Here is a 240000-nt window from a genome sequence, read left to right as displayed (position 1 = left end):
AGCGAAAAGGGTCAATATGTTTCCCGCATGGTAGAAAATTGTCTGAGAACGGGTCGGGATTTAAATTATGTTCATGTTATCGGTACAGGTGAATGAGTTGCTGCGGGATAATTTATAAAGTAGGTATCCACAAAAGGTTCTTTTAGCGTGTTCTTTTGACAAAATTCACCCTTGTGCAATTCTTTGATTTCCCATGTAAAATAAAAGGTGTTTTATCCACTCATCCTACCAAATCGGCCGAAAGGCAGCCGCGAACTACGCAAATACTTGTTCCTGGTTAACAAAGCAATACTTTCATGGTGTGACACAAAGTCTAACTTCGTTTCTTTTTTCCCGTGGTGTATGCACAAACTCTAAAGCAAGTGCTTTTCACTTGCAGGCAAGGTGATACCGTTCCTGGAGAATACCGCGATCCACTGCTCAGCGCTGTGTCTACTGGCCATTAGCATGGAGCGTTACGTGGCCATCTGTCGGCCCCTGCTGGCCACTCGCCGTCGCCACAGTCGCCTGCCCGCCATCGCCGTCACCTGGCTCGTGTCCATCGCCCTCTGTGTGCCCTTCATCTTCATCGCCAGTCTTGACGAGGTGAGAGAGGGTCAGTTGGTGACCGTGCCAAGTTTCAAGTATTTTACGTTAACTGTGAACTGACGCGTTCTGCTTTTGAAAACACTTTTCCCCGAGTACGCAGTACTAGGGTCCAGCAGACTTTAATTGTGTGTCTGTGTGTCTGTCTCGACTTAACAGCTTATTGCTGGGAAACTACTGGGCGCAGTTCGTTCAAAAGTTGATACACTAACTTGATAATAGGTCCGATTGATCGTATTAAAACTTCATAATGTTACCTGGGACCTAAATGCGAAATATTCCACCAAAACGACTCTTACCGGGGGGAGTCACTGAACTAAAGGGGAGACTTGGGCGCCCTGAGCCGAACACGTCACGCAGTGACGAGAAAAGCATGATTTGCAAGCCAGCCGCAGCTGGTGGGGATTTGGTCTCGGCAAAGAAAACAACAATACAGTGTTTGGTCTCGGTGAGACTGAAAGAGAGAGAGCGACAGATACACACAGTGATTCAAGGCGCACAACTCTAGTAAAGTTGTCGTAGCACGTCCGTCTATGGCCAAAGTGATCCGGGTTCGATTCCCGGCATGGGCGGTCTATTTTTATTTTTTTATTTTATTTTTTTTAATTCTTGTTTACTATTGTTTATTATGAACGTTTTAATGTTTTATTTCACTCTAATAATTTTTTTAATTGTGTAAAATAAATAAATAATTTTTTTTTTTTTAATCCAAGTGATCCGGGTTCGATTCCCGGCATGGGCGGTCAATTTTTTTTTTTTAAATTCTTGTTTACTATTGTTTATTATGAACGTTTTAATGTTTTATTTTACTCTAATAATTGTTTTAATTGTGTAAAATAAATAAATATATATATATTTTTTTTAAATCCACGTGCACAAGACAAAAACTTTCACACTGGGGGAGCGAGCCAGTCTGAAGAGTACTCGGGTCCAGCGCCAGCGTTTTTTATTTGTAACCAGTTGTGAACACTGTGTAAAACCCTATTTGACTCTTCTAGCAAATGTAGCACACACGGTAAACACTTAATAGTGTTTACCATGTGTGTTACTTTTTCAAGTCAGTTCAAAAGTGGAACACTGCAGTTTATAGTGTATGTCGCTGAACATTTTTGATTAAGTGGTTTAGATGAGATAGCAGCCAATGAGAAGGTCGCTCAGATTCTAACATTCTGTCGTCACCTGGCTCGTTTCCATGTCGTTCTGACTTCCCCTCAGCTTCCTCTGCAGTCTAGACAGGGTGAGTGGGTGACCTTGATTGGGTGACCTTGATTGGGTGACCTTGATTCGTGTCCAGGATGGTTGATTAAGCAGGCGAGACAGACAGTTAACTAATAAAGTCGCGGGGTTTCAACATTCTGCCGTCACCTAGCTTTTATCCATTGCCCTCTGATCGCCCCTATTCTTCATCTCCAGTCTAGACTTAGTGAGAGAATGAGATGGCGACCGAACTAAGTTTCGTGATTTAGAGTCGGTCTATTTTCAGAAATGTTTTCAAAGAAGTGCAGAATAGGCCTGTTTCCAGTTATTTGATTTAGTGCGGAGTAGACCTATTTCCAGTATTTGTAATTTACTGTAGAGTAGGTCGGTTTCAATCAGAGCTTTCAATATTTCGCTATCAAGTCAGTGGCTCGTGCATATTGCGCCCCGTCTGTCCTTCATCGCCATTTCCAGTCTAGACCATGTTAGAGTTGCAGTGGACGACCGCGCTAAAGAGCAGAATATACCTGCGCAGTTTCAGCGGCATAGACGACGCACTGCCTATCATTTATGCCGCGATAGGGATTATGACGAGTACTTGGCCTGTTTTCCTTTCATGCAACGTGTAGCGGGCTGGGATCATCTGCAGGGCGTCGTCGGTCCTGCTGAAGTTACATATAATTATGTGAGCGGAGCCCCTAAGTTTCAAGTGTTTTTGATTGAGTGTAGAGAAGGCGAGACAGGGAATAGGTCATTTAACCTCACAACATTTCGCTGTCACCTAGCTCGTAGCATATTGTCCTCTCTTTGCCCTTCACCTTAAAGATCAGTCTGGACCAGGTTGGAGAGTGAGCTGTGGATGAATATGTTACGTTTTAGTAGTTTTGATCTAGGGATAAAACATTGAGTAGGTCATGTATGGGTAACCTCGGACACCAAGGTAAAGCCAACCGTACTCGTAGGATTTTGAAATAAGGCATTGAAAATAGTTGACATGGTTTCAACGGGGCATTTTGGACACCAAATTCATCCATATCTTGAAGAAGGCTTTGGCTCGAATCGACGGGCTTCTCTCTTGTGATGGGTAAAAAAGAGTTCTCTGTCCCATAAACGATGGTGATTTCCGGTTACGAACAACAGAAAGCAATACATTCTGCCGCATTACGACCAGTCCGATGTTAGTTAGGGTTCACACTTTGTTTTTATTACTCTTTTCAAGCCTCTGCGTCCATACCATCGAGCCAAACTGAACTAAGTTCGCCCACTGAACATTTCCTTCTGTAATGATTATTGGGTTACGTCCTTTGATCGATCCGAGGCAAAGCCGTCTTCTATAGATAGTGTTGGTGTCCAAAATGGCTATTGGGCGGTGGAGGTAACCACTTTTTTTCTTCTTTTTACATTTAGTCAAGTCTTGACTAAATGTTTTAACATAGAGGGGGAATCGAGACGAATGTCGTTGTGTATGTGTGTCTGTGTGTGTGTGTGTGTGTGTGTGTGTGTGTGTGTGTGTGTGTGTGTGTGTGTGTGTGTGTGTGTGTGTGTGTGTGTGTGTGTGTAGAGCGATTCAGAGTAAACTACTGGACCGATCTTTATGAAATTTTATATGAGAGTTCCTGGGTATGATATCCCCAGACGTTTTTTTCATTTGTTCGTTAAATGTCTTTGATGACGTCTTATCCGGCTTTTTGTAAATGTTGAGGCGGCACTGTCACACCCTCATTTTTCAATAAAATTGATTGAAATTTTTGTAAAGCAATCTTCGACGAAGGCCGGTGTAACACGAGAAAATTACTCCCACGAGATGTTTACTCCGGAGTAAACATTTCGTACGAAAAAGTTACTCCCTTTACGAAAAAAAGCACTCCCCCATTGCACGAGAAAATGACTCCCCAAGACAGGTGAGTTCCGAGTAAACATTTCGTACAAAAATGTTACTCCCCTGACGAATAAATAACGAATAAATTACTTCACCCCAACACGAGCAATTTAACTTCCCATTCCAAGTGTACGAAATTTTTACTCCCTTGTCCCCTGTTAGTCTTGGTGGTGGAAGGGGTGGAAGGAGGGTAGCGCGACAGTCGTGTGCGCGAGATCACTTATTGGCACTATCCCTTCGCCCGCATCCCATTTTTGCGTACGAGATTTTTACTGGAAGTAAACAAAATGGGGAGTAAAAATTTCGTGGAGGGAGTACTTTTTTCGTGCCTTGGGGAGTTCTTTTCTCGTACGAAAAGTGTACTCGGAGTAAGAATTTCGTACGAAATATTTACTCCGGAGTAAATTTTTCGTGGAGTAAAAATTTCGTCTTACACCGGACTTCGGTATTGCATTTCAGCTTGGTGGCTTAAGAAGCAATGAATGACTTTGGTCATTAAAAATCTGAAAATTGTAATAAATTTTTCTTTATATAAAGCGATCCAAATTTACGTTCATCTTATTCTACATCATTTCCTGATTCCAAAAAACATATAAATATGTTATATCTGGATTAAAAACAATCTCTGAAAATTAAGAATATAAAAATTATGATCAAAATTCAATTTCCGAAATCGATTTAAAAACATCTTATTCCTTGTCGGTTCCTGATTCCAAAATCATATAGATATGATATGTTTGGATTAAAAACATGCTCAGAAAGTTAAAACGAAGAGAGGCACAGAAAAGCGTGCTATGCAGCACAGCGAAACCACTACCGCGCTAAACAGGCTCGTCAGTTTCACTCCGTTATGCACAAGCGGCGGACTACGGTCATTGTGAAAAAATGCAGTGCGTTCAGTTTCATTCTGAGTTCCACAGCTTGACTAAATGTAGTAATTTCGCCTTACGCGACTTGTTTTTTCTTCTGTCATTTAATTTTTATTATTAAAAATCTATGAAACTTGTTAATGTTAATCTCAATGTTACATGAGGAATGTCCTTTTAAATGCTTGCAATTTTTAGATATCATTTTTCTTCGTGCCTACTAATTTTCCATTTTTAACGGATAGACTACTAACCTTCCAAATCGAGGTAAACACAGATGTATAGGGCGTGGTGGTAAGATATCGGCCTCCTAATCGGGAGGTCGTGAGTTCGAATCCCGGTCGCTGCCGCCTTGTGGGTTAAAAGTGGAGATTTTTCCGATCTCCCAGGTCAACTTATGTGCAGACCTGCTAGTGACTTAACCCCCTTCATGTGTACACGCAAGCACAAGACCAAGTGCGCACGGAAAAGATCATGTAATCCATGTCAGAGTTCGGTGGGTTATAGAAACATGAAAATACCCTGCATGCCTCCTCCGAAATCGGCGTATGCGGAGTAAAAACGGTCATACACGTAAAAATCCGCTCGTGCTAAAAACATGGGTGAACGTGGGAGTCTAAGCCCATGAACGAAGAAGAAGAAGAAGAAGAGGAAAAGGACCACACGGGATCAGTGCTGATCACGCATGATCAATCGTCGTCATGCAACAGATAATAAAAGACTTCTTTTGCCTCGCAGCTTAGTTTTAACCCTTAACTCGCCAATACGATACCACTGGACACAGATTTTTAATTGTTTTAATTTTTATTCTCTTTTTGTGGATTTTTAATTTTTGTTTTACATGTATATGCTGTACATTACAGGACATCATATAAATAAGGGGACACATTCATAAAACAGAACACATTTGGACAATTACACCACACAGGGGATGATCTGGGGGGGGTGGGGGGTGGGGGGTGGGGGTGATCATGGCTTAAAAAATCCTCAATGATGCCTCAGTATTCTAATGATGCTATGAGCAGTGACCTGGGGCCAATTTAGAACTAAGCCATGTGCAAAGTACGTTCTAACACCCAAAGTCTGCTATTAACATCCAATTATTACCCGTATAGAACATGAAATACAATGGTACTTCTGTTTTAAAACAGTAAACATCTGAAAATGTGGGTCTTGACAGAGAGGAGTTCTTAAAACGGAAGTAAACTTACTAACGCTATGAAGACATTTTCCAAGAAAAAGTGTTACAGTAGAGGGAGTCTTATTATGGAGGTTCGTAAAGTAGAGGTTCCACTGTATTTATAAGCAAATTTCTGACCTGCAGGTGGAGTACTACGATGACTCCGTAGAGTTGATTTGCCGCACGTCGAGCAAAACCCTGATGTCTCGCGTGTTCTTCCTGGTGGACTTTATCCTGTGTCTCATCCTGCCGCTTCTTGCCATCACCTTCTTCTACTGCGCCATTGTCTTCAAGCTGACACCCAGGCACTGCTGTCAGAGTCGCAGCAAGGCGGACACGTTCAACATTCACAGCACCAGTAAGTGAGATCGAATTAACCGCCACTCGGATATCCACCCCAACCCCCCGCACCCCAGCGCCTTCTCCAACAACTACCCCCTGCACAACTACCCTCTATTGTGAAATTGACATATACGAGGTATGATCCAAACAACATGATCAAACTGCGATTATACACGTCTCAGGCCACTGATCATAAAAAGTAATATATCATTTGAAAGGCCAAACATTTAACTGGTATACCTCCAAAGGATAACGTCATTTGGTTACTAGGGGAAGGGCTCCTAATATGGACCGGCTCCTAATGTGGACCACCTCCTGTTCTGACAAACTAACGGCGCTAGAGCGCTCAAAAAGTTTTATTCGCTGTATTCACCCTCTCTTGATTTACTTGCACATGTCAAAACAGTTGCAGAATCACAACTCTCAAAAACGTTAGGCTTTTTCTCTTTTTTTCACTTTTGGCAGCGTTCACTCTAAATTTGCCGTCTAAAACGGACTCGTTTCTGTCCACAGCCAAAGTTTTTATTACACAAAAATTGCTTTTTATGACAGCAAAGACCGCATTTGTTGCATTTTAGCAGTGTGTACCCCGAGTTTCTCCTGCAAACAAAAAATAATAGCAAAATCTCAAAGTATGTGCGAGTCCCCTAATATGGATCACCTTCAACAAATCGAAGAAAATAAAAGCTAAAGGCTATTTTCATTAATTCATTAAGAAGCTTGCTGGAAATAACCTATAACTAGCCCTCGAGATTTAACAAAAATATAACAAAAAGTCTTCTTTTCGTGGAAGTTGATAATTTCACTTATTTTCACTCTGTTTTTGATAAGCTTCTTTAGTTTCCTGGTGTGCTTCAAATAATGCTCTCATCAACCCAAAACAGATAAATCTAGAGCATATTTTAATTAGGCTGATTTTTACACTAAGTTGTTTCATGTTATTTTGAAATAAAGGGGGCTTTTTACAGTGATTCGTGAAGGCCGCTTCACTGGTCCATATTAGGCGCCCAGGCTCCTAATATGGACCCTTTGTGATTTTTTCTGTATTTAATTTTTTGCTGAATGTCTATCAAAGCTATTTTACTCTAATTAGGCCTAACGGTTAACCTAAGAGAGAAGGACTACCAAGCACAAAATGAAACTTCTTCGCAAGAAAACAAGCTAGTTATCAGCATAAAACAAAAAGTGGTCCATATTAGGGGCCCTTCCCCTACGTCATAAATGACGAGGTTTTAAAATACGTCACTTTTAGGTTGTGCTTCAAAACGGGGTCTTTCATCGAAAACTGTTGTCCAGGGCAGTAATCCGGTGAGAGGGGGGGGGGGGGGGGGGGGGTTGGTTATCCGATTCGAGGGAAAAGATGCGAAAGAGAAATATCTCGTCCCTGTTGTCACTGGTTTGGGTTACTCAAGAGATATTACTGTTGTACAGTCGTGCAGATTTAACGTAGCAACTTCAAACGAATCTGAGTTTTAAGACCCCTTCTTCCTTATACGCCTTAAATGTGAATCGTCATTGAAGATTAGGTGATGAGTAGTTCGAATACAAAACAGAAAATAATTTCAACGCCTAATCGGTCTCGCAAGGGACAAGAAACATCAATAAACAAACGCACTTTGTAAATGACGAACGTTTTGTTCTCCAATAGAGTTATAGCCGAATTCGAATTCTGTGTCAAATCAAAGTACTGCTCAAAATATGTCCACTCTGTATTCTTCATTTTATGTGCGGCTTATAGACTGGAAGCGCCGAATGTGATGTTTTTCCTCAATGTTACCTCAAAAGTGGGGGTTGCGCCCTATTTAACGAAGCGCCTTATAGTCCCGAAAGTACGGTGTTCAGAGGGAACGAAACAGCACAACTTGTAGTCAAGAAGACATCACGGAGCATGTGCAAACGCTGATCTAACCTTCATTCTCACGTACAACTAGCCTAGTCGTCACGCTCGTGAGAAAAATACCAATCTCAGTGTTAGGCATTTCTGTAGTGAAACTACATACTGGAAGGGTATCTATCATGTGTTAGAGAGTACAAACTCTCAGACCATCGGAAACCATTGCCACGGTAACGTAAGCAAAACTGCCGATCTCGTTTCATGAGTTAGGCACTTTTTCTTTATGATACAGGAAGACTTGTTTTGAGAATGTGTAAGTATGCAAAAGCTCTTTTTGGGTTGTTATACAGTTTTGCTGATTGAAAAGGTTGCTGTCAGCTCTTTATCTCACGTTTATCTTGAGTTTTTCTCAAAACATCAAAAAATGACATAGGCAATTATCTTTTGAGCGTGACGTAGTGCTGTCAGTTTCATCGCTGGGATACTTCGTGGTCTGTGTTTACTTGTAGCTGTTTTTCTCAAAACATCAAAAAATGACATAGGCAATTATCTTTTGAGCGTGACGTAGTGCTGTCAGTTTCATCGCTGGGATACTTCGTGGTCTGTGTGTACTTGTAGCTGTTTTACTTTTTATCTCCTGGAGGTTATGTCACCTCAGGTTTCGTCTTCAATCCTGACCACCTTTGAAAATAAAAACCTACAGAGAATAAAACAAACAAACACACAAAAAAAGAGAGGTTACATTTTGTAACGTTTAATTCAGATAAAACAAAACACAATTGGGTGTATCCTGAATGAAACTTTCACGATATTTAACCTTTCTTGTTTTATGATTCTCGATTTGGAAGGTTAGTAGTCGATCCGTTTCGGATTCCTAGGGAGAACGCTTCAGCTTGGTTGTGCCCAAAACACTAACAAACTCATCCTCTTTCCCACAGACCACCAGGACTCGCGCGCCATGAGCAGACGCCAGGTGATACGGATGATGGTGGCGGTGGTGGCAGTATTCTACATCTGCCTGTTGCCGTTCCGCTGCATAGCCATCGTCACGGTCTTCGGTAGCTCGGAGCAGATACAGCGCCTGGGTTTCACCGGCTACCAGATGATCCTGCAGACCACCCGCCTTCTCACCTTCGTCAACAGCGCCAGCAACCCCGTCATCTACGGACTGATGTGCACCAAGTTCCGCAAGGCCTTCACCACGGCTCTCCCCTTCAGCTGCTGGCGTCGTGAAGCAAGGAGGCCCAACAGCAGCAGCAAGCTTTCCACGTACGCCGGTGTCTCCACCAGGCTGTACCAGCTGCGCAGCACCAAGAGAGGACGCCTGACGAGCACCTCGGGCCAGGAAAACGGCGAGGCGGAATCTATCAGATCTGGAGGCTTGGTTCTGGAGGGGCCAGATGAGGATGACAAGTACACCAGCGAAGACGTTGGAGGACAAGTTGGTCGCGCTAGGACGGACTACTTTGGGGACTGATTGCTTGGTCCGCAAGAGTGAATCAGAGCCAGGTTTAGGCAGCGCGTTAGGGCGGACTACCTTGGAGACTGTTTGTTTGGTCCACAAGAGTGAATCAGAGCCAGGTTTAGGCAGCGCGTTAGGGCGGACTACCTTGGAGACTGTTTGTTTGGTCCGCAAGGGTGAATAACCAAGTTTAAGCAGAGCGCTAGGACGGACTACTTTGGGGACTGATTGTGCGGTCATCAAGGTTGAATCATAGCCAAGTTGAGGCAGCGCGCTCATGTAACGATTTAGGAAACGAAGGGACGCAATCGCTCAGAAGATAAAAACAACAGTATCGTGACTTATGTACAACCAGTATCTTGGTGTCTGTGAGATTAAGCATCATTAGAATGAACTAAAAACTGTAATCCTAATTCAGCGAGGACGATATACAACGGGAGCTCAAGTAATGAGTGGGGATAGGGGTGGGAGAGTGGATTCGGTGAGGATGATATTGATCAACGTACAACGGCGAGCCGGATTCAGTGGTATCCGGCGCGCTGACACTGGATAGAGTGTGAGAGAGGGTCAGACGGGAGATGAGATTTCTCCAGCGAAGACAGTGCTAGACAAAGGTGTTTGCCTACAGTGGACTGCTTTGGTAACTGAACAAGTTGGAAGTGAAGATAATATAAGACAGGGGTTCGTCAAATAGATGTGTTTAAGATTCTGCTTCAGACATTGTCAACAGACGCCGTCGAGGTCGTATATAAATGTATGAGATATTGTCAATAGACACAGTCAAGCTCGTATGTAATCGAAGCTTAACTTATGAGACACTGTCAGTAGAAAATGGCGAGGTCATATATAGATGAAGTGGGTGAGAACCAAAAGGTCGAGGACCAAAAGTTCGAGGCACACAAGATCGAGGACATTTGGTCGAGGGTCAAAATGTTGAGTGCGACAAAAGGTCGAGGGTGACGAAAGGTCAACAGCAAAACGTCAAGGGGACAAAAGGTCGAGGATTGAAGAGAATGTAAGAGAACACTCTTCAGATTGACACAATGACCGATTGGAAGCAGACGCCAGCACTGAGCTGAACGTTGAACTGCCTGAAAAGTTTCGGGTGTTGGCAGTGATGAGACAGAAAAGAAAGAAGAATGAACAAGTTGGAATAAAACATATATAAGTGTACCAGACAGTACTTGTACTTGTACTTTTGAAAAATACATTCACATTTAAAAACTAAGACGAATGGTGAAGTCAAAAGTTCACCAATGTTTGGGGACAGTGTTGAGTGTTTGCAGTGATGGATAAGGAGAATGGAATACGGTATAGGCACAACGTTGAAAGTAACAGAGCGTTACGGACAGGAAACGCTCCGAGGACAATAATATATACTTTTGTAGAACATAATAAAAGACAAAGTCAAAGTTCAACAAGTGGGGTGATTGATTTTTTTCTCAAAACAGTGTTGTGTGTTTGCAGTTATAAATAAGAAGAATGACACTATTTGGGGGTTCAAAACAGTGTTGTGTGTTTGCAGTTATAAATAAGAAGAATGACACTATTTGGGGGTTCAAAACAGTGTTGTGTGTTTGCAGTTATAAATAAGAAAAATGACACTATTTGGGGGTTCAAAACAGTGTTGTGTGTTTGCAGTGATGTAGAGGTTACATGCCGAGTCTCAGTGATTATTAAAAATAATGGTCGAAGTTAGCGGATCATGAAAAATGCGAGCTTCAGCGAGCTTTTTCATGACCGCGAACTGAGACGATTATTTTTAATAATCACTGAGACGAGGTGTGTAACCTCTTTATTCCTCCTTTCTTCAGTTATTCAAAGAAAAGAGGAGTTTTTGTGCGAAAGTTTGATCCGGAATCCTATTCACTCAACCAGTCAACCCGCGCAGGCGATCGATTAATGCCGTCGCGATATAACCTTGAATGGTTGAAAACGACGTTAAACACCAAATAAAGAAAGAAAGAAAGAAAGATCGATTAATGCGCGGTTGTATAGTTCCGTGCAAATCATTCCATTCTGTTAACACTTCTTGTCAGTTTCCCTTGTTTTGTAAACTCAAGTACACAGATATGTTGTTATTCTGCTGTGGCGGTAAAGGCAGATATTGTGTGTTCTGTTCATGTTTTGGTATCGCTTAGGATTATGTTCTTTCGTAGAATGGCCGGGACTAGCAGACGAACTTTTGCACCCGTGTTCCAACGTTAACAACTGTATGAAGTTAAGTTTTCTGGGGAAAAATAGTGTATGAAACCGCTTTATGTTCTTTAAATTGATGAGATGTGTGCATTTGGTTGCGTGTGATCTGTTTATAAAATGAAATACTGTTGAAAACTGACCGTCGGATTGCAGTTTTTGTCGAAGAAACTGAGTAAAAAGAAATGTTAAAGGGCAACTACTCTTGTCGCTAGACAAAGTATGAGAGTTACTTGCCTTGAGAATTTGCTTGTGTTGAACGTTTGTGCACGGCAGATCTAGATGCAGAAAACAACCGAACTCATGGATTTTATACATAGACTAGCAGTCAGGCCCGGCTTCGCCCGGGTGTTTCTGATCTCCCCTCTCTCTCAGAAACTTCTAGAATCTTATTCCAATGAGAATAAGCAATAGATGAAAGTGTGAGCTCATACATTTGGATTAAAAGGCTGGGACTGACAGTGTGAAAGCATCACCATCAACACACTCATTTCTTCCCCTCATAGGAGCAATAGCGAGTCTCTAATATCACTGGCATGATGTGCTTGCTACAGGTGAACAGTAGGCACTGAACTGGTCTTGCACCATATAGGCTGTATTCAATAAATGGGAGGTCCATAATCTGAGAAAGGAAACAATGAATCAAGAAACTAAAACCCAGGTGCACATCTGCGGCACCTAGGGAGTGTACGTGCACACTATCTTGTTCCTGCCTCTTGCCATCTCAGAGGTATGGCGACCACAGACAGACACACACACACAGACAGACAGACAGACACTCTCTTTTATTTATATGTATAGATTCATGTGTTCAAGCCTGTAGTTGTTAATTTAGATGCGGTATGATTGTATTGTTTGCTCAAGAGATGTATATTTCGTAGATTAGAGCGTTCGGAACTTTTGAATCGCAAAAGTAGATCCCATAAAGTCTAGCTACTAAACCTGTCTGCTATCGAGGATTCAGGCCTGTTGTTGGGTAAGTGATTTTGGTTGCTGGGTTAGTTACCGAAAAATAACTAGCCCTACAAGTTTACAGAGAGAAAAAAGCAGAGTGGGGAATAAGAATATGAAATATGACGAGCAAAGGTAACATACACAGAGCGTATTGGACAGGGGACACTCTAGGGACTATCGTGTACTTTTGTAGAATACAGTTATCAAAAGACTGTTGTGAAAGATTCTTGTCGCGTAAGAATCTATACACAGTTGCACAGCAGTTCAATAACAAACAACGAGAGTCACTATTTAAAAGAATAACTCTTACAGATTAATATTCCATTGAGCAATTGTGGTCTGACAGGTTACTCCCCAAAAAAACAGAAATCGCGATGAAAGTCGCCGTTTGCAGTTTGCTGTGAACAGTGATATGTACTCATTGTTTATGCGCATCGGCATCCTGTAAAAGTACGCGTTGCCGGCAATTTGCTGCGTCCGTTTGACCCAGTTTACGTTTCTCGCGGTTTGCGACTGGATTTGGAGCGATGGAGGCCGGGGACGCGAACAAACCAGGCAAGTTTTTTGTTGTTGTGAATTTCGCGTCCATGTTATGTACAACAGCTATCGACACTTTCTGCTACTTTTCTTCAATTTCTGTAACAATGGCCATTGAATTTTTAATCTGAACGATGTTGCTCTTGGGACCGAACCATGGGCTATTGTTTGCTGTCAAAATCGCCACCTTTTCGTTAGATCTACAGGCACACACAGTACAATTTCCTTCCCCACATGTTTTTTGTTGTTGTGAAAATAACGTACAGCAAAAAAGTCGCACTTTTTGCGCTGTCTTCGTTCATATAGCGTATTTTCTTGTTCTGAAGATCAGTGTTTTGAAAAAAAAAGAGTCTGATGTTGGTTTCTCATCAGAAGGTTGTGGTAATAAAATTTGGCTGATTTGTACATAAAGTCACAACAATTGAAATCAGTCTTGGTGTATTATTTTAATTTTTTTTTTTACTTCATTAGTGTCTATGAAGATTGATAATGAATATGATTTTCTTTTTATTGTTCTGTTGTTAAACAACTTTCCATTGTTTTTCTTCAGTCATGGAATAATGTTGCCTTTGACAGTAATGTACATCACTTCACAGCAAAGAGATTATTTGCAAATTGTTTTAGATGTGTGAAATTATGTACATTTTTGAAACAATGGAAACATGCGTTTATCTTCAGATGTTTTACGAATCTATTGTTTTTTTGCCTGTTTATTGAGCCTGACAAAAACATGTTGATGAAGATATTATACTAATGTCAGTGTGTGCATAATTTAACAGCATCAATGAGAAATTGGTTTGTTGGGACGTTATGTACGCTCAGTGAGATCAAAACATTGTCTTTTTTATAACCTGTGTGCAATGTTTCTTTTCTTCAAATTTATCTTTTCATGAGTGTACTAAATAACTTTACTTATCTACATGCCACATGAATAATTGATATCATTTATATGGCACATTTCAAAGCAACACCGTAAGGAATCTCTTTCATTCTTGTGAAGTTATGTACATTCAGTATTATATACATATAATTCATTTGTTTTAAACAGTTCCTGCATTGAATGCTCACAAAACATAAATTTCTTATTTAATTGGTAATTCTTAACCAATTTTGCAAATGCAGAGGTAATATATTTGCCACATTTAAATTAACAGGGTACGGAATCACTCACATTGTGGTGAAGTTATGTACAAATGATATCTTTGCTGCGTAGCACGTGTTGTGTCAAAGGTAGGACACAGTAATTGATATGACAACATTCATATGCTTGATCCTGTGCTGCAGATGTGTTTTGATTTTGATATTGTTCCTGTTACTTGGTTTAAAGCCACATTTTCGAGAAATTATTGTGTGAAGTTATGTATAGTCAAAGGGTGAGATCGCCTTTTAGCCTGTTTTATTAAATATTTTTGGCGTTAACAATGTGTGTGTGTGTGTGTGTGATCAAAACAGTTCAGCCATGAACTTCTGACCTGATTTTGTATTAGCATTGCCAGTTGGAGTTGTTTCATGGGCTAAATTGCATATTTAGTAGCATTGTTTTTTTGTTTTTTTTAAGATTGCCCTTTTGGTTGATGTTTTACTGTCTAAATGCTACTGCAGGTGATCAGAAATAATATTCTATGGATCAGATTTCATTTTCTACCACACTTATTATGTTATCTTTTTTTCTCTTGGATTTAGGTGCATTTCAAAAGTGAAGCAGTAGTGAATGTGGTGAAGTTATGTACTGCGTTTTTGTTGTGGAATATCTTCTTTGTGTGTTGCTGAACATTTTTGCCCTTTATAACAAAATGCTTATTCTTGCACACAAATTTTTTTTCAATCTCTGCTTGCATTAAAACATCATCAAAATTTATACTTTAATCAAATGAAAGTATAAGGCATTGTGTGGTGTTATGTACAACTTGTTTTGTCTTGTTTTAGACCTAATAAAAGTCTGATTGACTTGAAATTAGCATTGTTGGTTGTAATTTATTATTGTACACAAGATGTCATCCTTTTTGTCACTCAAAACACAGTTTCCATTTCTTCATCATGTGTCACACTTTTTAGACACCATTTCTGAGCCTTGCCCATATTCAAAGCAGAAGATGATTGACGAAGGGAAAAGTCCATTAAGTCTGATTTTATCTCCCACAATTCCGAGAGGAATGGGTCACGTGAGATAGAACGCGGGAATACGTCACTGAACGAATGGTTTTCGTCCTGTGAAGACGTGTTGGTGCACTGTCTATCTTTTGCATTGCTTTCATTTTTCTCTAACCTTTCTCTGTACAAGTTTTAGTTGTAGGTTAGTTGAAGTGTATTGACTATTTTGATTGTTTATCATTGTGTCAACTTGCAAGGTAAGGAAACAGTTTGAAGTTTTCGGCGTTTGTTTGTTTTTGAACCGGGAACGCGTCGTTTCGCGTATGAATTTTATTCGTCGAAGCTAACACATGGAAATGTTACGGGCGTCAGTCGGCTCGTTAATTGTTTTTGTATCGTGTGACCTACTATATTTGGGTCAGTCGGGATCGTTACTTGTTTTTGCACGTGTGACCTAAGTTCAGTCGGGATCGTTACTTGTTTTGGTAGGATGATCTATTATATTTGGCTACGGAAATGTAGTAGAAGTTTTGCTGACGAAGTCAGTCACGATTTGCTGACGAAGTCAGTCACGATTTGCTGAAGCAGCCTCTTTGTTTTTTTCAGCATCTGTCTCGATTACAGCAATTACTATTGCCTGAGGCGAACTATGGGCCACAGAAGGTCCGCTGTGCCAAGGCTGGGCACTAGTCCATTGAAGATTTGAAAATCTTTGGAGTGGATTTTCAATTGTTTTGATACTGTAACGGGTGCGCTTGCTCGTCCGCAGGAATCAATATAACTTTTTCGTGTGGTTTTTGTTCGGTAATATGGCGGACTCGGGAGGTGGTGAATGTGCTGCTGGCGAGAAGAAAACCGGCAAGAAACCGGCGAAGGCACAACCTTCTGAAGTGATACCGCCAGAAAAGGCGGGAGTTGATGGGAAGTCTCTTTCGATAGAGAAAAGCTCGTCTGGCCCACGTGATTGTGAAGTTACTCTGAAAATGGACACAATTTTGGAGACAATGACTGCCTTGTCTGGCAGACTATCTGATTTGGAGAAAGTTGGTAAGCTTAATGCGACACCTGTTGCTTCAACATCGTGTGGAACCGAGTCGCATGGAACCAAAAGCAGTTCGGCGCAAGAGTCGCAAGCGGATGAAGAAGACGGTGCTTCGGTTAGATTTGCTCATGAGCAGTTCGAAAATGAGTTTGATTCGGCTGAAGGCACGGATGTTGCTTCGGACAATGATTGTGACGCAGGCATAGTAGTGGATACAGTTGGCGAGGGGATTCATCCATCTCTGGCAGATCGTTTTGAGGAAGGACTTCTTCTTCCATCAGATCGGGCACGTGTGCGAGACACTCTTCAGAACTATCTGCGGCCCAAAAATGTCACGTCACTTCGAACGCCGACTCTAAATCGTGAATTAGATGGCAAACTGTTAGACAAGTTTGCAAAGAAAAGAGACTCGAACCTGTCCTTTGTTCAGGAACAAGTAGGTTGTGCGCTGAACATTATCGCTCAGCTTATGTCCGACCTAAAAGAACAAGAAGAGCAAACGCTCGATCGAGTCACTTTCGCAGTTCTAAATATTATATGAGGCATCAGATGGACAGGAAAAAATTGCTATTCACAACACAATACAGATGTAAATAATTTGATGTAAAGAATAATCCTATAAAGTTTGAATCAAATCCGATGAATAGTTTCAGAGATATGATATTTCAATTTTTTTCCTTCAAGACATACCTGTGACCTTGAAAAAGGTCAAAGGTCACCAAAGCAGACGTCAAAGTGTAGAGGTCACTGGGAGTCACGTTCACATAAAATTTGAGCCCGGTCACTTTTATAGTTTCCGAGAAAAGCCCAACGTTAAGTTGTGTGTTGCCGAACAGAAAAGGCTAGTTATCTCCCTTGTTTTTTCTGAAAACGTTCGTAAAAGGCTACAGATGTAAATACTTTGATGTAAAGAATAATCCTACAAAGTTTCAATCACATCCGATGAACTTTGTCAAAGATATAAAATGTCTAATTTTTCCTTTGACGCTGACCTGTGACCTTGAAAAAGGTCAAAGGTCAACGAAACCATCGTTAAAGTGTAGAGGTCATTGGAGGTCACGACTAAACAAAATATGAGCCGGATCGCTTTGATAGTTTCCGAGAAAAGTCCAACGTTAAGGTGGTGTCTACGGACGGCCGGCCGGCCGGCCGGACAGCCGGCCGGCCGGACAGACTAACACTGACCGATTACATAGAGTCACTTTTTCTCAAGTGACTCAAAAACCAGCAAGTCGGAAGATGAGTGAGCGTGACAGCTTTTGCAAACTGGCCGATGCGGCTCGACTTCTTATGGCTTCACACAAGGACCTGTCACAAGTGCGGCGCGAAGCACTCAGGCCGACACTTATGCAATGCGCAGCTAAATTTCAAACTGACGTCTAACGAGTTTTTGTTTGGGGAGGATCTAGCAAAAAGGGTCGACGATGCAGTGAGGAACAGGAAATTATCATCCACACTGTCAAAGGGTGATTTTAAACCTAACAATTTTGAATCAGACAATTGAAAAGATTCACTTCAAGATGGATACATTAAAAAACACAGTGTCATTAATGAAAAAGGATTGCTTTTTTGCCTCAGTTGATCTAAAAGATGCATATTTCTCCATACGCATCGCTCACAAGTTTAGAAAATATTTCAGATTTCAGTTTCATGGCAAAACTTTTGAGTTCCTGGCTCTTCCACAGGGATATCGTGATTCTTCCCCCATTTTCACAAAACTACTGAAGCCTGTATTGGCCCACTTACGTTTATCTGGCCATACCCTTCTGATATGTATGATACCCTTTTGCAAGGAGACACTTTTGAAGAATGCCAGGCAGCAGTGTTAGATACATAGGACTGGGTGGCCGAGTGGTAACGCACTTGCGCTCGGAAGCGAGAGGTTGCGAGTTCGACCCTGGGTCAGGGCGTTAGCAATTTTCTCCCCCCTTTCCTAACCTAGGTGGTGGGTTCAAGTGCTAGTCTTTCGGATGAGACGAAAAACCGAGGTCCCTTCGTTGTACACTAAATTGGGGTGTGCACGTTAAAGATCCCACGATTGACAAAAGGGTCTTTCCTGGCAAAATTGTATAGGCATAGATAAAAATGTCCACCAAAATACCCGTGTGACTTGGAATAATAGGCCGTGAAAAGTATGATATGCGCCGAAATGGCTGCGATCTGCTGGCCGATGTGAATGCGTGATGTGTTGTGTAAGAAAAATTCCATCTCACACGGCATAAATAAATCCCTGCGCCTTGAATATGTGCGCGATATAAATTGCATAAAAAAATAAAAAATAAAAATAAAAAATAAATCCCTGCGCTTAGAACTGTACCCACGGAATACGCGCGATATAAGCCTCATATTGATTGATTGACATGTGCTTTGTTGGATCGTTTGGGCTTTACTGTGCATCCTGTGAAGTCGGTATTTACACCTACTCAATGCATTGAGTTTTTAGGGTTTCAGCTAGATTCTCAGAACATGTTAGTTTCTCTGACCCCCCGGACAGTTGATAAAATTCGTACTAAGTGCTCTGATTTAGCTGGAAGAAAGAAGTGTACAATTAGGCAGTTGGCTGAAGTTATCGGATATTTAGTGGCTGCCCAACCGCGTGTTTGGATTGCACCTCTCTTTTTTAAACGATTAGAGATCGCAAAAAATAAAGCCCTTGCTGTTAGGAAAGGTGACTTTGATGCAGAACTTGTGGTTTCAGAACAAGTTCGTTCAGACCTTCTCTGGTGGATTGATAATGTAAAGCAATATCCTTCCCCTGTTAGCAGAGGCATACCTACTGTAATGGTAAAATCAGATGCTTCGAAAATAGGGTGGGGGGCGGAGTGTCAGGGTAGCACCACAGGGGGAATGCGGACCAAGGAAGAAGCTTTTGAACATATTAACTGTTTGGAACTTAAAGCAGCCTACTTTGCCCTGAAATCCCTTTCCATGGGATTATGTCACTCTTACATTCAGTTACTTACAGACAATAGCACCACTGTGGCTTTTATTAATAACATGGGCAGCACAAAAGTTTTGTGCAACGACATTGCCAGAGACATTTGGTTGTGGTGCTTATCACATAGTAATTGTATAACAGCAACACACTTACCGGGTTGCCTAAATATAGAGGCAGATTCAGAATCCCGTGTGGATAGACACAACATTGAATGGCATTTGGACACACAAGTGTTTGCAGAAGTCATCAATCGGTTTGGTCTCTGTGATGTAGACTTATTTGCTTCTCGTGTTAACGCACAGTTAAGAAAGTATGTTTCATGGAAACCTGACCCAGATGCATTTGCCATTGATGCATTTTCCTTAGACTGGTCATTGTTCAGGGCGTTCTGTTTTCCGCCTTTCAGTCTCATTTCAAGAGTGCTCCAAAGGATAGAAGTCTTAGAGGCGGAGTGTGTGCTGGTGGTGCCATTATGGACAACGCAAGTGTGGTTCACGAAACTGTTGCGTCTACTAGTAGAGCTGCCGGTCCTGTTGCCCCGATAAGAAAACTTCCTCATTCATCCACTGACAGGGGAGCACCATCCACTACTGAAGAAGATTAAACTAGTAGCATGTTCCTTGTCCGGAAAGCCCTTCAGAAACAGGGAATTCAGGATGAAGCAACAGACATTATCATGTCAGCCTGGAGAGAGGGCACGAAGCGTAACTACGAGTCATACTTCAAACGCTGGCTTCAGCATTGCCTTGAACGGGATAGAGATCCCTTTCGTGCCTCTCCACATGAGTTGATAAGATTTTTAACGAAACTGTTCCAAGAAGGCAAAGGATACAGCAGTTTGAACATGGCATGAAGCGCTGTTTCCGCATTGTCCCTTCAGGATAATTGTTCAGTGGCTTGTCATCCAATGGTGAAGAAGTTTTTGAAAGGAGCTTTCAACAGACGGCCAGCTTTGCCTCGTAATTGTGTGACCTGGGACGCTAATCTAGTGCTACAATTTTTAAAAGAATGGTCACCGGCAAAATTTTTATCGCTGGCACAATTGACGCTCAAAACTGTGCTGTTGTGCTTGTTGGTCTCTAGTCAAAGGGGACAGGCGATTTGGTTGATGGACTTGCGTAACATGAGTTGGACAAAGGAAGATGTACGATGTAGGTTTGGGGATTTGCTCAAAACTTCTGGCCCAAACAAACATCAGAATGAAGTGGTATTTTGTGCCTTTCCGTCTGATTTGGCAATTTGTGTTGTACATTATTTGAAACAATATGTCAAAAGAACTCGTGCATTTAAAGGAACGGAAACGAGACTCTTTATCAGTTGGACAGCCCCTCACAAAGCGGTGTCGAGAGATACTATCCGTCGATGGACAAAGATTGGATTAGAAAAAAACGGGTATTGACATGACAATATTTACGCCGCATTCAACTCGTTCCGCTGCATCTAGTAAAGCTGCAAGTGAAATTCCTCTGGCAACTATTCTGAAGACTGTTGGTTGGCGTCGGGCTAACACCTTCACAACTGTTTACAAGAAACCAGTGGACAGTGGGAGGAGTTTTGGACAGGCTGTTCTGTCATGCAGAATTGGGGTAGGTTTATATGTATTTCAATTCATCGACAGTGATAGGGTGTAAATGCTGCAGACTTTAAAGTCTTACGTGACCCATTCCTCTCGGAATTGTGGGAGATAAAATTACATAATTATGACGAGCTTACCTGAGTAAGTGAAGTCTAATTGTGGTTTTATCGACCACAATGTAGAGAGAAAAGGGATTACGTGCCTCGCCCTAAGTTGTCTTCAGAGTTATACCGATAACCGTTTTCACTCCCTATCCCTTTCCTCTCTCTTTCTCTTTTCTCTGCACCATTTACACGTCGTTAAACAGTGACGTATTCCCGCGTTCTATCTCACGTAATCCCTTTCCTCTCTACATTGTGGTCAATAAAACCACAATTAGACTTCACTTACTCAGGTAAGCTCGTCATAATTATGTAATTTCTGTTCGTTAAGCAGGGTTGTATGATTGCGTTGATGATTAAGGACAATAGCATGCGGCAGACAAAGGCCGAATAAAAAAGAACGCACCCAAAAGGAGACACTGGGAGGATTATACATGTAGTACTTTTGAAGAATATCAATATATCCAAAGAAGAAGGTGATTTATGAAGTGACAAGTCTGCCTAGTCGGATCGGATTACTGTTGGTTAAGCAGGGTTGTGTGTTGCAGTGACGATTAAGATGAATCGAACACGGTAGACAAAGGCCGAATAAAAGTGAACTTATCAAACAGGACACACTATGGGGACTATAGTACTTTGAACAATATCTTTAAAGCAGTAGATGAACAGTAAAGTGAGACAATTTAAGTTTGAATTAAAAAAAAGGGGGAAGGGGGGTTGTGGGAGGGGAGCAGGAGGGGGGCTCTCCCACCCACGGTGAAATACGGGCGAAGAAAGAGAAGGGATATCAAAAGTGAACGGGCTACGTTCTCAATGCAACACCAAAGCAGACTTTTTACGCAGAAGAATCTATCGGTATCCTGGCAAAGCTACCGGCTAACTCTGCATTCGATAGGGCTGTCTTACCAATACCGATATAAACTGCACCAATCGGAGCCTGAGCTACCAAGTTGATTTTTACCGAAAAGAAAATCATTCATTGGCAAATTAATTTACCGGATAGAAAATGCTCTCACGTGCGCCGAAACGGACTTTTGTCTCGTTAGAATCAACCGATAGTCTTCCAAAATCTACCTGTTATTTCTGCATGTATGTGGGTTGATGGACGCAGCAGATGATCGCTTTTTATACATTACTGGGGTTTTCTCCAGAGCTGGGTACCATTGTGTGATGATAATTAGTTTTAACGTCCTCTTAGAACCAATTGGCCTATCTTGGGACAGGTAGAGTTGATATGCTTTATGGGGGGACAGGACACTGGACAGACATGCAAACAGAGAACACATATGATCGTGTTATAGATCTGGAAGTCTGTTGTTGCGATATTTCAAAATGGGGATGGAAGTAAAGATTTTGTTGGGGTTGTTGCCATAGTGTACGCGAAACATAGTTGGAGTGGAGCGGTTTTGTAGGCTTATTTGCTTTTTATTTATGTAAAATATTTTTCAGACTTTTGGATAATGCCAAAATAATGTAATAAATAACTGACTGAATAAGTAAATAGATACGTAACTAGAAACATAAAAAAAAATATATATCATTAGCCAAATAAGAATATCAAATATAACTTGCTAAAATAATATATGAGAATGGGGAACTTAAGTTCAGGTAGGAGGAGGGCGGTGTATGAGATTTAGCCTTGTTTGAATAGAGCTATATGTTAGGTGTTGTAGGCGCTTTGGTTGTTGGGCGTGGGACACACGAGAACACAAACTCACACACACACACACACACACACACACACACACACACACACACACACACACACACACACCAACGGACATACAGACACACACAAACACACAGAGAAGCAGGCACACACTCGAACACACGCCAACATACACACACACACACACACACACACACACACACACACACACACACACACAGACAGGCATACACACAGATATAGACAGACACAAACACATGAACACACCGGCGGACACACCGACACACACACATACGCGCACACGCACGGACACACACACAATCACACATACGCAGACAAAATGACACGCACACACATAAACACACCGACGGACTAACCGACACAGACACACAAGGACACCCACAGACACACACACACACACACACACACACACACACACACACACACACACACACACACACACACTCACACACACACACCGACGGACATACAGACACAGACACACACAACCACAAAGAGAAGCACGTACAAACTCGAACACACGGTTACACACACACACACACACACACACACACACACACACACACACACACACACACACCAACTGGCATACACACAGATACAGACATACACAAACACAAGAACACACCGGCGGACACATTGACAAACACACACACACGCCCACACGCACGGACACACACACACACGCACACATACAAACCCGCGCACAAAGGCACATGCAGTCTCCCCCTCTTATTTGATGAATGTTGTTTTAATTGTGTGTCCGTTTTGTTGTCTGTCATAGATTTTAGTGTGGCAGCAGCTTATTGCGAGCAATATTAGAGCGTCCAACACAAATAAAGATTTTCGCTCTGTTTCGCGCAAATTTGTTGTTTTATAAGTTCCTCATACAGCACCGCTTTTGTAACACATTGTCAGCAAACACTAAAGATTATAATTGTTCCACAACATGTTGGATTTCTCTCGGAGAAACCTGTGCCAATCAAAGGTATGATTTTTCCGGGAAACTTTAAAATTATTGTAAATTAGTTACAGAAGATTCGACAACAATTTTATGAGTTTCTGATGATTGGATTTATTTATTAATATTTCATAGAATATTGAAAAAGTAATCTGATTTGGTGATTACATTTTCCGAAATCATTTTTGGTGCTGGCAATTTAAATCACACTGCGCTGAAAAATATTATATTTCGTTGACACACCATGTGAATTTATAATGCTTTGATACAAAACAAATACAAACATGGTGGAACCTTTTGCCTTGTGCCACAAGACTTTTTGAACACATGAATAACCAACGTGCAGGGTGCCGAAGGTCAAGGAGGTTTGCTTTACTTTTTTTACATTTTCTTTGTTTGTTCATGTTATATGTGTGTGTTTTGTTTTGTAAAGACAATATCTCTGAAAGCATGTTTGTGAAGTGAAACATACAACTAAGATGTATATCTGCATTATTTTCCTGCTTGAAGCATTCTCATGTCCTAGTCATAATCTTAGAGTTTATGAGAACAAAAACCTAGTCGTCTTATGTTTGTCTTCTTTCCGCCCTGTTAGCACATATAAGTTAGACTGTTGCTTTGATTTTGACCGATAGTTTAAATGCCCGCTCAGATAATAACTTGTGTTGTTTCATTTAACATATATATATATATAATGCTACAGCAGATTGTAACATGCACTATTAGAACGTCTCACACAAATCATGAATTAAGCTTTTCTTAACTGAGCAGCGTGAGCTAGTTACAAACATATGCCATATAATATTATCATCTCTTTCGTAACACATTATTCACAGATATTGTCTTGCATGTTACAAAAAAGTGTAATGCGTTTTAGCCTGAAAAGATCGTTGTAGAAATATTCCCGCTGATTTCTTACGCTGTCAGATCATGTCATTAACTTTCAAATCCCATGTCAGCAGGTGAACAGTTATGTCAGCAGGTGAACAGTTCAACAATCTGAGGGGATGCTTTCAGAAATCAAGCCACCACGCTGTGATGCTGGGAGCGAACATAAAACGAGGTTCCTGTCCACCGTTATGCACGCAACATTTTCAACATGAACTTTGTTTATGAAAAAAAATTAAAATGTTGAACCACAAACAATGGGTGCCATTTTACACGCGATGTTTTTAACGGTAGTTTTTGTTCTGTTTAATCAGAGACTTAAGTTTGTCCCATCTCCTTTCTGCTTGCAATATTTGATAGTTTCGCACTTTATTTGATTTTAAATGGGAACCTTCATTTATTCCCCGCCCTGCACACCATGTTTTTAACGTTAGTTTCATAATTTTTAATCCGAGCCAATGTCTTCCGTTAATCATGCAGTATTTTTAATCGTTATTGTCTCACTTTTTAACCAGGGTCCATGTCCTCCGTTTCGCACGCGACTGATGCTCCTAACGTTAGAATCAGAGGCCATTTCCTCTGTTCTGCACGCAATATGTTGAACGTTAGTTTCGTAATTTTTAATCAGAGCCTCTTTTCTCACACATGCGACTTTTAGTTTGATGTCCTTTTGGGACCTTTAAATCGGAAACAATCGCTGAGGTTGCCGAACCCGAAAGGCTCAAGAATGAACATCAGGACGGGTTTGAAAAGCGATCACGAAGGCGAAGTAGGAATTAACACAGGACAAAAGGTTGTATTCGATTCCGCATTAGTCAATTCACACGACGGGCGCAGTGGCCCAATGGTAAAGATATCGGCCTCCTAATCGGAAGGTTGTGAGTTCAAAATCCCGGCCGCGGCCGCCTGGTGGGATAAGCCTGGGAGGAGATTTTTCTGATATCCCAGGTCACTTGCTAGTGCCTTATCCCCCTTCGTGTGTACATAGAGAATACTACATGGCTTGCTGTGTCGTACCAGATTTACACGAGTTTTTTTTTAAAATATTGAACTGCGAGCGAAAGCGAGCTGTTCACTATTTGAAAAAGCAACGATGGTAAATCTGGTACGACACAGCAAGCCATGTAGTATTCTGTTTATCCTACATACTGTACTTACGTGTATTTTTACTGATAATGTCCTGCAGTCGAGGCAGCTAAATTAAAGACGCTTGTTTTGGAACCTCGATCTCTTCTAAAGCCTCGTGCAATCTATTACGTCAAAGCAAAGAAACGTCACTCTGAAAGTGTGGCGTGACGTGTTAGTTCTAAAGATTCATGGAGGGTAATTAGCGAGCGCAATTTTTGTTTCTATTATGACGTTTGTCTCGGTGACTTTGGCACCATAAGCAGTGGAAAAACCAGACTTGCTTGACATGACCTCATTTACATGATACACACACGTGTGATTTGAACGATTATTATCTCACGGGTGTCTCTCTCACGTATGTAGGATAAACGTAAATACAAGACCCAGCGCGCGAGGAAAAGATCATGTAATCCATGTCAAAGTTCGGTGGATTTTAGAAACATGAAAATACCCAGCATGCTTCCCCCGAAAGTGGCGTATGACTGCCTAAATGGCGGATTAAATACGGTCATACACATAAAAGCCGTGGGAGTTTCAGCCCATGACAAACAAACTGTTCACATGTAAAAGGAGTATTTTGCAATACAATAGCCTACAATACAATACAATACGATGTGATACAATATATACAATACAATACAATACAATACAAAACAATACAAAACAATACAATACAAATTGATTATCTGAATGTAGTACAATGTAGTACAAACAGAATTGTTTCTTTTTGCAAAGGGATTCTCACTTTTTTTGTAACGTTTATAATTTGATTTAATTTCTTATTTGTTCATATTTGCAAAGTGTGAAAGCCAGGTGGACAGAAAGAATACACGCAATTAAGGCTTTTGGGAGAGGGAGAGAGAGAGAGAGAGAGAGAGAGAGAGAGAGAGAGAGAGAGAGAGAGAGAGAGAGAGAGAGAGAGAGAGAGAGATGGGAAGGGCGAGCGGGGTGTGTGTGTGTGTGTGTGTGTGTGTGGGGGGGGGGGGGTTGGCGGGAGGAGGTGGTGCATGGTATATTGCTTAGTCTGTAAATGTAGCTCTCATTCCCTGACAGTGTCAGTCGCCATCAGAAGTAGAAAGACAATTTGTTTCACCTGCGCTCAGAGGTCGTTCACATCATTAGTGGGCTTACAACGTGCCCGCCACTTCTGATCAAACCATCTATCGTGTCAAATACATCTTCACACGAATGATACATGAACGCTGTAGTGTGTCCGACTCTTACTTGTGAAACGCCTTAAATAATGCCATATAATATTATTATAAGATATATTTTGTTATTATTTAATTGTAATGATACTGTTACCAAAAAGGACTGGTCGATGTTGTTTTGAGGGGTATTTGTTTCAAGTCTGTCACGATTTTGAGAGTGTAGTTCCTTTGGTAAAGGCTGCACCGTCACACAATCCAACTCTCCCCCCCTCCGACACACAAACACACTCACACAACCAAGCAACCTTTTAAGCCGCCTCACTCTAACACCTCCGTTGACAAGCTGCAGACAGATCGACCGACTCTTACACTTGAAATAATCGGTCAACAGAATGATGGCGCCTACAGCCTCTTTTCAGGTCATTGCATGTCACCCGAGATAGGAGAAGGGCTCCTAATATGGACCGGCTCCTAATATGGACCACCTCCTGTTCTGACAAACTAACGGCGCTAGAGCGCTAAAAACAATTTCATTCGCTGTATTCACCCTCTCTGGATAACTTGCACATGTCAAAACATTGCAGAAACACAAACCTCAAAACCGTTAGGCTTTTTCTCTTTTTTCACTTTTGGCATGGTTCACTCTAAATTTGCTGCCTAAAACGGACTCGTTTCTGTCCACAGCCAAATCTTTTATCACACAAAAATTGCTATATATGACAGCTAAGACCGTATTTGTTACATTTTAGCAGTTTTGACCCCGAGTTTCTCTGCAAACACAAAATAATAGCAAAAAATCTCAAAGTATGTGTGAGTCCCCTAATATGGACCACCTTCAACAAATCGAAGAAATTAAAAGCTAAAGGCTATTTTCATTAATTTATCAATAAGCTTGCTGAAAATAACCTATAACTAGCCCTCGAGATTTAAAAAAAAACAAAAACAAATAGTCTTCTTTTCGTGGAAGTTGATAATTTCACTCATTTTCACTCTGTTTTTGATAAGCTTCATTAGTTTCTGGTGTGCTTCAAATAATGCTCTCATCAACCCGAAACAGATAAATCTAAAGCATATTGCAATTAGTCTGACTTGCACACTAAGTTGTATCCTGTTATTTTGAAGTATAAGGGGCTTTTTACAGTGATTCACGAAGGCCGCTTCACTGGTCCATATTAGCCTGATTTTTTCTGTATTTAATTTTTGCTGAATGTCTATCGAAGCTATTTTACTTTAATTAGGCCTAACGCTTAACCTAAGAGAGAAGGACTACAAAACATAAAATAAAACTTCTTCGCAAGAAAACAAGCTAGTTATCAGCATGAAACAAAAAGTGGTCCATATTAGGAGCCCTTCCTAAGTCGATCTATCGGTCGCCTTACCTATCAGTCACTCCAGTATAAGAACACGTGTGCAGAGGTTACACACAGAGTCTCAGTAATGATCATTTTACATGGTATAAGTCATTCCTGCCACCGGGACACACACTCAAAACCAACAGCTTGGATTCTGTGTATGCAGTGTGGGAAATAATGATTACTTTCACAAGAAGCCACTAATGTCCGTTAACAAATAAATGCATCACAAAATTCCAAGTCTGCGCGCACAGAAATCGCCAAGGCTGGTCTTATCCCGCAGAAGATTTGAGATAGTGAGCAGAAGAGTTTTCACGTGAAGAAATGAGTCTTTAGCGGTGTAAATTAAGCTGTTGTGGTTTTGTCCCGAGTATGCCTTGGTGCCAAGACTGGCTTTGGCGAATTTGGATATACTAATCGGATACGTTCTACCAGATTAGATTGTAGGTATTGAAACTGCACGAAGAGCAACAAAACACGTTATTACTATATCATAATGTAGCAATGGGCAATGTTGATAAACCTGAACATCATCATCGGCACCAAATGTTTTGCCATTTTAAACGTCTCAAGCATTTCTTGGTTGAATGATTGTCAATTATATACTGAAGCGTTTTTGTCTTGACTGTCTTTGATGTACGTATGTGTATAAACACTATGAACATAACATTCTTGATCAGTAAAGCCTCCCAACCAGCCCCCTCTCCGCCCCTCTATTCGCCCCCACCCCAACCCCACCCATGGTTTGCGCGGGAACATGCGTGAAAGCTTCAATGAATGAATACGTGTGTATATATATATGTGTGTGTGTGTGTGTGTGTGTATGTGTGTGTGTGTGTGTGTGTGTGTGTGTGTGTGTGCGTGTGTGTGTGTGTTTGTGTGTCTGCATGTTTGTCTGTCTGTCTTTGCTGTGCTTTTATTAATACCGTTGGCCTTTTTGACTGCTTGTTTGTTTGTATGTCTTCGTCACATAACAGAAGAATCTGAAAGTAAGCACATGAACCATGGCGATCTTTAAAGATCGCCATGACATGAACACAAATCAGCTCAGTTTGTGTGTGTGCTCGTGTGTGTGTGTGTGTGTGTGTGTGTGTGTGTGTGTGTCATGTCTGCTTTTTGTGCAGAGTGTTCGGAAATAACTCCGTCTGGTGTGGATGAGTTGTGAAAAAGTAAATATTCTCGCTTTACCACGGACATGATATAATAGGCCATTTTATAGCTAGGGGTGTGTCTGAAAAACGTGGACAAAGAGGGCGTGTAGAAAACAAAACAAGAGTACTCACTCTTTCACAACTCATACAAACCCGAATGAGTTATTTCTGGGTTTTTTTCTAGTACATTAATTCATGGAGAAAAATTCCCATGCTGCAAAACCATCAATAGAAAAAAAAGAAAAAAAGAAGAAATAATTTTTTTTAAATATAGGAAAAAGTATTTTTTTAAAAGGCAAGGGAGTAAGCAAATTTTGTGGAGCTAAGGAGCCTCTGTCCACATCAAGGATAATTATAGACTCCAGGGGACGAATGTGTGCTTGGTGTGTGCGGCTAGTGGGGTATCAATAGGATGCTCTCCCTTGGACCACCCTAGTCTAGGGTTGTAGTCTGTGTCATGGTGGTTGGTTGCATATAGTCTGTACCTGCTTGCTTGCTGCTATGGCTGCCTGCTTGTCTGTGTTGTATGTGATGGCTGTAATGGTACTAGCTGCAGTCTAAGTGAGGTATCCCTTGTGGTGTAATCCCTCCGGACTAGAAAAGTACTGCTTGTCTCAAGACCGACCTTGCGCCTCCACATTGGCAGCTCTGGAAACTGGGTAGAGCGAGCCCCCAGGCCAAGCAAGGCGGATCGGGGAGGAGGATCTGCCCCCTTGACGTGCGGCATGCAGGGCCCACAAATGTGCGGACACGCCCTGGTAACTACCAACAGATCACCCAGCTATGGGCAAATAGCACCTCCAGGGCATCCCAACGGCGGAACAGGCGGATGAGGAAGAGAATTCCCAACGGCTGTCAAGCCGGAAGAGGATGTCCTACTGGGCAGACCAGGCTCAGTTTGTAGCCATGGTAGGCAACTGATCTAGGAGAAGCAAACTCCAAAGTCAAAACCCTGCACCGGCAGGATATCCGGGCCTCAACGGCAAGGCAGGCGGAAGAGGAGCCAATTTCTCCCAACGGCTGCAAAGGCGGATGAAGGCACTCCAGCTATGGGAAACTAGCCGGGCAGAATGGACTCGTTAGCCCAGGAAGGCAACTATTCGTGGGGAGGGAGCAACCCTGAGAAAAAGCTCCAACCGCCGAAGACGGAAGACAGCAGCCAATTTGGCGCAGGTAGAAAATCGGTTGTCTACGCTTTTCCGATTACATGGCCGTACAATTAATCGAACGCAGACGAAGAAGGAGTTAGCAAAGTATGTGTCCAAGGAGGGGGGGGGGGGGGGGGTGGGGTGGGGTCTTGTCCCATGGTAAAAGTTTTGACAGATTCCTGATGGTGCGGATAACCGTTGATATGAGAATGGCAGTATGTTAAAACGTGAAGGGAAAATTGTTTTCGGATATCGAGCGTAAACGATGTCATGAACAAAATTACCGAATTTTTTTTGTATTTCATTGCAAAAGTTCACAGACTACCAGCCAAATCTGCGTTCAAACCATTATTGCCTGATATGATTCTTAAAATCAATACTTTCTGAGAGAGACAAAGAGCTCGCTGGAGTTACAGAAGGTCTGATGATTGACACTTGGTGAAGAGTCTTTCAATTTCTCAGAACATATTTCAAATTCTAGAAAATAAAAGATAAACAAATAAAATAATAAACAAAACAAACAAACAGCATTGGTTTTTACATTTCCCGAAATGTTCTATTAAATTAACCACAAAGAAAATCCCGGATGCACACACAGATACAAACACAGACACACAAACACACAGGATCACACACACACACAATCAATCAATCAATCAATGAGTCTTATATCGCGCATATTCCGTGGGTACTGTTCTAGGCGCTCTGCAGTGATGCCGTGTGAGATGAAATTTTATACGGCCAGTAGATTGCAGCCATTTCGGCGCATATTTACCTTTCACGGCCTATTATTCCAAGTCACACGGGTATAGGTAGACAATTATTAACTGTGCCTAAGCAATTTTGCCAGGAAAGACCCTTTTGTCAATCGTGGGATCTTTAACGTGCACACCCAATGTAGTGTACACGGGGGGAGGGTTCGGACACCGAAGAGAGTCTGCACACAAAGTTGACTCTGTGAAATAAATTTCCGCCGAACCTGGGATCGAACTCACGCTGACAGCGGCCAACTGAATACAAATCCAGCGCGCTACCAACTGAGCTATATCCCCCCCCCCCCCACACACACACACACACACCAGAGGGAAGTACTCTTTGCAATATGAACGCAATGACGGCATAAGTTTAGTCAAGTTCAAGGAGACCCCGATAAAAGCCACTTTTTGTTTGTTTGTTTATTTTAGAAATACATCACAGCATAGTTAAAAAATGTTTCTGATTAAAAATGATATTTCACAACAAAGAGTTTAATAAAGAAAGAAAAACACACACACTCACACAATCAAAAACCTAAAAACAAACGTTTACATGAAGAACACACAAAGCAATGTATATAGAAAGGACAACGAAACAAACTGACACAGACAAACAGACAGACAGACAGACAGACAGACAGACAGACAGACAGACAGACAGACAGACAGACAGACAGACAGACAGACAGATTGTACAGACCAACGAGTAAAAACAATGAATATTAAGTAAGCAAAAATGATTATGATTTAAATACCAAAGTAAGGAATAAAGTAAACGAGTTTATGGCAAATCATTTGAATAAATCTGCGCTATTCAGCATCCAAACCACACCAGGAAAATCTCCACACCATAAAGTTACACGGGTGGAAAAACTATGCGATATACACAGATCCTTAGAAAAAGAACTGCCTGACTGTCTAAACTAAAACGCAGACTTCCGCCGCTTAAATCTGTTTTTACATTGGATAAAAACATCCCTCCTCTTAGACACATGATTATAGAAATCAAAGATTATTAATTGTTTGTCTGTGTACTTAAAAGACCGTTGGGTCGATATATTTGTGAATGTATGGTTTTGTCAATAACAAACGTTCCAACAACCTACCTTTCTTGTTTTTTGATTCTTAGACACATAATTATAGAAAATAAAGAGCCTGCCTGTTCATGTGCAGAGTAATAATGTCTTGCTGAATTAATTCCGAAAATTGATGCTGTTATGACATATTAAGTTTAACTCTTCAATGATTGTTTTGCATAGAGATTATCAAGACTGTAGGCCTTCTGTATCTGACACAGTCGAGTCAGTGGAATGGCGTGCTTATTCCACATAAAAAGCCTGAAACATCTCTGTTGATATAAGGGAAGGGCTCGGTATATGGATCACTTTTTGTCCCATGCTGACATTTAGCTTGTTTAATCGCAAACAAGGTTCATTTTCTGCTTTGGTGGTTGTTCTTTGTTCGGTGAACCGTAAGGCTAAATGAGAACAAATCAGCTTTTAATTCAAGGCATTCAGCAAAAATTGAAAACAAGCAAATTGACAACTGGTCCATAGTGGGCGCCTAGGCGAGGCTATCACTGAGGAATCACTGTAAAAAGCCAACTCTACTTCAAAATAACACGACACAGCTCAGTATTAGTGTTAGACTAAATCAAATATGAATTATCTTATAACAAAAAAAGGGAAAAAAGAAAGAAAATAAGGGAAATTAGCAACGAGCACACATAAAAGACTGCTTGATAGATTTGTTTAGAAAGCTTGCACACTTCATTTTGGTTAATCGCAAAAAGCGTCCTCATTGAGGACTGAGACCAGTCTTTTGGTTTTTACATTTAGTCAAGTTTTGACTAAATGTTTTAACATAGAGGGGGAATCGAGACGAGGGTCGTGGTGTATGTGTGTGTGTGTGTGTGTGTGTGTGTGTGTGTGTGTGTGTGTGTGCGCGCGCGTGTGTGTGTAGAGCGATTCAGAGTAAACTACTGGACCGATCTTTATGAAATTTGACATGAAAGTTCCTGGGTATGATATCCCCGGACGTTTTTCGTATTTTTGATAAATGTATTTGATGACGTCATATCCGGCTTTTTGTACAAGTTGAGGCGGCACTGTCACACCCTCATTTTTCAATGAAATTGATTGAAATTTTGGCCAAGCAATCTTCGACAAAGGCCGGACTTCGGTATTGCATTTCAGCTTGGTCGCTTCAAAATTGATTTATGACTTTGGTCATTAAAAATCTGAAAATTGTAAAAAAACAAATTTTTTATTAAACGATCCAAATTTACGTTCATCTTATTCTTCATCATTTTCTGATTCCAAAAACATATAAATATGTTATATTTGGATTAAAAACAAGCTCTGAAAATTAAAAAAATTAAAAATTATGATCAAAATTAAATTTTCGAAATCAATTTAAAAACACTTTCATCTTATTCCTTGTCGGTTCCTGATTCCAAAAACATATAGATATGATATGTTTGGATTAAAAACACGCTCAGAAAGTTAAAACGAAGAGAGGTACAGTAAAGCGTGCTATGAAGCACAGCGCAACCGCTACCGCGCCAAACAGGCTCGTCACTTTCACTGCCTTTTGCACTAGCGGCGGACTACGTTCAATTTCATTCTGTGAGTTCCACAGCTTGACTAAATGTAGTAATTTCGCCTTACGCGACTTGTTTTCTACTTGTTGAAGGTGGTCTATATTAGGAACACACACATTTATTTTGAGATTTTGCTATTTTTTTTAATGTTTGCTCTAAAACAAATACAGTCTTAGCTGTCTAATGCAGCTTTTGTTATGTTGTTGCCCTGTCTGTGGGCAGAAACTAATTCGTTTAAAGCGTCACATTTAGAATTAACGTTGTCAGAAGTGTAAAAAGGTGATACAGCTAGGTAGCTTTACGGTTTTGCATCCCTGGCCATTTTGACATGTGCATGATATCAAGCAAGCGTATCTGTAACGAATTTAATTGATTTTTAGCGCTGTTGCATCGTCATTTTCTGAGAACAGGAAGTTGTGCATATTAGCAGCCGGTCCGTATTGAGAACCTTTCCCCTCCATGATGGTTTACACGCGATCGATGAGCATCCTTTCCCTTAGTGTTGGGCAGCAATTTTAAGAACAGCGGACAACAGCGTCTCGAGTAGAACTGCAGGTTTCTGTACCGTTGATGACGTCAATCAGTTTGACGTCACAGTCTCCGATCGTGAGGTCATTATAGGTGCAATCCACCGACAGTGCCCACATCGGCCTGCACACAATAAACGACACACTGTTGACATCTAGCACACTGACGCGACATCGACCAATCACATCGTTTGAGCAGCATTTTGTTAATCAGAACATTGACTGTATGCCATGCTACCCCCAAGAATCAAACCATTCAACCAACCAATCAAGTAAGGAAAGAAGCACAGCAACAGTAATACGGCAGCAAGCAACTAGACAACCGACTCAGTACCCAACCCACCCAACCAGCCAACCGCAAAAAACCTGCCCGACGCTCAACCAACAAAAAAGTAAAGTTTGAAAAGGAAACAAACACACACACACACACACACACACACACACACACACACACACACACACATACACACACACACACACACACACACACACACACACACACACACACACACACACACACACACACACACACACAGCACCTTGAGAAGAACATTGAAAATTACAATTACCAACCAATATAGTTTATTCGGCTGATGTGTTTTGTTTGATTACTGGAATTCGGGGGCTTGGCTGAACTGAAGGTTTCAAACACATTTGCACTTTATTTCTTGATTGAATACTTGTGATGGCATCTGTGTTTACAGTTGCGCTCTTTTTGTTTCAACCCCGCCCTGTGGGTATCTTCCTCTCTTACTTTTACATCCTTGTAGTAAGGTCAGCATATTTTATATCTGCGTCCTCCCGCAATACACCAAAAGGAAAAAACTGTGGGTTAAATTGTCTCTAATGTCAGTACACAATAAAACAAGTCGCGTAAGGCGAAAATACAATATTTAGTCAAGTAGCTGTCGAACTCACAGAATGAAACTGAACGCAATGCAACGCAGCAAGACCGTATACTCGTAGCATCGTCAGTCCACCGCGCACGGCAAAGGCAGTGAAATTGACAAGAAGAGCGGGGTAGTACTTGCGCTGAGAAGGATAGCACGCTTTTCTGTACCTCTCTTCGTTTTAACTTTCTGAGCGTGTTTTTAATCCAAACATATCATATCTATATGTTTTTGGAATCAGGAACCGACAAGGAATAAGATGAAGGTGTTTTTAAATTGATTTGGACAATTTAATTTTGATAATAATTTTTATATTTTTAATTTCAGAGCTTGTTTTTAATCCAAATATAACATATTTATATATTTTTGGAATCAGAAAATGATAAAGAATAAGATGTACGTAAATTTGGATCGTTTTATAAAACAAATAATTTTTTTACAATTTTCAGATTTTTAATGACCAAACTCACTCATTAGTTTTTAAGCCACCAAGCTGAAATGCAATACCAAACCCCGGCCTTCGTCGAAGATTACTTGACCAAAATTTCAACCAATTTGGTTGAAAAATGAGAACGTGACAGTGCCGCCTCAACTTTCACGAAAAGCCGGATATGACGTCATCAAAGACATTTATTGAAAAAATGAAAAAAACGTATGGGGATTTCATACCCAGGAACTCTCATGTCAAATTTCATAAAGATCTGTCCAGTAGTTTAGTCTGAATCGCTCTACACACACACACAGACAGACAGACAGACACACACACACACACACACACACACACACACATACACCACGACCCTCGTCTCCACAGGCACTCGTCACGATCGGGTCGGGATCAAAGTAGACGGGGCCTGTGCGCTCTCAGGACTACTACTATTACAAGGTAAAACTCTCTTCGTTGCTCTAGACCGAACGGAAGTAGTAGAAGTTATCAGAAACCGAGATTGCAGCAGACGACAGACAGGTTGCGCATGTTTCCTGCGCATGTGACCCCGTGACCAGACATAATTAAAAAGTTGTCAGCGGCGTTCGTCAGTCCGGATCTGTCTGTTCACCGCCAACTTTCCTATTCCTTGATTCTTCTTGCAACTTCCAGATAATGGGATGCAAACATAAATTTAGATTGTGACTTGTCTCATCCTTGTGATGGAGTTGGAAACCATGGATTCACCAGAGAAAATATATAGCTGATTCGGCCAGTGTGACCAGTGCATCAAGTCTTCGGATAGTTTTCGAAAACTGGAAAGTCTGTTTTGTCAGGGATTGTGGTTGTGTTTCAACCACGAGCAGAGATGAGAGAATTGTTTGTTTACTGCCGATGAACTCATTCAAAGCCTGCTGTTGAACGTCACGAAACATATGACCCATGGTTTTGACCATGTTCTGCTGAAGACGCAACGGAGTCCACATTTGAAGGTGAGCGAATTTTCGAATAGATAATCCCCAACACATGTATCCCCAACCCTTCAGCAGGTTATTTGAGAGAGAGAGAGAGAGAGAGAGAGAGAGAGAGAGAGAGAGAGAGAGAGAGAGAGAGAGAGAGAGAGAGAGAGATTATTGGGTAGCGTGGGTATGGCAGCTCACTCATTCAAGTAGATCTCAAACTCAGTCTGTGCACCTAGTTCAGTTGTAATACTGTAATTGCATTTAGATCTAACGACCAGAAGCAAATGACAAGTTAGGGGATTTTATGTTTCCTCTCTCAGATTGATGTGATTTTTGGAAGCGAAGGGGAGGGGTAAATCAGTTTCAAATTGTAATTTGAAGATTCATAGCTGAATATGGAAGCAGCAATTCCCGAGTGATACCAAATACAGATTATATTTCATCAGGTTTACACACCAGTTGTCCAGTCACAACTTCGGCTATCGGGTGTAGATCTACATTATGAATCAGAAGTTATTTGACACATATTAGGGGTATTGGCACTTTTGCAGGTGGAGTATTCTACATTGATGACTGATAGTGCTGGAACAGCAAATTGCAGAACTTTACAAGAAGCCTCATATCCAGTGGAGCTACAGACGTGACAAAGAGACATCCGTTTACACAGCGGATGCTTGGGGAACTGCATGCAGGCCGAACACGGAAAACCCGAGGCGACATGCATGAGCAGAACTAATCTCTTGAGGAATAACAACAGGTCAACTCTTCATCTCTGAGTAAGTTCAGACACCTATTCTTCAATGGTTTAATTAGGACATGTTATCAGAAAATACAAGATCATCTGTGTGTGTGTGTGTGTGTGTGTGTGTGTGTGTGTGTGTGTGTGTGTGTGTGTGTGTGTGTTTTCTAGTGATACATTTTTGTTTTAATTTTTTAGTTAGAGCTTTGACTATTTACACACTTCTAGGAATTGACTTTTAGACATGATTGATTACCTGTCTAATTACCATTTTGAGTTATGCACATGTTTGCGTTATGCAAAACAGCTTGTCTTCAGCTAGGTTGTTCTTCTTCTTGGTTGTGGTGGTGTTTGTTTGCTTGTTTCCTCTGTTTTTAGTTTTGTTTCTTTTTTTATTTGAGAAACTCTGTGTGATAAGAGAGTGAGTGTACTACGTACAAAAGCAAAACAAATAAGTAGATGGAGAGGTGAAAGAAAAAAGCTGCAGTGTTTTGGCTTAAGGACTATACGCACTAATGATATTCTGAACTGTTTGTTTCAGTAACAGTCTGATGGACAAGAACTATACAGTGGAGAGGAAGTGGATTTACCTTAGCGGCCAACTTTTTCAAGATTTATCACAATATTTTTTCAATCAGAGGGCATCCAACATGTCAAAATGTACCGGACAGCATGCTGACTAGCCAGTGGTCACAACAGTGCTTCAAATCAGAAAATAAAAGTGTGGACCAGTGAGAGAAAAAAAGCTTAGGCCCAGGAGCAACACTACAGTTGACGATGTTTGGAAACAAATCTACTCAGGGTTTTATTGACCGCCGACCTTTAGGAACCTTAATTATGCCAAGGGATAATAATGTTCAGGCAAGTGATGAAAAGCCTCACAGTCCCGATACAAATTTTCTGCAAGTAAATATGACGCACTGTTCTTTCCAAAACCTGCACATCCAAGCTAATGAGTACATCATGTGTTAACTTTTTCAATCAACAGTCAAACTATCATGCTGGCAGTTAATGTGGGCTCCCTCGTGCTTATTTCCGACACCAACACTTTGACAAAATATGCACTTTGTGATTATTGTTCACTATTATACGATCAACATGTGTGTGGTTTTTTTTATTTTATTTTATTTTTTATCTCGGCTCACCATCCAGAAATAAAACTACACCATAAACACTCAAACACAGTCTTTTTCGGAAAATGTCTATTGAAAGACGAAAGAAGAGTGTATACTTGCATGTTTCTTGAATACAAGAATGAATGCTTGCATGTTGCTGTTAAATGTGTTCGTCAGTTCAACTTTAGCAGTAGGATTCCAAACAGTATATGTGTTTGTGTGTGTGTCGAAAGAAGTGTTGTAATAATTTTGAATGCAGATTATTAGTTAAGTGTGTCTTTCTCTATATTGTTGTTGCTAAATTGTACTGTTGTACATTGGTATGAATTAGTAACATATGGAGGTGTTTAATGAAAGATTTAATTTGAAATAAATATAATTATATGAAGGATCATGATATAATTACTCATGTGTGATTTCTTCAATGGTTTGGAAGTATGCACATGCAGGTATGAGATGTGGAATAATCCTGAGTATATGGCTTCTGAAAATAAACATATAAATAAGAATATGTCTTGTGATGAACACTAGAACCTGTAAACAATAAGTTACTTTGTTGAAAAAAATGTGTGCATAAAATATGCAGCAGGAGGGTATTATCTGCTTAATTTTCAATCAATTCAATTAGCATTTTGATCAACTTATATAAAGTTATAATTGCACAGATGGGTCAAGCTCGGTTGCCCTACTCTGTACTGTACACAGATGTCACTGCACTTCGTGCTCTTTAGCTAACTGGGAATCTAAGCCTGCAAATTAGATTATTTGGATAGCCTGAACGACTGCAGAGTCTACTTCTTGAAAAGATAAATCCTAACTTCACTCTCAACATAAACCACAAAGTACAATTGGGTTAAATATGCTTTGCTGTGGCATTATGTTCATTGATGAAAAATAGCAAGAAAGATCACACTGTAAGCATGCAAGAAACCTGATTGTATATCTTCTCTGCAAGCGTCTCGTGCTGTGTGCATTATCTGACCTCCTTTGCTATCGTTCTACATCAACAACCAACCCGTAACTGATGTGGATGGGAAACAAAATGTCTCTCTTTCCTCTCTTATGGAGCGCAATTTTGGACAGACATTGAGAAAAGCTCCATAAAAATAACAGTCTTGAGCAACAAAAACAATCTTACTATTTCATTCAAGATTGCAACGTTAGTACACGTATAACCAATCTTATCCCCCCCTCTGCTTCTTTCTCTCTGTAAACTTGTAGGGCTAGTTATTTTTCGGTAACTTACCCAACAACCAAAATCACTTACCCAACAACGGGCCTGAATCCTCGATAGCTCATGGGTAGAGACTGTACACATTGTGGATCTACTTTTTGCGACTCAAAAGTTCAGAACACTCTAATGTACAAAATATACATTTCTGGAGCAAACAATACAACCGTACCGTATTTAAACCAGCAACTACACACTTGAACACATGAATCTCCATATAAAATCCATGAGTTTGGTTGTTTTCTGAATTCAGATCTGCCGTGCACAATCGTTTATCGCAAGCAAGATTCCAAGGAAAAGTAACTCTCATACTTTGTCTAGCGACACGAGTAGTTCCCCTTCCAGATTTCGGCTGCACCGACAAGACTGCAATCCGACGGTCAGTTTTCAACAATATTTCATTTTATAAACAGATCACACGCAATCAATTGCAAACATTTAATCAACGTAAAGAACATGCAGCGGTTTCATACACTATTTTGCCCCAGAAAACTAAACTTCATACAGTTTTTAACGTTGGAACACGGGTGTAAAACTTCGTCTGCTAGTCACATTCGAAGAAAGAACATTTCCTGAGCGATACCAAAACATGAACAGAACACACACTATCTGCCTTTACCGCCACAGCAGAATGACAACATAACTGTGTACTTGATTTTAGTTCAAAACATGGAAACTGACAAGAAGTGTTAACAAAATTGAATGATTTGCACGGAACTATACAACCGCGCATTAATCGATCGCCTGCGCAGGTAGACTGGTTGGGTGAATATGATTCGATCAAACTTTCGCACAAAAACTCCTCTTTTCTTTGAATAACTGAAGAAAGGAGGGATAAAGAGGTTACATACCTCGTCTCAGTGATTATCAAAAATAATGGTCTCAGTTCGCGGTCATGAAAAAGCTCGCTGAAGCTCGCATTTTTCATGATCCGCTAACTTCGACCATTATTTTTGATAATCACTGAGACTCGGCATGTAACCTCTACTTCTTATGTTTTCTCAAATCTACACGTCAGATTTCGCGCAATATTTTTCCTTCAGCCAATGAAGGCACAGTTTGTTGTCTTGGTTTGATTATAAGGGGAAGTAAGTCATACGTAACTTCCGTTCGGTCTAGAACAACGTGGGTTTTTGTGTGCCAAAATCCGTGCCGTTTTGAAAAATAACAGCCGTAGCAACGTCTAATTGGTATAAATCTGTAGCTGCCTGATAGTTTAATGTATACTTGATTTTATCATAGCCGTTGTTTTGCTTTGCTAAGCTGTGTATAGCAGGAATGCGAAGTTTGCCGACGAGGTCGAGAGACTCAGTATCATACCTTGTATAAACCATAAGAAAAGACCCCCCGTCCATCACAAGTGACAGCCATAGGCCACGCCCACCTCGTGACGAGTGCCTGTGCTCGTCTCGATTCCCCCCTCTACGTTAAAATATTTAGTCAAAACTTGACTAAATATAAAAACAAGTCGCGTAAGGCGAAAATACAACATTTAGTCAAGTAGCTGTCGAACTCACAGAATGAAACTGAACGCAATGCAACGCAGCAAGACCGTATACTCGTAGCATCGTCAGTCCACCGCTCATGGCAAAGGCAGTGAAATTGACAAGAAGAGCGGGGTAGTACTTGCGCTGAGAAGGATAGCACGCTTTTCTGTACCTCTCTTCGTTTTAACTTTCTGAGCGTGTTTCCAATCCAAACATATCATATCTATATGTTTTTGGAATCAGGAACCGACAAGGAATAAGATGAAAGTGTTTTTAAATTGATTTCGAAAATTTAATTTTGATCATAATTTTTATATTTTTAATTTTCAGAGCTTGTTTTTAATCCAAATATAACATATTTATATGTTTTTGGAATCAGAAAATGATGAAGAATAAGATGAACGTAAATTTGGATCGTTTTATAAAAAAATTTTTTTTTTTACAATTTTCAGATTTTTAATGACCAAAGTCATTAATTAATTTTTAAGCCACCAAGCTGAAATGCAATACCGAAGTCCGGGCTTCGTCGGAGATTACTTGACCAAAATTTCAACCAATTTGGTTGAAAAATGAGGGCGTGACAGTGCCGCCTCAACTTTCACGAAAAGCCGGATATGACGTCATCAAAGACATTTATCAAAAAAATGAAAAAAACGTTCGGGGATTTCATACCCAGGAACTCTCATGTCAAATTTCATAAAGATCGGTCCAGTAGTTTAGTCTGAATCGCTCTACACACACACACAGACACACACACACACACGCACACACACACACACACACGCACGCACATACACCACGACCCTCGTTTCGATTCCCCCTCGATGTTAAAATATTTAGTCAAAAATTGACTAAATATAAAAACTACACTTATGTCGTGCCGAATTCGCAGAATCGTTCAAATTTGTTCCCATTTCGCGTAATCGGCAAATCGCTGCCCATTACGCGAAATCGACAGTGTTTTAAACTTGCCCATTTCGCAAAAGCGGCAGTCAGTCTGTTACTAAGTCTTTTTGTGTCACCAGAACATTGAATTAACATTGCATTACCTCCCTTTTATGTTTTGTTATATTTAGTCAAGTTTTGACTAAATATTTTAACATCGAGGGGGAATCGAAACGAGGGTCGTGGTGTATGTGCGTGCGTGTGTGTGTGTGTGTGTCTGTGTGTGTGTGTTGAGCGATTCAGACTAAACTACTGGACAGATCTTTATGAAATTTGACATGAGAGTTCCTGGGTATGAAATCCCCGAACGTTTTTTTCATTTTTTTGATAAATGTCTTTGATGACGTCATATCCGGCTTTTCGTGAAAGTTGAGGCGGCACTGTCACGCCCTCATTTTTCAACCAAATTGGTTGAAGTTTTGGTCAAGTAATCTTCGACGAAGCCCGGACTTCGGTATTGCATTTCAGCTTGGTGGCTTAAAAATTAATTAATGACTTTGGTCATTAAAAATCTGAAAATTGTAAAAAAAAAATAAAAATTTATAAAACGATCCAAATTTACGTTTATCTTATTCTCCATCATTTGCTGATTCCAAAAACATATAAATATGTTATATTCGGATTAAAAACAAGCTCTGAAAATTAAATATATAAAAATTATTATCAAAATTAAATTGTCGAAATCAATTTAAAAACACTTTCATCTTATTCCTTGTCGGTTCCTGATTCCAAAAACATATAGATATGATATGTTTGGATTAAAAACACGCTCAGAAAGTTAAAACAAAGAGAGGTACAGAAAAGCGTGCTATCCTTCTTAGCGCAACTACTACCCCGCTCTTCTTGTCAATTTCACTGCCTTTGCCATGAGCGGTGGACTGACGATGCTACGAGTATACGGTCTTGCTGAAAAATGGCATTGCGTTCAGTTTCATTCTGTGAGTTCGACAGCTACTTGACTAATTATTGTATTTTCGCCTTACGCGACTTGTTTTGGTCTGTGTTGGTCTGTGTCGAGCATAACTCAAACAATACACAAAAACTACACCTTTTGCCATAATTTGCCATAGCGTATCGATTATTGCTGAATCTATCCATTCCAGCATCTAGCTGTCTAAGTGTGATTATATCTAAGGCATTTGAGAACATTAAAACCAAAACGTTGCTGACAATTTCGCAAAAGGGGCAGGTTTTAGAAGTCTTCACGCATTTTCAGCAAAACGCTGACGGTTTCGCGTAATGGGCAGCGTTTTGCCGATTACGCGAAATGGTCAACAATGTTGCCGATTCCGCGAATTCGGCTCGACACATACTTTTATCAAAATACTCACACATATGAGGCACGCGGAGGTCCTGAATAGGAGTAGCCATTGCTGTATCCCAAGTGTTTGCAGAACAGTTTGGCCTCAGCGAATCCCCATGTGTCACTGCATACGGTTCCCCACACACCGTATCTCTTCACCATCACCCGGTATTTAGGATACGACCAATACACCTTCTTCCAATCCGTGATATTTCCTGTACAAACAAGTAAGAGCAGACCGCAAAAGTGTAATGATTCCAGTCCCAGCATTTACACAAATGCTGTTGTTAAATGAAAATAACTCACAGTACAATTCGTTGCTTGCTTGTCAAACTGTGTTCTCTATTAGCTGAGCACTTTTCGTTTCTTTCACTCCCCCTCCCCTTCTTACGTAGCCCCTCCCCAACAAATGGGCAACAACAATTTGACTTGCCGCATCTTCTATATATATATACGACTTGTGTCTGTGTGTCTGTGTGTGTGTCTGTGTGTGTGTCTGTGTGTGTGTTTGTGTATCTGTGTATCTGTGTATTCGCCATGCACGGCCAAAGTTCTCGATGGATCTGCTTCAAATTTGGTGGGCTTATTCAGAGAGACCCCGGACACAACCTCATCGATGAGATATTTCAACACGTGCTCTCAGCGCGCAGCGCTGAACCGATTTTGGTTCCACCTCAGCTACCCGGGCCCCCATACCGACACACCAAAGCCGCTACACCACATCACAACGCCAAAGTTCTCGCTGGATCTTTTTCAAATTTGGACACCGTATTCAGCTACACCCCGGACACAATATCATCGATGAGATATTTCAACACGTGCTCTCAGCGCGCAGCGCTGAACTGATTTTGGTTTTTGTGTTCATTTCACCATTATAAGTAACTCTTCCTTATCTTCTCCAGTGTTTGGCGTTTATCTCCCTTCCTTCGTGTGGCTTTCCCGTTTGTAAGTTACTATTACTATTTTTAGAATGTCACTGCGCTGTCCACTGCGCTGTCCACAACGCTTCCCTTGTAGTTGTTCTTACTGTCAAAGTGAAAAGGTCGAATCAATTTATAGCCACGCGAAAAATACACTCTCACCTATCTCTATATATTTATAGATACAGATATGCATATATATACGGCTTCTCTGTGTGTGTGTGTGTTTGTGTGTGTGTGTGTGTGTGTGGGCAAAAACCTGTGTATTGTAGAGTTCTGTTTGTGATGTGGTCTAGCGGCTTTTGTCTGTCTGTATGTTCTGGCATTTGAGAAGCCACAGCAGATAATATAGGGCTAAGAAATAAGCTCTAAAATTTTCAATCCCGTTTGACAGGACTTCGCCTTCAAAGGTGATTGTGGTGAACCGCCACGCTGTCTGTCTCTGTCTCGCGATTCACCCCGGCGAAGCCGGGTATTCCTCTAGTACTTTATATTCGTATTACCAGATCGCTACATCATTAAAATTAAGCAGAAGCAACTAAAAAATACAACACGACCGGCCCCCGTAGCGCAGTGGTTAGCGCATCGGGCTGCGGGCCGGGAGGTCGTGGGTTCGAATCCCATCAGGGTCATGTGGGTTTTTCGGGCTACGGTCGGCTCCTACCCAGAGTGGAAGTGCTATGGTTCCTATGGGAAGGCTGGAATCACACAGTCGAGTGTCATTCACTTAACGAATGCGACTTTGAGGGTGCTCAGGTTCTGTTTACCTGACCAACACCGCAGGTGCTGCAGTTCTCGGGCCTGGTTGACACCAGGATATATTATGACAGTAAGTGTAGAGTGCTGCCCTGTCACGTAGTCTCAAACCAAGTTGGAAATCCATAGCATCATCATTGTAATCATCCTCATCTCATTAATCATCCAAAATTATAAAATGTCCTTGCTCCTGTGGCCCTTCATGCCCGGAGCTCTCATGGTGACCTTGGTCTCATTGTTCCTGTTCCATCCTTCCCTGAATAGTACTTCTGCTGTCAGTCTTCAACGTGTGACGTTCTGGGGGGTCGACGGAGGGACGTGGTGGCGGTCTGCTCTCTGGAGGGGACGCTCACTTAGTCTGGCTCCGCGACTTAGCAGTCAATGTCGTTAGTAGGGGGCATAGTAGGTAGTGGGCTGAGTCCGTTAGCTCGGGACAGACCCACTACTGAACACCGTCGAAGTGACTCAGCAGAAGTGCAGTGTCAACTTCCGAGGGTAGCCTACCGCAGCGACCCGACATCCCTCCCTGGAGCGTCTGTAAAATCGACAGGTCTGGCAGCGGAACGAAATTCAGATGTGGATGGAGCAGCGAATGCAGGGACGGGGCGGCGTGAGAGAATACCGGAACAAGGAACAGGTGTAGGGACCAAAAAAAAAAAAAAAAAAAAAAAAAAAAAAAAAAAATACAACACGAACAGAAAAAATACACGGGCAGAAAAAAAGAGGGGCAAAGCCATCTTACCATTCGGTTTCTGGCCGTCGTAGCAGACGACAGCTGCAGGACGTCTGTCCAGCGACGGGCATCGTGACGTCACGTCTACACTGATGCAATAGGATGTGGCGTCGGTATTTTGACGGTTGCAATTGGCGTGTGCTCGGACCACAGTATCACTTCAAACAGAAGAGGAAAGAAAGTATTTGTCAGCGTAATTTCTGCATGTGTATGTGCATGCTTTGCATTCACAAGCCCAGTACATGTAACTGTTTACTTCTTCTGTTGAATGTTTAATTTTTGTCTTGGCTCATTTATACCGGATTATCCTTTGAAGAGACCACATGTGAAGGTCTGCCTGGTGTCAAACGTCACGGAAGAAAGGTTAATAATTCATCCGTTGGAAATAAATGAAGCTACTTAGGGAAGTACACAACTTTCTTTTTTCTTTATTTGATGTTTAACGTCCTTTTCAACCACGAAGGTTATATCGCGACGGGGAAAGGGGGGAGATGGGATAGAGCCACTTGTCAATTGTTTTTTGTTCACAAAAGCACTAATCAAAAATTTGCTCCAGGGGCTTGCAACGTAGTACAATGTATTACCTTACTGGGAGAATGCAAGTTTCCAGTACAAAGGACTTAACATTTCTTACATACTGCTTGACTAAAATCTTTACAAAAATTGACTATATTCTATACAAGAAACACTTAACAAGGGTAAAAAGAGAAACAGAATCCGTTAGTCGCCTTTTACGACATGCTGGGGAGCATCGGATAAATTCTTCCGCCTAACCCGCGGGGGGTAAGTAAGTACACAACTGCACCAACGTTAAACAAACAAACAAACAAGCAAACAAACAGACAGACAAACAAAGAAAAACAGGTGAGCAGACAGACAGACAAGCAAATGGGCGCAAACCTTTCAGCTTCATATGCGCTCTGTCTGATAGCAGCAGCAGTGGACGACCCCATGATATCACGGCAGATGACGTCAGCAGCTGACTGAGTGACGTCACCGTGACATACTTCCCACCATTGTCCGTTCCGGTACAGTTGCACTATTCCGGTAGTGGCTCGTGTTCCAGTGCGAACTCGCGCTGTGAATAAACCATAGAGAAGATTTAAAAAATAAAGGAGGAACACTAAAACCACGGGAAGGAACTGCAATCTTTTAACACAACAATTACTACGGTTTTTTTTTTTTAGGGGGATAGGGGGGGGGGGGGGGGGGTGGTGTTGGCACAACAAAATGTATTAGGTACAGAAAAGTTACCGGCACGTGATACGATAGGATTTCACCAAAAAGCCAACAAGCATAGAACCGGGGAACTTTTATTCCAAGGCACTCCCTTCATCATACCATTCTGTTGTCTCGATAACCTCTCTGCATACATGTCTGTGAATGTATATGGGTGCGTCTCAGAAACTGAACCTTTTGTGTGTGCCATAATCAAATTAGCCCACAGTTGAAACATACTGAATTTTACATCATGATATTGGTAGTTTTGAGAAGTAAGATGAATAAAGAAATAATACAAACAAAACTGAGTATTTTGCATGATTATTATGAAGGTTGTTTTGCGAAAAAAAATGATTGGATGCGTGAAAAATGGAGGTGTGATCTGTGACATGAACCATCAACTAGTTTTGCACCTCACTACAAGAATCGTTTAGAATGTCCAATGACTGCTATTCTTGTTATGTGTGTTTGGTTTAAGTGTACTTGACAGTTGAAATGTTATTTTGTCCACAGAATTGTTTTTTTTAAACGAAATTAATCGCTTGAAAGTTTGCCATCACTTTCGTAACATAGTTTTCCACACGCGTGCAACAGCAACAAGTCCTAAATTTTGTTTGTTTGTTTGTTTGTTTGTTTATTTGTTGCTTAACGTCCAGCCGACTACGCAGAGCCATATCAGGACGAGGAAGGGGGGGATGAAGGGGGCCACTTGTCAAGCGATTCCTGTTTACAAATGCACTAACCCATTACTTGTGTCCCAGCAGGCTTTAGTAAAACTAAATTAATACCTACTGGAAGATTACCAGTTTCCAGTATGTTAAAATAGGCTTAACCTATCTACTGCTGGACTTACATCAGAACACTAACAGATTAAACTATACATGAATCGCGAGACAAGCGGCAAGAGAAGAGATTTTTGGAAAAAATACAGGTGAATGAGCAAGAAGGCAGAAAAAAGAAAAGAATTCATGAAGAAAAAGAGAGCATGACAGGAAAGAGGAACCAAAAATCTACCTAACAGCAAACTAGAAAGCTCCTGCGGTTCCAAAAACAGGAGGGGCTTTTAATTTCATAACCGCAGTGCCCCACTGCGGGAAGTCCTAAATTTGAACTTTAGAATTTGCATATTCATCTTCAACACGATCTTGACATGAAAGGGCATAGAAAATCGCTAAGCTAAATGTTATTTAAGTATTATTTTCTCAAAATTGCACCTGCAAACTAAGTTGAAAGTTGCGCAATATGACATGCTTCTTCAAAATTCAGTTACGATGGTGAACGGTTTTGCAGAGAATGTTCAGAGTTTTGAAGAAAGATTAGAACTATTTTGCGCGTAGTCACTTCCTTAGAGGTGCGGGTGACTACGCATGCGCAGTTACAGAGAGAAATAGTTCAGCTTCCAGCAGCGAAGAAAGATTTCGAGCATGTTTCCGAAGTCTGTGATTTTGTTACGAAAGTGATCAACACCCAAGGTTCTTGAGAAAAGGTGAGTTTTTGCTGCTACGATATTCTATGAAGTGAAAAATTAGGCTAAACATTTGTTAATAATAGTTTTTCTTTCGATTAATATTTTGTAGGTGTAGATTACATTCTGTGTGAGACCTGTTTAATGAAAGTGATGTTTGTGCACAGATGACTTTGAATTTAAAGTGATAAAAAAATCTTATACTTTTATTTTATTAATTAGAAAAAACCCACAGTAAACACCAAGTTCCAAAGACTTTCGGGCCACGCCCTTCTTCAGTGATCTCTTTGACTTTTGCTTCACAAGCAGGCTCAACAAGCAGCCTGGAGATGGAGAGTGCGACGGCCACTCCTTTCGGTCGTTCTTGTGGGTGCCACAGACCGACATCCAGAGGGACAGAGGTCGAGTGGTCAAGACACTCAAAGGCACCCGATCTCTGCACAGCATCAGGTGCGTGGAGCCAAATTAATGTGCTCTGCACACGACTGCTGTCATGCTTTTGTGCTGCGTGCCAGTCTGGGGTGGGCGTTTGCTCGAATGGTCGTGAGGCAGGAAATTGGGACAGGCAAGTCCTCCGACCTGAACTTCCCCAAATTCACAACCCCCCATTGCTCAACAACCAGCCGCTCCTCGAGTGCCACCCCTTGCTCAAGCACCAATCCACGCTGCTCCTCCCCCCGCTCAAGTACCGATTCCTGCCGCACCTCAAGATCTAGCCCCGGCTGCATCCCAGAATCCAGCCCCGGCTGCAGCTCTCGCTTGTCATCAAGTGACGCCCCCTGCTGCACCTCTTTTGAAATAAATTAATTAACTGCAAGTGGCAACTGTTCTATATGTAACCAATGCCTTTGGTTTATTGTCTTAACAATTGAATGAACCACTTTTGAACATTTGCATTCTTCATGTCAAACCTTATAATACATGTCTGGTTGTTCGTTTCCGAGTTACGTCGATGATGAACTTTTCATTAATTTTTCTCTTTTTTTGTGCAAAGTTTGATTGATTTTGTCCAGCTTTTTTTTATTTCTGTTCCTGTTTTAGTGTTTGGCATTTTACCTAAGAAGAATCTGGTTGCAAAATCAGCTTCATTTAGTAAAGTTTGTGGGAACAAGCATTTACCGTTTCTTTGTTACAAAAGTGATGTTTCCATGTTACATCGGTGACCATTTTGCATTCTTTTGGGATAACTTTCTAACATTTTGTCTTAGAGCAACAAATCTTTGTATATATGCTATTGTGAAGGTTAAATGTCAATAAGACTGAATGAATGCCATGTATCAACATGTTCTGATCAGGATATTATTAATTAATTTTCATTTTTATTTTGAAATTTTGACGAATGCATGGAACTTTGAAAAAAACATTATTTTGTTGTTTGCATGTAGTCATTTCATATTGAACTCTATAATGGCTTGTGACTCAACAATAATAACTGAATAAAAGTCGTTTTCAGCCTTATAAATGCAGTTTTTTTGTCTTTTATTGTTTCCATGTTACACGGGTGATTTTGCACACATGGTCCAAATAATGCTCAATATATGGCAAACTAAAGGCAATGTTATATTTTGTCTTGTTTAAACTGAAAAGGTACACCCTGAGAAGTGTGTAAATAGTATTATCAAAGTTTTCTGGGAAGATTTTACTTTTGGTGATAATGTCACAAACAGAGGACGAGATTCTGAGACGCACCCATCTCCTGTTCGAGACTCTGTCCCTGTTTTATAAGACCTAATCATCGCATATCAAAGGTTTTGGAAAACATTAGACTAACATTTCTCTATTTCAAAAGGCTAAAGTAAGTACTTTCAACACCCCCCCCCCCCACAGCCTCCTCTTCAGTTCTTCAATGCAAACTACTATGTGGTTAAAACTTAAAGTCACCTTTCTCATAAAACTATGGCATTTGCTTGTGAGAGAATAGTTAAAAGGACATGTTAAGGTTTATGTTGGTCGAACGAAGGCCTTCTACATGATTACCCCCAACATTGACACCAATAAAAATGCTAATAACTTCTACATGTTGAGCGAATTATTTCATAGTTGGTGTACGACATTTTCAGTTTATGCATGATTCGTCACCAAGTTTGAAGTTTAAAGTCAACTGGTCTGACTTTGGTGCTCATCGGTATGAGGTTCGACATTGAGGAGTACCCACTCTCACCCGATTTAAACCTTCCAGCCTTTTACCCTTTGGAATGTCCGAAGGTCCAAGTATACAATAACATCCCAGATCATCTGTCACCCGAATATGTCTATTACAACTAGGTTCAGAGCAATTCCCATTTAGAAAAGCGTTTGTGCCTTTGACAATTCCGGTTGGTTAGTTGGAACACATTTTGAAGAGAAGATAACAGTAGGACCATGTGACATACATACCAGAAACAAGGGGGAATAGCCAAGCAAACACTGAAAGTCATGCACACTAACTCAGATTGACTTAAAGGCCCACTCCGCCTCACAGGAGGTTTACGGAACGATGAAAACTTTTCACTAAGATAGCTTTACTTATTTAAGGGAACACACTCGCAATGGCGTTCAACGACATTGAATGCCACTTACACATCACCTGAATGGCTATTTAGCACGCGTTAACTCATTGTCTCCCAGGTACGGATCACATGGCTCTATCTGACCACGTACGAATATATCTGCTCAGACTGTTAGCTTCAATCGCTTCCTGTAACGTCCATCTAACGCCTGCATTCCAGCGTGTTGATACACAGTTACTACACAGTTATTACAATTCTGAGTGACCTGCTGTAGCACATCTGGTCTCGGCTAAAAAAAACCTTGGTCAACATAGGTGGGGTAGAAAGTGTTAACCACACAGCAGTGTTTGTAGTTTATTTAGAGCCTTAGAGCCCCCGAGCCATCGGGGCCCCGTGTGACCAACTTTATTCATACATGACTATATATAGAGTCGTTTGCGGTTTCAAAGCAACTCTACATATGCAATAGCACGTTATTGTGTACCTCTGAATCTAAAACGAGAAACGACTGCGAGTGAAACAAACTGAGCGGCGGCGGTTTGTTTGTTTGTTTGTTTGCTTAACGCCCAGCCGACCACGAAGGGCCATTTCAGGGCGGTGCTGCTTTGACATATAACGTGCGCCACACACAAGACAGAAGTCGCAGCACAGGCTTCATGTCTCACCCAGTCACATTATTCTGACACCGGACAAACCAGTCCTAGCACAAACCCCATAATGCCAGACGCCAGGCGGAGCAGCCACAAGATTGCCAAATTTAAAGTCTTAGATATGACCCGGCCGGGAGCGGCGGCGGTTGACTTCAAAGAAAATAGTGATATTGCAGAAAATCCGTCTGCTTGGGCAATGGTAAGATGCAGCTCATGCGATGTGATTTTATCCCAGTCGCTACAGTACGTTTTTAAGCGCAATACTCGTTCTACACAGGCATAGCAACAAACAATATCAAATGTTCGGAAATATCAGTCGAATGGCATTCAAAAAAAAAGGAGGAAAGTTGCATGGTTTTCGGTAGCTATAATTACCCCCCCGCTATCAAGTCAAAAGACCTGCATATTTACACTCACCATTCAACTCACACGGCCTCGCATGACCTGCATCCGGGCTCCCTTTTTTCAAACTTTCAAAACTTCGAATATTCTGCTCTTGTCTTGATGATAAAAGAACTATTTCGTGATTTAAGAATGTTTGTCTCACATGCTGTCAATTTATTATTTAGATTTTAAAAGTTAGGTCTAGCGCCAAAACGAGGCGTCCGATTTTCATGGTTGTACGTTCTGTTATAACTCCACGAAATAAATTCTTTGAAACATTTCTCACTTTCAAGAGGGCCCCAAAGGGGGGGGGGGGGGGGGGGGCCTTTCAAAGGAAAGCAGCTAGGATGTTCCCGAGCGGTAAGCGTTCAAATGGAAGTATGTGTGTGCTGTATGTAAAAGCTCGGGAAGCTCAGTGATCAGAAACATATGGTTTACGGGAGGGGGAGGGTGGCTTGAAACACTGAAGTGCCAGTGCTGCGCAAACAGTATCAATGACATGCACACACTCCTCTATTGGGAATGGTCTGATCCTGACTGTATTTGCTGTCTTCAAGTCACTGATTGTCTAAGGCTGTTTCTGTAGGTCCTCCAGGTAATCCCAAAGGTAACAACATTGAGGGTTTAAGTTGGGCGAATGTGGCTACTGCTCAATGTCAAAACTCCAACTGTTGAGTCGATCCCTGAATTTGTAAATTTTTTTGAAAGAGCACAAAAGTCAGACCCTTTGACCTACAAACGCGGAACTTTGTGAACTGATTCTGCGTTAGCTGAAGTTAGTGTACACTGAATGTTCGTTAAATGGATGCAGACATTAGAATTTTATGGGTGGCATTTTTGGGATCACCCTGTATAACAAAGGCAAACATTCGGCAGAGGGAAAAAAACCGACAACTCTGACTTACCTGCTGATGTGTAACAATAGACAGATGGAATTGAAGAACTGCACCTCCAGTGGGTTGAGCGGTCTTTACAGTGAATCAGCGACGGTTCTCCCTGGAGACAGCGGTAAAGGTTCGAGCCACTGGGACAGTCGTAGGTAAAGCTGGTCATCCAATAGCTCTGATTGTTACCGTGAATGTAGGTCGAGCTGTTACGAATACCAGTCGAATACCCCAAGTTCTGACAGAGAGTGCTGGCCACCGAGATTGGCATGTTCCCCACCATCGGCGCAGTTGTACCGTTATAGTGCATGTACACCTGGCCTTCGTTGGGATCGGACCCTCCTTGGAGGCTGTACTCGGGCCCTGCGACAAAACCAGAGGCTTGTCGTTTACAGGCTGCTTCTTACCAACAACAACAACAACAACAACAACAACAACAACAACAACAACAACAACAACAACAACAACAACAACAACAACAACAACAACGGATACTAACAACAACAACAACAACGGATACTAACAACAACAACTACAACAACAACAACAACGGTTACTGATGACAAATAAAAAACAAGTCGCGTGAAGCGATATAAAAACATTTAGTCAAGCTGTCGGCATCAAAGTAACAGATGTACACACAAAAACAGTCATCGCCAAGATTATATTTAGATAGTCTCGACTAACTCAAAGACCGAGATGGGTCACGCTCGTCTCCGCGTAGCGTGCTCACGCAGTACTTACTTAACCTTTTTTTCTGTAATTCTGAGCACATTTTTAGAGTATATATTTTTGAACTAGATGAATACCCGCTTCGCCGGGAAGAAGTAAAGCCGGGTGGCGCACCGTACGCGATTGACGCCACACGAAGGAAGGGAGATAAACGCGCAAAACACTTGAGAAGATAAGGAAGAGTAATACCCGGCTTCGCCGGGATGAAAGCGTTGTGGACAGTGACATTCTAAAAATAGTAACGGGAATATGGATTGAGCGTTGTGGACAGTGACCTTCTAAAAATAGTAACGGGAATATGGATTGACGCCACACGAAGGAAGGGCGATAAACGCGCAAAACACTGGAGAAGATAAGGAAGAGTTACTGGGAATGGATCAATCAATCAATGAAGCTTATATCGCGCATATTCCGTGGGTACAGTTCTAGGCGCTCTGCAGTGATGCCGTGTGAGATGAAATTTTATACGGCCAGTAGATTGCAGCCATGTCGGCGCATATAAATTTACCTTTCACGGCCTTATTCCAAGTCACACGGGTATGGTAGACAATTATTAACTGTGCCTAAGCAATTTTGCCAGGAAAGACCCTTTTGTCAATCGTGGGATCTTTAACGTGCACACCCAATGTAGTATACACGGGGGGTGGTTCGGACACCGAAGAGAGTCTGCACACAAAGTTGACTCTGTGAAATAAATTTCCGCCGAACCTGGGATCGAACTCGCGCTGACAGCGGCCAACTGAATACAAATCCAGCGCGCTACCAACTGAGCTATATCCCCGCCCCATGTAGTGGATGTACAGAAAAACCAAAATCGGTTCAGCGCTGCGCGCTGAGAGCACGTATTAAAAATTCTCATCGACCAGGTTGTGTCCGGGGTCTACCTGAATATACGAGTACTCACACCGATTTTACCATATATGTAACTTTTGATTGATTAATATGAATTAATATGGATACTATCAAAATATGTTCTGTTAACATACACGGATTGAGAAATGCGATAAAAAGAAAAACGTTTTTCAATAACAAAAAGAAAGAAAAAACAGATATAATATGCGTACAAGAGTCTTATATTACTGACGACGTTAAGGAACTATGGGAAAAAGAATGGGAAGGGAAGATGTTTTATTCCACTGTCTCCAACCACAGTATGGGTCAGCTAGTTTTAGTGAATAAGAACTTTCAACATGATGTAAAATGTGTGTTTAAAACAGACCGAATGTTAGGTGTAGAAATTCAGATAGATGATAAGAAACTGTATGTAATCAATGTGTATTCCCCAACAATAGTGAATGAGAAAGAACCTTTTCTGAAAAAATTAAGTACCCACATTGAAACGATTGAAACAGATGACGTTATTGTATGTGGAGATTTCAATTGTGTTCTGTCAAATTCACTTGATGTAATTTGTGGTGATGATCATGCACAGAAAGCTATAGACAATTTTAAACGTTTTTTGAGTGACTGTCAGCTGGATGATATGTGGAGACTCTTTAACCCAGATTGCAAAGAATTTACGTGGAGTCGCAAGAACCCTTTTATAGCAAGAAGACTTGATTACATTTTAGCCTCTAGTGGAGTGGTCGACCACGCCAGCGATTGTATTATACAGTCAGTGGCTCATTCAGATCACCGACAGGTCATCTTGACCTACAAAGTAACGAACGTGTTGCGTGGTCCATCATACTGGAAGTTTAATGATAGCCTACTGCACGATAAAGCATTAGTTGACAACATCAATATATTTCTTAAAAAATATGAAGAAGAATCAAGTAATGAAGATGCACAAATAAGATGGGATATATGTAAAATAAAAATAAGAGAGATGTGTATATCGTATTCTAGAGAAAAGAAAACTCTCAGTATAAACAAACACACCCTTTTACAACAGCAGTTAAATGAAACGGACAGACTTCTGGCTCTGGACCCCAGTAACGCCAGACTGGTGACTAAGCGAGAGCACATCAAGCAGGAGCTAGAACTATTTACAATACAAGAAGCTAAAGGGGCACAAATTAGATCTAGGATAAAATTCATTGAGGAGGGTGAGAAAAACACGCGTTATTTCCTAAACTTAGAGAAAGCTCACGCAAAAAATAAGATACTAGATAGAATAGAAATAACAGAGAATGAATTTATTACAAGTCAGTCTGAAATATTAAAGGAACAAACCCGCTTCTTTACTAACAGATACACTAAAAACACCAATTTTAATAACTTTCTTGGGGACGAATTTTTAAAAAACACTGACATCCCAAAACTATCAGAGGAGCAAAAGGGCAGTATTTATCAAGAAATTACAGAAAAAGAACTCCTTATTGCACTTAAGGGAATGCAAAGTAATTCTGCTCCAGGATTGGATGGAATAACAACCAATTTCATAAAGTTCTTTTGGAGTAATATAAACAAAATGCTATTATCCTCTTTTTGGTCAGCCTTTGAAAAAGGGGAACTATCTGTATCCCAGAAGCGAGCAGCAATCACACTGATACATAAAGGAAAGGGGTTGAAACGAGAGCACCTAAATAACTGGCGTCCTATATCTGTAACGAACACCGACTATAAACTATTAGCGAAATGCCTTGCAAACAGATTAAATCAAGTCGTCAATTACCTAATAAGTGAAGATCAAGTTGGGTTTTTAAAAAAAAGAAATTCCAGCACTGTTATTAGAATGATTGATGACGTCATTGAATATATGAATAACAGTAATCAACCAGGTATTTTAATGGCGCTAGACTACAGAGCTGCTTTTGACACGATATCTAAAGAATATATGCTCTGGGCGTTCCAAAAGTTCGGATTTGGTGAACATTTTATTAGGTGGGTCGATACTTTAACAAAAAATACAGAGAGTAGTATTAATTACATGGGATGGATATCGAGTCCATTCCCATGTGATGCTGGAATAAGACAAGGATGTCCATTTTCACCATTAGCCTTTGTTCTGGCCCTCGAAGTGTTAGCAATCAAAATCCGTGCAGATCAAGATGTTAAAGGGATTAAACTGCCAAGGAATTCTGATAGACATGGTGAAATTCTTAAACTACTTATGTATGCTGACGACATTAGTTTCTTCCTACAAGATGAGAAAGACCTAAGAAACGTATTAATCTAATAACTCAGTTTTCAAAATTTTCAGGGTTAGCAATGAATGATCAAAAGACAGAAGCAATGTGGCTTGGTATAAATAAATTTTCTGCTGACCGACCATGTAATATTATTTGGAAAAAACAAATCAAAATCTTAGGTATTCATTTCAACAACTCTGTCCCAGCCTCCAACATAGAAGAAAACTGGGAACCTAAACTACATAAAGTAAATTCATTAATAGCAACATGGTCGAAAAGAAACCTAAGTATAATGGGGAAAATTTGTATAGTCAAAACATTAATGTTGTCACAGTTTACTTACGCACTGCAATCTCTATGTGCCACAGAAAACTTCCTCAATAAGCTAAATTCATCTCTATTCCGATTTATCTGGAAGAAAAAATATTCAAACAAAAGAGCTTATGAAAAAGTTAATAGAAAAGTAATGTGCCCAGAGACAAATCTTGGAGGTCTGAAAATGATTAATGTCAAAGATGTACAAACATCATTTCTAATTTCATGGATTATGAGGCTGCTGGACGGAAGTAACGCAAAGTGGCAACAGATTCCATTGGCATCCTTTTTAAATCTGGGCGAACGCTTATGCTGTCTGCGCTCAAATGTGAGTGCAGAAAATTTTAAAGGACTAGGTGCCATAAAGCAATATTTCTGGAAACAAGCTTTTATCACCTGGCTAAACAATAAACACAAGATCAAAGAAATAAGCAGTAATGAACAGCAGATAAGTGTACGCAATCAAACCTTATGGAATAATACAAATATAAGGTACAGGAAGCAAACGCTATACATGAATGACTGGATAAAGGCTAAAATATGCGTTGTTAAAGATGTTTTTAACGATAACGACATGTGCTCTTTTGAGGAAATATGTGAACTAACTGGATATAAACAGTCTCGCCTATTTGAATATAATGCAATACAAACTGCCATTAAAGCTCTATTATTGCGTGATACGGGTCAGGCCCGTTCTGATCATATGCCATTTATACAATTATCTCCACGCCAAATTCGCCTAAAGATGTTAAATTATGAGATAAAGGAGCCAAGCTCAGCTGGATTTTGGTCGAACAAATTAAATATTACATTAGAAGATAAACACTGGAAATTAGCTAACGAATGCTCGACAGAAACCCGTCTTCGTCTATTGCATTGGAAAATTTTACACAATATATATCCCAACAATATTTTGCTACATAAGATGGGAATTCGTCAAACAAATCTTTGTCAGTATTGTAACGAAACCGACTTCATCGAGCACTTTTTTTGGCAGTGTAGAGCAGTGCAACCCATATGGCAGGAATGTCAAGGGTACATATTTAAATGTACAGGCAAAAATATAAAGTTAAGCTGCGAAGAGGCTCTTTTTGGGTATTTCACACGTGATATCCCCAGAGAGAAAACCTTCATAATTAATCACCTTATATTGATATCGAAAATGTGCATAAGCCAGTTTAAGTACGGAAATCCAAAAACTAACATGAAGATCTTATTTCAGAACCAAGCTCGAGTTCGAAATTTCTAGTAAAATTGAACTGTGTATAAGAATATAGATAACTAGTAGTATTGTGCTGTTAATGTAAAGTTATTTATATATGCGCTGTATGATGCTGTGCTGAAAACTGGTACTGTAATTGGTAATTTGTAAATTCTCGCCTTTGTCTATCGAGCGTTGGATTAATTAACTTGTTATGTATTGTCCCGCTGAAAATGTATTATATAACAGAATTATGGGAACAGCAACAACAACACACACACACACACACGCACACACACACACACACACACACACACACACACACACACACACACACACACACACACACACACACACACACGCACATACACGCAGACATTAGTTAAATTGTAATGTAAAAGAAAACAAAATTAAAACTTCATTAAAAAAAAAAAAAAAGACCAATGAAGAAGGATATGCTCACCGCCCAAAAAGAAAGAAAAAAAAAGAAAAAAAAAAGATTAAAAAAAAAGACGAAAGAGGCAAAAAAGATGGGTTGAAGCAGCCTTGCATGCAACTGAGGTCGAAAAAGAAAAAAAAAGAAAAAAAAACAAACAAAAAAAAACCAACAACGGATACTAACAACAACAACTACAACAACAACAACGGTTACTGATGACAAATAAAAAACATGTCGCGTGAAGCGATATAAAAACATTTAGTCAAGCTGTCGGCATCAAAGTAACAGATGTACACACAAAAACAGTCATCGCCAAGATTATATTTAGATAGTCTCGACTAACTCAAAGACCGAGATGGGTCACGCTCGTCTCCGCGTAGCGTGCTCACGCAGTACTTACTTAACCTTTTTTTCTGTAATTCTGAGCACATTTTTAGAGTATATATTTTTGAACTAGATGAATACCCGCTTCGCCGGGAAGAAGTAAAGCCGGGTGGCGCACCGTACGCGATTGACGCCACACGAAGGAAGGGAGATAAACGCGCAAAACACTTGAGAAGATAAGGAAGAGTAATACCCGGCTTCGCCGGGATGAAAGCGTTGTGGACAGTGACATTCTAAAAATAGTAACGGGAATATGGATTGAGCGTTGTGGACAGTGACCTTCTAAAAATAGTAACGGGAATATGGATTGACGCCACACGAAGGAAGGGCGATAAACGCGCAAAACACTGGAGAAGATAAGGAAGAGTTACTGGGAATGGATCAATCAATCAATGAAGCTTATATCGCGCATATTCCGTGGGTACAGTTCTAGGCGCTCTGCAGTGATGCCGTGTGAGATGAAATTTTATACGGCCAGTAGATTGCAGCCATGTCGGCGCATATAAATTTACCTTTCACGGCCTTATTCCAAGTCACACGGGTATGGTAGACAATTATTAACTGTGCCTAAGCAATTTTGCCAGGAAAGACCCTTTTGTCAATCGTGGGATCTTTAACGTGCACACCCAATGTAGTATACACGGGGGGGGGGGTGGTTCGGACACCGAAGAGAGTCTGCACACAAAGTTGACTCTGTGAAATAAATTTCCGCCGAACCTGGGATCGAACTCGCGCTGACAGCGGCCAACTGAATACAAATCCAGCGCGCTACCAACTTAGCTATATCCCCGCCCCATGTAGTGGATGTACAGAAAAACCAAAATCGGTTCAGCGCTGCGCGCTGAGAGCACGTATTAAAAATTCTCATCGACCAGGTTGTGTCCGGGGTCTACCTGAATATACCCACCAAATTTGAAGCAGATCCATCGAGAACTTTGGCCGTGCATGGCGAACACACACACAGACAGACAGACAGACAGACACAAGCCGTATATAGATATAGAAGATTCAGGAGAAAATAAGGAATACGATGCAATCATTTTTAAATCTGTTTGTGAAAATGTGATTTTAATGACAAATTTAACGAGCAAACTAATTGTTACGGTGCCGAGCTGAAATTCAATACCATAGTCCGGTCTTTGTCGAAGAATGCTTGACCAAAATGTCAATCAATTTGATTGAAAAATAAGGGCGTGACAGTGCTGCCTCAACTTTCAAAGACATAGATAAAAATAAAATTAAAAAAATAAGTTTAGTAATTTTCTCTGAATTGCTCTACACACACACACACACACACACACATACACACACACACACACACACACACACACACACACACACACACACACACACACACACACACACACACACACACAATACACCACCACCCTCGTCTCGATTTCCCGTCTATGTTAAAACATTTAGTCAAAACTTGACTAAAATATGTAAAAACAAAAAAATAATAACATGTCGCGTCAAGCGATATCAAAACATGTAAGCAGCCGACGCCTGAAACTAAAAGGTCGACACCCAAAAACCCGTCGAGACTACTAAAACCTGGTTAGCCGAAACTAGTAAACCGAAACGGGCCGAGCTGGTCTCGGCGAAGCATGCCAACGTGCAACATAAGATGAAATTTGCACTTACCGATTTTCTTTACTTCTGAGCACGTGTTTAGAGTAAACATAACATATTTATTTATTTTTGGATTCAAGAAATGATGAGCAAATCAATGCAATCATTTTTGAGTCTGTAAGTGAAAATTCGAATTTAATAAAAACTTTATTGATGAAATAAACAACTTTAACCTTCCGAGCTGATATGCAACACCGTCGTCGCAGCACAGGCTTCATGTCTCACCCAGTCACATTATTCTGACACCGGACCAACCAGTCCTAGCACTAACCCCATAATGCCAGACGCCAGGCGGAGCAGCCACTGCTAGATTGCCAATTTTAAAGTCTTAGGTATGACCCGGCCGGGGTTCGAACCCACGACCTCCCGATCACGGGGCGGACGCCTTACCACTAGGCCAACCGTGCCGGTCTAACAAGTGATATCAAAAGGTTACAACAACAACGACAACAAATTGCATCTTACTTGAGGAGTTAGTGCAATCGACCGCAGCGGACCGCCTGTTCTGACACACATCGGACCGCACAGCTTGTGAGGTGCACTGCTGCAGGGAGGTCACGTTGACCTCGCACCGCATGTCGTGCAGCACGTGCGGAAAGACTCTGCCTCCCGCGCTAGTGTTCCTGAGACCATGGAGATAACCCAGTTGTCGGCAGACGGCGTTAGCCTCGTCGTTGGACCAGTGGTCAGCGCAGATGGTCCCCCACTGACCGCCCGTGTAGACCAGGACTTCGTGGTCTGACCACAGCTTCACGCTAAGTTCTGGCTCTGAAACAGATACAGTCGAACCTGTCTGTAACGACTGCCCAAGGGACATAGCAAAAGTGGTCGTTTGCGACAGTTGGTCGCTATGGAAACGTGAGTTATATAGAAGAAAAACTCGTTTGTGATACTTCGGAATCGTCGTTGTCGGCAGGTGGTCGCTTTCGTGAGGTGGCCGCATGGGCATGCTCGACTTTACCTTGCAGAACGACAGGGGTATTAAGTTCGAAATAAAGTCATTGAAAAATACCCACTCTTTACAGAAGGCAGCCAGGCTGTAAACGTTGATATGTGCTCAAGTCAGTGGATGTTCTTACAGCTTGTCGAAGGCTGAATGGATCAATAGTGATTTACAAGATGGTTCGCACAACAAGGAATGTATCTTCATAGGGCAACCGACCCCAGAATGACACAAACATTCTTTAAAATTCTGAGATGTAATACGCCTTTTACACTCTAAACTAGAAGGGTTCCAATGTGAAGACACTTCTTATAACCACGTGTGAACACTATATCATTCCACGTGAAAACGTGTTCTACTTTTGCTAGTAGAAACAACTGGTTAAGAGTGTAGTTACTAATTACATTGTGTTTTCATTGCATTTCAAATGTTACAGACAGACAGACACACGCACCTGTTTCTTCGTGTTGCACATGACACTTGACAACGGCCGGCGCCGGGTAGAATGTAGAACCTACATCAGTTACTCGACAACTATCCAACGAACTCTCCTGCGTAGGGCAAGCAAGGTTGACGTACTCCGTTTCTGGACGGTGGAAAGGGTTAAAAGGTACCACGTGACCTCCGAGCGGGAATCCGTTCTGACGACATACGACGTCAGCAGAGGTGTTGGTGAAGGCGTCACGGGAGACGGTTTCCAAAGTGACGTCATGACCATCTGTTGTTGGTCGATACATCTGCACTATCCCCGTATTGTTCAGTAGCCCGTTGTGAAATCGGACTGGAATAAATCATTATATAATTCAATATATCTATAATGATTCAATCAATCAAGCAATCGGTCCGTAAGTCAACCAATAGACAATAAGCTCATGACTTACACAAACTTCGAACAGAATAATCAATCAATGAATCAACCAATCATTCCGTTACTCTGTCAATCTCTCAGTCAGTCTGTTAACCTCTCAGTTAGTCTGTTAACCTCTCAGTTAGTCTGTCAACCTTCCAGTTAGTCTGTCAACCTCTCAGTTAGTCTGTTAACCTCTCAGTTAGTCTGTTAACCTCTCAGTTAGTCTGTCAACCTCTCAGTTAGTCTGTTAATCTCTCAGCTAGTCTGTTAAAGCCATATGTACTCGATGACTATACACGCTAATTGCTTTACCAACAGCTGGAGACATGCTAAATTAAGTTCCCTGCAAAATATTGTGGTCTAGGACCCCTTCAATGTTGAGATATGTTAATTTTCATTTTGATCTGGATCGTCCTATTTATAGATTTGCCAACAGAGGTAGCGTTGACGCAAGGGAAATAACTCCGCGTCTTTGTTTACATCCAAAGTTTTTGAGACTCTAAAACAAGCTGTAATGCATGTATATGGTCCGCGCATGGCGACATATCGTCATTACATGGTCTTATGGTGCGTTTGACATCGATTATGGGCAAACTACACTTTGTAAACACGGGAGCGCGTACATATGCCTTTAACCTCTCAGTCAGTCTGTTAATCTCTCAGTCAGTATGTTAACCTCTCAGTCAGTTTGTTAATATCTCAGTCAGTCTGTTAACCTGTCAGTTAGTCTGTCAACCTCTCAGTCAGTTTGTTAACCTCTCAGTTAGTCTGTTAACCTCTCAGTTAGTCTGTCAACCTCTCAGTCAGTCTGTTAACCTATCAGTCAGTCAAAGTGTCATCCAGTCATTCGCTAAGTAAATGAGTCATAGCGATGTATGTCTACATAGCGCGAAGCGACGGAGGAAAAACTAAAAGCTCCCTACCTTTTGACGCAAAGCAGAAGACTGCAGCCGGGTTGCACGTGTCCGGTGTTTGTTGCAAGAACGTCCACTCGACCTTTCTGTCACATCCATTGATGTCCACTGCTCTGTCTCCACAGTCTACGTCCCCACTCCACACAGGGCCGCCCGCTGAGGGTGGAAGCGGTCGGGTGAAGGTCATGCCTGCCACATACCCGGCTTCCCGACACAAGACGTCAGCGGTTCGTTCTGTGAGGTCAGGGACGCACACACGACCTTGACCTTCGTCACGCGACAGTCGAACGTAGCCGTAGTGGCCGTCGGGATCAGCAGGTTCAAGTTCGAAGGCATACGCTGAAAACGGAACGAAAGGGGGCGAACATGACGTCGTGATTATCAATTTTTTCAGTGCGAAAATGACTTGTAAAGTAGGTACGCTGTGGGTTTTTTTTCTTCTGAGAAAGCAATGTATGTTGAAAAGAAAACGATGTGATTGTGTTCGATTAATAAGATAATGTAAATGCAGAACACGTGTTCCAAAAAACACAGTCGTCGTTTAATGTTATTGCATATACTTTAAATTTGCACCGATTACATGGTGGATAAACTAACACTAAGTTCTAATAATAAGTTAAAAGTATGTGTGGTCATATGTAAGCCAAGATGACATCAATTTACTTGAGTTATAACAGACGGCAGTAGCGAAGTAGGACTCGGAACAAGACGCATGTAGGTCAAGTTGACACGCATCCAATGAGGCCTCAGCTCCAGAGCACGTGATCTGCATCCAGCCAACCGCATGCTTGCTGCCTGACACGAACATTTTTTCTTCGCTCCAAGGTCTGCAATGAAGGTATCATCTGGTTGGATATGTGAGGAACATTCAAAGCCTCAACGGGTGTGAATTATTTTCGAATATGCTTATAAGGTGTACCATTAACACGAGTTTGTTCTCTATTTTACAAAAGAACTGCCAAAAACCCGGCTCACTTATCAGTTTTTACGCCAACCAGTTAAATCTAGACATTTTGACGGTGATACCGAAAGAGAAAAAGTAAAATACTTAACTCGATTTACTTTGTTTCTATCAGTATCTTATTTAATAATTCTTTGACTGACTGATGCATAGATCACTTATTGTATTATTGTTGTTGAAAGGACTACAAACCGGACGGACGAAAAACCGGACGAAGGAGTATAGGAAAATAAGGCATTACTCTGAGACTACTTATGAGTATACGATCCTTACCATCATGATGAAGTCAGCGACTGTCTGACGAAAATTTGATAAAGAATTTACCGAAACTGGTTGCTCAGTCAAGAGACATTCGAAAGATGGAAGGAGGTGAGGGTTCGCAGTGGTGGGGGTGAAGGGCTTGTGTTTACTCTTCGCCGCCCCAATGTTAGTACATGTACTTGCTTTTTGCCGAGTGTGTTGTTCCCCTTTCTTTTTTCTGCCTCGCGGTTCACGGCTGTATTTCTATTAGTCCACAAGCCAAGTATACCTACCGTGCACCCCCCCCCCCCAGGGGTTGGCAAGACTGGTCTAGAAATGATCCCTAGAGTATCCTGAACACGAAACAAAAACTTTAACAGCAAAAAGTTGGGATGCTTAGGAGTTACAGCCCTTGACGTAAGGGTACCCTCTTGTGCGCTTACTGCGGCCGTTCGAAGTTTACTGTGAATCAACTGCTGTAAATGAACAAGAAATCTACCATGCACCCCTCCAGGGGTTGACGGGACTTGCCTAAATATGTTCCTTAGAGTGTTCTGAACACGAAACAAAAACTTAAACAGCAAAAAGTTGGGATGCATAGGAGTTACAGCCCTTGATGTAAGGGTGCCCCCTCGTGCACTTACTGCGGCCGTTCAAATTTTACTGTGAAACAGCTGCTGTAAATGAACAAGCAATCACATGAAGTATTGTTCAGTGTTTCTAATTTTAATCAGAGTCTTCTGAGCTGGAGTCATCCAGGCCATTCTGCAAGAAGCACTCTGTGTCGTCTTCCTCTTCTTCCGCATCTGAGTCAGGGACATCATTGAGGAGATCGTCAATGACAGTCTGGGGTAAGGTCAGCTCTTCTTCCTCTTCTGTCCAGAGTGGCTCTAAAATGCCATTGTTCATCACCCAGCCATGACCTTCTGTGGGGTTAGGAATGTCTGGCACAGGCTGGTCACCTCGCTTCCAGATGGCCACTTGATAGTTGCAGCGGCGAATATGTTGCTTCAGACTGCGTCGAGAAGGTGGCAAAGTAGCCAAGTCGACATTCTGACTGGCATTTACCACCTCTTCGCCACACTTCTCTTTCAGCAAGTGATGACTCAGCTCATTAACCTTGCTGAATCGTGACCTGCCATAGATACAGCATGTGAAGGACTCCAAGTCATCAATTATTTCATCCTGCATGTCCCACGTGTTGCCAAGCTGAGCGAGCGTCTTCACAAATGCTGGCTTCTGCTGCAGAACCTTCACAGCCTTCACTTTGCCTTTGCCCTTGAAGGCGCTGGTTGAATCACAGCCTGTGAAAGCATGGAGAGACAACAGTGCAGTGCAGAAAGGCTGTGTAAGTCCTCTGGCTAGGTCACTGATGTCAATCAGTCGCTTCTTGTTGCCTTTGCCCGTGTCAAACAGGATTGTAACACCGTCTAGCTGAGGGGCAAAGTTCAGGAGGATGAAAAATACATCTGTGTCAGGACTCTTGACACGAATGTACTTGTACCCTTGATCTTGTCCATACTTGGAGTTGAGGATGACACGCGAGTCTGTTTCTTCTTGGGTAGACGACAAGGAATGAAGTTCTTGTTTTTCAGTCTTTCTTCCATCAGCTGATGAGAGCTTGAATGCTTGCCCTTCACAGACGAGAACGACGTTTCTCTCCTTGTGCTTTTCAGCAAAGGAATCCTTGCTCCAGACATCCAGTAGCAGTTTAATGAACTGCACTTTGTTATCTTCATTAGCCAGAAATGCCTTCCAGTCTGCTGGTCGCTTTGTGCTATCCCCTTTCAGGATGATCTTGTCACCAGACCCTCTTCTCTTTCGCTCCATGGATTTCACAGAACAGTCTTGGTACATATCGGTGCTGAATACAAAGTCAGTTTCTGGTGGTACCATGTCGTAGAGCTTCTGGCAGATCTGGCGAAAGTTGGGAGGAACTTGTTGCATTGCGTGAAATGTTGCATTGCCATCGATGATCATTAGAGTCTCATCAACAGGGGGGGGGGGGGGGGGGCAGCGTCTTCCACAGTCTTCGTCAGATAGTGAAAAGCAGCGCTCTTGTCAGTCTTAGCCAAATAACTGTCTGCTGTCCCAAGGCTGTAAGGGACTGGAGTCAGCTGATAGGTCATGAGCTCTTTCAGATCCATGTTCAGATCGCCTTCCTGAGACTTCACGAGAAGTTGGAAGGCCACACTTAAGCTTCCTTGGTGCTTATATTCAGTCAATTTGTTTTGAGTTGACTTGAGTGTGACTCTTTTTGACGTGTCTGCCATGACTTTCAGCTTGAGACGTTTCACTGGCTCGAAGAAATGTTCTCCGGTTTCTAGTCTCTCAGTGATGAACTTCTCCTTCTCGCTTCTGCCTGCTGCTTCTGCACGTAGGACATCCTTCTCGATTTCAGCAGGTACTGTGGCACCTGATGACGGCATGATCAGTTTCTCTTTGTCATGAACCTCAAACGGGTTGGTGAAGCTTTCTACTGCAGCAAGTGTTCGTGCCACACTCTTTTCACTCCTGGTGACTTCTGTTGGACGAAGGTCACGGTGTTGAGTGTCCAGTTCACTATCCTTTGTCATTCCAGCCATGTCCATAGTCACTTGCATGTACTTTGTTCTTTGGTGGGTTGTCCTCACCCACTTTTGGTAGGCTGGATAGTTTGAAGCAATTCCAGTGAGACCTGCACCAGCTGCGGCTGCTCCTCCTTTGCTCTTCGCATTGCGCATAAACGTCTCCTCCATCGTTTTGTCAACGGCACATCTGTTGCCAGGAATGAAAGACCTTGCCACGCTGAATGCCCCTTGCTTTAGCAGCTCGGTGGAACCTGGGTGTGAGAGCTCAATGTTGGCGATGAAGAGTCCAAAGAAGGTGAGGTACCTTGCATAGTTTTGTCCCCCAAAGCTGAAGAAAAGATCAGGCATCGCCAATAAGCACTGGGCATACAACTCAAAGTCATTCGCTTTCACAGCATACAAGAGAGACAGTACATGCCAGATGTGGTCCATATAGGACATCCAGAACTGGGGAGTTTTCCCGTGTTTTCCTTGCCTGACATCTTCTCTATACTGTTCATAGTCTCTGAAGAAGTCACTCGTGCCTTTGTCATCCAGCACCCCCGTAACTAGTTTGCCCTCAGAAGTTCCACTTTGTACAAAAATAGCAGATATTCTGAATAATTTCGACTGTTATACGGTATAAATTGTCTATGAACGACATTGTCGTACCTGTGGATACAACACAGGTTACAATAGTCCACAAAGCCCTTGAAATTGGAATTTTAGCGAAGACGAGCAATGGCGGCACATGTTGCAAGCAATGGCCGACCTGGGCAGTAATATTTTGTTAATTTTTAATCAATGGAGACGCACTATTGTACTGCGATGTCTTTACAGCTACCACAATGTCGTTTAGAGCCGATTTATACTGTTTAACAGTCGAAATTATACAGAATATCTGCTACTTTTGTACAAAGTGGAACTTCGGAGGGTAAACTCATTTCGGGGGTAATCTCGTATCGTGACACAGGCACTACTGATGCCAAACTGTTGACCAATAACAGAGATTACTCAAGGTTCTACCAGGTTCACTGACAACTAAATTAAAAAAATTGGGATCAAAAGAACATGATTTCTTGTTCATTTACAGCAGCTGATTCACAGTAAACTTCGAACGGCCGCAGTAAGCGCACAAGAGGGTACCCTTACGTCAAGGGCTGTAACTCCTAAGCATCCCAACTTTTTGCTGTTAAAGTTTTTGTTTCGTGTTCAGGATACTCTAGGGATCATTTCTAGACCAGTCTTGCCAACCCCTGGGGGGGATGCACGGTAGGCCTATCTGGCTTGCATACTATATTTGGTACTCAGCGACTCACAAACACACTTCGCACTCATGTGTGTTTTCCGTAGTGCGAGCTTTACCTAGCGCAATACTTATATTGACGTGTTATTTCCCAATTTCTGTAAATGCTTAAAGATAACCACCGAAAGTGTTAATCATATATTCAATCAACGATTTCCAGTAAACACACACACACACACACACAGACACACACACATACACACACACACACATGCACACACATGTACGTACGCACGCACACATAAACACACACACACAAACACGTTTAAACAAACTAAGAGAAAAAATACATCTCTCCTTTTTGCGCATGCATTTGCAAAAAACAATTGGAGCCAGGCGAGACGAAGGAAGGAACAAGTCGCGTAAGGCGAAAATACAACATTTAGTCAAGCTCAGTCGAACTCACAGAATGAAACTGAACGCATTGCATTTTTTCCGCAAGACCGAACACTCGTAGCATTGTCTGTTCACCGCTCGTGGCAAAGGCAGTGAAATTAACAATACAGAAAAGCGCGGTAGCGGTTGCGCTGAGGAGGATAGCCCGCTTTTCTATATCTCTATTCTTTTTAACTCTCTGAACGTGTTTTTAATCCAAACATATCATATCTATATGTTTTTGGAATCAGGAACGGACAAGGAATAAGATGAAATTGTTTTTAAATCGATTTCGGAAATTTAATTTTAATCATAATTTTTATATTTTTAATTTTCAGAGCTTGTTTTTAATCCGAATATAACATAATTATATGTGTTTGGAATCAGAAAATGATGAAGAATACGATAAACGTATTTTTGGATCGTTTTATAAAACAATAATTTTAATTACAATTTTCAGATTTTTAATGACCAAAGTCATTAATTAAATTTTAAGCCTCCATTCCAGGCTGAAATGCAATACCAAAGTCCGGCCTTCGTCGAAGATTGCTTGGCCAAAATTTCAATCAATTTTATTGAAAAATGAGGGTGTGACAGTGCCGCCTCAACTTTTACAAAATGCCGGATATGACGTCATCAAAGACATTTATCGAAAAAATAAAAAAAACGTCCGGGGATATCATTCCCAGGAACTCTCATGTCAAGTTTCGTAAAGATCGGTCCAGTAGTTTAGTCTGAATCGCTCTACACACACACACAGACAGACAGACACACACACACACACATACACCACGACCCTCGTCTCGATTCCCCCCTCTATGTTAAAACATTAGTCAAAACTTGACTAAAGGTAAAAAAAGGACGGACGACATTCCAATTCCGTCTTCAGAATAAACATTCACGGTTGCCCCTATTACTTGTTGATAACTCCGAGAGGCGTGGACTAGATTGATGCCACATGGCCCCTCACTGAGGAGGGGTTTGACCACCGGTTTTCGTAGAAGTATGCTGTTGTGTTTTTGTTTTGTTTTACTACTCATGAGTACTTGTATTAATACACACACACACACACAAAATTTACGAAAAAACACACACTTATATGCACCTACATGAGAGAAGCAGAGCCGTTTTTGAAACCTCGCTGGTTGCAGGTGACCTTGGCCTCATTGTGACCCCAGTTGTCTGCACAGACCGCCAGCCAGTCGTTGTTCAGAAACATGAACTGTCGACCATCTTCCGTCACTCGTGCAGTGTTATCTAGTGAAACGAAAACCAGAAATTTCATTTAATTAAGTTTAATAGTGGAATGCGCTTTTTGTAATCTCATGAGAGAAGAGCGCAAGGTTCCATTCAGCATTCGTGTATTAGAAAGAAGGCAAAGTAGGAGACTTATATAATTATATATATAGACAACAATAAGAAAGACTTATGCGGAGCCTGTCTTCGATTCTTATAATGGTTTTCACAATAAGCGGGTTCTGCTGCAGCTTTCGATTTGTTCAACTCGCATGTCTGTATATAGTGAAAAAGAAAGTTCTTTACTTAGACAGATGCCGGTGGAGAATTTGAAATGATCAAGCATGTCTTACTACAACAGAATTAATTGTACATGGAGAAAAAGAAAGGTGTGTACTTTGAAAAATGCGGATGGATATTTTGAAATGATCAAGGTTTTCGTTCTACCACATGACACTGAAAAAGAGGGTTGTGTACTGTGACAGTTGCTAATGTAGAATTTGAAATGATAAAGCATGTCGCTCTACGAACTGAATTGTATATAGAGAACAAGAGGGTTGTGTACTTTGACAGATGCGGGAGGCAAATTTGTAATGACCAAGGATGTTACTCTACGAACGGAATTGTATGTATAGACATTAAATATACACAAGGTTCATTTCAAGAGGAGGGGGGGGGACGATTTTCTTGAACACAAAAAAGGAAACGGAATAATGCATCGTTCGTGACACGTCTGACTCAGATGCTAAGTCAGGAAATGGAAGTTTGCGGTTTTACATGGCATTTTGCAATACCGCCTGCAGTTTAGTTAGAAGAGTCAGTCTGGCATGGAACGGAGGTAGCACTGTACCAGTGTAGACACGATCTGCAAATCAACAATGGTATATAGAGAAAAAGAGGCTTATTTACTTAGACAGATGTTGAGGGAAGAGTTGAAATTGTTGAGGATGACGTTCTGGATGTCCTGCCTGGAGCAATGGAGCCAATCAGGATCCAGCTGCCGATGAACACACAGGGAAGCCTCCAGGGTAGTCCTGGTGATCGACGTGTGCAGTTAGAAGCGTTGGTAAAATGTCAATATAGCTTTAATTGTATTTTCTTTGGAAGATATATAATAATTCATTTCTCTGTCACAATGATCAAGAAAACAAAGGACGGGCACTTTTTGCAGTAAAATGTCAATATAGTTTTGATTGCATTTCCTATGGAAAATATCATGTATTTCTTTGTCACAATTATCGAGAGAAAAAAACAAAGGACGAAACCTTTTTGCAGGCTGAAAAAATCAGAGCTTTACTGCTGTATTATGACATCTTCAACTTTATCTCTGATGCACATTAACTCTGACGCACACAGTAGATTAATCTGGTCAAAGTGTTGCTTATTTTCATTGACTGCGTGCTGCATTTTGATGTGCAAAATAAGAGATGAAAAAAGACTGGTATTTTTACGAGAATAATGGTCAATTCTCGAATAAAGGCAACACTGTCAACAAAATTGGAATATTAATTTTTGTCCGACCCAACATAAACTTAAAGTAAGATACAATATATAACGTTGAACTTACACGCAGTTCAGGCTGTCGTTGCATTCGTTCACAGCAGCAGAGACAGCGGTCAGGTTCTTGCAAATTCCAGCGGTCAGAGAGAATTTCAACGCTGTGGATATTACCAAAATGACTCTTGAGATGCTTTTGCAAAGGTCACACACACACACCCACTCATCCACACACACACACAAACACACACACACTAGAACACACGCATGCACGCACGCACGCACACATACACACACACACACACTCAAAATCTTGCACTGATATACTACACCACTCTTATAAGGCACAACCTGTGCGGCGGCCAGCCACTGACCTTCACAATGTTCAAGCTTTTGACCAGTAATATGCATATCAGACGAGCCGACAATGGTTCTGTAGACATCCTCCACTCGGCAGTTGATTCCATATACGCTTTTGGCAAGAGCTTTCTGAGCACAGTCCACCGCTTCCCTCAGGTTTCTGAAGCATGTACAAGTATTCGGTAGAATCATGTCTTGTTGCGTGTATGCTTCTTGCAATGGTGTCTGAATATAATCTCATTTGTGTTTATTTGTTAACCAGATACTGTGCAGAAAAACTGCTCAAACCATATTACGAGTATTAATGTTCCAAACTAATATTGACGGACAACTATTAACAACAACAACAACAACAACAACAACAACAACAACAACAACAACAAAATCAACCAATTAACAACAACATTAATTCAATAAAAAACAAATTCAGTTGTCTGAAAGCTACAGTCAGGCAGTTTGCTCTCCATTTATGTTGACCAAGTTGTAACAAAGGGTGCTCGTTTTATATGTCAAGATTTGGACTGATGTTTTTGGGAGGCTATTACATGCGTTAACGCTTACCAAAGTCATTCAACGTTGAGTTAAACTCCGGAGGTCAGTTTCAGAACATTCTTACAATTTAAGTTCAAATGCTTGAGAAACTAAGTAATATTATATGTTACTTACTGGCACCGCGCGTCGTTCTTGAGCTGATTTAACACTGTTCTACAGGTGTACAAGCTGTAGTCACTCAGGGGACTGAAGCCACGACACTTTGGATCAACAGTTTGAGTTGTGCTGTACCCCTCTGCGCATCATCATCATCATCATCATCATCATCATCATCATCATCGTGATCACACACACACACACACACACACACACACACACACCCACACACACACACACACACACACGCGCAATATTCCCCCGACCCATCACTTCCACTAGGCACTACCACCACAACCACCACCACCACAACCCAGTTCCCCACCCACAAACCCACACCAGTCTTCCTCTCACGCTTCAACAAATAGCTACTCAAGATAAAAAAAAAATTAAAAAAAAGCTTTGAAAAACGAAAAATCCCTGACTCAGTTTAGGCAGGGCAGTGTTGTAGATCCAAGAACGGAAGGTAGGAAGGTACGTGTAGAAGCCAGGCTTGCCGGGTTTGCCGCAGTCATCACCCCACGACACCACACCGAACTGCGTGTAGTGCTCCCCCTGCCCCTCCCCCTCCTTACTGGTCATCAGGCAGAACAGCGGGCCCCCGGAGTCCCCCTATAAGAAGGAAAGGAAATATTAGAATCCAATCTGATTGGTGATCATTTTTTTGTTGTGGCATCTTCCAAGAAGCCCCATCCAGACAAAAATCTTCAACTGTCATTGTTGATTGTCGGTTGTGTATTTTCTTCTTAATAATTCACTTTTTAAGCCGACAAGGTGAAATTTTTTAATTTTATTTAATTTAAAAAAAAATTCTTTTATATAACACATAAACACAACATAACATACAGCATACACAGAATTTATCAACATAAGATATGACTGTCTTAGCGCATACACACGCACATACCTAGACAAGACACATACACAGACAGTAGGGTGGGTTGTTGAAAAGACAGGGGACTTGGGGGTGGGGGGGGTGGGGGGGGGGGTAACTGAGGTTGGGGGAGGCGGGGTAGGGGAGGGGGGGTAGGTGGGGGACGGTGGTCACACTTTAGCCTCCAAGTATACATGGCCGGGGTTTAATTATAGGCATAAAAGTACTGTATAACATGTTATGAATAAATGGAACAGGGGGTATCACATTCAAAAATGTTCATACAAAATCAATCAATACAATTATCCTATGGCATCAATGAAAAAAGTGTCTATATAAACACCAATCCTTTGCAAATTTACCATATTAATTATTTAGATTAGCATTATACTTTTCGATCAAAAACCTTTGTTTAACAATTTTCACAAAAACATTTAGTGTTGGGACTGTCTTATTTAATTTGGCTCCAAATATGCTTTGTTTGGCAAGGAGAATAAACAAATCAAAAACAGCATCCGGTTGAAAGTTGTCTAAATACCCTAAAATGACAAGCTCTTTTGACAAATTCAAATTACTGCAATGTGTGAAATTTAGGCATAACCATTCTGTGAAATTAGACCAAAAAAGCTTAACTCTTGTGCACTCCCAAAACAAATGTTCTAAGGTTTCCTCTTCCTGTGTACAACAGCTACATAGTGATGTGTCAGAAATGTTCATCAAAAATAACAGGCGTTGAGTGGGAACAATTCTATGTAGTATTCTATATTGGAACCACCTCAGGTATGTGTCTTGTGTAGTTCGCCTTATTGTCAAAAACACCTTTCTAACATTTACATCAAAATTCAATAGATTAGACCAGTTTTCCATACACTGTAAATTGCCATCATTTCTCACAAGATGGGTATATATATGTTTTACTCCACCTTTAGCTATTTGTTTCCATACAACATCATCACCAATATGAAAATAGAGAATACTACATGGCTTGCTGTGTCGTACCAGATTTACACGAGTTGCTTTTTTAAATATTGAACTGCGAGCGAAAGCGAGCTGTTCACTATTTGAAAAAGCAACGAGTGTAAATCTGGTACGACACAGCAAGCCATGTAGTATTCTATTTATCCTACATACTGTACTTACGTGTATTTTACTGAAAATGTCCTGCAGTCGAAGACGCTTGTTTTGGAACCTCGATCTTTTCTAAAGCCTTGTGCAATATATTAGGTCAAAGCAAAGAAACTGACGTCACTCTGTAAGTGTGGCGTGACGTGTTAGTTCTAAAGATTCATCGAGGGTAATTAGCGAGCACAATTTTTGTTTCTATAATGACGTTTGTAGTCTCGGTTACTTTGGCATCATAAGCAGTAGAAAAACAGGTCCCTGCCAGAGTTGCTTGACATGACCTCATTTACATGATATACACAACGTGACACGTGTGATTTGAACGATTATTATCTCACGGGTGTCTCTCTCACGTATGTAGGATAAAACATTGTTTAAAACTGCATCCAACTTTAATCTGTTATGATAATTCTTAACTGAGCGCATAACGCTTTCGAAAAACACAAAATTCAGTTGTAAATTTGGATGTTTCAATTAAAAATCGTCATATGACAAAAAATACATCGGCTCTCATCAAGTGACCGACTGTAATAATGCCGTTTTCCATCCAATTCCTGTAAAAAAAAAAACCTTTTTATCTATGCAATATGTACATTATAATACAGACGCTCGGAAGCAAAATCACTCAAGGAGATGGGGACACATTTGCATGCAAAATGCTTATAATGTTTGAAAACATCTCTCCAGAAAGAAATTCTGAACTCGTTGCATCAATATGTTTCCAAACTCACCTCCTCTCTTGTGAATTCTTTCTTTATTTGGTGTTTAACGTCGTTTTCAACCATTCAAGGTTATATCGCGACGGGGAAAGGGGGGAGATGGGATAGGGGAAAGGGGGGAGATGGGATAGAGCCACTTGTTAATTGTTTCTTGTTCACAAAAGCACTAATCAAAAAATTGCTCCAGGGGCTTGCAACGTAGTACAATATATGACCTTACTGGGAGAATGCAAGTTTCCAGCACAAAGGACTTAACATTTCTTACATACTGCTTGACTAAAATCTGTACAAACACTGACTATATTCTATACAAGATTGAGAAACACTTAACAAGGGTAAAAGGAGAAACAGAACCGTTAGTCGCCTCTTACGACATGCTGGGTACCATCGGGTAAATTCTTTCTCGTCCCAACCAATATGGGACTCCCCCTAACCCGCGGGGGGTCTCTCTTGTGAATGCTATGTGCAAGTGGACACAGAGCTTGTAAAAGTTTAGTTACTTTTCCTTTACTACAAAGGACTCGTTGTAACCATGAAATCTTCAGAGCTGACAAAAAGCATTTCAAATCCACCATTTTAAGTTCCCCCTCTTCAAACGACTGACATGCTGTTTTCTTTATTCTATCTCTCTTACCATCCCATAGAAATGAAAAAAAATTAACTTATTCAAATCAAACAAAAACTTATCACCAGGGTCTGGTAAACTCATAAACAGATGAGTTAACTTAGACAGCGCCAAACTCTTAATAACTGTTATTTTTCCAAAGAGGGTTACATTTCTTCTGGACCAGGACCTAAACAAATTCTCAATTTCTACCAATTTATGTTCATAATTAAGGGGTATAATGTCATCTAAGTTGACTGAAAAAACAATGCCAAGAACTTTAAATGTTACAGGGTTCCAACTGAGCCTAAGTTCCGGCATAAATTTAATATTACAATTTTTATGTGAGCCTATCCAGACTGCCGTGGTTTTCTCATAATTCATTTTCAGACCGGATATAGAGGCAAATTGCTTCAAAACGTTCATACATGCACAAAAAGATTGTTTTGAACCATCCTGAAATAGGGCGGTATCATCTGCAAACTGGGATATTAATATTTCATCATCTGCCACCTTTATACCTTTTATCTCTGTACTCTGACGGATCATAATGGACAGACATTCGGCACATATTAAATATAAATAAGGTGACAATGGATCTCCTTGTCTGGTACCTCTTTGTACATCAAACCAACTGGAATATTTACCATTCACAGAAACACATGATCTCTTTTAATGTCATCACCGAAGTTGAATTTGCACAAACATTTATCAATGAAGGACCAAGAAAGGCTGTCGAAAGCTTTTTCAAAGTCAATGCACATTAAGAGGCCACGTATGTTATGCTTATTCACATAAAATAGAGTATCATATAATAACCTTACGTTTTGGCCAATATACCTTCCTTTAAGAAAGCCTGTCTGATCTTCATGGATCAAGTTTGGTAACACCGACTTTAACCGTTCAGCAATACAGGATGAAGCAATCTTATAAACTACATTCAACAGTGTAATGGGTCGCCAATTTTTCAAAAAACTTTTATCCTTTCCATCCTTTGGTATACAGGTAATAACTCCCTGTCTCTGGGCGATAGACATCTCACCCTTTTTAAAGCTACAATTCAGGGATCTCAAAAGAAAAGAACAGAGATCTTTAAAAAAGAACTTAAAAAACTCAGCTGCATACCCGTACCCATCTGAACCAGGGCTTTTGTCGTTATTTAACCGTTTAATAACTGCCATCATTTCTTGCATGGTAATTTTCCCTTCCAAACAATCTCTTTCTTCATTGGAAAGTGCTGGGTGTTCTAAGTTTTCATCAATCGATTCATTTACCAAATTTGTGTCTCTTGTGCAATACAATTCTTCATAAAAACACTTGACCTCATTACATATAAGATCACTATCATGTATAACATCCCCGTTCTCAATCTGTACAAAACACATTGCTTTCTGCCCATAATTCCTTTTTTCCAGGTTACAACAATAATTGGTATTATCCCCCCCTCTGCTTCTTTTTCTCTGCAAACTTGTAGGGCTAGTTATTTTTCGGTAACTTACCCAACAACCAAAATCACTTACCCAACAACGGGCCTGAATCCTCGATAGCTCATGGGTAGAGACTGTACACATTGTGGATCTACTTTTTGCCACTCAAAAGTTCAGAACACTCTAATGTACAAAATATACATTTCTGGAGCAAACCATACCGCATTTAAACCAGCAACACATGAATCTCAATATAAAATCCATGAGTTTGGTTGTTTTCTGAATTCAGATCTGCCGTGCACAATCGTTTATCGCTAGCAAGATTCCAAGGAAAAGTAACTCTCATACTTTGTCTAGCGACACGAGTAGTTCCCCTTCCAGATTTCCGCTGCATCGACAAGACTGAAATCCGACGGTCAGTTTTCAACAATATTTCATTTTATAAACAGATCACACGCAATCAATTGCATAGAGCTTAAACAATGACAACGAGTTGATTACTGGAAAATAAACCACGAGTGGGTATTTGCAGCCGCTTGGTAATTCACGAGTGTGCGGAGCACACGAGTGAATTACCAAGCGGCTGCAAATACCCACGAGTGGTTTATTTTCCAGTAATCAACGAGTTGTCATTGTTTAAGCTATTTATACAACGACCAACACGGGTCGAACATGCAGTCATGCAGACGACATTTTGTAGGCAATTTCATTTCAGCCTAATCACTCAGAGTGTCAAATGCGCGTCATTCAAATAGTCCCTATTCTTTTACTTTATTCTTAGTCTCCGACTCGTCGGCATTATATTTGTCTCGTCTAAATATCGGACCCCATTGCTACGATTAAAACACAATAGCGTTTATATAGCTATTCTGACATTACATTCTGTGTTAAAATCATGTTTTTGTCAGCAGCAAGGACCAGAATGGTCCATGTCGTTGATTGCAGACGACGGTTCCCTTTCCGCATGAAGCCACGGAAATAACCGAACATTGAAAAACCCACGGACATGTATTACGGAGAAAACTCGGGATAACCGGATGTTTAGCATTACGTCAATATGCTAGGAATCCTATGACGTCATGACGTATCATACTTGCCTACGTAGATTGTATACATATGTTCGAAAGTCTGACTGTTGTGAATTCGCGTGGTGAAGACTGCGGTAAATCTGTAGATGATAAGAGAACAAGGATTGTCTCAGAAGAAACGACTAAATGTTTCAGACCGGTAACTTCATTTCAACATTGCACTACATATACTGTTCAAAAAAAGAAACGCATAGCTTGTAATATTTGGTTAATTTAGTTATATGGCTACAAGGATATCCACCAAATTGCAGAAAATGTTTATCTGGTCGTCGACCTTTCGTCCATTGCCACAAGTGAGCTCTGCACGTGACGCATGCGTTATCAGTGGCTACAATGTCAAAATTGCTCATTTGGCATGACCACTCGTCATGCTTCAGTGTAATCTCGTGAAACTCGGGGAATATTGAGCTCTCACCATGTCTTCCAAAACCCATAAAAGCGGATTGTTCGCCACAAAGAAATCAGACGACAATTCAGCGACGAAAGATGGCCCGATTGAGCAGAGAAGACCGCCAAATTGCATTGGGTCGTTTACAAGCAGGCCAAAGTCAAAGTGCAATCGCCAGGCACTTCCACGTGTCCCAGAGCACCATCAGTAGACTGTGGGTCAGGTTTCAAGCCACTGGCTCCGTTGCTGACTTGCCACGAGCGGGAAGACCAAGGGCGACAGCTGCTGCTCACGACCGCTTCATACGGCTCCGCCACCTCCGGAATCGTTTCCTGTCGGCCTCATCTTCTGTCCAGGCTCTCCCCGGGCCACACCGATTATCGGACCAGACCGTGCGGAACCGCCTGCATGAAGCTGGTTTGAGAGCTCGCAGACCTCACAGAGGAGCTGTCCTCACCCGCCGCCATCGCCAGAACCGAGTGCAGTGGGGCAACCAGCACCTTCGCTGGACCGTCCGGAATCACTGGAGACACGTGTGGTTCAGCGACGAGTCCTACTTCCTGCTCCAGCGACATGATGGTCGGAGGAGGGTCTACCGGAGAGTAAACGAACGTTACGCGCCCAACTGTGTGGATGAGGCACCCGTTCATGGTGGTGGAGGCGTCATGGTGTGGGGGGCGATCAATACCGCTGGAAGGAGCACCCTGGTGCACGTCCAAGGGCGCATAACTGCCCAGCGATACGTGGAGGAAATTCTGCGCCCACACGCCCTTCCTCTTCTGGCTGACCAGGATGCCATATTCCAGCAGGACAACGCTCGCCCGCACACAGCACGACTCACCACCCAGTTCCTCACCGACCACCATGTCCAGGTGCTTCCCTGGCCATCCATGTCGACAGACATGAACCCGATAGAACACCTCTGGGATGAATTGGACAGACGTGTGCGCAGGCGAGAAGAAGCGCCGGCAAATCACCGCGATCTATTGCAGGCACTTCAGGAGGAGTGGGACACCATCCCACAGCAAGATATCCGGCATCTGATCCAGTCCATGCCCAGAAGGTGCCGGGCAGTTGTTGCTGCTCAAGGCAGTCACACCCCCTACTGACTTGACAGCCTCGGCACCCAATCGTATTGATTGACTGATTGATTTGAAGATGCAAATGAACTGTGTGTGCATTCAACTGTGTCCATACCAAATTTCAAACAAATAATCTAAATATTGGATTTTCTGTTAATTTTTTCGAAAAATAAAACAAATTTGGCAAGTAGCAACTATGCGTTTCTTTTTTTGAACAGTATATAATGGACGTTCTATGTGACAGGAGAGTTTGCTGATTTTGTGTTAAACATTGGAGAGATCGTCTGCTAGAATCAGAGATAGGTCGCTTCAGATTGCAGCTTCTGGAAATTTGCAAGGTTTGTTGCCTGTTAAAGAACTGGATTTTACACGTAATGTATGTCATGTACAGTAAGCAACAACAAAAACACACACAAAGCAAATGGCATTGTCTGTCGACTAGGCATACACGTCAGCCATTGTTGTTACAGTTTTGAGTCAACATTGTACGTATTCTTCCGCAACAGGGTCCAATCGTCTGGGTTTCAAATGTTCTAAAAATAAATTCTAGTGTTGATTATTTTTTAGCCCTCTTTATTCTTACTTCGAATAATCCACGTGTGATTTTTGGGTTTAATCAAAGCAGTTCGTTCTAATTTCTCACTTGTCTAAAAATAATCAACTAGATTTAACAAACAACGTGCATTGCAGGAGTTGTATAAAAACATTTAATCAACTTAAAGAACATGCAGCGGTTTCATACACTATTTTGCCCCAGAAAACTGAACTTCATACAGTTTTTAACGTTGGAACACGGGTGTAAAACTTCGTCTGCTAGTCACATTCGAGGAAAGAACATTTCCTGAGCGATACCAAAACATGAACAGAAGACACACTATCTGCCTTTACCACCACAGCAGAATGACAACATAACTGTGTACTTGATTTTAGTTCAAAACATGGAAACTGACAAGAAGTGTTAACAAAATTGAATGATTTGCACGGAACTATACAACCGCGCATTAATCGATCGCCTGCGCAGGTAGACTGGTTGGGTGAATATGATTCGATCAAACTTGCGCACAAAAACTCCTCTTTTCTTTGAATAACTGAAGAAAGGAGGGATAAAGAGGTTACATACCTCGTCTCAGTGATTATCAAAAATAATGGTCTCAGTTCGCGGTCATGAAAAACCTCGCTGAAGCTCGCATTTTTCATGATCCGCTAACTTCGACCATTATTTTTGATAATCACTGAGACTCGGCATGTAACCTCTACTTCTTCTCACCATCACAAATCCACCTGGCACGTGATCTCACAATAATACCATCAACTCGCTTCTGCCGCACTTCACACAAATCTCGCTTCTTCTGTTCTAACAACTGTACATTACTTTCATTCACCTGATTCTCCAAACATACAATCTCAGCAAGGATTTCTCTTTCTTTCCTATCACTTTCTCTTTTTTTTATGTGAGGCGTAGGAGATACATTTACCTCTTATCTCCAGCAAAATCATTTAAAAAAATAATTGATCATTAATCATCAACACCAAATCTTCATCCTCAATCAAATGTATATTATTTCTGTCATAAACAGATACAGCATATTGTATTTTCAAATCTAATATTACTTGCTTAACTAATCCAACAAATGTTATATCTTTTAACAGTGAGTTATTAAACTTCCATAGTGGTCGGTGTCTTTTTACAATGTCAGTATTGAAACATAACGATACAGGTGAATGATCCGAATTATAACTGGGCATAATATCAACACCATTAACAATTAATCCCAATTGTTCAGATGTTAAAAAATAATCCAGTCTACTTCTTTGTACACCATTAAATCTTCGCCAGGTATATTTTCTTAAACCGGTGTGCAGACTTCTATAAATATCTACAAGATTCAAGTGTTCTATCATTTCTAACATCTTTTTCCTACTTCTCATTCTATACACTTTTGAAGGATGATTAGAATCAATCTTAGGATCAATTGCAATGTTCCAATCCCCTCCAATCACAATACAGTCATTATCAAATGAAACAATATTATCCATCAGGTTTTCCAAAAACTGCTTGGGCCATATACATTCCCCAGAGTAAATCGTTTATTCAACATTTCTATATCAATCAAAATATATCGCCCCTCTGGATCTCTCACAACATTATGAAGTTTATATTCAAAATTATTTTTAAATAACACAGCAACTCCTCTGCTTGCAGTATTATTTCCTGCCACAATACATTCGAACCCCCATTGTGATCTGATCATATTTTCTTGTTCAATTTTCCAGTGCGTTTCCAGTAATAAAAATACATTACCCTTGCTTTTTCTCAAAAAATCAAAAACATCTTTTTTCTTTCTAAAATCTCCAAAACCATTTACATTAAAAGTAACAATATTTAATAATTCACACATAGCCATCTTCACATTTATTTTCCATTTCATACAAGACTGTACATTCGATGCAAATCAAACAAACATGTCAACTTGCATGCTGGCCAAATTCGACAACAAACCTGACATACCAAACTGTCAACACTGACAACAACACGTCGAGTGACTTCCAATGCATATATAGAAACAAGCACTGCATTCGAGTTGATTTGTGGTGCTGCAGGTGAAAATTTATATCGTGTGCATGATTCCGACATAGCAAGAAATAGATCATCGAATGAACAGGTACAGTTTTGTTGTGACCACCGTCTTACATACACAGGGGGCAGGTAGGGGAAGTAGTGGTGGGGGGGGGGGGGACTGACACAACACAGCAGGGGAAACGATACACAGACTGGTTGCAACGACAACAAACAACACGCACCATACACACACATCTAAACATATACATACTGTAAGTACTCATCGCTCTCTCGTGACCAGTTTATATGGCGAAATTTTAGATAATGTTTTATTTTGGAAAATTTTTAATTAAATTTTCATTTGATTAATATACTTACCCGAATCACATAATAGCATTGACGCAGTCATAGAGACTAAGGTCTGAAACATGCTACCCGTCTAACAGTTTAAGGGAAGCAACCCCAACTAAAAAAGTGGAAGCATCATGGGCGCTTGCCACCCGGGGTTACCTCCCGTGAGTGCCCACGTCACTGGTGCTTCCCACACACGTGGTAACATCATTCGACTTATAGAATACTAAGAAACTATAAAGCGGGGAAGGTGGGAGGGAATTACCTGTGTGATTCGGGTAAGTATATTAATCAAATGAAAATTTAATTAAAAATTTTCGATTAAATTACATATTCTTACTCCGAATCACATAATAGCAGATAACTCCAACAAGGTGGTGGATAAGATCAAAAAAGTTCAAACTCACTCTAAGTTCTGGAGAGACATAAACCAGCTGCCGCCAAAGAAGGAATGGACCGAGATCCATCCTGACAGACGGCCGCAATGTCTCCCTACAAAACTAACAAAGACAAAATCCGAGCGCCAGAAAGCTGTGCGCAGGACATCATCCAACCTCCTAGACCGTAAAGGCCAAGGAGGAGGCCCAGGCCCTGGAAAATGAGCTCGGGCCAAGCCGAGGGGACAGATAGCAGATAGCTACGACAAGGCGGAGGGAAAGAAAATTCCTTGCCAAAAAACTGGCCCACTGCCAAAAGTCAGGAAAGGACCCCGTGAGAAAGAAACATCTAACTCGCTCTAAAACCCTTGCCAGGAACTGGCCCACTGCCAAACGACAGAAAAAGGACCGAGAACCATCCTGAATGACAGCCGCGATGTCTCTCAGGCAAGAAATGCGAAAGACAACATCAGAGAGCCAGCAAGCTGTGCCCAGCACGTCTTCCAATCTCCTGAACCGTAAAACAGTCCAGAAAAGGACCCAAGCCTTGAATAAACCCGAGCCGAGTAGAGGGGAAGACAAGCTGCCCCCCCCCCTTATATAGGAAGCAGACCTGGGAACCCATACGATTTCGCCGTATTTTGTACGCATGATTGTCGAGAATACGCTCAGTACGGTCAGTGGGAAAAAAATACGACGAGAAAAATTCCTAGACTACTTTTCTTCACAAGCCCATCCTGAAGCCGATCCAGTATTTTGGCACATGATTACGTCACTATATTAGCCGCCGTCGAAAAAAATATAATCGGATCGTGTCAATCAATCAAAACAACCAGGCAAACGAAAGTACGGTATTTGGCGAAATCGGCTCCGAGAATAAACAAGTGAAACAAAGGAGAAAAGTGAAAAAGTTTGAAGAAAAATATCACACACACACACACAATTTGTAACCAACACACACATGTAGTCCCGCCCGGAATAAGCTTTTTTGGGATGATTTACGACTTTTGCGCACATTTCGAGCAGACGAAAACACAACATGCCGGCTCTCGCTCCTCCAACTATCGCAAGACACAAAACAACGAAATCTCGCGCGCGCGAGATCCTGATACATCCGGTGTTTCTCTGTACGCTTGTCACGACGACTTGTTGACAAACGAAGATTCGCGAAAGAAAGAGAAAAGCGCCGAGTCTTGAGTAGAGAGCTAATAAAGTACCGGTAATCGCTAATCGAGCGAAATGAAAATCCGCGGCGACTTCCATTAGGTGAATGCTATACAAGTTTAGGTAACGTTTTAGCCGCATCTTTTTATAAGCCGCAATGCGATTTTTTTTCAAAAGTCGCGGCTTGTAGTCCGTCAAATACGGTGCATTTTGTGTCAGTAAAAATTGAAAAAAGCATTTGTTTTAAATGTATAGGTAAACTTAATTAACGGTGTGACGGACGCGCAGGAGGCATGTTTTAATCATGGATGTGCAAACGCTGTGTGGCGTACGCTAAATTTTTGGAAAATACACCAAGTTTGTTTGAGAATACTCAAAGTGCAAAACAGGGGTTCCCAGGTCTGAGGAAGGAAATGCTAATGGCCTGGAAAAGATCCGTGCGTAAGGTTGTCCGCTCAGCCCTGAAAGGCATAAGGCAATCATGCCAAAGTAAGAAAACTTTGGGATGGAGTGAGGCCCGAAAGGCCTTTGAGATAACAGTCAGCTCCAGAAGAGTGACCAATCTCCGAAAAAGGGAAAGAGAGAGACACCTGAGTACCAAGTACCAGAGTCCAACTCAATGAGCAAATCTCAAAGGGAGAACAAAATGACAAAAGCCAGAGTGTTCGCAGAGCAGACTGCTTGTAGGTAATTGAATGTGAATCAAAAACCCAAAACAGAAAAACAAGGCTGGTAAGAATAAACGGAAAACCGTGAAGCCGACCAGCCATAAGACTCCCGAGACAAGAGTTCTCAGGGGAAAAACGTAATAGTCATAGTTGCAAGTGATAAAAGGGTGACCATAACCGGAAACCCAGCCCAGCAAAAATCGTCCCGACTCACCTCGTGCTAGCATGAGGGAGAAGAGGAAGAGACGAAATCCGAAGTCACAAGAACCAAAAATGCCAAAGTCGCAACGCGACAGGCAGGAGACTATAGCACAGGCTAAGGCTGAGAGCCTTGATGCCCGTAGGCCGGCCATTGTACCAAAGTACCCAAAGAACACAGGTACCGTGAGAAACAAAAGTTTCGGCCGCCAAAAAAGATGCTGGCCTAGAGGCCAGCACCGAGAAAACTGGAACATTAACTAGACCTCTGCCAAAAGGAGAGGAGTAGCCAAAAAACCTGAGAAAAGTGACAAGCCACAAAGAATGACTCCTCAAACATGCATCGCCAAAGACAATGCACCCTCAGGAAAATCTGAATGTTCCTTCCGAGGACAACTCAAGTGAACCTTAAGTTTGGACGAAACACCAGAACGTGTCTGATCGCTAGAGAAAGACAGAGTCAGACTCGGCGAAAGACAAACCAGGACCAAGTCCAGAAGCTTGTGGCAAAGAAGAGAAAACGGGGAAGCCCGAAGACAGAAACCCCACTCAAACGGAAATCGACCTATCTCATCCCCCATACGCTGGGAAAAGGAAAGAATGTCGAAGTCCGAAGCCACAAGCACAAGGAAAGCAACAACCACCACCGCCAACGGATGAAATGGGGGTTGCGCCAGCCGAGGCTAAAAAACCCGGAAGTCCTAAGGCCAGCTGTTGTTCCAAAAACCCAGCGTACCTATGACGGCTGTGAAAGAAACAATCTCTCCGGTTAAACCTGAACTGAGGACTTAGGCTGCTTGGACTGAGTCTGCTTAGGTATAGCCTGCTTTGCTGCTTCAAGGCTTGAAGAGCAAATGAAGAGAACCTAGTTCTCTATTAGTCTGTATCTCCTTCCTCAAGGGTGATGAACGCAGGGTGTTTCTCGTCGATTCCTCAGAAAACTGGGAATGAGCGAGGAACAAGTCCCGTCTGCACGTGACCGCCTGGACGTAGTGCAGAGCGGACAACCTCCTCTGTTCTAAATTCACCATTGCAAGGACGGAGAAAACATCCCCTGCGTCCTGCTCTTAACTGAGTGTAAAGGGCGCCAAGGGCTCCGTAAGAGCGCGAGAACGTGCTCTAAGGAGTGTCTCCGAAATGAAAACAAGTTCCAAAAGCTGTCGGCCCAATTCCTCAGAGGGGAAGAGAGTCGGCTCAGAGAGCAGAGGACTCGAATCATTCTCAAAAGGCTTCATCAAAAGCGGGAGAAGATCTCCGCATCCTGCTCTTTACTAAGAGTAAAGGGCGCCAAGGAATCCGTCAGAGCGCGAGAACGCGCCCTAAGGAGAGTCTCGGAAAAGGAACTGAGTTCCAGCAGCTGTCGGCCCACTTCCTCGGAGGATAGGAGAGTCTGCTCAGAGAGCGGCAGACCAGAATCCTTCCTCAACGGCTTCGTTAGAAGCGGAAGAAGTTCCGGGGTGACCGGCAAAGGAGCACGCGGGAGAGCAAAAGACGACAGAAGGTTCCGTGACGACTTGGGCCAAGGCAACTTCCTCTGAGCCGCTAAGGGCACGAAGGAGGAAGCCTGCGCAGGAGCGGCAAGGTATTCCAGTGCCAGGTCCGGAGCTGAACCATGAGGAACCAGCAACGGACCTACCGCCGGAGGCAACCCGCTGCCGGAAGGAGCGGGCTTGGCGAAAAAACTAGAAAGTTGCAAAGCTACTGAAGGTGATTCTTCAAACCGGAAGTAGCTGTCTTCCTCCTTTGCCAACCGGAAGTCAGCCATAGCCGACGGGCCGGACGCCGAAGGCGTGGCCGAAGACGAAGCTCCTCCGGAAAATAGCGCGAAGTGACTTCCGCGGCAGCTTCAAAGTTCAAGCGCAGCCCTGAAGCTGGCCGGAGCCCCCGCGAGCGTCTGCTCATCATCAACGGACCTGGAGTCCGAAGCGACAACCGAAGGGGATGGCTCGAAGCCAAAAGAACCCAACAAATGACGCTGAGAGAGGAGGCCGGAAGCCTGAAGTCCTTCCTGTTGGCAATCTATGGTACTCATTCCCTGACTGAGAGGAAGTTGAGAGGAATCAAAAACCAAAGAAAGTGGTCGAGAGGAGCTAGCAGCCACCACCGAAGTGTGTGGATGCTGCTGTCCCAACGGAGGCACGAAGCCTGTATGCCCATAGGGCAAGCCGTGTCCGAAATTCACCCGCGACCAAACGGAAGCAGCGGGAACCGAACCGGAAAACCCGGGAGGAGCCGGAAGTGCAGCAGCAACAGCAGCGCTATGCCATAGCTGGTGCTGAGCCGCCTGCGAGCTGAAGCCCGGAACCCGAAGGTAGGCCCTAGGCCGGAACCGGAAGTGACAGTATCCTGTGCACTACCTGCTTGACCTACACTTCCTGCCAAGGCCTCTCTCTCTCCGTCTCTCTGCCTCTATTCTCTCTCTTTCTCTCTCTCCGTCTCTCTGCCTCTATTCTCTCTCTTTCTCTCTCTTTCTCTTTCTCGCTCTCTTTCTCGCTCTCTTTCTCGCTCTTTTTCTCTCTCTTTCTCTCTCTCTCTCTCTCTCTCTCTCTGTCTCTCTCTCTCTCTCTGTCACGATTTAGTGACATGGTCACGATTTAGTGACATGGTCCGAGAAAGAGTCACTTTTTCGGGTGCCTTTGTCGAATTGCGACAGAAAGCGCCTGTGCGTGAGTCTGGGCTACGGCAGATTTTTGCTAACCATGCATAAGCCGAGCACGGGAATTTTGTATTGCACGGATTTCACGGGGTTGATTTCTGCTGTCGAGGCAGAATTGTCGATAACTGAACTGGGGTAGTGACAAGGTGAGTCACGTGATTTTATCAAGGTTGTCTGTCTGAGACATTTAACTTGACACTCGAACACTCTGCGCTGGGGAGGACGGTGTGTCTAATATTTCCTGCGAGCTTTGATGGATTTCATCGTTTTGATTTCTGCATTGATTTCAACGCGCCGCTCTGCAAGTACAGGAGGGGCTCCAGGAAACTTCAGTTGAGACCACCTTCTCTCTTTTCACATGCGGTCTGACGTGACGGGTCGTCAATTTCTCTTCGCCGTGCGGGGATGGTTCTTCACCGCATATAGTATTCGGCAAGAGGGTGAATGGGGTATCGCTGTTGACGAACAGGTGCCATTCAAAGGAGGAAGCGGTTTTCGTTTCCATGAGAGTGCTACATTCATAGGCTTTTGAGGTAATAAATCATTATTTAACGCTGTTGACGAGTCTGTGTTTGTGGAATGAAATACTCTCTGTTGTTCTTTCCAGGTTAGCGCATAATTTGCTCTTTGTGACGCTAGAATATTAATCTGTATATGTTTTTTTCAGATATGGAGAGAAGGAAGGAAATGGCTGATTTGTTGTTGTAAAAGTTCGTTTGTGCAGGCCCACGTGCTCGATGAGATATGTATAGATGACATGTTTAAAGGTGGAGGTTGAGGGGTAGCTTGGCATGTTTAGTGCACCGGTGCTTTTTGTTTCTTCATTTCTATCTACTGTTGCTGGCTGTTCTGCTGCCTATCTGCGGAACACTGTTAACTGCAGACGCTGTAACCGGGATCATCTGTAACCAGCTAACCGGTTAACCAGCGACTGGGTGAGGCGCCTGATGTCTCCACTTTTCCCTGCTTCGTAACAACGCCAGCCGGCACTACATTCTACGGAGCAGTTGTGGAGACTATGAACTAATTACAGGCCGTCCACCCAGTGGCAAAACAAAGCTAAGTGCACCATGTCTTTGCACCCTGTTTACCACCGTTGTCATCTTTTATATTTATGATTATATTCGAGTGGTGACAACGTGGGGTGTGTGACACCTGCATTAACCAGCACTTTAGGCAGATCAGCTATATTTTCCTAGCTATACACGGGATCAGCGTGTTACTATAATTTTCTATATTCTAACTGGCATTTTTGTCAGAGACCACGGATTTTACGTTTTGAACGTAAAAGAACATATTTTGGAGTGAAGTCTCGAGGGAGGTGGCGAGTTATTACATTAACAGGCGTCTGAAACTTATACTTTTGTTGTTTCTATTTAATTGTATGACTGCGAGAGTGGATCGTGGTGTGGTTAGTTAGTTAGAAGTAACTAACCGTTTTATAATCACCTTGTGTGATATATTGAAACGTGACACTCTCTCTCTCTGAGAAAGAGAAAGAGAGAGAAAGAGAAAGAGAGAGAGAAAGAGATAAATTGCTGAGTTAGTATTACGTCAAAGATATGCTGTGCATTGTATGTTCTGAACATATTTTTGTTGTACTATTGCTACATGTTCGATTGCTACCAGCTTGTATTTATAATTACCTGCATAGTATGCATTTGATTTTATGAATAATCACATATGTATGCTTCATGCCTCATCTTCATCATCGTCATCATCACCATCATCATCGTCATCATCATCATCATCGTCATTTTTATTATCACGTGCTCAAGTTTTCCGACCTCCTTTTGTTGGTTAACTTTTTTAACTTTTTAATTTTTTTATTTTTTTTTAAATTATATAATTGTGTGTCTATGCGTCCCAAGGACAGATTGTAAGAAAAGGCGTAGCCTTAAATCTTAATCCTTGTAAAATAAAGTTCAATTCAATTCAATTCAATTCTCTCTCTCTCTCTCTCTCTCTCTCTCTCTCTCTCTCTCTCTCTCTCTCTCTCTCTCTCTCTCTCTCTCTCTCTCTCTCTCTCTACCTGACAAGAATCCTGTCCACCAAAGGTGCTGTTGGCGGCACAAAAGACGCCTTCCTTGAGATAGTAGCTCATGGAATAGCCTAAATATGTGAACGTTGGGAATGTTCTCTGGCATTCCGTTCTGTTATAGGTCCACAAGCTCACAGTTCTCATCGAGCTGGGTAAAGTTTGAAGATATTCTGCAATCAAATATGAAACGAACCATGATCTGCTTTTGCGGCCATCAATAATCAATGTCCTCGAGTGTTCAAGTCTAGAATGCTCACAAAATAACCCATGAACCTGTTTAATATAATACAGTGTTTTATTCAACAACAAATTGGTGCAACATGTAATGAGCTTTGTTAGAATAAACAGCAATCTATAGGAAAATTGTGGTGTTCCTAACAAAAACACTTACACATGATAATATCTTGTAAGCATCAGCATGATCATCATCATCAGCATCATCAGCATCAGCATCATCACCAACACCGCTATTGATGTGTACATTGTTGTTAAACTGTTGTTTGTTGTATGTTTATTAGGGTCTGCTAGTGTGTGATAGGGTTTATATCCGTCTGTAGATGTTATTTTTGTGTTAGTCCTGTGTTGACAACTCTTCGACAAGCGCTTAGAACTGTACCCACGGGATACGCGCGATATAAGCTTCTTATTTATTATTATTATTATTATCACTTAATTAATTACCTATGATTAAGACCCATTTTAAGACCTACAAAAATATGAGAGTAGCAGGTCTTCAAAAGGATTAGATGGAGTCTTCAAATGGAGGTAGATTAACAGAGGTTATGAACAACAGATCTTAAAAAGGAAGATCTCAAAAGAGGGTAAGTTTAACATGTTCATGTCTCAAGAGAAGAGTTCCACTGTTTCACCATAAAAACGACGACCACACACAAAAAACAAAAGTATTTACCGTTTGTGTAGCCCCATCCCGCTACGACACATCTCCCTGGCATGACGTCAGTAACGTTGGGGAGACAGATGGGCGACACACGACTGTTGAACACCAGCGGCTTGGACAGACGAAGCACAGCGATGTCGTTGTCTGCAAGTGGGCATATGTTTGAAGGCATAATTAAGGCAGGCTTAGATACAGACACTCTTGTCTGCCTGACAGAGAAGCTGACAGAGAGGCACACGGACAGAACATAATTATTACGGTGTGACAGTCAGACCGATGGATGACAAACTGAAAACAACTTTCGTGTGAAACAACAACAGGAAAAACAAAAACAACAACAACAACAACAACAAACTAAAAATCAAATGTTTGTGTTTTTTATTTTCCGCTGTCTCAAAGTATTACAACAACAACAACAAAACAACAATATCAACAATAACAACAAACACTACTGCTATCTTTGCTTCTGCTACTACGGTACTCGCAGGTTCTGCTGGGTATGAACCATTTTGTGTTCCTGCCTGTCTACTGTCATGTTTACGAGGGGTTGAACAGAAAGTCAAATCATGCGAGGTTAGTTCATAATAACATAATAAAATAAACCTTCAGTCTCATCTCACAGCAAACATAGGGCCTACACCATGAGCTGGTTCTTTGTCTATGTTATTCATTCTAATTTGCAAATGTTTCGTGTACGTGAAGAGCGCTCATAATCACATCATAGTTCTACCTAAAAAAATGACCAAACGTCGTTTTTTTCCCTTTTTAAATTATGATGTGGTTTTTTTATGCAAAAATGACAACATTTTCACCTGCAGCAGTTTGTTTTTGCCTTAACACAACCGTTTCGATATATTTAGCTTCAACGAGGGGTTATCCATGCGCAAATCTCCCATTTCTGGTAAATGAACTCATGAACACGACATCGCTATCAACCGCCTTTGCCTGTAAAATAATAACCGCTCCCTCCGCAGTTTGAAATAAGGACTGCTCTCCGCCATCTTGTCTGAGTTGTCACTTCATGCAGAGCAAAATGTGAGTCTTTTGATGTGTTTTTCAACTTTTGTTGCATTACTGGTGTTGTTTGACAAATTTGATGTCAAATTAGGGGAAGAAAAGTTAGCGAAAATCGCATATTTTCTGTGGTTTGACCACAGGCGGAAGGTATCGTTCACTGGACCACTACTTTCACAGAAAGACTACAAGGTATGTCACTCAGCTTCGACTCGTGCTCCACTAACTTCAGAAAAAAAATTATGCAAAAAATAATTGCCAATTGCAAATGCCATGATAAATGAATGTTCTAACTATCTGTACCTTTTATATTTAGCTGCCTGTCCGCTGCATGTTTTTAAACGGTATTTTGTGCGACCAAACGTGTCTGTCACCGGCATACCACTTAGATCCTGTGGGAATGAACGGTGGTACGTCCGAGGAGATAGTAGTGCGATGCGCTCTTTGGTTAATAACCGGATATTCGATGATTATTTTTGATTTGGCAAACGGTCAGACCTGTTTACCCCCATAAGTGTTTTGGAGTAATGCTCAGCCCCAAAAATAGTAATCCTGGCACAAAAATAGTAATCATCCAGCATTCGTCGCCAATTACAACGCCGCGGCACATGACAACTGTGTCTGCGAAACGCAATCATGCACATATATCCATCATTTACAAACAAAACACATCAGTCAGTTTTTGTAGTCATCATAATTTCAAAGAAGATCCCATCAAAAGCACATGCATCACTGATTCTTTTTCTTTTGCTCGTAGTAGGCCTTTTTCAGTGTGTCAAGCGCTTCTCTACTGTACTTGCGCTTGCCGAATGAGTGAGGGCGAGACTTCACCACTAGAATAAGGCTCTCCAGCGTCTCGTCCGACAGACATGATCTCTGGTCAGTCCTTTTTTATTTATGAAAATCGTAGTCTTGACACGGATAGCGGAATGGCGTATTTTTTGCAGAAAATCGTAATAAATTACGCCAAAATCGTAAGGGTAAACAGGTCTGAACGGTTCTTCGCCAAAAACCTAAAATGAAACATTGAGGAGTTGTCAATCAATCAATCAATGACGCTTATATCGCGCATATTCCGTGGGTACAGTTCTAGGCGCTCTGCAGTGATGCCGTGTGAGATGAAATTTTATACGGCCAGTAGATTGCAGCCATGTCGGCGCATATTTACCTTTCACGGCCTTATTCCAAGTCACACGGGTATGGTAGACAATTATTAACTGTGCCTAAGCAATTTTGCCAGGAAAGACCCTTTTGTCAATCGTGGGATCTTTAACGTGCACACCCAATGTAGTATACACGGGGGGTGGTTCGGACACCGAAGAGAGTCTGCACACAAAGTTGACTCTGTGAAATAAATTTCCGCCGAACCTGGGATCGAACTCGCGCTGACAGCGGCCAACTGAATACAAATCCAGCGCGCTACCAACTGAGCTATATCCCCGTTGTCCAAGTAATCGGCCGGGAGGGAGGAAGCCCGGATAGATGCGACAGGAAAGCACTTAACAGGTAAAAGGAATAAGCATTCGAATATCGCTAGAGTGTTTTTCGCATAAGTTGAATCGACTAACACTGTAAACTGTAAACATAGCAGACAGATATCTAAGACAAGATGTCCGCTATTTATGTTGTGCAGTGCGTCGTATAACCGGTCTGAGAGAGAGATAGTGTCCAGATGACAAGTGTGAAGGATCTGAGAAGCCGCCGAAGTATCATAACTCTAGACCAGCATAGCTGAAATTCGACGGGATTTCGCGAAGTTATTGCAAGGTTATGGTTGTCCGTATAGTTGGACCATAGAGGTCACAGGACGAAAGGAACTGAGTAGACCGAGGTCGCCAGTGGAAGGAATTAGTGTTCAGATAGATTTCCTAGTGAACGCGGCCATAGACGCTGTGTAATTCTGTGTATGAACAGAGTTAAAATAATTATGTCTATAAGATCTTAAGTACATAAGATATAATCGAACATTTTTAATTAAATTTTCATTTGATTAATATACTTACCCGAATCACATAATAGCATTGACGTAGTCAGAGATGCTTAGGTCTGAAATATCGCTATCCCGTCTATAGTATAAGGGAAGCAACCCATGCAAAAAAGTAGCAAGATTGCCACACAGGGTTACCTCCCGTAGTGTGCATTACGTCACAGCTACTGTACCCCACACGTGGTATCCTCATTCGACTTCTAGAATACATAGAAACTAAAAGCGGGGAAGGTTGGAGGGAATTACCTATGTGATTCGGGTAAGTATATTAATCAAATGAAAATTTAATTAAAAATGTTCGATTAAATTACATATTCTTACTCCGAATCACATAATAGCAGATAATTCCAACAAGGTGGTGGGTAAGATCAAAAAAGTTCAAACTCACTCTTAAATTCTGGAGAGGCATTGACCCGCTGCCACCAAGGCAGGTAGGGACCGTGATCCATCACGGCAAACAGCAGCGATGTCTCTCAGGTAGAAACTGATGAAAACGTCGTCTGAGCGCCAGTAGGCTGTGCGCAAAACGTCGTCTAACCTCCGAGAACGGCCAAGGAGGAAGCCCAGGCCCTGGATTCGTGAGCTCGGGCAGATTCGAGGGGGAAGACAAGCTGAGCCCCCCCCCCCCCCCTTCTTGACAGGCTCCAAATATAGGCTTTCTTGATGAGAGCCGACACCCACCTGGCCAAGGTAGTCCTCGTAATGTCCTTATCTAGAGACGTGTTCAGAGAAATGAACAAGAGCTTCTGCGAGCTCGAACGGATAGGTTGAATGCGAGCCAGATAGGCCTCAAGGGCCCTAACCGGACAGTTAACCATACCAGGGTCGTCCCGTGCCAAAATATGGGAGAGAGGCTTCACCAGGACACACGGAGAAGGTTGGCCTGGTGTCTGGTTCTTGGCCAGAAAACCCTTTTGAAAACGCAAGGACAAGGAACCGTCCCGCTCCCGGGCTATGTCCTGAGGACTGCCGGAAAGAGCGTGGATCTCGCTGCCTCTGCGTGCAGAGGCCAGGAGTAACAGAAACAGAGCCTTACGTGTAAGATTAGAGAGACTGGAGTCTCCCAAAGGCTCAAAGTCCGCCAAGCGTAAAAACTCTAGGACCAGGAAAAGGTCCCACTTGGGCAAAGAAGAGCGCTTGGCATCCTCAAGGGACGCGCCCTTAATAACTCCAGCAACAACTCCACTAACGTTGATGGTATGACCGATCTGTTTGAGCGTTGAGGAGATCGCCAATCTACGGACCTTCAAAGAGGAGGAGGAGGCTCCTTGGGAAGGCAAATCCGATAGGTGATTGGCAACGTGCATAGTGCGGGAGGCCACCGGATCCAGCCCATGAGACTGACACCAAGAGACCCAGGACAGCCAGTGCGAAGAATACACTGAAGAGGTAAAGGCTCTATGAGAGCGCTGCACCAGTTCCAAAGTGCGGTCTGAAGCCCCAGAACGCTTCAGAGCGGACCGCACAGTCTCCACACGTGAAGATTCAGAGACTGCGGGTCCTCGTGAGGAACTCCGGTTCGAGGCTGAACGAGCTCGCCTCTTACCAGAGAAAGAGGAATTGGAGGGCCGCGTGCGAGTCTCAGAAGGTCTGGAAACCAGGGCTGAGACGGCCACAGAGGGGCGACCAGAAGCAGAGACGGCCTCTCCAATTCCGCCTTCCTGATGACTTGACTGAGAAGCTGAACAGGCGGAAAGGCGTAAGCCTCTAGACCTGTCCAGGACAGTTCCAGAGCGTTGGTCTCCCAAGCCTCCGGGTCGGGGAAGGGAGAGACAAACACCGGAAGGCGCTTGGAGAATCTGGTGGCGAAGAGATCCACCAGAGGCTTCGGAGCAATGGCCCAAAGACGGAGTAAAGCCCCGTGCGTGATGGTCCATTCCGACTGCAACACCTTGTCGGAGCGACTGAGCGCATCCGCAAGTGTGTTGAGGCTTCCCGGCAGGTACCGTGCTGAGAGGGAGATTTGGTGCTGGGCACACCAAGTCAAGATCTCGCAAGTCCTGCGCGAGAGAGTGGAGGACCGCGAACCTCCCTCCTTGTTCACGTAAGCAGCCACTGTCGTATTGTCAGTAAACAGACGCACGCGCTTGGCCAGAAGGGAGGGGAGGAACGCGACCAGAGCCAGAAACACGGCCTCCAACTCCAGAGAGTTGATATGCCATGTGCTCTGTTCCGCAGACCACAGTCCGGAGGCCGTGAGCCGGTCCGTGTGAGCCCCCCAACCCTGCAGGGACGCATCTGTAAAGAGGTTCGTGTCGGGAGGGGGGGAAACAATGGGAACCCCCCTCACGGCAGTTTCTGCTATTAGGTTTAGTTCACAGGCACAGCCGGAATCTGACCCCTTTATCACCCCTTCCTCAGTGCCAGGCCGCCAGCGGTAATTAATCACCCATCCCCCGGTTCAGCGCTGGCTACACAGTAGTGACTGTACAACCGCGCGATAGCATCACCCACACAAGCCATCTCAGCAGTAGAAGGCTAAGAGAAAAGCTCCCTTCTACTAGCAGGCCAGAGTGCGGCCTAGCTCAACCTCTCGGCAGCTACGCACTGCTATCTCTGCCTTGCGAGTAAGCTGTGTGTTTTGAAAACACTTCTATCTTGTTAGTTCTCTTGAATTATGATGTCAGCATGTGTGTTATTTACACATAGCCTTGTAGTCAAGACCATAAACTTTCAAACGATACTAAATATGACCACTATGCTGTAGGTGTGCCACTGCTGTAGCCTGCTGAGAGAAGACAGACAGAGAACAGTACACACGGCACAATGTAATTAATGACATGTATTTGAGTGGCTACAGATCGCGCCACGGTCAACTTTTGAAGACAGAACAAATTAAAAACAAATCTGCAAGGTTAATGTTAACAGATGTTCATGCTGACACCTTAAAGACTTTTACCTTGTGTGTGTGAGATATCTTTTCTTGAGCCCGCTTTCAGGTATCCAAGTAGGAAAACAATATTCCAAAATGTCAGCACACGGCAGTTGTTGTTGTTGTTATAGCTAGTTTTACTTCCACGTATCTTGGGGTAGATTTAAAGAAGGCTGTTCACATTATACTGACACCAGCAAACCAGGGTCGGCAACGGGATAAATGATATGGACACCCACTGCCCAATGCTGGATTCGAACCCGCGACCTTTCGATCACGAGCCCACGCGCTCTACCGACTGAGCTATCCAAGCTCCCAGCACACGGCAGGTTTTTATAACTACAGTAGATGTTTATAAACAGTACACATGTACATACATCCAGTTAAAAAAGTTTTTCAGTTTGTCCGCATAGTCCACACACAGTTTCACATTACAATGTCGATCTTTTTTTTGTTCTTGCAGAGCGTTCCCCACACAGTCTACACAATGCATTAACACAAATTAGATGTTCAGTTTCAGTATGCTCCATTATGAAACACACTGCATACCAAACATACACTGTCACATGAAGACAAAGAAGAAAACTGGAAATATTAGGTCACACTGCTGCACAAAATAACTGAGTGTGATGTCACTTGTAATAATACTATGATTCAATCCTTTCTTTTCTGCTGAACAGTGGGTGAAAAATTTGCCTGTCACAACACAATGCCACACAAATGAAACACACAGCGTACATGTACTCTGATGATCAGAAACTAATACAAGACAAAAAGTCTTTAAGACGAAACCACATGGAAAGTGCTCCAGACAGGGCTCTTCAAGATATAAACTAGATAAAAAATCTGGTTCTGCTGTGAGGCAGTGGCAGGAAGGCAATTAAACCGTGGGAAATTGACTCATTTTTTGCTGCCAGCCAGTGGAACAAAGAAGGCTGAAGCCCCAGCGGGGCCAGGAATGTGATAACAGATAAGCAGGGCAGGGGCTGCGTGGGCAGGTGCCAGCAGCAAACTTAATCATGCTATCTGTGAAAGGGGGAACCGCCGTGCCCTGCACACCCATCCCGAGTCTAGCCACGGGAGGGTTGCAGTCTGGAACCAATCCCCTAGGGGAACCAGAGCGTTCCAATCCACAAAAGGAGAGTCCACAAACGGCTTCAGCGCGTGGTGAAGAGGGCGCTTGTGGACTCTCCCCAGTGGAACCAGAAGGGCCATGGACTCCATCTGCCCCAGGATGGAGGCCAGAGTCCGGAGAGAAGCCCGCAGGAGAAGCGAAGTAGAGCTTATGAGAGCCTGGAGCTTGTCCACCCGCTTCTGAGAGGGCTGGACAGTCCAGGAGACCGTGTTGAACGTCATCCCCAGGGAAGTGAATGACTGGGACGGTACGAGCTCTGACTTCGCATGGTTGACCGAGAAACCCAGCGAGTGGGCCACTTGGAGAACCATCTGAGTGTGCTGTGAGCAGAGTGCCTCGCTCTGGCCCATGATGAGCCAGTCGTCGAGGTATGCTCGCAGACGAACACCCTGTGACCTCACCAGTGCGCAGAACTGCCTCACCACCATGGTAAAAATCCACGGGGCGAGGGACAGCCCAAAGGGAAGTGCGCGGAACTGGTAGACCTGATCGGCCCACCAGAAACGGAGCCATTTCCGGTCGGCGGGATGCACCAGAATGTGGAAGTACGCATCCGTCAAGTCTATGGAGGTCACCCAATCTCCTGGGCGGAGAGCGTCTTGAACCGAGGCAGGCGTCTCCATCTTGAACCGAATCGTTCTCAGGAAAGTATTGAGAAACGATAGGTCCAAGATAGGGCGCCAAGCTCCCGAGGCCTTGGGGACGGCGAAAAGCCGCCCGTAAAACCCCGGGGAGCTGTGGTCCGAGACCGCTTCCACCACGCCCTTCTCCACCAGAGAGGCAACCTCCGACTGGAGGACGGCCCTTGCCTCTTGCAAGAAGGGGGGCTTGAAGGCAGGAGGACGCCTGGTAAGAGGGGCTTTGTCCTCCTGCCAGAATAAGCGGAATCCCGAGCTCACAACACCCACTATCCATTGGCTGTGTGTGGACGTCAGCCAATGCGAAAGTGCCCGTGAAAGGCTCCCCGCCATCACCAAGGTGGAGGGCGGGGGTGGGGTGAACCCGGGAACGCTTCATTGGGGGTGGGGCTTTCCACTAGAAGCACCCCTACCCCTGCCCGACGAAGATTTCTTGCCCGAACCGCGGTAAGGGGCACGACATCTTTTCCGGGAAGCAGGGTGCGCCTGAGCGGAGGTCTTAGCCTGCTGAGGCTTAACCCGACTAGGTGCGGCCTGCTTTTGCTGCTTCAGAGCTTGAAGAGCAAAAGAAGAGAACTGCTGTTCTCTGTTGGTGTCAATCTCCTGCTTCCTGGCATCAGAGGCCAGGTGGCCGAAGAGAGCAACGTCCACCAGAGGTGACGACCGGAGGGTGTTCCTCGTCAACTCCTCAGAAAACTGGGAGTGGGCGAGGAACAAGTCCCTTCTGCACGAGACCGCATGGAAATAGTGCAGAGAGGACAGCCTCATCTGTTCCTCGTTCACCCTTGCTAGTGTGGAGAGGAGTGTGGACACGTCCTCCGCATCCTGCTCTTTACTAAGAGTAAAGGGCGCCAAGGAATCGGTCAGAGCGTGAGAGAGCGCCCTAAGAAGAGTCTCGGAAATGGAACTGAGTTCCAATAGCTGTCGGCCCACTTCCTCGCAGTAAAGGAGAGTCTGCTCAGAGAGCGGCAGAACAGAATCCTTTCTCAACGGCTTCGTCAGAAGCGGAAGAAGATCCGGCGTGACCGGCAACGGATCACGCGGAAGGGCAAAGGAAGACAGAAGGTTCCGAGACGACCTTGGCCAAGGCAACTTCCTCTGAGCCGCTAAGGGCACGAAGGAGGAAGCCTGCGCAGGAGCGGCAAGGTATTCCAGTGCCAGGTCCGGAGCTGAACCATGAGGAACCAGCAACGGAACTGGCGCCGGAGGCAACCCGCTGTCGGAAGGAGCGGGCTTGGCGAAAAGACGAGAAAGTTGAAAAGCTACTGAAGGTGATTCTTCAAACCGGAAGTAGCTGTTTTCCTCTTTTGCCAACCGGAAGTCAGCCGTGGCCGAAGACGAAGCTCCTTCCGGAAAATAGCGCGAAGTGACTTCCGCGCCAGCTTCGAGCGCAGCCCTGAAGCTGGCCGGAGCACCCGCGAGCGTCTGCTCATCGTCAACGGACCTGGAGTCCGAAGTGACGACCGAAGGGGATGGCTCAAAGTCAAAAGATCCCAACAAATGACGCTGAGAGGGGAGGCCGGAAGCCTGAAGTCCTTCCTGTTGGCAAGAGATGGCACTCATGTCCTGACTTTGAGGAAGCTGAGATGCATCAAAAACCGAAGACAGTGGTCGAAAGGAGCTAGCAGCCACCACCGAAGTGTGTGGATGCTGCTGCCCCAACAGAGGCACGAAGCCTGTATGCCCAGAGGGCAAGCCGTGTCCGAAGTTCACCGGCGACCAAACGGAATCAGCGGGAACCGAACCGGAAAATCCGGGAGGAGCCGGAAGTGAGGCAGCAGCAGCAGAGCTATACCATAGCTGGTGGTGAGCCGACTGCGGGCTGAAGCCCGTAAACCCGAAGGTAGGCCCTAGGCCGGAACCGGAAGTGACAGTATCCTGTGCACTACCTGCTTGACCTACACTTCCCGTCAAGGACGGAAGCGAAGCTGCCGGAACCGGCTGCTGTGGAAGGGCAAAGCTCAAACCGGAAGGGGCCATGGGCTGCCCGCACACCGATGAACTAACACTTCCGGCCGGAACCGGAAGAGAAGCTGTCGCGGACGACTGCTTACGTATAGCGCAGCTCCAGCCGGATGGGACCATGGTCTGTCCGCTTTCCAACGAGGCACTACTTCCGGGAACCGGAAGTGCAGCTGCCGAAAACGGCTGCTGCGAACACGTACCTTGTACAGGCCGCATCCCCGAAGGGACATGCTCAGGTGCACCCCCGCAAGTGGAAGCCACCGAGTGCCGGCCAAGGAGAGAGGTATGTCCCAGCGAGTGGAGTCCAGAGGCATCACGGACGCCGGAAGACAGGAACGATGGTCCAGAAACGGAAGTGAGCGGCGAAGACCCGGGGGAAAAACTTCCGGAATCAGCCGACGCCGGAATCAAAGAAGCCAACGACCGCGGGTCACCTACCCCCGGGAGGGGGCTAGCGCTGGCAACAGGGTCGGTCCGCACCATTTCTTCACGGACGAGGGTACGGATCTCTGGAAGTAAGGAAGAAATCAGAGAGGACACCAGAGCACTAGACTCTGGTGCCGGCACAGGCGTAAACACAGAAGCCCTAGAGGCAGAAACGGACGCCTGAGAGCCCGAAGGCGTCTCCTCCGGAGCCGAAATTGACACAGCTACAGAAAAGACATAATTAGTCTTATGATCAGACACGACGATAACAGGGTTCTTAGCAGAAGACGTAGAAGCCGAGGATTTGGGCTTGGCAGGGCCCTTGCCCTTACTCTCGGCCTCCCCCCCCCCCGCTTCTTCTCGTTGTCCGCCATGTCAACAACGTGAGAAAAGTAACTACTGAACACAACTAAGTCCAAAGGACGTAAAATTCAGCAGAAACTAAACACCTAGCACTAACGTAAGAGCCACCAACGGCAGCTAAACAACAAGCACTGAGCAAAACGTTCAAAGTCCGAGCACGGACCCAAACATATCAGTGTAAACAACACGTGCTAGAGGAAAAATGGCGACCAAAATGGAGGCCACAACAAGAAACCACTGAAGAAACTTCTGAGTCCAGAGGACGTAAAAAATTTCCAGCAGAATCAAAAACAATGTCAAAATATAACAAGGAACAATCTCACCAACTGGAAACCAGCTAGGAGAGGACGCCATTTTTCCTCTAGCACGTGTTGTTTACACTGATATGTTTGGGTTCGTGCTCGGACTTTGAACGTTTTGCTCAGTATTTTTGCCCTCTTTCATTACGATGCTATGGTATTTCTGTGGGTCTCCACATGTGTTTGTTTATAAGGCGGAAGTGACCTCCCCTTGTACACAATAGGCCCTCAGAGGAAGCCTACGGACAGACTAGAATAGAACATGCACATAACACAGAAGGTCTGCACAGCACACTCACACACAGCAATACAGCACACCGTCTTGTACCTCCTTCTGCCCTGCCGAAGTCGGGGTATCCTTTTTAATCCACCGAACAATTAATATCCACAGCCATGTGTGTCTCCTGCCTCCGAACACACACGCTACAGAGCTCGACTCGATGTGCGCAGTTTCGTATAAAAATTATTTTCCAAATTTCCCCACTGTGTTTTATAAAATAATCATATTATGAAAGCACATACATTCTTATCTTAGTTGTTATGTATTCATTGTTAGCAAACATCGGCATTATTCATGTTTTACTTTAAACGCAATCATTGTTATTTATAGATCACAGGCACTTGATGTAAGTAGGTCACACACGTGTAAATGTTGTGCCCAGTCCTTGTTTTTGTTTCTGTTATTATTTTAGTTAGCAGGTCTAGTTGAGCACGTATTAAGTATCATGTACCCACTACTAGTCATTGTGCATTTTAGTTAATGGACTGATGATGTCATTTGTATGGAGTCGACGCACGTGCGAGGATATGTATGTGTGGGGTGGGGGGGGGGGCGGGAGATGGAAGCTTGCTGTATGTTATGTAATGTATATATTGTGTGTGATACGTGGAAATGTGATACTATTTATTTGCATGTATGATACAGGTACAAATGTGATAATTGTAGGCTCATACTAGTGATTACTGTGTGTGATACATGAAACGTGATATGAATGCTGTTTTTATATGTTATACTCTTACTTTCTCCCAAGCGCAAGACAAATTCTTCTATGAAAATTGAAGCCAATAAAATTTGAGTTGAGTTGAGTTGAGTTGAGTTGAGGCCGGTGGGTGTCAGGCTGACAATCAAAAACGGCCAAGGAGCAAAGCGAAAAATCGACCTATCTCTCTGAGCTGAAAGGAGTCGAATGAGGATACCACGTGTGGGGTACAGTAGCTGTGATGTAGTGCACACTACGGGAGGTAACCCTGTGTGGCAAGCTTGCTACTTTTTTGTATGGGTTGCTTCCCTTAAACTATAGACGGGATAGCGATTTTTCAGACCTAAGCATCTCTGACAACGTCAATGCTATTATGTGATTCGGAGTAAGAATATGTAATTTAATGAGTGTTTTGTAGGCAGAGCAGACGGTGATTTGAGTCTGCCGGAATATGAACTGTAACTGTTTTTCTGACTACACACGAGCCGTGAGTCGATACCAGTAAAGTAGATATCGTGTGCCTGTGAGTTCACGGACTGTTTGTGTATTTCTCTACATAAGTGAAGGGTAGAGGGTTTTGTTAGTAAAATTGTGCACGGCATTGTAATCTCGCTTTGTTTTTGCATCCAAATCTGTGAGTACCCAATTTTTGAATACCTAACATTTATGTTCATGATTGTGTGTATTTGTGTGTATGTTTGTCATACCTGTATAATACAGTGGAAGGAACCTACATTAATTTTGGAGTTGTGTTTGTTCCTGTATGATAGCGTACTAGCGCATTTGCATTCATTCACAATGGTGACCCCGACGTGATGAAATAAGCATTCGAATATCGCTATGTTTACAGTTTACAGTGTTAGTCGATTCAACTTATGCGATAAACACTCTAGCGATATTCGAATGCTTATTCCATTTACCTGTTAGGTGCTTTCCTGTCGCATCTATCCTGGCTTCCTCCCTCCCGGCCGATTACTTGGACAACCCCTCAATGTCCAAGGACAGAGGTAAAGTGTAACAATACCCTAGTTGCGATTTACAACATCAACTATTCTCGGTCAGTGCATGAGCTGAACTCACAGTGCGTGCCACACACTTTGCTATGTCACGCTATATCTCTGGTTAGCGCTCTAAAAGCGTGGAGGATATCACTGTCAAACTTTCCCTGTTACAGTGTTATTCGTGATTTCCTTCACACATCGGTGTCGTTTGTCTTTAAAATTCATACGAGCCCTCAGCTGTTATGTGCCTTTACCACATACTTACGGATAGGCGAAAAAGTGAAACCAGAGTGCATGTACCCCGAGGACACAGACACTCGCTGTTCGTGGGCCGGTCTGGAGTCAAGGCTGCTTCGGTCCTTCCCTGCTATCACTTGAAGGCTGTTCCTTTCCGTGTTTACCATGCCAGTCAAATAGGACTTAGGTTCACTGGGAAAACAAAAACAATTTTTTTTGGGGGGTAGCGTACTTCCGGGCATTGCATTTTACTCTCTTTGTCTGTGTTCACCACGCCAGTCCAATAGCATTTAGGTTCTCTGGGAAAGGGACAATTTGGGTACTTCAGGGTATTGCATTTTACTCTCTTTGTGTGACTGACACAGGATTTTGCACATTGTGACTGCATGAACGTTTATTCCCATGATACATCGAGAATTTTTTTAAAAAGCACAAAAAACAAAAACATGGTTAATGCGATTCTCCAGCAAACTTTACTCTGTGATGGTCTCCGTGCTTGAAACTATTTACATTTAGGTCACAGTGAAATGAAGATGGTTCTAAAAAGCCTTTATCCCCGAGTACGCAGTACTAGGGTCCAGCAGACTTTAATTGTGTGTGTGTGTGTCTGTCTGTCTCGACTTAACAGCTTATTGCTGGGAAACTACTGGGCGCAGTTCGTTCAAAAGTTGATACACTAACTTGATAATAGGTCCGATTGATCGTATTAAAACTTCATAATGTTACCTGGGACCTAAATGCCAAATAATCCACAAAAACGACTCTTAACGGTGGGCGCGATTCGCGGTGGGATAGAACAGCCGTTCGGCTGATAAACCGCCCAGCCAGCCAGCGACACCAGGCTTTGCGTGCGTGCGTGCTTTGCGTGCGTGTACCACTGCGCGAGGACCATAGGCATTTGAGTTCACTGGCGAATGTCAGATTTGTTGGCTTGGTGGAAAGCGTTTCCGACTATGGCCAAAGTGATCCGGGTTCGATTCCCGGCATGGGCGGTCTATTTAAAAAAAAAATTTTTTTTTTAATAAATTCTTGTTTACTATTGTTTATTATGAACGTTTTAATGTTTTATGTTACTCTAATAATTTTTTTAATTGTGTAAAATAAATAAAAAAAAAAAATTTTTTTAATCCACGTGCACAAGACAAAAACTTTCATACTGGGGGAGCGAGCCAGTCTGAAGAGTACTCGGGTCCAGCGCCAGCGTTTTTTATAACTTTTCACACCTACTACTTCTAAACTTGTGAAACATATTCATGTCCTGTAAAAATTTTAAAATTTTAAAAGAAAACACAATATCTTGACAAGAGATATACAGGAATGATGTTCACTCACTCTTTAAGGCAATGGGCAGCAGTGATGACATGCAGAGGATCCAGAATGCTTCCTCCGCAAAAGAACTTGCCATCTTTTGTAAGCATCACAATCCAGGGATATATCCCTTTTTCGGCCTCCGTTCCCCCCACGATGCGGAGGCCGCTCGGGAGGGTCCGAACTTCCCCGCACTGGTACGCTATAAACAACAAAAAAAGAAAGTATTATGTTGGTGTACCAATGAGCTGCACTGTTGTGTACGTGTTTTTACTCAAAGTAGTACCTACAGACGGGCGCTGTGGCGGGGTGGTAAGACGTCGGCCTCTTAATCGGAAAGTCGTGAGTTCGAATCTCGGCCGCGGCCGCCTGGTGGGTTAAGTGTGGAGATTTTTCCGATCTCCCAGGTCAACTTATGTGCAGACCTGCTAGTGGCTTATCCCCTTTCGTGTGCACACGCAAGCACAAGACCAAGGGCGCACGGAAAAGATCCTGTAATCCATGTCAGAGTTCGGTGGGTTATAGAAACACGAAAATACCCAGCATGCTTCCTCCGAAAGCGGCGTATGGCTGCCTAAATGGCGGGACAAAAACACGAGTGTACGTGTTTCAGCCCACGAACGCAGACGAAGAAGAAGTGGTACCTACGTTGTGAAGTCCTTTCGATGAGAAGACATCTTAAACAAGTCGCGTAAGGCGAAAATACAATATTTAGTCAAGTAGCTGTCGAACTCACAGAATGAAACTGAACGCAATGCAACGCAGCAAGACCGTATACTCGTAGTCCACCGCTCACGGCATAGGCAGTGAAATTGACAAGAAGAGCGGGGTAGTAGTTGCGCTAAGAAGGATAGCACGCTTTTCTGTACCTCTCTTTGTTTTAACTTTCTGAGCGTGTTTTTAATCCAAACATATCATATCTATATGTTTTTGGAATCAGGAACCGACAAGGATAAAGATGAAAGTGTTTTTAAATTGATTTGGACAATTTAATTTTGATAATAATTTTTATATATTTAATTTTCAGAGCTTGTTTTTAATCCGAATATAACATATTTATATGTTTTTGGAATCAGCAAATGATGGAGAATAAGATAAACGTAAATTTGGATCGTTTTATAAATTTTTATTTTTTTTTACAATTTTCAGATTTTTAATGACCAAAGTCATTAATTAATTTTTAAGCCACCAAGCTGAAATGCAATACCGAAGTCCGGGCTTTGTCGAAGATTACTTGACCAAAATTTCAACCAATTTGGTTGAAAAATGAGGGCGTGACAGTGCCGCCTCAACTTTCACGAAAAGCCGGATATGACGTCATCAAAGACATTTATCAAAAAAATGAAAAAAACGTATGGGGATTTCATACCCAGGAACTCTCATGTCAAATTTCATAAAGATCGGTCCAGTAGTTTAGTCTGAATCGCTCTACACACACACACACACACACGCACATACACCACGACCCTCGTTTCGATTCGCCCTCGATGTTAAAATATTTAGTCAAAACTTGACTAAATATAACAAAAAGGACACCTTCTGTTTAAGAGGACACCTCCCATGAAGAGGAAAAATTCCAATGTCTACTTGTCTAGTATCTTTGCAAAAATATTAAGACAGGCCACCTACAATGTACGGGCCCTTTTGGCCTGTCCCAATGTGTATGAGCTGTAAACCAGTTTCCCCTATGTGAACAGGTAAATACATTCTGAAGTTTTGTCTAAAGTCTCGAATGCGTGTTGATTTACGCCCTGTCAAGCGTTTATGGTCTGTCCAAGGGGACATTTGGAAATAGCTAGAATTGTGTATATATATGTCAAAATGTGTGAGTGAGGTAGGGAAAGGGTGGGGGGGGGGGGTGAAAGACAAAGACAGAACGAGAAACATCCAGAGAAAGAAAATCCCAACAATGACTCTCATCAACATACACTCAAACGGCGGCTCGGGAGGCGCCATTGTCGTTGTCAGGGGTGTAGTACCTCGTGTGAACGGAACACGCGTCGTAACTTTCGCTGTGGATGTAATAATAATAATAATAATAATAATAATAATAATAATAATAATAATAATAATAATTGTCAGTAAGTACTGGTGTCACATGACTGATGTGAACCAGTTGATTGGCTAATGGCGATGCGCTTAAATCTGTTAGCGCACTCTTGGAGTGCGCTAACTTTTCCACAGAGCGTATTCTTACGCCCTTTGCCAAAGCGAGACTGTACTCTCATCCTCAGAATTAATTAATGACATGTAGCTTATATTCTCCACAATACCAAATGACCATAAATTCCCTGCTTCTCAATTAAAGCAGAAGTGGGTTTTTTTCTGACAGATTGCATGTGCCTGTGCCAGTGCCAGTGATCTAAAACTAGAAGCCGCTGTGTTTCATCTCATTTTCGCCGACTTGCATAGATTCTTCTCATAATATGCCGTGTTAGTGGCATGTAGCTTATCATCCACATTTCCAAATGATGAGTTAGTATACAATTCCCAGCGGCTAACAGAAAACACAAGTGTTATTCCGATAACGTACACAGCATTTGGAAGACTGATTCGATCGACTCTAGCAGACTACACTGAAATACGACTGCATCAGTTCAGTAAATGAATGGTTTCCGAATTATTATTTCAAGGCAAGAACAATCGTAATCGAAAACGTGTAGGGTTCAGAACGTTCTTACCATATAATTATAAGACTTATTACCAGGCTGCCTTATTCGTGCAGACTCAGTGACAGTGCAGACTGCAGTGGTTCGATTGTTCTAGACTAGCAGTAGCAGACGACATAAACCCCGCTCAGCAAATTAACATGTTGGGCAAATGTGAACGAAAAAACGATGGGGATATAATACGTGTAGGGTTCAGAGCATTCTTACCGTTCATATTTAGTATCAGACTCCCCGATGAGTGAAGATACAACACGAGATATATGCCACATTTATTTTGAAAATGTGCGAACAGTCGAGTCCTTCGTGTCGTGGGGTAGTCAATTCAAGGGGAGTCACTCCGCACAGTCAATCCATCGACGCTCGACTGAAGGTTTCGAATCGCAAATAATGAAGAGCAGAGTCCTTTCTCAGAGTTCAAATGAGGTCTCTCTGAAAGATCATCACTGTTCAGCTTTAACACTACACTGGAATTTACCAACAGAAATAAAAATGCGTGTGACGAAAGCACGACACACTTGAGACACCGGCCCACACAAAAGTAGATCTTACTGTACACGACCTGACCACACAGTTATACCTATTCAAATGCGCGTAGCAAAGTGTGCGTTTGGAATCTTCTTTTTTCTATGGCGGTACTGACAATATCGTTATTGAAACAATCCCAGTGCACTAAGGGATTTATAGAGCAAATCTCGAAAATAATTATTGAACTCAGCGCTATGCGCTTCGTTCAATAATGAATTTTCTCGATTTGCTCTATAAATCCCTTAGTGCACTGGGATGTCTCAATAACTTAAATAATAATAATAATAATAATAATAATACGAATATTTATAACGCGCACATATCTCACCAACAGGCGACTCAAGGCGCACATACACTCATTCACACACACGGAGACTTAGAGTCACTAACACACACACACACTATCAACCATTAAATATGTACAGTTATTCATGGTGGGATGGGGGTGGGCAGTGTAGAATGCATGGATTATTTGGAAAAAGGAATGTCTTGAGTGCAGATTTGAATGATTCGAGGGACTATTATTATTATTATTATTATTATTATTATTATATTGCGCCTATCCCTTACAAAAAACCAAAAATATTTGGCTCTAAGCGCATTACAACATGTGTAGGGACTTGGTACAATCAAGTCTGACAAATACAATAACACAATATACAGTCGGTCTCTTAGGTAAAACTGGGAAAAGCAGCTTCGACATTAACCCCTTCACTGCCACAGTATAACAACATTTTGGTATTGCTGTGCGTCAGGGCAAATTTCGCTTTCTTCAGTAGGTTCACTAATCTGTTCACTAGCTGCTCAATCATTTATTGAGATATCTCTTAGATCTTTGGCATGTGGTTTGCTTACACCCTTGGCTATTATGTGATAACATGACCATTGGACTTTGTTTGTGATTGTTATAGTAAAAATCGATATAATGACCATTTTGTCAAAAATTACAGTTTCCAAACTTTTACACACACACTGCAGCACGTAAATCCGCAGCAAACACAGCTAAAACTGGTGTCAAACATCAGGTACTCACATTACAGCCCATAACAGTATTCTTCTGTGTGGTAATCCATAAATCACTTCTTGTAGAGCTTCCAGAACACTGTATCATTTGAAAACAGGTCTACGAGTTGATGTCCGACTTTCGGCCGCCATTTTGAATCTTATAGATCGGAAAAAAACTTATAAAAAAGTTTTCCCCACGTGGAACTAACTTATCCGAACGGTCTATGGGAAAGAACTGTGTTTAGAACCCCTACAAGTACTTGGACAGTGGTTACCTCCCATTTAGTTTTCAGAAATGTTTGAAATTTCGCCGACACAAATCCCACGTATGAGACACGGTTATGGGCGTACGACAAACCAAAAATGACCACGTATTACACACGGGGTGGGCAGTGAAGGGGTTAAACACTGCTACTAAAAGATCCTCTTACAATGCATACTGCTTTACAATATGCATTTATGTATAAATATAGTTAAAGAACATCGAGTTGATAGGAATTAGAAAAGGTTCTTATAATAAAACTATCTAGCGAGCGACGAAGAAGAAGAAGAATAAAACTATCAATGTAGTAGTTGATCTTGTGGTCGTCCTACTTGAAGAAGAAGGGCGGGGTCTTATTGACACACTGGACGTCGTGGACTTTGACGGTGTAGTTGTCGTGACTGCCTGCCACATTTTGACAGAATCCTCGTCTATTCTGCTCGCCAGTCTTTTCTCCGCTGCAGAAAATCTTGCGGAGTTCAGGTAGCTCTGAAGATTTTGCAGGAATGTGTATCGCAAGTCAGAAGCTTTGATGTGGAAAAGTTGAGTCGTTCTCCTTTTGCGAAGCCCGATGTCTGGCTGACTGGACTGAGTCTGTGGCTGTGTGACTGTTAGCGCGAAAGAAACACTGACCACGTCGCTGAATGGCAGCTTGCTGAAAGGCACGTGAAAAACGTGAGAATGAGAACAATTTAAGTTCAATCTCCTCTCAACCCCCCCCCCCCCCCCCCCCGCCCCCATAAATCAGCATTCAAAGTCTGACTTATAATTGCACACAATGCATTATAAACAAATGTTTATTTTTGAATGTTTTATGTATGTTATTATTACGGACACAAAAGCCCAGCAATGCAATTTCTCTTTTAGAGATTAATAAAGTTATTGTATTGTATTGTATTGTATTGTATTGTATTGTAACATGGCATCTTTTCTCAGCACATTGAGCAGGTGACTTTGGGATTTGTTGGTTCTATTTTTTTAATTGACTGGGGAATGTATAATCAAGAAAGTTTTGTCTTCATAATCATAGATTGCGTGTTACAAGCATGATTGCATATACGCAAGACTAATTTAGACATGGTCTTACGGCGAAGCTCAAACGCGTCAATTAAAGCTGTGCATGCAAAATCATAACATTCTTAATATTTCCCGAATGCTTTCTATTAATTCTGTTTATAATTTTTCACAGACGGGCAAACAGAACACCAGCAGTAAACGATGGATTGTTGATTCTCTACTCTCGACGGTAACTCAACCCGCTGCACGTTCCGTTGTAAGATCTAATCAGCCTGCTTTTGCTCTGGGGCCGAGGTCTTGACAAATACCTAGCGGCTTTACGCATATATGACTAAGTACCAAAAAGTGCTCACCGAACAGAAGGCGGTCTTTTTGTTTAAATAAAAATGTTTCAAAAAATGATTGGTTGCTGACAATTGGTATGTGTGTGCATGGATGTGCGAATATTTAGTGGTGATAATTTTGCTTGTTTGACTTCAAAGGTTTTGAAGTTATCTTTATCCTCACTGTGACAGTTATGAAATTTCTTGTTGTTGTTTGCTTTAGAAAATTGATCGCTGTTCCGCCGCACGAGTGCGGCTGCTCAAGGGTTTGCTACACAACATTAACATTGTGTCAAGAGGGCCTTGTATTAAGCAAACATTTTTCCCATTGTCGGGATCTGACACAGGGATAGTACTTTTTGACCCTGAAACTAAGAAAGACCTGTCTAATTGTAAACGTTCTTCCTCGGATAATGACTTCATAGAATCGCTCTGCTCATTTAAGCGTTGGGCTGAAAGCTATAATTTTTTTACAAGTTCATGACGTCATAGATGGTTGGATGACGAACACAACACTTGGCATACAACTTTTTATTATGAGTGTGCATATGTGTGTCCAATTTCATTGCATTTGCTAAACAAAAATGTCTTAACAACCGTGTGTTATAGTCAAGAGAAACGGGTCACCTTGTGTTATGCCCAAATATGGCGATCACATGTCACCTAGTACAATGTGTTTCTGACGCTAATAATTCCGCAAATTGGATGATCAAACTGCAGACAAATCGCCATGCTTTCCCTCAAATGTGCAGTATCGACCTCGTTTTCGACCCTTATCGCCCTAACTTTTTTTTTTTTTTTGAATTTGCCAAGCACATCATTGTGGGGCTTTTAATCACACAAAAAATTCAAGCATCCGTCTACAACGTATCCTCATTCATCCTTCAACATTTACACAATACTGAAATATCTCAATGCTAATTCATATCCTAACATCACATTTAAATCAATAGGCCTACCATATCTGTACTTACTGATACACATTTTTGAGATGAGCAAAATATGATTAATAATTTTGTTTATGGGGGTTTGCACTTCTGGAGAGTAACCAAACAATACATCTTTTTCTGTTAATATAATATTTTCTCCCGTATTAACAAATATACATCTTCTAACATTTTCCCAAAACAATTTCATTTTGCTACATTTCCAAAAGAAGTGTTCAATATAATCAATTTCATTACAAAGACTACATAAACTATTTTCTTTTAACTTCATTTTATGCAATAAAATATTTGTGGGATAAATATTATGTAAAATTTTCCATTGGAGTAACTTTAATCTTTCTTCGCTTGTACATGCACTTTCCAGGACCCAGTAATTTTCGTCAATGTAAATGTTATATTTGTGGGACCAAAATTTTACAGAGCAGGGTTCACTGGCTTTGGATTGCGTTAATATCGCACGAAATTTCTTCGGGGAAGGGTTATTTAGCATGCCCTGAAAACAGGTCGCAGGATGCTCGTCACCCGCGTCTTCTTTAACTGTGTTGTCCCGCAGTGCTCGCGCGCAGAGGGCCGTGTGCAAAGCGTTGTACTCAAACAGCCTTGTGGCGCTATATCCGACAATGGCACAAATATGTTGAAATGACACAATTTTTTCGTCTATCCATACATCACGTACACAATTCACACCGGCTTCAATCCATTTATCAAAACACAACACATTCTTTCTAAAAATAATATCTGCATTATTCCACAAACATTGATCAAAAATACTTTCTTTTTGAACAGGAAATAAATATCTGTTCTCGCCCTAACTAATACGGCCTCGTGTGTTTAACATGCCACAGCAAAACAACAAGAAACACAATTGGCTAGCATTTAACTTGATTGAACGCTTGAAAGATCCTTTAACAGCCGAAACCAGACCTTTAACCTCGCTGTAACCTTGACATTTAATGAGGTTTTATGTGACCTTCGCCAACCTGGGGGTCATCAAAGTTTGGTAGTGTGCCAAGTTTCAAAGCCCCAGCTTCAAAAACATACGAGATAACCTCAATGCTAAGATTCAGTGTCTTGTGAATACGTAATGAATGATATAACGAACATAATTCTAGTTATTTGTGAAATACTTTGGATAATGTTAATTTTAATAATTTGTTGTCCGCTTTTAATTTTTCAGCCACTTTGTCCGCTTTTTGTGCGCACCTTTTGGCACTTAGTCATATGCGCAAAGACAACGAACAGCGTAAACTCAAAACATTCTGGTCATGACGCGTGCGGAGTGTGCAACGTTCGGCGTTATTTTATTGCTACAACAGATTTGCAAACTTGCCGCAAAGAAGAACGACTTTCGCCCCGTGTACTGTTTTGAACACTGATTTTGTCTTACCTGAATCCATTGGCATTGACGTAAGTGTTCTTGACTCGATCGTTAAAACTGGTGAGTCCGTAGACATCTTGAATCTTTCACATTAAACAAAAGAGAATGTAAACAGACAGAAACAAAATCAGGCCAAATTAAGGCGAGCAGATCACACACACTCACACACACACACACACACACACACACACACACACACACACACACACACACACTCACACACACACACACACACACACGCGCGCGCACACACACAACCACACACACACACACACACACACATGCGCACGCACACACACACACACACACACACACACACACACACACAAGAAGACTACTATACCCTGAATCGTTATCAAGTGGTTTAGTGGGCGATAAGACAACAGAAGGTACATATCAGTAACTCCTCAACGCATTGCCTTCAAATTTCTGTGACAACACAAGTCATAAAAAAACGCATGGAATCTGCTTTAAAGGTCATGCAATACATTAGTGACGCTGGTATGCCTGACAGAAAGAGTTTTAACATTGTCAGAATATGTCGTTATAGATTCCAGAAATGTATTTTGTGTGTTCTTCAAGAACAATAACAGATGCACCACATACTTTAATGTCATGCAGATTCTTAATCGGAAATGGGTGCAAACAATATTTAAATGCGAGCGTAATCTTCAAGAAGTCGTCTCTTTCACATCGCAACCAACAAAATGTCATCCTACGCCAATAAAAGATCACGATCACTGCTGGAACGCTTGATCGAGCATGGCTCTTGAGAGAGCATATCCCAGGAATTTGGGTTCGCGTTTGAACCAGTGGATATGTCATATAGCCGAATTGTAGTGTAATTTGAAGCTTTCATTTGTCTTAATGCCTGCTAATTTTTAAAATGTTCTGTTCAGTCTATATTGTTTAAACTCTTCCTTGCATGTCGCATAACTGCATAACTAACTCTTCAAATGACTTAAAGGCACAGTACGCCTCCCGTAAACCATCACATATACTGTCAGGCTTTTACACACAGTACAAACACCCTTTCATTTACACACTTACAGCTTTTGAACATCCTAGGTTCCCTACGCAAAGAGCGAGAGGCTCGGTAATACCTGAAAATCGACCCTAGGGAAAATAAGCACGATATTCAGAACTCAGAGTGTGTAACCTATATATAGTCAAAAGCAGAATATCTTAAAAAATCAAATCAAATCAAAACTGTTCTTAATGCAAAAAGTATCTTAAAAGGAGGACGTTCTTAAAAGGGGGTGGGGGTGGTCACTGTGCAGTATATTCACACTCAATTCATTTACTGGAATAGCTTACCATCCTTTGGAAGAGTGCAGCATTGTAATGGGCGAAAGTTGACATCCCATCGTTGTCGGGTGCAAGCGCGCCCCACGTCGTGTTAAAACTGCCCTTGAAATCTTTAAAATAAACACAATCACATAAATCATTTATATTTTTCTGTAACAAGAACGAATGTAATGGTTCTGCACATTTCTACAGCTGATAAACAGGAAAATTAGTAAGATGAAGATCTGTTTTATCGCTACATGTTGTTGCTAATCAATCGGGTAAGACACACACACAATCAATCATCCAGCTAAGTTCTCCCTTCATAAATGCACAAAGGCAAGGACAGATTTAGAACAACGGGTAACATGTTGGGCTGTTTCATGATTCTGTTTGTTCTTTATATTGTAACAATCGTCAACATTGTGAAATTAAGTTTAGGAAGGCTTTTGCATTGTTTAGGGGCCTTCGTGTTGAAAGTAACAGCATTTTTCTTTCAGCTTTGGTTTAGATATGTATCTACAACATTGCAGACAAGATAGAAAATCCGCTGTTGTTGTGAATCGCCACTATACTTCTTTGTTCACAGTTCAACAAATTCTGATCAGTCATCGCTCAACGGCTATCGCCAGTTATCTCTCTGACCGGACGCTACAGTCCTACGCGAATCTATCAAAACTAGGAACACAGAGTTATCTCCCATATGTTTTTCGCAAGCACCGATCTAAATTTGAGATCAGTGTTCGCGAGACGAAAATGATTGCAGATTGGCCGACTTCGACAGTGATCTCCGTTCTGTTCTTCACAGTTATGATAAAGACATCGTTCTAAGGTCAAAACAAGTCGAAATTTTGGGACTGTTGCCGGAAGGAGACCGTAATATATGGTTTCATCACTGTCAACTGGTTACAGAAAAAATCGTCTGCTCCAGTGAGCGCCGAAACCAAACGGTTTATTATCACGTGACACTTTTGACATATTTAGAGTTGTTTGCACAGTAAATACAGCCGCGAAAAATAGCTCTCTTAAAACTGTCTTACATATCAATTCCTTTTTAATTTAAAAATTACACAACACCATGAAAAATCATTATTGACGATCGCGAATCTGCTTATATCAATAATACATTACAAAAAGCTCTAAATATGTTAAACAAATTTTTTTTAAAATTCAGTTTCCTTGCCAGACAAGGAAAATCAAGGCATCCTGTCAGGGAGAGAATGAGCCGAACTCATTTTGACCTGAGGTCAGGATGAGTTCAACAAAGATGTTGGGAAGGTCGGTATGTGTGTGTGTGTGTGTGTGCGTGTGTGTGTGTGTGTGTGTGTGTGTGTGTGTGTGTGTTCGTGTGTGTGAATGCGTCCGTGCGTGCGTGCGTGCGTGCGTGCGTGCGTGTGTGCATGCGTGTGCGTGTGTGTGTGTGTGAAAAAGTTTCTTAATGAATTTATAAAACACTGAATGATATATTATACTTTTAAAAAATGTAAACAAAAGATATTTTCTTCAATTGAATTCGTTTTTGTACCTTCCAGTGTGTAGGATGTATCCTGAGATTCAGTGGAGGATGTTGTGTCACCGCCTTCATCATGTCTTGAAGCTGGGACACAGATAAAGACAGACACTTAGAAACACAAACACACATGCACATACATTTTCATGTGTAAAAACAATGACACAATTGTTTTATAGCAATATGCAACGACCGTGTGATACAAAAATAGATTTTAAAAGGTCAACTTTTAAAGTGCAATCGCATCCACATATTAGGATTTTATTTGTCTTAAACTTTATTCTCAAACACAGGTGACATCATGGCAAAGACGACAAGAAATAAATCTGCAGTAAACCTGACAGGGCTTTTTCTAAAGGCATTGGTATATGGGGTTATGTGTTCCATACTAAAGTTGGTCTAACAGACTCGATTATGGGCAATTCCAAAAAAATGCTCACCTAAGCCTGAAATTCAAAATGGAATTGACGGCTTTTTCACCGTACATATGCCATGAGAGATGTTTATATTTACTCATACTATTCATCGTTTGCCTCTTATTCACTCCCCTTGCATGCCGCCATTTTGTTTTTGATGCTATTTGGGAACGCGCCGTGTGAAGTCAATTTATGACAATGTCATCGCGTGTGTTAGTTTTCATTGTTTTGGTTTCGAAAATTAGTCAAAGTTGCTAGAGAAACCTTAAACTATCGTTTGATCTGTTTTTCAAATATCTAATGATTATACTTTTTGAAATATATTCGAAACATTTTCCACCCCAAAATGGTGCCACGTCAGTGACGTTTTGGGTATAAAAACGTTTTGCGGCGATGAACCGATCGGTTGATTTATTTCCTTTTTTGAGTTTTCTTAGCTTTTCAATAGAGGAGTCCAATCATGTGATTTGTGTTTGTTTGTCCCTATTGTGTTGTGCACAAAGTGCGTCACTGACGTGGCATTGTTTTGTAACGTCTGTGGCACTTTGGTTCCATGTGTACTTGTTACTGGTAGATTTTAACACATTTCTTTGTGATATTCTGTTATTTTCTAACTCAGGTTGTTACTAGAGAAAGCTGAGCACAAAAAGGAGAGTAGGGGAGACCGGGGCTAGTCCGCCCCCGGGGCACATCCGTCTTTTTCTGATTATTCTTACGTTTGCCACCTTTTAGTCATTCACACCATGTGAGAGTGGTGTCCCTTCTTCCCGCCATATCCTGCAGAAGTTCAAAGGTTGCGCGCCCATATATCGTGAGTACAGATCACAAAAAGTGTTTTTCTTCATTTTTTGTAACATGAATGCATTGGAGTTGACTTAGGTTTTGATGCATTACCTCTGAGTACAAATACTTAAGTCTTGGTGTCGAGTGAAAGTGCGTTAATTAAGGTCGAGTTCTGACGAAAGTTTTGCTTCTTCCTTCCCATGTTGTGCTCGCTATCTGGCACTAGAGTTGCCTGCCCGTGCGGGGGCAAGTCCGCCTATTTGTCATGGGGCATGTCCGCCGTGAGCAGTATGTACAACACATGTTCATGCGAACATAAAAACTGTCTGCACATTGATATCAGCTACACATTTGTCTTGATGTAAAATAAAAAAATCAGTCTTCTAGTTCATCAAACTCGCCAGTTATGCTACCAAAAGCATAAAAGTAGGCGGACTAGCCCCGGTCTCTTCGCCAGTTATGCTACCAAAAGCATAAAAGTAGGCGGACTAGCCCCGGTCTCCCCTAAACGTAATTTTTTGTTACATTCTTTCGTATTTTGTCATTGGCATTTTTGAACCTGAATATTGAAGGGCCGAATTAAAAAAGCTTTCCCACTAAAGCTTGCCCACTACTAGTCTTATACATACTATGGAATGAGAGCGGCGGACTTGCCCCACCCTGTAGGCGGACTTACCCCGACTTGGGGCAAGTTCGCCTACGTTAGGGTAGGTCTACTTAAAGCAGTATGTACATTGATATCAGCTACACATTTGTCTTGATGTAAAATAAACAAGAGGCGAAGCCATCAAGGCTCACGTAAGAAATCGACAAACAGTAACACACACACACACACACACACACACACACACACACACACACACACACACACACACACACACACACACACACACACACACACACACACACACACACACACACACACAGAAAGAGCATAGGTGAAACTGTGCAAGAAAGCGAGACACTAGATCTAGATCTGTCTGTCTGCATGTAGCCTACTTACAGGGACACGACTGCCAACTAGTCTCGGCCCGCTCAAAATAATAATGACCGAGACTTTCAGTACTTCCTTCGCGTGACGTCTAACCCTCTTACGTCATAATGTGACGTCAATGTAATGTGACGTCTTCAAATGTTAGAGTTTCTACCACAGACATACACACGCACGCACGCACATACGCACGCACGCACAGACAGACAAAGTTGCGATCGCATAGGCTACACTTACGTGAGCCAAAAATCAGTCTTCTAGTTCATCAAACTCGCCAGTTATGCTACCAAAAGCATAAAAGTAGGCGGACTAGCCCCGGTCTCCCCTATTTGGCCTTTATTTTTGGCTCACGAAGTGTAGCCTATGCGATCGTAACTTTGTCTGTCTGTGCGTATGTGCGTGTGTGCGTGCGTGTGTATGTCTGTGGTAGAAACTTTAACATTTCGTCATTTGAAGACGTCACATTATGGCGTAAGAGGGTTAGACGTCACGCGTCTCGGTCATTGTTATTTTGAGCGGGCCGAGACTAGTTGGCAGTCGTGTCCCTGTAAGTACATGCAGACAGACAGATCTAGATCTAGTGTCTCGCTTTCTTGCACAGTTTCACCTATGCTTACTGTGTGTGTGTGTGTGTGTGTGTGTGTGTGCAGGGCCGGACTACCGGGGGGGTTATGGGGGTTGCGCAACCCCCCCCCCCCCCCCCCCTAGCCTAAACATGTACCTTACTTATTTATTTATTTTTTATTATTGCTTATTTTATGCCGTTTTATGCAAGGAGCGACCATTTTCTTATCTCAGAATATGACCTACCCGTCAGCTTCAGGGGGCTTCGCCCCCTGACCCCCACAACGAGGGGGGGGGGGGGTGGGTGGGTTCTACGGTTTCCGGACCCCCCCCCCCAGCCAAAAAATAAAAATATTGAATGAGGTACGCATTTCTTTATTTTACATTGAGTTTCAATTTTTGGGGTATTAATCAGTGACAAAATCTGCTGCCTGAAACTGGTAAAGAACATCCTCAGAATGCACCAGATTGCACCATTTTGCATCCTTTTTTTCAAAATTTTCCGGGGGGGCATGCCCCCGGACCCCCCTAGCAAGCTAGGCGCTTCGCGCCGTCGGCTCGGCGCTTCGCGCCGTCGGCTCGGCGCTTCGCGCCTTCACACTCATATCTTCACAATATACTTTTGAAAAAAACCAGTCATAAAATGAACTGATCTGCCCCTGCCGCCTGGGGGGACATCCCCCTGGGCCACCACTGGCAACCCCCCCCTCCTCTTCGCCTAGTCCGGCCCTGGTGTGTGTGTGTGTGTGTGTGTGTGTGTGTGTGTGTGTGTGTGTGTGTGTGTGTGTGTGTGTGTGTGTGTGTGTGTGTGTGTGTGTTTGAGTTTGTGTTACTGTTTGTCGATTTCTTACGTGAGCTTTGAAGGCTTCGCCTCTTGTTTATTTTTAGTGCAATTAAACCGAGTGATGTGTAGGAGGTATGATCCCCCCAAAATGATCAAAACGCTTTTATAACTGTTTCAGGTAACTGATCATCTTAAGTAATATATCATTGGAATGGCCAAACATTTAACTGGTTAACCTTTCAGAGATGACGTCATTAGGTTGCTACGTCATAAATGACGAGGAATCAAACGAGGTCACTTTTGAGTTATGCTTCAGAACGGGGTCTTTCATCAAGCACAACAACCGGCACGGTGGCCCAGTGGTAAGGCGTCCGCCCCGTGATCGGGAGGTCGTGGGTTCGAACCCCGGCCGGGTCATACCTAAGACTTTAAAACTGGCAATCTAGTGGCTGCTCCGCCTGGCGTCTGGCATTATGGGGTTAGTGCTAGGACTGGTTGGTCCGGTGTCAGAATAATGTGACTGGGTGAGACATGAAGCCTGTGCTGCGACTTCTGTCTTGTGTGTGGCGCACGTTAAATGTCAAAGCAGCACCGCCCTGATATGGCCCTTCGTGGTCGGCTGGGCGTTAAGCAAACAAACAAAAAATCAAGCACAACGCCACTTCTGCGCAAGAGTGTAGCTAGGTAATGACACAAAGGAAATTTCTACAAAGGGGAAGAAAGTTACATGAATTAAAGCTGCTTCATATTCTACAATCTGACAAAATAAACCGCAAATCAAAACTGTGGAAAAAAGGAACATCTCTGAATAGCCAAAAAGACTTTCGGGAACTCTTCAAACAAGGCAAATGTAGCTGCTGTATCAAAGCTTACAAAACTAAGATTAAACGTGTACATACGAGTATAAAGTGCCTGACTTAAACTTTCATATAAAACAGTCCGCAGAATTCTACACAATGACCTTCAATTTCAAAAATTGGCCGCAAAATGGATGCCTTATAAGCTGACAGGGAAACGGAAGAAGCAACAGGGTCCTGTTGCACGCGATCCGCTCAACCGTTTTGAACGATGTAGACCCAAACTTGTGATGAATGTAGTCACTGATAATGAGACTTTGGTTTCCTTCTATATTATTGCCAAAAAAAACCACAAAACAAAGCGCGATTGGACAACAATGACGTGACGCACCAAATTTGTATGCAAGGTTTTCAAAGCAGAAACAGTGCTAATCGCTGTATTTTGCGATCACCAAGGTCCTGTTGCTGTCGATATTCTGTCTGCTAACAGAACTGGCACTGTCACATACTATGCAAACACCTTATTACCCAAACTTACTCACGAGTTCAGCAGTCAACGACTTAACTGCGAAACCCAGACTTCCCTTCTCTTCCAGGACAATGCCAGTCTCCACACAATAAGGGCCGTAACTCCATTCCTTAAAGTCTAAATAATCCAATCTTTGCCTCACACACTCTACAGACCTGAATTTACTCCTTGTGATTTCTGGTTATTCCCTTTATGAAAAGAAGACTTTGTGTCAAGACATTCTATTGTTTCCAAGACATCAAAAAAGGTGACAAATCTGAGTTTAAAGCCAACCCCAAATAAGGCCATCTTAAGGCAGTAGGACACACCTGAAAGTACGCTGGAGTAGCCTCCCTTTCCGGATTTAGAACGCGTTTCGTGTCGTAACAGATCATCCACTTATTAGCCATATCCGTATGCAAAATAATGAAATAAACATTAGGAAATGGCAGAAGTTTACAACTATCGACATTCTCTATCAGTGCAATAAAAAACAATCGTTAGAACTTGCATTTACGACATGTCGTGCGTGAGAACGTGTCAGTAAACAAGCACTTCTTGCCTGGCTGAAGAACCCTACGAGTCAATCTAAAACAGACGACAAGTAATGGAAAGCAGTCTGCGGATAAACATAACAAACTGCTGATGAAAAAGTGTGTTCATCCCTGCTCTGGATAAAAGACATCGGACTGATGACAACGTGGCAGCGTTCACGCGAAAAGATTTTTTTCAGATTATCGCTTCTACATTTTATTGCACGTACTTGGGGCAGATCTGAATTTCACACTGGAAGATGACAAATCGGTCTTGTGAGTTGAGAACCACGTACATGTTCTTTGCCGACAGAAATCACGATGGGACAAGATGCAGATTGTGTTGAAGAGATGTTTGCAGATTATCGCATCTACATTTTATTGCTCAGATCAATGCACGTAGTTGGGGTAGATCTGAATTTCGCAATGGAAGACGACAAATCGGTCTTGTGAGTTGAGAACCACACGTTTTTTGGCGGCAGAAATCACTATGGGACAAGATGAGGATTGTGTTGAGGAGGTTAATACTGACTGACTTTAGATGAAGAGTTTCTAGACCTGGTTTTTGTAGAGAGGCATCATGATGATATCCTGGTTTTTGGCTCACGAAGTGTAGCCTATGCGATCGTAACTTTGTCTGTCTGTGCGTGCGTGCGTATGTGCGTATGTGCGTGCGTGCGTGTGTATGTCTGTGGTAGAAACTTTAACATTTCGTCATTTGAAGACGTCACATCTTTCATCTTATTCCTTGTCGGTTCCTGATTCCAAAAACATATAGATATGATATGTTTGGATTAAAAACACGTTCAGAAAGTTAAAACGAAGAGAGGTACAGAAAAGCGTGCTATCCTTCTCAGCGCAACTAGTACCCCGCTCTTCTTGTCAATTTCACTGCCTTTGCCATGAGCGGTGGACTAACGATGCTACGAGTATACGGTCTTGCTGAAAAATTGCATTGCGTTCCGTTTCATTCTGTGAGTTCGACAGCTACTTGACTAAATGTTGTATTATCGCCTTACGCGACTTGTAATAACTTGTTTTTAAACATTCAACAGTCTGAATCCTATCTGCATGAGGTCCAATGTTTCATTAGTTATACATGACAGCAAACTGACGTATAAAACATAGTGCATACGCATTTCTAATAAATATTGAATCACTTGTGAATAAAAGTAGCAGTTTGTGCATTCTTCTGCATATTTACACATGGATAGATAGACCTAACGCTACCCGCTCAAAGGCGAACGGACAAACAGACAGATACACGGACACAATGAATAAATTGTGTCGAAACAAACATACACACACACACACACACACACACACACACACACACACACACACACACACACACACACACACACACACACACACACACACACACACACACACACACACACACACATGCGCATGTACGCTCCCCCTTTTCATCACAGACACTCGTAACATTCTCACTTACAGGTCAAAACACACACACACACACACACACACACACACACACACACAAACACATCCGCGCACACACACACGCACACACACGTACACACATACACACACACGCACACACAAACAAATCCGCACACACATACACACACACACACACACCAAGGCACGCACGCTCGAGCGCTCCCCCTCTCCATTACAGACACCCGTATCATCCTCACTTACAGATCGCCACGCCTGCAACTATGGCACCGAGGAGGACACAGCCAATGAAAAGCGTGACCCCGAAAATCAGACACCATTTTCGTCCGCCTTTTTCGGTGATCCGTGATGATTGGGCTGAAAAATGATCTCTTTTTGTGATTTTCTACTATGACCAAGATGGTGCAAAAATGATGAGATAATTAAATCTTATAGACCGAAGCATACTATTGCTGCACATGCACCCAGTAACATGAAAGCCTTTAAAGGGTGCCCTATACGTAGCGTTCATTAATTAATTCCTATTGTTTACATGTGCCAATAATGTTATAAAACTGTACCTAAGGGGATATAATAACGATTGGCTGTAGCTTTCGAACACAGAAACAATTATTTCAGTATTGCAAAGTGGTGTTGATAGTGTCGAATGTAAACAGAACAGTCTCAAAGTGAAAGTGGATGTTTTCCGGAAATTGCGAAGTTAACAAGAATACAGAAAAGCGCGCTTTCCTGCTTAGCACAATACGCTACCGCGCTAATCTGGCGTGTCAATATCACTACGTTTTGCACGAGGAAGGACGGTGAGCGATTTTCTTCACGCGGGGATTGACGAAGCTGTACTGTCTGTGTTGACGGTCTAAAAATAGCCCAAGTCCCAGAGAACTGTTGCTAAACATAGCAATAAACTTTATAAAGAATTAATTATTTCTCGTAATTGGTAAGGACTTCAAACCTAAAACTTTGCAGGAAGCTTAATTTATACATCCCCGCAACGATGGGAAAAGCCCTGGAAGTAATTAAAATTATTAAATAGGACTCTGTCAGCCTTTAAGTATAAAACACAGGCAGAGTCTATTAGGTGGTTGCCTTTCTCGCTGTTCAAAATAGCGTGTATCTCTCTGTTTGCATGTCTTCTAATTATTAATTCGGAATCCATTAGTGGTAAAAAAAAAAATTTGTTTAAAAAAAAAAGTACCCCCCAAAATACACGATTTTATTTTTAATTCAAACTTATTTTTCGGCACGTAGTCGTGTTTGTCTGTCTTTTTTTAATGAAATTTGGTTGAAATTAAAAAATAAGGAAAAAGGCGATGGAGTTGCTACTTACCTGCTGAAGTGCTGTGTCGGCTTGCGTCAGGTTGTGGGTTAAATGGTCTTGGTTGTCCAGACCCAAGGTTATAAGCTGGTGGGTTGAATGGTCTTGGTTGTCCAGACCCAAGGTTGTAAGCTGGTGGGTTGAATGGTCTTGGTTGTCCAGACCCAAGGTTGTAAGCTGGTGGGTTGAATGGTCTCGGTTGTCCAGACCCAAGGTTATAAGCTGGTGGGTTGAATGGTCTTGGTTGTCCAGACCCAAGGTTGTAAGCTGGTGGGTTGAATGGTCTTGGTTGTCCAGACCCAAGGTTGTAAGCTGGTGGGTTGAATGGTCTCGGTTGTCCAGACCCAAGGTCGTTAGCGTTTGGGTTGAATGGTCTTGGTTCTTCATGTGTTGGTCCGTGAAGGAACGGATTTGTGAATGCCAAAGAAGGGCTGAGTGTATCCCGATTCGGCAGTACTGGCTCGGTGCATATCAAATGGATCGCTGCGAGAACAACTCCTGAAGCGTTGTCTTTCAATGGCTTGTTTTCCTGGGCAGAACTTGTCTGTTTCAGCTGGCTCGTGGTGTTGAAAGTCGCCGAAGGGTTGTCGGACCCTTCGTTGTGCAGAGCAAAGTTCGTCTGGTTCAAAGAGATTTCTTCGGAGACCTCAGAATTGTCAGAGAGTAGCTCAGCAGTGCTTTGACTCGAAGAGAGAGCCATTTGTTCTGCAAAAAACCCAGGATAGTTAACGGGGCTGAGTAAAAACAGAGAAACGCTGTGCATAATAAGAGTAATTAATAATTAGGCGTAGAGTGAAAATAAGAAGAACAAGTCGCGTAAGGCGAAAATACAACATTTAGTCAAGTAGCTGTCGAACTCACAGAATGAAACGGAACGCAATGCAATTTTTCAGCAAGGCCGTATACTCGTAGCATCGTCAGTCCACCGCTCATGGCAAAGGCAGTGAAATTGACAAGAAGAGCGGGGTAGTAGTTGCGCTGAGAAGGATAGCACGCTTTTCTGTACCTCTCTTCGTTTTAACTTTCTGAGCGTGTTTTTAATCCAAACATATCATATCTATATGTTTTTGGAATCAGGAACCGACAAGGAATAAGATGAAAGTGTTTTTAAATTGATTTCGAAAATTTAATTTTGATAATAATTTTTATATTTTTAATTTTCAGAGCTTGTTTTTAATCCAAATATAACATATTTATATGTTTTTGGAATCAGAAAATGATGGAGAATAAGATGAACGTAAATTTGAATCGTTTTCTTTTTTTTTATTTTTTTTTTACAATTTTCAGATTTTTAATGACCAAAGTCATTAATTAATTTTTATGCCACCAAGCTGAAATGCAATACCGAAGTCCGGGCTTCGTCGAAGAATACTTGACCAAGATTTCAACCAATTTGGTTGAAAAATGAGAGCGCGACAGTGCCGCCTCAACTTTCACGAAAAGCCGGATATGACGTCATCAAAGACATGTATAAAAAAAAGAAAAGAATGTTCGGGGATATCAATCCCAGGAACTCTCATGTCAAGTTTCATAAAGATCGGTCCAGTAGTTTGGTCTGAATCGCTCTACACGCACGCACGCACACACGCACGCACGCACACACACACACACACACACAAAGTCATACACCACGACCCTCGTTTCGATTCCCCCTCTATGTTAAAACATTTAGTCAAAACTTGACTAAATGTAACAAAAGGAAGGAAGATAGATAGATTATAAGATGTTTGATGGGTTGTTGACAGACCAGGTTTTTTGTCGGTCCGAGGGGAAGCATATCGTCTTTTGTTTCATATTTATTGACCAAGTTGATATGCCCCCCGAGGTTTATGCCTATCGCCAGTTCCTCTGAACAGTCAAAAGCCATCACTAGAGTTCTTGTGAACGACAGCTGTTTGTTTCGTGCATAGTCAGAGGTACATAATAACGTGCTATTGCAGATAAGCTCACATCGAGTCGCATTCAAATTACTAACTGACGACTACATTGTGAAAAGGGGAAACTGGATCACACGGGTTCACGATGGCTCAGGGGTAAGATAAACCACGCAAAACTAAATTCTTTGAAAATTGCTCGCTCTTTACGGAGGGCACCTAGGATGTTCTCAAGCGGTGAGTGTTTAAATGAAAGGATGTTTGTACTGTGTGTAAAAGCCTGACAGTATCTGTGATGGTTTTGCGGGAGGCTTATACTGTGCCTTTAATGCTCCCATTCCACACAGCCGTTCTAGCTTCCGTGTAAACCAACGTGTTAACATTGATCCGTCCAGGTGCATTGTTCCGCTTAGCAACATACCAATATTTTGCTGCATGGTTGCTTTTTGTGCAGAGCGGGATTATTTTTCAAGTTAATTGTAATACTATGTTTCGCACATTCGTCAAGCACCGACATTTCTGTGCACAGCAATCTAACAGGACATTTGAGCGCTGATAGATATGTGATATGTTTGGTCTGACAGAAAAACTGTTGACGATATTGCCAATATACATAGAAAAACTCGCCCAAATTTGTGCCAAGAAATCGGTCACATTCACAAGCAAGGAACCAATGAGGGTTTGCGAACTACATGTTAGGATGAACTGATGCGTTTGCAAGCGGGCCTTCTCCCTTGGAGTGTTCGGAGCTTAACCAACTTAAATGGCTATATAAATCACTTTCTTGAGCGGTACTTGTGCAGACACAAAAGTAGTCTTCTGTCTTAAAGAACAAATTCCATTCCCAGTTCCTACTTTGTTTTTAAACTACTCAAAGAAATCATGAGGCCTAGACCAAAGTCACAGAGATCATCTTATTTTTTTGTACGTACGGTGTGCGAGCCACAAAAGCGCATTATTCTATAGAATTTTTTTTGGTTTGTTTGTTTGCTTAACGCCCAGCCGACCACGAAGGGCCATATCAGGGCGGTGCTGCTTTGACATTTAACGTGCGCCACACACAAGACAGAAGTCGCAGCACAGGCTTCATGTCTCACCCAGTCACATTATTCTGACACCGGACCAACCAGTCCTAGCACTAACCCCATGATGCCAGACGCCAGGCGGAGCAGCCACTAGATTGCCAATTTTAAAGTCTTAGGTATGACCCGGCCGGGGTTCGAACCCACGACCTCCCGATCACGGGGCGGACGCCTTACCACTAGGCCAACCGTGCCGGTCTATAGAAATTGAGTTTAAAAAAATCTAACGGTCGACAGAACCAAGGTATATGTCCCATACTGTGGACAGGTTCGACGGGACCATGTTGTAGGTCACAAGTTTGTTTTTTAATGTATCCCACATACGAGAGAGACGCCTATGCCATAACAATATCATATCTTCGTGTGTGTGTGTGTGTGTGTGTGTGTGTGTGTGTGTGTGTGTGTGTGTGTGTGATTTGAACTTGTATTGTTCTGGTTGATGTGAGCTCGGGTAAAAGATTACCTGCAATCACAGGGCCTGTGACGCAGCTGTATGGGGTTGTATCCGGTTGTATCCGGTGTCGGGTGGGTTGGAAGACACAACAACAAGAATTGATTTCGCCATGTCACATTACAGCCGTTGGTCTTTGTCCTATTTGTAAGACATATTTCGTCAGTCGCATTGCTTGCTTTTGAAATCTACTTAATAACTTTGTTTTACTATCCCCACTATTTCTGGGGCATATATGCAGACACGAGCTTGCAATGACATTTCAATCTGTCACCTGTCGGGTGCCTGTCTGTGTGTCCTTTCGTCCGTCCGTTCATCAAAGAAACGATATTTACAATTGGAAATTTGATTGACCGCTTTAAGAAATATTCATATCTAGCTCAAATTGTTCTAAAACTTTCAAAACATTGCAATTCATATTAAACGACAACACTTGCCGCCATTCGAAATGGGTCTCCTACCTGCTCTCCTGCGCTCCTAGTAATGAACACTTCACCCGGGTAATCCGGGCATTTCACCAAACACACATGCAGGTGCATCCGTCCGTCAAGTTGTACTGTATTGCGAAACCAGTGCAGGTAGCAAATAAACAGTCTTCTCAGTCTACTCTAGGTACGTTTGATTAAAACAAATCCTTGCTGGCCTATCAGAAAAATCACATTCACTCCGAGAAAAATGAAATATCAGTCGACAGCAAGATAATAATAATAATAATAAATAAGCATTTACATAGCGCAACATCATAACTTTACAATTATGCTCTTTGCGCTTGACACATTTAAAATTAAAACACAGTTATACAAGCATTTACATGTACATTCATAGTCAACAACGCTTAATTAAAAGCATACACCATCAAAGATACATTACAAAAGATTCTTCCACTAACTAAATAATAAAAACATGAATAAAATAGGTAGTGAAAAATCACTAAAACAACAAATAACACTAAAATTATAACACAGTCTGTTATACAAGCATTTACATCTACATTCATAGTACACAAGTAGAGAACAAGTTATTGTTTGTGTTGCCTTTGTTTGTTCATCGTGTCTGTTCGTCTATCTGTCTGACTATCTGCTTGTCTATCCGTCCGTTTGTATGTACAATGTATGTCTGTCGATCTGTCGGTCGGCCGGTCGGTCTGTCTGTTTGTCTGTCTCTCTAGATCTATATCTCTTTCTCTTCTTTCTTCTATGTATGTCTATGTCCGTCCGTGTGTGTGCATCGTGCCTCTCCATCAATCCATCCAACCATCTACACAGCCGTCTGTCTGTCTGTCTGTCTCTGTCTGTCTGTCTGTCTGTCTGTCTCTCTCTGTCTGTCTGTCTCTCTCTGTCTCTCTCTCCCTCTGTCTCTCCCTCTCTGTCTCTGTCTCTCTCTCTCTCTCCCTCTGTCTCTACCTCTCTGTCTCTGTCTCTGTCTCTCTCTCTCCCTCTGTCTCTCCCTCTCTCCCTCTGTCTCTCTCTCTCCCTCTCTCCCTTTGTCTCTCCCTCTCTGTCTCTGTCTCTCTCCCTCTGTCTCTCCCTCTCTCTCTCTCTCTCTGTCTGTCTCTCTCTCTCTCCCTCTGTCTCTCCCTCTCTGTCTCTGTCTCTGTCTCTCTCTCCCTCTGTCTCTCCCTCTCTGTCTCTGTCTCCCTCTGTCTCTCCCTCTCTGTTTCTGTCTCTCTCTCCTCTCTCTCTCTCCTCTCTCTCTCTCTCTCTCTCTCTCTCTCTCTGTATTTCACACTCTTTTATTTCTCCCCCCCCTTCCCCACAAGCTTACATAATTATATACTCTCCCTGTCAGACTACTTTGTGTACACCGCGATGACTGTTGTTTGTTCGTTATATCTGCTGGTACACACACAATGACAGGACTTCCATTTTCGACGGTTGGGTGCGTATCGAAACAACGTTCATGAGTATTGCAATAGACACAACTTGACAAAACAGCATTTCAGCCCTCCATCAAAAACACGCAGAATGCAGGATAACTGCTCTAAACTGCCGATGCATACGCATGGTTGTGTGTGTGTGTGTGTGTGTGTGTGTGTGTGTGTGTAAAGGGGATGTGTGTGTGTGCGTGCATGTGTGTGTGTAGGGGGATGTGTGTGTATGTATATGTGTGTGTGTGTGTGTGTGTGTGTGTGTGTGTGTGTGTGTGTGTGTGTGTGTGTGTGTGTGCGTGTGTGTTTGTCATTACGTGTACTCCATAAACAAAAAAGAAGACACGGCACTGTCTGTAACCCTAACCTTGTATGATTCTGCTCGCGTATGTGGGCCTTCACAAAATACCATTCACAGGGTAAACGTCTTGTGGAATGCGGCCAATGTTTTTATAACATGCGTATGTACAGACTTGTTTTATTGTCACATATTTTTAATATTGTTTTACATGACGCTGTAAGACTTTCAAGACACATCATTTCTTTCTCGTACAAGATGGTGAGCACCACAGTAGATCTGTCAGAGTTTTAACATGAGTTGGTAGTGTCCTGAAACTACCGGTTACACATACAAACGTGTTTTTCTGATATTCAATTGAGGACAGGCGAGAATTTCTCAAATTGATATTAAAAGAACTATTTTCCATGTATTGTGCTTTGTTCACTATATTTTATATGCGTATCGCTTGATAATGATACATATCACTACAACTTTAGGGTACCCCCTGTAAATTGCTTCGTTTATGTTCAGGCCCCTGAAGACTGTTGGCAATATTGTTTACATAGTGCTAAAGGCTCTTTCCCCCGGAGTGAAACTGAAAGGAGGGCGTCAGGCGAATCAACATATACCCCGACCTTAGAAACCGGATATTTAATGAAAGAAGGTTTGGGCGAGGGGTGGCAGGGGGGGTAAAGTGAGCGAACACAAGGTCAGACTATTCACGTCATATTTGTTTGCGCAAGAAACACGAGTGAAGTGTTGCTAAAGTAGGTTAAATGCGTGCTCAGGAAAAACAAAACCAAGTAAACCTTACCATGACTGTGAGCAGTTATGCTTCTACTTTGAAGCGGTTTTTGTTCGTCCGGTTTTCAAATTGTTTTTTTGTTTGTTTGTTTGCTTAACGCCCAGCCGACCACGAAGGGCCATATCAGGGCGGTGCTGCTTTGACATTTAACGTGCGCCACACACAAGACAGAAGTCGCAGCACAGGCTTCATGTCTCACCCAGTCACATTATTCTGACACCGGACCAACCAGTCCTAGCCCACTAACCCCATAATGCCAGACGCCAGGCGGAGCAGCCACTAGATTGCCAATTTTAAAGTCTTAGGTATGACCCGGCTGGGGTTCGAACCCACGACCTCCCGATCACGGGGCGGACGCCTTACCATTAGGCCAACCGTGCCGGTTTCAAATGTGTTACAAAACCAATAATTATTTGAACACTTTGATTAACCGTCCTAACGCTGTTCTTATCGTTTTACAGCAGTCTAATATAATAGGCAGGTTCACTTAGAAACATATACACATGAACAAACATAGTCCCCGTCTAAAATAGTAGATTTGTTTACAACATTGCAAACATCCTGTCGTCGCATGCCCAGATTCTTAAGTGTTTGTGTGCATGAGTTTGCTTTGATAGGCGACCTGGCATGGTCAATTAGGTTCTTTAAAGTTTCACAAACAAATAAAACACAGACATGCTGTTACAGCTAGGGTGACCCAAAAAATACTACCCATAAAAAAGCTAGTAACTTCTGCATATGTTAAGCGAGTTACTTCATATTTCATATTTGGTCTACATAAACTTGAGCTTATACATACACAGTTCACAAAGGTCTGCTTTGTATGCTTTTTCGTGTCTTGTTAAATATATATTCCTTCCCGTGTCTTGTTAAATATATATTCCTTCCCGTGTCTTGTTAAATATATATTCCTTCCCGTGTCTTGTTAAATATATATTCCTTCCCGTGTCTTGTTAAAGATATATTCCTTCCCGTGTCTTGTTAAAGATATATTCCTTCCCGTGTCTTGTTAAAGATATATTCCTTTTCGTGTCTTGTTAAAGATATAAACCTTCCCGCGTCTTGTTAAAGATATATTCCTTTTCGTGTCTTGTTAAAGATATATTCCTTCCCGTGTCTTGTTAAATATATATTCCTTCCCGTGTCTTGTTAAAGATATATTCCTTCCCGTGTCTTGTTAAAGATATATTCTTTCCCGTGTCTTGTTAAATATATATTCCTTCCCGTGTCTTGTTAAATATATATTCCTTCCCGTGTCTTGTTAAAGATATATTCCTTCCCGTGTCTTGTTAAAGATATATTCCTTCCCGTGTCTTGTTAAAGATATATTCCTTCCCGCGTCTTGTTAAAGATATATTCCTTTTCGTGTCTTGTTAAAGATATATTCCTTCCCGTGTCTTGTTAAATATATATTCCTTCCCGTGTCTTGTTAAATATATATTCCTTCCCGTGTCTTGTTAAAGATATATTCCTTCCCGTGTCTTGTTAAAGATATATTCCTTCCCGTGTCTTGTTAAAGATATATTCCTTTTCGTGTCTTGTTAAAGATATATTCCTTCCCGTGTCTTGTTAAAGATATAAACCTTCCCGTGTCTTGTTAAAGATATATTCCTTTTCGTGTCTTGTTAAAGATATATTCCTTTTCGCGTCTTGTTAAAGATATATTCCTTCCCGTGTCTTGTTAAAGATATATTCCTTTTCGTGTCTTGTTAAAGATATATTCCTTCCCGTGTCTTGTTAAAGATATAAACCTTCCCGTGTCTTGTTAAAGATATATTCCTTTTCGTGTCTTGTTAAATATATATTCCTTTTCGTGTCTTGTTAAATATATATTCCTTCCCGTGTCTTGTTAAAGATATAAACCTTCCCGTGTCTTGTTAAAGATATATTCCTTTTCGTGTCTTGTTAAAGATATATTCCTTTTCGTGTCTTGTTAAAGATATATTCCTTTTCGTGTCTTGTTAAAGATATATTCCTTTTCGTGTCTCGTTAAAGATATATTCCTTTTCGCGTCTTGTTAAAGATATATTCCTTTTCGTGTCTTGTTAAAGATATATTCCTTTTCGTGTCTTGTTAAAGATATATTCCTTTTCGTGTCTTGTTAAAGATATATTCCTTTTCGTGTCTTGTTAAAGATATATTCCTCTTCGCGTCTTGTTAAAGATATAAACCTTCCCGCGTCTTGTTAAAGATATATTCCTTTTCGTGTCTTGTTAAAGATATAAACCTTCCCGTGTCTTGTTAAAGATATAAACCTTCCCGTGTCTTGTTAAAGATATATTCCTTCCCGTGTCTTGTTAAATATATATTCCTTCCCGCGTCTTGTTAAAGATATATTCCTTTTCGTGTCTTGTTAAAGATATAAACCTTCCCGCGTCTTGTTAAAGATATATTCCTTTTCGTGTCTTGTTAAAGATATATTGCTTTTCGTGTCTTGTTAAAGATATATTCCTTTTCGTGTCTTGTTAATGCTACATTCCTTTTCGTGTCTTGTTAATGCTACATTCCGTTTCGTGTCTTGTTAAAGCTATATTCCTTTTCGTGGCTTGTTAATGCTACATTCCTTTTCGTGTCTTGTTAAAGATATATTCCTTCCCGTGTCTTGTTAAAGATATATTCCTTCCCGTGTCTTGTTAAAGCTACACTCCTTCCTGTGTAAACCATCATGTTACTCACCATTGGTTCGTGGTAGGCGTTTACATGCTTGGACACGTACCAACATTCTACTACACGCCTGCTTTCTTTGCAGAGTTTTGGATGAATTAATTGTATCTTTTGCACCTACGTCAAGTACCGAAATGGCTCTGCATGCACACGTAAAAAGCAGAACATCTGAGCGCTGGTTGTTATGTGGTTTTAAGTCGGACAGGACAATACAAAATATTTCAAATATATACAAAGAAGGACTCGCTTCAAAATGTGACAAGAAATCGGTTAAATTCACAAGGGAGGGACCAATGAGGGTTGGCGAGGGTAAGGATGAACGGATGGCCTTCCAAGTGGAAGGTGTTTGCAGCGTAGCGGATTATTAAAAAAGCTTATTGTGAGCCGTACGTAGGCCAAAACCAAAGCATTCTTTTGTCTCAAAGAGCAAATTTCATACCAAAAAGAAAGGATGGTATCTTAATTTTAAAGAAGACCAAACCGATATCCTCGTAAAACACACACAAAATAGAATGTATTTCAAGTTGTCTGAGTTCCATCGTTTAAATAGACGAATTCCGCAAACAACTTTGTCGGGTTTGCATTGTTTGTGAAAGAGGAAATAGTACTTTTGCTTTTATTAAGGCAAGCTTTCTACACGTGCTGTTTTTCCACGTGTTTCAAACACACCCCACGCAAGTGACTGACCTATAATGTCACGTGGGAAAATTTGCCTAACTAAAAGTAAGATAATTATTCTTTCACAACCAATACAGACCCGACAAAGTTATTCAGTTCCGAACAACGTCCACTGCACTGTTTGTTTAAATAAACACAATCTGCTGTGGCGAAGAAAGGACCAAGTAAATGTGTCTCTTCTCCCAATGATTGTGTACAAGTGAATATTTCTCGGGTTAAAGGCGCACTCAGCTTCACGTAAACCGTCAGTTTCTGGTCACAGACACTGTCAGGCTTTTACACACAGTACAACCTCCCTTTCGTTTAAAAACTAACCGCTTGAGAACATCCTAGGTGCCCTCCGTAAAGAGCGAGCATTTTTCAAAGAATTTATTTCGTGCAGTCAGAACGGATTTACAATGAGACAAATCGGACGCCTCGTTTTGGCGCTAGAACTAACTTTTAACATCTACATAATAAATTGACAGCTTGTTACACAAACATTCTTAAATCATAAAAGAATTCTTTTTTTATCAAGACAAAATCAGTACAATTCGAAGTTTTGAAAGTTTGAAAAAAGGGAAACCGGACGCAGTTCACACAAGGTCGGGTTTTCAAAGCAGACGAATTTTCTTCATATCGCTTGCTTCTTTGAAGCCAACCGCCGCCGTTATATTCGGATTAAAAACAAGCTCTGAAAAATAAAAATATTAAAATTATGATCAAAATTAAATTTCTGAAATCTATTTAAAAACACTTTCATTTTATTCCTTGTCGGTTCCTGATTCCAAAAACATATAGATATGATATGTTTGGATTAAAAACACGCTCAGAATATTAAAACGAAGGGAGGTAGGCCTACAGAAGAGCGTACTATGCAGCGTTCAGTTTCATTCGGTGAGTTCCACATCTTGACTAAATGTAGTAATTTAGCCTTACGCAACTTGTTTCTTTGTGTCATTATTGTTACAACGCGGGTAATCGTGAATATGAAATACTGTGTTTAAAAAAAAAAAAATTTTAAAAAAGGTGACGCAGCTGTATGGGGTTGTATCCGGTGTCGGGTCGGTTCGCAGACACAAGAACAAGAATTTATTTCACCGTGTCGCATAACAGCCGTCGGTCTTTGTCCGAGTTTTAAGACACTATTTCGTCAGTCGCACCGCTTGCTTTTGAAATCTTGTTGATAACTTTGTTCTACTATTCCCACTATTATGTCTGTCTGTCTTTCTGTCTGTTTGTATCTCTTTGTTTCTGTATATATGTGCGTGTGTGTGTGTGTGTGTGCGTGGGGGGTGGCTAGATTAATGCTAAAACCGGCAATGGTTGTCTATATATTACACAAACCTCCTACGGGTAAACATATGCGGCTAGCTATTGCAACAACTTATAAAAGCCCCGGTATGTCTCAAATGGTTTACAAAACGATTTAAATCTTCCAATGAAAAAAGCAGTTCTAACCTAATATGGAAAACACTTGCAATAGCATTTAATAGGATTAAGGCCAGGGGTATGTGGAGTTTCAATATGAAGATGATTTCCTCACACTCACCCCTCATCCACCCCTCCTACTGCAAAAATAAACATACACCCCCAAAAAACAAGAAAAAACAAGAAAAAAAGAAAAAAAAACTGAAACTACAGAAAAATGTCTATTCTGTTTAATTTAGGACTTCGTAGACGAGTTCCATCTGGTAATCTCTCGTGCAACTAAGACCATTTTTCTTTTGCAGACCATACACGTCAAGACAGATACAGAAAGAACATTTGTTTTACAATTTCCTGATCAACCAAATAATATGCTTTGTCCGTTTCCAAACAAGTTTGAGTAAAGGGGAGGTAACCACGCCAAAGTGTAATCAAAAAGATGGAATGTAAGTTGTCGGACATTTGCCACTAGCATGACAAAACATACGACGTAAAATCATTCAAACATTCAAATATATACATAATTATAATTATGTTATAACAGAGGTGGGAAAAGACACATTTAATAATCGAAAACAAATACAATGCATATATATAAACAACCAAAGGGGGATTAAAGAAGCTTAGCTTTCTACAGTACTCGTCCTAAAAAGTACACACATACACTAATTTTAGCTGTAGGTCTTTGTGATGCGGCGAGTTATATTAAAACCAAGTTTATTGCCAGAAAGGTAATTCATTCCCCTACAGTATGAAATAAAGAGTTTAATTTTTCATGAAGTAGTGTTTATGCAGTGTACCGGAGACCTAGGACACCCCCCCCCCCAAAAAAAAAATCAAATTCGCAAAACCAAACTTGCAGACACTAAAATGCACAAAAAAATCAAAAAAAGTAAGAGTGACCCCGTTTTTGATCTCAAATGGAAGACCAACTCATTTTCTACCCATATAATGATTTGGTTCAGCTGTTGTGCCTAGCAGTGTTGTTTTGCCATTTTGAAGAAGACTGGTGTTAGTCTCGTCAGAAGCCGTAAAAGGCTTGTTTTCGCGTCATTTTGTGTGGGGTATGTGGGTAAAAATCCCGTAGTTTTGTAATGGCTGCTTTTACATTTGACATAAATATTGTTAATACAATTGCAAAAGAGTGTGTACAATAGCATGGCGTTTTGATGAGTTTTTAGGACGTACTGGAACTTTTAAAAAAATAACAATGCCCAGTGTTGAAACTGTCACTGTCAGCAGAATGACTTGAACTTTTAGTATGAGAAGAGATATTTGTTCTTTGATTCTGCCTGTTACTTTTTCTCTCTTTCTGTTGGACAGTGTGGTGGTTGTGGTGATGTAGGCGCGCATATGTATGTGTGTGTGTATGTGCGTGTGTGTGTGTACGTGTGTGTGTGTGCGTGCGTGCGTGCGTGGGTGCATGCGCGCGTGCGTGTGTGCGTGCGTATGTTGGTGTATTTTATTGTGAAAATCAAATACCTAGGAGTAACGGAGAAGTTTGGAAGGCATGTTCCGTGAGAATAACACATTTATGTGAATCTAATGTAGGCTACGCAGTGTGTGTGTGTGTGTGTGTGTGTGTGTGTGTGTGTGTGTGTGTGTGTGTGTGTGTGTGTGCGCGTGCGTGCATGCGCGCGTGCGTGCGTATGTTGGTTTATCTTATTGTGAAAATAAAATACCTAGGAGTAACGGAGAAGTTTGGAAGGCATGTTCCGTGAGAATAACACATTTATGTGAATCTAATGTAGGCTACGCAGTGTTTTAGGTGAACTTCCGTCCCCCCCCCCCCCCCCCAACAAAAGTTCACAGACTACCAGGCAAATCTGCGTTCTAACCATTATTGCCCGATATGGTTCGTAAAATCAATTCTTTCTGAGAGAGACAAAGAGCTCGCTGGAGTTACAGAAGGTCTGATGATTGACACTTGGTGAAGAGTCTTTGAATTTCTCAGAACATATTTCAAATTCTAGAAAAAAAAAATAATAAAAAATAAAGTAATAAACAAAACAAACAAACAGCATTGTTTTTGTTACATTACCCGAAATGTTCTATTAAATTAACCACAAAGAAAATCCCGGATGCACACACAGATACAAACGCACACACACGCAAACACAGACACACAAGATGACACACAGGCAAACACACACAGGCAAACACACACACAGGCAAACACACACACAGGCAAACACACACACAGGCAAACACACACACACACAGACACACACACACACACACACACAGACACACACACAGACACACACACACACACACCAGAGGGAAGTACTCTTTGCAATATGAACGCAATGACGGCATACGTTTAGTCAAGTTCAAGGAGACCCCGATAAAAGCCACTTTTTGTTGGTTTGTTTATTTTAGAAATACATCACAGTATACTTAAAAATGTTTTTGATTAAAAATGATATTTCACAACAAAGAGTTTAATAAAGAAAGAAAAACACACACACTCACACAATCAAAAACCTCAAAACAAACGTTTACATGAAGAACACACAAAGCAATGTATATATAGAAAGGACAACGAAACAAACTGACACAGACAGACAGACAGGCAGACCAACAGACAGACAGGTAGACCAACAGACAGACAGACAGACAGGCACACAGACAGACATAGATGGAGCGTTTATATTGTACAGACCAACGAGTAAAAACAATGAATATTAAGTAAGAAAAATGATTATGATTTAAATACCAAAGTAAGGAATAAAGTAAACGAATTTATGGCAAATCATTTGAATAAATCTGCGCTATTCAGGATCCAAACCACACCAGGAAAATCTCCACACCATAAAGTTACACGGGTGAAAAAACTATGCGATATACACAGATCCTTAGAAAAAGAACTGCCTGACTGACTAAGCTAAAACGAAGACTTCCGCCGCTTAAATCTGTTTTTTACATTGGATCAAAACATCCCTCCTCTTAGACACATGATTATAGAAATCAAAGATTATTAATTGTTTGTCTGTTCACTTAAAAGACCGTTGGGTCGATATATCTGTGAATGTATGGTTTTGTCAACAACAAACGTTCCAACAACCTACATTTCTTGTTTTTTTTTATTCTTAGACACATAATTATAGAACATAAAGATTATTAATTGTTTGTCTGTTCACTTAAAAGACCGTTGGGTCGTTATATTTGTGAATGTATGGTTTTGTCAATAACAAACGTTCCAACAACCTACCTTTCTTGTTTTTTGATTCTTAGACACATGATTATAGACAATAAAGAGCCTGCCTGTTCATGTGCACAGTAATATTTTCTTGCTGAATTAATTCCGAAAATTGATACTGTTATGACATATTAAGTTTAACTCTTCAATGATTGTTTTGCATAGAGATCATCAAGACTGTGGGCCTTCTGTATCTGACAAAGTCGAGTCAGTGGAATGGCGTGCTTATTCCACATAAAAAGCCTGAAACATCTCTGTTGATATACGGGAAGGGCTCGGTATATGGATCACTTTTTGTCCCATGCTGACATTTAGCTTGTTTAATCGCAAACAAGGTTCATTTTCTGCTTTGGTGGTTGTTCTTTGTTCGGTGAACCGTAAGGCTAAATTAGAACAAATCAGCTTTTAATTCAAGGCATTCAGCAAAAATTGAAAACAAGCAAATTGACAAAGGGTCCATAGTGGACGCCTAGGCGAGGCTATCACTGAGGAATCACTGTAAAAAGCCAACTCTACTTCAAAATAACACGACACAGCTCAGTATTAGTGTTAGACTAAATCAAATATGAATTAGAACCTTTATATGACAAAAAAAGGAAACAAGTCGCGTAAGGCGAAAATACAACATTTAGTCAAGTAGCTGTCGAACTCACAGAATGAAACTGAACGCAATGCAACGCAGCAAGACCGTATACTCGTAGCATCGTCAGTCCACCGCTCACGGCAAAGGCAGTGAAATTGACAAGAAGAGCGGGGTAGTACTTGCGCTGAGAAGGATAGCACGCTTTTCTGTACCTCTCTTCGTTTTAACTTTCTGAGCGTGTTTTTAATCCAAACATATCATATCTATATGTTTTTGGAATCAGGAACCGACAAGGAATAAGATGAAAGTGTTTTTAAATTGATTTCGAAAATTTAATTTTCATATTAATTTTTATATATTTAATTTTCAGAGCTTGTTTTTAATCCAAATATAACATATTTATATGTTTTTGGAATCAGCAAATGATGGAGCATAAGATGAATGTAAATTTGGATCGTTTTATAAAAATGTTTTTTTTTCTCACAATTTTCAGTTTTTTAATGACGAAAGTCATAAAGTAATTTTTGGGCCACCCAGCTGAAATGCAATACCGAAGTCTGGGCTTCGTCGAAGATTACTTGACCAAAATTTCAACCAATTTGGTTGAAAAATGAGGGCGTGACAGTGCCGCCTCAATTTTCACAAAAAGCCTGATATGACGTCATCAAAGACATTTATCAAAAAAATGAAAAAAAACGTATGGGGATTTCATACCCAGGAACTCTCATGTCAAATTTCATAAAGATCGGTCCAGTAGTTTAGTCTGAATCGCTCTACACACACACACAGACAGACACACACACACACACACACACACACACGCACGCACATACACCATGACCCTCGTCTCGATTCCCCCCTCTACGTTAAAACATTTAGTCAAAACTTGACTAAATGTAAAAAAGAAAGAAAATAAGGGAAATTAGCAACGAGCACACATAAAAGACTGCTTGATAGATTTGTTTAGAAAGCTTGCACGCTTCATTTTGGTTAATCGCAAAAAGCGTCCTCATTGAGGACTGAGACCAGTCTTTTGGTTTTTTTCTACTTATTGAAGGTGGTCTATATTAGAAACACACACATTTATTTTGAGATTTTGCTATTTTTTTAATGTTTGCTCTAAAACAAATACAGTCTTAGCTGTCTAATGCAGCTTTTGTTATGTTGTTTGCCCTGTCTGTGGGCAGAAACTAATTCGTTTAAAGCGTCACATTTAGAATTAACGTTGTCAGAAGTGTAAACAGGTGATACAGCTAGGTAGCTTTCCATGATGGTTTACACGCGATCGATGAGCATCCTTTCCCTTAGTGTTGGGCAGCAATTTTAATAACAGCGGACAGCAGCGTCTCGAGTAGAACTGCAGGTTTCTGTACCGTTGATGACGTCAGTCAGTTTGACGTCACAGTCTCCGATCGTGAGGTCATTATAGATTCACCGACAGTGCCCACATCGGCCTGCACACAATAAATGACTCACTGTTGACATCTAGCACACTGACGCGACATCGACCAATCACATCGTTTGAGCAGCATTTTGTTAATCAGAACATTGACTGTATGCCATGCTACCCTCAAGAATCAAACCATTCAACCAACCAATCAAGTAAGGAAAGAAGCACAGCAACAGTAATACGGCAGCAAGCAACTAGACAACCGACTCAGTACCCAACCCACCCAACCAGCCAACCGCAAAAAACCTGCCCGACGCTCAACCAACAAAAAAGTAAAGTTTGAAAAGGAAACAAACACACGCACCTAAAGTGTGGTTGGTTACCTAAGAGGCGGCACTGGGTGCAGTGCCTTTCTAGTGCACTTGCACTACAACAGCACTGGGTGCAGTACTCGCTCCGGCATCGAAGAATTTTGCACTAAAAAATGCACAAAATTTGACCTATTTCGTCGCCTATAGAGGACGGAAAGAATGTCATTTTGAACATTGTTATGACATTCTTTCCGTCAAAAAAGTCAATTTAACGGTGTTAAATGAAGCGACCATCCACACAATTAGGTTGCCATCCAGAGTTTAGGTTGCCATCCACGTGTGGATGGTTGCCTTATGGTGATTTAGGCAACCAAACCTGTGGAAACGGGGGTATACACACACACACACACACACACACACACACACACACACACACATATATATATTATACACAGAGCCACACAGATCCACACAGAGCCACACACACACACACACACACACACACACACACACACACACACACACAGCACCTTGAGAAGAACATTGAAAATTACAATTACCAACCAATATATACTGTTCAAAAAAAGAAACGCATAGCTTGTAATATTTGGTTAATTTAGTTATATGGCTACAAGGATATCCACCAAACTGCAGAAAATGTTTATCTGGTCGTCGACCTTTCGTCCATTGCCACAAGTGAGCTCTGCACGTGACGCATGCGTTATCAGTGGCTACAATGTCAAAATTGCTCATTTGGCATGACCACTCGTCATGCTTCAGTGTAATCTCGTGAAACTCGGGGAATATTGAGCTCTCACCATGTCTTCCAAAACCCATAAAAGCGGATTGTTCGCCACAAAGAAATCAGACGACAATTCAGCGACGAAAGATGGCCCGATTGAGCAGAGAAGACCGCCAAATTGCATTGGGTCGTTTACAAGCAGGCCAAAGTCAAAGTGCAATCGCCAGGCACTTCCACGTGTCCCAGAGCACCATCAGTAGACTGTGGGTCAGGTTTCAAGCCACTGGCTCCGTTGCTGACTTGCCACGAGCGGGAAGACCAAGGGCGACAACTGCTGCTCACGACCGCTTCATACGGCTCCGCCACCTCCGGAATCGTTTCCTGTCGGCCTCATCTTCTGTCCAGGCTCTCCCCGGGCCACACCGATTATCGGACCAGACCGTGCGGAACCGCCTGCATGAAGCTGGTTTGAGAGCTCGCAGACCTCACAGAGGAGCTGTCCTCACCCGCCGCCATCGCCAGAACCGAGTGCAGTGGGGCAACCAGCACCTTTGCTGGACCGTCCGGAATCACTGGAGACACGTGTGGTTCAGCGACGAGTCCTACTTCCTGCTCCAGCGACATGATGGTCGGAGGGTCTACCGGAGAGTAAACGAACGTTACGCGCCCAACTGTGTGGATGAGGCACCCGTTCATGGTGGTGGAGGCGTCATGGTGTGGGGGGCTATCAATACCGCTGGAAGGAGCACCCTGGTGCACGTCCAAGGGCGCATAACTGCCCAGCGATACGTGGAGGAAATTCTGCGCCCACACGCCCTTCCTCTTCTGGCTGACCAGGATGCCATATTCCAGCAGGACAACGCTCGCCCGCACACAGCACGACTCACCACCCAGTTCCTCACCGACCACCATGTCCAGGTGCTTCCCTGGCCATCCATGTCGCCAGACATGAACCCGATAGAACACCTCTGGGATGAATTGGACAGACGTGTGCGCAGGCGAGAAGAAGCGCCGGCAAATCACCGCGATCTATTGCAGGCACTTCAGGAGGAGTGGGACACCATCCCACAGCAAGATATCCGGCATCTGGTCCATGCCCAGAAGGTGCCGGGCAGTTGTTGCTGCTCAAGGCAGTCACACCCCCTACTGACTTGACAGCCTCGGCACCCAATCGTATTGATTGACTGATTGATTTGAAGATGCAAATGAACTGTGTGTGCATTCAACTGTGTCCATACCAAATTTCAAACAAATAATCTAAATATTGGATTTTCTGTTAATTTTTTCGAAAAATAAAACAAATTTGGCAAGTAGCAACTATGCGTTTCTTTTTTTGAACAGTATATATAGACAACAATAAGTAAGACTTATGCGGAGCCTGTCGTCGATTCTTATAATGGTTTTCACAATAAGCGGGTTCTGCTGCGGCTTTCGATTTGTTCAACTCGCATGTCTGTATATAGTGAAAAAGAAAGTTCTTTACTTAGACAGATGCCGGTGGAGAATTTGAAATGATCAAGCATGTCTTACTACAACAGAATTAATTGTATATGGAGAAAAAGAAAGGTGTGTACTTTGAAAAATGCGGATGGATATTTTGAAATGATCAAGGTTTTCGTTCTACCACATGACACTGAAAAAGAGGGTTGTGTCCTGTGACAGTTGCTAATGTAGAATTTGAAATGATAAAGCATGTCGCTCTACGAACTGAATTGTGTATAGAGAACAAGAGGGTTGTGTACTTTGACAGATGCGGGTGGCAAATTTGTAATGATCAAGGATGTTACTCTACGAAGTGAATTGTATATATAGACATTAATAAATATACACAAGGTTTATTTCAAGAGGAGGGGGGTGGCGATTTTCTTGAACACAAAAAAGGAAACGGAATAATGCATCGTTCGTCTGACTCAGATGCTAAGTCAGGAAATGGAAGTTTGCGGTTTTACATGGCATTTTGCAATACCGCCTGCAGTTTAGTTAGAAGAGTCAGTCTGGCATGGAACGGAGGTAGCACAGTACCAGTGTAGACACGATCTGCAAATCAACAATGGTATACGTATATAGAGAAAAAGAGGCTTATTTACTTAGACAGATGTTGAGGGAAGAGTTGAAATTGTTGAGGATGACGTTCTGGATGTCCTGCCTGGAGCAATGGAGCCAATCAGGATCCAGCTGCCGATGAACACACAGGGAAGCCTCCAGGGTAGTCCTGGTGATCGACGTGTGCAGTTAGAAGCGTTGGTAAAATGTCAATATAGCTTTGATTGTATTTTCTTTGGAAGATATATAATAAATCATTTCTCTGTCACAATGATCAAGAAAACAAAGGACGGGCACTTTTTGCAGTAAAATGTCAATATAGTTTTGATTGCATTTCCTATGGAAAATATCATGTATTTCTTTGTCACAATTATCGAGAGAAAAAAACAAAGGACGAAACCTTTTTGCAGGCTGAAAAAATCAGAGCTTTACTGCTGTATTATGACATCTTCAACTTTATCTCTGATGCACATTAACTCTGACGCACACAGTAGATTAATCTGGTCAAAGTGTTGCTTATTTTCATTGACTGCGTGCTACATTTTGATGTGCAAAATAAGAGATGAAAAAAGACTGGTATTTTTACGAGAATAATGGTCAATTCTCGAATAAAGGCAACACTGTCAACAAAATTGGAATATTAATTTTTGTCCGACCCAACATAAACTTAAAGTAAGATACAATATATAACGTTGAACTTACACGCAGTTCAGGCTGTCGTTGCATTCGTTCACAGCAGCAGAGACAGCGGTCAGGTTCTTGCAAATTCCAGCGGTCAGAGAGAATTTCAACGCTGTGGATATTACCAAAATGACTCTGGAGATGCTTTTGCAAAGGTCACACACACCCACCCACTCATCCACACACACACACAAACACACACACACTAGAACACACGCATGCACGCACGCACGCACACATACACACACACACACACACAAACACACACACACACACTCAAAATCTTGCACTGATATACTACACCACTCTTATAAGGCACAACCTGTGCGGCGGCCAGCCACTGACCTTCACAATGTTCAAGCTTTTGACCAGTAATATGCATATCAGACGAGCCGACAATGGTTCTGTAGACATCCTCCACTCGGCAGTTGATTCCATATCCGCTTTTGGCAAGAGCATTCTGTGCACAGTCCACCGCTTCCCTTAGGTTTCTGAAGCATGTACAAGTATTCGGTAGAATCATGTCTTGTTGCGTGTATGCTTCTTGCAATGGTGTCTGAATATAATCTCATTTGTGTTTATTTGTTAACCAGATACTGTGCAGAAAAACTGCTCAAACCATATTACGAGTATTAATGTTCCAAACTAATATTGACGGACAACTATTAACAACAACAACAACAACAACAACAACAACAACAACAACAACAAAATCAACCAATTAACAACAACATTAATTCAATAAAAACAAATTCAGTTGTCTGAAAGCTACAGTCAGGCAGTTTGCTCTCCATTTATGTTGACCAAGTTGTAACAAAGGGTGCTCGTTTTATATGTCAAGATTTGGACTGATGTTTTTAGGAGGCTATTACATGCGTTAACGCTTACCAAAGTCATTCAACGTTGAGTTAAACTCCGGAGGTCAGTTTCAGAACATTCTTACAATTTAAGTTCAAATGCTTGAGACACTAAGTAATATTATATGTTACTTACTGGCACCGCGCGTCGTTCTTGAGCTGATTTAACACTGTTCTACAGGTGTACAAGCTGTAGTCACTCAGGGGACTGAAGCCACGACACTTTGGATCAACAGTTTGAGTTGTGCTGTTCCGCTCTGCGCATCATCATCATCATCATCATCATCATCATCATCATCATCATCATCATCATCATCATCTTCGTCATCGTGATCACACACACACACACACAAGCACACACACACACAAGCACACACACACGCGCGCAACATTCCCCCGACCCATCACTTCCACTACAACCACCACCACCACCACCACAACCCCCTTCCCCACCCACAAACCCACACCAGTCTTCCTCTCATGCTTCAACAAATAGCTACACAAGATACAAACAAAAAAACAAAAAAACCTGAAAAACGAAAAAAATCCCTGACTCAGTTTAGGCAGGGCAGTGTTGTAGATCCAAGAACGGAAGGTAGGAAGGTACGTGTAGAAGCCAGGCTTGCCGGGTTTGCCGCAGTCATCACCCCACGACACCACACCGAACTGCGTGTAGTGCTCCCCCTGCCCCTCCCCCTCCTTACTGGTCATCAGGCAGAACAGCGGGCCCCCGGAGTCCCCCTATAAGAAGGAAAGGAAATATTAGAATCCAACTTATTGGTGATAATTTTTTTGTTGTGGCATCTCCCAAGAAGCCCCATCCAGACAAAAATCTTCACCTGTCATTATTGATTGTCGGTTGTGTATTTTCTTCTTAATAATTCACTTTTTAAGCCGACATGGTGAAAAAAAATTTTTTTTTAATTCTTTTATATACACATAAACACAACATAACATACAGCATACACAGAATTTATCAACATAAGATATGACTGTCGTAGCGCATACACACGCACATACCTAGACAAGACACAGACATAGACAGTAGGGTGGGTTGTTGAAAAGACAGGAGACTTGGGGGTGGGGGGGGGGGGGTAACTGAGGTTGGGGGAGGCGGGGGTGGGGGGGGGGGTAGGTGGGGACGGTGGTCACACTTTAGCCTCCAAGTATACATGGCCGGGGTTTAATTATAGGCATAAAAGTACTGTATAACATCTTATGAACAAGAAGAGCAAACGCTCGATCGAGTCACTTTCGCAGTTCTGAATATTATATGAGGCATCAGATAGACAGGAAGAAATTGCTATTCACAACACAATGAGTCACGTTCACATAAAATTTGAGCCCGGTCACTTTTATAGTTTCCGAGAAAAGCCCAACGTTAAGTTGTGTGTTGCCGAACAGAAAAGGCTAGTTATCTCCCTTGTTTTTCTGATAACGTTCGTAAAAGGCTACAGATGTAAATACTTTGATGTAAAGAATAATCCTACAAAGTTTCAATCACATCCGATGAACTTTGTCAAAGATATAAAATGTCTAATTTTTCCTTTGACGCTGACCTGTGACCTTGAAAAAGGTCAAAGGTCAACGAAACCATCGTTAAAGTGTAGAGGTCATTGGAGGTCACGACTAAACAAAATATGAGCCCGATCGCTTTGATAGTTTCCGAGAAAAGTTTGTCAAAGATATAAAATGTCTAATTTTTCCTTTGACGCTGACCTGTGACCTTGAAAAAGGTCAAAGGTCAACGAAACCATCGTTAAAGTGTAGAGGTCATTGGAGGTCACGACTAAACAAAATATGAGCCCGATCGCTTTGATAGTTTCCGAGAAAAGTCCAACGTTAAGGTGGTGTCTACGGACGGCCGGCCGGCCGGCCGGCCGGACAGACTAACACTGACCGATTACATAGAGTCACTTTTTCTCAAGTGACTCAATAAATGGAACAGGGGGTATCACATTCAAAAATGTTCATACAAAATCAATCAATACAATTATCCTAAGAAAAAATCGCTAAAGTTAAAAGAATAATTCTAAACTGGGAAAAACGAAATCTGGGTATTCTCGGAAAAATCTGCGCAATTAAGAGTTTTTTGTTATCACAGTTTGTGTATGTGTTACAGTCCATCTGCTTGCCAGATAAGGTGCTGAAAGAAATCAACACTCTACTGTATAGGTTTTTGTGGAGGAAACGGGACTGTAATAAGAAAGCATTTGAAAAGGTGAAAAGGGTAGTAGTCAACAGTAACACAGACCAGGGCGGGGTAAATATGATAGATATCAAGGTGATGCAAGACTCATTCCTGTGTCAATGGTTTATTAAACTGTCGAGTAAGGATGTGAATGGCACATGGACATGGATACCAAGAGGAACTTTTCAATCTTTTGGAAGGAACTTAGCTTGTTTTAGTACTACTATAGGAACAAAAAAAATTCAAAGGCTTTCATCAGATCAAGTCTGTTTTTTGGCAACGTGTTGCCTCGACATGGCTAGATTATAGTAAAACTCCATGGCATGGATCGTTAAAAATAACGTGTCTTTGGAATAATAGTGGTATAGTCTACCAGAATCAGGCTATTTATTATCAGAAATGGGCTCAGAAAGGGTTTACATATGTGAATGATGTGTTGCACAACAATGCTATTATGCCATTTGAAATGGTAAATGAAATTTTAGGGCCCTCGCCAAATCTCTATCTGGAATACTTGGTCGTTAGAGCCGCTGTCTCCAGATACTTGAGAAACAACCCAGAGTTTGTGACATCTGATATTAACGAACAACACTATTTAACCTTTAACGGTACGAACCATATGACTGCAAACCTCATTAGGCAATTTATTGTAAAGACGAAGTATTCCACTCCCTGTTCTGTTTTATTTTGGAAAAATACATTTAATTTTGACGTCAATGAAACATGCTGGTCTATAGCAAAAAACGCAACAAAAGAATCAAGACTACGAGAATTGCACTGGAAAATTGTTCACAACATCTATCCCACAAACATTCTTCTACAAAAAATGGGACTGTCTGACAGTGAATATTGTCCATACTGCACACACGAAAGAGACTACATCGAACATTTTTTCTATGATTGTAGTAAAGTTAAGCCTTTATGGAAACACGTCGAAAACACTATACTAGATAAAACTGGTGTACGTGTTAAACTTAACGCAAAATCTGTACTACTTGGGGTTGTTTGTGTTGAAAATGCAGGCAGCGTATGTCTAGATATCATTAACCATTTAGTTCTTATTGCTAAAATGTGCATTAGCAAATTTAGATACGGTACTCCCGTAAATTTAACACTCATGTTTGAAAATGAAATGAAACTTCGTGTTTCATAATAATAAAAAAAATTTTTTAAAAAAATAAATAAAAAAGGAAAAAAACAAAAAAATTAAAATAAAAAAAATCTGTGGTGGTTTACATGCTTATTTACACAGGTTGGAAGATTTTTTTTTACTTCTGTAGACTTTGTATCTTCTTGTTGTGGCGATAAACCTCCATCTCCACATTGAAGCTGAATCTTGGTTTTTGAGCAGAGATGTTATTACTGAACTCTTCTCATCCTTTGTCTTTTGGGTTTTTCCATTATTGATGAAAAATGTCACTCCTGCTTATAATTATTATATATTGTACACATGGTCATGCATGATATTATTAGAGAATAAAAAAAAAAAATAAAAAAATAAAAATAAAAAAAAATAAAAATAAAAAAAATAAATAAAAAATATCCTATGGCATCAATGAAAAAAGTGTCTATGTAAACACCAATCCTTTGCAAATTTACCATAATAATTATTTAGATTAGCATTATACATTTCGATCAAAAACCTTTGTTTAACAATTTTCACAAAAAAACATTTAGTGTTGGGACTGTCTTATTTAATTTGGCTCCAAATATACTTTGTTTGGCAAGGAGAATAAACAAATCAAAAACAGCATCCGTATGAAAGTTGTCTAAATACCCTAATATGACAAGCTCTTTTTACAAATTCAAATTACTGCAATGTGTGAAATTTAGGCATGACCATTCTGTGAAATTAGACCAAAAAAGCTTAACTCTTGTGCACTCCCAAAACAAATGTTCTAAGGTTTCTTCTTCCTGTGTACAAAAGCTAAATAGTGATGTGTCAGAAATTTTCATCAAAAATAACAGGCGTTGAGTGGGAACAATTCTATGTTGTATTCTATATTGGAACCACCTCAGGTATGTGTCTTGTGTAGTTCGCCTTATTGTCAAAAACACTTTTCTAACATTTACATCAAAATTCAATAAATTAGACCATTTTTCCATGCACTGTAAATTGCCATCATTTCTCACAAGATGCGTATATATATGTTTTACTCCTGCACCTTTAGCTATTTGTTTCCATACAACATCATCACCAATATGAAAAACATTGTTTAAAACTGCATCCAACTTTAATCTGTTATGATAATTCTTAATTGAGCGCATAACACTTTCGAAAAACACAAAATTCAGTTGTAAATTTGGATGTTTCCATTAAAAATCGTTATATGACCAAAAAAATCGGCTCTCATCAAGTGACCGACTGTAATAATGCCGTTTTCCATCCAATTCCTGTAAAAAAAATAACCTTTTTATCTATGCAAATATGTACATTATAATACAGACGCTCTGAAGCAAAATCACTCAAGGAGATGGGGACACATTTGCATGCAAAATGCTTATAATGTTTGAAAACATCTCTCCAGAAAGGATTCTGAACTCGTTGCATCAATATGTTTCCAAACTCACCTCCTCTCTTGTGAATGTTATGTGCAAGTGGACACAGAGCTTGTAAAAGTTTAGTTACTTTTCCTTCACTACAAAGGACTCGCTGTAACCATGAAATCTTCAGAGCTGACAAAAAGCATTTCAAATCCACCATTTTAAGTTCCCCCTCTTCAAACGACTGACATGCTGTTCTCTTTATTCTATCTCTCTTACCATCCCATAGAAATGAAAAAAATTAACCTATTCAAATCAAACAAAAACTTATCATCAGGGTCTGGTAAACTCATAAACAGATGAGTTAACTTAGACAGCGCCAAACTCTTAATAACTGTTATTTTTCCAAAGAGGGTTACATTTCTTCTGGACCAGGACCTAAACAAATTCTCAATTTCTACCAATTTATGTTCATAATTAAGGGGTATAATGTCATCTAAGTTGACTGAAAAAAACAATGCCAAGAACTTTAAATGTTACAGGGTTCCAACTGAGCCTAAGTTCCGGCATAAATTTAATATTACAATTTTTATGTGAGCCTATCCAGACTGCCGTGGTTTTCTCATAATTCATTTTCAGACCGGATATAGAGGCAAATTGCTTCAAAACGTTCATACATGCACAAAAAGATTGTTTTGAACCATCCAGAAATAGGGCGGTATCATCTGCAAACTGGGATATTAATATTTCATCATCTGCCACCTTTATACCTTTTATCTCTGTACTCTGGCGGATCATAATGGACAGAAATTCGGCACATATTAAATATAAATAAGGTGACAATGGATCTCCTTGTCTGGTACCTCTTTGTACATCAAACCAACTGGAATATTTACCATTCACAGAAACACATGATCTAATATTATTATAAAAAGTAAAAATCCATCTTTTAATGTCATCACCGAAGTTGAATTTGCACAAACATTTATCAATGAAGGACCAAGAAACGCTGTCGAAAGCTTTTTCAAATTCAATGCACATAAAATAGAGTATCATATAATAACCTTATGTTTTGGCCAATGTACCTTCCTTTAAGAAAGCCTGTCTGATCTTCATGGATCAAGTTTGGTAACACAGACTTTAACCGTTCAGCAATACAGGATGAAGCAATCTTATAAACTACATTCAACAGTGTAATGGGTCGCCAATTTTTCAAAAAACTTTTATCCTTTCCATCCTTTGGTATACAGGTAATAACTCCCTGTCTCTGGGTGATAGACATCTCTCCCTTTTCAAAGCTACAATTCAGGGATCTCAAAAGAAAAGAACAGAGATCTTTAAAAAAGAACTTAAAAAACTCAGCTGTATACCCATCTGAACCAGGGCTTTTGTCGTTATTTAACCGTTTAATAACTGCCATCATTTCTTGCATGGTAATTTTCCCTTCCAAACAATCTCTTTCTTCATTGGAAAGTGCTGGGTGTTCTAAGTTTTCATCAATCGATTCATTTACCAAATTTGTGTCTCTTGTGGAATACAATTCTTCATAAAAACACTTGACCTCATTACATATAAGGTCACTATCATGTATAACCCCGTTCTCAGTCTGTACAAAACACATTACTTTCTGCACATAATTCCTTTTTTCCAGGTTACAAAAATAATTGGTATTCTTCTCACCATCACAAATCCACCTGGCACGTGATCTCACAATAATACCATCAACTCGCTTCTGCCGCACTTCACACAAATCTCGCTTCTTCTGTTCTAACAACTGTACATTACTTTCATTCACCTGATTCTCCAAACATACAATCTCAGCAAGGATTTCTCTTTCTTTTCTATCACTTTCTCTTTTTTTATGTGAGGCGTAGGAGATACATTTACCTCTTATCTCCAGCAAAATCATTTCAAAAAATAATTGATCATTAATCATCAACACCAAATCTTCATCCTCAATCAAATGTATATTATTTCTGTCATAAACAGGTATGTACAGCATATTGTATTTTCAAATCTAATATTACTTGCTTAACTAATCCAACAAATGTTATATCTTTTAACAGTGAGTTATTAAACTTCCATAGTGGTCGGTGTCTTTTTACAATGTCAGTATTAAAACATAAAGATACAGGTGAATGATCCGAATTATAACTGGGCATAATATCAACACCATTAACAATTAATCCCAATTGTTCAGATGTTAAAAAATAATCCAGTCTACTTCTTTGTACACCATTAAATCTTCGCCAGGTATATTTTCTTAAACCGGTGTGCAGACTTCTATAAATATCTACAAGATTCAACTGTTCCATCATATCTAACATCTTTTTCCTACTTCTCATTCTATACACTTTTGAAGGATGATTAGAATCAATCTTAGGATCAATTGCAATGTTCCAGTCCCCTCCAATCACAATACAGTCATTATCAAATGAAACAATATTATCCATCAGGTTTTCAAAAAACTCAGGGTGGTCACCACTGCTTGGGCCATATACATTCCCCAGAGTAAATCGTTTATTCAACATTTCTATATCAATCAAAATATATCGCCCCTGTGGATCTCTCACAATATTATGAAGTTTATGTTAAAAATTATTTTTAAATAACACAGCAACTCCTCTGCTTGCAGTATTATTTCCTGCCACAATACATTCAAAATTGTGATCTGATCATATTTTCTTGTTCAATTTTCCAGTGCGTTTCCTGTAGTAAAAATACATTACCCTTGCTTTTTCTCAACAAATCAAAAACATCTTTTTATATTTAGTCAAGTTTTGACTAAATATTTTAACATCGAGGGGGAATCGAAACGAGGGTCGTGGTGTATGTGCGTGTGTGCGTGTGTGTGTGTGTGTGTGTGTGTGTGTGTGTGTGTGTGTAGAGCGATTCAGACTAAACTACTGGACCGATCTTTATGAAATTTGACATGAGAGTTCCTGGGTATGAAATCCCCGAACGTTTTTTTCATTTTTTTGATAAATGTCTTTGATGACGTCATATCCGGCTTTTCGTGAAAGTTGAGGCGGCACTGTCACGCCCTCATTTTTCAACCAAATTGGTTGAAATTTTGGTCAAGTAATCTTCGACGAAGCCCGGACTTCGGTATTGCATTTCAGCTTGGTGGCTTAAAAACTAATTAATGACTTTGGTCATTAAAAATCTGAAAATTGTAAAAAAAAATAAAAATTTATAAAACGATCCAAATTTACATTTATCTTATTCTCCATCATTTGCTGATTCCAAAAACATATAAATATGTTATATTCGGATTAAAAACAAGCTCTGAAAATTAAATATATAAAAATTATTATCAAAATTAAATTGTCCAAATCAATTTAAAAACACTTTCATCTTATTCCTTGTCGGTTCCTGATTCCAAAAACATATAGATATGATATGTTTGAATTAAAAACACGCTCAGAAAGTTAAAACAAAGAGAGGTACAGAAAAGCGTGCTATCCTTCTTAGCGCAACTACTACCCCGCTCTTCTTGTCAATTTCACTGCCTTTGCCATGAGCGGTGGACTGACGATGCTACGAGTATACGGTCTTGCTGAAAAATGGCATTGCGTTCAGTTTCATTCTGTGAGTTCGACAGCTACTTGACTAAATATTGTATTTTCGCCTTACGCGACTTGTTTCTTTCTAAAATCTCCTAAACCATTTACATTAAAAGTAACAATATTTAATAATTCACACATAGCCATCTTCAAATTTAATTTCCATTTCATACAAGACTGTACATTCGATGCAAATCAAACACAAACATGTCAACTTGCATGCTGGACAAATTCGACAACAAACCTGACTTGCCAAACTGTCAACACTGACAACACGTCGAGTGACTTCCAATGCATATATAGAAACAAGCACTGCATTTGAGTTGATTTGTGGTGCTGCAGGTGAACATTTACATCGTGTGCATGATTCCGACATAGCAAGAAATAGATCATCGAATGAACAGGTACAGTTTTGTTGTGACCACCGTCTTACATACACAGGGGGCAGGAAGGGGAAGTAGTGGGGGGGGGGGGGGGGGGCTGACACAACACAGCAGAGGAAACGATACACAGACTGGTTGCAACGACAACAAACAACACGCACCATACACACACATCTAAACATATATGTATACTGTAAGTACTCATCGCTCTCTCGTGACCAGTTTATATGGCGAAATTTTAGATAATGTTTTATTTTGACTATTTACAAACGTTTCATTTACTTAAGTTTTGTTTTAATATATATTTATTTTTGTATTCTTATACATGAGTCACACGTTTCCCCTGACTTATTGCGTGGAACCTTCGGTTGTCCTGTTTTGATAAACTCAGCGATTTATGTACGAACCCAGCTCGTACACACACACACACACACACACACGCACACACACACACACCAACACATACACACACACATACACACCCACACACACACACACACATACATCCACACACTCTGTCTCTCTCTCTCTCCGTCTCTCTGCCTCTATTCTCTCTCTCTCTCTCTCTCTCTCTCTCTCTCTCTCTCTCTCTCTCTCTCTCTCTCTACCTGACAAGAATCCTGTCCACCAAAGGTGCTGTTGGCGGCACAAAAGACGCCTTCCTTGAGATAGTAGCTCATGGAATAGCCTAAAAATCTGAACGTTGGGAATGTTCTCTGGCATTCCGTTCTGTTATAGGCCCACAAGCTCACGGTTCTCATCGAGCTGGGTAAAGTTTGAAGAGCGTCTGCAATCAAATATGAAACGAACCATGATCTGCGGTATACAAGTCCGCAATGGGCATGAGATGTTCTATCACCTAGGGTATTCAAGTCTGCGATGATCACGATATGATTGTTGACCCAGGGTGTTCGAGTCTGCGATGAAAACAAAATGACCCATAACTAGATTATTCAAGCCTACAATGATCATAAAATGATCCATGACAAAGGGTGTTCACGTCTGCAATGACCATAAAACAAGAAAATTGGTTGATTAAAATCAACATGGCCGAAGCAATGTTTTCATAAAAGAAGCGGTATTCTACGGGCACATGTTGTATTTGGGTTACATGTGTTGCAGAGTATTTGAAAATACGTAGGAATAAAAACATGCAAAAAAGAGTGATAAGTCCCTGTTGTGAATATAGTCAAGTGGATAAATTGATTCTTATGTATCACACTAGTTTTACTGCTACAGCAGTCCCTCTCATGAACAGACACCCTAGGGCCAGTGCAAACCTGTCCGTACATTACAGGTGGCCGGTCACGGGACAGGTCCCCCCCCCTCCCATCACACACACTCAGACACACTGACGTGTCATGTATATTGCTAGGCAAGCATATCATGTTCCATTTAGAGATAGCTCCATTAGAGTGAGTCTATTAGCTAAAGGTCCAAGGGACAGCACTCCGTATGAATATGACAAGAGTGGTGGTCCTTGATAATAAAGCATGGCCGAACCAACACTATGTCTCCGCCTCTCTGTACATAAACTCACAATTACAACATGGTGACCAGAAGTGGAGCTTGTCAAGAACGTTTGGACTGAAAGATAAGTCACTCAAGCATAATATTAGACTATGGAGGGAACTGGTAGCTGTCCAAGATTCAATTGGGAAGCAAGAGATCTAGTGGGGGAATGAAATTCTTTCAAAGATCACGTGTCTTTCATGTTCAAGGGACCACTGAAAGCCAAGTCAGAAGAAGAAAAATGTTCCTATCTAATGTTATGGGTTGGAGAGAAGGGTAGGAAAATCTTCTCAACCTGGACATTGAGTGTTGAGCAGCAGAAAAAGTTGCAGAACTACTACGATGGTTTCAAAGCCAACGTTCAGCCCAAATCAAACCCAATCTTTGCAAGGTACAAATTCCACAGCAAGGTACAGGCACAAGATGAAACGTGTGAACAGTTTGTAACAGAACTGAAATTGCTTGTGAAAGAGTGCGAGTACGGAGACAAAGAAGATGAGGTAGTGAGAGACAGAATAGTGTTCGGAACAAAATCAGACAAAGTGCGTGAGAAACTCATTGATATTGGGAAAGATCTGACTCTAGAGAAAGCTATTGAGATAGCCAGAGTGGATGAAATGTCAGTGAAACAGCTGAAAGAAATGAATTTGTCAGCTGAAGCAGCCGTTCATGCAGTTAGGCATAGAGAGAGAACGAATGCACAAATGACGTCACGCAGCAGCGACAAGAACAAAGGTACACATGCACCTAGCGAACACAGAGCTACGGCACAGAAGAAATGCGGTAGGTGTGGCATGAAGCACACACAAGATGCGCAATGTCCTGCTATAGGAAAAGAATGCAGAAAATGCAAAAAATCAAACCACTTTGCGAGTATGTGTAGGGCCAGAACAGAGCAAACACACAGCTCAAAGAGGAGAAACAAAGTACACACACTAGACGATAGTGACAGTAGCTTTCTTCTTTCTTTATTTGGTGTTTAACGTCGTTTTCAACCACGAAGGTTATATCGCGACGAGGGAAAGGGGGGAGATGGGATAGGGAAAAGGGGGGGAGATGGGATAGAGCCACTTGTTAAGTGTTTCTTCTTTTCTTTATTTGGCGTTTAACGTCGTTTTCAACCACGAAGGTTATATCGCGACGGGGAAAGGGGGGAGATGGGATAGAGCCACTTGTCAATTGTTTCTTGTTCATAAAAGCACTAATCACAAATTTGCTCCAGGGGCTTGCAACGTAGTACAATGTATTACCTTACTGGGAGAATGCAAATTTCCAGTACAAAGGACTTAACATTTCTTACATACTGCTTGACTAAAATCTTTACAAAAATTAACTATATTCTATACAAGAAACACTTAACAAGGGTAAAAGGAGAAACAATCCGTTAGTCGCCTCTTACGACATGCTGGGGAGCATCGGGTAAATTCTTCCCCCTAACCCGCAGGGGGTTTAAGTGCTTCTTGTTCACAAAAGCACTAATCAAAAAATTGCTCCAGGGGCTTGCAACGTAGTACAATATATGACCTTACTGGGAGAATGCAAGTTTCCAGCACAAAGGACTAAACATTTCTTACATACTGCTTGACTAAAATCTTTACAAACATTGACTATATTCTATACAAGAACCATTTAACAAGGGTAATAAGTGAAGAATTTAACGGGTGAGAAAATGAAAGTAAAAGGACTTTGGGGAGGCAGAAATAGAGAAACAAGAAAAAGATCCTAATTAGGTTCACGGCATCGAGAGTGATGCGACCTTCTCTCAGAAGTTAGTAGAGAAGGCTCCCCCATCCACCACCCGGGGGACGCGCCTCTACGCCAATTAGGGGGCACGAGGTGACAGTAGCGACACAGAGGATGAAGTGCAAGCGTACTCGTTAGGTACAATCGGCACTGCAGAAATGAATACAGTGGATTCCGGATGGTTTCAGAAACTGGAAGTAGAAGAGAAAACAGTAAATTTTCAGTTAGATACTGGAGCAAAATGCAATGTCATTTCTGAGAAAACGTTCAAATCTTTCAAAGGAAAGAAACTGGAGAAGTCAAAGGTCAAGCTTACGTCATATTCAGGCCATACCATCAAGACACTAGGTTCGACGAAACTGACATGCAAGTTCAAGAAAGAAGAGCATGAAGTGAAATTCTATGTCACAGAGAAGGATAGTACAGCGATACTTGGTCTGGAAGCTTGTCAGAGATTAGGACTGATCCAGAGAGTAGACACAATGCAGTCAAGCATGACGCAAGAGGTTAAAGGAGATCACCCTCAGCTAGATGTTAAAGGAGAATACCCAGATTCTTTTGAAGGTTTAGGTTGTCTCCCAGGAGAGGTTCATCTCAAAGTTGACCCAGATGTACAGCCAGTAGTACACGCACCCAGAAAGATACCAGTTGCGCTACACAAGAAAGTTAAAAGTGAACTGAAACGTATGGAAAAAGAAGGTGTTATCACAAGACAAGAAGAACCTACTGACTGGGTGAACAGTATGGTAGTGGTAGAAACGCCAAAGAAAACAAGACTCTGCATAGATCCACGAGATCTGAACAAAGCTATCAAGAGAGAACACTATCCAATGAAGACGATAGAAGAAGTTGTTCAGAACATGCCAGGAGCAAAAGTTTTCTCGAAACTAGATGCAACATCTGGTTATTGGCAGCTCAAGTTGGACGAAGAGAGTTCCAAGCTGTGTACATTCAACACACCATGGGGGAGATATAGATTTCTCAGGTTACCTTTTGGAATAGTTTCAGCTAGTGAAATATTTCAGAGAGTCATGTCTCAGATGGTAGAAGACATAGAAGGCGCAGAAGCTGTCATGGATGATGTTGTCGTGTCGGGATCCAACACGAAAGAGCATGACAAACGACTGAAGAAAGTCATGGAGAAAGCAAAGTCGTACGGTCTCACGTTCAACGACTCAAAGTGCGAGTTTCACAAGTCAGAAATCTCGTATGTAGGGCACATACTGTCAGGTGAAGGTCTGAAAGCAGATCCAGAGAAGATCAGAGCAGTTCAGAAGATGAGCAGTCCTCAGAACAAGAAAGAACTGATGACGTTCCTCGGGTTCATTCAGTACTTAGGAAAGTTCTTACCCAACTTGGCAGATGTGAGCAAACCACTCAGAAAACTGACAGAGAAAGATGCAGTGTGGAAGTGGACAAAGGAAGAGGAAGAGAGTTTCAAGAAGCTGAAGAAGCTAGTGACGGAAGCACCAGTACTGAGGTACTATGACCCAGCAAAACCTCTGACACTATCAGTTGATGCGTCATCCACAGGATTAGGTTGTTGCCTCATGCAGGAAGGTCAGCCGATCGCGTACGGGTCAAAGGCACTGACAAAGACACAACAGAACTATGCGCAGATAGAGAAGGAAACACTACTTGCAGTAGTGTACGGATGTGAGAAATTTCACACATACGTGTATGGTAGAACGGTAGAAGTAGAGACTGATCACAAACCATTGCAGTCCATCTTTACAAAACCACTACACAAAGCACCTGTTCGTCTGCAGAGATTCATGTTGCAGCTACAGAAGTATGACCTCAGGGTGAAGTACAAACCCGGGAAAGAAATGTACGTCGCAGATACGCTCAGCAGATCGTACCTCCCAGAAACAAAAGAACAGTTGATTCCAGAGAAAGAAATCAATGCTATCAACCCAAGGTCACACTTGCCCATCTCAGATGAGAAATACGCAGAATTTCAGAGAGAAACAGAAAATGACGTAGAACTGACAGAACTGAAAAAAGTCATCTTGAAGGGTTTCCCAGAGAACAGAAGAGATGTCCCAGAATCAGTTAGAGCTTATTGGTCATTCCGAGATGAGCTTACATACACAGACGGTCTGATTTTCAGAGGGCTCAGATTAGTCATTCCCAAGAAGCTTCAAGTAGAACAGCTGCAAAGAATTCATTCATCACATTTAGGCATAGTGAAATGCAAGAGCATGGCCAGAGAATTGGTATTCTGGATAGGTATGTCGTCACAGATTGAAGACATGGTCACAGCATGTAGAGTTTGCGCAGAAAACTCCAGAGCTAACCCCAAAGAACCAATGATACCGATGGACATTCCAGATAGACCATGGGCAAAGATCGCAGCAGATTTGTTCGAGCTGAACAAGACACACTATTTGATAATAGTAGATTACTACTCCAAATGGCCAGAAGTCATTACACTGAACAGTCTCAACACCAAAACAGTCATTGGCCACATGAAAAGTCAGTTTGCAAGATTTGGAATAGTAGATGAGTTGATCACAGACAACGGACCACAGTTTGCAAGTGCTGAATTCGCAGAGTTCATGAAAGAGTATGAAATCAAACATACCACCACAAGCCCTTACCACCCTCAAGGTAACGGTCAAACAGAAAGAATGGTCCAAACAGTGAAGAATCTGATGAAAAAATCCAAAGATCCTTACAGATCACTCCTAGACTACAGAAACACATCATTAGACACAGGAAAATCATCTGCAGAATTGTTTCTAGGCAGAAAACTGAAAACAACACTCCCAACAAGAGCAGAACTGTTGAAACCAGGAAAACAGCAGAACAAGAAGAATCACAAAGATTTGATTGCTCGCCAGAAGAAGCAGAAAGAGTACTTTGACAGAAAAGCCAGTGGAAATTTGACAAAACTCAGAGCAGGAGATCCAGTCATGATGCAGTTTGGTAACAGATGGAAGAAAGCAGAAGTAGTTACTCCTCATTCTACACCAAGATCCTATGTAGTCAGAGATGAACAGAATGTAGAGTACAGAAGAAACCGAAAAATGCTCAGACCAACAAAGGTAGCATCCAGAGACAGTGATTCCAACACAACAGTTACCATGCCAACTACTGATCAGAATGTGAAAGACTCAAATCAGAAAGAAAAAGAAAAGAAAATAGGAACTGAACAGATTCCAGAACAAACTGATGACAAGAAAATGGTTGAAAACAAAGACAGTCCAGTAACAACCAGATCCGGAAGAGTTGTCAAACAACCCAAGAAATACAGTGATGAGTACAAATGAACTGAGTAGGTACAGCTAACAGTAATGATGATAAAAGTATGCAAGAGTAGACAGCAGAGTATGATAACCAGAGTAACTTGGTACTATTTTAATTTCAGAAAGTTATGAATAGTTCAGTTGTATTTTTTATTGATTATGATTTACAGTATTGATTAAGAAAGATTCAGAATATGAATAAGAATGTATGCTGGAGATAAAGAATGTTTGAAGAAAGATTTTATTTTCAATTGCTCAGAGACACTAAATGAACAGAAGATTCATTCACGCAATGATTGAAACAATGACTGGGTATGTACAAGATGTTTGTAACACATGTAAAAATAACATTCGCATCATATAAACATGCAGACACAATGATAATGTCTTGAAGATTTTATTATGTTTATTGGAGTGAAAAACATTGTCCATCTTTAGGTGATGTAGGTAAACATTATAGAATAGTAACAAGAGTGTGAATGTGTAACAAATCCATTGTCAGTATGAATGCTGAAATTGTCAGTATGAAAGTTTAAGAGTTGTTCAATGTGTGAATAAGAACATTTTTATAAGTGAAGTTTCACAAGAGTAAGTTTAAAAGTTTTCTTTCTGTTCTAAGTGTTAAATAAAAGAAAATAAATGTAGGCCCACATAATTTAGTAAAAGATAAAGATTCAAAATCTAGATGTACATTCAAGTTGAAGAAAATGACTAGAAGTATTTTCTTATTTGTAAAAGAGAGGATGTCATGTATATTGCTAGGCAAGCATATCATATTCCATTTAGAGATAGCTCCATTAGAGTGAGTCTATTAGCTAAAGGTCCAAGGGACAGCACTCCGTATGAATATGACAAGAGTGGTGGTCCTTGATAATAAAGCATGGCCGAACCAACACTATGTCTCCGCCTCTCTGTACATAAACCCACAAATACAACAGACGGACTCAGTGAGTCTTTGCTACTGGTGAACGAGCTCTACTTGTAATAAAACAATAAGGTCAAGCTACTACAACTTATAACTGAAAGGAAAACAAAACTGTCCTGTAAAAATGACGTTAAATCAACGGTGTCAGAAAAAGAGAGATAAAAGAAATCCTCAAATTCCTGAGGATACAGGCTGTGACGATTTTACCAATTGGTCCAGGGTATTTAGTGTTTGGTCGAGATACACACAATCTCTTTCTGAGCTGACACTGTACTCTCTTGCCAAAGAATACACAACAGCGTTAATTAGTTTGAACAATTTCGTTTATAAGTGGCTAACTATACATTGTTCAAAATTCACAACATCCTCTATTTATCACAAGTTAATTAATAAATAGATGCCCACAATGGGAGAACACAAGTCATTCTTCTTCAAAAGTTCCTGGCGAAAACACAGTATCTAGAACATATGATGATGAGATGTAGAGTAAGACGCTTAGCTTGATGTCGAAAAACTCATGAAAACAGGATGACGGACAGCAAATGTTGGGACGACGACGATCCAGTGACGACAGGTCGACGTGGACAACAGGTACGGTGGGTTACATCAAGTAGTGATTCTTCAACGACGAACAAGTTAGCGAATTCAGTTCAGCGTAGATATAGGTTATATATATATATACCTATATCTACATTGAACGGAATTCGCTAACTTGTTCGTCGTTGAAGAATCACTACTTGATGTAACCCACTGTACCTGTTGTCTACGTCGACCTGATTTGAATTTTGAACAATGTATAGTTAGCCACTTATAAACAAAATTTTTCAAACTAGTTAACGCTGTTGCGTATTCTTTGGCAAGAGAGTACAGTGTCAGCACCGAAAGAGATTGTGTGTATCTCGACCAAACATTATATACCCTAGACCAATTGGTAAAATCGTCACACAGGCACCCCATGAAAGTAGCCACGAACATACTCACAGAGGCACACATGCTTGTGCAGATACTTTGCAAAAAAATGAATTGAAAACCTGCATGTCTTACTTTCTTTTTCCTGGCTTTATTGAATGCTTCAGGCAGTGACTTTTCCCTGTCCAGTTGCCGTCCAGTTTCCTCTTTCGTCTCTCTTACCCCTCTCTTACCCCTCTCTTACCCATTCCCCCCCCCCCCCTTTCTCCTCCCCGGCCACTCCCTTTACCCAGCCCCGACAGCACAAACTTCTAATCTGCAAGGCAGAGTACACATTTTCTAAAAGGAAGACTACTCCTCTTCAATTATATCCAGAGATCTTCCAGCGGTCTCCACCATAAGCCATGTGGTCGAGCAACTTTTGACACCGACAAACTGAAGAATGAACAGATCTATGAGGTAACCGTCTCAATGGTCCAGGCTCAGGAAACAAAGAGTATATATGGCTAATCTTCTCAATGAATGAGGTTATACACGGCAGCTGTCATTAGCCACCGCACTAGTTTTGGACTCAACCATCAGCTGGTATGTATAACATGACACACCGTGAAGCTGTGTACTGATCATGTCAACTCTGTGACTCGGCCTGGGGCGATTGTAGCTTCCCTTCTTCGTGTCCGATAGACAAGGACAATAAATGTGACCCTCCACCACGAAATGAGTCGCATGTCACCTCGCGCGGTTCTGCGCTAGGCTTAATATAAGTCCGGTGTAACAGGCCATTTTGACACATAGTCAGTTTTGACCGGGAGGTCATTCTGGGCTAGCTGATTTTGACCGGGAGGTCATCCTGGGCTAGCCAATTTTGACCCCCCCCCCCCCCCCCCCCCGCCCAGTCAGTTTTGACCTCCCCTTCAAACTTCAAGAATAAGTACGATAGGACATTTTAAAACGAAATATATATATATATATATATATATATATATATATATATATATATATATATATATATATATATATATATATATATATATATGTGCACAATATTTGTTGGAAAAATGATCTAAAATAAAAAAATAAAAAAATAAATTAAAAAAAATAATTAATTTGTTTTTTGACACCTCCTTTGAAACTTCAAGAATAAGTACACTAGGACCTTTTTAAACGAAATGTACACATAAATAAATGCATCTATGCATCTCCACAAGTTTTAGGGCGGGGGGGTCATTCTGGGCTAGTACTTATTCTTAAAGGTTGAAGGGGAGGTCAAAACTGACTGGCCTAGTCAGTTTTGACCGGGGGGTCATTCTGGGCTAGCTGCCCCCCCCCCCAAACTTGTGCGGATGCATTGATGCATATATATATGTGTACATTTCGTTTTGAAAGGTCCTAGTGTATTCATTCTTGAAGTTTAAAGGGAAGCGTCGAAACTTTTTTTTAAATTTTTGTTAAAGTAAGTTTTTTTCGATTTTCTTTCGATTTAAAAAAAATCATTTTTCCAACAAATACTGCGCACATATACATATATTTCGTTTTAAAAGGTCCTATAGTACTTATTTTTGAAGTTTGAGGGGGAGGTCAAAACTGACTGGCCTAGTCAGTTTTGACCGGGGGGTCATTCTGGGCTAGCTGATTTTGACACCCCCCCCCCCAAACCTGGGGAGATGCATAGATGCATACATACATGCGTATGTTTTGTTTTAAGAGGTCCTAGTGTACTTATTCTTGAAGTTTAAAGGGAAGCGTCAAAAAAAAATTTTTTTTTTTTTAAAAAGTTAAGGGTTTTTGTTTTGTTTGTTGTAATATCATTTTTCTAACAAATATTGTCCACATTTACATTCATTTCGGTTTAAAAATTCTTAAAGTACTTATTCTTGAAGTTTGAAGGGGGGGTCAAAACTGACTGGCCTAGTCAGTTTTGACCGGGGGGTCATTCTGGGCTAGCTGATTTTGACCGGGAGGCATTCTGGGCTAGCCCAGAATGACCCACCCCTCAAACCTTAGATATATGTAGTTATATACATATATGCATAAATATTGTTTCTAATTGTCTTAATGTATTCATTCTTGAAGTTTGCAGGGGGGGGGGGTCAAAATTGACGAGGGGGGGGGGGTCAAAACTGACTAGCCCAGAATGACCTCCCGGTCAAACTGGGCTGCTTCAAAATAGGCTGCTACACCGGGGAGTGTCTTGTAACAGTGTGAGGGTCACCTTAGTCACAGGCTTATAACTCAAACAGTTTTCGCTCTTTTCTGAAACGGTTTTCACCACTGGATAGAACATAAAAACTTCTTTAGAAAAATTTAAAAATATGAAAATCATGCAAAGGTGACATGTGACTCATTCTGTGGTGGAGGGTCACAAATAGTAAAGCATAGTGCAATTTCGTGTTGGCATCTTCTCCACTGAAAGCAAGAACCCAAAGACTGAAGACCAAAGTGCTTAGACCCGAATCAACCCCCTCCTGCTGGGTACACATGCACTCAAGTTAACACAAGACTGACACCTCTGCTTTGACCTGTGTGCCAAGAGTCGGATAAGAAAGAGAGAGAGAGACACACACACACACACACATAGACAGAGACAGACATAGAAATACAGAGACGGACAGACTCAGAAGGAGACACAGACAAAGACATACATACAGAGAGAGAGAGAGAGAGAGAGAGAGAGAGAGAGAGAGAGAGAGAGAGAGAGAGAGAGAGAGAGAGAGAGAGAGACAGACAGACAGACAGACAGACAGACAGACAGATAGACAGAGAGTGACTCGAGACGGAGAAACAGATAAATGAACACCGGGTGAGAGAAAATGACTCGAGAGAGAGAGCGCATGAGATCGAGAGAGAGACAAAGAGAGAGAAAGAGATTGAGAGAGAGACAGATACACACACAGACACTAAGGCAGAGCGAGGGAGAGACGGAGAGACTTGCATGGAGTGTACGTGACAGACAGTGTGTGTTGCTATAAACAGACAGACGAGGTGCAGCTCATTTCCGAAACAGCGCAAATGGGACAACAGTGACATGATACTGTTTGAATTCCAAAAAAGCGCAGCTCATTTCCGGAACAGCACAGATGACAAAGTTGGTTTCAACAAAATGGAAGCCGCCAGTTGGTTTCAACAAAATGGAAGCCGCCAGTGGCGATAGGTCACGTGCTCCTCAGAATACAGAATACAGTATTTATTGAGCCAAGTGACATTAAAAAAACATTTTAAGCACAAGGAATTTAGCGTAGTGTTGGTAAAATCACGCACACACACACACCCACACACACACTGACACACACACACACACACGCCCACACATTCACTGACATACACACCAACACACACACGCCCACACTACAGCAGTCACGATCACACCATCACACGCAGGGCAGACATGAGGTAAAACAAATGACAATCATCTATTAAAAGAAAAAGTACAAAGAGTGGTCTAAGATGCTGGTGGAAGGGTCTACACAGAATACAATTTTATAATCTAATGCATAGTTAGAACTAGCCCATCCCCTCCACCCACCCACTCATGAATGACTAAAATAATGCAGCTAAAAATATAGAAAAAAATAAAAATCACACATCAAAGTCCCACTCAACCCCCCCCCCCCCCCTCCCCACCACCACCTAACACTGAGTCACAGGATGTGGTGAGCACACCGCCAGCAGGATCACCGACTGCGAAGCTGCCCAACTGAGGGATGGGATGCGTTAAGGGAGGAAACAGCTTGGGGGAAGAAAGAGGTCTGGAGACGTCGAGTGCGTGCCCCCAGGGATCGGAATCGACGACCTGAGGGCAGGCGCTCGAAGAGGGGATGGCCAGGGTGGGACTCGTCAGCCACAATTTTCTGGGCTCTGGACAGCATGCGCTTGGCATAGAGGGATGTCACCTCAATGTCACCTCTCTATGGCAGCGGCCATCAAAAAGTAACTGATCTCGTAAGAACGGTAACAAACGAGTCATGTCACCTCTCCCAGCCTATTAGAGTAGATGGCCGCTCTTGCGGCCATCAATAATCAATGTCCTCGAGTGTTCAAGTCTAGAATGCTCACAAAATAACCCATGAACCTGTTTAATATAATACAGTGTTTTATTCAACAACAAATTGGTGCAACATGTAATGAGCTTAGTTAGAATAAACAGCAATCTATAGGATAATTGTGGTGTTCCTAACAAAAACACTTACACATGATAATATCTTGTAAGCGGCGATACTTTAACATAATCTTTTTATACCAGGTGTTCAAGTGAGCAATGACCCCGAAATGACAAATAATCCAGAATATTCAGGTGTGCAATACTATGCTTTCTGTGCTGAGTAGGCATTTTTATAATTAAAATTTTTTTTAAAGTAAGAACTGCCAATGTGCAAAATTGTTTCAGGAAAAATTATCTGCACATGAAACAGTCAAGATGTTGATTTTGTTCATAAGTGGAGGGCTGGTCGTATACTTTGAAAAACCATGGGAACATCTGAGATTGCGAGCAGAGGTGTTTTTTTTCACGGGAAGGACGGGTCTTTAAATTCAGACACGTGTTCATTACCATACCAGACATAATCCCCTGAACAGCGTTCACAGCATCAACAATAAACCAGCAAGCGCCACTCGTGACGATAGCGCTGCCGTGCTCTTTGACTCATCACATATAAGATCTGTGTTTATAAATATGTTTTTTGGAGTCGTGTTGCGTGTGGTGATCATCATCATCATCATCATCAACCTAATCATCATCATCATCATCATCATCATCATCATCATCATCATCATCATCATCATCATCATCACCACTAACATCGCTATAACATAATTACCTATAATTAAGACCCATTTTAAGACCTACAAAAATATGAGAGTAGCAGGTCTTCAAAAGGATTAGATGGAGTCTTCAAATGGAGGTAGATTTACAGAGGTTATGAACAACAGATCTTAAAAAGGAAGATCTCAAAAGAGGGTAAGTTTAACATGTTCATGTCTCAAGAGAAGGGTTCCACTGTTTCACCATAAAAACGACGACCACACACAAAAAACAAAAGTATTTACGGTTTGTGGAGCCCCATCCCGCTACGACACATCTCCGTGGCATGACGTCAGTAACGTTGGGGAGACAGATGGGCGACACACGGCTGTTGAACACCAGCGGCTTGGACAGACGAAGCACAGCGATGTCGTTGTCTGCAAGTGGGCATATGTTTGAAGGCATAATTAAGGCAGGGTTAGATACAGACACTCTTGTCTGCCTGACAGAGAAGCTGACAGAGAGGCACACGGACAGAACATATTACGGTGTGACAGTCAGACCGATGGATGACAAACTGAAAACAACTTTCGTGTGAAACAACAACAGGAAAAACAAAAAGAACAACAACAACAACAACAACAACAACAAAGTACAAATCAAATGTTTGTGTTTTTCATTTTCCGCTGTCTCAAAGTATTACTACTGTACAACAATATCAACAATAAAAACGAACACTACTGCTATCTCTGTTTCTGCTACTACTCGCAGGTTCTGCTGGGTATGAACCATTTTGTGTTCCTGCCTGTCTACTGTCATGTTTACGAGGGGTTGAACAGAAAGTCAAATCATGCGAGGTTAGTTCTTAAAGGTGGTCGTCTACATTTTTGCTTTTTTTCAATAATCTTATGGTTATATTTCGCTAAAAAGTTATGTCAGATGATGAATGAACCATGGGAAAATTTTTTTTAGAAAAAAAATATATGTAAAAAAAGATTTTATTTTTGGGTTGCGTGACTCACCCCAACTGCTCGCTTGTATGACAGTATGGCATTACATCCATACCTCGACAGTGCGTGAGACTATGAATGACATCACTCAAAGCCTCAAGTTACAATTTTCAAACTGTCTCAACTTGGTGCATGCTATACGCTACCGATGCACAGCCTGACGGTGACCTTACGATTAACTTTCTCCTGCTGACACGCGAGAACCACTTCGTTCTTGAAATTCTGTTTCGGTTTCTGGAAGACATGCAGGGGAAGTAACTGAATGTTGACCTGACGCCATTATGACGTCTTCTCGAACTTTGTTTCGCTTTTGACGTCAGCGGTTTTATTGTGGAAGAGTGGGTCAAGAAGAGTTGTCTTGGTTGTTTCATAGGTGTCGTTTGTTGTTAAAATCCATACGAGCCCTCAGCTGTCATGTAGCTTCTGCACATACTTACACAAAGGCGACTTGGTGTAACGCGAATGCATGTACCCCGAGGACACAGACACTCGCTGTTCATGGGCCGGTCTGGAGTCAAGGCTGCTTCGGTCCTTCCCTGCTACCACTTGTAGGCTGTTCCTTTTCGTGTTTACCATGCCAGTCAAATAGGACTTAGGTTCACTGAGAAAACAAAAACAAAACAATTTGGGTACTTCCGGGTATTGCATTTACTTCCTTGGTCTGTGTTCACTATGTCAGGGGAATATGACTCAGGTTCTCTGGGAAAGGGACAATTTGGGTAATTCAAGGTATTGCATTTTACTCTCTTTGTCTGTGTTCACAATGCTAGACAAATAGGACTTAGGTTCACTGGGAAAACAAAAACAAATTTTTTGGGGGGGTAGCTAGAGTACTTCCGGGCATTGCATTTTACTCTCTTTGTTTGTGTTCACCATGCCAGTCCAATAGCACTTAGGTTCTCTGGGAAAGGGACAATTTGGGTACTTCAGGGTGTTGCATTTTACTCTCTTTGTGTGACTGACACAGGATTTGGCACATTGTGACTGCATGAACGTTTATTCCCATTATACATCGACACTTTTAAAAAAGCACAAAAAACAAAAACATGGTTGATGCGATTTGTAATATCTTTCATTCGTCCGCTATCAGTGATAACAGGGAATCAACACAGCTCGTGTGTTTTGTTTGATATTTATTCAGGTTTGGCACATGGTTGTGAATGGTGGTTGAGTGCTGGGCGGAAGTGCTAAGACTCCCAGGGTGCAATATACTAAATAGTATGTATAAAACATGGATCGGAATACGATCGGAATAATAGGGTCATGGACACAACATTCCTCCTCAACTTAGGATTACAAAGTTAATTGGGATTTTACAAAAATGGAGCATTCCGGTCATAAGCAGATTTGGGTATACTCAGACAAATTTTCTAACTCTGTTTTTGTTTGAGCAAACACTTGACTTGATAGAAGTCTTCGGAAATTTAGGTAACAATAACAGTTTTCAAAAAAATAACATTGTTCTTGTAAAGCACTTTGTTTAAAAAATATTGTTCTTGTGAAATTACAGTTCTTTCTTTTCCTCTACGGTAGAAATTGTCCACAGGCTAAACACGTTTTTGTCTTGAAAACTTTGACGCAAATGTCCAGAGAATAAAACTTCAGGAACTTCTACAGTGTGTTTGCATGTGCTTGTGTGCATGAATATCTGATAGAATTAAATCACACATATACTGTTCACTGTCCACTTGTGTCGTCATATGTATGTCAATACTCAGACTGTAGTGAGAATGAATGAAAATAAGAATGAAAATAATGATTGTCAGCACATGAAAATGATCGTCAGCAAATCATGTCTAGGTCAAGTCGTAGTCCTTTAAGTGTGTAGGTGCTTGACGTTGTCGGGCAGGCCTTGATGCAATGCCGGACATCTCGGCTGTCGATGGTGTAGCTCGGACAGGCGAGGGCGTTGCTGCAGCGGGCTGCGTTGTTGACAGGCGTCTTCCTGGAGATGTCAGATACTGTGGTGGTCCACTGGAGGGTGTGTAGGGAGGAGCAACGGACGGCGGGGCGTCTTCTTCCTCCTCTTCTTCATCCTCGGCTTCAGGAAGGGGACCAGGCTGGATCTGCTTGAAATGTGACGAGTTGCGGGTGATGAGATGTTGGTCACCACGCTGTGCAGTGATCATGCTGCCCTTTTTCTGGATTATGGTGTAGGGACGGGGATGGAAGGGGGTTGTGAGAGTGTTCTTCTTTCTCTGCTTCACCAGCACCCGATCACCAGGTTGGAGTTGTGACGGACTTGTGTGACGGTGGATATTGGCATATGAAGCCATCTTCTGCTTGCTGACGTTGTCGTTGTGGGCAAGTCGGGCATGTAGAGGGGTGGGGTTGACAGGTGCAATGTTGGGAAGGCCAATATTCATTTTGCGGCCATGTAGCGCCTCAAAGGGAGAGACCTGTGTTGCACTGTGTGGAGTCCCTCGGTACAGACGGAGGAAGATTTGGAGTTGCTTTTTCCAGTTCAGATTTTCTGCTTTTGAAGCTCGAATGTTGGCTTTTAATGTTTCTATGAAGCGTTCAGCTTGGCCGTTCGCCTCAGGCCACAGGGGAGTCACCTTCCGGTGCTTAAAACCACACATGGACGCGTAGTTGGAGAACATTTGTCCCTGGAACGGAGCACCGTTGTCTGATTTTACGGTTTGGGGAAAACCTTGCCTCGCAAAGATCTCGTCCAGCTTCGCGATGACAACTTCAGCAGATGTGGACGTGATGATTTCTGCTTCAGGGTATCTGCTGTACTCGTCGGTGACAACCATCACATAATCACCTGTGGGGAACGGACCAGCAAAATCAATTGCTATGGAAACCCATGGTTCTGAGGGAAGAGGGGTAGGAATGACGGGCTCTCGGACAGATGGGCCAGGGTAGGATGCTTGACACGGGATGCATGTCTTCACGATTTCTTCTACCATCTTGTCGATTCCTGGAAACCAGACCTTTTCTCTGATCAGTTTCTTGGTTTTGACTATCCCTTGATGAGACTGATGCGCAATCTCAACGACTTTTCGTTGGAGACTTGCGGGAATGATCAGTCGGTGTCCTCGTAGTATCACGCCATCATGTACAGAGAGTTCATCTTTGAATCGGGCGTATTCTGTCAAGTTGCAGTCCCATCGTCCTGACTGAACTGCACATATCAGGTTTTCTAGCGTGTCATCCTGTTGAGTGGCATCTCTCACTTCCTGTACTGTCATTGCTTTGGGGATTGCGTTTCTGGTGACGTACCTTATGTACTCTTCTCCAGCGTTTTCCCGTTTTGGTGGCGTTTGAGGGTGGCGGCTGATGTAGTCTGCTGGATTTAGATCATCTCGTCCTGGACGATATATCAGGGTCATGTTGTATGGCATCAGTCGCAACCTCCACCGTTCAATTCTGGCTGTTGTCGGCTTCCGGCTTTGCATGATTCCAAGAAGCGGCTTGTGATCGGTGACTACAGTGAATGAAGATCCATGAAGATACAGGTGAAAATGTTCTACTCCGTAGACAACCGCCAACATCTCTCGGTCTGTCTGTGAGTAGCGTTGTTCTGTGTCTGTCAGTGCTCGACTGGCATAACAGATGACCTTGTTCTTCTGCATCAGAATAGCTCCAAGTCCAATGGGGCTAGCATCAACCAAGACTGTTGTGTCTTCCGTTTGGCTGAAGTACGACATGACAGGAGTGTTTGTCAACGAGTGTTTGAGCTTGTCGAACGCTTGTTGTTCTTCTTTTGTCCATTTCCACACAGTCTCTTTTCTTGTCAGCTTCCTGAGGGGTTCTGTGATTGAAGCATAGCCGGGGATGAATCTTGACATGTACTGTGTCATCCCGAGGAATGATCTCACCTCACTGACATTTTCTGGTGCGGACGTGTTTGTGATGGTCTTCACCTTCTCAGGATCTGCAGACACTCCTTTCTCGCCAAACTTATGACCGAAGAAAGTCAGTTCATTCACAGAGAAGACACACTTTTCCTTGTTTAGTCTGGCACCGTTCTCTTCAAGTCTTTGTAGAGTTATTCGCAGACTTTCGTCATAATCTTGTTGTGTTCTGCCATGTATGATGATGTCATCTGACAAGTTTCTTGTGCCGGGGATGCCTTGGAGTAGACCAGCAATGGTGTTTTGAAAGATTTCTGATGCCGCGTTGACACCAAAAAGTAGACGCTTGTACCTTCTGAGTCCAACATGGGTCGTGAACGTTGTGATGTACCTGCTGTTCTCTTCAAGTTCCAGCTGGTGGTAGGCGTTTCTCATATCAAGTTTTGAGAAAACAGTAGATCCATTGAGGTCTGCTACAAGATCATCCATTGTTGGCATGGGGTGTTTTTCTCTTGAAATCGCCTTGTTTGCTTCTCGCATGTCGATGCATACCCTCACGCCTCCAGTCTTCTTTGGAACAACAACCACTGGGCTGATCCATGGGGTAGGGCCTTGCACTTGTTCAATGATGTCGAGACGTTCCAATCTCTCCAGTTCGGCTTCAACATCTTTACGCACGTGGAATGGAATGCGCCTATGTTGTTGTGCCACAGGTTGAATGTTCTGGTCAATGTGAAGTTTCACTTTCACGTCCTTGATTTTGCCGACTCCATCACTAAACAGTGAAGGAAAGTCATCAGCGATGATCTTTGGCGAGCTTGTCGAAAAAGCAAACTGGATGATTTTCAGCGCCTGGGCTGTCTCGGCACTCAGGAGATTTCCGGTACCTTCTGTATCCGTTATGTATATCTTGGCGTTGACTGTCTTTTGGCGAAAAGTTATGTCAGTCATGTAGAAACCTTTCATCGGAAGTGGTGTCTTGGATCCAAATGCATAGATGAGCGGACATGGATTGTGAAGTGTTGCTTGTGGGCGTAATTTGTTGAGAACGCTCCAGGAAAGAACATTCACTGTCGCACCTGTGTCGACTATGAAAGGTATCTGGGTGTCGCATATGGTCGCGTGGACGACCGGTGTCTTATGAATCGCTGTCTTCTGTTTTACAGCAAAAACTGACTCGTCGCTTGACGTCTCACATCCAACTTCTCTGGAAACTGTGGTATCCTCCACCACCACGTGTCTGACTTTTTGGCTTTTACAGACACGTGCAAAATGTCCGATTTTTGCGCAAAGTTTGCATGTCTTCCCTTTCGCTGGACATCCTGCTTTATGTGGGAACTGTCCACCACAGTAGAAGCATGTCTTGCTGCTTGAAGCCGTGTTATGCGTGCGTTTGAAATCCTTGTGACCATCCTTGTGACTATCCTTGTGGGACTGTGAGTGTGATTGTGAACTGCGAGAGTGATGTGATCCACGACTCTGAGAATATCTTCTCTGCTTGTTGATAGAGAGCGCGTTGACTGATCCCTCAATTTCTACAGCACGAGTCTCAGAAAGTTCCAAAGCACGAGCTTCTGCTAACAGATGGTCTAGGTCAAAATTGTCACGCAGAGCTCGTCTTCTTAGACGTTGTGAGTGACAACCCTGTAGAATCTGAGTGAGTATCTCTTGATCATTGTTGTGGAACTCACATGTAGATGCGAGTGCTCGCAGTCTGGTGTGGAATGTATCTATCGATTCACCCTCTAGTTGGGTCGACTTTCGAAACCGGAGCACTTCGTATGCAGTGTTTTTCTTGGGGGTAAAGTACTCGGTCAATGAATCTCTGAGTGTAACATACTCGTTTGGTACTGCTCGTCCTTCAACCTGACGCGTAGCACCAGCTCCTTTCTTCTCCTCGCTGAAAGACTCTACAATGTTGTACACTTCGTCACCACAAAAATGGAGAAGCAATGCCTTCTTTCGAGCATCTGTTGTTATGTCAAGCGCACAGAGTAAGTTTTCGAAACGTGCTACCCACCTTCTCCACCTGACGCCGGCAGATTGTTCGTCAGAGAAAACGTTGAACTTCTCGAACGATGGTAAAGCAGCAGCCATTGTTCTCACTCGGATATCCTCGTCGCCAGTGTAATATCTTTCATTCGTCCGCTATCAGTGATAACAGGGAATCAACACAGCTCGTGTGTTTTGTTTGATATTTATTCAGGTTTGGCACATGGTTGTGAATGGTGGTTGAGTGCTGGGCGGAAGTGCTAAGACTCCCAGGGTGCAATATACTAAATAGTATGTATAAAACATGGATCGGAATACGATCGGAATAATAGGGTCATGGACACAACACGATTCTCCAGTAAACTTTACTCTGTGATGGTCTCCGTGCTTGAAACTATTTACATTTAGGTCACAGTGAAATGAAGATGGTTATAAAAAGCCTTTATAACTTGTCACACATATCACTTCTAATCTTGTGAACAATATTGATGTCCTGTTAAAAGGTTAAAATCTTAAAAGAAAACACAATATCTTGACAAGAGATATACAGGAATGATGTTCACTCACTGTGCAAGGCAGTGCGCAGCAGTGATGACATGCAGAGGATCCAGAATGCTTCCTCCGCAATGGAACTTGCCATCTTTTGTAAGCATCACAATCCAGGGATATATCCCTTTTTCGGCCTCCGTTCCCCCCACGATGCGGAGGCCGCTCGGGAGGGTCCGCACTTCCCCGCACTGATACGCTATAAACAACACAGAAAGAAAGAATAAATGGTGTATCTATGAGATGCACTGTTGTGTCTGTATTTTAACTCCAACTGCGTTGTGAGGTCCCTCCGATGAGAGCACATCTTAAACGAAAATAACAGCTTCTTTTTGAGAGGACACCTCCCATGAAAAGGACATAATTGTCCTGATTTTCCTTTGTCTGTAATCTCTATGGAAATATTGCTGGCAAGCCAGACCACCTGCCATGTAGGGATACTTTTGGCTGGTCCCAAGTTATGTGAGCTGTAAACCGGTTTTCCTTGTGTGGAAGTTTTGTCCCAAGTCTCGAATGCTTGTTTATTTCCGCTCTGTGAACCGCTGAAGGTCCGTCGAAGGGGATATTTTGAGACAGCTAGGAGGTTTATGTATATATATATTTGTGTGTGTGGGGGGGGGGGGGGTTAGGGAGTTAATAGGAGGACGACGACAAAGACGTTAGAGGGAAAAAATGAGACCTGAGAGAGCTGAGGAGAAAAAAGAAGCAGTTAACAAGTCGCGTGAAACGATATAAAAACATTTAGTCAAGCTGTCGGCATTAATTAAAGTAACAGATAAACAGAATAGACAGTCATCGCCGAGACTATATTTAAGATAGTCTCGACTAACCACACCCAAAATAGAGACGGTTCACGCTCGTCTCCGGGTAGCGTGGAAACACAGTACTTACTTAACCTATTTTCTGTCATTCTGAGCAGATTTTTATAGTAAACATGACATATGTATATATTTTTGAATTCAGGAGAAATTGAGGAATACGATGCAATCATTTTTAAATCTGTTGGTGAAAATTCGATTTTAATGACAACTTTAATGACCAAACTAATTAACTAGTTTTTAAGCCTCCAAGCTGAAATGCAATACCATAGTCCGGGCTTTGTCGAAGAATACTTCACCACGATTTCAACCAATTTGGTTCAAAAATGAGGGCGTGACAGTGTTGCCTCAACTTTCACAAAAAGCCGGATATGACGTCATCAAGGACATAAATCGAAAAAAAGAAAAACAAGTCGCGTAAGGCGAAAATACAACATTTAGTCAAGCTGTCGAACTCACAGAATGAAACTGAACGCAATGCAATTTTTCAGCAAGACCGTATACTCGTAGCATCGTCAGTCCACCGCTCATGGCAAAGGCAGTGAAATTGACAAGAAGAGCGGGGTAGTAGTTGCGCTGAGAAGGATAGCACGCTTTTCTGTACCTCTCTTCGTTTTAACTTTCTGAGCGTGTTTTTAATCCAAACATATCATATCTATATGTTTTTGGAATCAGGAACCGACAAGGAATAAGATGAAAGTGTTTTTAAATTGATTTCGAAAATTTAATTTTGATCATAATTTTTATATTTTTTATTTTCAGAGCTTGTTTTTAATCCAAATACAGTATAACATATTGATATGTTTTTGGAATCAGAAAATGATGAAGAATAAGATGAACGTAAATTTGGATCGTTTTATAAAAAATGTATTTTTTTTAACAAAGTCATTAATTAATTTTTAAGCCACCAAGCTAAAATGCAATACCGAAGTCCGGCCTTCGTCGAAGATTGCTTGGCCAAAATTTCAATCAATTTGATTGAAAAATGAGGGTGTGACAGTGCCGCCTCAACTTTTACAAAAAGCCGGATATGACGTCATCAAAAGTATTTATCGAACAAAGGAAAAAAACGTCTGGGTATATCATTCCCAGGAACTCTCATGTAAAATTTCATAAAGATCGGTCCAGTAGTTTGGTCTGAATCGCTCTACACACACACACGCACAGGCACACACACCACACACATACACCACGACCCTCGTCTCGATTCCCCCTCTATGTTAAAACATTTAGTCAAAACTTGACTAAATGTAAAAACGTCTTGTTTTTAAATCGATTTTGGATATTTAATTTTAATCATAATTTTCATATTTCTATTTGTCAGAGCTTGTTTTTATTCCGAGTATAACATATCTATATGTTTTTTGAATCAGAAAATGACGAAGAATAAGATGACATTGTTTTTAGATCGTTTTATCAAAAAAATAATTTTAATTACAATTTTCCGATTTTTAATGACCAAACTCATTCATTAGTTTTTAAGCCACCAAGCTGAAATGCAATACCAAAGTCCGGCCTTTGTCGAAGATTGCTTTGCCAAAATTTCAACCAATTTGATTGAAAAATGAGGGTGTGACAGTGCCGCCTCAACTTTTACAAAAAGCCGGATATGACGTCATCAAAAGTATTTATGGAAAAAAAGAAAAAAAGTCCGGGGATATCATTCCCAGGAACTCACATGTCAAATGTCATAAAGATCGGTCTAGATCGAGGGGCCCGGTAGCTCAGTTGGTAGAGCACTGGACTTGTGATCGAAAGGTCGCAGGTTCGAATTCGGGCCGGGACGGACACGGGTCAACTTTATGTGCAGACCCAGAGACGGAAGCCATGTCCCACCCCCGTGTCATCACAATGGCACGTAAAAGACCTTGGTCGTTCTGCCATAAGTGCAGGTGGCTGAATACACCTAAACACGCAGACACCTGGGTAGCGCGACCCCGTTGCTGCTAGCTTTCCACTGGGAGGAAGCGACCCGAATTTCCCAGCGATGGGACAATAAAGTAATGAGAAATGAGAAATGAGAGAAAAGTCGTTTAGTCTGAATCGCTCTACACACACACACACACACACACAGATACACATACACCACGACACTCGTCTCGATTCCCCCTCTATGTTAAAACATTTAGTCTCTTTCTTTTTATCAGTAGTGTAATTTGCATGTCATGTTATGCTCTGGCCTTATTTGTAGGCTAACGGTATGTTGTCCGTCTGTCGGTTATGTCCTAATGTTGTATATATATGTCTAATATACTTGCCATTTACATATTTAATATACAAGTTGAAGAATGAATGATGATACATTGTAGACGGATGCATGTTACTGATTAAAAGCCCCACAATGGTGTGCTTGGCAAAAAAAAACAAAAAAAACCCCACATTTAATCAAAACTTGACTAAATGTAAAAAGGAGAAGGAGAAGAAGTAGGCGGAGGGGAGGGGAGGGGAGGGGAGGGGAGGGGAGCAGAGAGAGAGAGAGAGAGAGAGAGAGAGGGCGCGAGAGTGAGTGAGTGAGTGAATGAGTGAGTGAGTGAGTGAGCGAGACAGAGACACAGACAGAGGGAGACAGAGAATGACACAGAGACAGAGGGAGACAGAGAATGACACAGAGAAAGGATAACACTGAATATGGCGGAGCTGAACGATCAACTACTTTAACTCGACCATGTATCAGAAAGTTTAAGATATTGCAGAGTCAACAAGTCCAGTCCATCTCAAACACAGCGTGCATGTATACGGTGAGCTAATATGTAAGGGGGAGGGGTGCTGGATGATAGTCAAAGACCGAACGAGAAACATACAGAAAAAGAAAATCCCAACAATGACTTTCATCAACATACACTCAAATGGCGGCTCTTGAGGCGCCATTGTGGTCGTCGTGGATCTTGGTGGTGTAGTTGTCGTGACTTCCTGCCAAATGGAGACAGAATCCTCGTCTATTCTGCGCGCCAGTCTTTTCTCCGCTTCAGAAAATCTTGCAGAGTTCAGGTAGGTCTGAAGATTTTTCCGGAATTGGTATCGCAAGTCCGAAGCTTTGATGTGGAAAAGTTGCGCCGTTCTCTTGGAGCGAAACCCGATGTCTGGCTGACTGGACTGAGTCTGTGGCTGTGTGACTGTTAGCACGAAAGAGACACTAACCACGTCGCTGAGTGGCAGCTTGCTGAAAGGCACGTGAAAAACGTGAGAATGAGAACAATTTCAGATCAATCTCAGATCTCTTCTTAATCCCCCCCTCCCCCATAAATTAGCATTCAAAGTGTGACCTGTAATAGCACACAATGCTTTATAAACATGGCATCTGTTCGCAGCACATTGAGCAGGTGGCTTTGGGATTTGTTGGTTTTGATTTTTAAATGAACATGGGAATGTAATCAAGAACGATTTTGGTTGGTCTTAATAATCGGAGATTGCGTGTTATAAGCATGAATGCACACGCGAGAATGATTTGGACATGGTCTTCCGAAGCTCAAATGCGTCGATTAAAACTATGCACGCAAATTAGAACTTTTTAAATATTTCCCGAATGTTGTCTTTTAATTTTTTTTTTTATTCAATTAATAAAACACAAGATAACAAACATGGTAACTGTATTTTCTGTTTGCACACATACTCTCTCATTTACATGCGGTTCAGAAAAACTTGTACATTATACAAAAGGACTAAAAATAGTCACACGTGAAAAAAATATACGTGTCAACATGTGTAGCATCAAAATGATCATATGTCATCATATATTGATCTTTTTTTTAAAACAATATTCGCATCATAATGTACGGCTGTCTTTACATTATATCAAAGAAAATAAACAATAATTTGTTTTTAATTAATAAAACTACAGACTAACGAAATCTCAAAACAACATGATTTCCAAAAATAATTTCCAGTGTTAATCGTGATTCGGTTTTTTTAAAAATGCTTACGCACATCTTTGCGATTAAAATAATGTGATTAATCTTCTTCATATTTTTGCTGTTACTTTTTATACCAAAAAGCACATCTGTAACATTCAACCTAATTCTTTCACCAATGTTTACTAAAATGTACATTTCAATATATTTCCAAAACCTGAGCACTGTTGGGCACTCAAAGAAAAAATGCTCCAATACATCAAGTTCATCCTTACAATATGTACAGTTTTTATCAGCCTTCACTTTCATTTTACACAATAAAACATTAGTTGGATAAATGTTTTGCAATATTTTCCAATGCAGTACACGTAATCGAACTTCACTAGTGACAGTGGCTGCTAAGTTCCAATTCTTTTCGTCAATTTCAAATCCTAATTTTCTTCTCCAAAATCCTTCTGAACAGGGTTGGCTGTATTGTTTTCCTACCAGAATCTTTCGAATTTCTTTTACTGATTTAACTTTTTTTCCCACAGAAGGTCGGAATGTCACAGACTGAACAATTTACATCGTTTATATGTACAGCTATTCGAACAACATTGTACTCAAGCAATCTATTTGCAGTGTAGCCAGTTCTTTCACACACTTCTTCATAGGTAGAAAAACGTCCATTCTCACACACATCGCTCACATACATTATACCACTTTTAATCCAATCCGCAGAAAAGAGTGGGTTTCCTTAACAAATTATATCTTTGTTTTTCCACAACAAACCGGAAACAGAATTACCATTATTATCGACTTGATTGTTATCAAGCCATGCCTTCAACACAGCGGACCAAAATTCCGATTTAATACTGTCCAATCCTTTAAATGGTTTGCTATTAATGTTCGCAAAAAAAACACACTCAAAGCGACTCCCAAAACGGAAAAACAGTGCTTTTGGGAGCCATGACCATTTCTGGTCTTCATTAGACAGAGTTCGGTTCACAACCCAGCTTAAACAAAAAGGAACACTGCATCTGACGCAAATCAATCATATTTAATCCACCTTGCTTTACTTCGTTACATAAAACAGTTCTTTTCACCTTTTCAAATGCTTTTCTGTTGCAGTCTTTTTTGCGCCACACGAAGCGAAACATTAACCTATTAATTTCAGTTAGAACGTCGTCTGGTACAATCAGCGCCTGCATTATATAGACAAAATGTGGCAGAATAAACGTTTTGAATACACAGACTTTACCAATAATGCTCAAATTCCTTTTCTCCCACACGCAGATGAGCCTTTTTGCAACATTCACTCTCTCTTCCCAATTCTCTTTCACTTTTGACGCACGCATATAATTACAGAAGTATACACCTAGAATTTTCATTTTGTCTGTACATCTTTTAATTTGTTATACATATTTACAGACGGGCTAACGTTCTGTTAGCCCGTCTGTAAATATGTACTAACCGATGAAACGTAGCTTCCTCAAAGGCAAAGTACGAACATGGTTTGTTGATTCTCTACTCTCGACAGTAACTCAACCTGCTGCACGTTTCGTTGTAAGATCTAATCAGCCTGCTCTGGGGCCGAGGTCTTGACGAATATCCAGCGGCTTTACGCATATATGCGCAAAGCCAACAAACAGCGTAAACTCAAAACATTCTGGTTATGAAGCGTGCGGAGTGTGCAACGTACGGCGTAAAGCTACGACAGCTACTCCCCTGGTCATTCTATTGCTACAACAGATTTGCAAACTTGCCGCAAAAAAGAACAACTTTCGGCCCGTGAACTGTGCCCTCTCTATGCCCCCCCCCCCCCCCCCCCCCCCCGGCCTGCGCGACCTGACCTGGCCAGAAAGGAAAACTCCCGATGCAAAACTTTGGAGAACTGTAGAAGACCAGCGCCAAATTGCGAGTTCATAAGAGGGATCAAATTTTGAGGGACACAACCGCCATACGCCGAAGAAGAAGAAGAAGAAGCTCGAAGAAGAACACTGATTTTGTCCTACCTGAACCCATTTGCATTGACCGAAGCGTACTTGACTCGATCGTTGAAAATGGTGAGTCCGTAGACATCTTGAATCTGTCACATTAAACAAAAGAGAATGTAAACAGACAGAAACATAATCAGGTCAAATTAAGGCGAGAACATAAGTGACGCTGCCAGAAACACCACTTCATGTAAAATCAATCTGTTTGCTGAATATGGTAGGGGAATGCAAAGCCTTTCAAGTTATATACATGGTTTAACAAAAACTGGCCTATCGTCACAAACATCTGCCTAATATTTTTGGCTCACGTAAGTGTAGCCTATGCGATCGTAACTTTGTCTGTCTGTGCGTGCGTGCGTGCGTGCGTGCGTATGTGCGTGCGTGCGTGCGTGTGTATGTGTAGAAACTCTAACATTTGAAGACGTCACATTACATTGACGTTACATTATGACGCAAGAGGGTTAGACGTCACGCGAAGGAAGTACTGAAAGTCTCGGTCATTATTATTTTGAGCGGGCCGAGACTAGTCGGCAGTCGTGTCCCTGTGAGTAGGCTACATGCAGACAGACAGATCTAGATTCTCGCTTTCTTGCACAGTTTCACCTATGCTCTTTCTCTGTCTGTGTGTCTGTGTGTGTGTGTGTGTGTGTGTGTGTGTGTGTGTGTGTGTGTGTGTGTGTGTGTGTGTGCGTGCGTGCGTGCGTGCGTGCGTGCGTGCGTGCGTGCGTGCGTGCGTGCGTGCGTGCGTGCGTGCGTGCGTGCGTGCGTGCGTGCGTGCGTGCGTGACGGAGTGATTGAGTTTGTGTTACTGTTTGTCGATTTCTTACGTGAGCCTTGATGGCTTCGCCTCTTGTTTATGACGTGTATTAGAGAAGTCAATTCCAGTTTAGATTAACCATGCAGATCACCAAAATATTGAGACAATCAGGTCTCTTAAATGGGAGGTAGTCCTCACATGGAGGTGAATTTACAATAGTCAAAAGCAGAATATCTTAAAAATCAAATCAAATCAAAACTTGTCTATATGCAAAAAGGATCTTAAAAGGAGGACGTTCTTAAAAGGGGGTGGGGGTGGTCACTGTGCAGTATGCTCACACTCAATTCATTTACTGGAATAGCTTACCATCCTTTGCAAGAGTTTAGCATTGTCATTGGCGAAAGTTGACATCCCATCGTTGTCCGGCGCAAACTCGCCCCACTTTGTGTTGAAGCTGCCCTTGAAATCTTTCAAATAAACACAATCATATAAATCATTTATATCTTTTCAGTAACACGAAGGAATGTCATGGTTCTGTACATTTTTACAGCTGATAAACAGGATAATTAGTAAGATGAAGATCTGTTTTATCGCTACATGTTGTTGCTAATCAATCGGGTAAGACACACACACAATCAATCATCCAGCTAAGTTCTCCCTTCATAAATGCACAAAGGCAAGGACAGATTTAGAACAATAGGTAACATGTTGGGCTGATTCATGATTCGGTTTGTTCTTTATATTGTAACAATCGTCAACATTGTGAAATTAAGTTTAGGAAGGCTTTTGCATTGTTTAGGGGCCTTCGTGTTGAAAGTAACAGCATTTTTCTTTCAGCTTTGGTTCAGATATGTATCTACAACATTGCAGACAAGTTAGAAAATCCGCTGTTGTTGTGAATCGCCACTATACTTCTTTGTTCACAGTTCAACACATTCTGATCAGTCATCGCTCAACGGCTATCGCCAGTTATCTCTCTGACCGGACGCTACAGTCCAACGCGAATCTATCAAAACTAGGAATACAGAGTTATCTCCCATATGTTTTTCGCGAGCACTATCTAAATTTGAGATCAGTGTTCGCGAGACGAAAATGATTGCAGATTGGCCGACTTCGACAGTGATCTCCGTTCTGTTCTTCACAGTCATTTGTTTGTTTGTTTGCTTAACGCCCAGCCGACCACGAAGGGCCATATCAGGGCGGTGCTGCTTTGACATATAACGTGCGCCACACACAAGACAGAAGTCGCAGAACAGGCTTCATGTCTCACCCAGTCACATTATTCTGACACCGGACCAACCAGTCCTAGCACTAACCCCATAATGCCAGACGCCAGGCGGAGCAGCCACTAGATTGCCAATTTTAAAGTCTTAGGTATGACCCGGCCGGGGTTCGAACCCACGACCTCCCGATCACGGGGCGGACGCCTTACCACTAGGCCAACCGTGCCGGTCCTTCACAGTTATGATAAAGACATCGTTCTAAGGTCAAAACAAGTCGAAATTTTGGGACCGCTGCCGGAAGGAGACCGTAATATATGGTTTCATCACTGTCAACTAGTTACAGAAAAAATCGTGAGCGCCGAAACCAAACGGTTGATTATCACATGACACTTTTGCCATATTTAGAGTTGTTTGCACAGTAAATACAGCCGCGAAAAATAGCTCGCTTGAAACTGTCTTACATATCAATTCCTTTGTAATTTAAAAATTACAAAACACCATGAAAAATCATTATCGACGATCGCGAATTTGCTTATATCAATAATACATTACAACAAGTCGCGTAAGGCGAAATTACTACATTTAGTCAAGCTGTCGAACTCACGGAATGAAACTGAACGCACTGTATTTTTTTCACCAAGACAGTACAGCTTCGTCAATCCCCGCGAGAAGGAAATCGCTCACCTCTCACGTGCAAAACGCAGTGATATGCACACGCCAGAATAGCGCGGTAGCGTATTGTGCTAAGCAGGAAAGCGCGCTTTTCTGTATTCGTGTTAACTTTCTGAGCTTGTTTTGAATACAACCTATCATATCTATATGTTTTTGGAATCAGGAAACGATAAAGAATAAGATGAAATCATTTTTGGATCGATTTCTTAAATTTTAATCGTAAGACTAATTAATCTATTTTCGTTAATTTTAATCACATTTTAAGAGTAAACATGACATATGTATATATTTTTAGATTCAGAATGTCGTGAAGAATACGATGCAATCAATTTTAAATCTGTTTGCGAAAAATCGATTGTAATGACAACTTTAATGAGCAAACTCATTAATTAATTTCTAAGCCTCCAAGCTGAAATGCAATACCAAAGTCCGGGCGTCGTCGAAGATTACTTGACCAAAATTTCAACCAATTTGGTTTAAAAATGAGAGCGTGACAGTGCCGCCTCAACTTTCACAAAAAGCCGGATATGACGTCATCAAAGACATTTATCCAAAAAATGAAAAAAATGTCTGGGGATATCATACCCAGGAACTCCCATGTAAAATTTCATGAAGATCGGTCTAGTAGTTTTCTCTAAATCGCTCTACACACACACACACACATACACCACACCCTCGTCTCGATTCCCCCCTCTACGTTAAAACATTTAGTCAAAACTTGACCAAATGTAAAAAGCTCTAAATATGTAAAAAAAAAAAAAAAAATCGGTTTCCTTGCCAGACAAGGAAACTCAAGGCATCCTGTCAGAGAGAGAATGAGCTGAACTCATTTTGACCTGAGGTCAGGATGAGTTCAACAAAGATGTTGGGAAGGTCGGTGTGTGTGGGTGTGTGTGTGTGTGTGTGTGTGTGTGTGTGTGTGAATGCGTCCGTACGTGCGTGTGTGCGTGCGTGCATGCGTGTGTGTGTGTGTGTGTGAAAAAAGTTTCTCAATGAATTTATAAAACACTGAATGAGATATTATACTTTTATAAAAATGTAAACGAATGATATTTTCTTCAATTGAATTCGTCTTTGTACCTTCTAGTGTGTAGGATGTATCCCGAGATTCAGTGTCACCGGCTTCATCATGTCTCGAAGCTGGGACACAGATAAAGACAGACATTTAGAAACACAAAGACACATGCACATACATTTTCATGTATAAAAACAATGACACAATTGTTTTATAGCAATATGCAACGACCGTGTGATACAAAAATAGATTTTAAAAGGTCAACTTTTAAAGTGCAATCGCATCCACATAATTATTAGGATTTTATTTGTCTTAAAATTTATTCTCAAACACAGGTGACATCATGGCAAAGACGACAAGAAATAAATCTGCAGTAAACCTGACAGGGCTTTTTCTAAAGGCATTGGTATATGGGCTTATGTGTTCCATACTAAAGTTGGTCTAACAGACTCGATTATGGGCAATTCCAAAAAAAATGCTCACCTAAGCCTGAAATTCAAAATGGAATTGACGGCTTTTTCACCGTACATATGCCATGAGAGATGTTTATAGTTACTCATACTATTCATCGTTTGCCTCCTATTCACTCCCCTTGCATGCCGCCATTTTGTTTTTGATGCTATTTGGGAACGCGCCGTGTGAAGTCAATTTATGACAACTTTTAAGAATGTCATCGCGTGTGTACGTGTTAGTTTTCATTGTTTTGGTTTCGAAAATTAGTCAAAGTTGCTAGAGAAGCCTTAAACTATCGTTTGATCTGTTTTTCAAATATCTAATTATAATACTTGTTAAAATATATTCGAAACATTTCCCCCCCCCCCCCCAAAAAAAAAATGGTGCCACGTCAGTGACGTTTTGGGTATAAACACTTTTTGCGGCGATGAACCGATCGGTTGATTTATTTCTTTCTTTTAGTTTTCTTAGCTTTTCAATAGAGGAGTCCAATCATGTGATTTGTGTTTGTTTGTCCCTATTTTGTTGTGCACAAAGTGCGTCACTGACGTGGCATTGTTTTGTAACGTCTGTGACACTTTGGTTCCATGTGTACTTGTTACTGGTAGATTTTAACAAATTTCTTTGTGATATTCTTTTATTTTCTAACTCAGGTAAACAGTTGTTACTGGAGAAAGCTGAGCACAAAAAGGAGAGTATTTGGCCTTTATTGTTTATTTTTAGTGCAATTAAACCGAGTGATGTGTAAGAGGTATGATCCCCCAAAAATGATCAAAACGCTTTTATAACTGTTTCAGGTAACTGATCATCTTAAGTAATATATCATTGGAATGGCCAAACATTTAACTGGTTAACCTTTCAGAGATGACGTCATTAGGTTGCTACGTCATAAATGACGAGGAATCAAACTAGGTCACTTTTGAGTTATGCTTCAGAACGGGGTCTTTCATCAAACACAACTCCACTTCTGTGCAAGAGTGTAGCTAGGTAATGACACAAAGGAAATTTCTACAAAGGGGAAGAAAGTTACATGAATAAAAGCTGCTTCATATTCTACAATCTGACAAAATAAAACGTAAATCAAAACTGGGGAAAAAAGGAACATCTCTGAATAGCCAAAAAGACTTCCGGGAACTCTTCAAACAAGACGAATGTAGCTGCTGTATCAAAGCTTACAAAACTAATATTAAACTTGTACATACGAGTATAAAGTGCCTGACTTAAACTTTCATATAAAACAGTCCGCAGAATTCTACACAATGACCTTCAGTTTCAAAAATTGGCCGCAAAATGGATGCCTTATAAGCTGACAGGGAAACGGAAGAAGCAACAGGGTCCTGTTGCACGCAATCCGCTCAACCGTTTTGAACGAAGTAGACCCAAACTTGTGATGAATGTAATCACTGATAATGAGACTTTGGTTTCCTTCTATATTATTGCCAGAAAACACAGAACAAAGCGCGATTGGACAACAATAACGTGAAGCGCCAAATTTGTATGCAAGGTTTTCAAAGCAGAAACAGTGCTATTCGCGGTATTTTGCGATCACCAAGGTCCTGTTGCTGTCGATATTCTGTCCGCTAACAGAACTGGCACTGTCACATGCTATGCAAAAACCTTATTGCCCAAACTTATTCACGAGTTCAGCAGTCAACGACTTAACTGCGAAACCCAGACTTCCCTTCTCTTCCAGGACAATGCCAGTCTCCATACCATAAGGGCCGTAACGCCATTCCTTAAAGTCTAAATAATCCAATCTTTGCCTCACACACTCTACAGACCTGATTTTACTCCTTGTGATTTCTGGTTATTCCCTTTATGAAAACAAGACTTTGTGTCAAGACATTTTATTGTTTCGAAGACATCAAAAAAGGTGACAAATCTGAGCTTAAAACCAACCCCAAATAAGGCCATCTTAAGGCGTCTACTTCGCTCAGGCACTTGTGACTTTGCATCGATGTAGAAGGAGAGTATTTCTAATGGCTACTGTAATTTGAGCCAGATACGCCAAATAGTCTCCGCGAAAATCACATTTGATCAATGTTGGAGTTTGGTTATGTACAGATTTACAATTAACGTGATATTCTCGACTAACAAAAACAAAACAAATAAAGTGGAATAGTGTGTTGCACATTTAGGATCTTGTCAAATGTACATACTCATTTGTTTTACGTGAGTGTATAATGGTTGTTAAATTGCCGGGAAGAAAGACAACCAGGAACGTCAAAATAATGACTGCTCAATACAAAACCGTTAAAATGACGTTTTGGAGCTAGAATCAGGAGTAGTTGGGCCCCCAGCTGAAACGATTGTTCAAATTGGTATACCAACATATCATTTGGTGTGCTGTTAGAAGACATCCAAAGAATGTAAATTGCCCATATACGAATTAGGCCCCCCAAAAAATAGTCTGTTTACGGTAACCCGACCGACCCTATTTTTTTCGCGCGACCCTAGACTTTTTTTTGGCATTTGGGGAAAAAAAAATGGTTATTTGGAAAAAAAAAAACCCGACCTACCGACCCTATTTTTTTGGCCTATGTTACCGTAAACAGACCTTTTTTTGGGGCCTTAGTGTAACACGCAAGCGCCAGTTTGAAATATCTTTTCCTTCCGTTTTAATAACTTGTTTTCAAACATTCAACAGTCTGAATCCTATCTGCATGAGGTCCAAGGTTTCACTAGTTATACATGACAGCAAACTGTCGTACATTACAACATAGTGCATACGCATTTCTAATAAATATTGAATCACTTGTGAATAAAAGTAGCAGTTTGTGCACTCTGCTGCATATTTACACATGGATAGATAGACCTAACGCTACCCGCTCAAAGGCGAACGGACAAACAGACAGATACACGGACACAATGAATAAATTGTGTCGAAACAAACACACACACACACACACACACACACACACACACACACACACACACACACACACATGTACGCTCCCCCTTTTCATCACAGACACTCGTAACATTCTCACTTACAGGTCAAAACGCACACACACACACACACACACACACACACACACACACACACACACACACACACACAAACACATCCGCGCACACACACGCACACACACGTACACACATACACACAAACAAATCCGCACACACATACACACACACACACACACACACACACACCAAGGCACGCACGCTCCCCCTCTCCATTACAGACACCCGTATCATCCTCACTTACAGATCGCCACGCCTGCAACGATGGCACCGAGGAGGACACAGCCAATGAAAAGCGTGACCCCGAAAATCAGACACCATTTTCGTCCGCCTTTTTCGGTGCTCCGTGATGATTGGGCTGAAAAATGATCTCTTTTTGTGATTTTCTACTATGACCAAGATGGTGCAAAAATGATGAGATAATTAAATCTGATAGACCGAAGCATACTATTGCTGCACATGCACCCAGTAACATGAAAGCCTTTAAAGGTCCAGACCATGCTGTTTTAGCGTCAAAAACGCTTCGAATCGTGTTCCTGCGCGACCGAACACTTCCCGATGTTTGCAGTTAGTTAGAAAACCACTTTCTTACCGTCTTCAACAATGTTTGGTTTACTTCGGAATCTTGTAAGGCCGTAATCCGACGAATTTTGTGACCGAAGCGACGGATTTCTTCTCCAAAACGACCCGCCATTGTGCCGCGTGATCTTCGCGAGACTGGCTTATGAATAAATTATCCGTGACGTCACACAGTGTGAAGATGCCGTTTACCAACATGGCAACAAGCGTGACTGCAGACGAAATTGAACCGTACATGTTCGAACTACCAGTTTCTCTCCTCGAATCAAGCATGAAAGATGAGGAGCGGAGGCCACTTCCAGCAGCAGTGAAAAGACAGTGACGATGAAAATTGCGACTCTGTTTGTCTCAGCGATCAAAGGTAAACACGCCCGCTCTCTGTGCTGAACTTATCGTCTGCTTTCGAGTCTGTGCTATTTTTTCACTCTCGCCTTGTCAACGCACTCGCGAATAAGTGGGATATTGTTTAAGTGTTCATGCATTGCATTCACGAGTAAAAGAACAACAGCTCATCGCAGTTTTAACTGTTCTTGATTATTTCAGAGACTGGTGTCAGAGTGGCCACTGTACCTGTTGTATTGTGTGGGAGGGGCAGATTTGAGAGAGAGAGGAAGCTAGCCTGAGGTACATTGTAGAATGAAAACTTGCAGGGGAGCAAGAATGCATCACCAGCCACGAAGGTGTACATACAATGAGGTGCCTATATTTGTTTGATTTTTAAATGTATGTATTTGTTGTTGTTTTTAAAGGCTATCAAGAAAACTGTTGTCATTTAAATGTGACACTCAGTCAAATATAGTTTCACACACACACAAGATTAACTCACTTGCATGCCCACAGAAGAAGTTTGCTCTTCACATTGTTCTGTTGTTGTTGTTTTTATAATGTAATCATTGTAACATCAACACTCAGTAATAACCAATATTACAACACAATCACTTTTTCATCAGAACTCACTCACATACTACATGTATTAAACCCTGGTTTATGGACACTTGCATTTGTACTTTGCATGGGAAAGCAGCCTGAATTTCAGGTGAACTTTAATAAAAGAAGATATATATGTATGTTGCTCTAGATGCATGTTTTAATAAATAATAATGACATTCAGGAAAGTAAAAGGACTGTTGAAGTTTGCTGTTGTAAAATGTCTGATGATTAGGGTTTTGTTGCACATTTAGTGAATTGACTGTACCAATTGCTGTTATTATTTACACCCAATCAGTGCATCCACATGATATTATGTAGCTTAAATTAAAGAAAATGTTTTGATGTGTTCAGAACATACTGACAAGTTGCACACTCACTGACTTTCCGAAAGAACAGGAAAGTTCTTCCTGCCTGTCTGGTCGCTGCCATCAGAGACCTCTTTCTGTCACAGAGCTACACAGGCTTCAAATGTATGTAAGATAAATAAAAGGTACATTACAACTCTCAACTGCGGGGTGTGTGTGTGTGGGGGGGGGGGATGTGCATAACCATTGCATACTTAAGGTCGGCTTAAACTGCAAACAGAAATGTGGAGCTTGCGTAACAATTCTTGCTTTGTCAGATTTGGAGATAGGCAGCCTCAGTCTATATAGTTGGTCGCCAGTTGGGGCGTCCTGCTTGGTGACAACTTGAGCTTTGTCAACTGGTCTAGCAGTAGCAGTCAAAGTCTGGGCACTGTTGCATTGTAGTCTTGCTGTGTATGCAGAGCTTTGTTGTAGCTGCCATAGGCCAGTGTTGCCATAGGCCAGTGTTAGGATCACCACCCCCTCAAACAGCTCGTTCAGTTAACCTGATGCCTGTTTTAGACAGAAAAAAAAGTTACCACAATCAGCAGAACTTTCACTGGAGAATGGGCATAATTCTTTCATACTTTTCTTTCTCATAGCTTTTTTTGGTTTTTATAATCTCTTCATTACACTAAATAACATCCATCTTAAGACCTATTTTGAGCCTTAATTTAAGTTGACTAGTAATGATATTAATCATAATGTATTTATTTTTATAATGTACAAACTAGAGTATGAATGTGGATATGTGTGTGATGGTGCTGGTATGGATATGTGTGGTTTGGGTTATGTGTGTACTGATGTGTACATTTTATGTGTTTTGTATGTTTTGCGAGTGCGATTTTATGTGATGTTATTCTGTACACCAGCCAAAACAAAATGTCTGGTATATTAGATAATAAACGCACCTTTAAATTTATTAGCGACTACACCCCGTCACCCTCCAGTCCCCCTCCCCCCCATTTAACCCTACACTTTTAACATTGTATAAAAAATCATGTCCCAATATAGGTCCCTAGTTACCTGGGAGGACGTTAAGCTCCATAATCAACATCAACAACGTATTGAATTGAATTGAAAAGCTGGGGTTAGGAGGTCTAACTTCTTGAATTAAAGTGTTTTTTTCTCAGGTGCATGTAGTTTTTTATTTGCTTGAAATCATGGTGTATTCTGGTTGTAAGAGAAGAGTCAATTTCCTTGTAAGCCTGCAAAATTAAGATTTGTCATTTTTGAAGTACACAAGTTTTTGTAAGAGTCCAAAATAGTCCAGGATAAGGAGGAAAAACATAGGGTGGGTCAGGAAATCTGAAACATTGCATAGTTTTGTTTTGCCTATGTAGACACAAAAAGTACTTAGAGCACTCCCCCCCCCCCCCCCCCAAGAGAGCATAGCTTAGTTTTAATTATTTTAATGCCACTGTTAGCAAGAGGAGTACTACAGTCAGCAACCAAACAGTGGATTTTTTCTGTAGACATTGTTATTTCTGTTTAGGTGTTTCAGTAGTTTTCTATGCGGATAAATCATGCTGCATGATCACTAGAAACAATCCAGCTCTGTAGCATGCAAGTTTTTTAAAGGTTTTTTTCCCATGTTACTCTGAGAGAAAAAAAACCCACAGAGATAAAGTTGAACTGGCAGTTTGACTGAAGCAGTGGTAATAACACAGAGTTGTGCTCTTCCTACAATCAATGTTTTGATGTGGATGATGATGTCCGAACATGTACTTGGTTGTATTATTTTGCTAGACTATTTGTTTCTGTTAGATAAATCTGCTCACATGATTGTTGTTCATAATTTGACATTACATTTACTGCTGATCAAAATGTATTGTTGGAATAGGTCTGCTTAATATTCTGACTGCAGTTTTGTAATAAAATCAAATAACACAGATGTTTTAAGTATCAAAGTGCTTTTCACACACACACACACACACACACACACACACACACACACACACACACACACACACACACACACACACACACACACACACACACACACACACTCACACACTATGAGTATGACTGCAAACATGAATTTGTACTTGTATTAATTATAATTACTGTATTACAGAACCTGATCTGAAAAAAAGGACAACAGCAAATTATTCATGCAAGCTTGCTGTATTAACGATTTCTTTATCCATTTAATACAACACTGAATTAAAAGATAACAACTATAACAACGTGTGTGTGTTTGTGTGAATGTCTATGTGTATATGGACGGACACTGTTTACCTGAGACTCATCGATTACCCAGGTGAGTGTAAAAGAGGGAGAGAGAGAGGGAACTTTAAGGTGGGTGCATGGGGACGGACATGTAGTAACAGATATATGTTTTAATCTGTAATCTTAACACATGTGCTTAAAATTAGGAACAGATGCCATTCCACTACAAATACTGTCAGTCTGACAAAAACGCCCAGTGACACTGAACCCCTATCCCTTACAGAACACATTCAGTATACATGTACTCACTTCCTTTTGTTTGCGTTTAGTGAAAGCAGATCGTTCTGATGACATTGGTATCCGGTTTCTGACCTCCTGTGAGTGGTCAACAATTGTCGGAACTGGAACTGCGTCAGGCAACAGCTGTTTTGTGTGTGCCAGGTTTTCTTGCCGGCTTAACTGCGTTCACATTGGAAGAAAGTGTCGCGAAACACAGCACATCGTGTTGGCCGTTTCCAGTTAATCAGTCTTGCTGCAGAAGTTGTAAGCCCATCGGAAAAAGGTGACAACTGATGCCTGAACCTTTTTTCTATACTTCATAGCTATCAGCAGCCGTGCGCATTCCTTCGGCGTGTTGTTGATGCTCGATGTAGGCAAACGCCCACTTGAGCCTAAGCTGTACACGAAGTGACGTCACAGCCGGTTCTCGTCTACTGGCGGCCATTTCGAAGTCTCGTTTAGCAGACGAATTTGGCGGAACGTTTTTAATTAAATCACAATGATAAAGCTACGAATCGGTGAATTTCTTTACATTTTTGGAATCTTTAGGTGCATTTCTCTAACCTTCAGTCATCGGTTAGTGGTTCTAATAACCTTTAAAACAGCGTGGTCTGGTCCTTTAAAGGGTGCCCTACACGTAGCGTTCATTAATTAATTCCTATTGTTTACATGTGCCAATAATGTTATAAAACTGTACCTAAGGGGATATAATAACGATTGGCTGTAGCTTTCGAACACAGAAACAGTTATTTCAGTATTGCAAAGTGGTGTTGATAGTGTCGAATGTAAACAGAACAGTCTCAAAGTGAAAGTGGATATTTTCCGGAAATTGCAAAGTTAACAAGAATACAGAAAAGCGCGCTTTCCTGCTTAGCACATTACGCTACCGCGCTAATCTGGCGTGTCAATATCACTACGTTTTGCACGAGGAAGGTGAGCGATTTTCTTCACGCGGGGATTGACGAAGCTGTACTGTCTGTGTTGACGGTCTAAAAATAGTCCAAGTCCCAGAGAACTGTTGCTAAACATAGCAATAAACTTTATAAAGAATTAATTATTTCTCGTAATTGGTAAGGACTTCAAACCTAAAACTTTGCAGGAAGCTTAATTTATACATCCCCGCAACGATGGGAAAAGCCCTGGAAGTAATTAAAATTATTAAATAGGACTCTGTCAGCCTTTAAGTATAAAACACAGGCAGAGTCTGTTAGGTGGTTGCCTTTCTCGCTGTTCAAAATAGCGTGTATCTCTCTGTTTGCATGTCTTCTAATTATAAATTCGGAATCCATTAGTGGTAAAAAAAAAAAAAAAGTGTTTAAAAAAAAAAAAGTACCCCCCAAAATACACGATTTTATTTTTAATTCAAACTTATTTTTCGGCACATAGTCGTGTTTGTCTGTCTTTTTTTAATGAAATTTGGTTGAAATTAAAAAATAAGGAAAAAGGCGATGGAGTTGCTACTTACCTGCTGAAGTGCTGTGTCGGCTTGCGTCAGGTCTCGGTTGTCCAGACCCAAGGTCGTTAGCGTTTGGGTTAAATGGTCTTGGTTCTTCATGTGTTGGTCCGTGAAAGAACGGATTTGTGAATGCCAAAGAAGGGCTGAGTGTATCCCGATTCGGCAGTACTGGCTCGGTGCATATCAAATGGATCGCTGCGAGAACAACTCCTGAAGCGTTGTCTTTCAATGGCTTGTTTTCCTGGGCAGAACTTGTCTGTTTCAGCTGGCTCGTGGTGTTGAAAGTCGCCGAAGGGTTGTCGGACCCTTCGTTGTGCAGAGCAAAGTTCGTCTGGTTCAAAGAGATTTCTTCGGAGACCTCAGGATTGTCAGAGAGTAGCTCAGCAGTGCTTTGACTGGAAGAGAGAGCCATTTGTTCTGCAAAAAACCCAGGATAGTTAACGGGGCTGAGTAAAAACAGAGAAACGCTGTGCATAATAAGAGTAATAAATAATTAAGCGCAGAGTGAAAATAAGAAGAACAAGTCGCGTAAGGCGAAAATACAACATTTAGTCAAGTAGCTGTCGAACTCACAGAATGAAACGGAACGCAATGCAATTTTTCAGCAAGGCCGTATACTCGTAGCATCGTCAGTCCACCGCTCATGGCAAAGGCAGTGAAATTGACAAGAAGAGCGGGGTAGTAGTTGCGCTGAGAAGGATAGCACGCTTTTCTGTACCTCTCTTCGTTTTAACTTTCTGAGCGTGTTTTTAATCCAAACATATCATATCTATATGTTTTTGGAATCAGGAACCGACAAGGAATAAGATGAAAGTGTTTTTAAATTGATTTCGAAAATTTAATTTTGATAATAATTTTTATATTTTTAATTTTCAGAGCTTGTTTTTAATCCAAATATTACATATTTATATGTTTTTGGAATCAGAAAATGATGGAGAATAAGATGAACGTAAATTTGAATCGTTTTATACATTTTTTTTTTTAATTTTCAGATTTTTAATGACCAAAGTCATTAATTAATTTTTAAGCCACCAAGCTGAAATGCAATACCGAAGTCCGGGCTTCGTCGAAGATTACTTGACCAAGATTTTAACCAATTTGGTTGAAAAATGAGAGCGCGACAGTGCCGCCTCAACTTTCACGAAAAGCCGGATATGACGTCATCAAAGACATTTATCAAAAAAAAAAGAAAAGAACGTTCGGGGATATCAATCCCAGGAACTCTCATGTCAAATTTCATAAAGTTCGGTCCAGTAGTTTGGTCTGAATCGCTCTACACGCACGCACGCACACACGCACGCACGCACGCACACACACACACACACACACACAAAGTCATACACCACGACCCTCGTTTCGATTCCCCCTCTATGTTAAAACATTTAGTCAAAACTTGACTAAATGTAACAAAAGGAAGGAAGATAGATAGATTATAAGATGTTTGATGGGTTGTTGACAGACCAGGTTTTTTGTCGGTCCGAGGGGAAGCATATCGTCTTTTGTTTCATATTTATTGACCAAGTTGATATGCCCCCCGAGGTTTATGCCTATCGCCAGTTCCTCTGAACAGTCAAAAGCCATCACTAGAGTTCTTGTGAACTACAGCTGTTTGTTTCGTGCATAGTCAGAGGTACATAATAACGTGCTATTGCAGATAAGCTCACATCGAGTCGCATTCAAATTATTGTTTGAAACGTGTGTATGAGAATTTAAATAAACACGCTTAAACCAAATTACTAACTGACGACTACATTGTGAAAAAGGGAAACTGGATCACACGGGTTCACGATGGCTCAGGGGTAAGATTAGCCTTGACCCACAAGTCAGCAGCGAATGTGATAAACGGGTTATCTCCCCTGAAAAGCGAAGCAAGCTTCGAAGATGGCGACGATGGAAAAGAGAACTGTGAGCGAACTGCGAAAGGTGTGTGTGGGTGATGTGTGTCAGTGTGTGTGTATATGCGCGTGCTGTGTGTGATGTGTGTCAGTGTGTGTGTATGCGCGTGCTGTGTGTGTGTGTGGCTGTGCTTGCGTGAGCTTGTGTGTGTGTGTGTGTGTGTGTGAGAGAGAGAGAGAGAGAGAGAGAGAGAGAGAGAGAGAGAGAGAGAGAGAGAGAGAGAGAGAGAGCGATAGTGAGAGTAGGGTATGGTTGTTGGTGAAAGTTGAGTTGGACGCTGGGGTTGGGCGGGTGTGTGTGTCAGAGAGGGTTGTGTGTGTGGGGGGGGTGGACTGCGTGTGTGTGTTTATTTGTGTGTGTGAGGGTTGTGTGTGTGTGGGGGGGGGAGGACTGCGTGTGTGTGTTTATTTGTGTGTGTGAGGGTTGTGTGTGTGTGTGTGGGGGGGGTTGACTGCGTGTGTGGGTTTATTTGTGTGTATGAGGGTTGTGTGTGTGTGTGTGTGTGGGACTGCGTGTGTGTGTTTATTTGTGTGTGGTGTGTGTGTGCCTTTCGCCTTGTATTGAGGAAATTAAACTGCGTTTGCGTATTATGTGTGTGTTTGCAAGCGTGCGTGTATGTTAGGCATATCTCAGTAGGTGTGTGTATGTGCGCGTACGTGCAATGTGTGTGCGTGCGCGCGTGTGTTTGTGTATACATGTATGTATGTGTGTGTGTGTGTGTGTGTGTGTGTGTGTGTGTGTGTGTGTGTGTGTGTGTGTGTGTGTGTGTGTGTGTGTGTGTGTGTGTGTGTGTGAGAGAGAGAGATAAACAAACTATCAAGAACAAAACAAAACTGAACAAACGAAATGTTTTCCCCCCAACTCTGATTATTGCTTGTTTCGGAGACGACTGTGATTTTGACTTTTTGAGTAAGCCTACACGAACACACAAGCTCAATACAGCCGGCAACAAGTTCGCCGGTCGGGGCAGTGAAATACTATTTCAAATAGATCTATTTCACTAAGAATGTCAATGGATATAGGGCAACATACTTATTTTTTAAATCAGTGATTGATTAGATCGTCATATTTTTGTGACACTGAGACCAAACCATCAAAAAATTAGCAATAGGCCTTGAATCAAAGTCGTGCGAGATCTGACCTTGCTGCAAATGTACGTGTACGACTTGATTGTGTTGACGTTCAACTGGTAAGCTGGGCGATTGCAGGCTTTTATCCAGCGAAGGCAGCGATCTAGATGGTACAGATGCTTTCCCGGTTTCACAAATGGGATGAATTTCACGCCAACACAGCGTTCAGGATACCTATCATCCGTTTTACATTGTCCCCAAGCACAGCGCTTGTTAGGCGGCATTTGTGTGTGTTTGCTTCCTAAAACAAGGGAAGTAACTCCCAGAGCCTCGATATGTGGATATGGTTAATTGCTCGCTCTTTACGGAGGGCACCTAGGATGTTCTCAAGCGGTGAGTGTTTAAATGAAAGGATGTTTGTACTGTGTGTAAAAGCCTGACAGTATCTGTGATGGTTTTGCGGGAGGCTTATACTGTGCCTTTAATGCTCCCATTCCACACAGCCGTTCTAGCTTCCGTGTAAACCAACGTGTTAACATTGATCCGTCCAGGCGCATTGTTCCGCTTAGCAACATACCAATATTTTGCTGCATGGTTGCTTTTTGTGCAGAGCGGGATTATTTTTCAAGTTAATTGTAATACTATGTTTCGCACATTCGTCAAGCACCGACATTTCTGTGCACAGCAATCTAACAGGACATTTGAGCGCTGATAGATATGTGATATGTTTGGTCTGACAGAAAAACTGTTGACGATATTGCCAATATACATTGAAAAACTCGCCAAAATTTGTGCCAAGAAATCGATCACATCAAGTTCACAAGCAAGGGACCAATGAGGGTTTGCGAACTACATGTTAGGATGAACTGATGCGTTTGCAAGCGGGCCTTCTCCCTTGGAGTGTTCGGAGCTTAACCAACTTAAATTGCTAAATAAATCACTTTCTTGAGCGGTACTTGTGCAGACACAAAAGTAGTCTTCTGTCTTAAAGAGCAAATTTCATTCCCAGGACAATAGTTTCTACTTTGCTTTTAAACTACTCAAAGAAATCATGAGGCCTAGACCAAAGTCACAGAGATCATCCTATTTTTTTTACGTACGGTGTGCGAGCCACAAAAGCGCATTATTCTATAGAAATTGAGTTTTTTAAAAATCAAACGGTCGACAGAACCAAAGTATATGTCCCATACTGTGGACAGGTTCGACGGGACCATGTTGTAGGTAACAAGTTTTTTTTTAATGTATCCCACATACGAGAGAGACGCCTATGCCATAACAATATCATATCTTCGCGCGCGTGTGTGTGTGTGTGTGTGTGTGTGTGTGTGTGTGTGTGTGTGTGTGTGTGTGTGTGTGTGTGTGTGTGTGTGTGTGTGTGTGTGTGTGTGTGTGTGTGTGTGTGATTTGAACTTGTATTGTTCTGGTTGATGTGAGCTCGGGTAAAAGATTACCTGCAATCACAGGGCCTGTTCAGTGGAGCGAATTCAGTGTATCATGAGCTAGGGTGACGCAGCTGTATGGGGTTGTATCCTGTGTCGGGTGGGTTGGAAGACACAACAAGAATTGATTTCGCCATGTCACATTACAGCCGTTGGTCTTTGTCCTATTTGTAAGACATATTTCGTCAGTCGCATTCCTTACTTTTAAAATCTACTTAATAACTTTGTTTTACTATCCCCACTATTTCTGGGGCATATATGCAGACACGAGCTTGCAATGACATTTCAATCTGTCACCTGTCGGGTGCCTGTCTGTGTGTCCTTTCGTCCGTCCGTTCATCAAAGAAACGATATTTACAATTGGAAATTTGATTGACCGCTTTAAGAAATATTCATATCTAGCTCAAATTGTTCTAAAACTTTCAAAACATTGCATTTCATATTAAACGACAACACTTGCCGCCGTTCGAAATGGGTCTCCTACCTGCTCTCCTGCGCTCCTAGTAATGAACACTTCACCCGGGTAATCCGGGCATTTCACCAAACACACATGCAGGTGCATCTCGTCCGTCAAGTTGTACTGTATTGCGAAACCAGTGCAGGTAGCAAATAAACAGTCTTCTCAGTCTACTCTAGGTACGTTTGATTAAAACAAATCCTTGCTGGCCTATCAGAAAAATCACATTCACTCCGAGAAAAATGAAATATCAGTCGACAGCAAGATAATAATAATAATAATAAATGACCATTTATATAGCGCAACATCATAACTTTACAATTATGCTCTTTGCGCTTGACACATTTAAAATTAAAACACAGTTATACAAGCATTTACATCTACATTCATAGTCAACAACGCTTAATTAAAAGCATACACCATCAAAGATACATTACAAAAGATTCTTCCACTAACTAAATAATAAAAACATGAATAAAATAGGTAGTGAAAAATCACTAAAACAACAAATAACACTAAAATTAAAACACAGTTATACAAGCATTTACATCTACATTCATAGTCAACAACGCTTAATTAAAAGCATACACCATCAAAGATACATTACAAAAGATTCTTCCACTAACTAAATAATAAAAACATGAATAAAATAGGTAGTGAAAAATCACTAAAACAACAAATAACACTAAAATTAAAACACAGTTATACAAGCATTTACATCTACATTCATAGTACACAAGTACAGAACAAGTTATTGTTTGTGTTGCCTTTGTTTGTTCATCGTGTCTGTTCGTCTATCTGTCTGACTATCTGCTTGTCTATCCGTCCGTTTGTATGTACATTGTATGTCTGTCGATCTGTCGGTCGGCCGGTCGGTCTGTCTGTTTGTCTGTCTCTCTAGATCTATATCTCGTTCTCTTCTTTCTTCTATGTATGTCTATGTCCGTCCGTGTGTGTGCATCGTGCCTCTCCATCAATCCATCCAACCATCTACACAGCCGTCTGTCTGTCTGTCTGTCTGTCTGTCTCTGTCTGTCTGTCTGTCTCTCTCTGTCTGTCTGTCTCTCTGTGTCTCTCTCTCTCTCTCTCTCTCCCCCTCTGTCTCTCCCTCTCTGTCTCTGTCTCTCTCTCTCCCTCTGTCTCTACCTCTCTGTCTCTCTCTCTCCCTCTGTCTCTCCCTCTCTCCCTCTGTCTCTCTCTCTCCCTCTGTCTCTCCCTCTCTGTCTCTGTCTCTCTCCCTCTGTCTCTCCCTCTCTGTGTCTCTCTCTCTCTCCCTCTGTCTCTCCCTCTGTCTCTCCCTCTCTGTCTCTCTCTCTCTCTCTCCCTCTGTCTCTCCCTCTCTGTCTCTCTCCCTCTATCTCTCCCTCTCTGTCTCTGTCTCTCTCTCCTCTCTCTCTCTCTCCTTTCTCTCTCTGTCTCTCTCTCTCTCTCTCTCTCTCTCTCTCTCTCTCTCTCTCTCTCTCTCTCTCTCTCTCTCTCTCTCTCTCTGTGTATTTCACACTCTTTTATTTCTCCCCCCCTTTCCCACAAGCTTACATAATTATATACTCTCCCTGTCAGACTACTTTGTGTACACCGCGATGACTGTAGTTTGTTCGTTATATCTGCTGGTACACACACAATGACAGGACTTCCATTTTCGACGGTTGTGTGCGTATCGAAACAACGTCCATGAGTGTTGCAATTATAGACACAACTTGACAAAACAGCATTTCAGCCCTCTATCAAAAACACGCAGAATGCAGGATAACTGCTCTAAACTGTCGATGCATACGCATGGTTGTGTGTGTGTGTGTGTGTGTGTGTGTGTGTGTGTGTGTGTGTGTGTGTGTGTGTGTAAAGGGGATGTGTGTGTGCGTGCATGTGTTTGTAGGGGGATGTGTGTGTGTGTATGTGCATGTGTGTGTGTGTGTGTGTGTGTGTGTGTGTGTGTGTGTGTGTGTGCGTGTGTGTTTGTCAGTACGTGTACTCCATAAACAAAAAAGAAGACACGGCACTGTCTGTAACCCTAACTGACCTTGTATGATTCTGCTCGCGTATGTGGGCCTTCACAAAATACCATTCACAGGGTAAACGTCTAGTGGAATGCGGCCAATGTTTTTATAACATGCGTACAGACTTGTTTTATTGTCACATATTTTTAATATTGTTTTACATGACGCTGTAAGACTTTCAAGACACATCATTTCTTTCTCGTACAAGATGGTGAGCACCACAGTAGATCTGTCAGAGTTTTAACATGAGTTGGTAGTGTCCTGAAACTACCGGTTACACATACAAACGTGTTTTTCTGATATTCAATTGAGGACAGGCGAGAATTTCTCAAATTGATATTAAAAGAACTATTTTCCATGTATTGTGCTTTGTTCACTATATTTTATATGCGTATCGCTTGATAATGATACATATCGCTGCAACTTTAGGGTACCCCCTGTAAATTCCTTCGTAACTTCTGCACATGTTAAGCGAGTTACTTCATATTTCATATTTGGTCTACATAAACTTGAGCTTATACATACACAGTTCACAAAGGTCTGCTTTGTATGCTTTTTCGAAAAAAAAGAGTAGGCCTACAAAGCCAAGTCCTATACAATCATGCCTTTTTCTACTTTTGATTCACGATTATTTTTTTTCTTAATATCATGCCAGCGTAAACGGTAAATTACATTTACAAGTGTCGAAGCACAAAGGGACCTCGAGCTTCAGATATAATTATGTCCTGTCATTTTTGACTGCGACATACGTTCAGCGTATAATCACTGTTAGGAAACGCTGTCGTTGCTGAACTTTGGTTCAGTTTTGTGTGTTGCATGTAGTTGACTTATTTGTACTTTATGGGAAAGTACCGATATTATATTTTGTAAACACAATATTTATGTTTGGACGAGAATGCAGGTGAACTTTCTAGTCCTGTCAAAACAAGTTGTTTACCACGTTGTTTTGAGCCGTGGGTTCGTGGCGTTCGTCACTGTTCTAGTCCATAGACGGCTCCTATAATGTAGTTGTATCATGTTCCCTCTGGAATATTCTCAAGATTGAGTATTTGCTATATAGGCCAGCGCGATTTGTATGTAAAAAGGCTTCTACTTTGAGTTCTGCTACGATGTGCAGTTGTATGTATGGAATGCTAAATAAATCCTCGAACTCAATTTGACGAGTTGCTTTCTGTTGCTGCGAAGACGGGCGACGTAGAATAAAAGAACACAACTATACGACATTTGAGAACTTGTGGCAATTTCAAGTGTCGTGTAACAATCACCCTTCATTTACATACGACACGATATGATCGTATTTTTTTCGCATTGCAAACAGAAGTGTCATTGAGTTTTGAAGTGTACATGTTGTCACTATATGTATATACATCTATATATTTGTAAACCGCCATGAGCGATGTACGCAAACGAGCTGTGTTCACGAATACATTTGTTTGACAACCATGTTGACGCTAACAGCAACGATAACGATGGAGAAGTTAATGACACCTATGACATTTTCTGTAACTTATGATGTGCATATCAGGCAAACAGGTCAGTCGAGGACGCAGTGGCGTTGGGTCTGAACCACATTCTTAGTCATCTGGAGAAGTCACGCACATACGCCAGTGTTATTTTTAGATTTTAGTAGTGCATTCAACACTATCATCCCCCATAAGCTTTTTGAAAAGCTGTCGATGTTGAATGTCCATCCATCCATCTGCCACTGGCTTTTGGATTTTCTTTTAGATCGCCCCCAGGTTGTTTGAGTAAATGGATCATTCTCCCACTCTGTAACGCTGAACACTGGTACACCACAAGGGTATGTTCTTTCTCCACTCTTGTTCACCCTATTCACAAATGATTGTGTGTCATTTGACCCATCTGTTGTTCTCCTTAAGTTTTCAGATGACACCACTGTGGAGGGACTCATATCTGACAGCGACGAGAGTGCGTACAGAGAGGAGGTTCGACGGATGGTTGGCTGGTGTTCGGAGAATAACCTTGACCTGAATGTGTCAAAAACCAAAGAAATGATAATGGATTTCAGAAGGTCGAAGGATCCACTCGATCCTTTGTTGATAAATGGGGACGTGGTAGAGCAGGTTGAGACTTTCAGATTTTTAGGCACCATCATTTCAAACAACCTCTCGTGGAACCAAAACACCGAGTCAATTGTCAAAAAATGCCAGCAGCGCCTACACTTTCTGAGACAATTGAAAAAATTTAGACTTAACGGTAGCATCCTTGAGCAATTCTACAGAGCTACAGTGGAAAGCATCTTGTGCTTCTCGATCTCTGTGTGGTATAGTGGCGCTAGTGCAAAAGAAAAAGCACAACTGGAAAGGATCGTGAGACAGGCATCACGGATAGTTGGGTGCGACTTACCATCCATCGCCTCATTGGACAACACCGGCTCATCCGGAGAGCCAGTAGTATCATCTGCGACACCACTCACCCAGCCAACCCTCTGTTGGAGCTTCTCCCCTCGGGCAAGCGGTTTAGAGCCCTGAAGACTAGAACTAGTCGTTTCAGGAACCGTTTTTTTTTCCCAGAGGCCATCTTGTCTGCACTCTGAATCTGTTGTTGGTGCTTGTGTGGACGCTCATGCAGAGCAGTACACTAGTCCTGTGCTTCTTTTGGGTGGGTGGGTGGGAGAAAGGGGGAGACTCTAGTCGGTTGTGCAAATAGTATTTAACCATGTTTCTTATGATGTGATCATTTGGGTGTGAATGTGAGTGTGGACGTGGATATATGATTTACTGCAACATTTAAAACGAAATCATGTGCTTTTGCATTTTGGAAATAAATTCTATTGATTGATTGGTGTCTCTCTCTCTCTCTCTCTCTCTCTCTCTCTCTCTCTCTCTCTCTCTCTCTCTCTCTCTCTCTCTCTCTCTCTCTCTCTCTCTCTCTCTCTCTCTCTCTGTATATATAATTAAACAACACAATAAAAAGTCCAAAACCAAGCCAGAATGTCGCATCTTTTTAAATCCAAATTTTCGGCCCGCAGGACTTCTTCAAGGTGCACAGACCAAGCGTCTATAGTTACAACATATATATATATATATCTATATATATATACGACTAGTGTCTGTGTGTCTGTGTGTGTGTCTGTCTGTGCGCGATGCACGGCCAAAGTTCTCGATGGATCTGCTTCAAATCTGGTGGGCTTATTCAGAGAGACCCCGGACACAACCTCATCGATGAGATATTTCAACACGTGCTCTCAGCGCGCAGCGCTGAACCGATTTTGGTTCCACCTCAGCTATTTTGGTTCCACCTCAGCTACCCGGGCCCCCATACCGACACACCAAAGCCAAAGTTCTCGGTGGATCTTTTTCAAATTTGGACACCGTATTCAGCTACACCCCGGACACAATATCATCGATGAGATATTTCAACACGTGCTCTCAGCGCGCAGCGCTGAACCGATTTTGGTTTTTGTGTTCATTTCACCATTCCCAGTAACTCTTCCTTATCTTCTCCATGTTTTCAGCGTTTACCTCCCTTCCTTCGTATGGTGCACTATAGTATGAGGGGGCATCTTCGGATATTCCCGGCGTTCTGTTACTATTTTTAGAAGGTCACCGCAGTGTCCAGAACGTAAATTGGACCCGTAAATTATCCTCACTGTAAAAGTGCAAAGGTCGAATCAATTTATAGCCACGCGAAACCTACACTGTCATCTATCTCTCTATAGATACGGCTTCTCTGTGTTTGTGTGTGTGTGTGTGTGTGTGTGTGTGTCTCTCTCTATGTGAGCAACACCTGGGAATTGTTCAGTTCTGTTTGTGATGTGGTCTGGCGGCTTTTGTGTATTTGTATGTACTGGCCTTCCTTTGAAAAGCCATAACAGTTCAAAAGGGCTTACAGATAAGCTCTAAATTGCTCAATCCTGTTTGAGTGGATTTCGCCTCCAAAGGTGATTAACACGGTTACATTCGTCGACAAGGATGGGACTCGATATGGTCAGGAATGGCATTATGGCCACTGAATCATTTTCGTGCTGTTCCCATTCCACGAATCTGGGAGGGACCTAAGCTTGGCGGGTCCATTGTTCGGACCCGGCGAAGCCGGCGTACGGCTCTAAGTACTTCTTCCCGGCGAAGCCGGCTACCCGGCGAAGCGGGTATTCATCTAGTATATATATATATAACCCTAAATATACATATCTTTTACAGGCTCGCCGCTTTAAACTTACCGCACGGACCATAGCACAGAGACCACAGTCCTTAGTATCCTCAACAACATTTTGACTTCCTTAGACGATAAAAAAAATTTCCCTGCTCCTCCTGTTAGACCCTTCGGCCGCTTTTGATACAATTGATCATGAAATCCTACTGTCCCGCCTTGAGCACACTTTCGGCATCCAAAATTCAGTTCTAAATTGGTTCAGATCCTATCTCTCAGACAGAAAAAAAGTTGTAATTGTAAACGACGTCCCATCCCAGGAAACCTCCCTCCTTTTTGGCGTTCCCCAGGGCTCTGTGCTCGGGCCCGTGCTGTTCATCATGTACACCTCCCCTCTGACTGACCTCATCGACAGACATTCCGTTTCCCACGAAATGTTTGCTGACGACACTCAGCTTCAGAACTCAGCGACTCCCTCAGAATACGCCCAGATGACCACCTCCCTTCAGTCTTGCATTGCTGACGTTGAACTCTGGATGTCCACTAACAAGCTTAAACTTAACTGTGACAAAACTGAAGCCATTCGTTTCACCAAATCCTCCCTCTCCTCCTCTCTCTCTCTCTCTCTCTCCTTCTATCACTTTGGGCAGCAGCACTATTGAATTCTCAGACTGCGTCCGTGATCTTGGCATCTTTCTTGATAGCGATCTGTCCATGAAACACCATGTTATGAAAGTCTGTCAGTCCGCTTACATCGAGCTTAAGAGAATAGGTTCTATCCGCCCATACCTTACCGAAGATGCCACCAAGACCCTTGTTTCCTCCTACATTCTTTCTCGATTAGACTACGGAAATTCTGTTCTCATTGGCTGTCCTCAGTCTGTCATCCATCCTTTGCAGCGCGTTCAAAATTCTGCAGCCCGGCTTGTCTGCAAAGCCCCTCGGTCCCAGTCCTGTTCCCCCTTGCTAAAGAAACTTCATTGGCTCCCTGTAGAGCTGAGAATCAAATATAAGTGCTGCTGTATCTGCTACAAAATAATATCTGGCTCAGCCCCATCCTACCTGTCTGACCTGTTCACACTCTATACACCCTCACGATCCCTCTGCTCCTCTGTAGACACTAGAATATTCTGTCTATCTTCTTTTAGTCGCAAACAGCACGGCCAGAGAGCCTTCTCCCACTCTGCTGCCGTTGCATGGAACTCTCCCCCTTACTCTTTCCGACACTGCCAAACATTCTGTTCCTTCAAATCAAACCTTAAAACACACTTCTTCACACAGTATTTTGATTAATTTTATTTCAACATGGTGCATTTTTGAATCAGGTGTTTGAATGTTTGAATGTTTTGCCAGTGACTGTGTTAGTATGCTTGCAGCTTGTATTGATGTAGTGTCTCGTTGTTCACTTGTGTGCTGAATGCTGCTGCACATGCTTTTTTTTGCTTTGCTTTGTATGTACATGTATGTTTGTCATTGTAAAGCGCTTAGAGAATGTGAAGCGCTCTATAAATCTCCCATATTATTATTATTATTATTATAAACTGCAGCATCATTTAGATAGCATTTTCGTAAATGTCCGGTTTTGTGTAAGTACATTCACACGTTTCGGGGCAAAAAAGAACATAATCACTCTCAAATCTAAACACTCATACCCGACTCAGCATCCACGTTCGCAAATACGTGGGATGACGTTATTGTGAAAGACCGTGAGCTAAAGTGAAACCTTGGCTAAGTCAAAGCTAATTTTTCATAATTTTCTCAACGTATCACGGGAATATGCTACTCGTACGTGCAAAATTTGACGCCATTAGGTCGTGAATGTTTAAAGGCACAGTGCGCCTCCCGTAAACCATCACAGATACTGTCAGGCTTTTACACACAGTACAAACACCCTTCCATTTGAACGCTCACCGAACGGGAACATCCTGGCTGCTTTCCGTCGAGAGTGAGACATTTTCAAAGAATTTAGTTTCGTAGACCGTCTGATCTACAATCAGGCGCCTCGTTTTGGCGCTAGAACTATAACTTTTAAAATCTAAACAATAAATTGACAGCTTGTAACACAAACATTCTTAAATCATCAAAGATTTATTTTTCATCAAGACAAGATCAGTACAATTCGAAGTTTTGAAAGTTTTAAAAAAGATAGCCCGGAAGCAGGGTCACGAAAGGTCGTGTCTCAAAGCAGAGGATTTTTCTGCATAGCGCTCGTTTTCTTTGAAGCCAGCCGCCGCCGACAAGTTCATGTGACTCGCAGCCGTTTGTTGCGTTTTAGAATCAGAGGAACACAATAACGTGCTATTGCAGATACAGCCAGCCGCATTGAAATCACAAACTGACGACTAAATTGTGAAACAAAAGGAAAGTGGATCACACGGGTTCAGGATGGCTCGGGGGTTAGATAAACCACGAAATCTGGTGTGTGGTTTATGCGAGCTAAATAGCGATTGAAACGTCTCATTGTTTCATTTAATGCTATTAAATACTATTGCAAGTGTGTTCCATGAGGTTAGAACTGCTTTTTTCATTAGAAGATGTAAATCGTTGTGTAAACCATTTGAGACATACTGGGGCTTTAATAACCGCTATTGTGGAATGCTTTCGCTTCTGAATCGGTCTTGATTTGTTGTGGGTTTTTTTTACACGAAAAGTATCTAGCGTCTCAGATTTGCATGTTGGAGCGGAATGGGGAACGAGGAAAGAGAAAGAACGTAGGACGGTGGCAGGTAAAGCCCGTGCAAACAAAGCAAATGCGAATAAAGCAAGCGCCTGCTTTTGTACAGCCTACTGTGTGTTGCTTTCAAACCACACCTGGCACTTCATTCAATGTTGAATGCAAGCCTGCAATGACGACGATCTAACTTTCTCTCTGGTGTGTGTTCCCACATAACAAACGTCGCACGCTCTCTGACACGGTTCACCATTGACTCTGCTCAGATCACGAGTCCTCGCCAACTTTTAAAATCGTGCTGAAAAACGTCTGTGAAAAGCTTTCAATTAATCTCAGATCGAACATTGAAACGTATACAACATTTCGATAGAGCAGAACACTTACAGAAAGACCAACTATACTGCTATTTGCTTCTTTGTAGTCCAACGGTTTTGAATGCAAGCCTGCAATGACGACGATCTTAACTTTCTCTCTGGTGTGTGTTCCGACATACCAAACGTCGCACGCTCTCTAACACGGTTCACCATTGACTCTGCTCAGATCACGAGTCCTCGCCAACTTTTAAAATCGTGCTGAAAAACGTTTGTGAAAAGCTTTCAATTAATCTCAGATCGAACATTGAAACGTATACAACATTTCGACAGAGCAGAACACTTACAGAAAGACCAACTATACTGCTATTTGCTTCTTTGTAGTCCAAAGGTTTTGATAAGAGAGACACAGAGGGAGAGAGAGAGAGAGAGAGAGAGAGAGAGAGAGAGAGAGAGAGAGAGAGAGAGAGAGAGAGAGAGAGAGAGAGAGAGAGAGAGAGAGCAGAACACTTACAGAAAGACCAACTATACTGCTATTTGCTTCTTGGTAGTCAAAACGTTAACTGGCCTAACGGTTTCGTAGAGAGAGAGAGAGAGAGAGAGAGAGAGAGATGAAACGTTTATCGCTTATTGTACACTACTCAAAAGAATTCAAGGGCCACTCAGTTGGTCATTCCCCATTCAAAGCAATTAAGACAAACAACAGAAAACATATATCAGAAGTTTAATTTATTCACTTGTTGTTCGATCGGTTACAATTTCATTAACCAACACGAATTATTCATCGAGAAATTTTCATTTGAATGGACATACCCACATTTTCAAAATTCAGAACAGAGAGCAATTGGAGTCAATAACGAGTGTGACCTCCATCGGCATTGATGCAGTCGAGGCAACGCTGACGCATGGACCTGACCAATGTCTGAAGAGTGTTCTGAGGGATCGCCTGCCACTCCTGCTGCAGAGTGTGGAACGGGACGTTGAGGTTTGGTGGAGGAGAATGATTCGCTCGAATCAGTCGCCACAGGACATCCCAAAGGTGCTCGATTGGGTTCAGATCGGGCGAACGGGAGGGCCAGTCCATCCTGATAACTTGCTGCTGCTGCAGAAAGTTATTGACGACCCGAGCTCCATGTGCAGGCGCGTTGTCGTCTTGCAGTGTGGCACCTGGTCCGATGGCCCGAAGGACTGGTGTGGCTATGGGACGCAGAATGTCATCCCTGTACGCGATGCCAGTCAGGTTGCCTTGAACACGGTGTAGGGGTGTCCTGTGGTGAAGACTGAATCCACCCCACACCATCAGGGAGCCGCCACCATGTCTGTTGTGCTCCAGAACGGTAGCGTTGCTGAAGCGCTCTCTAGGACGTCTCCAGACGCGAATTCGGCCGACGTTGAAGGACAGCGTGTAGCGAGACTCGTCGGAGCAGAGCTCCCTGGACCACTGCTGCCTTGTCTAGGCCAGATGACGCCGGGTCCAGGCCAGACGAGCTGCACGATGAGCCCTAGTGAGTGGAGGTCGTACCGCTCGCCGCCTTGATCGCATGTTCACCTCGTGCAGACGGTTGCGAACAGTTTGGTCACTGACCAGGATGTTGGTGGCTGTTCGCACTTGCCCCCTGAGCGTGTTTGCAATGGCGGTTCTGTGACGCAGGGCTGACACGATGACGTAGCGGTCTTCTCTCCAGTGTCGTCATTCGTGTGCGCGCAGCCGGCTTGGTTCTTGCACACTTCCGGTGTTGTTGAAGCGATCTCTCAGCCTCTGTATGACAGAATGTGTCACTTGCAGTCGCCTGCCAACTTCCCGCACTGCTACGCCTTCCTGGAGGCAGGCCACGGCCATCCCTCTGGCAGCATCACTCAGTCGGCGTCTTGGGGGCATGGTTAAAAATGCTCAAGAAACGTGGCCTTAAATACCCGTTGGTCTGAAAAACTGGTTGACGTCTGCTCACAAAAGCTACGGCTTTCACGTGCATTGCAGTTTTCAGTCTGCGCAGGTGTGCTGCGTCAGCTAGACGCGTTTGAAAACTTGGCATTTTCACGTAAATTTTGCGTTTCTTTTATGGCCCCGTGTAGCACTTTGAATAAACGCTCATCTGAACCCTTTTCAGAAACACGTTGTCTTGAACATTGCGTAACACTGTTTGTTGCTTATTTGGCAAAAAAACCACATTTTGTTCAGTCTGCACTTTATTTTTCAAACCATGTCAAAAATGACACTGGCCCTTGACATCTTTTGAGTAGTGTAGTTGTTGTGTATAAATCATAGAAGTAGGAATAAGGTGACGCGAGTGTCTGTGTGTGTGTGAGTGTGTGTGTGTGTGTGTTCTGAAACGATCAATTTTCGTTTAAAATACTTCATTTCTTATCGAAGGAATACACCCTGGCAGACAGTCTTTTGTTGTCTTAGCTTGCGGCCTAAATCTGACATAACAAGGCTCGAAGAAGGGACATAATGCTTTATTTCATATATATATATATTAAAAAGAAATAGTGTCAACACTCCGTTGGCAGTAGGCCAGAGACATAGTAGGCAGTGGAAAGTTACTAAAAAGTGACCTTAGTTGAAAAGATGTATATAGCTATTCTGATGAACACGTGGGGGAATTCGGGGGCTGTGATTTGTTACAGCCGTTGGTCTTTGTCCTATTTTTAAGACATATTTCGTCAGTCGCATTGCTTGCTTTTAAAATCTACTTAATAACTTTGTTTTACTATCCCACTATTTCTGTATGTCTGTCTGTCTTACTCTCTTTGTGTTTTTATATGAGTGCGTTTGTGTGTGTGTGTGTGTGTGTGCGTGTGTGCGTGCGCGTGTATGTGCGTGTGTGTTCGTGCGTGTGTGTGTGTGTGTGTGTGTGTGGGGGGGGGGTTGTATGTGCCGTTTGTCGGTGTGTGTGTGTGTGTGTGTGTGTGTGTCTCTCTCTCTCTCTCTCTCTCTCTCTCTCTCTCTCTCTCTCTCTCTCTCTCTCTCTCTCTCTCTCTCTCTCTCTCTCTCTCTCTCTCTCTCTCTCTCTCTCTCTCTCTCTCTCTCACATGGTGACAGAGACTGGGGCGGGGGAGATACATATGGTAGACCAACCGTCCTATTTCAAACATTCCTTCGTCGAATTTGAAAGTGTGACCTGAAACTTCAAAAGGAGCCCAGGGCATATGTCATGTAGCAACAACTATCAGATTTCAAAATTTTCGTAGACGAACGTAAAAGTAAGACCTGGAAACTGAAATTAGCTCATGCATCATTTTGGTTTATTCTATTTTTACCCTACAAATATAAATCCTAGAGGACCTGTTGGATTTAAAAAAAAAACACAACTGTTCGCGATGGGTAAGTTAATTAGAATTTCAAAATAAACTCATGAGTTATTTTAGGTTTTAATAGTTATTATGCTGTTTTTATTGTTATTGTTATTGTTATATATCTAGGATCTGGATCCGGATAGTATACGTTGCATCAGCCATTTATGGCTGTCGCCGCGGAGAAATAACATTTAAGGCTTGGTAAACTGAAATATATTGCTGGTGACATCACGGACACTCCTTTTGTATATTTGTTGAAGGATTTTGTTTTTAATTCAGACGGTTGTCTTGGGAGTGATATAGCATATTTAAAACTGAGGCACAGTGCTTGTGTCACCATCAATACTCCTTTTACAAACATTTCTAAAGGCAACATAGAACAAGAGGCGAAGCCTTCAAGGCTCACGTAAGAAATCAACAAACAGTAACACAAACTCAATCACTCCGTCACACATACACACAACACACACAGTCGGCATAGGTGACACGGTGCAAGAGTGCGAGACACTGTCTTGATCTAGATCTGTCTGTCTGTAGCCTACTTACTTACACGACTGCCTGAGATGGCCAGATCGACACTGCGCTTTCGACAGCGCTGCGCTTCCTCGCGCAGACACTGGAAACACGCTGTGCAGATTAACCTGTAGGAAATCTCCTTTGGTATCTTCTTTATCTATTTTTCTGGAGCTACGAAACCGAACAATGTTAAATCGTCTTCTCCGAATCGGCGAACTGCAGCTCGGTGATAACTGTATCTATACCACAATCCTTCACGCGATCTGACCTAACCTTGACCCCTGACCTGGTCTACATACCACACACGACACAAACCAGTCACCTGTTTTTTTTTTACCCCCCCAACCAACCCCCCCCCCCCCCCACTTCCCGTTTTCTTTGGATACACACTTTAACTACATATGTGCCGACGAAATGTTGATCATTGCTTCAATACTTTGAAGCTGTTGCTTAAATAATAACCAGGTAAAATTAGTATTTCGGTGTTCAGTCAAATGTTATATACATACATACGCACGCACGCACGCACAGACAGACAAAAGTTAGCATCGCATAGGCTACACTTACATGAGCCAAAAATGGTCGCGTGCAAAACGTCTGTCTGCTATGTTCATCTCCAGCTTCAAAATGACTTTCCGTGTCATTCCTGGGTTCCTTGCGCGGACAGACAAATATCAGCCACAGACACAAACAGACACACACAGACACATACATACACACACACACACTCACATACATACACACACACACACACACACAAACAGACACACACAGACACACAGACACACGCACACACACTCTCTCTCTCTCTCTCTAGCTACCACCCTCTGTTTTAGTACGAATGATTTTGTCAAACAACACTACAATATTTAAAAACAAAAGTTTTTATTTCTCCGTATATGACATAATATTTTAAACGTATTCATTTGTTATAAGTACATTTTTACATTTGGAATTCAAATAGAGAACAAATGCATCTTCTGAAGTTGTAACAAAAACTGACACTTTAAGAGAGTCTCTCTCTGTTGAACCTTGTTTGGTTTCAACCTAGGCGGGGATGTAGCTCAGTCGGTAGCGCGCTGGATTTGTATCCAGTTGGCTGCTGTCAGCGTGAGTTCGTCCTCACGTTCGGCGAGAGATTTATTTCTCAGTCAACTTTGTGTGCAGACTCTCCTCGGTGTCCGAACACCCCGTGTGTACAACAAGACCAAGTGCGCACGAAAAAGATCCTGTAATCCATGTCAGAGTTCGGTGGGTTATAGAAACACGAAAATACCCAGCATGCTTCCTCCGAAAACGGCGTATGGCTGCCTAAATGGCGGAGGAAAAAACGGCCATACACGTAAAATTCCACTCGTGAAAAAACACGAATGTACGTTTCAGCCCACGAACGCAGAAGAAGAAGAAGAAGAAGAAGGTTACAACCTACTGTGTATGAACTGCAGGGGAAAGTAAAAGACAAAATACCAAAGAATGTCAAATGCTGCACATATTTCACAATATCAAATTTGAAAAAACACTTTGTAATTTGTTACAAAACAAAATCTCTCAGAACTCTCAGACTGAAAACTCGCGCAAGCACAAAGCTTAAAGAAACATTCCTTCCAGTGACAACCACTCGACACACCATCTTAGATCTGACCAAGCCTTTTTACACAGGAAAATTATTACCAATTATTCTTAAAATGTTGGAGTTGATCTGCTAGTCCCTTTGTTTTGAAGTCTACATGATATTAAGCCCTGTTGCATGTGAAAATAAAGGACACAAAGAGAAACAGACCAGTCACAACCACACGCTACAATGCTTTCTCTTTTTATACATGTTCTTTTGTTTTCGACAACACCTGTAAGTTCAAACAAGTAGGTGATGCGAAAGAGAGGATCGTGTTCGTACGCACACTGAGACGAACATACATACTCACCATACCATGCCAAGCCAGAACACGCCACAGCACAGTACACGCCACAAAACACACACACACACACACACACACACACACACACACACACACACACACACACACACACACACACACACACACACACAAACACACACACACACACACTATGTCGTTAAACATATATCATGCGTAAGTATACGAGGTAATTCAATGTCACTCACCTAACAATTAGGAACTGAATAATATACAAAATGCAAAAATAAACACAATAAGACATAATATATCGGACATGTTCTGACACAAGCAAGACCTGACTTCTTACATGTAAACTTCTAGTGTACAAATCAAACTGCAAAGCGATTCTTTTTTTTTGTGCTTTGATATGTGACGGCTAGATTAATGCTAAAACCGGCAATGGTTATATTACACAACTCTCTACAGGCAAACATATGCGGCTAGCTATTGCAACAACCTATTAATGAGGCCAGGGGTATGTGGAGTTTCAACATGAAAATGATTCTCTCAAACTCACCCCACATCCACCACTCTTACTGCAAACAAAAAAAGAAGAAGAGAAAAGAAGAAGAACAACAACACACACAAATACAACTAAAAACTGCAGTTGCAGCAGTTGTTCTGAACATGTTTATTCTGTTCAATTTAGGACTTCGCAGACGAGTTCCATCTGGTAATCTCTCGTGCAACTAAGACCATTTTTCTGTTACAGACCATACACGTCAAGACAGATACAGTAAGAAAAAAGGTGTTTTAAATTGTCCTGATCAACCAAATATGCTTTGTCCGTTTACAAACAAGAGATCACGGAAAAGAAGTAAAAGGGAGGTAACAACGCCAAAGTGAAATACATTCTGGAATGTAAGTTGTCGGACGTTTGCTACTGGCACGACAAAACATCAGTCGTAACATCGTTTCAAATTAATATACATATGTTATAACAGAAGAGGGAAAAAACACATTTAATAATTTTAAAAAATGTATGTATATAAACAACCAAAGGCAGATTTGAGAAGCTAATTAGCTTTCTATATTAAAGGCACAGTAAGCCTCCCGTAAACCATCACAGATACTGTCAGGCTTATACACACAGTACAAACACCCTTTCATTTAAGCACTCACCGCTTGAGAACATCCTAGGTGCCCTCCGTAAAGAGCGAGCAATTTTCAAAGAATTTATTTTTGCGTGGTGTATCTTACCCCTGAGCCATCGTGAACCCGTGTGATCCAGTTTCCCTTTTTCACAATGCAGTCGTCAGTTAGTAATTTGAATGCGACTCGCTGTGAGCTTATCTGCAATAGCACATTATTATGTACCTCTGACTATGCACGAAACTGTGAATGAATGCAAATGCGCTAGTACGCTATCATACAGGAACAAACACAACTCCAAATGTAGGTTCCCTCCACTGTATTATTCAGCTAAGACAACATACACACAAATAGACACAATCATGAACATAAATGCCGTTAGGTATTCAAAAATCCGGTACTCACAGGTTTGGATGCAAAAACAAAGCGAGATTACAATCCCGTGCACAATTTCACTAACAAAACCCTCTACCCTTCACTTATGTAGAGAAATACACAAACAGTCCGTGAACTCACAGGCACACGATATCTACTTTACTGGTATCGAATCACGGCTCGTGTGTTGTCAGAAAAAACAGTTACAGTTCATATTCCGGCAGACTCAAATCACCGTCTGCTCTGCCTACTAAACACTCATTATATCTTATGTACTTAAGATCTTATAGACATATTTTAACTCTGTTCATACACAGAATTACACAGCGTCTATGGCCGTTCACTGGGAAATGTATCTGAATACTAATTCCTTCCACTGGCGACCTCGGTCTACTCAGTTCCTTTCGTCCTGTGACCTCTATGGTCCAACTATACGGACAACCATAACCTTGCAATAACTTCGCGAAATCCCGTCGAATTTCAGCTATGCTGGTCTAGAGTTATGATACTTCGGCGGCTTCTCAGATCCTTCACACTTGTCATCTGGTCGCTATCTCCCTCTCAGACCGGTTATACGACGCACTGCACAACATAAATAGCGGACATCTTGTCTTAGATATCTGTCTGCTATGTTTACAGTTTACAGTGTTAGTCGATTCAACTTATGCGATAAACACTCTAGCGATATTCGAATGCTTATTCCATTTACCTGTTAAGTGCTTTCCTGTCGTATCTATCCGGGCTTCCTTCCTCCCGGTCGATTACTTGGACAACCCCTCAATGTCCAAGGACAGTGGTAAAGTGTAACAATACCCTAGTTGCGATTTACAACCTCAACTATGCCCGGTTAGTGAGCTGAACTCACAGTGCGTGCCACACACTTTGCTATGTCACGCTATATCTCTGGTTAGCGCTCTAAAAGCGTGGAGGATATCACTGTCAGACTTTGCCTGTTACAGTGTTATTCGTGATTTCCTTCACAGAAACAAACGGCTGTGGTTCACAAGAACTCTCGTGATGGCTTTTGACTGTTCAGAGGAACTGGCGATAGACATAAACCGTCGTCTGCTACGAGAACCACGACCTTGCGTGACCCTGCTTCCGGGCGTTTCTTTTTTCAAACTTTCAAAACTTTGAATTGTACTGATCTTGTCTTGATGAAAAAAGAATTCTTTTATGATTTAAGAATGTTTGTGTAACAAGCTGTCAATTTATTATTTAGATTTTAACATCGAACGCAGAAGAAGAAGAAGAATTATTTAGATTTTAAAAGTTAGGTCTAGCGCCAAAACGCACCACGGTCCGATTGTCTCTGACACAATCCGCAAAATTAATTCTTTGAAAATTGCTCGCTCTTTACGTAGGGCACCTAGGATGTTCCCGTTTGGTGAGCGTTCAAATGGAAGGGTGTTTGTACTGTGTGTAAAAGCCTGACAGTATCTGTGATGGTTTACGGGAGGCGCACTGTGCCTTTAATAGTATATGTCAATGCCCTTAGTTCACCATTTAGTCAAAGATATGCATCAATCGTTGAATTGAATTGTTTTCTTTCTTCAGCCCAAGGGAAGCAACTTGATATTTCGGTTCCCATTTATTTAACAAGATTAGTGTTCACTAGTACCGTAAACTACCTTGTATACGCCCAGTATCGAGTACACGCCCACCCCCTACTTTGGGCCAAAAGCTGTGCATATGGCATACTACCTAGTAAACGCCCATCCCCCACTTCTGGATACATGATGTCACGAAAATTATTTCTGGAATATTTGTTTTTAGTTTTTGTACATTTCCGCACTCGGTACAGAGAATTCACTCGAGTTTATAATAACAAGATGCCGTTATAAAGGCATACCGTTGATTAATACTCTCACCGCATTGCAGCTGAGTAGTAAAAGAGAAACGAGATTTTGAAAGCTCTTTTGAAGTTGAAAATAATTTGATGACTTGAATCAGTGCAAATGAACTGACTGTCGTCTGTGCTTGTTTGTGATGTTTATTTGCCATTTGGCTTTGACTTTTTTAGTTTTCACTTGAGTTATGTCACAGCATTTGTTTTAGATTTCGTTCATGATTTACTTTTAGGTTTCGTTCTGGCGAGGCACTTGCATACACACGAACTCGTGTATGTCAAACTGAAAGAGACATAGAGCGTGGATAATGTTTCTACAGAAACAAGTCCCATTACCAATGTTATACCAAGCAACCAAATAATTCTATTTCTAACGAGGACCTGATCATGCACAGGATGCAGTACCAAGTAAACGCCCACCCCCACATTTTTGGGCAACATTGGTGCATAGGGGTGGGGGGGGGGAGGAGTGTGTGGGGGTGGGGGGGGGGGCGTTTACAAGGTAGTTTACGGTGTAGGAAGCTTTTGTGGACTGCTCACGGTTGGAGACATTTTGTTGCTGTTGATGCAAACCGATAGTTGTGACAAATTCAATTTCTTGCTGTTTTAATAATAATAATCGTCGTCATCATTATCATTCACCTTTTTGTTTTCTGTTCGTCCTCCGCTTCGTTCAGTTAAATACTTTAAGTATATATATTTAATCATCATTATTTAAGTATATATATTTAATCATCATTATTTAAGTATATACATTTAATCATCATTATTTAAGTATATATATTTAATCATCATTATTCTTCATCGTCTTATTTCACGTTCGAGGGCAGTGATTACGTACTACGCTTACTTTTACCAGAAAGTCAATAGTACTAACCTTCAATTGTTTTTTTGTTTTTTATTGTGTTGTTTACCTGCATTCAGTTTTGATAATGGTTCTACAAGCATAACCTACATCACAAACATGTTATCTAATGAAATGCAATATGATCAGGTCACACACAAAGGTAAGGCAGTATGCAGTAGCAAAATATTCAATAGTAAATAATCTCAGTGTACCGGAAATGTCTGATTATTCAGTTCAGATTCAACCAATCCCAGCCGTCGTTACATCTGGAAGAAACACTGCTGTTCTCGGATAGAACGCGAGCGCCCATTGCTTGCTTGAGAACTCGAGGGAAATTGAATCTGCATGGACGAATGTTTATGCAAAGTCTTCGAAGAAAAGACCTGAAACATAATAAAACCAAAAACAATATAAATTTAGACACATCCAACAAATCTACAACCTGTCTGCCTCTTGTGCAGAATGAAAACTGTTTGCTGAAATATTTTGGTAACAGGAACCAATAGACAAATTCCGAAAATAACTTGGGTTTGTATGGGTTGTGAAAAAGTGAATACCCTTCCTATTTACTCGGACATGCATTAGAGGGGCCAATCACTAGCGAGGGGGGTGTCGGACACACGTGGACAGGAGCACGTGTGCCTTTATTTGTCAGAGGAAAAACAAGGGTGTTCACTCTTCCACACCCCATACAACCCCAAAACTCGTCTAAAGTTTGCTGTCACATTTTGGTAACAGAATCCAATTTCAATCAGCAAAATGGGTTCAGCAAAATGTATTCAGAAAAATGTATTCAGCAAAAGATTCTTGACGTACCAGCGATGCAGGCAGTGAAGAAACAAGCGACGTTTCCCGAAATCATGGCTCTGAACACGATAGAAGACAGATCTGTGCGGCGGCTGGGAGCCATGACGGACAACGCCCCTAGCATTATCCCCATGGAGCCAAAGTTGGAGAACCCGCACAGTGCGTACGTGGCTATCACCTCGGAGCGGGTCTGGAAAAAAATGAATTAGGGAATATATTAATGAAGGAAGGAAGGAAGGAAGGAAGGAAGGAAGGAAGGAAGGAAGGAAGGAAGGAAGGAAGGAAGGTAGAAATGAAGGATAGAAGGAAGGGAGGCAGAAAAGAAGGAAGGAAGGTAGAAATGAAGGAAGGAAGGAAGGAAGGAAGGAAGGAAGGAAGGAAGGAAGGTAGAAATGAAGGATAGAAGGAAGGGAGGCAGAAAGGATGGAAGGAAGGAACGAAGGAAGGAATGAATGAAGGAAGGATGGGAGGAAGGAAGGAAGGCAGAAAGGATGGGAGGAAGGAAGGAAGGCAGAAAGGATGGGATGAAGGAAGGAAGGAAGGAAGGTATAAATGAAGGACAGAAGGAAGGGAGGCAGAAAGGAAGGAACGAAGGAAGGAATGAATGAAGGAAGGATGGGAGGAAGGAAGGAAGGCAGAAAGGATGGGAGGAAGGAAGGAAGAAAGGAAGGAAGGAAGGAAGGTAGGTAGAAATGAAGGAAGGAAGGAAGGCAGAAAGGATGGGAGGAAGGAAGGAAGGAAGGAATGAATTAATGAATGATTCCATCAATCAATCTATATTTCAGTCCGTCTGTTCAGACATCCAGAAAAGTAGTGCTTCCTTATGATCAAACGCTAGGGCAATGCACTTTGGTTCAAAGAGAAAATGATACAGAAAACAGAAAAAAAACAATCTTGTGAAACAATCTTTCAAAATGATTTTACAATCAGTGTGTCTTTTTGGGTAACATGCGATTCTAGGAACTAGAAATGTTGTAATGTTCCTGTTGTCAATCTCCTCGCGTTGTTGTCGTTATATATTTAGTTACTCTTCTTCTTTTTTGAATGGCATCATGATGAGGACATCACAAGACGACTGCAGAGCTAAAACAAAGGATGCTACATTTTGTGAAGATGAACAATTCAGGACATCTTACCACACCTCTTATAAAATCTCTTCGTCCCTCATTATAATACATGTATCCGGTACAAGGGACGATTCCCGGTGACAAATGCAAGTACACACACACACACACACACACACACACACACACACACACACACACACACACACACACACGCACACACACACACACACTACACGCATAGCTACACATCCGTACCACCTCCTAATCCCCATACACTTCTTCTTCGTTCATGGGCTGAAACTCCCACGTTCACTCATGTTTTTAGCACGAATAGATTTTTACGTGTATGACCGTTTTTGCCCCGCCATTCAGGCAGCATTCGCCGATTTCGGGGGATGCATGCTGGGTATTTTTGTGTTTCTTTAACCCACCGAACTCTGACATGGATTACAGGATTTTTTCCGTGCGCACTTGGTCTTGTGCGTGCGTGTACACACGAAGAAGGATCAGGCACTAGCAGTTCTGCACATAAGTTGACCTGGGAGATCGAAAAAAAAATACATACACATCTTTCAAAAGCTTTTACCTCCACCCACGCACCCCAATCCACGCCCTTCACCCTCCCCACCCCGCACCCTCTCAACCCCTTCCATCCCCACCCCACCCTACCCCTATGAATACTCACGCTGAGAAAACCTTTCTTTAAAACGACGTTCCATTGCGTCAGGTTGACGTCAAGGTCGTCATAGGCGATGTTGACGGGATCGTTGACGTCATAGAAAGTCGTGTAGTTGAGGAAGGTCTTGCGGTTCTCGAGAAGGCCTTGGAGCGACCCGTAGGCGATGAACTCGTTGGTGAATGTCTTGATGCCCACCAGCTCACCGAGACGACGGCAGTCCAGGCCCAGCTCTGTGCCCATGAACAACGCCACGGGGTACAGCACGTAGGAACAGATCAGCTGAGAGAGAACAAAAACTTTGGTTGGTGGTTTTGTCTTCATGTATTGATATACTGAGGGAAGTAGGCCTAGGCGCTCTAAATGCATTACGCACATTGCCCCCCGCGGGTTAGGGGGAAGAATTTACCCGATGCTCCCCAGCATGTCGTAAAAGGCGACTAACGGATTCTGTTTCTCCTTTTACCCTTGTTAAGTGTTTCTTGTATAGAATAATTATAGTCAATGTTTGTAAAGATTTTAGTCAAGCAGTATGTAAGAAATGTTAAGTCCTTTGTACTGGAAACTTGCATTCTCCCAGTAAGTTCATATATTGTACTACGTTGCAAGCCCCTGGAGCAATTTTTTGATTAGTGCTTTTGTGAACAAGAAACAATTAACAAGTGGCTCTATCCCATCTTCCCCCCCCCCCCCTTTCCCCGTCGCGATATAACCTTCGTGGTTTAAAACGACGATAAACACCAAAGAAAGAAAAAGAAAAGCATTACGCACGTGCCCATGACCAGCGCGACGGGGTAGAGCACGTATGAACAGGTCAGCTGAGAGAGAGAGAGAGAACAATAGGTATGGTTGGTTGTTACATTTAGTCAAGTTTTGACTACATGTTTTAACATAGAGGGGGACTCGAGACGAGGGTCGTGGTGTATATATATATATATATATATATATATATATATATATATATATATATATATATATATATATATATATGTGTGTGTGTGTGTGTGTATGATTGTGTGTGTGTGTGTGTGTGTGTGTGTGTGTGTGTGTGTGTGTGTGTGTATGTGTGTGTGTGTGTGTGTGGGTGGGTGCGTGTGTGTGTGCGTATAGAGCGCTTCAGACTAAACTATTGGACCGATCTTTATGAAATTTGACAGGAGATTTCCTGGGAATGATATCCCCGGACAATTTATTTTCATTTTTTCGATAAATACCTTTGATGATGTCATATCCGGCTTTTTGTAAAAGTTGAGGCGGCACTGTCACACCCTCATTTTTTAATCAAATTAATTGAAATTGTGGCAAAGCAATTAGAAACAATTTCATCTTATTCCTTGTCGGTCCCTGATTCCAAAAACATATAGATATGATATGTTTGGATTAAAAACAAACTCAGTACGATAAAAAGAACAGAGATACAGAAAAGCGTGTTATCCTGCTCAGCGCGACTATTCCCGCACTATTCTGGCTTGTCGATTTCACTGCCTTTGCCACGAGCGGTGGACTGACGAAACTACGAGTATGCGCGCGGTCTTGGTGAAAATATGCAGTGCGTTCGACAGCTTGACTAAATGTTATTTCGCCTTATGCGACTTGTTTTTTCATGTGTTAATATTCCGAGGGAAGTAAGCGCTCTAAATGCATTCCGCACGTGCCCATGACCAGCGCGACGGGGTAGAGCATGTAGGAACAGATCAGCTGAGAGAGAAAAAAAAAATTGGTTGGTCGTTTTTTTATGTGTTGATTATTCCGAGGGAATAAGCGCTCTAGATGCATTCCGCACGTGTCCATGACCAGCGCGATGGGGGTAAGAGCACGTAGGAACAGATCAGCTGAGAAACAGAGAGAGATTGATTGGATGTCCATTCAACCTATTTGGCTACTAAGCACCGATCTACTTTGTTACCTGCGAAACTGAGGGAACTACGTGCTTTAAATGCATGCCAAATGTTCAACTCTGTCCCCGTGAACAGCGCCACGGGGTAGAGCACGTAGGAACAGATCAGCTGAGATAAGAGAAGAAGAGAGCGATTGGGTTGGTTGTTGATTTTTCATGTTTTGAGAAACTGAGGGAAGTAGGCGCTCTAATGGCCCTGTCACACGACCGTTTTAAAGCCTGCGTATGCCGACGTATGGGACATTTGAATAAGTACGCTGGCGTACGTCGAATACGTTATGGGTACGTTTTGTATACGTTAAGAGGACGCTGAAGCACGCTGGCATACGTCGTAGTACGCTGAGCACGCAGCAAAGTTTTGTGCATGCACAAAAATTCTCGACGTATGGTTCATACGCACTGCATACGTTGGCACACGTTCACACACGTTACTTGTACGTTACTCATACGTCGATAAATATCTGTATCTGTAGATAGTGCTGAGACATTCCGAACGCAAGCAACACTTCTGCCGTATAAACAGTTCTTCATGGACACGACATTCTGCACAGAGAGTACAGAACTTACCACTTGATTTACCGTTACATAACAAGGAAGAACTAATACAGTTTCTACTCACCAAATTTGCAGAATTACTTGCCGATTTCCCGCGATTTATAGAACAAATGACGTGATCGCATGGCGTCATGTCTAATAAAACAAAACTTCCGAAATATATCTAATAAAACAAAACTTCCGAAATACGTTCTATCCATTAGCAGCGGCGACGACATGTGATCGTCAGCGATAAGCTGTTGCGCGCAAGACTATCGTTAGGCATACGTTGTGAACGCCGGCAACACGCTAAGCATTCGTTGGGCATAAGTTGTGAACGCTGGCAACACGCCAAGCATACGTTGGTGTACGCTATCTGTAAGTTATTGAAACGTTCTGCATACGTTACTAATACGTTATGTATACGTCCAACTCGTTATGAATACGCTATGTATACGCCAAAGATTGAAAAAAACATCGATAGTTCAGCGTACGCCAGCGTATGTTCATACGTCGGCATACGCTGGCTTTAAAACGGTCGTGTGACAGGGCCATAAATGCATGCCAAATGTTCAACTCTGTCCCCATAAACAGCGCCACGGGGTAGAGCTTTTACGAGCATAATCATCAGCTGGGAAAGAAAGAGAGATTGATTGGTTGGGAAGTAAGCGCTCTAAATGCATACCACATGTGCCCATACTCTGTCACGGGGTACAACACGTAGGAACAGATCAGCTGACAAAGAGAGAGAGAAGGGAGAGAGTGATACACACAGACAGACAGACAGACAGACACACACACACACACACATACAGCCACACTTCCCTTACCCTCCCCCATCCCCTCCTCAATCCCACCACTACAGCAACAAAACAAAAAAACACCCAAACACAATCAAGTTAGTCCCAAAACACACCTGAAAAGACAGCCCCTCGATGTCGCACACACACACACACACACACACACACGCTCACACACGCTCACACACACACACACACGCTCACACACACACGCTCACACACACACACACACACACACACACACACACACGCACACGCACACGCACACGCACACACGCACACGCACCTGGAAAGACAGCCCCTCGATGTCGCCCCTGTCCCCAAACCAGGTGAGAGTGGCGTTGATGAACTTGAGGATGGACAGGAAGGCCATGACGTTGACCGCCACGCTGGCCACCACGGCGATGGCGCTGGACGCCCCGGAACTGGCTGCCTCGATCAGGTTCCGCTCCGCCCTGCAACGTTGAGTAGTCAATAAAACAAATGTAATTGCCTGTCCCGACTCTTGTTCCTTGTCCCAGCATGCTCTCACACCGCCCCGTCCCAGCATTCACTGCTACATCCACATCCGAATTTCATTCCGCTGCCAGACTTGTCGATTTGAAAGACACACCAAGGAGGGATATCAGGTCGCTGCGGTGAACTACCCTCTGAAGATGACACTGCACTGCTGGCGAGTCACTTCGACGGTGTTCGGTGGTGGATCTGTCCTGAGTCAACGGACGCAGGCCACTGCCTACTAGGGGAAGGGCTCCTAATATGGACCGGCTCCTAATAAGGACCACCTCTTGATCTGACAAACTAACGGCGCCAAAGCGCTAAAAATCAGCGAACGACGAAGAAGAAGAAGAAGCGCTAAAAACAATTTCATACGCTGTATTCACCCTTTCTGGATAATTTGCACATGTCATAACAGTTGCAGAAACACAAACCTCAAAACCGTTAGGCTCTTACTCTTTTTATATTTAGTCAAGTTTTGACTAAATATTTTAACATCGAGGGGGAATCGAAACGAGGGTCGTGGTGTATGTGCGTGTGTGTGTGCGTGCGTGTGTGTGTGTGTGTAGAGCGATTCAGACTAAACTACTGGACCGATCTTTATGAAATTTGACATGAGAGTTCCTGGGTATGAAATCCCCGAACGTTTTTTTTCCTTTTTTTTTATAAATGTCTTTGATGACGTCATATCCGGCTTTTCGTGAAAGTTGAGGCGGCACTGTCACGCCCTCATTTTTCAACCAAATTGGTTGAAATTTTGGTCAAGTAATCTTCGACGAAGCCCGGGGTTCGGTATTGCATTTCAGCTTGGTGGCTTAAAAATTAATTAATGACTTTGGTCATTAAATATCTGAAAATTGTAAAAAAAAAAATAAAAATTTATAAAACGATCCAAATTTACGTTTATCTTATTCTCCATCATTTGCTGATTCCAAAAACATATAAATATGTTATATTCGGATTAAAAACAAACTCTGAAAATTAAATATATAAAAATTATTATCAAAATTAAATTGTCCAAATCAATCTAAAAACACTTTCATCTTATTCCTTGTCGGTTCCTGATTCCAAAAACATATAGATATGATATGTTTGGATTAAAAACACGCTCAGAAAGTTAAAACAAAGAGAGGTACAGAAAAGCGTGCTATCCTTCTTAGCGCAACTACTACCCCGCTCTTCTTGTCAATTTCACTGCCTTTGCCATGAGCGGTGGACTGACGATGCTACGAGTATACGGTCTTGCTGAAAAATTACATTGCGTTCACTTTCATTCTGTGAGTTCCACAGCTACTTGACTAAATATTGTATTTTCGCCTTACGCGACTTGTTTTCACTTTTGGCAGCGTTCACTCTAAATTTTACGCCTAAAACGGACTCGTTTCTGTCCACAGCCAAAGCTTTTATCACACAAAAATTGCTATATATGACAGCTAAGACCGTATGTGTTACATGTTTGCAGTTTTGACCCCGAGTTTCTACTGCAAACAAAAAAGAATAGCAAAATCTCAAAGTATGTGTGAGTCCCCTAATATGGACCACCTTCAACAAATCGAAGAAAATAAAAGCTAAAGGCTATTTTCATTAATTCATTAGGAAGCTTGCTGAAAATAATCTATAACTAGCCCTCGAGATTTAAAAAAAAAATCAAATTGTCTTCTTTTTGTGGAAGTTGATAATTTCACTTATTTTTACTCTGTTTTTGATATGCTTGTTTAGTTTCCCGGTGTGCTTCAAATAATGGTCTCATCAACCCGAAACAGATAAATCTAAAACATATTTGAATTAGTCTGACTTGCACACTAAGTTGTATCATGTTATTTTAAAGTATAGGGGGCTTTTGACAGTGATTCGTGAAGGCCGCTTCACTGGTCCATATTAGGAGCCTGGGCGCCTAATATGGACCATTTGTGATTTTTTTCTGTATTTAATTTTTGCTGAATGTCTATCAAAGCTATTTCACTCTAATTAGGCCTAACTATTAACCTAAGAGAGAAGGACTACCAAACACAAAATGAAACTTCTTCGCAAGAAAACAAGCTAGTTATCAGCATGAAACAAAAAGTGGTCCATATTAGGAGTCCTTTCCCTATATATGCCCCCTGCTAAGGCCCAGCGCTTACCAATGTAACGCCAGAAGAACAGACGACGCACTGCAGATTATTGTGGCGATTCTTTTTACATTTAGTCAAGTTTTGACTAAATGTTTTAACGTAGAGGGGGGAATCGAGACGAGGGTCGTGGTGTATGTGCGTGTGTGTGTGTGTGTGTGTGTCTGTCTGTGCGTGTGTGTAGAGCGATTCAGACTAAACTACTGGACCGATCTGTATGAAATTTGACATAAGAGTTCCTGGGTATGATATCCTCAGACGTTTTTTTCATTTTTTTGATAAATGTCTTTGATGACGTCATATCCGGCTTTTCGTGAAAGTTGAGGCGGCACTGTCACGCCCTCATTTTTCAACCAAACTGGTTGAAATTTTGGTCGGGTAATGTTCGACAAAGCCCGGACTTCGGTATTGCATTTCAGCGTGGTGGCTTAAAAATAATTAATGACTTTGGTCATTAAAAATCTGAAAATTGTAAAAAAAAAAATTTTTTTTATAAAACGATCCAAATTTACGTTTATCTTATTCTCCATCATTTGCTGATTCCAAAAACATATAAATATGTTATATTTGGATTAAAAACAAGCTCTGAAAATTAAATATATAAAAATTATTATCAAAATAAAATTTTCCAAATCAATTTAAAAACACTTTCATCTTATTCCTTGTTGGTTCCTGATTCCAAAAACATATAGATATGATATGTTTGGATTAAAAACACGCTCAGAAAGTTAAAACGAAGAGAGGTACAGAAAAGCGTGCTATCCTTCCCAGCGCAACTACTACCCCGCTCTGCTTGTCAATTTCACTGCCTATGCCGTGAGCGGTGGACTACGAATATACGGTCTTGCTGCGTTGCATTGCGTTCAGTTTCATTCTGTGAGTTCGACAGCTACTTGACTAAATGTTGTATTTTCGCCTTACGCGACTTGTTTTTTTCTCCAGCCCGCTACACATTGCGTGAAAAGAAAACGGGCCAAGTACTCGTCATAATCCCTATAGCAGCATGTAGTGTAGTAGCGACTGCGCAGATGTATTTTTCCCTTAACGACATTGACTGTTAAGTCGCGGAGCCAGACTGAGTGAGCGTCCCCTCCAGAGAGCAGACCGCCACTGCGTCCCTCCGTCGACCCCCCGGAGCATCACACGTTGAAGACTGGATAGTCAATACTTATTGTAATTCAATCAAGTTTGCGTTTTAATGAAACAGATCCTGTGATTGGTCAGATTGCCCCAACTCATTAAAAATTACCGGTCATTAATTGTCGATAACCACTCGCTAAAAAAGCCAGTAACAACCTGCTGGCGAGGCGCATTGATACAGCCTCAACTAGTCTCGGTTAGCTTTGAGGGTCATTTCACAAGTAGGAAATATGAAGGCCAACGAAATACCGAGACCATAAGGTATGCGAAGTGATGACGTCGAATACGTGATGCAAGTTGATGCATGAATTCTTCCGGACTACGTCAGTCAATTCCAAAGATCGGTTTCGTGATGAAAAAAATTTGTTTTAGAGTTTGCTGTCCAGAAACCCGTCAAAAAAGAAGGGAAAATGTGTGTGAAAGAAAACAAAACAGGAGCAGAGTATTACGATAGGAATACAGAGACATATTTCTTGGGACTTGACCCTTGCAGGTAGGTGGACTGAAAGTAGTGTGTGAACAGAACAGAACCATTTCTGTCTGTTTACCATCGCATGAAAGCAGGAAAGAGATCGTCGTCAGATTGAATTACAATAACATTAACATGCTTCCATTTGAAACTTCTCGGTCTTCATCGTGGATTGACGCCCTCCCAAAGTCTAATTGAAGCCCTCCGTTGCTTCGCTCCGTCGGGCTTCAATTACCTTTGGTCGGGCGTCAATCCCCGATGAAGACCTCGAAAGTTTCAAATGGAAGCATGTTAATGTGTAAGTGACATTTGTCGGGTATAACATATTAATTACACATTAACATGCTTCCATTTGAAACTTCGAGGTCGTCATCGGGGATTGACGCCCGACGTCAATCCACGATGAAGACCGAGAAGTTTCAAATGGAAGCATGTTAATGTTATTGTAATTCAATCTGACGACGATCTCTTTCCTGCTTTCATGCGATGGTAAACAGACAGAATTGGTTCTGTTCTGTTCACACACTACTTTCAGTCCACCTACCTGCAAGGGTCAAGTCCCAAGAAATATGTCTCTTTATTCCTATCGTAATACTCTGCTCCTGTTTTGTTTTCTTTCACATACATTTTCCCTTCTTTTTTGACGGGTTTCTGGACAGCAAACTCTAAAACAAATTTTTTTCATCACGAAACCGATCTTTGGAATTGACTGACGTAGTCCGGAAGAATTTATGCATCAACTTACGTCACGTATTCGACGTCATCACTTCGCATACCTTATGGTCTCGGTATTCCGTTGGCCTTCATATTTCCTACTTGTAAAATGACCCTCAAAGCTAACCGAGACTAGTTGAGGTTGTATCAATGCGCCTCGCCAGCAGGTGGTTAATGGCTTTTTTAGCGAGTAGTTATCGACAATTATCCCATGACCTGCCTCTTTGTCTCTGTTAGCTGTAGAGGGGATTATTCTGGATAATCCATCACAACCATATGGATTATCCATCACAACCGAGTCTCGATCTCACCTGTCATTGGTCCTTGTCTTTGATCTCAGAGTACATTTGAATAATTTAGAGGTCATCTGCATATTTATCGTTAACTCGGGGACTACTTTTTTCAGCAAAACGATTGAGATATTCTGCAGTATAAAAATCGAACTGACGTTTGGCTAACGATCTACAAACATTATCATTGAAAAAATAAAGAAAACAACAAAGAATGTACATAATTTGTTTGGGTGAATAGAGCTGAATGAAGATTATGAGTTGTCCGACGCGGTGAGGCTGAGAGAGAGACAGAGAGCACGAGAGAGAGCGACAGAGACACACAGTGATTCAAGGCGCACAACTCTAGTAAAGTTGTCGTAACGAGGTACGCTTCATGGGCAACCGCTTAGATCAATCCCAAGAACATCCTGATTCAAAATCTTGAGCGACAAAATAAAACTTACACTAAAACAGTATGCTTATAGTTTTGTTCATTTGTTATCGCTTTTAGAGCATTAATTGCTAAATATGGTTCAATAGAACAAGGCTGTCTCATCAGTCGTCTGCTACAGATCTGTCGTCTGCTGCAGGATCTGTCGTTTGCTATACATGTAGTATCTTCGGCTCAAGTTGACCAGCATGGAAATTGCCATTTTCAAAGTTGGTGATACTGTTAGAATAAAAGGTGGTGAAGAAGGTCGGATCTTGGACATACAGAGACCACTTGGCTACATGCGTTGCCGCATAAAAACAACTTGACTCGACAGTGGTGCGCCGTTTTCCCCCAGACAGATACCTAATGGCCTAAGACATCAAAGTTAGGCTCACTTAAATCAGTAAGTGACGATTGAAGAAGTAGGTAATCCAAATTTGAACACTGAAGCACAAAGGCTCGAATATGCACAAACTCAGCAATCATCTTCATCGCTTGTAAAATCACACACGCGGTCTTTCGAATCCTGAACTCAGGTCAAAAATGAGTTACTTCCCTTCGGGTATCATTCTCTCCCGTCGCTAGCTGTGAAGCGAAGATTATCAGAATGCGGTCTTTCGCAGTTTTGACGAATGCCAACTCGGGTAACCGACTGAAACCGGCCTGTAACTGCACAGTATCAAATACATTCAAGGCACAATCCTGGAAACAAAAAGACAAAAGGGGACTCGTTTCGCACATGAATATCATGACACGATTTTTGGTGGCAGAAAGTTTGATGAGCTAGTAAACAGGCACTCGCAGAGTTTGTGTCAAAAAGTTCGTTTTTTTAATGAAAACGTCGGAGTAATGGGATAGAAAGCTTACACACCTCGTCCTGAATATCGTGCATATTTTCCCTCGGGTCGATTTACAGGTATTACCTCGCCAAAGGCTCGGTAATACCTGAAAATCGACCCTAGGGAAAATATGCACGATATTCAGAACTCGGAGTGTGTAACCTATATTTAATGACCGGTAATTTTTAATGAGTTGGGGCATTCTGACCAATAACAGGATCTGTTTCATTAAAACGCCAACTTGATTGAATTACAATAAAGGATAACATTAAAGTAAAATGACTGCAAGTTAAAAACAAGTCGCGTGAAGCGATATAAATACATTTAGTCAAGATCAACACCACAAACAAGTCATCGCCTAGACTACATTCAGATAGTCTCGGCTAACCGTACCGAAGACCGAGACGGGTCACGCTCGCTGCCGCGAAGCACGCGTCCTTAGAACTTACTGAACCTTTTTTTTATTTTTCTATTCTGACCACATGTTTAGAGTAAACATGACATATCTATATATGTTTGAATTCAGGAGAAGATATGGAATACAATGCAATCAATTTTAAATCTGTTTGCGAAAAATCGATTTTAATGACAACTTTAATGAGCAAACTAATTAACTAATTTTTAAGCTTTAAAGCTGAAATTCAATCCAATAGTCCAGACATCGTCGAAGATTACTTTACCAAAATTTCAATCAATTTGGTAGAAAAATGAGGGTGTGACAGTGCCGCCTCAACTTTCACCAAAAAACCGGATATGACGTCATCAAAGACATCTAGATCAACAAAATGAAAAATAAATCTGGGCATATCATACCCAGGAACTCTAATATGAAGTTTCATGAAGATTGGTCTGACAGTTTTCTCAGAATCACTTTATACACACACACATATACACACGCACACACACACACACACACACACACACACACACACACACACACACACACACACACACACACACACACACACACACACGCGGGTTAGGGGGGAAGAATTTACCCGATGCTCCCCAGCTATGTCGTAAGAGGCGACTAACGGATTCTGTTTCTCCTGTTACCCTTGTTAAGTGTTTCTTATATAGAATATAGTCAATTTTTGTAAAGATTTTAGTCAAGCAGTATGTAAGAAATGTTAAGTCCTTTGTACTGGAAACTTGCATTCTCCCAGTAAGGTAATATATTGTACTACGTTGCAAGCCCCTGGAGCAAATTTTTAATTAGTGCTTTTGTGAACAAGAAACAATTGACAAGTGGCTCTATCCCATCTCTCCCCTTTCCCCGTCGCGATATAACCTTCGTGGTTGAAAACGACGTTAAACACCAAATAAACAACAAGAGGCGAAGCCTTCAAAAGGCTCACGTAAGAAATAGACAAACAGTAACACAAACTCAATCACTCCGTCACACATACACACACACACACACACACACACACACACACACACCAGGGGCGGACGAGGGGGGGGTTTCTGGGGTTTCCGGAAACCCCCCCCCCAGCCAAAAAATAAAAATATTTTTGTGTGTTTTTTTGGGTTGAGTTTCAATTTTGTGGGTATTAATCAGTGACAAAATCTGCTGCCTGGAACTGGTAATGATCATCCTCAGAATGCACCAGCTTGCACCATTTTGCATCCTTTTTTTCAAAATTTTCCGGGGGGGCATGCCCCCGGACCCCCCTAGCAAGCTAGGCGCTTCGCGCCGTCGGCTCGGCGCTTCGCGCCTTCACACCCATATCTTCACAATATACTTTTGGAAACCCCCCCCATAAAATGAACTGATCCGCCCCTGCACACACACACACACACACACAGTAAGCATAGCCATAGGTGAAACTGTGCAAGAAAGCGAGACACTAGATCTAGGTATGTCTGTCTGCATGTAGCCTACTTACAGGGACACGACTAAGAGTAATACCTAATATTCTGGACTCGCAACGAAATATACAAACACATGACAATGAACAACGTTTCGACCTAATGGTCTTCAACAGGTGAAAAAAAAATGAAAACAACAATATAAATATCAAAACGACTTATCAGAGAAGAATGATGATGTCCTCCAAGCACAAAAGAAGGGGGAAGGGAGATAAATCAAAAAGAAAAATGAGCAATGAAAAATGAAACCAAAACGAAACAAATCAGAATGATAACGCTTGAAGGGCCTGAAGTTGAAAGAGAGAGAGAGAGAGAGAGAGAGAGACAAGACAAGACAAGACAAAATCTTTATTATCGAGGGTAATAGATAAGCAAGAATATTGCTTTTTTACATCCAGCCCTCGCCCTAATATAGGGTCAACAAGAACAGAAAACAATATAATCAAATAACTATCACATCAAACTTATAATACATTATATATATATACAGATATACATTTGTCATGCTGCATTTTAAGTACAATTTCCAATAATAAATATGTCAATTTTTAACATATCTTAATTTAGATCTGCATATTATTATAATTTAGTTTAACATGCACATACATTTTAAATGAATTGTTGAACCATTCAGCACATGTTTAGTTGCATTATGTGCGACATATAATTTTTTTTGAAGCTGTCTGTGTTTGTTTTATGCTTAAGAAAAATAGGAAGTGAGTTCCATAGGACCGCACCTGAATATAGAAGGCTTGATTTGAAAAGGTCAATACGTGGAGTCGGTGTGATGATTTTTAGTCTGTTATAGTTCAAAATAAAATTATCACGTAATGTCTCCGGTGCATATCCTGAGAGAGAGAGAGAGAGAGAGAGAGAGAGAGAGAGAGAGAGAGAGAGAGAGTCAACAATACCTGCGACACGACTGCCAACTAGTCTCGGCCCGCTCAAAGTAACAATGACCGAGACTTTCAGTAATTCCTTCGCGTGACGTCTAACCCTCTTACGCCATAATGTGACGTCTTCAAATGACGAAATGTTAAAGTTTCTACCACAGACATACACACGCACGCACATACGTGCGTGTGACGTCTTCAAATGACGAAATGTTAGAGTTTCTACCACAGACATACACACGCACGCACGCACATATACGCACGCACAGACAGACAAAGTTACGATCGCATAGGCTACACTTACGTGAGCCAACAACACACACACACACACACACACACACACACACACACACACACCACGACCCTCGTCTCGATTCCCCCTCTATGTTAAAACATTTAGTCAAAACTTGACAAAAACACGACGAATTTTTCAATTGGCGGCCGGGCTTTAAGTGTTTCAAAGTTAACGCGCATGTGCATTTGGTTAAAGATAGAGTCTCCACGCCGCCATCTTGGAGAGTTTTTTGCCGAATCGGGCCGATTTGAAGAGTTTGAGGAATCAAGTGTACCTTAATTAAGACGCACCTGGCTCGGTTTGCTCAATAAAGCACCAGAAGTATGCTAAATAATTAAATCAAAATGAGTAAATTGGCATTTGGTCGCGACCGAGCTCTCCACCATTTGAAGATTAAAATTGGCCGTCAAGACTGGTTTTCGCCTGCTGTCATGACAACTGGCAAAAAATGGCGGACGAACCGGACGTATCGCAAAGAGCTAGTTCATTTCTCAACGAAATTGAGTCCAGAATGGAAAGGAAACCAATCCCATCCTGTTCTCTTCAACTCCTTTTTCCCCCGAACACTGCGTCAGTGGAACAAGCTCGACCCTAAGACCACAGTTGCTCCTTCACTGGAGTCCTTCCAAGCTGGTCTGGGTCGTACCCACGGACTTGCCTCGCTGACACAGTAACCCTGCAGCTCTTCGTGTAAATAGTTTTATACTTTTAACCATCTTCTCGGAGTTATTGGGTCACCCACCACCAGTAACCAATTACTCAGTACTCCGCCGCTGGACTACAGACGTTCGGATGAACCCAGTCCACATCAAGAAAGAAGAAGAAGAAGACAGAACCTGAACGGAAGCGACGCAGACGACACACTACAGCAGAACGCAACAAGCGAACCATATTCATAGGATATCAATGGGAACGATGGATACAGGAGGCTGTAAAAGTGTTTACAAGTGTAACCGTTGGGGCAGAATCCGCCGATGAAGCGCTCGCAGAAATCCTGCTAGATTTGTAAGTACGACAATCCAAGTTCTTGTTGTGTAGATCTATACTTTTTCCTGGCCGAAGCCTCATTACATTTTTAATCAGTAATGCTTGCTGGTCCTGCCATTTCACGAAAATGGACCAGCCACTGTTTGTATGATGTATCCATGTGCACTTTCGTAAATTCCGTCACTTGACGAACTCAGAACTGTCATTTTCTTCACCGCGATACACAGTTCATTGCGAAGATCTTCCTCAGTAAATCGTTCAGATTCCACGTACGATTTGTTGTCAAGAAACAACTCAAACGAAAGTTTCAAATCAAACTCATCATCCTCCATCTTGCTTGTCGAAGCACCAAAGTACTGTATCGATGTAATGAATGCTTGATCAAGCGAGCGCATGCATACGTATTTTTTTTGGCTGTGGCGGCTGATTCTAGTTGTTATGTTTTCGGAACACAAAGTGATGCATTCTCAGTGAACGCACTATACAGAGAGTAAGGCCCGCTTTGCTAGTGACACGCTAGGGTCCGCGCTATACTGTTAGGAAGGGGGGGGGGGGGGGGTGGGTGGGTAACGCCAAGAACCTATCGCCAGGCGAGTCTAACATCACTTACACATGGCTGTGCTTTGTGTACACGGGTGTATGAGACTGTCTAGCGCCACCATTGTTTCTGTTGCTATTTATAAACTATGACGTGGACATCATTTGTAAACATTGCGGAGCAGGATTTGTGCTCGGAACAGCTGATTCTGTGACGGTGTGCAGCCAAGAGGCGATAAGTGAAACGGGAACAGTCATGAGGATGCAGACAGATTTTCAATACATTCATCATGTTCTCTTTTAGAAAATGAGAACAAAAAATAACAAGAGGAGAACTTCGAGAAGTAACAGGAGAATGTACGCAACAATAAGCTTTATTTTTAGGGGGATGGGTGTGTACGTGTTGGTGTGATTGTTCCTTTGTATATTTATCATTCATTTGTGTTTATACAGTGGATCCCACTTTTATAAGACCCCCCACTTTCAGACTCCTTTGACCTTCCATTTTAAGACATTGTTTACTCAGAATTTGTTTTCATAATCTCGTTAATTTACTCCCATTTAAAGACTCCCTCCTGTTCATGAACTGATTTTCTCAGATTTCATACTCATAGATCACATTCCTGTACTTATTTTTCAATATTCTTCCAGTGAGGTAAGCTGCATATAAAAAGGAATATAACTCCCTACTTCAATACTTGTATACATTTGTCAAATTATTCAGCCAGGAAGGTGTTACAATCTTTTGAGAAGTTGGCAGGAGGCGCTCCATGCTTTGACTGAAGGAGTTCTGTACCTCCCAACTATTATTAAATAAAATAGCAGGGGGCCTAAAATGTAGTCATACGCTCTTCATGGTTTCTTTGTGTAAATCATGTGGAGAAAATTACATCTTTACATAGCGTATGATATGTTATGTAATGTGTATGTGCACAGATGCATATATTCAAAAACTCACACATACCTTTTTTTTCATTTACCAGTTACTATGCGAAGACACAAGAACAGCAATCTTCTACATCTATCAAGGCAACTGGCGGACGACAACCAGTGATGCAGGAGTCAGATGTTTCTTAATTTCATCTGTAGAGGAGTCGGTGTAAGTCAATAAATCTATAATTTGCACATTGCTGTCTCTGAACCAAATGAAATGGAAGAGTGAATGATGTTTTATTGTGTGTGTGTGTGTCAGAGTGTGTGTGTGTGTGTGCCTGTGTTTTCATTTGTTATTTAGACTATGTAATTAGTTTCAAAGAAATACATGCCGTAGAATGAGTGCAGGTGAGTGGTCATATTTTTAATTTGTTTAGTTTTCTATCAAGATCATGTGTATATAATATTTATTTGTGTAAGCAAATCGGCCGGGATTGCATAAGCTGCCATTGGTTTGAAAATAACTTGTCTCTTTCTTTATTATTGCGTTTTTGCGGAGAAACAAATGGTTACAGTTAGAGGACAAGACAATTATTATTATTAATAAATGAAACAACAAATGCACACAAATATACTCAATTGACAAGAGCATTGTTCAATTTTATTTGATGTAAATCTCAAGACCACAGCCACACATTCTCTCTGAACAGTTTAAGGGGGAAAAACATGAAACTAGTGTCTGGATTCTAAATTTCACTGTTTGAGAGATCTCAATAACCCAGAGCCATTGTTGTATTACTTCCACAGCTGCACCATGTTGTCAATGAGCACTCTTGGCTGCTGTCGTATGACCAGGGACCTAGGGTATGCAGTCATGGAGACCTGCTTTGAAGGCTCTACAAGATGAGCAAATACTTCCTGAGAAACATCCCCAACTACTGAAATTTCAGGTACATATAATAACAGTTTTTGATCAGCAAAAAGGACACATTGTAACTCTTTCAGACTTTTTAGACTCGAATAAATGATAGTTCAAATTAAAGTTAAAATAAACATCAGTTCAGTCAAATTGTGGAAACTGTTAAAAAAATGTGAGTTGCGGGATAGATTGAATAAAAACTCTAAATGTAGAAAGTCTAGATAAATACGTAGAGGTTACATGCCGAGTCTCAGTGATTATTAAAAATAATGGTCGAAGTTGGCGGATCATGAAAAATGCGAGCTTCAGCGAGCTTTTTCATGACCGCGAACTGAGACCATTATTTTTAATAATCACTGAGACGAGGTGTGTAACCTCTTTATTCCTCCTTTCTTCAGTTATTCAAAGAAAACAGGAGTTTTTGTGCGAAAGTTTGATCGAATCCGAATCACTCAACCAGTCAACCTGCGCAGGCGATCGATTAATGCGCGGTTGTATAGTTCCGTGCAAATCATTCCATTCTGTTAACACTTCTTGTCAGTTTCCCTGTTTTAGACTAAAATCAAGTACACAGATATGCTGTTATTCTGCTGTGGCGGTAAAGGCAGATATTGTGTGTTCTGTGTATGTTTTAGTATCGTTTAGGATAATGTTCTTTTGTCAAATGGGACTAGCAGACGAACTTTTGCACCCGTGTTCCAACGTTAATTACTGTATGAAGTTCAGTTTTCTGGGGAAAATAGTGTATGAAACCGCTTTATGTTGTTTAAATTGATGAGATGTGTGCATTTGGTTGCGTGTGATCTGTTTATAAAATGAAATATTGTTGAAAACTGACCGTCGGATTGCAGTCAGTGTTGTCGAAGAAACTGCGTTAAAAGAAGGGGAACTATACTCTTGTCGGCAAGAGTATGAGTTACTTGCCTTGGGAATTTGCTTGTGATGAACGGTGTGTGCACAGCAGATCTAGATTCAGAAAACAACCTAACTCATGGATTTTATATGGAGATTCATGTGTTCAGGCCTGTAGTTGTTAATTTAAATGCGGTATGTGTGTATTGTTTGCTCCAGAGATGTATATTTCGTACGTATAGAGCGTTCGGAACTTTTCAGTCGCAAAAGTAGTACCAAAACAGAACAGCTTCTCAACCCATTGCACTATCGAGGATTCAGGCTGTTGCTGGCTCGTTATTTGTTTCGTTGCTGGGTCATTATCGAAAAATAACTAGCTCTACAAGTTTACAGAGGTAAAGAAGCAGAGGGGGGAATAAAAAGAAAAAACATTTTTCCTGTGCTTCTTCAAAAATTCAAAAGCAGGGACTGTTTGTTCAAATTTGCTATGCTCTCTACCATCATCCTGAACTCAGGTCAAAATGAGTTCAGCTCATTCTCTCCCTGACAGGATGCCTTGAGTTTCCTTGTCTGGCAAGGAAACCGATATTTTTACATATTTAGAGCTTTATGTAATGTATTATAATTTACTAGTAATACCCGTGCTCCGCACGGGATTTTTTCTTCTTCATTAATTACAGAGTTAATTATGAATAAGCAACAACAAAAACGTGTTCAATGTGCAATGGCAAGCGCCTACAGAACAAAATGCCATACATTTATTGGAAGAGATAAAAAAAGGGCACAGTGGTGGATTGGCCATGACTTGTGCAGTGACAACAGTAACATATTAAATTTAGAAGTAATTGCGACAAAGTTACCCCAAAAAAGCGCTAGCACACACAGAACAACAAAATGTGATAAAACATCAAACCTAAGAAAAGGAGCGTTCAATGTGCAATGAACTGCAAACCATTTACACAGCAGCAAACATGTGACGCTTTCTGAAATTTCGGTCAATGTAGTGATATTTTCTTTTTACCCGGCTCGGCGCTTCAATACACTTTCTTTGTTTTCTTGCATAGCTGCTCGCCATTAGTAATGCAAGAATCTACAGCTTGGTGAAGACAGACAGTTACGAAGGAAAGGCTAAATGCGGCCAAACAAAAAAAGTGGCTACATTGACCGAAATCTCAGAAAATATGACACATGGGACTGGAGTGAAACAAACACATAAACACAGCATTAAATGAGCAAATAGTGTGCACAGTACAAAAAAAAGTTTGACACATTAGCAAATAGGAATGAAAAAGTAACCCAGTGGTAAATATACAGTGGGTTCTGTGAACAATAACAAATCATATAATTGGGAAAGAATAAAACAGCGTTAAATTGTGCCCTTTTCTTAGATTTCAGTCAATGTGGACAGTCTGAAAATTCAATCAATGTGACAAAATCATTTTGTCACGCTTCAAGTTCAACCAAGATGATGAATGCTAGTTAAAATGTGTAAAAGAATATATAACACCAATCATATAATTGGGAAAGATATCTCGTCGCAGTACCCCGACAGCTCGAGTCACCCACAATGAAACGTTTGTACGATTGACTGGACTTAAACAAATTAGCGGCTACATTGACATAAGTGAGGGACATAAATGTGCAAAAAAATGTGCCCAGAGAACAATAGTTGAACACATCACCATATATGTCTTGAGACGGGAAAAAAACAGCACTAAATGGAACAAAATTTGTACACTTCAGCAAACATGTGGGTGAAAAATAAAATGTTAACCCTTACACTGGTGCAATTCTGTAACACATGTTACATAGCCACAGGTGAATTAAAGCCATATGTACTCGATGACTATACACGCTAATTGCTTTACCAACAGCTGGAGACAGCCTAAATTAAGTTCCCTGCAAAATATTGTGGTCTAGGACCCCTTCAATGTTGAGATATGTTAATTTTCATTTTGATCTGGATCGTCCTATTTATAGATTTGGCAACACATGTAACGTTGATGCAAGGGAGCTAACACTGCGGCTTTGTTGACATCCTCACTTTTTCAGAGGCTAGAACAAGCTGTAATGCATGTATTATGGTCCGCGCATGGTGACATATCGTCATTATATGGTCTTATGGTGCGTTTGACATCGATTATGGGCAAACTTCACTTTGTAAACACGGGAGCGCGTACATATGCCTTTAACAGAGAGAAAAATAACAAAAAACGGTCATAATATTATAGGTTTTCGCCTACATGGGAGGTAATCGGAACCGACCAAACAGACTCAGCCAGTAGCGCGACATGTGTCGTGACAACCAGGTGACAGTATACCTAAAGTAGCGCGACATATGTCGCGACAACCAGCCTCAGGGTTAAAATGTGAAATTGGTTCTGCGTTCTGCGAACAACAAAATGTTTACACATGCATTGTGCACAGAGAACAAAAGTTTACAGATCACCATGCATATAATGGCATTATGATGGTTAGGCCTGAAGAAATACATTTGCTTTTGTTTAATATCTCTCTTGGGCTGCAAGCCAGCACAACATAATTAAAACATTTCATTTGCCGAATCAGCGCCACCAAAACTGATAAATAGGACTAAGCATGGAATATTCACTGCAGGGGCTCTTTTTTATTTGTCATGCTGTGTGACACACGCGTTGCAGTTGTCACCATGTGTAGAGTTTAAGATGATGTGATTCCTATTCTTATAAAGACAAAGTCGATCTCCGTTACACCCCGCAAAAATGTACATGATTGCCCATATGGTCTTTGTTGATGTTCTTTGTCTCGTGACTTTATCGATATGTCGCAAAATGATTCCACAAAATTCAAAACAGGGATCAGATTTTACCCGCAACTACTGACTCGAGTAAATAGTGTGCACAGTACAAAAAAAAGTTTTACACATCAGCAAATAGGAATGAAAATGTAACCCAGTGGTAAATATACAGTGGGTTCTGTGAACAATAAGCAGATTCGAGATCGTCGATAATGATTTTTCATGTTTTTTTTGGTAATTTATAAATTACAAAGGAATTGATATGTAAGACAGTTTCAAGCGAGCTATTTTTCGCGGCTGTATTTACTGTGCAAACAACTCTAAATATGACAAAAGTGTCACGTGATAATCAACCGTTTGGTTTCGCCTCACTGGAGCAGACGATTTTTTCTGTAACCAGTTGACAAAGATGAAACCATATATTACGGTCTCCTTCCGGCAGCAGTCCCAAAATACAAAACGTCTCTTTCCGTGGCTGTGTCAGTTTCCAATGCGACACTGTCATTGGCACTGTCATTCTTGTGACGCTCGTCGCGTTTTCACCTGTTTTTGACCGAAACGTT

General features: G+C 41.7%; 4 protein-coding genes and 1 long non-coding RNA gene across 6 annotated transcripts in view; 2 read left to right on the top strand and 3 right to left on the bottom strand.

Moving 5' to 3' along the window:
* Window positions 1–11179, top strand: part of LOC138981438 (neurotensin receptor type 1-like) — an 11404-nt gene extending 225 nt beyond the window's left edge. The window contains exons 1-3 of the mRNA XM_070354355.1: window positions 1–585; window positions 5852–6065; window positions 8822–11179. The exon at window positions 1–585 is cut by the window's left edge and continues 225 nt beyond it. Coding sequence (XP_070210456.1) covers window positions 448–585; window positions 5852–6065; window positions 8822–9360 — 891 coding nt within the window. The 5' untranslated portion in view covers window positions 1–447 and the 3' untranslated portion in view covers window positions 9361–11179. The remainder of the gene's footprint in view (window positions 586–5851; window positions 6066–8821) is intronic.
* Window positions 1–17390, top strand: part of LOC138981439 (uncharacterized) — an 83183-nt gene extending 65793 nt beyond the window's left edge. The window contains exon 2 of the long non-coding RNA XR_011460633.1: window positions 17221–17390. This is a non-coding gene — a long non-coding RNA (uncharacterized lncRNA). The remainder of the gene's footprint in view (window positions 1–17220) is intronic.
* A 13979-nt stretch (window positions 17391–31369) lies between these two features.
* Window positions 31370–127818, bottom strand: LOC138981427 (uncharacterized). 2 transcript variants are annotated; one of them, XM_070354340.1, is made up of 28 exons: window positions 127743–127796; window positions 127294–127422; window positions 123887–124579; window positions 122803–122916; window positions 115774–115845; window positions 114279–114379; window positions 112971–113044; window positions 109629–109951; window positions 106764–106847; window positions 104860–105037; window positions 103556–103719; window positions 90623–90754; window positions 89704–89882; window positions 72819–73005; window positions 72412–72532; window positions 71760–71905; window positions 71456–71546; window positions 70798–70922; window positions 69762–69909; window positions 63885–64048; window positions 63231–63560; window positions 61912–62238; window positions 60980–61282; window positions 52756–53097; window positions 46542–46719; window positions 45651–45799; window positions 43261–43447; window positions 31370–34257 (listed from the first exon to the last, which is right to left on the bottom strand). In XM_070354340.1, the coding sequence occupies exons 3-28, from the start codon at window positions 124572–124574 to the stop codon at window positions 34122–34124; spliced, it is 5043 nt and encodes a 1680-aa protein (XP_070210441.1). In that variant the 5' UTR covers window positions 124575–124579; window positions 127294–127422; window positions 127743–127796; the 3' UTR covers window positions 31370–34121. The 2 variants fall into 2 exon arrangements, with proteins under 2 accessions (XP_070210441.1, XP_070210442.1); XM_070354341.1 differs by lacking the exon at window positions 127294–127422 and having other exon boundaries at window positions 127743–127818.
* Window positions 127819–138767: 10949 nt separating this feature from the next.
* Window positions 138768–198134, bottom strand: LOC138981430 (uncharacterized). The gene is made up of 17 exons (XM_070354344.1): window positions 197751–198134; window positions 193343–193750; window positions 187818–187931; window positions 184219–184278; window positions 181610–181710; window positions 180505–180578; window positions 177503–177822; window positions 173866–174043; window positions 167941–168104; window positions 166799–166930; window positions 154024–154202; window positions 145346–145532; window positions 144928–145048; window positions 144280–144425; window positions 143956–144046; window positions 143298–143422; window positions 138768–140221 (listed from the first exon to the last, which is right to left on the bottom strand). The coding sequence occupies exons 2-17, from the start codon at window positions 193743–193745 to the stop codon at window positions 140199–140201; spliced, it is 2418 nt and encodes an 805-aa protein (XP_070210445.1). The 5' UTR covers window positions 193746–193750; window positions 197751–198134; the 3' UTR covers window positions 138768–140198.
* Window positions 198135–216799: 18665 nt separating this feature from the next.
* Window positions 216800–223522, bottom strand: LOC138981425 (sodium/nucleoside cotransporter 1-like). The gene is made up of 4 exons (XM_070354338.1): window positions 223244–223522; window positions 219736–220008; window positions 217993–218173; window positions 216800–217559 (listed from the first exon to the last, which is right to left on the bottom strand). The coding sequence occupies exons 1-4, from the start codon at window positions 223505–223507 to the stop codon at window positions 217534–217536; spliced, it is 744 nt and encodes a 247-aa protein (XP_070210439.1). The 5' UTR covers window positions 223508–223522; the 3' UTR covers window positions 216800–217533.
* Between the last annotated feature and the right edge of the window lie 16478 nt (window positions 223523–240000).

Source organism: Littorina saxatilis, linkage group LG12 (genome assembly GCF_037325665.1).
Source record: "Littorina saxatilis isolate snail1 linkage group LG12, US_GU_Lsax_2.0, whole genome shotgun sequence".
Classification (NCBI taxonomy): domain Eukaryota; kingdom Metazoa; phylum Mollusca; class Gastropoda; order Littorinimorpha; family Littorinidae; genus Littorina; species Littorina saxatilis.
This window is presented reverse-complemented; position numbering and strand designations above follow the sequence as displayed.

Coding starts and splice junctions, on each gene's coding strand:
- LOC138981430 (XM_070354344.1), bottom strand. CDS start 193,745: ATGGCTCTCTCTTCCAGTCAAAGCACTGCTGAGCTACTCTCTGACAAT. Junction 174,044..177,502: donor TCAAGAGCCGCCATTTGAGT/GTATGTTGATGA, acceptor TGTTGTTTATAG/CGTATCAGTGCGGGGAAGTG. Junction 168,105..173,865: donor GCTGCGCACTGCCTTGCACA/GTGAGTGAACAT, acceptor TTGTTTTCTCAG/TGAACCTAAGTCCTATTTGA.
- LOC138981425 (XM_070354338.1), bottom strand. CDS start 223,507: ATGCTGGGACGGGGCGGTGTGAGAGCATGCTGGGACAAGGAACAAGAG. Junction 218,174..219,735: donor TAAAGAAAGGTTTTCTCAGC/GTGAGTATTCAT, acceptor ATTTTTTTCCAG/ACCCGCTCCGAGGTGATAGC. Junction 217,560..217,992: donor CTTCACTGCCTGCATCGCTG/GTACGTCAAGAA, acceptor ATTATGTTTCAG/GTCTTTTCTTCGAAGACTTT.
- LOC138981427 (XM_070354341.1), bottom strand. CDS start 124,574: ATGGCTCTCTCTTCGAGTCAAAGCACTGCTGAGCTACTCTCTGACAAT. Junction 90,755..103,555: donor TTTCACTTTTTCGCCTATCC/GTAAGTATGTGG, acceptor GCCCACTTGCAG/ACAACGACATCGCTGTGCTT. Junction 73,006..89,703: donor GTGGACAGGATTCTTGTCAG/GTAGAGAGAGAG, acceptor TCCTTCTTATAG/GGGGACTCCGGGGGCCCGCT.